The 272,765-nt window shown below is 37.2% G+C and overlaps 18 protein-coding genes and 1 long non-coding RNA gene across 45 annotated transcripts; 12 read left to right on the top strand and 7 right to left on the bottom strand.

Annotated features, from left to right (window-relative positions):
• Window positions 1-570: 570 nt before the first annotated feature.
• On the bottom strand, window positions 571-31,830 carry mast3a (microtubule associated serine/threonine kinase 3a). 3 transcript variants are annotated; one of them, XM_048163466.1, is made up of 27 exons: window positions 31,688-31,830; window positions 27,363-27,394; window positions 23,453-23,529; window positions 23,120-23,189; window positions 21,817-21,892; window positions 19,122-19,276; window positions 17,377-17,452; window positions 16,983-17,192; window positions 14,761-14,862; window positions 14,289-14,421; window positions 14,096-14,160; window positions 12,013-12,098; window positions 10,352-10,560; window positions 10,091-10,229; window positions 9,867-9,999; window positions 8,928-9,093; window positions 8,569-8,670; window positions 7,937-8,059; window positions 7,745-7,848; window positions 7,457-7,629; window positions 6,629-6,747; window positions 6,304-6,501; window positions 5,814-6,040; window positions 5,436-5,558; window positions 5,201-5,337; window positions 4,939-5,117; window positions 571-2,865 (listed from the first exon to the last, which is right to left on the bottom strand). In XM_048163466.1, the coding sequence occupies exons 1-27, from the start codon at window positions 31,724-31,726 to the stop codon at window positions 2,078-2,080; spliced, it is 4,041 nt and encodes a 1,346-aa protein (XP_048019423.1). In that variant the 5' UTR covers window positions 31,727-31,830; the 3' UTR covers window positions 571-2,077. The 3 variants fall into 3 exon arrangements, with proteins under 3 accessions (XP_048019423.1, XP_048019422.1, XP_048019421.1); XM_048163465.1 differs by lacking the exons at window positions 27,363-27,394; window positions 31,688-31,830 and adding an exon at window positions 26,104-26,646 and having other exon boundaries at window positions 6,304-6,498; XM_048163464.1 differs by lacking the exons at window positions 27,363-27,394; window positions 31,688-31,830 and adding an exon at window positions 26,104-26,644.
• Window positions 25,328-38,042, top strand: LOC125250736 (growth/differentiation factor 3). 2 transcript variants are annotated; one of them, XM_048163470.1, is made up of 3 exons: window positions 25,328-25,370; window positions 35,399-35,959; window positions 36,948-38,042. In XM_048163470.1, exons 2-3 carry the CDS (start codon window positions 35,641-35,643, stop codon window positions 37,691-37,693), a joined length of 1,065 nt encoding a protein of 354 aa, XP_048019427.1. In that variant the 5' UTR covers window positions 25,328-25,370; window positions 35,399-35,640; the 3' UTR covers window positions 37,694-38,042. The 2 variants fall into 2 exon arrangements, with proteins under 2 accessions (XP_048019427.1, XP_048019426.1); XM_048163469.1 differs by lacking the exon at window positions 25,328-25,370 and adding an exon at window positions 25,528-25,589.
• A 22,007-nt stretch (window positions 38,043-60,049) lies between these two features.
• Window positions 60,050-76,631, top strand: crtc1a (CREB regulated transcription coactivator 1a). 3 transcript variants are annotated; one of them, XM_048163459.1, is made up of 14 exons: window positions 60,050-60,313; window positions 61,783-61,899; window positions 64,636-64,773; window positions 64,910-64,971; window positions 65,952-66,046; window positions 66,218-66,282; window positions 66,362-66,405; window positions 66,631-66,842; window positions 67,508-67,644; window positions 67,764-67,934; window positions 69,263-69,367; window positions 70,577-70,663; window positions 71,501-71,681; window positions 75,540-76,631. In XM_048163459.1, exons 1-14 carry the CDS (start codon window positions 60,188-60,190, stop codon window positions 75,689-75,691), a joined length of 1,692 nt encoding a protein of 563 aa, XP_048019416.1. In that variant the 5' UTR covers window positions 60,050-60,187; the 3' UTR covers window positions 75,692-76,631. The 3 variants fall into 3 exon arrangements, with proteins under 3 accessions (XP_048019416.1, XP_048019415.1, XP_048019417.1); XM_048163458.1 differs by having other exon boundaries at window positions 66,197-66,282; XM_048163460.1 differs by lacking the exon at window positions 69,263-69,367 and having other exon boundaries at window positions 60,052-60,313; window positions 66,197-66,282.
• A 7,805-nt stretch (window positions 76,632-84,436) lies between these two features.
• On the top strand, window positions 84,437-91,172 carry crsp7 (cofactor required for Sp1 transcriptional activation, subunit 7). Its single transcript, XM_048164231.1, has 3 exons — window positions 84,437-84,804; window positions 88,195-88,269; window positions 88,835-91,172. The coding sequence occupies exons 1-3, from the start codon at window positions 84,733-84,735 to the stop codon at window positions 90,461-90,463; spliced, it is 1,776 nt and encodes a 591-aa protein (XP_048020188.1). The 5' UTR covers window positions 84,437-84,732; the 3' UTR covers window positions 90,464-91,172.
• Window positions 91,173-94,117: 2,945 nt separating this feature from the next.
• Window positions 94,118-98,961, top strand: cnn2 (calponin 2). The gene is made up of 7 exons (XM_048164234.1): window positions 94,118-94,301; window positions 95,001-95,122; window positions 95,229-95,295; window positions 95,523-95,660; window positions 95,746-95,862; window positions 96,017-96,163; window positions 97,431-98,961. The coding sequence occupies exons 1-7, from the start codon at window positions 94,242-94,244 to the stop codon at window positions 97,704-97,706; spliced, it is 927 nt and encodes a 308-aa protein (XP_048020191.1). The 5' UTR covers window positions 94,118-94,241; the 3' UTR covers window positions 97,707-98,961.
• A 2,238-nt stretch (window positions 98,962-101,199) lies between these two features.
• On the bottom strand, window positions 101,200-106,794 carry angptl4 (angiopoietin-like 4). The gene is made up of 7 exons (XM_048164233.1): window positions 106,208-106,794; window positions 105,469-105,579; window positions 105,276-105,366; window positions 103,293-103,406; window positions 103,044-103,139; window positions 102,469-102,747; window positions 101,200-102,376 (listed from the first exon to the last, which is right to left on the bottom strand). The coding sequence occupies exons 1-7, from the start codon at window positions 106,712-106,714 to the stop codon at window positions 102,192-102,194; spliced, it is 1,383 nt and encodes a 460-aa protein (XP_048020190.1). The 5' UTR covers window positions 106,715-106,794; the 3' UTR covers window positions 101,200-102,191.
• A 14,035-nt stretch (window positions 106,795-120,829) lies between these two features.
• On the bottom strand, window positions 120,830-122,310 carry rps28 (ribosomal protein S28). Of its 2 annotated transcripts, none has more exons than XM_048164612.1 (4): window positions 122,169-122,310; window positions 121,822-121,869; window positions 121,329-121,451; window positions 120,830-120,955 (listed from the first exon to the last, which is right to left on the bottom strand). In XM_048164612.1, exons 1-3 carry the CDS (start codon window positions 122,205-122,207, stop codon window positions 121,329-121,331), a joined length of 210 nt encoding a protein of 69 aa, XP_048020569.1. In that variant the 5' UTR covers window positions 122,208-122,310; the 3' UTR covers window positions 120,830-120,955. The 2 variants fall into 2 exon arrangements, with proteins under 2 accessions (XP_048020569.1, XP_048020568.1); XM_048164611.1 differs by having other exon boundaries at window positions 120,830-120,952; window positions 122,169-122,309.
• A 1,688-nt stretch (window positions 122,311-123,998) lies between these two features.
• On the top strand, window positions 123,999-128,199 carry si:rp71-39b20.4 (potassium voltage-gated channel subfamily V member 2). Its single transcript, XM_048165089.1, has 2 exons — window positions 123,999-125,946; window positions 126,970-128,199. The coding sequence occupies exons 1-2, from the start codon at window positions 124,627-124,629 to the stop codon at window positions 127,267-127,269; spliced, it is 1,620 nt and encodes a 539-aa protein (XP_048021046.1). The 5' UTR covers window positions 123,999-124,626; the 3' UTR covers window positions 127,270-128,199.
• Window positions 128,200-129,174: 975 nt separating this feature from the next.
• On the top strand, window positions 129,175-131,045 carry insl3 (insulin-like 3 (Leydig cell)). Its single transcript, XM_048163353.1, has 2 exons — window positions 129,175-129,948; window positions 130,076-131,045. The coding sequence occupies exons 1-2, from the start codon at window positions 129,762-129,764 to the stop codon at window positions 130,348-130,350; spliced, it is 462 nt and encodes a 153-aa protein (XP_048019310.1). The 5' UTR covers window positions 129,175-129,761; the 3' UTR covers window positions 130,351-131,045.
• On the bottom strand, window positions 130,239-132,223 carry LOC125250653. Its single transcript, XR_007180829.1, has 3 exons — window positions 132,087-132,223; window positions 131,471-131,649; window positions 130,239-130,368 (listed from the first exon to the last, which is right to left on the bottom strand). It is a non-coding gene; the product is annotated as an uncharacterized LOC125250653 (long non-coding RNA).
• On the top strand, window positions 131,589-174,854 carry kcnn1a (potassium intermediate/small conductance calcium-activated channel, subfamily N, member 1a). Of its 10 annotated transcripts, XM_048163350.1 has the most exons (11): window positions 139,020-139,744; window positions 139,961-140,022; window positions 151,929-152,378; window positions 156,622-156,717; window positions 159,261-159,679; window positions 167,658-167,799; window positions 167,922-168,032; window positions 168,218-168,345; window positions 168,925-168,933; window positions 170,155-170,224; window positions 171,790-174,854. In XM_048163350.1, the coding sequence occupies exons 3-11, from the start codon at window positions 152,013-152,015 to the stop codon at window positions 172,072-172,074; spliced, it is 1,626 nt and encodes a 541-aa protein (XP_048019307.1). In that variant the 5' UTR covers window positions 139,020-139,744; window positions 139,961-140,022; window positions 151,929-152,012; the 3' UTR covers window positions 172,075-174,854. The 10 variants fall into 10 exon arrangements, 8 of the variants coding, with proteins under 8 accessions (XP_048019309.1, XP_048019308.1, XP_048019307.1 ...); XM_048163352.1 differs by lacking the exons at window positions 139,020-139,744; window positions 139,961-140,022 and adding an exon at window positions 131,589-131,718; XM_048163351.1 differs by lacking the exons at window positions 139,020-139,744; window positions 139,961-140,022 and adding an exon at window positions 132,102-132,265.
• A 1,454-nt stretch (window positions 174,855-176,308) lies between these two features.
• Window positions 176,309-192,187, top strand: LOC125250194. The gene is made up of 14 exons (XM_048162657.1): window positions 176,309-176,660; window positions 177,634-178,717; window positions 180,357-180,568; window positions 181,006-181,177; window positions 181,267-181,317; window positions 181,410-181,521; window positions 184,097-184,116; window positions 185,461-186,186; window positions 186,609-186,773; window positions 188,460-188,593; window positions 188,691-188,897; window positions 189,017-189,188; window positions 191,408-191,449; window positions 191,778-192,187. Exons 2-14 carry the CDS (start codon window positions 177,644-177,646, stop codon window positions 191,922-191,924), a joined length of 3,234 nt encoding a protein of 1,077 aa, XP_048018614.1. The 5' UTR covers window positions 176,309-176,660; window positions 177,634-177,643; the 3' UTR covers window positions 191,925-192,187.
• On the bottom strand, window positions 192,112-202,034 carry nr2f6a (nuclear receptor subfamily 2, group F, member 6a). Of its 5 annotated transcripts, none has more exons than XM_048162652.1 (5): window positions 201,879-202,034; window positions 200,054-200,652; window positions 199,848-199,942; window positions 197,077-197,640; window positions 192,112-193,702 (listed from the first exon to the last, which is right to left on the bottom strand). In XM_048162652.1, exons 2-5 carry the CDS (start codon window positions 200,320-200,322, stop codon window positions 193,428-193,430), a joined length of 1,203 nt encoding a protein of 400 aa, XP_048018609.1. In that variant the 5' UTR covers window positions 200,323-200,652; window positions 201,879-202,034; the 3' UTR covers window positions 192,112-193,427. The 5 variants fall into 5 exon arrangements, with proteins under 5 accessions (XP_048018609.1, XP_048018613.1, XP_048018610.1 ...); XM_048162656.1 differs by having other exon boundaries at window positions 197,077-197,637; XM_048162653.1 differs by lacking the exon at window positions 201,879-202,034 and adding an exon at window positions 201,707-201,820.
• A 4,182-nt stretch (window positions 202,035-206,216) lies between these two features.
• On the top strand, window positions 206,217-210,042 carry plvapa (plasmalemma vesicle associated protein a). Its single transcript, XM_048164284.1, has 5 exons — window positions 206,217-207,152; window positions 207,498-207,564; window positions 207,743-208,455; window positions 208,619-209,174; window positions 209,267-210,042. The coding sequence occupies exons 1-5, from the start codon at window positions 206,766-206,768 to the stop codon at window positions 209,317-209,319; spliced, it is 1,776 nt and encodes a 591-aa protein (XP_048020241.1). The 5' UTR covers window positions 206,217-206,765; the 3' UTR covers window positions 209,320-210,042.
• Window positions 210,043-214,703: 4,661 nt separating this feature from the next.
• Window positions 214,704-231,253, top strand: ano8a (anoctamin 8a). 3 transcript variants are annotated; one of them, XM_048162210.1, is made up of 17 exons: window positions 214,704-215,126; window positions 217,017-217,127; window positions 217,369-217,501; window positions 217,658-217,796; window positions 218,117-218,213; window positions 218,310-218,426; window positions 218,989-219,116; window positions 219,219-219,395; window positions 220,135-220,287; window positions 220,420-220,546; window positions 220,755-220,810; window positions 220,943-221,017; window positions 221,115-221,756; window positions 221,906-222,097; window positions 222,271-222,342; window positions 229,563-229,673; window positions 229,865-231,253. In XM_048162210.1, exons 1-17 carry the CDS (start codon window positions 215,108-215,110, stop codon window positions 230,495-230,497), a joined length of 2,982 nt encoding a protein of 993 aa, XP_048018167.1. In that variant the 5' UTR covers window positions 214,704-215,107; the 3' UTR covers window positions 230,498-231,253. The 3 variants fall into 3 exon arrangements, with proteins under 3 accessions (XP_048018167.1, XP_048018166.1, XP_048018165.1); XM_048162209.1 differs by having other exon boundaries at window positions 214,705-215,126; window positions 219,234-219,395; window positions 222,211-222,342; XM_048162208.1 differs by having other exon boundaries at window positions 214,705-215,126; window positions 222,211-222,342.
• Window positions 231,254-231,443: 190 nt separating this feature from the next.
• On the bottom strand, window positions 231,444-232,488 carry mrpl34 (mitochondrial ribosomal protein L34). The gene is made up of 2 exons (XM_048162217.1): window positions 232,307-232,488; window positions 231,444-231,882 (listed from the first exon to the last, which is right to left on the bottom strand). The coding sequence occupies exons 1-2, from the start codon at window positions 232,360-232,362 to the stop codon at window positions 231,567-231,569; spliced, it is 372 nt and encodes a 123-aa protein (XP_048018174.1). The 5' UTR covers window positions 232,363-232,488; the 3' UTR covers window positions 231,444-231,566.
• Window positions 232,489-233,514: 1,026 nt separating this feature from the next.
• On the top strand, window positions 233,515-242,669 carry trnau1apb (tRNA selenocysteine 1 associated protein 1b). 6 transcript variants are annotated; one of them, XM_048162211.1, is made up of 10 exons: window positions 233,515-233,851; window positions 234,419-234,516; window positions 236,303-236,402; window positions 236,828-236,880; window positions 237,749-237,787; window positions 240,111-240,242; window positions 240,694-240,813; window positions 241,301-241,538; window positions 241,691-241,736; window positions 241,830-242,669. In XM_048162211.1, exons 1-10 carry the CDS (start codon window positions 233,816-233,818, stop codon window positions 241,970-241,972), a joined length of 1,005 nt encoding a protein of 334 aa, XP_048018168.1. In that variant the 5' UTR covers window positions 233,515-233,815; the 3' UTR covers window positions 241,973-242,669. The 6 variants fall into 6 exon arrangements, with proteins under 6 accessions (XP_048018168.1, XP_048018170.1, XP_048018169.1 ...); XM_048162212.1 differs by having other exon boundaries at window positions 233,555-233,851; window positions 241,694-241,736; XM_048162213.1 differs by lacking the exon at window positions 237,749-237,787 and having other exon boundaries at window positions 233,531-233,851.
• A 1,388-nt stretch (window positions 242,670-244,057) lies between these two features.
• Window positions 244,058-246,960, bottom strand: fitm1l (fat storage inducing transmembrane protein 1, like). The gene is made up of 2 exons (XM_048164808.1): window positions 246,147-246,960; window positions 244,058-244,793 (listed from the first exon to the last, which is right to left on the bottom strand). The coding sequence occupies exons 1-2, from the start codon at window positions 246,323-246,325 to the stop codon at window positions 244,094-244,096; spliced, it is 879 nt and encodes a 292-aa protein (XP_048020765.1). The 5' UTR covers window positions 246,326-246,960; the 3' UTR covers window positions 244,058-244,093.
• A 10,006-nt stretch (window positions 246,961-256,966) lies between these two features.
• Window positions 256,967-269,517, top strand: LOC125250268 (myosin-7-like). Its single transcript, XM_048162760.1, has 39 exons — window positions 256,967-257,282; window positions 257,372-257,431; window positions 257,516-257,723; window positions 258,160-258,303; window positions 258,391-258,547; window positions 258,666-258,693; window positions 259,066-259,171; window positions 259,279-259,371; window positions 259,458-259,521; window positions 260,067-260,165; window positions 260,271-260,374; window positions 260,470-260,608; window positions 260,717-260,835; window positions 260,915-261,064; window positions 261,179-261,349; window positions 261,446-261,755; window positions 261,894-261,967; window positions 262,046-262,251; window positions 263,299-263,422; window positions 263,511-263,647; window positions 263,772-264,027; window positions 264,118-264,360; window positions 264,446-264,622; window positions 264,730-264,875; window positions 264,963-265,053; window positions 265,143-265,532; window positions 265,677-265,803; window positions 265,893-266,011; window positions 266,114-266,310; window positions 266,526-266,709; window positions 267,080-267,245; window positions 267,346-267,470; window positions 267,548-267,856; window positions 267,936-268,139; window positions 268,225-268,521; window positions 268,617-268,721; window positions 268,817-268,912; window positions 269,012-269,146; window positions 269,393-269,517. Exons 3-39 carry the CDS (start codon window positions 257,523-257,525, stop codon window positions 269,411-269,413), a joined length of 5,814 nt encoding a protein of 1,937 aa, XP_048018717.1. The 5' UTR covers window positions 256,967-257,282; window positions 257,372-257,431; window positions 257,516-257,522; the 3' UTR covers window positions 269,414-269,517.
• The last annotated feature ends 3,248 nt before the right edge of the window (window positions 269,518-272,765 follow it).

Genomic DNA, 272,765 nt, shown 5'->3' with positions numbered 1-272,765 from the left:
CAATATATTTAATGTATTCAAATATTTAAAAGTTTGGGGTCAGTAACTTTGTTTTGAAAGAAATTATTTTATTTAGCAAGAATGCATTAAATTGACTAAAAGTGATAGTAGGCTTTTACATGGCTACAATTCAATTAATGAATTACAATAATCAATTTCAAATTAATTCTGTTCTTTAACTTTATATTCATCAAAGAATCATGAAAAAAAAAAATCAAGGTTATGGTTTGCTCAAAAATACAGCACAACTGTTTTAGCATTAGAATGATTTCTGAAGGATCATGTGAAGACTGGTGTAGTGGCTGTTCAGCTTTAAAAAACATATATGTAAAAAGTAACTTAAATTCTAATAATATTTCACACTATAACAGTTTTTGCTTTGTTTTTGATCAAGTGCAGCTTGGTGAGCATAAGGAACTTATTCAAAAAACATGGAAAAAAATCGTACAGACCCCAAACTTTTGAACGCTTGTGTATTTTGATCAGTCCTGGAGGCAGGCAATAGATATACCACAGAGGTTTAGTAGAAAACCCATTGACAGTCACAACAGGAAAGGCACTGAAATATGATTATCAGCAATTATGTACACATTTAATCACTGTTAAACCCAAACTTTACAAATACAGTTGAGGGTGAGTGGATTAGTTAGTCTAGGATCATTTTGAATCCCTTAAATCAGGTTGTGAAAATAACAAAATACACTACACAGAACTTCTACTTTATATATATATAAAAAGAACAGTACCATACAAAGAAAATGAAGGTAGCATGTCAACTTGAGGAAATAGTGCCACATTAATCTGATACAGAAGAAGAGAAAGACAGACAAGTCAGACTGGGAGTGCAAGTTATCATTCACAAATATCTGAACTTCATCTTCTGTCGCTTTAGTTCTGATTAATGAATCAGGAAGCAATCCAGTTTAAGCAAACTATTACATAGAAAGCTCATGTTACAATTAACTGAATGATTTCTGCCATTTCTTTCCAAACAAACAAGTAGATGACAACACTGCAGAAGGCAGATTAAAACTATGGCATTTATATAGCGTAGTCACAAAAACAAAGCCATATAGTCGTGGTGTGAATTCAAGAGAAAAGACATTTCCACAAGTCAGACTACAAAACACTGACAGAAAACCACCATTCGTTAAAGGTTACATAGGTCAAATGATTTCAGTTTTACAACACTGCTACACCATATACCAGATCCAAAATATTGTAAATAAAACGTTATCACCAAATTAGTTTACATAAGCCAATTTGTTCTTTCCAAATAATGAGAACAAGTACGATCAGGTAAACATGATGCACTACAATGCAAACATTGGCTGAATGGCTTCTTAAAATTCATTACTTAGGTGCTGAAATATTATTGGGTATGATCGACAGAACACAAGATTCATTTCTTGTACATCCAAGTTTGACAAAATGGCAGTCAACTAAATTTTGTTGACCAATTAGACATTATATGATACTGATATTTATGAGATATGAGAATGAAAAAAAAACAGCAGTAACTGAACCTCAGCAGGACCACATATGTGCAAATTCTCAGAAAGCGATCCTACTGTATGACCTTTCTATTCCCGTCTTGTATAAAAGAAAATGTAATAAATAAAGTCTTTCAAAATCTACAAAAGTTCGCTGTGCCACCTGGTCAAACAAATTTTAAGGGATGGTCCACTCATATATGAAAAATTCTGTCATCATTTACTCGCGTCATGGCATCCCAAACCTGTATGACTTTCTTCTGTGAAGCTTCAACAGTTTTTGGAAGTCAGAGAGGTCCAAAACAACACAGACAATTTTCCAAAGATCTTCTTTTATGTCCCAGAAAAGAAAGAAAATCATACAGGCTTGGAGCAACATGAGGTTGAGTAAACAATGACAGAATTTCCATTTTTGGATGACCTATCCCTTTAAAAGACAGTTTTGCAGGTGAATAACTTCTAACTTATGAATAAATGATACTAAACAAACACTTTGAACCCCTGTCTTTTCTCTGATTATGAATCAAATGATCATGGAAGCACCCGTACATCTGAGTCTCACAGTTTTCTGGAGATATCTAAGGCTAACACTCATCCTCCCGTTTCTTCTGTTCTTTTAGCTTGGATCCAAGCTCATCGGTCTTCCTCGCTGAAGTTTCTGAGCTTCCCTCAGTCTGCGCTGAGCTGATCCATGCCACTTTGAAACGTGGATGAGATGGCACTGGTGTAGATGTTGCAACCTTTTTGTCATCAGAGTCATCAAAGCTGACTTCTTGAACGGCTTCCTGCTTTTTAAACGAATCTCGTCTTTCAGACAAGTTTAGCTTCCTCATAACCACACCACCGGAGTCCCTCACTCGTTGACCAGCCAGGTACAACCCTTGTCTAGCATGGTCACCAACACACACAAAACCTGAGGCGATGTCACTAGTTTGTGACTCAAGCCCCTCAGCCTCACACTGAGAAACCTCCACAGTGTGTCTTCGAGTGGAGAAGGCCTTTTTGTCTCCGGAGAGCCTCTCAGACGACTGAACTCTGTTCAGCAGTGGCGAACGGGGCGATTCTGCACTGCGGGGACACACCGTCTGTCTCACGATGGTTGGTGGGGACATCATCTTATTATGAAACGAGTGGAGGCTTTTAGGAACTCCAGCGAGGGAAGATGGAGAACACTGTGGAGACAGAGGCTGCGAGGAGGGATTGCAGGCGAGGGGAGAGGGGGGAATACTGTTGCTGGACTTGCAGCGGCCCGATTTGCTATAGCGAAGGCCAATCTTAGATCCCAAAACGTGAAGAGAACTTGGTCGACTTTGAGGGATGGGTGAATTTGGAGAGCTTGAGCAGGGTGAGGAACTCTGTGGAGAGTTTGAATCTGTGGAGAAAGTACAAGCAATGCCAAATCAATCACATACAGTTTTTCTTTATTTTTATTTATCAGTAGATGAATGTAAAGGCAATTTACATTTTGGTGCTCTAATGCTCCACCAATAAACTTTCAAACAGTGGAAAAATCGTATAAAATTTTATATATAGCCTGCACTACCTTTCAAAAGTTTGGGGTCTTTAAAGGGTTAGTTCACCCAAAAATGAAAATTCTGTCTTTTTTTACTCACCCTCATGTCGTTCCACACCTGTAAGACCTTCGTTAATCTTTGGAACACAAATTAAGATATTTTTGTTGAAATCCGATGGCTCCGTGAGGCCTCCATAGGGAGCAATGACACTTCCTCTCTCAAGATCCATAAAGGTACTAAAAACATATTTAAATCGGTTCATGTGAGTACAGTGGTTCAATATTAATATTATAAAGCGACGAGAATATTTTTGGTGCGCCAAAAAAATAAAATAACGACTTATTTAGTGATGGCCGATTTCAAAACACTTTTTCGTGAAGCATCGGAGCACAAATGAATCAGTGTATCGAATCATGATTCGGATCGTGTGTCAAACTGCCAAACAGCTGAAATCACGTGACTTTGGCGCTCCGATCAGCTGATTCAACACACTGATTCATTTATGCTCCGAATCTTCCTGAAGCAACATTTTGAAATCGGCCATCACTAAATAAGTCGTTATTTTGTTTTTTTGGCGCACCAAAAATATTCTCATCGCTTTATAATATTAATATTGAACCACTGAACGAACATGAACTGATTTAGATGTGTTTTTAGTACCTTTATGGATCTTCCTTTATGGAAGTGTCATTGCTCCCTATGGAGGCCTCACGGAGCCATCGGATTTCAACTAAAATATCTTAATTTGTGTTCCAAAGATTAACGAAGGTCTTACGGGTGTGGAACGGCATGAGGGTGAGTAATAAATGACAGAAATTTCATTTTTGGGTGAACTAACCCTTTAACGATTTTTTAATGTTTTTGAATGAAGTCTCACCAAGGATTCATTTATATGATCAAAAAATTGTATGACTGTGAAACTGTTTTCTATTTGAATATATTTTAAAATGCAATTTATTTCAGTGATGGCAAAGCTGAACTTTTAGCAGCCATTTTGTTCAGCAGTCTTTAGTGTCACATGATCCTTCAGAAATCATTCTGCTGATTTGGTGCTCAAGAAACATTTTTATTATTATCATCATCATCATAAGAAAATTATAGATGTCTTTAGTCACTTTTGATCAATTAAATGTGTCCTTGATAAATAAAAGCATTCATTTATTAAAAAAAAAAAAACTGAAACCTTTTGAACTGTAGTATAGGTCAATGACACATACAAGTGTCCATGATTAGGAGGAAGTCTTAAAAATCTAGCTTAAAACATGTGCCAAGATCTTATAAATGTACTTTTTGTATTAATATTGGTTTCATTTGGATTTGAAAAACTGAAATGTGAAATGTAAAGTGGTGTAACCAAGTATAAAATAATTATGTTTTACCTTAAACCTTGAACAGTACAAAACGGTTTTGAAACAGATTTTTCAAGGTAAAAAGTATTTTTAAACAAATATCATGTATTTTTAATTCAAATGTGTCAAAGTTTTAGGGCAGTCACACCACATGACATTTTACAACCTGAATTAACCTTTTATTGTCATAATGAAGGTCAAATGATTTGATATTTAAGAGACTCATTGACTTTGACAGTCACTTTATTTCACTAAATATGTGACAGACACATATTTTCTTTATTGAAACCCATTTGGTGAAGTGTCCTCTTTATGTTGTGACTTTGAGCCCGGTCGTAACAAGGGTCTGCAGGGGTCTTCTCTATGATATCAGTGAGCAGACACGTTTTTCAAATATTAATTGGCAGTGAAGCAGTTTGTTTAATATTTTCTTAAGAAATAATAATAAAAAAGAATCATGCCAAACTAATTTTTTCAAGAATTTGATTCGTTGAATGAAGCGTTTTTCTTTGAGGCGTAACTAATTACAAGCCGTAGCATATAAAGGCTGTATTTGACAGTGAGAGACAGACTGAGTCATACCACATGACAGGTCCGGAGCTGGGCTTCTGCAAGGGGTGTTGGGCCCAGGAGACAGACTCGGAGTTGGAGAGTCAGACAGGCTGTCGTTAGGCGAGTGCTGAAAACCCGCTGAAAAACTGCGACTGTTCTGAATCCCTGGACTGTGTTTGGGCAGCTTCTTCAAAAGGCTACGCCGTTTGCTAGAAAAATTATGATATAAAGTTATAATATTTTAGGTCTCAATGGGTTATAACCAGAAGACACAACAAAACATCTTTCCAACCTGTCTTGACCCTCTTTCCGTTTGCTCTTTTTACTGCGTCGTGCCATCTTCCCCTTTGAGCTGGTCTTTCTCGCAGGTCCAGTTTTAATGGACGTATTCTCAAGAGGAGTCGTCTGCAGAGTCACTTTACTGCCACTCTTCAAGCAGAAAATTAAGAAATCAAGCATCTATTCCCATCCTTTTTTTCAAAAGCGTATGGGCCGCCTTCAATTCCAGATCTATTTGAGAATCTCACCTTGAGCAGAAGCTCCACCACATCCGTGTGCACCAGACCCTGGATACACTCTCCATTCACATGAGTGATGAGATCACCAGCCCTCAGCCCGGCCTCATGAGCAGGGCTGTAGTCTTCAACGCTCTAGATAAATGGTAACATAAAAGCACATTTAAATAGGTCAAACCAATAAAAACTATACACACAAAATGCACCATTGGAGAAGCACTAATTATATATCAAAAATGTTTTGGCCAATGATTTTAGCCCTCCCAAACCGTTTCGGCCGAAACTGAAAATTCATTTTCAGTTGAATATTTTCCATTGCCAAAATGTTGGTGCATTCCTAGTTGTTGATGGAATAAAATGGAATGATTCACGCTGCACTATAATACCCACCCAGACCATGTGGTGCACCGTGTAGACATCTGTGTTGCCCATGTAGACCCGAATGGCACGGAGTGCAAAGCCATACTTCCTCCCAGAGCTGTGGATGACCACAGGAGGACGAAGACTGCTTACGCTGAGAGAGAGGTCACGGTTGGGGGAAGAGTCCCGAGATGAAGGGTTGGATGAGAGGGAGTGTGAGGACATGGGGCTTGTCTGGAGCCCACCAGGGATGTCATCTATGGCGATAAAGGTTCAAATATAAAATAAACGCCTCATAATATCTGCAATATCCACATTAACTAACTAAATATCTATTTATGTCAAGTAATGTTTTGCTTTCATCTTCTTCAATAAGCTCTCTGTTCCTCTCAACTGTTCATTGTTCTCTTGAAATCACCTGCTTCACTTGTTTATTGTTTAAGTCACATGAATTTCAGTTGCCTACAATGTGATCGTATCACATGATGGTACATCATCTACACATCTGAGCTCCCTGTACCTGCTGTGACGATGAGGGAAAGGCCAGACACGGATGCAGACTTGGGGACTTTGCATGTGTAAGGAGATCGTGGCTTCTCAGGGGTCTCATGCTGGAGCCCGATGCGACGTGGACCCTTCTGGTCCCTGCGATTAGTAGGTCTTGTTCCAGTGGAATTGCTACGCAGACGAATTCGCTGGAGATTTGAGACAAGACCTTCTAGAAGGAAACAAATATATAAGAAAACTTGAAATTGAGATGGAAGCTTTTACAGACTGACAAATACACAAGCCGTTCATTAATTTCACCTAATGTTAGATTAAAATATGCATTAATAAATTGTTACCCTCATCCTCAGGAAAGGCAAAGTGGGGCATGGCCTCCAGGCTCTGAGTGCTGTTTAAAATTAGAGGACTACTGCCCCTCTCAGGCTGAGATGAACTGGATGATGCTCTCGGCCTCGGACTGAGTGAGAAGAGATATAGCAAACTTTGACTTTAAGCAAATAAACAGCATTTTTAACATGACAACATTTAAAAAATGACATGATTATACAATAAATACCTTTATTTTAATTATGTCAGCTTTATTTTAATCAACAAAAATGTTTTTAATTGTTGTGTGTGAAGTTGGGATGTCACTCAACAGATATGTCGGTGATTGGCTACAATGATCAATGCTTCAAAAACATGCCGTCTATCAGAAGATCCCACATGTATCCGCTGATAGACGCCTGCTTTCAAACGCTCCTGTCTGTGAAGAGCGTCAAAGATGTCTATTTACAACATGTTTTTGAAGCGTTGATCATTGTAGCCAGTCACAAACATATCTGTTGAGCCCGTGAACACAAGAATGCTACGGGGAAATGCTGGTATCGTCACATTTTTTAAATTTGGTACCGAAGTCATACTTTTGACAGCCCTAATATGAAGTTCAGTCTTCAATTTGAAGATTAAAACTTTTTCATCAAGAAAAACAGACTTCTATCTTCTAATTCCATTGTGATAAATAAACCTGAAGTAAAGCGCATTGCATTGTTAGTATTACACTATTCCTTGCAAGTTCATTCAGGTACTCTATACATACCCGATATTTCTGCAACATCCAAACAATATACTGCAGAAATAGTATGTCCTGTGTCAGTAACCCATTCCATACACAGCTGTGTGCTCACCTCCACCTGTGGGCATCCTTCCTGTCGCTACTCGCAAGCTGTCTGGGGGTTTCTATTGGAGAAAGCACTGAATGACCATCCCACCGGTCCTCCTTCTCCTCACTGCAGCTCCGCTCAGAGGAGGACAGGCTCAAGTTAGAGGGAGAAGCCAGCTGCTCGGAGCTACTGTACACCTGATTTACATGACAAAAACAAGTCATGATCTGTGTTAAATGTTCAGTCTGCCATGAGAACAAAATAAAACTGACTGACAGGCATCACTAAAAGATACTGCTGTGCACATTTCACCTTGCTGAAGCGATGCGAGCACGAAGAGAACTTAATCTCCTGATAAGATTCATCATCGTTTGTCTCATCATCCTCCTCAGAGTGGTGGTAGCGGTCAGAGCGTGCTGGACAGCAGATGAACAGAAGCTTCAGTTGCATCTTCATACATTTATGATTCAGTAGATGTCATAAAAGAGCAAGGGAGCCACCTACTGTCGAAGTAGCTTGTGTCGTCTTCAGTTTCAAGCTGTGGAATGAACTCTGCTTTTTGCCTTAGCAGTCCACTCCAGTCCAGACCATGGAAGAAGACGTGATGTTTGACCTCTGCTGCCCCTCCTGTAGGTCATACCACGCATGATTCAATGCAGCTTTTTAAGTTTATTAACAGCAGTGTTGTTATTGTTAACTAAAACTATTAAGAATTGTTGTACACTAAAATAAAATAAAATATAAATATCAGATGAAAAACTCAAACTTATTAACAACATTTCTAGTTTAAGTATAAGTTAAAGTAATAAAATTACTAAAACTAAAAAATATAAAGCTATATAGAAGTATTTTGTTTAAAAAAAAAATACAAAAGCACACAACAAAATTACTAAAATTACTAAACTTAAAAATTGAACTATAATTAAAACTAGATAAAAAAGTTTGTAGACAAACTTTAAGTTGGCTTGAAAAAGCCTAGCCAGAAAGTTTGAAGTAGTTTTAAAAGCTTGAAGCTAAAGTCATTTCAAATAAAAGAAAATGTAAAATAATAATAAATACTATAATACTATATAAATAATAATAAATTATCGCTGCTAAACAGGCATTTATTAGGGCTAAAATGGAAAAACACCAACCTGTTCCCAAACGCTCCAAGGGACTTTGTCTCAGCAGTTTTGTGATTAGGTCTTGAGACTCAGCAGGTAATGCATCATCACCCTCAGGCCACTCGATTTCATCTATGGAGTAACAAGGATACAAAGATATGGATAAAAGGATACAAGGATACGGACAAACACAAACAACATGAACTGGAGGATTGCAAGGAGGTTACGTTACGTACTGGCCCATGTCAAAAGTGCCCACCCCCAAGTGTCTATGATATTCTGATCCCTCTGCAATGTAGGAAAATGGGAGCTTTTCCCCACTTGTTTAATCATTCACCAGGCAGAAATTATATCAATCATAATTTAACAATTTAGGGATCAATCCTTACCACTGACCACCTGGCCAAAGAGCTCTTCTGGCGTGTCTCCAAAGAACGGCACACAGCCCACCAGGAATTCATACAGGATAATGCCCATGGCCCACCAATCCACAGGTTTCCCATAACCTTGCCTCAGAATCACCTCAGGTGCAATGTACTCTGGAGTGCCACAGACCTAGAAAACAACAGATGAAAATGTTGTCATCATTTCTTTCCTCCGTGAACCACAAAAGGAGACTGGAAAAAAAGAAAGTCTAAGCGACCCTTTATCATGAAACAAAAGAGAATGTTAACTTTCACTGGTACTGTAACAGTAAAAAATACCATAAAAATGGATAAAAACCATAAAAATAATGACACATGGGCTATGTTTCAGGTCTTCAGAAGCCATTGGATAGTTTGTGTGGAAAAACATCACTAATTTAAGTTTTTATTCACACAAAATTGTCTTCTTCATCGGCATAACTTATATTTAAACTTGGCATGTGAGAACATGTCGCACCATCTTGTGAGCGACCAGAACATTGCAAATTTGAATGTATTTGATCACAAATACAGCCATAGGAAATATTACAGAATTAGTAAATAATGACTTGCTCTCAAATCTCATTTTTTAATGCCGTTTTGTCCTTTCTGGAACTTGGCAGTAAAAAACTAAAATTAAATAAATAAAATTAAATATATTTTACAAATACAATGCCATTATTCCCCCTTTTTTTAAGTAATTTTCCTCCCTTTTTTCCAGCTGTTTTTCCCTTTATTGTCTTTGCAGTAAAATAATGCATGGATAGGTGCTGCTTGGACATTTTGTTGAAAAGAAAATTTATGGGAGAAAGAAAAAAATATGGGGTATAAATTACTCAAACAAACGAAGACAAAAATCTAGTCTTTTAATGTGAACATTTAAAACTCTTAACACTTAAAAACTGCATTTATAGGTAGACTGACCTGTTTATCAATGAACTCTCTTGTGTCTTTCTCCATGTGCTCCTCATACAGGTTTGTGGTCATGTTCATTAAACCGATTTTAGACAAACCAAAGTCAGTGAGTTTAATGTGCCCCATTGATGTAATGAGTAGGCTGAAGACAGGAAATAAACAGTGTGAATGCAATATTCGCAGGATGTGGAGTCACAAGTAACTGCAGTATTGCACCATCGAGCAGCTCTTACTTGTCAGGTTTGAGATCCCTGTGCACGATGCCATAATTATGAAGATATTCTAGTGCCAGAACTGTCTCTGCAAAGTACATTCTGGTCATATCAACTGGCAAGGGACCCATATTCTTCAGCAAATTTGCACAGTCTCCACCTGCAAAAATAATTTCATATTAAAACATTACAGCTGCAGACTCACGAGAAATGATGCATGTGTGTCTCATAAGATTAGACTAAGAAACACATTTGCAACAACGCATCACTCTTCTGACTCACCCTCCACATACTCCATGACCATGCACAAGTGCCGTCTTGTCTCAAAGGAGCAGAACATGCTGACCACAAAAGGATTCTCTGCAAACGTCAGGATGTCCCGTTCCACAAACACCTGCTGGATCTGGTTCCTCAGGATCAAGTTCTGCCGGTTGATCTTCTTCATGGCAAACCGCTGCCGTGTCCCACGGTGCCTCACCAGGTACACAGCCCTGCGAGTCAACACTCAAATCAGTATCAACGCTGACAGATATTCTTAAAGCTGGAACACTCTACACAACTTTTAAAATCTCAACACATTTAAAATCAGACACATGTTGACTTTGTAAATGGTTGAAGAGTAAAACTGGGCATCAATACAACAAACTGTTAATATTTGCTAGGAAAACATGACAAATTAAAACAATGTGATCTAAAATCAGCTCCAAAATATCTAACATGTCTTTTTTCCTCCAAGGGGATGGACTCAATCTGAATCTAAAAAAAATCTGTAATAGTCTGTGCCCTTCATACATTATACGAATTTCTGCAAAATCTGTCAACTCAACGGCCCAAAATCTGCAGACTTGCTCTGACTTTTGGCAACTAGTGTTGACTCATCCAGACTGCAAACTGAGACGAAGATTAGGGATGCGCCAGTATCGGCTCAGATACTGTCGTTTTTGCTGGATCAGGTATCGACAGTCAACACAGTCAAACTCTCTCCAAGATGATTCAATGTTCCTATTATTATACTTGATCTATAGATGAACATCTATGGATTTGCATAAAATGACTTTATCTTGCTGGAGTTTATTGCCGTTTCTAAATCATGCTACTTTCTCCCAGGTCTCTTTTAGATCATTCTGCACATGGGATGCGCATAAATGCTTTGCGCTGCTCTGTATTGGAACATTTCATATTATAATACTTTTGTGCAATGAAAGATTCTTAATAACCTTTCATGTTCTGTCCTATCTATCATATGTTTCTGCCTCATTAAAAAGCTGAGCTAAAAATTTAAAAGAAATGTCGGTAATACTTTACAATAAGGTTCATTTGTTAACATTAGTTTATGTATTAACATGAACTAACCATGAGCAATACTTTTGTTACTGTATTTGTTAGTTTTTGTTAACGTTAGTTAATAAAAATACAGCAGTTCATTATTTGTTTATGTTAGTTCACAGTGCATTAACTAATGTCTCATACATGACAAAGCCATGAGTCATGAGTCATGAATGAAAGAGTCAGCCTGACTCCTCCTGTTTATTTTGAATGTCTTCCAAGCTAGTGAAGATACTGGTTTATTTACAGTTGTTGCACTGGTGCACAATTATTTAATAAATAATTCACTACCATTGTGTCTGTTTGTTATTTTGTTTTACAAAGTTAGGAAAGTACTGTTTAAGTCAAGCCTGATGCCTTGCACAAAAGGATGATTCCAGTATCAGTATTCAGTGCTGTTTTTTTGTTTTGTTTAATTTTTTAATTTTAGTATCGGATCAGTAACTCTGTACCAGCCAATACTGAATCCCAGGTATCAGAGGCGAAATAGGCGGATCCGAAAATCCCTAGCGAAAATCTAGGCAAAAGTTGTGTAGTGTATTCCAGCCTGTAGTCAACTGTGACTACAAAACAGGCGATTTCTTCTCTGAAGATAACAGCAATAAGTGTGAGCTCACCCATAAGCCCCATTGCTGATGAGCTTTATGGTCTCAAAATCTCTTTCCAGAGGTTTTCTTCGAGGTGTCGTGGTTCCAGGACGATTCTGGGGCACAAAACACAAAAAAACCTCTCAAGAACAGAACAAGACAACATCTATTTGATTGTAAATCAAAAGTCACAAGTTATCAGGAAGTGGTCTAGATCCACTAATTATTTCTCAATAAATAAATAAGAATCTTAAACTGCTGGGGGTTTTCCTGCAAGTAACAGATAAGCTGTATTAACACTGAAATTTGAAGCAACATATATGTAGTGTACACTACAGTTCCAAAGTTTGGGGGTAGGGGCTTATGCATCACAGTTTCCACAAATATATTAAGCAGCACAACTGTTTTCAACATTGATAATTATAAGAAATGTTTCTTCAGCACCAAATCAGCATATTCTTTCTGAAGGATCATGTGACACTAAAGGCTAGAGTACTGATGCTGAAAATTCAGCTTTGCCATCATATGAATAAATTACATTTTAAAATAGAGCAACACAGTTATTTTAAAGGTGCCCTAGAATCAAAAATTGAATTTACCTTGGCATAGTTGAATAACAAGAGTTCAGTACATGGAAATGACATACAGTGAGTTTCAAACACTGTTGTTTCCTCCTTCTTGTGTAAATCTCATTTGTTTAAAAGACCGCCGAAAAACAGGCAAATCTCAACATAACACCGACTGTTACGTAACAGTCGGGATCATTGATATGTACGCCCCCAATATTTGCATATGCCAGCTCATGTTCAAGGCATTAGACAAGGGCAGCCAGTATTAACGTCTGGATCTGTGCACAGCTGAATCAACAGACTAGGTAAGCAAGCAAGAACAATAGCGAAAAATGGCAGATTGAGCTACAATAACTGACATGATCCATGATTACTTGATATTTTTAGTGATATTTGTAAATTGTCTTTCTAAATGTTTCGTTAGCATGTTGCTAATGTACTTTTAAATGTGGTTAAAGTTACCATCGTTTCTTACTGTATTCACGGAGCCAAGAGAGTCATCACTATTTTCATTTTTAAACACTTGCAGTCTGTATAATTCATAAACACAACTTCATTCTTTATAAATCTCTCAACAGTGTGTAATGTTAGCTTTAGCCACGGAGCACCATCAAACTCATTCAGAATCAAATGTAAACATCCAAATAAATACTCCAAAGCATGCATGCAGCATGCATGACGAACATCTTGTAAAGATCCATTTTGAGGGTTATATTAGCTGTGTGAACTTTGTAAATGCACTGTATTATAGTCGAGAGCTCGGGGGGGGCAGGGAGTGCGCGATTTAAAGGGGCCGCAGCCTGAATCGGTGCATAGTTAATGATGCCCTAAAATAGGCAGTTAAAAAAATTAATTAAAAAAAATCTATGGGGTATTTTGAGCTGAAACTTCACAGACACATTAAGGGGACACCTTAGACTTATATTACATCTTGTAAAAACTGGTTCTAGGGCACCTTTAAATAGTAATAATATTTCACAAGATTACTGTTCTGTTTCACAGTTTGTTTGTTTTTATCAAATAAATGCAGTCTTGGTGAGCATAAAATTAAAATAAATTTAATACAAAATTTTTTAAGTATAATTAAAATAACCCCTAACTTTTGAATGGTAGAATATATCAGATTTTACAGCTTTAAATTTGACTCATCCAATCTCAATTATAATGTATTACTGTTGCGAGACCTTTTTTTTTTTATCTCAAGTGTTGCACAATGTGAAGCTGTTTTGATGCCAGACTTATTCATTTGATACGACATGTTAGCAAGTAAATGCAAATGAGAGAAAATCAAATTGCCTGAAGTAATCAAAGGTTAATCCAAAAATAGTCATTACTACATGAATTTGCACCAACATTCCTGCAATATACATTGGTTATTTCATTTCACAACTATACATAATTCTGACTTAAAATTATGATTGCTTGGACTGTGGTTAGGAATTAAATTTAGAGACTGGACCTCATGGAAAGAAAAGTATGAGACCTCCAGCAGTGTAGAGAAACAGTGAGCCACTTTTATGTCAAGCCTTGGTTTATTTTCTTACCTCTGCAGTGTCGTCCAGTTCTCTGCTTGGGCTGCCTGAGTTATTGTGCTCAAGCTGCACCATTTCTGAACCCAAAGACAAGACAAAAATTGTCAATCACTTGTTTGCCTAAAGCTATTATTTAATTAACTTTTACAACATAGACAAAAACACATCATTTAAGGGTGGGGTGCTAGATAAATCATAAATATACCCTCCAGGGGGTCTCGAGTGAGACCCAGTTGGCTGATGATATATCGGGGGATATCAGTCTTGATCCCCTGGCCAACTTTTGCATGGCCTTCTGCAACTTCAAGACGTTGATAAAACTCCTCAGGATCAAACTCCTGTTGGTTAATAGAAAAATAGTATGTCAGCATTACATAAATGGCATTAGAATGAGTCCCAGTTTTCACACAATAATTAATTACAAATGTAGATTACTAGGGCACAGGCGGTTTTCAACATGATCTAGAACTCTGCTGGTCAAAAAAATCTATTTAAAACCTCATGATCTGCTGAGATTTTGTTCCTAGAGACCCCAATCTTATTATTAAAGAAAAAACAAAGACAAAATTACTACTTATTTAATAAAAATGTGATTTTTACAATTAAAATACTAAAAAAAAAAAAAAAACTATAAGACCCAAAACAGAAGAGAATCTCAGTGTTAATCATCATTTTACCAGACATTCCAGAAGTCTTGCTGGCCTGGAAATAATGATGAGAATCTTCTTCACGAGTTTGGCAATAACAGTCACTTCCTCACTCTCAGAGCGCTCATATGCCTATGGTTAAAAAAACACGCACAAGGCCAATATAAATAAAGCACAAAACAACCTACATTTTGCATGACATTTGGTAGATGTTAAAATGAGGCAAATTCAGTTCTCAAAATGGTAAAAGTTACAGAAATAAGCCTCTTGATTCACTGTGAGAGGACAGAGAGAAGTAATAATGGAACAAGACCATAAAAACCCCTTAAGCTCCAAATGACATTTAAGTCATTTAAAGGGATAGTTCACCCAAGAATTACAACCCCGTATGACAGCATTTTTTCTGTGCAACCCAAAATAAAAATATGAAGAATTTTCACGCAGCTCTTTTCCATAGAACAGTTTGTGACGACGTCATTTATTTAAAAGATATAAACACAAAAAACAACCATATGTGAGCAACTTGGAAATGTAAATCGAATTTGTTGCACCACGACCTGTTTCCCCTTGCTTAATTTGATCAGCCTCTTCCCTTCGTTTGCTATTCATGACTTTAGAAGCATGAAGCAAAAGCTCCTCGGGGAGACAAAACAGTCTCTCACTTGCCCTAATTAACCATCCTTCCCTCCACAGTGCCGACATAACTGCTTGGGCACATACACTATAGATGACTGGTGTGCAAACAGCCCTCTTAATGTCTTTCCAGAAAAAATGCACATGACAACAGCAGCTTGGTATGAGGAATGAAAGGTGCCAGTTTATTTTAAAACAAACACACACAAACATGATGTGCCTGTATAGATGCAACATAGGTTCGTCTCCACAAAGGAAAATACCACAGTGTTCCTGTACAGCAGTTCAATGAATGTCATTTTCAGAGGGAATATGACAGGAACAGTGCTTATTAAAAGAATAACTCAGGACTTCAGGGGTCTTATGTCTGGAGCCATGAGACTCTCAGTCAGTAATCATTTAGTAATAATACTGCTCTTATAAAGGAGACAGGCTGTGGCAGTATTACTGATTCAGCTGATGGTTGGAAAGAGAGAATTTAACCCCTCAGTATGAACTACAGCATGGTCATGTTAGTGCAAACTAAAGATGACAAATGTGGGTCGATACTGAAAAAACAGTAATATATAGAGTACAGAAAGAAGGCTGCTTTTGAACACATTCATGATATGGGCACATGCTCTATAAAGAGAGTATGTGAAGAGCACTTACATGGTCAAAAGGCCAGCCTTGGCAAGGCCTTAACATAAGTACAGTTTGGCCTAAGTGCAAGGTAAACGGGTAGTTCAAAAAAACAAACAAACAAAAAACCTTTGAAAAATGTCAAAATCTTTCTATTAGTTTAAAAAGGGTTAGTTCACCCAAAAATGAAAATTCTGTCATTAATTACTTACCCTCATGTCATTGCAAACCTGTTGTGTTCATCTTCAGAACACAAATTAAGATATTTTTGATGAAACGAAGATCTTACAAAGGGGTGAGTAATTAATGATAGCATTTTCATTTTTGGGTGAATTAACCCTTTCAAATACCATTCACAAGTTTGGGGTCAGTAAAATATTTTAATATTTAAAAAAAAAGTCTTGTAAAGGCTGCATTTAATTGATCCAAGATGCATTACAAACCAGTATTATATTAAAATATTATTACAGTTTAAAGTAACTGTTTTCTATTTTAATATATTTTGAAATGTAATTTATTCCTGTGATGGCAAAGCAGAATTTTCAGCAGCTGTTACTACAGTCTTCAGTGTCACATGGTGCTCAAGAAACAAGTCTTGTTATCAGTGTTGAAACAGCTGCTTAATATTTTTGTTCTGTGATTTATTTTTTTTTCAGGATTCTTTGATAAATAGAAAGTTCAAAAGATTATTTGAAATAGGTATCTTCTGTAATTATAAATGTCTTTGCTGTCAGTTTTGATCAATTTAATGCATCCTTGCTGAATCAAAATATTAATTTGCAAAGATATGAACGGTAGTGTACTGCATCGTTTTAATATAATTATTTACATTAATACTTAGCATAAAGTATTCAAGAATTGTGAAATTTTACTAGCATCGAAACTAAAATCGAGTACTGAAATTCTGGTCTTTTGTGACATTGCAAACTATGGATCTATACAAACTACTTTTTTTTCAGATGCAAATATCAACATAATGAATCTGGCATGTTTTATACCTCATGTAGAAAATTGTCTAATTTTTCCTGAAGCTCCACAAAGTAGCGGGATGCGATAAGCCCCTTTCTGGACTTCTCCAAACAGTCTCGGACAAGCTCGACCAGCTGGTGTTGAATGAAGCCCAGCACTCCATCAGCAAGGGGAGGAGCGCTGTCTGGGGAATAGTCTGCAATCACTGCCAGCAAACGCCCCTCCATCTGAGCCGTGGCCTGGAAGAGTGATAAAATGCTGTGAGACTGCGTAGGTGACAATTGTCATTTGTTTTGTTTAGACCAACCAGGCCCTCAATTTTCCCACAACCACAATTTAAACAAAGTAAACAACATGTGATGACATGACGTGGCATCCACGTCCATGATGAAAAACAAAATTTAAATGTCAGAGCTCAATTACCTTTGGAAACCGTTCTTTGTAGACGTGATTCATCATCACAATCTCGTTATCAAAGGAGCCACATGTCCGCCCAGGACTACAAAACAATTTTGTACAAACAAATAACATTAAAGCAATAGTTTACCTCACAATAAAAAATTCTGTCTTGATTTACTCATTTCATTTCAAACCCTGTATGACTTTCTTCAGTGGAACAAGCTTATTTTACACTGAAACATCATAAAAGAATCATAAAGGTTCTCTGTATGACTTGCACACTAATAATGTTATTGATAACTAAAACTATTAAAGGTGCTAAAGAGGATGTTTTGTTTTATACATTTTTGCAATATTACTTGAAACTGTCTTTACTAACTGATAAAAGACTATTTATTAGGTGCACTGAAAGGAATAAAATTAATATACATCATCTGTGCACAAGGTAGGGCCTTAAAAACATCAGCCAATCGTTTACGCGATCATCGCGTAAACGATTGGCTCTCTGGCTTGTCAATCACTGCCATGACGTTCCTTGTGAGAGACGTGCGCGGATTGGCTCTCTGGCTTGTCAATCACTGCCATGACGTTCCTTGTGAGAGACGAGCGCGGCTGCACGCTCCAGTAACTTTCCACACTCCACAGGCGCTGCATGCAATGTTTTTGTCAGGAGACAGGAATAACAACTGCAGATTATGAGTTACCTGCGGTGAGTCCAACATAATGAATCCACTAACACCATACAGCGAATGCCGGTGGTAAACACTCGTGTTTTCCAATACTCGTTCCCTCGAAAGGAGGGGGGGTTGTTCTTACGCATGCGCTCATTTCAAAAACTCAGTAACAGTCTTTGGTTTCTCAGTCGACGAAAAGATCCTCTTTATCACCTTTAAAAATAGTTTTCAGCAATTTAAATAAAACTGAAATAACAAATATTAGATGAAAGCATTAAGCTTAGAAAAACTTAAAATAATGAAAATAACTGACTAAAATATGTTTAAGCTGAAGTACTAAAAATGAAATAAAAAAAGCTAAATACAATGAAAAAAGCTAAAAATTGAAATGAAAACTGAAAATATAAAATTAAAGCTAATTCAAAATATTAATAAATACTATAATAGTATATAAACAATACTAAAATAAAGCTGCAGTGCAATATATTTGAGGTCTCCGGGGACCTTATGATAACTTTGTGTGAGAAAAAGATTTATAACACTTTTATGGTGATTTTGCCTCCTTTTTTAAAGCTTAAAAAAGCTTCAGTCCCCCTTCATTATAATTATTATTATTATATATTATTATTATTTCCCTTCAAATTGTGTTTCTCAAAAGAGAGTAAACAATTCAGGTCTGAAAGGACATGAAGGGGAGTAAATGAAATATTTACTAAAGTAAACTCACTAAAGTAGTGTAATTTTAGTTGGGTTATATTTTTTTAATTTCTTACAGGTTAGGACAATTTTGTCCAGGTTAGGACAATTGTATAAAACATCAAATCTGTACAGATTGTTATACTAATCAGATTGTTAAGCATTAGCTAATTAAAAAACAGTGTTTGAAAACTTTTTCCCTGCCCTGGCACATACAAGCCAAACTAATCCTTCATTCTATTTCATTTGGTATCAAAAGATTCAGAAGTTACAAATGGGATTTCACATTTACTATGCAAGCAAACATTTTTCACCAGCTTTCTCTCTATGAAAATGTTGCATTTCACATATTAGCTGAATTTCTCTCAATCCTGTTTTTTCTCTACAACAAGCAGAGACCTAAGACTCCGTGAGCGAGCACGGAAGGGAGAGGGCTGTCCATCCTCATCTGCCACACTCTCTGAACTCCTGAAATGTTTGAAGAGGCGATGGAGGTCATCTGGGGTGGGCTGGGAGGGCAGCTGGTGCAGGAGCTCCTGTGAGGAGGAGGAAGACTAGTGCAGAAGAAAAAGAGACAGAAACTCAGACAACAAATCACATTAACATGTGCCTGTTGTGTCACCCTAACATTATGGATGTGTAAAAATGTAACAACAGTTGTTGAGCAATGAATATACAACAGTCTGCATAGCAAGGTGGGGCACATATGCTCAGATTGCATGAAACACAAGTGGTGAGCATCTGACAATCTAAAGTTGCTTATTAGTCTGTGCAATTATGCAAGACAACTATAGGACGTGGCACTTTCCACTCTAGTTTGCAGATGGTACAGACGTTAATTCAAGACTAAGCGTAAACTGAAATCTTGGGAAAGGAGAATGATAGAGGAGCACATGACAGAACCAGTGCTCGAAGGAGGAAACCAGAGGAGCTTCACAGCTTCCCTCTGAATAAAGTCTTCACTGACACTGGCTCAATAGGACATTGTTTAAACACGACTGACCTCATCGCATGAGCCATGAATGGCCATATAAAAATTCAAAACAGAGAAAGGGGCTATTTTTCAAATGATTTCCTTGAAAATAAATCTACAAATTACAGTATGAATTACAGAGAATTACCAAAAATGACAAGCCTGTAGTTTAATAACTACAGGTCAAATAAAAAAATGACATGAATAATTCAATTTTCATGAATTCCAAAGGTGTTTTAATGGCAAGAACAGGGTAATCAGTTAAAATATGTAAATAAAATTACTAAACATATTTAAAAGGATATAAAGAATACCGATTACTACTATGATTTCAACAAATAAATGTATCTAAAGCCCAGGCGGTCTCAAAGTGTGGACCACAAACAACTTGTATAATGCATTAAATACAGGTTTTTAAAGACTTATTTCTCATGTCTGTGCTACAGGTGTTCGCTGTGTTTTGGTTCATTTTTGTGATGTGCTCCAGAAAGAAGTTCACAGAGGCCGAGACGAAAAAAAGCGCACCCTGTTTGTTTTCTTTACTTTACAAAAGGACCTTTTTTTGTTATTTTGAATGTACACAAAAATAGACCCTTTACAGTTTTGAATAATGTCTTAAGCCAAGGACACACTTAATGATTGTAAGGCCGATTATGAATGTAATTTGATACTTACGACTGATCATGCCCAAACGCACCAGATTCAGAGCAAGTTGCGTTCAGTCGGTGTTTAAATTCAGTGTCTAAGTATTTAAATCTGCTTCAGTCGAAGGAAACAGTCTTTGTGTGTTGAGCTCAGTCTTAGAGTGCTTTAGTTAGTCATTAAGTGTGTCCCCGGCTTTACTTTTTTCATCTGTACGACCATAGGTGATGTAGTATTTTAAGTTGTTTCCGCTGCTATAAAGGAAAAAAATCCAAGTGATCGCGCCAGCACCTTACGCACAAACAAACACACACAGTTCTAGCATTGCAAACACATTTTTTGCACAAGTGAAGGATGCTGTTTTACATAGATGGTGGGACACAAGAGAAGTACAAAGCCTTGAGCCTTGTTTACATAATAAATTATAGTTTAGTATCCAAATACATGCAAATATGGAAACATTTGGATTCATACCAAATTAGAGAGGAGCCCAATGCCGGTTTCAGTTTTGCTTTAAATATATTTATTTAGGCTTTAAAATAGGCTAAATATTCTTTGTAATGAATGCCACTATAATGTATGTTTATTTTATAGGCTACTTATATTTTTCATTCTAATTTTTTTACTGAATACCGTTAAATTTAAAGAATTTGTTGTAGAGTGAGGGGAACTAAAATACATGTTTATAGTGTTTGTAAACATTACATTTTATTTACTGGTACTTTACATTATTTTTTAATGTAGGCCTAATAATAAAATGTGACTGATACACCGATGTGATTTATCTTTGTTTTGTTTGCTTTTTCCTCAACAACTTTTGTTTGGTGTGACTTTTTTCCATAAAATAAGGTAGATTATAAAATTGTACTGTATTATTAAAAAGTGCATATTTACAGATGGGGACCATTTGTGCCAACAAAACAAGCATACTGTGTTCATTACTCCCACCCACATTATCTTTGGGTTTAATCACTGTTATAATTATAAGGGGGTCCTTGGAAAATGTTTTAGCCCATAAGAGGTCCCTGGCCCCAAAAAGTTAAAAAGTTTTAGAACCCCTGATCTAGCCAATTAAACATTTCAGAGCATGAGGAAAAATATATCCATTACTTTTTTTCAAGCTTGAAAATCACAATTTTTCAATTCCCTGCTATTTCAAGCTGACTCTGTACATGAATACTTTAACACTGTAAAGTTCATCAATATTAATGAGAAAATCTAGCATGCTGTGTACTTTCAGTCTCTTTTCCAACTGGCTGTACTAGTACTGCCATTAAATTGCACTCCAAAAGCAGAAGCAGCAGCAAAAAAAAAAAAAAAAGCATATAGATAACACATTGAATACATGATAGGTTAAAACACATTTGCTCTGTGTATAGTTTGATTATAGAAAAACACTGCAGATGAACTGGATTGATGGCTAAAGAAAAGAAAAACAAAGAGGGTTTTTTTCAGAATAATTGAGAGAGGCCCACTCACTGAAACAGCAGAACTGGGTGGATTGGTTCCATATCCAGACGAAACAGACGCCACGGACCACCTTCGTGTGTCCGGTCTAAAATTGGACGGAAGACACATTTATATTCAGGTAAGGAGTCTCCATTTATTCAGTATGGATCAAAATGCTGGTTATTTTAATGGCTACACAACAGAGTATATTCAACCAGCAACAAATGACAGTGTGGTCCTTTATATACATATACATTACCATTCAAATGTTTTGAGGTCGCAAGATTTTTTTTTATGTTTTTGAAAGAAGTCTCTAATGCTCACCAAGGCTGCATTTATTTGATCAAAAATATAGTAAAAACAGTAATATTGTGAAATAATACCATTATTTACAATTTAAAAGAACTGTTTTCTATTTGAATTTATCTTAAAATGTAATTTATTCCTCTGATGGCAAAGCTGAATTTTCAGCATCATAACTCTAGTCTTCAGTGTCACATGATCCTTCAGAAATCATTCTTATATGCTGATTTGGTATTCAAGAAACATTTAATTACTTAATATTTTTGTAGAAAACGTCATACATTTTTTCAGAATTCTTTCTTTGATTAACAGCAAGTTCAAAATGAAATAGAATTTATCAAATTAATGCATCTTTGCTGAATAAATGTATTGATTTCTTTCTTTAAAAAAAAAATCCTCCTGACCCCAAGTTTTTGAACAATAGTGTATATACCAGACAGATTTACATGTTTGTCTGAAACATTTAAAATGCTGTTATATGATAAAGCTCATGTCTTTGAAAGTAATACTATGACAATTCTAAATGACTAAAGAGAAAATAAAAAAAATACTAAAACTAGAGCACACTTCACTTCTTTTAAGATTTTAAACATCCTCTACCCAGTCATTTCATTTCTCTACAAATAGACGCATGCTTTTAGGCCACATTAAGGATGCAACCAAAAACAACTCATTCAATCTTCACTGAGCTGTACAAGGAGGCTGGTAGGGTCCCATCATTTCAAGTAAGCATTAATAAAAGTGGATGGAGCCTCTGTACATAATCATGGCAGCATAAAGTAATGAGGCTACATGCTGATTCACTATAATTGCTGTGACAAATGCCAAGCTTCCCATCCCCGATACAGCCTTAAGGGCAGCTGCAGTGAACGCTGAATCTAATTGGCCAGCTAGACACTTTTGCACACTTATTCCTTGCTTTTATATACTGCCATTATGAAAGGGCTGACAAGATATAACAAAAATGTGTATACTGTGTATAAATGTGGAAATGTTTGTAGTGCACAACCCCATTCTGCTCAGCTCTTACCTCCGGATGAAGGGGAAATTGACTGAAGGACTGTTGGAGACATTTCTGGGACTGTCCAGCGGACTGCTGCCTGTAGAAAACGCACCTTTCATGAGCAACATACACATTATGGTTGGTTTACACTGTCATTGAATGCCAAAGTGGTTGTGTATTGACTGGCGCTCCTCTGAGAGGCTTTGTTGACAGAGTGTTACTGGCATTCGCATATTCAAACAGTGGGCTAAATGTGCAAGCATGTTACACTACCCAGTGTTTATCATCAAGCCCAGTGTAAATCACACATCTATCATTATCGTAATTGAAAGAGGAGCAAAATGAAGTAATTATAGCTACCAGTTGGGAAAGGAAGGGGTGAGAGCGGTCTTGACAGAGTAGGTGAGGGAGCCAGACTCTTCCTCTTGTTCCGATTACTGTGGAAAGAAAACCCTTGATCTTGTTAAAAACAAAAATACTGTTTTCACAGGCCCCATAGAAACCATCCATAGGGATGCTCTGTTAATCTCCTTGGTACTGGAACACAACATTTTGAGTTTGCTAAAATGTTTCCTTAGAGCTGGTGTAACTCAATCAACATTGAGTGTTTTCGTTTTCTGTGAACAGGTCTGTGTAAATTAATTAGAACTGCAGATTGATTATATTACAATGACATAAATTGGCTTTGAATTTAAAGGTGAACTCAGTAAGTTTTTGTTTAGCTGCCTCTTATTCGTCCCAACAGTACAATAGTACCAGTGGTTTTGGGATTTACATTGACACCTATTGTCCTGGATGCATGAAGGTTTTATTTTGTTCTATTTTTTTCGATGGTTTTTGGAATGGAGGCATTCTGCGGCACAGCAGCTATTATAGGTAGTTACTAGGGATGCACAGATGCGATTTTTTTTGGTCGATACCGATTTTAACAAATAACTATTTGCCGATTCCAATACCGATATAACTTTATCTCAGTCGTTAAAATAGATATTTAAATTAGCAAAGTTCAAAAAGTGAATTAAAGTATACTAGCTAGTTTTTTTTGTTGCATCGTTAAATCATCTTCATTGAACATGGATTGGATCCATTTAAAATTCAACAGGCCAAAATAAATACATAATAAATACAACAGACAAAGATACTTATGAAATAAACAGTGCTTTGCTTTTCAAGTACGTCTAACAGTAGTTTTCAGGTACAGAAATTGAATGTAAGATTGCTGTATAAATTAAATATATATTCATCCTTATTAAAGTTACAAAAGTCATTTAATCTATTTTTTATCGTTAAACATTAAAATACAGACAGCAGCGCAGCAGGAATATTAGGCTGCTGTCACTTTAAGAGCTGCACGGATCCAATATACTGACACAAAAGTAGACTGATACACACGTACAAAACTTCTCACACACTGAGTACCAAATTAAGTTCTTTCGCATCTTCGTGCACTTGATTATTTAAATTGGCAAGGCTTAAAAACGCATGCAAAGGATAAACTTTTGTGAAGATGCAGCACTGGCCCGATCGGGATAGCGACAGTTCCGTCAATTGTCCCGAGCGTTGTTCACGCTGGCCCCGGGCAGTCCGTATTGTCGAGCCCTGCTATATTTTGTACAGGTTACATTGTGTTATGGCAAGTATTTAATTATATTACCCAGAGAAAAACGATGGATTACGCAACAGACAACTCAGTGCCTTCACGCAGTTTATTAATCAAAACCATCGGTATGTGGCTTTTTCTTGCTAAAGCTGATATGCCGATGGTTTTAAATTGATAAAAAAAAACAACAACCGATAATTATCGGAAGCCGATACATCAGTGCATCTCTAGTAGTCAACTGAATAACAAGGCTGGTCATGTGACATCAAAATGGCAGCACTCATGAGAGGGCGACCCTAAAACAACAACAACAACAACAACAACAAAAAAACGTATCTACAAGACTGAAAGGACAGTACTATTCATCTCATTTGTAAAACTTTTTAATAACTTTTTAAATTTAATAATTTTAACAATGTGCACCAGTTTAACAGATACACATTTTTAACATGCTTCTTTTTATTACACTTTTCCTCACAAACAGACTAATATAATGCTTAAAACTTATAACAAGAATTAAAAATGAACATTAAAGCGGAACTTGCGAAGCTCCCCCTACAGGTTCCTTCAGTGAATCACACTGTCGTAAATACTCCAAGCGCAGCTCTGGACAACAACGACTACAACGCTCACCAGCGCAGTAGTTTTACAAATACAGTACAAGAAATCTCGATGGAGGTGGGTAATTTTCGAAATTGTCTTATAAAGTCATAATATATACATTGTTTTTGAATTACCGTAAAGCATTTTGTCACTCTCGCGTGAACGTAAACATGAGGCGAGATTGTGTCGGGTCGGCGCAGCTCATCTTGCAAGTGCTGTTTTCTGGCGTAGACGTGCACGCCTCAAACACACCACAAGTCAATTAACCATCGACTTAGAAAACTATTTATGAAGGTAAAAAAAGTTACTTAGTTTTAAAAACCGCCTTGTTTGACCTCAGTGCTCTTTTAACTTTTGACTACAGATTAGCCTATTATTACGTAGACTATGTTGACAAAGGCTTCAAACCGACATAACAATGACACAGAACGCAACATACAGACGGGTAAACTGTATAAACATTTATTTGAAGACTAGAAAACACAATATGACCATCCACCGCCAACAGGACAATGAGTAGCAGACGCTCAGCCGAACATGGGCCACGTTTACTATCGGAAACAAAAACGGGCTGGGTGGAAAAGCGATGTGTATGCTGCCCACAAGGAGATAGAGAGTGTTAAACATATATTTTTAACATTAGAGTAGTTGTTTTTCATTTTAAAAGACTGGTCTACTTTATCAAGCACATTTCTCGCGGTTGTGCTTGTGGGATTGGGAAGTTGGACCAAGTTTGGCGGACCAACCTTGAAGATTAGTAAACAACCTCAATGGAAATATACAGTAATATGCTTAAACTCGTCGTTACCTTTTGGGTCGCTTGACTAAGCCTCCTGAAACGAACTGACTTTTATAACTCGGACACACCGTCCAGTAATTCCGATCAGACATGATGTCGGTGTATTCGTCTTCGTTATGCCCACAGTTATCAAATCCTCATCGATGATACACCGCAGCATTGCGACAAGTAAACGCAGTGAGGTCTAATGTAATTCCCAGACGAACTCCAAGTCGACACGGACTCCATTGCATGTAGTGCGGGGGAGTAGACAGAAAGCGCCTTGGGTACATCAGCGACGATGCCATCATCGCGTTATTTTCTCACAAGTGACACATTGCCCCATTCATTTGGAAAATGCCATCGTCTGGTTATACTCAAGCCCTGTCGCCGCGAAACTGATGCTGCTCGCAGGTTTAAAGGTATAGCAGCACAACTGTAACGATTGCAAGTTTGAAGAAACAATGAGAGAAATGCGGGTAAGCGGAGTGGAGGAAGTTGTCATAGAGTCTGACTGAAAGAAGGGGTCATGGTGGGGTTTGAACGTCACCGTGCCGGCCAACTGAACCCGCCTTCTTTCACTTTACATGCAAAGAGTGTCCCATACTGGTAAGCCTGTGTAATAGGCTAATAATGTTGAGGATATAGTAATGCCAAAAGTCCCAAACTTTCAGAAACTCTCTCTTCTGGCATGGCTTTAAGACTAATATTCATATGAGCGTCACGAGGTTGTAAAGTAATTAATGGAAGGATTAGATGTTATTTCTTATAACTCTGAATGTAAATATTAAAATTAAATACAATAAATAGCTATCCAATAAATACATAGGATATCAAATAAAACATTTTTATTAATTACAAAAAAATATTGAGTGCATCTTTAAGATGTTCCAGACAGATAAATAATTAACTAATTTCCTTTTGTTTCTGACAAACTTATAAAAACCACATCATTTGACCTCAGTGCCCTTATATATTTTACCTACATATTAATGTAATATTAATACAATATAGTTTTGATATAATTTACAATTGATATGTTTTTTTAAATTATGATATCATATATTAGTTACTCAAAAAATGTGTATTTCATTTGCTCTCCATGGGGCTGAACAAATATTTTATTTTAATTTTCAATGCAAACTTTTTGATTTTTTTTATATTAATGCAATATAAATATTAAAAAAAATGAAAGAATGAAAATAAATGAATAGCAAAAAACATAAGTGACAGGCAGCTAAAAAGGAAAGTGACTAAATATTATATTATAGTAAGAAGCCTGTACTCACATATTTCCTCTCCGTGGAAGGCTTAGTTCCTTCTGGAAAGTAATAAAGATTGAGTTATAGATCATGTGTAACTAACATAATACACTGGGATTTTTTTTTTTTTTTTTAGCAAAGCATCAACCAAATGTGTTTTAATGGAACCACCAATATGGTATTTTAATGAAAATACAAAGCATGAGTAAGAGGAGCCTTCAAAAGAATCAAAAAGAGTATGATCATACACAACAATATTCATATAATGAATTTTAAATACCACTGATCTTTTTTTTTTAATTCTTAGTGAAAGTTTTAAACCAGAAACAAATTCTCCAGTTCACTTAGAGCTCAGTACTGAGGGAGATTCAAGATTTGTCTTATTCAGAGAAAGCATTTACATTTACAGAGTTTAAAGGTGCCCTAGATTATGTTTTTAAAAGATGTAATATAAGTCTAAGGTGTCCCCTGAATGTGTCTGTGAAGTTTCAGCTCAAAATACCCCATAGATTTTTTTTTATTAATTTTTTTAACTGCCTATTTTGGGGCATCATTATAAACGCGCCAATTTATGCTGTGGCCCCTTTAAATCCCATGCTCTCCGCCCACAGAGCTCACGCTTGCCTTAAACAGTGCCTTAACGAAGTTTACACAGCTAATATAACCCTCAAAATGGATCTTTACAAAGTGTTCGTCATGCATGCGGCATGCATGCGTCGGATTATGTGAGTATTGTATACTGTTATATTGTTTACATTGATTCTGAATGAGTTTGAGGCTATGCTGCATGGCTAAAGCTAACATTACACACTGTTGGAGAGATTTATAAAGAATGAAGTTGTGTTTATGCATTATACAGACTGCAAGTGTTTAAAAATGAAAATAGCGACGGCTCTCTTGTCTCCGTGAATACAGTAAGAAACGATGGTAACTTTAACCACATTTAACAGTAGCAACATGCTAACGAAACATTTAGAAAGACAATTTACAAATATCACTAAAAATATCATGATATCATGGATCATGTCAGTTATTATTGCTCCATCTTCCATTTTTCACTGTTGTTCTTGCTTGCTTACCTAGTCTGTTGATTCAGCTGTGCACATCCAGACGTTTTGCCCTTGTCTAATGCCTTTCATAATGATAATGTTGGGAACGTGGGCTGGCATATGCAAATATTGGGGGCGTACACCCCGACTGTTACGTAACAGTCGGTGTTATGTTGAGATTCGCCTGTTCTTCGGAGGTCTTTTAAACAAATGAGATTTATATAAGAAGGAGGAAACAATTGAGTTTGAGACTCACTGTATGTCATTTCCATGTACTGAACTCTTGTTATTTAACTATGGCAAGATAAATTCAATTTTTCATTCGAGGGCACCTTTAACAGACTCAATCTAAACTGCAGCCCACATAAATGTTATACAGCTAATAAAAAAGGGACCAATTTTGTTTTTGCATTTCTGAATTTGTTTAAACCTGTCAGTTTTTTTATTACTGTCACTGACTCTTGATTTAATGCTTATAAAACTTTAAGGTCTTAAATCATAATTATCATAATAAAATTATGCTATGACCTCACAAAGGTAATAGCCAGTGTTGGGGAAAGTTACTTTTAAAAGTAACGCATTACAATATTGCGTTACAGCCTAAAAAAGTAACTAATTGCATTACTTTTTATGTAAAGTAATGGGTTCTATTACTTTTGCATTACTTTTACTCATCTGAGTTGGGCTTGCTTGTTTGTTTTTTAATAACAAAAAAAATATATTTTTGGCAATTGTAAAGGCCCTTTCACACCAAAAGTGAAATGAAGCCTCAGGCTGAATGAAATGCAAATTCACACCTGTACAGTAGAGGGTGCAGCTCAAACAAATCTTTCAGCTGTGCTGCCATTCTGGATTGCAGAAGAATAGGATGCAGGAGAAGAAAGTTCAACATTCTTACTTAAGTAATAAAAACAAAAAAATGAAACACAAATGTAATTTTTATCTAGAGTCATTTTTGCTTATTAGAATGGTTGAATTGGATCATAGAAGTTCAGCAGCAAAGACATTGGTAGTGAGATTAAATACATAAAGTATATTTGTGTTATTCAACATTTAATTATTGTGGGTTTGCATCATATTAGAGTTTGCATTTAACTGTTTTTATTGATTTTGAGGAATACTGAATCTGCTTTTGTGCAAGTGAGACGAGTAAATGACTGCTCACATTTAGTCGACTCTAGAACTATAACAACCATCATAATTACACAACGCCTCTAAATTTTATTCATAATTTCTCTCAACATGGGGAATGGAGAGCTGTCGGTCAATAAACGGGAAAACAAAGTAACTTACGTAACTTATTTGAAAAAAGTAACTCAGATATTTTCTTGTAAATTTAAAAGTAATCCATTACTTTACTAGTTACATGAAAAAAAGTAATCTGATTACATAATTCACGTTACTTGTAATGCGTTACCCCCAACACTGGCAATAGCCAAGTTCCAGGCAAATTCTGAAAAATGAAGCTTTTCAATGTCTCATTGTCCCTTTTTGGCAGGAGAATCACTGTCAGTGGGCTCAAAGCCACTAAATATTTGGATGGACATCTGAAGATAATCAGGATGCATGAGGCCAAATGAATACTTCATTTGCAAGGTTGCAGTGTATAATCTTAAAACTCATAAAAGGGTTTATGCAAGAAAAAAAGTTTCTCTTAAAAGTTAAAGTGCTTATGTGGAAACATACATATGTCATCCCTTGCTTTCTTCTTCAGCTCCATTACAAATAATGCTTAGGCCAAAAGCAAAACCGTTTCCATAAAACCACTTGTGATGATGGAATGACTGTTACATTAATAAATACATTATTGAGATGCAAAACTTAGCCTTACAGACACTATACCCTTCTGCTTTTGGATATAAATTTGTCAGCCCTCAGAAGTAAGAGATGTTTGTGTCAGCTCAGTTTTTTGTTTTACTGGGCTGTCGTGTTCCAAGGGGACTGTCAATGATGTCGCTTTGAATGAGTGTCTTGTAAATGACCAACTAACAAAGGTTGTCTTGTTTATTCTCCAATAGTTTTGTGCCTTCCCTCAAGGATGTATACGCTTTTTATGAACTAAGAAATAAGCTACTCTTTCTAAAACTCTTTCTGTTTTAAAAAAGAAAAAACTATATCTTTATATGTTTCACAGTACTCATAGTTGCTTTCAAAGTAAAGCTCAGAAGTGCACCGAATTCAAGTTGGGCGTTCTAATAAAAATTTATATTGTCCTACACTCAACAAATATGTACTGATATTACACGTTACGTGTCTTCTTTGAAAATACAACACTAAAACATAATTCCATTGCTGCGTCATCTGCCATAGGTCAAAACTTATAACCTTCCTTTGTGTCACTATGTTCTGTTTCGCACACCTAAGTGCATGCAGTTGTGGACGATGCAACAGCAAGAGACAGAAATTCAGGTTTACTTCTGAGTAACAGGTTAGACCTGACATGTGTAGACAGAATATCAGTCAGGCGTCAGGCCTTTATTTATAACTTACTGCAGGCGGTGTTGTAACTGGGGTGATTAACAATCACAATCATACAGTACATGACCAGTCTCCTGCTGATGTGAAGAAGTTATAATTCTGTATATATTGTTTAAATTAAATTGTCAATTGAAAATTTTAGCAGGCAAACATATGGGGACATTATATTAGAGTTTCATACGCATTAGTTATATAGCTTAAAAAACAGTGTTACAGACTTTGTTTTTGTTCACTCCCCAGTCTCCTACATTTTTACTGTTGATCAGGTTTTCAGGCAAATATAGCTTTGAAAATCAATTTAGACAGATTATAGGCTACACATTATTTCAATGGGAGGGTCGTGCAAAATGGAGCAAAGGCAGGTCTTTCTATCATAAACAGATCGAAGCATAACAAATGCAGTAATCACCATGGCAACTGCTGATGAAACGTGTCGACTTCACTGGTTTTGTTAAAACCAAAACGGAAACGTTCATAAAATTAACAGCTGTTTTTTTTTTTCAATGTCGGGAATTAAAAAAAAAAAGTAAGTTATATTGCATATTTAACAAGTATGTATACAAAAAACGTTTATTTCCAATACTTGCACGTCAGACCATTTCAAACACTATAAGAATCGCTTCAGTGTATACAAACAAACGGATGCGAAACGTGTGATATAAATAAGTTGTTGCAAGATGCACTGTACAAAAATATAATAGCCTTCATGTAGTAAAAACACGCTGATACTGATAAACCATTGGATTTAAATAGAGATATAGCCTATATCCTCATATATTCAAATAAAATCGCCTAATACTGTGTCTATCACTCATGCACTCTTACCTGGAGACCACGCCGCCTCAATATATTAGGCTCATCCATTATGAATATATTTTGTAGGTTTCCTATGGTTAATTTGACCCATCCCGTAGGAATAAATATCTTTCACTCATAGTCAGTCAATCCCTGAAACAGCGAGCGCACTGTCACCTGACTAGAGGATGAGAGTGTCTGCGAGGAACCAATCAAAACACGAATCTGTACAATTAAGGCGGTAGCGACATGAATCAGGTTGTTGTGCTTTTTGAAGTGCTGTCTGTCATATTAATTTAGGCAATGTAGACGGTGTAGTTCATTTAAAGAAAAATCTTAACCAAAATGTAGCTATATGAAGAGATTTGGCTGAGTATGTCAAATGAATCTGGATAATAATCATGGTTGTTTGGTTGATTTGTTAGGTCAGAAGTTCTGAAGATCCATAAAGGTCATTTACAGACATTTTTCTGTCTGGTAGCTATCCTTAAGGTTCACAGTTGATATATGCTAGAATTTATGTGATAAAACATTTATGCATGGTACAATTACATATCAATTTTGCAATGCAATTTTAAATGAAAGCTGGCAAAATAAATCATAGGCCTATTGCACCAAGGATGTAATTATATTCAGCATTGGTGGCACCCAAGATACTGATGCAAGAATCAAACCCACACTAGCATCACGTGTCCTCCTCCCCCACTCCCATTGTAAAGTATTTGTTTTATTTGATTCTTTGTCTTTCGATAAATGTAAAAGACCTTTGATTTATGAACAATTTAGATCTGTTTTGCTAATGAAACATTCCCATTTTCAGAAGCATACTGGAATAATTTGGTCAGTTAGCCTGGCACTGTCAGTCATGTGGGATATTGTCTCCTGATTGATTATTGTCTGTCTCCAAGTGGCACCATGATGCTTTGATGTAACAATGGAACATTGATTGAAAAACATCACAACACTGCATGAGTCACACTTTGTCCCTGCTCTCCTTTTATGCACAGCCTTTAAATGACCATTACAATGTGAATTCTTGGTTGTTTTAAATATATCCAAATGCTTGAGTGCACATTTTGTAAAGGTTTTTTTAATGAGCCATGATAGTTCCCTTTAGTCATTCTTTTATTTATTTTCTTTGCAGTTATTTGTTGTGGTAAATCAAGTGGAGTGTGGTCTTTACAGTTCACTGCTTTTTGTCCTTTCCTATTACTATGTGCGCCTGATGCACTGTTCCTGGAACAAAAGCAGGATCATTTGTGCTTGTTAGAGTTGTTTGAGCATGACAATGATTATATTTTCCAGCTTTTGAGGCTGAACTTTTCCCTGCTTCCTTCTCAATTCATGAAGTGGTTTATATAATTAAATTGTTTATGATAAATTTATGTCATTTTTATTTTTAGTAGATTCTGATTGATAATAGGTATTTGTATATATATATATATATATATATATATATATATATATATATATATATATATTTTTTTTTTTTTTTTTTTTTTTTTAAAGCAAGTCACCCCTTCCCTAAAAATATTTAACATTTTACTATTTTAACTTTATCAAAAAAATAATCAATGCCACTAGCTTATCCCCCACCCCCGTTCAGTTTTGATATTTTCCATAGTAACCACTAGAGGGAGTAATTTATCTATATTACAGTTTTTTACAGACGCTAGGACACATTTCTCAATACTTTATATTATTTATAATATTTCTCTATGTGGTCTAAACTGAGGATCAGTTATCATTGCTTTGGCACAAAATGCATTCAATGACTACATCTGTCAAATTTCATGAATTCTCTTTTCACTCAGACACAACAACTGCCAAAACTCTTTGTACGTACAGGCCAATTTGCATATGCTTACATACTGTTTTCAAAACTGTTAAACTTATGTTCAAAACAATAACATAATACAAAACTGAATAAGACAGCAATTTGCTACATTTCTACAGTAATATTGTAATAAAATATATGCTGAATCTAAAAAATAAAATACTATCAAAGCAATTAGATGAAACTGAAACTGAGGAAAACTTTGGAATAATTTTGTACTGTTATGTAAACAAGGTTCATGTAACAAACTGCAGTGAATAGACAGTGTTATTCTTGTTTTGTTAAAAAAAAATTACAAAAGAAAACATTATAATGATACCTGATGTTATTGTTTTTATGTCAGTATTTTATGACTGACAAAGTGTGTTTGCTGGGTGAAAACCTTTGCTAGTGTTCTGGAAGAAAGAGTTAATTTGAGACATGAATGAAGTGTTTTGGTAGATTTAGTGCCAAGATGAAAGTTGGTTAGGAGAACTGTGACGATTTTTGAATCTTCACAAGTATTGAGAAATGTGTCCTAACAATTGTAAAAAACTGTAATCTTCAGGAAGTCAATGTCTGACACCAAAAATTAGGTGCTGCTCTTTTTTTTTATCATCCTGGAGATGTGTGTCACACTTGCTTATACACTTTTATCTCCTCTCGTCGCATATAATGTATGAACCACAGGGGAACAGATGAACAAACATTTTTACTACCTTTTAAATAGTGCCATTGTTAGAATAAACTACTAACCCGTTGCTATTGTGAACACACAACTGACCTATATGTTGGGTGTCTTATGATGCAATTCTTCTGTAAGATATCATCACTGTAGCCTCACTGACTTGTGTTACCACAGATTACAGGAAAGCCTAGTCTGTGATCTAAATGTGGCTAGGCCTCTTATGTAGTTTACAGAATTAGGGAATTCATTGTAAGTCTGTATTTTTGTAATTTAGTTGTAAATTAACTTGACAACGGGGCACATTCTCAATACTCAAACGTGCCCTTTAACCTGTTGCAATGGCAACCAATGTAACACCAAAAGTGTTAGGTGTACTTTTAGGGGGGGTGGGTAAAAATATATATGTATGTATATATATATATATATATATATATATATATATATATATATATATATTTAGGTCAATAAATGTAGTTTTTCTGGTGTAACATATGGTGTGTTTTTAAAAAAAGTTCATTGTGGGTGTGTATTGAGTGCGTATGACAACCTTCCTTCGTGTTTCAAATATAGTAGTCATTTTGTTTGGCTCCAAATTCTCCATTACTCAGTGCGACACTCTTGGCATTCTGACAGCATGAACACCACAATGTTTGTTTGAAACATACCTAAAAACCTTTCACACACTTTTTACCTTAGGAGAGTCATCTGAGCATGTGACACTCAACACGTGACTAGTAAGCTTAGGCATTTATGCAAATTATTCAACCTTTTTTTCTTTGCTTGTTTAGTTGTTGTTGCTTGCTTGCTTTATTTTCCTACCATATGTGAGTTTTGTTCTATTGCTGTCTGTCGTTCAACATGTAAATAAATATGCATCCTACAAGAAAAAATGTAAAATGATCATATGAAAGTTGTTTATTTATAAAGACAAAAATGCAAGTTTAGGCGAGACCACACACCATGAGGTGGTCCCGTAATTACAGATGATCCTTTGTTATTATGAATTTGATGCAGACTGTGTGTGGTGTTAAGGTAGTTATGAATATACACATAATTGAGAGCTGTTCAAATGTAGAATTACATAATGTAGAAGCATAGTTCATTTAATTAAAAAAATACTCTCTTATCTCATTTTGCCTCATTGTTATGGATCATATTATTCAGTATTGTTTGAACATGTTAAATTAAATAATATTAACGTTGAACAAACGTTACAATGTATTGTGTGTGTGTGTAGGTGTGTGTTCAGCAAGTCCCAAGTCCAAGACGACCTTCAGTTTGGGGTGACAGTATAATCCTAAAGTCATATTGACATGATGTCATAGGGAATGGCTACTTTCCGTGTAGTTTCATAGTGGGTGTAGATGAGCAATCCTCTCCGGTGAGGCGTGGCCTGTACCTGTATAAATGAAAGCATGTCTGGAATTTCATTCATTGCACTGACCAACACAAAGACAGCACAAACAAAAAGAACTTGCCATGCAGAACTCAGTAGCACAGTGCTTTTTCCTTTCTGTTGGGGCTGTTATTTTTAGCTCTTGTCTGAGAGAGTCTACAGCTCAACTAGAGCATGAGGAAACGTACACGGGCCTGCAGCTTGAGGCTCTGAAGACCATTATTTTGGAGTACCTGGGGATGGACGCACCACCCAGGCCTGGAGGAAGAGCTTCTCACCAGGACTTGGTCAGGATGTACCGTCAGTATAGGAGAATTGGACAACTGCTTAAAGGGAATTCCAGTGAAGAACAAGAGCTTCAGCCTGCAAGAAGAGCCTCTACGGTGCTCTTTCCCACGACAGGTAAGCTTTTAGTTTAATTATTATTTTTATTATTATTATTATTTTTTAAATCCACTTTTGATTAATATATATCCATGTGTGTGTGTGTGTGTGTGTGTATATATATATATATATATATATATATATATATATATATATATATATATATATATATATATATATATATACACACACAAACATACATACATACAATTTACTATATATATTAGGGGTGTAACAATATATCATGTCACAATATATCGCAATACAAAAATGCAACATGTATCGTGGATAGTGACAATATGTATTGTGTATAGTTCACCCATAATGAAAATTACTGTGTGAGAAAAAAATTCAAGTTGACAGAGTTTTAGTGTCAATACTACATTAAACTATTATATATAATGTCAAATATAATTTATAATAATGCAATGGGGGAATATGTGCAAGCATATTCATATTTTTATTTTTCTGTATTTTCAGCTTCAGAATCATGAATATTTTTATTCTGGTGTCAAAATTGTCCTGTGCATTGGATTGCCAGCACCAAGTCCAAGCCATTTCCACCCCCAATGTAATACCAAATTTAGCATTTTAATCAACAGTTAATTTTTTGTTAACCTTTTAATAATATTGTATTGTGAGTTCAGGTATTGTATCATGATATGTATCGTGACATCCCTATTATATATATATGAAACTGAAAAAATATTGAACTCGCTTTTAATGTTTTGTTTTTTTCAGTTAACTGAATGTAGTAAAGTCAATATTTGTTATGTGTGTGTGTGTGTGTGTGTGTGTGTGTGTGTGTACGTGTGTCTATCAATATATACATACACAAAACAAATATGCACATATGTATATTTGTAATTAATTTAATTGTAATTCATATATTTACTGTACTCAAGAGGATTCAAAATAAAAATACATAATTTACTTATTAGGTATATATACTGTATTTGTTTTGCATTGTCTAATTTCAGTTTTTCTTTATTATTTTCTCTAACAGTACAGCCTCTGAATTCCAGCATGGATTCAAGGCAACAGTGTTTCAGAGCTGCTTTCCAGAAGAACGCACACATCAAAACTGGAGTCAACCTTAAACGTGCAAGACTACAAATCAAGAGACCACACATGGACAAAATTACACCCGGCCAGCCATGGCTATCAAAAGACATTGTGGTTAGAATACATAAAACTGGTTTCCATAAAGAGACTGTATTTCACACAAGGCACTTGAACTCTCGGGATGTCACATTGGATTTAACAGTTGCAGTTGAGAAGTGGCTTAAGGACACAAGTGCTGAGCTTTTAGTTGTTGAAATTTGCCTTCTCAAAAAACGAGAAGTGGGTACACAATCCACGCCATGGCTTGTTCTGCAACTTGACCAAGCAGTGAGGAGAAGCAGGAGAGCTCTCTCTACTAAGGAGGAAAGTGTTGAGGATGAAGGTCACTGCAGGCGAAAGTCATTAAATGTTTCCTTCAAAGAGATCGGCTGGTCAGACTGGGTTATCGCTCCTTCGGGCTATACTATGCACTACTGTGATGGTTCCTGTCCGCATAGTTATAAAGCTGCAAGTATGCATACTCTAGTTAAGTCTCGTCTGCATCTTATGTCCAAAGGAACAACACCCGGGCCTTGCTGTGTACCAGCAGCCTATGAGCCAATGGTTCTCATGCACTATGACAGTCGTGGAAAGCTGAAACTGACACCTTTCAACGATTTGATAGTTAGTAAATGCCACTGTGCATGAGCAACATGTTTTAAATGAGTGTGATTTTTAACTGAACAATAGAGAAGATGAAAAGGAGGCAAAATATCTAGTCGATGAAAAAAATGTTCTCACACACATTGGGTTTCATTCCACAGGTTTATGAAATAGTTTGGCTTCTTCTGAAACCAGATGCCTGCTTACCTGCATACACTGACATGATGAATGGGTACTGTATTTTCACATGATTGACATACTGGGATATCAAGTTATTTATTGTAATTTATTTAAAAGTTTTATATCGTTTTTATTGGTTTGTTGCTATGTTGTGAATGAATCAAGAAACCTTTTGTATTTTTGAAAGAATCTAAATAAAGTGTATATTATCATATATTTTCAGTTTGGTTGTTTAGCTTATAAATAATGGTTGAACATCTGTTCACATTTCAATAAAGATGATTCAACATCCTCTCTGGATATAAGATGAACATCCTCGCTTACAATATTTTTTTGTGAAACCAAGTCAAGTTTGAGCTCCTATAAAAACTCCGGATGTTGTTAAGCAGCTTTGAATCCACATTGAATCACCTCCTTGTACTATTAAATTGCAGCGAATAGACCATCAGATTGAATCATCTGTGTATGGCTCACTCAGATCATATAACAATGAACAATAAAATCAATTCATAATACGTTTTGTAAACTTTTAAATTACGGTCAACATTTTACAATGTCCGCTCAGTTAAAGATAATATTTCAAGGTGAGGTCATGCCATAAATATCTATAAAAGATATTTATCCATGTTATCCAATAATAAAGATAGCCCAGGTCTTACATCTGTAGCCTTGAAAGCACACATAAACGTCATTGGCCTTGACCGGAGAGTGAATGTACTCTGAAGCAAGCACAGTGGAGGCATGAGTTCATTCGTGACTTAGTATTTACATAATACTGTGTCACTGGTGTCACGGTATTTATGTGTCTATAAATATTTGTTGTCTTTTTGACTCTGCAGGATTTTGCTGACTGTAAATATTTTTGAGATACATTAACTAATGTATTGTTTTGACACAATGTAATCATTCCATTGATAATGATATATAATAATTGTAATCATCACACAATCAAGCATAAAGCAATAAACAAACTGACTTCCTTGTACTTCTTATTACTCTCACTTCATTTGCTTCAAAGAGAAGGAACCGGCTCATACATCAATAAAACTGTTTAAGTAGGTTTAAATGTTCTGACTGACGTATGATAAAACAATGTGGCAAAATAAACAAGCAGTTGTTCTCTACGTCTAAAGTATGTGGATACAGTAGCACTTTAGTAAGGAAATTCACCTCAGCATATCTGGCTGTGCCAATTACCTGGAAACAGTTTGGATGAAATGTGTGTCAGTAGTCTAGGACTACTGAAAGCCCAAAGAAAGTCACTAGACAAAGGTTTTGATGCCAGGATTGTAATATGGGCTTTATTGTGTATATTCAGGATTTTCTTTATTTGAAATTTTTCACATGCACTCAAAAAAACATTTAACCCCAAAAGTTAAAACTTATGTAATTCAATTAGATGTCAATTTTCCATCCAATTTAATCACATAAATCCAATGCAAAAGTTAACATTTGTTTAAGCAGTTAATGTGAATGAATTAAACACATTTTATGAAAACCGATGAACTGTGATTTAAGTTTGTATAATACATAAACTTTACTCATTTCCAATAACTTATTGTTACTTGCTTTATATAATCACCTTACATTTTCTTAATTCTATTAATTAAATGGACAAAACATGTTACATTTTCAAACATTTATTGTTGTAATTGGTCCATGAGTCGAAAGTAACATCCAATCTGACCAAAAAAAAAAAAAAAAAGCATGAAAGCAACACATACTGTAAAGCAGTACTTAACAAATAAAAGCAACTGTTTTCTGCAGTTTTCTAAACTAAATCTTCCAGTGGTTATGACTCTTGTTTGACTTTTTAGTTCTGTGTGCCCACAACTAACAGGGATCAACAAGAAACCATATTTTTAAAATCAAAGATTAATTTCACATTTTCAAGGTAACACTGTCATATTATTGCATAGTACAGTAAAAAATGTGCTTTCTCCTGATCTATAACACAAAACAGAAATGAGAATGGTCCCTTCTCTTCCTAAACATTTGTTAAAACAATTAAAGGATTAGTTCACTTTTAAATAAACTTTTCCTGATAATTTACTCACCCCCATGTCATCCAAGATGTCCATGTCTTTCTTTCTTCAGTCGAAAAGAAATTAAAGTTTTTGATGAAAACATTCCAGGATTATTCTCCTTATAGTAGGCTTCAATGGGCACCAAACAGTTGAAGGTCATAATTAGTTTCACTGCAGCTTCAAATTGTTCAACACGATCCCAGATGAGAAATAAGGGTCTTATCTAGTGAAACCATCGCTCATTTTCTGAAAAAAATGTAAAATTATATAAGTTTTAACCAGAAATGCTCATCTTGAACTAGCTCTCTTCTTCTTCACCTCTATTAGAAATCCAGCAGTGTAGACGCTGCTAAGTGTATTACTGCCCTCCACAGGCCAAAGTTTGAACTAATTTTTATATGCAATAGTATATAACAATTAGTTAAAATAATTAACAATAAATTACAATAAACAATAAATTAAAATAATTAAATTAAAAGGGAAAAAAGAAAAGCAAATACAAACCCGATTCCAAAAAAGTTGGGACACTGCACAAATTGTGAATAAAAAAGGAATGCAATAATTTACAAATCTCATAAACTTATATTTTACTCACAATAGAATATAGATAACATATCAAATGTTGAAAGTGAGAGATTTTGAAATGTCATGCCAAATATTGGCTCATTTTGGATATCATGAGAGCTACACATTCCAAAAAAGTTGGGACAGGTAGCAATAAGAGGCTGGAAAAGTTAAATGTACATACAAGGAACAGCTGGAGGACCAATTTGCAACTTATTAGGTCAATTGGCAACATGATTGGGTATAAAAAGAGCCTCTTAGAGTGGCAGTGTCTCTCAGAAGTCAGGATGGGCAGAGGATCACCAATTCCCCTAATGCTGGAGCGAAAAACAGTGGAGCAATATCATAAAGGATTTTCTCCGAGAAAAATTGCAAAGAGTTTGAAGTTATCATCATCTACAGTGCATAATATCATCCAAAGATTCAGAGAATCTGGAACATTGTCTGTGCATAAGGGTCAAGGCCGGAAAACCATACTGGATGCCCGTGATCTTCGGGCCCTTAGACGGCACTGCATCACATACAGGAATGCTACTGTAATGGAAATCACAACATGGGCTCAGGAATACTTCCAGAAAACATTATCGGTGAACACAATCCACCGTGCCATTCGCCGTTGCCAGCTAAAACTCTATAGGTCAAAAAAGAAGCCATATCTAAACATGATCCAGAAGCACAGGCATTTTCTCTGGGCCAAGGTTCATTTAAAATGGACTGTGGCAAAGTGGAAAACTGTTCTGTGGTCAGACGAATCAAAATTTGAAGTTCTTTTTGGAAAACTGGGACGCCATGTCATCCAGACTAAAAAGGACAAGGACCACCCAAGTTGTTATCAGCGCTCATTTCAGAAGCCTGCATCTCTGATGGAATGGGGTTGCATGAGTGCGTGTGGCATGGGCAGCTTACACATCTGGAAAGGCACCATCAATGCTGAAAGGTATATCCAAGTTCTAGAACAACATATGCTCCCATCCAGACGTCGTCTCTTTCAGGGAAGACCTTGCATTTTCCAACATGACAATGCTAGACCACATACTGCATCAATTACAACATCATGGCTGCGTAGAAGAAGGATCCGGGTACTGAAATGGCTAGCCTGCAGTCCAGATCTTTCACCCATAGAAAACATTTGGCGCATCATAAAGAGAAAGATGCAACAAAGAAGACCTAGGACAGTTGAGCAACTAGAAGCCTGTATTAGACAAGAATTTGACAACATTCCTATTCCTAAACTTGAACAACTTGTCTCTTCAGTCCCCAGATGTTTGCAGACTGTTATAAAAAGAAGAGGGGATGCCACACAGTGGTAAACATGACTTTGTCCCAACTTTTTTGAGATGTGTTGATGCCATGAAATTTAAAATCAACTTATTTTTCCCTTAAAATGATACATTTTCTCAGTTAAAACATTTGATATGTCATCTATGTTGTATTCTGAATAAAATATTGAAATTTGAAACTTCCACATCATTGCATTCTGTTTTTATTCACAATTTGTACAGTGTCCCAACTTTTTTGGAATCGGGTTTGTATTTTACTTCACATATATCAAGTTTTCAAAACTTTTTTAAATACATATAACAGGTTTTCACATTTCAGCATTTAGGCCATTAAAATGTGTCCTACTCACTGCAGAGGGGTATGCTGCATACCAAAAGATCTTCTCAGCCATGCCTTCAATAATGTCAGACCTTTGTTTGGTTGGTGGAATAAGTAGCATTCCACTTTAATTGAAGTCTGTTTTCGCTCTTTGAAGCTGAATTTAAGTACAATATGAAAAACAAGAAAGTACTACAATGAGGCTAAGAACTGGAACTGTAACCCGAGACAGCCTCAACGCTACTGGAAAACGAGTTATCTGAAAAGTTGACTTCCTGGAATCAATAGCAATATAAGTAACATCTCCTGTATCAAAAGTTTCAGAGCTACAGGAAGCAGGAAAGTGCAGTCTCTTGCATGCTGGAGTTAGTGTCATGCTTTGTAGAAATATTTCTTTTAGGGCATTCTTGTCTAAAAGTTTTCAATGTTCCTCCAGTTGTTGGAAATATGTAAGCAACCAGCGAATGTCCTATTCACTGAAACATTTTAATTTTAAGTGCTTGAACCTTTGGGCAAAGCTTACAGTCAGGGTTGCAGTCCTAAGGCCAAAATAAGTAAATAAATATTAAATAATTTAATAATAATAAATAAATAAAAAATGAACACATTTTCAGTTTCACTGAAATATTGGCAACATACAGGCTGGCAATGTATGTTAGATCTGTGGCAATCCAATGGTGGAGCCCAGGAACAAAGGAGTAGGTCCAAATTAGGAAAAGTCATCAACTGTGAGTACTTCCACCTGTTCACACTCCAAGCATGGAATCACTCACAGCTGTAGCCAATAATGGCCCAATGGAGGTCAGTATAAATCTGGGAACTTAAGGTGGAATGGTCCTGGGTGCAGACACCCCCAGGATGAGGCATGGAAACAAAGGGAGGTCTTGAGTGAGACAGACTGAAGAGAAAAAGGACACGGTTAAACGTATAACCTCTGCTTTATCAACGTTGCCTTCAATTTTGTTCTGTCTTCCCCCTTCAAGGTGGCCTAGTGTTCAAGCAGACGAGGAGAACACGGCTGTTACGGATACCCCAGACCGAGAAGAACCTAAGTTCCAGTTTTGATTCATTTTGGCCCTCCTCAGTTCTTGATTAAATAAAAGACAATTTATGTTAGCCCTGCTTCCGCTTCTCTTGTGGTTGTGTTTTGTAGCAGCTTAAACCTCTCCTTGAACTGGGGACATGTCACAGATGGTGGAGAAGCGGGCATAGCGGCCAGTGCTTGAGTTGCCACAAAACTAGACCCAGAGAAGGACAAAATGGAAGATGCAATTAAGGCCTTGTTGACCAGTCAGACCATTCAGAGGGAGGAGCTAAGTGCCCTTAGGGAGGCAGTTACAACCATGTGCCAAGTCATGTCCAAACCCAGAGCCACGCTAGACCCAGGGTGGGTCCTCACTAAGCAGACTCCAGAGGATGATGTGGAAGCCTACTTGGAGGTATTTGAAAGGACAGCAATCAGAGAGAAGTGGCCTGAAGAAGATTGGGGTACACTGTTGGCACCTTTCTTGACTGGGGAGGCCCAGAGGGCCTGTCAAGATCTGGCTGTTAGAGATGCAGCTGATTATGGGAAGTTAAAGAAGGCCATCTTGGCCCATTATGGGCATAGCCTCCCTGCTCGTGCCCAACGTTTTCATGCATGAACTTTTGATCCAACCCAGCCAGTGAGACTTCAGATAGCCACCTTGACCCGACTGACTAAGGCCTGGCTCAGTTCTGGGGATGGCCCCCCATTGATGGACAGAATAGTGTTAGACCATTGCATCCGTTCCCTGCTAGCTGAGGCCAAGCGCTATGCTGCGCAAACAAGCCCCACTGATGTTGAGACTCTGATATCGCTGTTGGAAAACCACCAAGTGACAATTGAGGTAATGAAAGTTAATCGTCAGGATCCGCCCAGAATGGGCCACCCCAGCACCAGAGGAGGGGGCCCACTGAAGAACCAGAATAATTTTCAGGTGGCAAGGTCAGTCACGCCAGCCCAGCGCCTGAACCCATCTCCCTGGCCACCCCTCAGGAACCAGAGCCCACAAAGGTGTTACTCATGTGGACAGGAAGGTCACCTCTCCTGGAGCTGCCTGGGAAAAGAAGAATCCATGCCCTCAGCAGACTCAGGTAGTAAGGCGTGCCACTATAGAACAACTTGTTGGACACGCCAGGGGTCAACAGCTCCCCGCATCCCTGTGAGACTGGTCAACCGAGACACAGAAGCCCTACTAGATTCAAGAAGTATGGTTACCTTAGTTCGGCCAGAATTTGCACTGGGCCAGAAAGGTCCCCCATTGTGGTGTCTTGCATTCATGGAGATCAGAAAAGCAACCCCACAGTGCAGGTAGAGATGGTCACTCCCAGAGGAGTATGCACTTTCAAAGATAGGGTGGTCGACAGCCTGCCAGTACCAGTCTTGGTAGGTAGGGACTGCCCATTGTATGAGCGGTACTGGCCCCTAGTCAACCGAAAAACCCTTGGAAGGCCTAAAAGTCAAGTAAAGCCAAGTTCTAAGAAACCCCAGCTCCTCTGGGCTTTTGCAGCACCCTCAGACCTGGAATCAGAGAGTGAATCATTAATCCCAGAAAAAGGAGAAGTAAATAGCCAATCAGAAAATGAAGCAGAGAATCCCACCACTAGTGAAATCTTTTCTGAGTTCCCCAAAGCAGAACTTATAGAAAGTGACCGGCCAGGGCAGTTTGGAACAGCTCAGCTACAAGACCCTAACCCCGAACAGGCTTGGAGAAGCATCAAGGTTGCTGATGACCAGTTACTAGAGGGGGTAAGTGAACTAACATATCCTCATTTTGCTGTTAAAAATACCTTACTGTACCGGGTCATTAAGATTGAAGATGAGGTTGTTGAACAGCTGTTGGTACCTAAACCCTATATCTCCAGAGTATTGTACTTGGCTCACTCCCACCTCCTGGGTTCCCACCTGGGTACAGAAAAGACATATGAACGAATGCTGAGGAGGTTTTACTGGCCAGGGGTGAAGCGAGCAGTTGAAGATTATTGCAGACAGTGTGCAACCTGCCAGAAGACCAGCCCCAAGGTAAACTATCGCAACCCGTTGATTCCTTTACCTATTATCGATTTCCCCTTTCACAGAATCGCCATGGACATCCTGGGGCCACTGCCCAAATCTAGCAAGGGCCATTGATACATTCTGGTAATCCTGGATTATGCCACCTGGTATCCAGAGGCCATACCCCTACGGACAGCAACTGCTAAAGCAGTGGCCAAAGAGACGTTCCAACTTTTTAGCCGAGTGGGCATTGTAGAGGAGGTTCTAACAGACAGGGTACCTGTTTCATGTCCAAAGTCCTGAAAGAGATGTGTAAACTGTTAAAGGTTGAGCCAGATTCGTACCTCTGTTTATCATCCTCAAATAGACGGGTTGGTTGAAAGGTTTAATCAGACCTTAAAGCAAATGTTGAGAAAACTGATTGAGGTGGATGGGAAAAACTGGGATCAGTGGCTGCCCTATGTTCTATTCTCCATTAGGGAAGTTCCACAGAGCTCCACAGGATTTTCACCATTTGAACTTCTCCAGACCTATCATGTGAATTTATTCAAGAAATGGTGTGTCCCAGAACGATGTCTACTCTCCACCATATCATCCAAAGTCTCCTCCCAGGTACCCATGGAAGTGGAAATGGGAGCCCAACTGACCCCAAACGAGAAACAAGACCTCCGGGAGTTGGTAAGCCAACATTCAGATGTATTCTCTCTACTTCCAGGTCGGACCACAATGGTGTACCATGACATAATCACAGAACTTGGGAAAAAAGTGAGACTAAAGCCCTATCGCATCCCAGAAGCATGAAGAGAAGTAATCCATGAGGAAGTTAGGAAGATGTTAGACTTGAACAACATTAAAGAGTCCAACAGTGCATGGTCAAGCCCAATTTTGTAATGATTTTAGAAAATGAAATGAAATCTCACGCTTTGATGCTTATCCTATGCCCAGATTTGATGAACTCATCGAGCGCCTGGGGCCAGCCTGTTTCATATCTACTCTGGACCTGACTAAGGGGTACTGGCAGGTCCCCTTAACAGACCAGGCTAAAGAAAAGACTGCATTCTCCACTCCTGAAGGGCTATTTCAGTACCGGGTTCTACCGTTTGGGGTCCATGGGGCACCCCCGACTTTCCAGAGAATGATGGACAAGATCCTTCGACCCCATCAGGAATATGCAGCGGCCTACCTTGATGACATCGTAGTTCACAGTGCTGACTGGTCTTCCCACCTGAAGAGACTGAATGCTGTTCTAAAGGCCCTCCGGGAGGCTGGGTTTACAGCCAACCCCACAAAATGTAAACTGGAATTAGAAGAAGCAGAATATCTTGGTTTCACCATAGGACGTGGTAATGTAAGGCCTCAGAAACGAAAGACAGATACAATTTCCCAGTGGTCGAAACCGGTAACCAAAAAAACAAGTAAAAACATTCCTGGCTCTGGTTGGATATTACCGGCAGTTTATCCCAAACTTTGCAACCCTTGCAGCCCCCCTGCATGACCTGACCAAAAACCACCTCCCTCACCATGTTGTCTGGTCCGCCGAAGCAGAAATGGCCTTTTCCTCTCTTAAGCTAGCCCTGGGTGGGAATCCATTGTTGGTAACCCTAGAATTCCAACAACCTTTCATTCTCCAAACTGATGCCTCCGAAACGGGCTTAGGAGCAGTCCTCTCACAGCTGAGAAATGGAGAAGAACATCCTATTACAAACCCGATTCCAAAAAAGTTGGGACACTGTACAAATTGTGAATAAAAAAGGAATGCAATAATTTACAAATCTCATAAACTTACATTTTATTCACAATAGATTATAGATAACATATCAAATGTTGAAAGTGAGACATTTTGAAATGTCATGCCAAATATTGGCTCATTTTGGATTTCATGCGAGCTACACATTCCAAAAAATTTGGGACAGGTAGCAATAAGAGGCCAGAAAAGTTAAATGTACATATAAGGAACAGCTGGAGGACCAATTTGCAACTTATTAGGTCAATTGGCAACATGATTGGGTATAAAAAGAGCCTCTCAGAGTGGCAGTGTCTCTCAGCAGTCAAGATGGGCAGAGGATCACCAATTCCCCCAATGCTGTGGCGAAAAATAATGGAGCAATATCAGAAGGGAGTTTCTCCGAGGAAAAATTGCAAAGAGTTTGAAGTTATCATCATCTACAGTGCATAATATCATCCAAATATTCAGAGAATCTGGAACAATCTCTGTGCATAAGGGTCAAAGCCGGAAAACCACACTGGATGCCTGTGATCTTCGGGCCCTTAGACGGCACTGCATCACATACAGGAATGCTACTGTAATGGAAATCACAACATGGGCTCAGGAATACTTCCAGAAAACATTGTCGGTGAACACAATCCACCATACCATTCGCCGTTGCCGGCTAAAACTCTATAGGTCAAAAAAGAAGCCATATCTAAACATGATCCAGAAGCACAGGCATTTTCTCTGGGCCAAGGCTCATTTAAAATGGACTGTGGCAAAGTGGAAAACTGTTCTGTGGTCAGACAAATCAAAATTTGAAGTTCTTTTTGGAAAACTGGGACACCATGTCATCCGGACTAAAGAGGACAAGGACAACCCAAGTTGTTATCAGCGCTCCGTTCAGAAGCCTGCATCTCTGATGGTATGGGGTTGCATGAGTGCGTGTGGCATGGGCAGCTTACACATCTAGAAAGGCACCATCAATGCTAAAAGGTATATCCAAGTTCTAGAACAACATATGCTCCCATCCAGACGTCATCTCTTTCAGGGAAGACCTTGCATTTTCCAATATGACAATGCTAGACCACATACTGCATCAATTACAACATCATGGCTGCGTAGAAGAACGATCCGGGTACTGAAATGGCCAGCCTGCAGTCCAGATCTTTCACCCATAGAAAACATTTGGCGCATCATAAAGAGGAAGATGCAACAAAGAAGACCTAGGACAGTTGAGCAACTAGAAGCCTGTATTAGACAAGAATGTGACAACATTCCTATTCCTAAACTTGAACAACTTGTCTCCTCAGTCCCCAGATGTTTGCAGACTGTTATAAAAAGAAGAGGGGATGCCACACAGCGGTAAACATGGCCTTGTCCCAACTTTTTTGAGATGTGTTGATGCCATGAAATTTAATATCAACTTATTTTTCCCTTAAAATGATACATTTTCTCAGTTTAAACATTTGATATGTCATCTATGTTTTATTCTGAATAAAATATGGAAATTTGAAACTTCCACATCATTGCATTCTGTTTTTATTCACAATTTGTACAGTATCTCAACTTTTTTGGAATCAGGTTTGTACTTTCATCAGTCGTAAGTTACTCTGGATCTACAGGACTTCTGCTTCAGAGTGGAGCATCGAGAAGGTAAACTCCAAGGTAATGTTGACGCTCTGTAGAGACCTTAATACAGAATCTCTCCAGATCCTTCAGATTCCCAGCTCCATGTTGGTGCTTCTTCTCTTCAGTTCACTCCACTCATTTTCTTTAGGGTTCAGGTCAGGCCACTGGGATGGTCATGGCAGGAGCTTGGTTTTGTGCTCAGAGACACATTTTTGTGTTGATTTTAATGTTTGTTTTGGATCATTGTCCTGATGGAAGATCCAACCACAGCCCATTATATGACTTCTAACAGGGACAGTCAGGTTTTTTTTATCTGTTGGTATTTGATAGAATCCATGATACCATGTATCTGAACAAGATGTCCTGGACCTCCAGCAGAAAAATAAGCCCACAACATTATAGATACAGCAGTATATTTCATTGTACACATGGGGTACATCGTCTGATGTCACAATGATGAGGTCTCTGAAATAGTAAAGATGACTGTGATGAGGTTCTTGTAAGGAAGGAAGAGGACGGGGTCGGGGTTTTTTTTTTTTTTTTTTCCTAATGCGCATGCGCAACATCTGCATTCACTCTTTACTGCAACGAATTAGGCATAAGGTGCGTCCCAATTCGCATACTTATGCACTATTCTATGACATTTTTAAGTACAAATAGTGCAAGTAGTGCGTTCACACAGAAAATTCCAAAAAGAAAAAGTGCACTTTAAATACCTGGATGATGCACTAAATTAACGGAAAAAACAAAGTGTGGAATGCTGGACACTTCATGCACTCAACTGTCACAGCTTTAATTACGTAGTGGAGGGGGAGGGGGTATTGGATTCCGTTGTTAAATGACAAAATAACCTTATAAAATTCACGCACTACATGGATGAGTACATAGTGCATAAGTACATAGTGTATAAGTGCATAGTCTATAGTGCGTCATTTGGGATGCAACTATAGTTTATGTAATTTGATCAGGTTGGTTTCGGATCCATTACGTTCATGTTGAGAAAGTGTAATTCGGAATAATAATTATTATTTTATACTTTTTTAAATATACTTTATTTAAATAGTTTGCTTCATTTCAATTACTGGCAAGAATCTTTTTTTTTTTTGAGTGTGTATTATTTAATTTTTTTTATTATTTTTTAAAATATTATTTATTATATTTTTAACATGTATACTTTATTAGATACACCTGTTCAAATGCTCGTTAACGCAAAAATCTAACCAGCCAATTACATTGCAGCAACTCAATGCATTTAGGCATGGAGGCATGGTCAAGCCAATCTGCTCAATCTGAAGTTCAAACTGAGCATCGGAATGGGGAAGAAAGGTGTTTTAAGCGACTTTGAATGTGGCATGGTTGTTGGTGCCAGATGCTTTGGTCTGAGTATTTCAGAAACTGCTGATCTACGGAACGCACACAACCATCTGGGTTTTCACAGTCAACCATCGGAATGGTCTGAAAAAGAGAAAATATCCAGTGAAAGGCAGTTCTGTGGGCAAAAATGCCTTGTTGATACCAAAGTGGATACCCTTTTGCCCTGTACAATATCCAGTACTGTACAAATGTCAAACAGATTTATCCCTTACACTAAATATAATAAAGTACCATCACTACCACAAGAATTATACTTGAAACCTGATGTCTGATGAGTCTCAGAGGAGAATAACGAGAATGTTCAAGGCAACAGTAACTCAAATAACCACTTTTTACAATCAAGGTATGCAGAAGAGCATCTCTAAACAAACAACACATGGAATCCTGAAGCAGATGGGCTACAGTAGGTACACTCTTAAAAATAAAGGCTCTTTATTGGCATCAATGGTTCCATGAAGAAACTTTAACATCCATGGAACCTTCCCATTACACAAAAGGTTTTTTGTGTAAAAAGGTTCTTTTAAGTGGTTTTAAAAATGTTTCCTTTAAGAACTATTCAGTAAAAGGTTCTTTAGGGAACCAAAAATGGTTCTTCTATGGCATCGCTGTGAAAAACCCCTTTTGGAACCATTGAGAGTGTAGGGGCAGAATTTGGTATGAACAACATGAGAGCATGGATCCATCCTGCCTTGTATCAATGGTTTAGGCTGTTGGTGGAATAATGGTATGGGGGATATTTTCTTGGCACACTTTGGGTCATTTGGTACAAACTAAGAATCATTTAAACGTCACAGCCTAAGTACTGCTGACCATCTCTTTATAATCACAGTGTACCCACCTTCAATGTGATTTTAGTTACTTTGATTTAGTTACACCATGTCAACTCAAATCATCTCAAACTGGTTTCTTGAACATGACAGTGAGATCACTATACTCAAATGGTCACCAGGGGCTTTCACAAAACATTTTATCTTACCACTAAGAGTTCTCCTAAATAGCAGTAAAAGTTCTTAGCTAAGAGTTTTCTCTTAAAACCTATTCACAAAGCTGCTGAGACAAACTTTTACTAAGGAATAGGCTGAAGTCTTAAGCTAAGAGTAAGGGCGTGGTTGACCTCGTTGCTATGGAGTAAACACACAGTGATTGGCTGATGGGCGAGGAGTCAGCGATTTAATCATAGAAATATTGTAGAATGAGGTGTCATGATTCCAAATTAAAATAAAGGTTTTAAAATACAAATGTTGCATTATTCAAATAAATATTTTTTAATAAAAATGTTGCCATAGTCAAAATAAAATGTTGCCATATTGTTGCCATAAAGGTTTTAAGATGTAGGCTAAGTGGACCTAACCTCTTGGATGTCTTCATCTCAAAGGAATGCAGAATTCAAGCGACAAATTATATTATATTATTATATATATATATATATATATATATATATATATATATATATATATATTTTTTTTTTTTTTTTTTTTTTTTTTTTTACTCTATTCAATGATTTGTAAGTGTGGACTCATGAAAACCACTGCCACAGATAAAGTTTTTATTTTTTTGGCGTCTCATCGTAGATTCAAATCTATAAATCAAAATGTATTGCATTTATGAAGAAAAGGTTCAGCACCCAAGGCTCTATTGCTATTGCCACAATGGTGTACAGTGTCTCTGGGTGGATTAGGATTGTTTGTGATTTGGTCTTAGTGACTTAGGAGTCCTCTTGACTACTCCTAACGTGTCACAGATTTAGGAGCTAGTTTTAGCGCTAAAATGCTTTGTGAAATACTCTTAGAGCAAAAATTTAGGACTTCTAAAATTAGGACTGACACGCCCATTATTTTTAAGAGTTTCTCCTAAATCGGCAAGTTAGGAGCTATTTTTAGCCTTAAGATGTTTTGTGAATACGGCCCCAGAACTTAATCCAATAGAGCACCTTTGGGATGTGGTGGAACAGGAGATTAGCATCATGTATGCGCAGCTGACAAATCTGCAGCAATCGCATGATGTTATCATGTCAATATGGACCAAAACCTCTGATAAATGTTTCCAGCACCTTGTTGAATCTGCCATGAAGAATTAAGGCAGTTCTGAAGGCAAAAAGGGTACTTTTTTCATTTTTTAAATAATTCTGAAGGCAAAAGTTTTCTTAGACATTTTTCAATTATAGCTGGAAATTACAGAAAACTCAGAGACAGTAATAAATTCTTAAACACTTTTATTGGAAAATTATGGCTTACTGTATATGACATTAATGATTAGATTTTACTTTCCAACCCATTCTTACTGAAGCTAGACCATCACAAGTCATTCTTGCAATTTCACCAAAACCTTGTCTATGTCAACAAGTTAGATTAACTTACCTCACTGACAAGTTTAAAAAGTTGACAAGTTGACACTTCACAAACCAAATATTTAGGTTTGCAAAGCGTAAAAATGCACGGTCATGATAAAAAAAAAAAAAAAAGACATAGTGCAAGTGAATCTCACACATATCTGGAGGTTAGTGGGACTGGGCCTATGTAATGTTTAAACTCTGATCAATGGCCATTAACCAACTGTAGGTTAATTAAAAGTCAACAACAATCTCATCTGAGATTGAGAATTATATCTGAAACTGTGACTTGCCAACAGGATATGCTGCACTTATTTTATACTTTTTCAGAGAGATGTGTATATAAACAACACCAAGACTATGGCAAGCAAAGACTGAATTGTACGTCTCTTATTGCGACATTCTGACGGCTTCTTAGTGCCATATAAAGCCGCCTACTTGTCTAATGTTCACCAGTTTCATTTAGTTGTGGAAGTGGAAAAGACACTCTCAGCTAATTTGTAGCTAATCACTGTGAGAAGATTCCAGTGAGTCACAATGACATAAAGATCATAAGGCACAGTCAAGATGGATAGTTATTACAGTCACCTAATAGATATAAAAGCTTAAAAAACAAGTTTTGTATTGATGTAAGCATAAATCTTATGAAACATGAGGCATGTGACATGCACTGAACATACACTACCATTCAAAAATGTTTTTTGAAACAAGTCTCTTTAAATATATTTTAAAATAAAATATATTCTAAAATATAATTTAGTAATGTGAAAAAATAACGTATTTATAATTTATTCACAAAACTTCATAATAATTCACAACATTTTCGGCAGTCATTACTCCAATCTTCAGTGTCACATGATCCTTCAGAAATCATTCTAATATGCTGCTTAAAATGTTTGTGGAAACCATGATACATTTGTATCAGGATTCTTTGATGAATAGAAAGTTCAAAAGAACAGCATTTATTTGAAATAGAAATATTTTGTGATATTATAAATGTATTTACTGTCACTTTCAACCAATTTAATGCATAAAAGTATTCTTTTTAAAAAAATCTTATTGACCCCAAACTTTTGAACAGTAGTACTCAAAAATTTGCGAAGCAAACATTTTTAGACATTAAAAACATGGTAGAGGCACATGTGAAAAGTCCAGCATATGGACCAGCATTTCAACTACAACAACTTGGCTATGTTGGTCCACCAAACCAGAATAAACCAGTCTGTACCAGCATGTAACATTCACTCTGGTCAAAGCTGGTCTTTTCAGCTGGGAATATTTGCAATCGGCAGAGACACCTGTTAAACTGTGATCAATGAGGTCATGATTATGCTTTGCTGTCTCACTGAGTTCAGTCAATAAACTAAGCTGGCTCATGTAATGTTTGTGAGTGCATTTGAATTGCTCAGGTTATGTCTATTTCTTGGGCAGAATGTTTTGCCCGTAATTTTCCCATCTGAAAATAAAGACTTGTTATTGTTTCACATCATGCCAGCACAAGTTATTCAACTGAACTAGAAGGATGAATACTCGACAGCAAAACATTTCAGACTTTCAAGCATCTGGCATGATGTAAATATCCTCAGAGATTTCTGCCTGATCTGGATGGAAGAGGGTAGGATCATTGCTGTAGATTGCATCACCATCACACTGCAGGTATGCTTGATGGTCTCTAAATGGGGGCAAAAGTGAAATTCAGTTCTTGAAAACTCCATTAAATCCTTATATAAAGCTTTAAAATACATTACAACAAAGCAAATTGCAAAATTTGCACCGGCATATAAATGTTGCGGCAAAATTAAAACTCCTTTAATGTAACTCTCGCTGACTGTTATACCACTATTGCCACACATTCATGATGTCACTGTGATCTTGCAAAACAGACAGCAAATAGAGCTTAGCAGGAAATTCCATGTCTACTTCAAAAACTGTCTTCTCATCACCCAATTTCTTATGATCTACATTACTGCAGTGGCTTACCTGTGTGTCTCTTCGCTTTCTACAGCACTCCTCTGAAATTCACGCAGATTGGACTGTCCACTCTGAAAGTTCTCATAGATTGGGCTCTGTGGTGCAGGTTGAAGTCCTCCGCCGTATCCACTGTATGGAGACTCCCTGGAATGACCATCGTGGCTCTTATCTTGGCTCTTAAGTTTATTAGATAACTCAATATTAACTGATTTTCTGTGTCGAAACCAGAGTAGCACTGCTATCCCTGCCAGAAGCAAAGCCACAAAGAATATAGGCAAACCAACAGAAAGTCCAATTTTCGAGCTGGTGCCAGGCTCGATGATATTTGTAGAAGTATTTCCTGGGACACTAGTGCTATTTATTGACATGGTCTAAAAAAGACAGAAAAAGATGTTATTATATCTAAAATGACAGCAAACACATAAAAATTTAAAGCACATCCACATTTCACAAGAAGAGAAAGTACTGTTAGTACTGTTATGTAAAATGAAATTAATCAAATTGACCTAGAAAAAAATTGTACCATTGAAACCCACATTTATTGTTCATAATATAACCAAACTTACCGTATTGTGTAGTGAACCTATATCACCTATGTCTGTATCACAGCAGCACGCAGAAATGGTCAAGCTGCCGTTTGGTGTTTCTTTTTGCAGAAAGACTTAAAGTTCCTCTTTCGTTGCAGTAGTCATGCAACCTGGAAATTCACACCCCCACACAATCATTCTTCCTGTTGTCTTCCTATAAACAGTTACTTGCTCTGAAAATGAGATTTTGTGGGTTCATGTTAATAGGAGCTATAAATGATATACAAATAATAATAATAGCTGAGTGAGCACGACCTCCTAAACGTTACCAGTGTCTAGATTGCTCATAAAGTACTCCATTTGTTCTGTAGCCGATGTCGATAACACAGCCTTCATAAATAATTGAGTTTAAATCATACTATAAAAGCTATTGGTAACAATATATGCTACACTGGCTCATAAATGTACCAGTACCAGAAAAATCACTGAATGTGACTAGTTTGAATATACAGAAATGAAAGCTGGTTAACCAGATCAAGACTTCAAACTGAAGCTCAGAATTAGAAAAAAAAATGAAAAATTTGAAAGTAGCTCAGATGTTGCGGGTAATGTTGATAGTGGTGATAGATATAGACATCCTCTAGAAAAGAAGGAACTCAGTAATGCTAACATTGCAAGACCAACTAGCACAATTTTGCTCACAGCTTTTTTTTTTACTAGGACTAACGTACTGACATGGTTTCAAAAAGATGGCAAAACAATGTCAGCTTAATGTAAAAAGAAACAATAAAGTTGTGGTCACTGTCCTGGTCACTTTTGTTCTTATATCACCCCCTGGTGTTAAAAATGATGCATTTGCCTTCAAACTGTTCATTTTTGTTAGTGGGAAAACTGTGAAGATGAAATAGTGTAATTATTATTATTATTATTGAAAGAACTACATCATTCTTGATAAACAAAAAGTCACTTAATGTGTCACTTTGAGGCCCATTCTCAGTAATGTTGACTAGCATCAAGCTGGAAAACCCCTAATTCAAATCCATAGAAATTATGGAAAATGATTCCGGTTTCAATGGAAATTGTTTTTTAAGTACAGTATGTTGTGTTAGTTTGTCAAACAGATAGCTCTGTTTAACTACTTAGCCCAAACTAGAAGACTAAACTAAATGAAACTTGATTTTCCAGTGTTAGGTTTGCTCTAGACAGATAAACAGGAGCTAAATGGGTTCTTCACTTAATAGTTAGCCTGTGAAAACAAAAGCTTCACCTTCAGGTTGCAAGAATTTGACTTCACTTCTATTTTTATTTTCAGGACTGTGATGCATATCACTTAAAAAAAACCATAAAAATAATATTTAATTAAGAATCATGAATGAGAGACTGTCTGATGTGAAACATATGGGAGTGAAATCGTTAATGGTTGGCTACTGCAAATAACCCTACATGTAACTGAACATATTATGCAACATTTGATTGTTATCTCAACTATACAGAACTTCTGTTTCTCTATTAAAAAAACCCCAGATGCTGTAAAACACTTCCTTCCACATGCTTGCATGGTTCTGTTTAATTTGTAGCCTACTTTACAAAATAAAATGAGTTTCATTTCATATTGCTCAAATCGACCGTGACGGCTGCAAGTAGCTACGTTTATTAAGAGCTATAACTAAACAATACTAGCATAGCATTAAATATTAAATATGATATGCATCATGACACATCTGGGTTGACCCGCCATCTAACTACACCTGGCAGGCAGAAAGTTTTTTCTTCATTAGAGTTGGGAACTGAGAATTGTTCTTAATCAGAAACATTAAAAATAAATATGGGAACCAAAGGATCTCATGACCTTTCATTATTAATACTGATTAATCTACAGTTTGAATTTAACACATGCCACCTCTTGATTGTCGAAACAAATGGCTCATATAGGGTTAGTTCATCCAAAATGAAAATAACCCCATGATTTACTCACTCCTCAAGCCATCCAGACAAATTCAATCGGAGTTGTACTAAATAATGCTTTATAATGGCAGTAAATAGGGGATGAGATTTTGAAGGCCAAAAAAGTGTAACCATCCATCATAAAAGATATCCACACGGCTCCTGGGGGTTAATAAAGGCCTTATGTGTTTGTGTAAGAAAAATATCCATATTTAAAACGTTAAAAACTAAAATAACCAGCTTAACGGACGAGTAAATCATGGGGTAATTTTTATTTTTGGGTGAACTATCCCTGAAAGAGGCGATTCTAAAGCTCAGAATGTCTTCCCAAACGAATGACTCCCATGAGCTGGTTAATCCGTCTATGAATAAAAAGTTGTGTTTTCATCATGTCCAACTTGACATAAATAAATAATTAATACAGGCCCAGCTCCAGCTTTGAACATATGGGCCAAGTGAAATTCCTGGTTGCCCCAGAGTTTTAACATTATTTAATTTTTTCCCCATAACAAAACTTTATTTTATAACAAAAGAGGCAGGTCTTTTTCACTGGCCCCACCGCAAAAAAATAAATAAAAATATATTAATAAATATAAAGACAAGTAAACAATCAATAATAACATAAGAACAAATGACAAGCAATAGCACAAATCAGCTAATACAATCAGCTACAGATGACTTCAACTAACATCATTATGGAGTAGCACAAAAAATATTCTTTGAGGTTCCTAGAACAATTAATATGCAACATGTCTAGCCTAATAGTCAAAGTTTAGAGGTAATATTAAATACTCATTCGATAAAATACAGGATGTGATCTATCAGTTGATCAGCTGAGAGATCAAAAGCATGAATGAATTATGCAAATTAATTGTCTTTTATTCTTACTATTTACTTTTATTGTAATGTTGTTGTTTTATTGTGACTTAGGTTGTTAGTTTTGTGATGTTCAGTGTTTTTCTTTTTATCTACATATTTTGAGTGTCACCTTTGTTGAGATTAATACGTTGATTCTTAATGTTTGTTTGTCTAAATTATACAATAGTTCAAAATTAACTGCACAATGCGTTTTGAAATCATCTCTGATTATCACAATACTACTAGATCTCAAGCTGTAGAATGTATTATGAACTATGCAAAATTAATATATTGGATGAGAGCAGTGAATCAGGCCGCTACCTGATAATTACCATCAACAGGTAGCCAAACATCACTAGAACATACTTCCTCTTGGTTTTGCTTGTCAAAACAAACGTGTTCTGCAAACACAAAGTTATGGCAGCCAGAGAAAAATTATAATGTTAAAAAGTCAAGGGTCAAGAGTCCAACTAAAGCAAACACTAATCTCCATAATGGTGACTTCGAACCAAACATTTTCAATAAAAGATCAACATCTAAGCAACTGGTAATTTTCAATAAGAACTTTTATAGATGCATGAAAGAAATAAAGTCAAACTGGTTAGTATTAAGTGATACTGGTAATGCAATTTTTTTAAATAATGGAGTTGTTTAATCATCCTCTGCTGAGATCTTGAGAGATTTAATGTCTTAAAGTCTAACAGCAGGTGTTTGTTACTAATACAATCATCACTCAATAAATGAATTATCTTATTAACTCCACTCTTGAATGGTCTTGGAGTTTCTGGTCTTGACCACACTTCTGGTCTTGGTCTTGGAGGACTGGTCTTCACTACATCTCTGAGATAAACACAAACACATTTATGGCCTGGTTTCACAGACAGGGCTTAGATTAAGCCAGATTTAGGCCTTAGTTTAATTAGGACATTTAAGTAGCTTTTATAAACGTGCCTTAGAAAAAAACATTACTGGTGAGCATTTAAAACAATGGCACTGACATATATGCCAGAGCAAGTTGCTTTCAGTTAAAAAAATTGCTTTTACAGTTGAAACCGGCCATAGGCTATATGTGTTGTTGGCTACACAGATTGTGTCGAATGCTATGAACAAATACACAGGTTGTAACTACACATAACTATGTTTAAAACACAGTTTTATTTAATATTGACACAAAATGTGTAAACTTTTCCCAACCCTGTTCCTGGAGGCACACTAACAATACATGTTTTGGATGTCTCCCTTATCTGATCCATATATTTCTAGTCTTGGAGTTTCTACACTCTAAAAAATGCTGGGTTAAAAACAACCCAAGTTGGGTTGAAAATGGACAAACCCAGCGATTGGGTTGTTTTAACCCAGCGGTAGGGTTAAATGTTTGCCCAACCTGCTGGGTAGTTTTATTTAACTCAACTATTGTTTAAATATTACTGTATTGCTTAATCAAAATTAACCCAAAGTATGTTGGAAATGAACATTTATTAATGTTCAATGAATAATTATTAAACAATAAACATTTATTAAATTGCTTATTAATACATGTATATTAATAAACTATTAAACTATTACATTTATATTAATAAAATATTAAAGCTTATTAATAAACATTCACCTTTTGTCTATTATTGTTGCCTCTAATTGCATCTGGTTTTTAATTTCCCAACTATTTTGGGTTCATTTTAAGCTAGCCATATAGCAATTTTTAAACAATAGTTGGTTTAAATAAAACTACCCAGCAGGTTGGGCAAACATTTAACCCAACCGCTGGGTTAAAACAACCCAATCGCTGGGTTTGTCCATTTTCAACCCAACTTGGGTCGTTTTTAACCCAGCATTTTTTAGAGTGTACTAACGAGCTGATGAGTTGAATCAGGTGTGTTTGATTAAGAAGAGTTGGAAAATGCGTAGTGTTGGTGTGCCTCCAGGAACAGGGTTGGGAAACACTGAACTAGAGTGCTACATAATATGGGTAATTTTTCTACACATTTCTTCTAAGAGTGTAATCTAATTACACTGTTATTACACTGTAATTAGTCATTAATTACTTTTTTTTTAGAGTATAACTTACCAAGACTGTGCATAAATTATGTTAGGAAATTATTTCAGATATTAGTTTTAATGTATTTGTAATATTTCATTTATTTTTAATTTAAATATGAAACCAAAACGGCCAGTAGGTGGCAGCAAGTCACAGTCTTAATGAATGAGTTGAATCTTTCAATCAACGATTGGATTGAAATGCTAATTTAGCAAAAGACTGTATTTATGAATGGTTGGCCTAATTTAATTATTTTCTCATCTGATTCGTTCAAATATGTTGATTCTTTGAGGAAGAAAACACTCCGTTGATCGGAGGCGCAGCAGTTCTGCTGTTTGTTCAATTTTCTTTGATGGGGCAAAAACAGCATTTTTTTTATGGCAATCGGCCGAAAAGCATGATCTCTCTCAAAATCTGGAGCTGAAATATTGAAATCAGTTATTTGGCGTGGGGCCAGGGTGGGCCATGCTATATCTGTTTAAATCTTAAATGATCTCATAATTTAACAACAGACTGCTGAGTGCAGTGACTTATTTTTTCTTAACATTTCTTCCCCTAATGTATTAATGAATCATTGATAGAACCGAAGGAATCAGCATCACCTTATTCCCATTTCTAATCTTCTTTCGTTCACACATGATCATCCTCGAATCTCTGTAGAACAGACGAGGACCCCGCGCGCTCCAGATGTGCGTGTTCACTATGCCCACGCGCACGGACGCGCGCACGCAGCAGCGTCTCATTGAACCAGAGCGGAGCTCAGGAGGAGAGAAACATGGCGACCTCAAATAATCCGCGAAAATTCAGCGAAAAGATCGCGTTACACAACCAGAAGCAAGCGGAAGAGACAGCTGCGTTCGAGGAGGTGATGAAAGACCTGAGTATTACTCGGGCGGCCCGTGTAAGTGTGTCTGTTTTCTTTCTTATGACAGCATTCATTAGCAGCCCGACGTGCGGGGCAGAATTTATGTTGATACGACACGCACGGAACCCGCCTGTCTGGACGTAAACAATAACAAACGCCCCTCTCTAGTGCGCGTTTATCTCTAGCGTTGATTAATGGATTGCCTTCCAATGGACGTTGTTGAGATATTTGATAATAACAGACGGTCACGACGAGGCCTTATAAAAGTTGCCATGCTCACATCTGCAGTGTATGAGTGTGAATGGATTGAGCATGTGTTTTTGACAGCCACAATACAGTCTCTCGCCGTTATAGCTGGACTGTAAATCAAGGCCATATCCAGTGCTGGACGCTTTTTAGCATCTAAATTTTAATCTCAGGTGTCATTCCTTACTAAAGGGATAAACGTCAATGTTTGTATTTATGTATACATGGTCTCAGTTAATAATTTAGCAATAAACAACAATGTATTTGCTCAGTTCAGCGTTATTGCCCAGTGCACTTATGCCAAAAATAAGGACTCCAGCAAACTGTGATGACAGGGTTGTGATCACACAGACATTGCTTGCACTGCTTTACTAACATCCCACCCCAGATTCAGACTAAATACTACTTATTTTAAAGTGATGCTTACATTTTTTTCTGTTTTGTTTTTGTTGTTTACTTGTTGCTGTTTAATTTTAGGTGCTTCCAACATTATATAAAATCTGCAGTATATACATGATAACATTTGCATGCCCAATGTGATGTATTTAAAGGGATAGTTTACTCAAAAATTAAAATTATCCCATGATTTACTCACCCTTAAGCCATCCTAGTTGGATATCTTCTTTCAGAATCGGAGTTATATTAAAAAATATCCTGGCGTTTCCAAGCTTTATAATGGTAGTGAAGGGGGCTCAAGATTTTGAAGTCCAGAAAAGTGCATCCATTCATAAACTTCAGAGGTTTAATAAAGGCCTTCTGAAGCCATAGTTTTTTGTTATACATTTATAAATATATATATATATATATATATATATATATATATATATATATATATATATATATATATATAAATATATTGTGTTCGTCACACCTAGGATTGCTTGAGGGTGAGTAAATCATGGGATAATTTTCATTTTTGGGTGAATTATACTTTTAATGCAGCTCTTTTTCCAGCTGATGAACAATAAAAACATTGACATCAAAATAAATTAAGTTTGAGCATTTAAAGTGGAAGGCGACATAACCGCAGAGAGATCGCTTATAATTGGAATGTAGATGTATGTTGGTATGGACGCTAATATGGTTATGGTTATTGTTACAAAGTTTCCTTCCTTTTGTCCTTATAATTGGAAGTAGCCTCTTTTTCAATTAAGAAATATCACTTCTGTAATCCTTGGATGTTGTTTACAGCAGGGCAGTTTTACTTTAATTTGTATCTCACAGTTTTATTGGTTGGTTGTTTGTTTTCTTTCTTGCAGTTACAGTTACAGAAGACTCAGTATTTACAGCTCGGTCAGAACCGAGGACAGTACTATGGCGGCTCTTTGCCAAATGTCAATCAGATTGGAAACACTACCATTGACCTTCCCTTTCAGGTAAGGAACAGGTGGTATCGAGTATGAATAGATATGTGTATTACAAGTTGTGTACTGAAATGTTATCTTCATGTTAGAGCTGGATGATTCTTGATGAATGAAGAATCACAATTTTTTTTTTGTTTAAAATAGAGATCACGATTCTCCCACGATTCTGAATAGAATAAACTAAACAAAATAACATGTAATTTACTAGAGGTTCTGACAAAATGTTAATTGCTGCAGTCTATTGAAAAAATATTTAATTAATTTGAACAAATTATTTAAAAAAAATTGTTTTGAATGAATTATTCAATGATTCACTCAGAAAGACTTCAGTTGCATCCCAATTCTCGTACTTTTGCTATTCTATGACGTTTTTAAGTACAAATAGTGCGAGTAGTGAGTTCACACAGAAAATTCCAAAAAGAAAAAGTACACTTTAAATACCCGGATGATGCACTTAATTAACAGAAAAAAACGAAGTGTGGAATGTTGGATACTTCATGCACTCAACTGTCGCAGCTTTAATTATGTAGCGGAGGGGAAGGGGCTGTCAGACTCTGATGTTAAATAACAAAATAACCTAATAAGATGAATCGCCTTCGATAATAAACGCGATATTGCGTAGCTTGTCAGTGATCTACAGCTCTGTCTATTAAATGCCGCTCCATTTGAAAGCAGGTGATGGCGATTTAGCGGTAATCAGGGAACCGGCTTTACTGATGAAATGCGCGTGACAATTGCATGCGATATATTGCCCAGCCCTAAACCTTATACAATTCACACACTACACGGATGAATACATAGTGCATAAGTACATAGTGCATAGTATAAGTGCATAGTGTATAGTGCGTCATATGGGACACAACTTTCACTTGTTTCATTACTGGATGAATCAGCGTTTTTGAACGAATCCCCTGAATGAATGATTCAGTGACAAACTATTTTTTTTAAGTCACTTGTGCTACCTACTGGTGTAACAAAGTAATTGATACAATCTTTATTTGAAGCATCAAGTTACTTTCAAAAGGTTTAGTCTATTTTGATTGCAACTGTGGACATCAGTGTTTATATCCAAACTATAAACTTTTATTCCAGTGCTTCTGTGATAATCTGAATATTTCTAACACAGAAATAACAATACTGTGTGGTTGAAAAGACTAAAAGGGTCTAAAATTAACACTCGCCAAGCACTAAATGCAAGTAAAAATCGGTGTTGGCGAGTATATGAAACGGTGTCAGTCGCCAGTTGGTCGGTAACATTTTTATGGATTTCATGAATTTTATGAACAATGCAAAATTGTAACAACATGAATATGAACAAATATGAACAAACATGAACAACGCTCGGGACAGTTGACAGGGCAGTGTTGCAACGTCACAAAAGTTTAAGCCTTGCCAATTAAAATATTTAAAGGTGCCATCGAATGTTTTTTTTTACAAGATGTAATATAAGTCTGAGGTGTCCCCTGAATGTGTCTGTGAAGTTGCAGCTCAAAATACCCCATAGATTTTTTTAAATAAATTTTTTTAACTGCCTATTTTGAGGCATAATTATAAATGCGCCGATTCAGGCTGCGGCCCCTTTAATTGCTTGTGCTCTCCGCCCCCTCCCGAGCTCTCAACTCTATCATTGCATAAACAAAGTTCACACAGCTAATATAACCCTCAAAATGGATCTTTACAAAGTGTTCGTCATGCAGCATGTCTAATCGCGTAAGTATAGTATTTATTTGGATGTTTACATTTGATTCTGATCCGTGGCTAACGGCTAATGCTACACTGTTGGAGAGATTTATAAAGAATGAACATGTGTTTATGCATTATACAGACTGCAAGTGTTTAATAATGAAAATAGCGACGGCTCTTGTCTCCGTAAATACAGTAAGAAACAATGGTAACTTTAACCACATTTAACAGTACATTAGCAACATGCTAACGAAACATTTAAGCTCAAGAAGACGTGAAAGGGAACTCAATTTGTTACTCGCACGCTGTGTGGGAAATTTTCTGTGCTCAAACATCCGAAGTGCGCGCCAAGAAATCTGCATCTCAAATAGTGCACCAATACTAAATTGAGCTCTCTTTTCATGTCTTCTTGTGCTTGAACAGACATATTCTAACAAAATTATGTCAAAATGCCTTGGCAAGGATCCTTAAGGTAGGAAGACACCAAGCCGACGCCGACGAACTAGTGGTGACGAAAGCAGACTGCGGGGTTGGCTCACGTCAGCAGCGTCTGTGTCCAAAATTGCCCTTAAACATAGTCAGTTATGTCTTAACTGAACATAAACGGTTAAGAAATAAAACGCATGTGTAACAGTATATTGGATCTGTGCGTTCGCTCTTAAAGTGACAGCAGCCTAATATTCCTGCTGCTGTTTGTGTATTCAATGCTAATCAAATAACAAAAAACAAAGAACAATCACTCATTGCTCTTGACTGAATATCGTTTGTAACTTTAATAAGGATTAATATATGTTTCATTGGCTGGTAAAAAATATTTATGGCAGGTACATTTTCTAAAAGTCACCGGCCATTGCCAGCTGTGGCAAAAAGTTAGTTTTAGGCTCTGCCTATACATGACAACTGCTTTCTCTGGCTCAGCGACAGCAAATGTTTGCTGTGAACTTATCAAAGGTTTAATAGACATAGCTGAATTGTTGTCATTTAGGAATGACAAGATTGAATCAAGATTGTGATCTTTTAATGATTAATAATGCAGCTCTGCTCATGTTTGTTGGTTTTTATCAGACTCCTTTTCAGAATTCAGTATTGGACACAAGTAGAACGACTCGTCACCATGGGTTGGTGGACAGGGTCTATCGGGACAGGAATCGCATCACGTCGCCACACCGCAGACCCCTTTCCGTGGACAAACATGGTCGTCAAATATCCTTGATGAGTCTAGTCATGAATGCAGATGGAATTATTGCACTTCTTTGCTCTGCTTGGCATATAAAACATATTTAAAATTTCTGTGATTTGCTTACACTGACATTATGAAGTCCTTAATGCTGAATCTCACATTGACAGCTGTCCATATGCCTCTGTGTATCTGTCACCCCCACCTGATACCAGCTGGAGGAGGTGAGAGTTTATACTCACACAGTCTGTTTGCATGTGCTAAAGATTGTACATACTGTATGTGCAGGACTAATAATTCAGATAGCTGTTAAAATTGCATGTAAACAATTCAGATTTTATATAGTAATATTGTAACTTTTAAGATGTTTAAAGGGGGTATATGTAGAATTCAGAAACCCTTGTTATTATCGACACCGGTGGCCTTTAAGTGAACTGCAGACAATAAATTATCGTTCATGCTCACACACGTAAAGTACAAGAGAATGAATGTGATTCAGAGCCCCGATATACTCACAGCGAAGATGTTTTTTGTTCTTCGCTTAAAAGAAAAAGGAATTTGGAAATACCTTTGCAGCAATATATTGTCTAGGCTGCTGAGAGCGACTTTTAGATGAATATGGAAATATGTGCTGTGCACTTTCCTCTCAATAACAAATTAAACACAAAAAAAAAATGACAGCGGTGAGAAAGCAGCTGTTAAGAAAGCATCTGATCATAGTGATGTGGATATGTTTGCACAAGCTACATGATTTACCGGCATCATGACGAAAGATAAGGTAATTAAAATAACACTGTTATGATAGTTTGAATATAAAGTATGTTGAGACTATATAGACTGTATAGATTTGTCTATGTGAGACTTTAGTTTCATGTGTCAGTCCTGCACATAAAAATCAGTTTACAGGCTTTTATAGACAACCTAGGAAGTCAGGGCAGGTCTCGTTTTTTAAATTTCATTACAAGCTGTTCACACATTGGCAATACTAAAAATTATTAATACATGAAAATTCTTACATATAGCCCCTTTACTTGTAAATTGTGTATTTTTTTTTATGATTTTATTTTTACCTTGCCTTTTATTATAATATTGCTTACTTAATGTCAGTAATTATCAGACCTTCTTACCACTCTATTGTATTTGAATCTTGTAATTTTACTTTTACGTCATGTGATTCTTGAATTTCTTTGTGCTTGTTCTGCAGAACCAACTCAGACTCTGCCCTGCACCAGAGCACTTTGAACCCAAACCAACAAGATGCATTTGCAGGAGGGTCTCAAGATTTGCAGCCAAAACAAGGTTTATTTTAATTTATTTTAATTTTATTTTATCTATTAAATGCTGTCATCAATGATCTAATGCCAGGTTAAAGGTTGCAGTGAACTATATCCTGTAGATTTTCCCCCACACATGTTTTAGTGTATGATTTCATCCCTCTCTATGTACTAGTTCTTCTTCTCACTATGCCAGGAACAGGGGAAACTGAAAGTGACATGGACAAAGAAATTCAAAAGCTGATATGGGATCACAAAAAGGTACATTTTAAAATAGATTTCTTTACTATGGTTTTCATATGATCTTTTATCAACATTATTTATCGTTTTTTTTTCATAGAATACTTCACCAAGGCACAAGTCAAACAAAATACCTGGAATCAAGTAAGTGCGGTTTCATTAGACTTTCTTTTTGGGGCTGATAGTGTAGGTCCATGTTCATTTGAGCAAACAATCATCCATTTATTATTATCCAACAGCCATCTAGACATACCTACTCCTTTTACAGCAGCCTTATTTTATCATATCATAATCAGTACAGTGGGCTTTTTCTGTTGACATATCTATTTATCCTGCTCCCATTTTACATCCCTCATGTCATTTCCCCAGCATATTTCCATCTCCAGATCAGGAAATGACTACATCTCTAATCCCAGCGGCACACAACACAGGCGGCTCTCTGCCAGATCTGACCAACATCCAGATTCCCCCTCCGCTCCCCACACCTCTGGACCCTGATGACTCCTCGTCCTCTCTCAGTGCCTCCAACAGCACTGGCAACCTGGCTAACACTCAAATGGGCCTCACATCTGCCAGCCAAGGTGATTCTGACCAGCATACATGTTAGGACAGTGTTTCTCAACCTTTTTGACTCCCAAATGACCAGTATTCGAAGGGTTAATGCTTAATTATGTCTTGTAATGCACCTTATTATGCATTGTATGCTCTCACAAACAATTGTAATCAAAGTTATAATACATTATAATACTTAACTATTCATTGAACACACCTTATGAAATTATAATGCATTAAAACACATAAAAAACAACCAACAATCAGAATCTGCAAATATTATAATGGATTTTAACTTTGGTTGCAATTATTTGTGAAAAGATTTAATGCATTATACCATACGTTGTGAATACCTTATACATAAAGGCTTTAAGTGTTACCAAATGTTTTTACTATCAATTTTTATTTGATAAAATAATTGGCATTAGCATATGCACTCTGTGTGTAAATATTACTAAGGATTAACCGTGAGACTTTTTGGACCTTTGTGGACAAGATAAGCCTATATATTGTATTAAATATGTATTAGACGCCACTTTTTCTCTGTAATCTAATAACACTGTCTGAAAATGTCTAATAATTCAAATTTAATGATATCATATCTAAATTGATTTACTCATTTGTATTAGAATTATTAGGATACTATTTATTCAGCATTTGATGTGTGACGTTTTCTTTTCACGTGTGACATCAGCCCAGTCCACGGCGACAGTGTGCTTTCAGCGCCGACATGAGAATGTAGTTCCGCTGATCCTTAACACAGACTCCCAGCAGCATCCGAGTCTTCAGCAGCTGTCGCCCACCCTCTCTCCTCCGCTCACACTAGCACAGGTAACACATCTCTCATACCTCCAACTGCTGATGAGGCCAGATTTCAGGTGGTGTTACAGAAGGAATATTGCTCACTCACATGCTAATAGAATATCTCAATCTGTACCTATGGTAAATAGGCAGTGGCGATAGATGCTATGACGCTGGAGCAGCAGTTGGCTCAGTATGCTTTCTTCAGTCAACCATCCACACAGACACAGGGTGGGCTTCCTCAGCTCCAGCAGAACACCCAGCTGCCACCTGTCTCAGGAAGCCAGACGCAAACCTCCGTTGGCATTGATATTAACACGGTAAGATCACATCTCAGCACTTAGCTCCATAGATCTCCAGTGGATTTCTAGATAATGGGTAGGTACGGTCTGTCAATCAGATCATACAGGGCACTAAGTGACATTCAAAATAATAATGAATACAGTACCAGTCAAATGTTTGGGCATAACTACTATTATACACAATTATAGAAAATAGTAATAATAAGGAATACATAGTCATAGTCTCACAATTCATATATTTTTTTTTTTTCTTTTAAATGTAGTCAAACTGTTTGATATAAAGTCACAATTACAGCATGACTTCCACACTTTCTGGTCCACATCCTCATCCATTTAAAAAAACATAAATAAAAAATAACATTAAAAAAAAGACAATTACCCTACCATTGAAGTTTTTTTTTTTTTTTTTTTTTTTTTTTTTTAAAGAAATTTATTCAGCAATGATGCATTAAATTGATTAAAAGTGACAGTAAAGACATTTTATAATGTTACAAAATGATTTATGTTTGAAATAAATTCTTTCATCAAATTATCCTGAAAAATATTAAGCAGCACAACTGTTTTCAACATTGATGATAATAAGAAATGTCTCTTAAGCAGAAAATCAGCACATTAGAATGATTTATGAAGGATCATGTGACACTGAAGACTGTAATAATGCTGAAAATTCAGCTTTGCCATCACAGGAATAAATTACATTTTAAAATATGATAAAACAGAAAACAGTTAATAATATTTCACAATATTACTGTTTTACCATTTTTTAAATAAATGCAGCCTTGTTGAGCTTAAGAGACTTAAAAAAAAAAACCTTAAATTTTCCTACCTCAAACTTTTGAACAGTAGTGTATGTAGAAAAACTTGTCTATTTATCTATAAAACAAATTTTAAGCATTTATGGATCCTATGATCTATGAAGCCTTAAGATCAAAAGAGTTTTAAAATAATGAAAAAGTGCAATTCAATCATACATGTCCAGACTTTTGACTGGTAGTGTAAATAATGAATTTCAACAAGCAGTGTTCTTTCTTTCTCATTTAAGTTCTCAGCTTATTCTGTTTTAAACACCTCCTCAGTCTTGATAGTACTGGATATAGGTACTATCAAGTAAAGACGAAAAAATATATATATATATCCATTTGTAAAGAATAAGCCCTCTTGTAATAACAAGGTCATTTAGCTGATGTCCTGAGAAAAACATTCTGGCTGAACAGTTTAAATGGCCAGATAATCAGAGACATTATAGTTCATTGTTTCTTGACTAAATTGGGAGCCACAGGCCTTACCCTGAGTCAGAGGTCCCCTACAGGGGCTCCGTTGGTCTAACTTGGTGTTGTCCCATATAGGCTGCTTCCCTCCAGCAGTACCGCTGTAGGGTGGGGTCTTCGGCCAATCAGTCTCCGACCTCTCCGGTCTCCAATCAAGGCTTCTCTCCGGGGGGCTCGCCTCAAGTAAGGGCGAACCCAGCAGCCGCTGCTTCCACCCTGTAGTTTGTTTTGTTTGGAGCAGATCTGGAGCCTGTCCCTTTAGCCGCTCTGTGTGTCCTAGTCCAGTCATGTCTCCCAGTCTCTCTGATCCTGGCTGCTTCGCTGTGTGTCTGAGCACCACTTAGTCATTCTGTGTATCATGCTGAGTAGCGATATAGGCCAGTTTTAATGTACGCTGTACTCATTGAAAGTGCCATTGCTGTTATACATCCTTTCACCGGATCATGTGGATGTTGTGCATTTTGAGCAAAATTGCTGGTTGTGTCAGTTTGACAAAAAATGATGGTCCTTTAAATTGTCTTTTTAAATGAAATGTTAATGCTTTGAACTATTAGTGACTTGCAGATTTGGGGACTAATAATTAGAAATTAGACTTTTGTTTAATTCTTTGTATCTTGCTTGGTAATTCAGGGTTCTATCTGGTACCACTACATATTGTTAGATTTTTTTTTTTTTTTTTTAATCTCTGCCAGCAATCAGCCAAAAATCTATCACAAAGATAAGAATAGGGCCTCACTCTGAAAAATGTCTCTGAAAAATCTTTTATTATTTTGGAGCAGGAGAATAATTGTAGCGATGGATCCCACAGTCTGTGTGTGGCATGTCTGTGTGATTCCCCCCCCCCCCCAAAAAAAGGGAAAAAAAAAAAAAAATCACAAATTTTAACTTTGTAAGTATTCAATTAGAATCCAGATGAAAAACACAAACTTTTAGAGTGGGAATAATGGTGTACAACTTCTTCCTTTTGGTCTCTAAAAGCCATTCCATAATGACTGGGCTAGAAAATATGACTAGTGATTTGCACTGTGTGATGTTTTTTCTTCTTCGTCTTTTTTTTTTTGTTTTGTTTTGTTTTGTTTGTAGATATTGGGTTAGGTTTAGCTCTTTGCTTATCTGTTGCTTTAACAAGGTGTTACATTTCCATACAGGTCACTTGCAACATGTTTTTGTGTTTGAAATTAGCCAAATTGTCTTCGTCAAACATGGTGATACAGAATTGATGTTGTCATTTTTCTTGCATCATGAATTGACGCAGAATGTAAATTTTTCATGGATTTAGATCCTTTCATAGGCTAAGTATATTATTTTAAGGCCTTTGTGATAGTCAGTGATCTGTAGTGATTATTTTTAGCCTTTTCATGGATGGTTATTTCTAATATGTTCTCATTTTAGCACTCGTCCATTCTCGGAAGTGTCTTTGGTGATGCCTTTTACGACCAGCAGCTGTCTCCCCGGCAGACCAGCGCTTTGTCTCAGCAGGTGAGGCAACTATACCAGTGTAAATAAGTTGAATTGGACTTTAGCTGCTGCAGCCCATCTGGGATTTTTTAAGCCACATACAATACATCTAAAGTTTTAATGCAGTTCTTTCTATTCATCTAAATATGTGAAGAATGACCCTGTCCAGAAACAATTATTTCCTTGCTCTTTACATGAACAAGCCACTAGAGGGCAGCTGAAATCTTTGAGATGACAAGTGTAGGGTTATCTGAGAGCTATTCTTCTGTAGTGGCACAGTGGGAAGTGGCATGCTTATGACACAAAAGAGACAACCTGCATCATGTTCTGTTCCCATGTCCTCACTTTACCCCCTTATGTTCCTGTCTATTCTGCATGTTTTACCTTCATTTTTAAAATGGCACAATTTTATTTAAATTTTATTTAAATTATCACTAACTCCCCCTAAAACCATCTTTCCTCAGACAGTAGCTCCTATCTATCTATCTATCTATCTATCTATCTATCTATCATATATATATATATATATATATATATATATATATATATATATATATATATATATGTATGTATGTATGTAAAGCTTTTCATATTTCAAACCCTGTTTTCAAAGTCAGTCTTGATCCCAAGGGGCTTCTTTCAATATTTTGCCTTCTATGAGGACAAATAGGCTCGGTTTATATATATATATATATATATATATATATATATATAATATATATAGTGTACTTTTGAACGGTAGTGTTTATATACACCTTCCATAACTCATGTAACTCATGAAATGTAAGAAGAAATGTAATTTTCTTTCCTTTGATTGACCTTCACTTTACAGTCATTTAATTAGTTTTAATTCCTTAGCTGGAGCAGTTCAACATGATTGAGAATTCCATCAGCTCAAACAGTCTGTACAGTGAGGGATCCACTCTAAACTACTCTCACGCTGCGATGCTCAACCTCACCGGGAGCCACGGCAACCTGCAGGACGCGCAGCAGCTAGGCTACAGCAGCCATGGGAACATCCCCAACATCATTCTCACAGGTATTGCACCTGCCCCGGTTAGATATTGCATAATATTGCATGAACCTTTGTTGTACATGTGCTGACAATGCTGCCATGAAGTCTAGCATCAAAGAGGTCCCTCTAAACTGGGGTCTCCAACCTTATTTCATTTGAGAGCTGCTTTTTAAAAATGAAAGTGGCTGATGGCTTCTGATGTTATACAATATTTAAAGAGACAGTTCACCCAGAAAATGAAAATTCTGTCGTTTTTTACTTACCCTCATGTCATTCTAAACCCGTAAGACTTGCGTTTATCTTCAGAACACAAATGAAGATCTTTTTGATGAAATCTGAGAGCTTTCTGTCCCTTCATAGACAGCTATGCAACTGACACTTTGATGCATAAAGAAACCATAAAACTAATCCATATGATGATAAAACTAATCCATAGGATGTAGAACGGATCCATATGAAAGCTCTCAGATTTCATCAAAAAGATGTGTTCTGAAGATGAACGAAAGTCTTATGGGTTTGGAACGACATGAGGGTGAGTAATTAATGATTCATTTCATTTTTGGGTGAACTAACCCTTTAAATCTCTTAAATAATGTGTTTAACTCTCAAATTAGCAACAATTCAAACAGATAATATACACCTGATAGTTTTTGTATACACATGTCACCCTTTATTGCATCATAACTAGAGATTAAACGGTATGAACATTTCATATCCCAACTGACCATATGCATGGTTACTTCCTGGTTGTCGTTAAGCCAGTTTGGGCATTTTCGGTGAACTGTTAGCTCATCTTTCTGTACTCGCTGTACATCGACACAAAACCATCAGTGGTTGACTATTTAATGTTGTATTCATATTTTAATACAGTAATCACATTTACCTAACTTGACAATAAACCAGTTTTATTGATTGCAATAAAGACGAAGCTATTGGAAACATTTAAGAAATGCTGTGTCTGTAAGTGGACACGCACACGCATTTTTTTTCCCAGCACTTCAAATGTTATTTTTAATGTGATGACCACAAACATTATTTGTTCATCCTTCTGAAATTGTCCCCATTTGTAAACCGAACATGTCAAAATGTAGGAAAACCAACATTTGATAGAAAACACTTTATTTTAAAAAAAATAATAATAATAATTACCACTATAACCAGCAGGTGGCGGCAGAGTAGCATTTATTTGCGCATATATTAGCCATTTCTTAGTTTTTCACTTAGTTTTGCTTTTAAATAAATATTAAACATTATAAAATAGCTAGGTTTAAAAATATATTTTGTCAATGTGAAGTATGAAGTAGGCTACTCACAGAATCTCATGAAAAACAATAACTTTTCTTGTGAATGAATTACACAGAAAGCAAGCACCATACTTTCCGTTTGTAAGAAGCTGTCAGTCAGTGCAGCACAAACTGGTACTTCTTTATTTATTTATTTATGCCGTCTTACGTTTGAATAACTAAATTAATTCTATGCCTCACTATTTATGTGACTATATTCTGATTATAAACTAAGTAGTACACTATTGATGCTCAACACACCAGCAACTGACATTTCACCGGAAGTTTTCCAGCTGGCTTTATATTATTGCGGAAGTTCTAAAGAACGCTCTGTGCATATAGTCAATCAATAGTAACCAAAATGATCAGTTATGGTAACCAAAATGGTTATCATGGTATTGTTAAAATGTGCTGGAAACGTTCAAAAAGTTTTATGTCTCAAACCAACAAACAAATAAAATTAGCTGCTCTATGCACTTTTTGGCTTCATGAACATTAAAGGGGGACTCAGTGATTTTTCAAATCCACTGTTTGGAAGTTAGTCGGGCCGAGTCCAACAACAAACCTCTAACCGATCAGCATCAGGGGCGTATGACGGTCGCAGAGAGAGAACAAGCAAGAGGGAGATTTGAAAATAAGAGAAAAAACAAACAAACTGTAGAACGAGAAATGGGACACAATACAAAACAGCTCAAAAGAATATCACTGGAATGAAGGTTTATGCCTGTGCAAGCGCTTTAGGACCCAGTTTATATTAGAAAAGCGTTCCAGCGCTGGAGAGAGCTAACAGGGAAGGCCTGAAAACTGCTTTGATCCTGCTTATCATGTGTGTACACTGGGTTTTGATTGTCTCGAGCTGCTGTGCTGTTTGCGACTAACAACAAACACTGTATTTACTCTTGTGTACTTTACGTTCATTTTTTGTGCATCCTTGTTGTTCATCAACTGCACTTTATTTTTCGTCAGCTGTGATAAACAGACATACACTCTCACATTGCGTGTGTAACAGCGGCCAGATAGTGAGAGTTTTGCAGTTAAACCACTGCGCACTGACGACCACTAGAGAAAGCGGTGCTTAGCGTCATTGGTAGAGCATTTGCCTCGCATGCCAGCAGCGATTGGGTAGCGGTTCAAGTCCGACACAGATCAGGGTGGTTAGGATTGGAGTGTGAGTTTTGTAGGCGGAGCAATGAAGAGAGGGGTGTGTTTGTTTGGGCTGATTTCAAATATCAACAATGTCCAACAGCGTAGTTCAAATACCACTTACTGCACCTTTAAAATGAAAGCGTATTACATATGGGTGCCTTACATAGCTTGTTATCTACTATCCTGTACATGTTCAAATAAAGTTTTGACAAAAAATGTTTTATAAAATGATAAACCTCAAAATTCAGCCTTTAAATCATCTTTATGAAAAGTCAAAATGATAAAGTGTAGGCATTTTATCTGCTCCAAAATTCGTAAATATAAACAGTTCTACATAGGCTACCTTATTATTTGAAGTGTTGAGATTTTTAGTATGCCCATTAGCTTATTTTTCATCCATTGGTTAAAATTAAAGGTGCTCTAAGTGATGTCACGCGTTTTTAGGCCAAAACATCTCCTCACTATCCGCTAGCTGCCTGTCCCCTGAACACACTGTAAAAAAACGCGGTCTCAGTAGTCGCCACAAGCTCCGAAAACGGCAATAAAAACAAACTGGTGCAGCCTGGACCACGAAACATAATAAACATGCTCCAGCCAATAACCGACAAGAATGATTTTAAATGCGCGTTCATGACTGTTTCAGGAAGCACGGAGGGGAGGGGGAGGGGGAGGAGGAGGGAGGGTGTAGCTAGCCTCTGTTTTGTTTGACAACACTTCGAACATCAACAGGAAGTTACTCCACCCAGGATCACATAGAGCACCTTTAAAAAAAAAATTGGTCTGATTTTTGCATTGGTCTGAACAAAAATGGCAGACAGGCTGAATGAAAATGTAAATCCACTCTCTGTCAGTAGGTGGCCAAGAGGCTCCAGTTAAAACAAGTCTTTACTGTTTCTTTTGCTGCAAATTAGGCACAAACATATTTCGCCTTCATTTAATAAAACAAACAAAATTAATTCATTTAACTAATTCATTCCTCATGAAAAGTGTTTTTTTTTTTTTTACTTTTCTTTGCTTGAACACTGTCTTTTACTCATCCGTATGCAAACAAAGTTTTCTAGCTAATATTACCTTGTAGTCATATAAGCGTGATGACATGCTTGATTGAAACATTGACGTCCCAGTTTTTTTTTCTATTGTTGGTTGTTATTCTGTTATATTGTAATTACATCTGCATGTTAAATAAATAAAAAACAACCTCACGGCCGATATGTCAAATAAATACTTGATTTGCATTGGAGGGGTGGGACACATGTCTATATTAGCTCACTCTGATTGGATGAAAAGGGCATCTTGGCGATCTGCCTCCAATCAGGCCACGAGCTACTGATTGGTTGTGAGTGACGTGTTGGAGACCCCTGCTCTAAAAGTTTACCGTATTATATTAAACATCTTTTAGTTACAGTCGTGTCTCCTACAAGCCTTTCCAAAGAGTTGTCCAACTTCCTAACAGGTGACGTGAGCTTTGACGCAGATTCCCAGTTCCCCCTGGATGAGCTGAAAATCGATCCGCTGACACTGGATGGCCTGCACATGCTCAACGATCCAGACATGGTTCTGACTGACCCTGCAACAGAAGACGCTTTCCGGATGGACAGGCTGTAATCTTTAAGTATACAATGTTCTTTGTCCTCCTTTGAGATCGGTGTGATTAAGTGGGAGAGAAGCAGCATATCTGGGGGACATTTGACCCTGTTTCTCAAAGTCCATCCTCTGGACAGAGATTGCTGAGAATGTTGCCACCGCATGCTAGGGAAAAATGGGAAAGCAGTGCTGCCTCATCTAATGAATCAACATTTTGAGCAAGCAGCCCATCATTTCTTAGGATAATAAACTCACACCTCAGCAATCGTGGTTCCTTTAGCTCTATATGAGAGAATGTGACACTACATACGATCCCTTGTGGTTCAATCATGTGTTCTTCCATTTCATATCCTGTCGAAGCCCCTCCTCCTCCTGATGCCCACTGTACATGCCTGTTACTTTCCTTTTTTTCTTTAACTACAAATATTTATTTATGCACTTTTATACATGCATATACCACCAAAAGCATTGTTTGTCATGTTCTGATTCATTTTCCTATACAAATGTTTCTTGCTTGTAAGAGCAGTAATGGTTAAAAAGGAGTGTTAATCCTCCCCATTTTAAGGGCAGTCCTCAACAAATTTTCATTTACACATGAACACTAATGTACTTCAGTGGAGTCTGAACATATGATTGTAATGTTTTATAGACGTCTAGTTTCGCCACACCATGCTCGGATAGCTGTATAGCTTAAATAATGCTAATGTGGCTCAAGATGATCAAATTCATCTGGTTGAAAAGTGTCTAACTGGAAATCTTAATATCAAAACAAAAAATTTTTACACTTTAAAAGGGATAGTTTACTTAAAAATTTAAATCATGCCATCACTGACTCAAGCCATCATTGTTCCAAACCTGTATGACTTTTTCTGTGGAAAGCAGAAGATATTTTGAAGAAATGTTTTTGTCTATGGCATGCAATTAAAGGATTAGTTCACTTAAGAATTAAAATTTCTTGATAATTTACTCACCCCCATGTCATTTGAGATTTTTATGTCTTTCTTTCTTCAGTCGAAAAGAAATTAAGGTTTTTGAGGAAAACATTCCAGGATTTTTCTCTATATAGTGGACTTCAACAGGGTTCAATGGCTTGAAAGTCCAAATTGCAGTTTCAATGCAGCTTCAAAGGCCTCTACACGATCCCGGCCGAAGAATAAGGGTCTTATCTAGCGAAACGATCAGTCATTTTCTAAAAAATTTACCTTTTAACCACAAATGCTCATCTTGCACTAGCTCTGCGATGCCCCACGCATTATGTAATCACATTGGAAAGGTCACGCGTGACGTAGGCGGAAGTACTGAGTATTTGTGGTTTTTTTTTTTTTTTTTAAGAAAATGACCAATCGTTTTGCTAGATAAGACCCTTACTCTTCATCTGGGATCGTTTAGGACCCTTTGAAGCTGCATTGAAACTGTAATTTGGACCTTCAACCCGTTGAAGTCCAATATATGGAAAAAAATCCTGGAATGTTTTCCTCAAAAACCTTTTCGACTGAAGAAAGAAAGATTGGATGACATGGGGGTGAGTAAATTATCAGGAAATTTTAATTCTGAAGTGAACTAATCCTTTAAAGTCAGAGGTCCAAAACGAAATAGGGCTGCACAACGATTAATCGAGATTAATCGTTTGCAAAATAAAAGTCTGTGTTTACGTAATAAATGTGTGTGTTCTGTGTATAATAATTATGTATATATAAATACACACACATACATATGTATATTTAAGAAAAATGTTATATTTATATATAAAATATTTATATTTATATATAATATAAAATCTATTTTAATATATATATATATATATATATATATATATATATATATATATATATATATATTTATTTATACATGCATATATTTCTTACATTTATACATGTATGTGTGTGTATTTATATATACATAATTATTATACACAGAACACACACATTTATTACGTAAACACAGACATTTATTTTGCAAACGATTTATCGCGATTAATCGTTGTGCAGCCCTAAAATGAAATACTTGGACCCCATTGACTTTAATTGTATGGAGAGAAAAAAAAAGGCCACACACTGAGACTTAAATATCTCAAAATATACTCAAAATATCTTCTATGTTCCACAAAAAAAGAAAGTCGTACAGGTTTTGAATGACATGAGAGTGAGTAAATGATGACAGAACTTTCATTTTTGGGTGAACTGTCCATTTAAAATGTGCAGCTTATGCACAGTTACTAACAATGTAAAAGGCAGTATCTAGTAAACAACTGCTTTGCATTAGAAACTTTTTTGTGCCAGTGAAACGGTGGTGTTTTAAATCAACAGACTTATAATATATTCAATGTACAGTATGTAATGTTACAATATAACCTATAAGCACAGCCATGGTAACTGGTATAGTCAAAATGATGCTGCAAACTTTAACATTACTTGTAAGTTCCTTCGGTTTACTCAAAAAAGAAGCATGAAGACAGTACATGATCATGATGATCATTTGCATATATGTATCAGAACTAGTCACTGTGATAACCAGATTCTGCCTTACACTGAAGATGCAGTTCTTGTCCGTAGTCCGTAGTTGTTCTCCGTAGCTGAAGGTGTTTTCTGGTACTGTAAAAGTTGCTGTAACTCTTGAGGTTGTCCTGGTGCACAGTTCTCATTCGTCTTCTGGTGGTCTCTTGATATCAAACGCCCAAAAGGGGAGGTTTACTACTCTTTTTAAATCCTGTCACATTCATCTTTTTCTCATTTTTCTCAGACTTTTATACTCTAACCACTTTTGTAAGTGTGAGAATTTTGTTTACAAAATTGAAAACATCTTAATGTTTAAATTATTGAAATGCTGAAAAAATATATATATATATATATACGTATATTATAAAAAAAATATTTTAAGAAATTTTGTTATCCGTGTAAAACTTCTCTACGTACAAGGGGATAATCGGATTTGGATTAATATCTATGCAAAGCATAATCAAACATAATAGATCACAAAAATTCTAAAGAAAAGGCTCAAACAGACGTACGGCTTTTACAGCATCTGTGGATTCTGAGTCCGTGCAGCTGAATTTTACTTGCTACATGGATTTTTTTTTTTGTCTGTTGTCAGCAAAAAGGGGGAAAAAAGAGAAACAGTTAATGGATGAAAAACGTTTGGATTCTCCGTAAGGGATTCTTTTTGTAAGGCTTCTGATTGCACCGTGTAAATTTCCTGTATAAAAAAAAAAAAGAAAAAAGCATGACCTACATGTGCTTTGTCTCGGACAATTGTTTTCATGAGGATCATGCTTCATGTGTTCAAAATGTAAAATAATTGACGGGAAGGATGTGTCGTCAGGTAATCAGTTACTGCTATATTCCGTTACTTGACTGCCTCATCAAAAAGAACAGCATTGCTGAAACCAGAATGTATTTTGACACCTTTTATGTAGGACCAAACATATTACTGAAACTAGCATTATTTTTGTTACTGTGATGTTTGTGTACCTTTCCTTGTGTTTAATAGTTGCCCTCTGCATTGTTGTGGCCCCTCCGTTTCATTTGCAAGAGGCTGCATTGTACAGAGGCTCAATGTTATTGAGCTTTGAGCGTTTTTAATTTTATTATTATTATTTTTTTTTTATTTTGCATGTCTGACCATCACAAGTATTGGTGATTGATAAGCTGTGCACTTTTATCTCTTTGATTATTTTATTTTACATCTCTATCTATGTGTTCTGCATTTGTGAACATACTACATGAGAACACTTCCTACATTTACTTGGCACTTTAATCGATACCCAATCCATTTTTCAAAATCCATTCTTTTCACTACACTCTGAGTGACTGTTAAGTGCACTGGGTCTATTTCCCCCCTCTGTTTGGCCGATTTTGCCTTCTACTCTAAGACAAGTATTTTTGAAAAGGATAAAAGTATCTGTTGTCTATTTATGATTTTATACTTGGTCAACGCAAAAAAAATAAATAACTTTTTTATGTAGTGTTAGGAAAGTATGAAAGTTCCCCGATATTTAGGAAATGAAGGCAGGTTACCTTTCTGTGTGTCAATTCACCGTAGACCAGTTTACCTTTTATAAAGCTTCATCTGTGGATCATAGTGTATCATTACCATGAATTGAACCAATCCAGAACATTTCTGGTCCAGATAAGAGAACATGCAGAAAAAAAAGGTTCTTCATCATTGTAACCCATAACTTATTCAGTATCTAATGTATGCACAGCCTTCATGTACATAAATGCTACACTTATACATTTCTATATTTTAAAATGTAAGAGTAGAGCGTAAAATATCAGGAGTATGTAAAAAAAAAAAAAATATATATATATATATATATATAAATAAAATGAACAATATGGAACTGTATGTTTTTACATTTTAAAATGCTTGAAGTGGACGCTATACTGTCCCTCCGTTCAGGGGTTTCACACTTTCCTCAAACTCATGTTTTAAATACACAGGTCTGTGTTCATTATCAAGTGTGCTCACACTTCTAGCCAAATCATAAAAGAATCCCTGCTGCAAATGTACATGCAGTTTTGCTTTTCAGCTTCTATACACTGAACCTTGTTGAAGCTTTGTGAAATAATATTCTCTTATGTCTTTGTTTTGTAGTATTTGCTGTAGAACTATTTGTTTCTGGTTGATATTCTTTTATTTTGTGTTTTATATGTGTGTGCATTTGGGAATTGATGTTTAAGTACTGTAAAAGTTGTCTTCACATGCTCAAGGTCTGTTTGCTGCAGTGTGTTGTAGATCTGTGATTTCTTTGCAGTGGTTGCTTTATCCACTCAGTTCCTAGATTTCCAAATATCTGATTTGTAGGCCAGTTTTCTTAGATTCAGAAATATTTTCACAAGTGTCCTCCTTATGCAGAAAAATAGGCAGGATACTATAGAGCACCGCACATGACATGCGAACAAAAATATATGCATTGTGGCCATAAATTAAGAATTTGCTCTCTCATTTTTCTAAATTGTGGCCATGATTTATTAATTCGGTCACTCGTTTTGAGTGATTTTGAACTAAAACAAGGGAATGAATTATTACAACATGGTTTAGTAAAACGAGGTAACTAATTATATCGTGTGCAGGCCTTAAAAGGTTAGTTCATCAAAAAATGAAATTTCTGTCATTAATTACTCACATGTTGTTCCAAACCCGTAAGACCTTCGTTCATCTTCGGAACACAAATCTAAGAGGTTTTTTCATCCTCAATAGAAAGCAATGAAATTGCCACATTCAAGGTCCAGAAAAGTAGTAAAAACATTGTTAAAGGTGCCCAAGAATGCTTTTTCACAAGATGTAATATAAGTCTAAGGTGTCCCCTGAATGTGTCTTTGAAGTTTCAGCTCAAAATACCCCATAGATTTTTTTTAAATAAATTTTTTTAACTGCCTATTTTGGGGCATCATTAACTATGCACTGATTTTTTTCAGCACGCTGCCCCTTTAATTCGCGTGCTCCCTGCCACACGAGCTCTCGATTATATTACAGCACATTTACAACGTTCACACAGCTAATATAACCCTCAAATGGATCTTTACAAGATGTTCGTCATTCATGCTGTATGCATGCTTCGAATTATGTCAGTAAAGTATTTATTTTGATGTTTATATTTGATTCTCTATGAGTTTGAGGCTGTGCTCCGTGGCTACCGGCTAATGCTACACTGTTGGAGAGATTTATAAAGAATGAAGTTGTGTTTATGAATTATACAGACTGCAAGTGTTTAAAAATGAAAATAGCGACGGCTCTTGTCTCCGTGAATTCAGTAAGAAACGATGGTAACTTTAACCTCATTTAACAGTACATTAGCAACATGCTAACGAAACACTTAGACAATTCACAAATATCACTAAAAATATCATGCTATCATGGATCATGTCAGTTATTATTGCTCCATCTGCCATTTTCGCTGTTGTTCTTGCTTGCCTAGTCTGTTGATTCACCTGTGCAGATCCAGACGTTACTGGCTGCCCTTGTCTAATGCCTTTCATAATGTTGGGAACATGGGCTGGCATATGCAAATATTGGGGCGTACACCCCGACTGTTACGTAACAGTCGGTGTTATGTTGAGATCCGTGTGTTTTCCGGAAGTCTTTTAAACAAATGAGATTTACGTAAGAAAGAGAAAGCAATGGAGTTTGAAACTCAATGTATGTCTTTTCCATGTACTGAACTCTTGTTATTCAACTATGCTGAGGTAAATGCAAATTTTGAATCTAGGGCACCTTTAAAGTGGTCAACGTGAGGTTCAAGAATATTTTTCGCGTGCAAAAACAAAACAAAAATTACTATGTTCAACAAATTTGTCTCTCCCCTGTCAGACACGTGCACAGTTGACGCAGTGAACGCACTTCTGTGTTTACGTCAGAAAGCCGGCTCATTATTGGCCGGCTCTGGCGTCAACATCACATGCATGCATTTGTGCTGCTCACGTGAACAGCGTCTGCCAATAATGAGCCGCCGTTCTGATGTAGAACCTGGAAGTGCTGCAATGAAAACAGCGTAGGAGAATGACAGGGGAGAGACAAATTTGTTAAAAAAAGTCATTATTTTTGTTTTAGTTTTGCGCTTGAACCACTGTAGTCACGTTGACTATTTTAACAATGTCTTTAATACTTTTCTGGACCTTGAATGTGGTAATTTCGCTGCTTTCAATTGAGGATTTAAATCCTCTTGTTTTTTTATCAAAAATATCTTAATTTGTGTTCCAAAGATGAACAAAGGTCTTACGGGTTTGGAATGACATGAGGGTGAGTAATAAATTACAGAAATTTCATTTTAGGGTGAACTAACCCTTTAAACAAAGGAACAAATCAGTAAAAAAATTAGTTAATTTATGTCCACAATATACATTTTTTTTACCCAGCTTATCATGTGTGGGGCTCTGTAGCACGCATTTTAAAACTGCAATTGCTTTTCTTTCTTTTTTTACCCAGCATTGACAGCATTTTGTTAACTTGTATATCTCAAGTAAGGAAAAAAAAGTAAACAAATTACGTTTTTACGAAGTAAACAAAATTTCTATCTGAAAATCTAAAGATACTCTGTTTTAACATAATATATTGAAATGAACAAGAAATCTAATGAGTAATGATTTGAGGAATGATTTCCCTATAATTTTCTCCAGTAAATACACTTTGAATATAAAATAGTTTCTTTTTGTCCCAAACAATTACAAGTCTGGTAAGGGTATTTTTAATTGTGTAGATGCTTTTTATGAGTGTGCCAATAGATTTTTAGCCATCTTTAATCTATGATAGGCCTAACGTTTTATTAATAATTCCAAGGAAATTTGTTTTCATATCAGTCATTTGCCAAACGCCCAGTTCATAGGGCCAAAAAAATAAATTGTGCAGAAAGTTTGCTTGTATATTTTACCTGCATTCTTTCTCTATAATTGACAAGCCATTGAAAAAAAAAAAAAGCCAAAGTTTGTTGTTTGTAACTTTTTAAATTGAAGTCATGCTTCAGCTATGGTCTGCTACTGTTAAGTCTTCAGTATGAAGATGTTCTTGAGTAACTGTCAGTTTGCCACACTGGCTAGGCTCTGTCTTTGTTGACTAATGGTAAAAAATTACATTGGTACTTTAGGACAGCTGTACTTTAAAAAATCAAGCAGATATGTACCTTGATGTATAATCTCTCCCAGGGCCAATCATTTACATGAGACTCTATGTCTTCAGCCTTTAACTCTGAAACCTGCTTTATATTGGGTGAACTTTTGCTGCATGGTACGGAGTATTAAAATACCCGAAAGTCTCGATGTGATGTCCTGCTTTTTTGCAGTTATCAAGCTCTAAGTATATCTGAACTCTTTGCTAGTGCTTTACTAAAACTTTTGCAACTGGAAAATATCATTTTCGACAAAGTGGTTTTGTATCTTTCTTTATGTACAAAAAAAAAACATTGTTAGAGTGTTAAAGAAACAACATGATAATGCAACCCAGTGGAACTAAAACGTATACACAACAAAACTTTAAAAATAGTATGTGCATTTAATGAATGTGAACTGTCTCGGTGGTTCATATCTATACAAAGGCAGCTAATTTCTATTTTTTCAATGTATGATCATTCAGATGTTGCACATACATTTGACTGCAAAGTTCAGACGTTAATCCAGTTTTTTTTTTTTTTTTTTTTTTTTTTTTTTTGCAACAAGACAAATATACTCACTAAATATGCAAAACAAGCTTTCAGGAACATAGCTTTGCAGCTCTGTGGTTTGGTTTACCTGACCCTTTAAAACAAAAGGAAAATATGTTCCTATTACTACATGTTTTCTATGAAATATAGAAGACAAAATAAAAATGAACATAAAACATTGTGGGCTTTGTAAGTGTGCTACTTATTTAAAACAAAATGTTATCAAGCTTAAATTCCATTGTCCTTACTGTATTTTTCTGTGTGGAAGCTTAAGTCTTTGTACCTTTGCATTAATATTTGTTTATTGAATTGAATAAAAATGTTTAAAAAAGCATATTTATTTGTATCTTTCTCTGTTTCTCACCTGGGACTATTTTAATATGCTTCATACATATTCAATTTGTACAACTGTGTGTAAGTCAAATGTATGTCAATAGCCATGGGATACAAAAAAAAAAAATATATATATATATATATATATATATATATATATATATATATACATATATACACATATTATAAATCCAGCCAGACAAAACAATGCACACACGCACACATACACATGTATATTGTAATAATAATAACCATTCTGCATCATTGTTTGTCTGGCTGAATTGATTTGAACTTGCGTGATGGCGTCACGCGGCGTCGCGCTCTCCCATAATGCAGCGGGCCTGAGGTTTTGATCCAGTGGAGTTCATGAGATCGGTGAGAGCGCTCGACGCAATGAGGCGGAGAGACACGACAGCCGTCGAACCTTCATCTCCCAACTGAACACAAACACACCATTTCTCAAGCCAACAATCACATCAGAAACATGTGGTTCCGCCACTTCTCAATCCTCCCGAGAGGTCTGTGAGTTCCTGCAATCCATTAAGCCCTTGAATCCGGAGGATTTTTCCCCCGTCGGCCGATTCGCACCGAGCAGGCAATGACAACGGCCTCCGCAACCCCGCAGCAGATGAGAGACCGGCTGCTGCAGGCCATCGATAGCCACAGCAATGTGAGTAACCCGCTCACTCTCCTGCCGACCAAAGCTCACTTTCCCCGACACGATACAGTTAGAGCCTTATCTGAACCCGCCAAACGCCGTACCGAGCGCCTGAATCTGTGGCAGAGCAGATGTGGAGCTCCCATTAGCAGTCCGCTAACTGACGGGAGGCACATTTACCCCGCGCTCTGCGCTAACAGAACAGCTGGACAGGCGCGAGATTGCCCTGATTTCAAACATAATCATGCAGTGAGAGATTTTTTTAAAAGCTGCCATCTCGATTTAAGGTGCATGATGCGATCAGTCACAGATGACATGTTGTGTGAAGCCTGTTATCCGTTAGCTGCTTCATGTCAAGCTATCTGCTATCGAGCTCCGGAGCAGATTTAAAGAATTCTCTTCTCGCTTTGCGTATCTCTAAACAGCATCTCTAATGACGCCAGTGTACATTGTATGTTGTTTCTTGCTTAGACATGGCACATCTTGGCTAATATGAGCTAGGTATACGTGGCTAGCTGACACAGTGGCATTAGCAAAGCGCTAGCAGGTGAATTCCTGCTGAGAGTAGTGAGTTAGCTTGATTGATTCTGTATCACCAGAAGAGATTAAAGCTGTTATGATGCCTTCAATCAGTTCTGGATGTTTCTGTATGTATGTATGTATGTGTGTGTGTGGACTAACCTGAGCACACAGCTGGTAGGTGTTCCGGCAACGTTGCTGTGCTAACTGGGCACTCAGACCTAACTAGAGCTAACCTGCTGGCTGACTGGAAAATGTGACAGCCACATTGAATGTTTCGCTAAGCTAACACCTCGCCATAAAATGTCTAATGAAGAGAAGTAGAGAAATAATCAGTGTAGAGGGTTGACGAAGTAAATAGTCCGTGTAATTGCCATTGTAAAAAATATTCCCAACTTTAAGGTTCCAGTGAGTCTGTCTTCACTGGAGCTTTTATGGTAAGTAAACACTGTTCAGGTTTTATTAACGCTTAAAATCTGAGTGCATTTCATACACACACTGACTATTTATGTACCCCGTTGGGTTTTGTTTGGCTATACATGTCTATACATCGTTTATTGCATTGTTATTGGTCTCTTGGGGTTAAATTGGTAGGTTAAGGTCAGGAGGGTCAGAATGCTGCCCTGGAGTAAATAAAGGTTAAACCTGTTGTCTATTGATTGAAGCACTCATGAACAGGCAAAGCTTCTACTACTACAGATTAAAAGTTGACTTTTCACACTCACTTTGAATGAGAGGTGAGAAGTCTCGGACATCGTATTGCTACTAACTACAATGTATCCTTTTTGTTATAATATTCTATGTGTGAAAGGTACAAGAGGGTGTAGAAATGCTGTAATAATTTTAGTTTTTGTGTGCCAAGTTATGTAAATATGTTTTAAAAATTGATTTCTTTATATTACACTTTGAGCAACTCCATGCATTATTTTTTTTATAGTTAAAGGCTGGGATACGCTACATCACTTGCAGACTTTGTAAATAGTTACAGAAGAAAACTGCATCATAAACTAAATGACTGGGGATCTCACACTATGAGATTTATAAGTCATTCCAAACTAACAAACTCATGCAGAAACACGCCTCACTTCTAGGAGACGCATGATGGATGAAAACAAGTATTCTATAATCGGCTCAAAATATCAAACATGTTTGATATCTCCCGACTGGACGGATTCATAGTCTGAAGTTAAAAATCAGAGTCTGTGCCCATCATGCACTATGCGATTTTCTGTGAAATTTGTCATCTCCAGCTTGCCAAAACCTGGAGACTGACTCCTCTAGACCTCAAATCAGGGCAAAAAAATTGGCAAAAGTTGTGCAGTGTATTCCTGCATTAAGTTTGAACACTACCTAGCTTTAGAAATAAGGATGCACCGATATGAAAATTTTGGCCGATAACCGATAATTCTTTATATTTAAAAGCCGATAGCTGATATACTGGCCGATATATTGGCCGAAATATCTACATCTAAATTTTTATTTAACTTTCGAGAGCTTGATTACAGAAACAAAAAGTCTCACCATTAAAAGCCATATCCCAGGCACTTCAACATAAATAAAACAAATACAGTACAATATCCTAGTTTGAACCAGTGTATGTTTTTAAAAATGAATTTTACACTCCTATGGCCAACTGTCTTTATCACAAAAAAATTAATAAAATAATGGCTTAATAATGCAAACAAGTCATTGGACAACATTTAACATTTATTATGCGTATAAATAATCATGAATAAATATAATAGAATAGCCTCCACAGACAATAAAATGATTTTACTTCAACCATATTGTTGATGACGATGATACGAGAAATAAAAGTGCTTGTTATTAATGATGCACCAACAGTTTTGAAGAAGTATTAAAATTAATAGTAGGCTACTGTTTTAAATGACAGCATCACTGTTTAAACTCCCTGCACTAAAGCTGAAGAGTTAATGAACACCGGGAAACTGAAGAGCTTTGTTAGCGGGTTTATTTTTTTAACTGAAAAAAACACATCCCATATGAGTTTAATAATATATTTATACAACATAAACATAAATATTACAGCACAAAATGATGCAAATGAACAAGTGAACTTGAACCAAGATGCGTCGTCAGAATGTTTCAGGAGTCAGAACTCCTGTTGTGGAATACGCTCTTCCCTAATACACGCTGAAAGATGGCAACTAAACCCAAAGAATTCACAATATTTTATAATAAGTGTTTTCCTCATAATGTTATGTATATGACAGTCCCAGTCAATGTCGTGCATTGCTGTTTGAGCTGCATACTCTGAAGCTAAAGATGATCACCTTTACTACCGCGTTAATTCTTAACCAAACGTGTCCTATATGAGACGTACACAAAGTAAACATAATATTAAAACTTATAAATTCACAAAACAAAAGGATGCAAGTGCACAAGCAAATTTAGTCATGAAGGTTTATGGATGCTCTCTTCCCAGTGCTAAAACACAGGCAAACAAAGAATTCACATTCTTTTACAGTATTGTTTTCGTTATAATTTTATGTAGCTTATAAGACACACTTGCACTGCACATGTTGCAATTAACTGTATTTTCCTCTTCGAAGTGATTCCAATCATATTTCAAGTAATTCAAAACCATCATGGCGAACGGTGTGCAACTGAAGGGTCTCAGCTGAAGGAAATAATCAATTATTTATCGTTTTAATATATTGGCCACATTTTCTTATCGGGTTGATAACAATACATTAAAAATGATCATATATCGGCCGATATCGATATGGTGGCCTATATATCGTGCATCCCTATTTAGAACATGATTCCAAAATTCCTCTTAAATGTACACATTATTTTAGATAATATTTCATACCGTGTGTCATTGAGCTTTCATGTTAAATTGTCCCTCTTCCTGGACAGATCTGTAACATGGTTGCAGTTCTTGATGTTATCACCAATTTGGAGAAATACCCGATCACCAAAGAAGCACTTGAGGTTGGTATTTACTTATTCTAATCAACAATATAATTTTGTTATAAATCTGCTTAAGACAAGTCATGGCATATCGAATTCTGTTTCTGGGTCCAAGTCTCTACAATGTTTACAATGTGCGAATACTATCTGAAAAACCATGTATGAGCACTCTGCATTTATATAGCACGCCTTTTAAACTAAGTTTTAAAAAACTACTTTAGGCTCACCGTGTCCCAGGCATCAATATTTTAATGATTAAGAAAAGATAAATTACTGTCTGGAGATTTTGGTATGAAGATGAAAGGTGAGGGTTGTGATTTTATTTTGTTAGTAATACAGCACACCGTGAGTGTATATTAGCAACTTTTTTTTGTTTGCTGTTGATCTAATAGAGCATTTGTACCCGGAAACAGTGACGCGTGACGTCAGACTTAACAACCGACTTATCTTATTTTTTTCCCCTCCTGCAGTTTGAAATAGGCTTTGTTAATTTTATGTTCAACAGAAAAATGCATTGGTGAAAGCTGTGTGATGTGACTTGTAATATGCAATTTTGAGATTTTTCTCGGTTTCATTTTCAATGCAGGAAACCCGCTTGGGAAAGCTGATTAATGATGTGAGAAAGAAAACAAAAGATGAGGACCTTGCCAAACGTGCCAAGAAACTCCTGCGGAACTGGCAGAAGCTGATCGAGCCCGGCCAAAGTGACACTCCGGCGAGAGGAGTGCCAAACGTCCCGGGCTCTGCCAATGGAGGTGCTCACCCCTGCCGGACAGACACACCTCCAGTGGTCCCCCCTCCGAGCAAGGTTGCTCCTGAGCTCAAAACCAGGAATGACATCCATAATACGTACTCCCCAAAGGCGGAGAAATCCAGCAGCCGAAAGCGGCGAGGGGAGCAAAGAGATAGTCCGCATCTGCCGGCCAAAATGACAAAAACGTCCCTTTACGAGCCAATGTTTTCCTCTTCCCCACCATCAAATGGAATTAGGGGGAGTCCCGAGCCGCTCCCGGAGAAAGATGATGATGCGGCGACTGACCGGATCCGCCCGGAGCACCTAGAGAATGACCGGCACAACAAAATCCCTGTCAATGCTGTGAAGCCTCATCCAAGCTCTCCGGGGCTTACCAAACTACCTAGCACTTCCTCCTTACTCAAAACATCAGTGTTACAGCAGCATGCGAGAATGGACGGAGGCGGGCAGAATCAACCCAAAAGCCCTCGGTACTCCTCGAGCCCGCGCACCGTAACACACGAGACGATGGCCAAGAGGTCTTCAACATATGCACCAAAAGGGACTCTTTCGAGCCCGTCTCAGAATTCTGCCCAAGTGCCCTCTCCTTTGCCCACACTGCAGCCTTTAACGTCACCGGCCCAGGTGTGCATTGGCGAAGGTCCGTCATCTGTGGGGCTGGAAGGCTCGATGCACTTGCACAGATCATCAGACAGAGTCTCCCAGCCCCTGCACAGCACTGCAACACTGGAGCCGCTCTCTGGCTCCCCGCTCACCGCACAAAGCTTAGAGGGCGCTGAGACCAAGGGTGAGCGGGAGGGAGCGACCTCCAACTTGGAGGGCAAAAAGAGGAAGAAATACAGACCCAGAGACTACACGGTAAATCTTCAGGGGCAGTCCTCGGAGGACAGGACCAAACCCGTGCGGTTAAAAGAACGTAGGTTAACGTTCGACCCGGTGACCGGACAGATTAAGCCCCTCACTCCGAAGGAATCCCACCACGAGGAAGAGTGCCAAGGACCGCCGATCGCGACGCCCTCGGCGAGGACTGAGGTGCCGCAGCAAAAGACGCCAACGTCGGTTCCCAACCCCTTTCAGCAGACGAACTGGAAAGAGCTGTCCAGAAATGAAATCATTCAATCGTACCTTAACCTTCAGAGCAATGTTCTCACATCCTCTGGAGCACAGACCCACGGGGCGCACTTTTTCATGACTGAATATTTAAAACGAGAGGAACACGATGTCAAAGAGCCCCGAAAAATGCACGTTTTAGTACAGAGCAGCTCCCCAAAAGAACTACCCGGGGTGTCTCGGGACGTAACAAACGAGGACCTTCTCAGAATACACAACGAACACTGGCCAGGGGTGAACGGTTGCTATGACACCAAGGGAGCCTGGTTTGATTGGACAGAGTGCATATCGTTGGATCCTCATGGCGATGAGAGCAAATTGAACATCTTGCCATATGTTTGCCTAGACTGAGAGAACAGAGCTTGGAAAAGTTTTCAATGTTCCCACTGTGAGTCAAAGAGGATCGAACCGACTCTCCTTGTCGCTCTGTACCTAGGTTCATCTTACAGGTGTAGCGAACGAACCAACAGCGGTTGTTCCGAGTTCGGTTTTCCATAAGAAGGAGCTGAAAAGAGGTCCTGTTTGTAATGTGCTGCTACCAACAAGAATTTGCAAACAAGGGTTGTATATAATGGCTCGCAGGGATTTAACAGGGCCAGTTCTTGCACAATGTGTGAATAGGAGGGTCCGAGCAAGCATTGAGCAGTACAGATATGTTTGAAAGCAAGTCGAGAACATTTTTTTGGCAGTTACAAAAAGCTTTATGTGACAAAGAATAAATTATAAAAGTTTCTTATGTATGCATCTATTTATTTGACCTTTTTTTTTTTTTCTAGCAGAAGGTTATCCACTAAGATGTGCAGATATGTTTGAGGCTTTTCTGTTCGCATCACACATTTGTCCCCTTATTTGTGATGTACACAAGGCATATATAAATACATTTTTCCCACAGCGGCTCTCACGTACATGTGCTGATTGCAGTAGATACCGACATTCCATTCTGAACTGAACATTTCTCGCTTAACATTTCTTTCTCGATTTATCTAATATACGTGATTTTCATATGAGAGAAAAGCAATCTATTTTTAGATGTGTTAAATAAAACAATATTTTAAACAAATCTGTTTGCCTAGATAATTGTAAAAAGAAAAAATATGGATAAATATGTCGAAAAAGAGAGAAGTATTCATGTGCTAGAAGAAAACGCAGTGAATGGCCACAGAGGGTGCTACTTTTCATCTTCATACTGTGAGGACAGGAAAGCAGGAAAATGTTAATATGCTGGAAATATACTTGTTACCATTCCTTTAGATATTGTTTGCCTTACTGAAACCATTCAACGATGACTTTATTTAAAGAGCCTTAGTGAATGTATGGCATTTAGACTTTCGTTTAGGTGGTACAGAAGGAAACACCTCTAGGCATCTGCCATATGGTCTTTTTTTTTTTCTTCAAAATGGACGCATTGTGCTATAAATGTGTCAATAAATATGCGCGTTATCCTGCTTGTCTGTACATAGTTCTTGCAATCAATGTAAAACCTTTCAAAGTCTTCATTTTCTTTTTTTAGTGTGAATGTAATTAATTTGGGAGGAAACGAAGCATTTTGAATGAAAGATCCAATCGTTTGTGTTGCTGTTCGCAGGAATCTATAGACCTAGATTAATAGGTTGTGGTCCTATTATTCATTCAGTGTTTTCAGTTTGACATATTATTGATCGTGTTTTCTTTTCTTCTTTCATAATTTTTTTTTTTAAATGCCTTGCCATTGTTTTGAAGACAAACGTCTTGTGAAGGGGGTTAAACCAATTTGCTGCCGACTTGCAAACACTGTGTGCTCTGCTACCTTCGTCCTACCAATGTGCCTTTGATGTAAAAAGTTTGGAAAGGCTTCCGCTAGCTTCACTTGGTTTCAAAAAGTACAGCCTATGTTTTCTTCAAACCATGTCAGATATTCCAGGGATATTCATTGTTTCTGAAGCAAAGGCCATCTAAGAGCTCAATACTTGGTTAGGGTATTGCAAATATAATTTGCAATTTAAAACTAGAGAGACTTCTTTGATCATTTTTGATCAGTATATTTGTTCAGTGTTTAACATCACTCGTTTGTTCGAAAAAATAAAATAATCAAAACCCTTTGCATCATGGTACCCTTTCTTCCATTAAGGTTATCTGTCCCAGACCTACATGATTGACATGTTCATAAGAGTTAATCTGTCATTTCATGTTTTTTATACCTTTTCAGGAAACTATTTGTAGCTCTTAATGAACCACAAAGAGTATATAACAAAATCTGTTGGGTTACATACGCTATGAGCTTTTCAAGTGCACTTGCTGTATTCTATTTGCTTGCTTGGTGTGTCACGGAAACCCCCTTTAACTGAAGTTGTCAAGGCTAACCAAAAGTGGTTGCGGTGTATATATACACGTAATCAACTTAGTCTTAAAGGGATTTACCAAAAAATTTAAATTCTTTCATTAACTCAACCTCATGCTGTTTTAAACCTGTATGATTTACTTTCTTCTGTTGGACCCAACAGAAGATGTTGAGTGTTTCAGCTTATTTTTGGAAATCTAATGAAAGTCAATGTGGTTCAAAGCAACACTGGATCCCATTTAGCTTTTGTTGAATGGACAAATATATATGGAATAGAGGAGGCAGTGGAATAGAGTGATAAAGCAAGATCTTAAAACTTGTTTTTAAAGTTGATCTTTTTTTGCTGCATTTTTAGAATGCCATGTTCTGAACACATTTTAGAACCCACTCCGCTGCTTTTCCATTGTTTTTCTATGTAAACGTGCACTAAAGTAGTTTGGCATCTTTTGCAGTGTCTCGTGGAAACTTTGTAAAAATGCAACACTCAAGTTAAAAGTTGTTTAACTTTCTCTAGACCTTGCCTTTTTTTCATTTCTTTCCATTACCCTGTGCTTTGCATTTTTAAATTCAAAAATGCATTCTGTGTGAATGGTCCCTTACACGCTGAAGTTCACACCACAGACATAACTGTAAAAAACAATCTAATTCTTTGAGAATATGGAATTGCACACCACAGCTATAACAATAATGACTTAGAAGAACGATAACATTGAAACCCCCTTTTTTCCCCCATCCAATGAACAGTAAAAACATTGAGAGCAAAACGGAATCCACCCAACTTTTAAAGAGCTTGAGCATTTTACAGCAACATACATTAACGGCCTTTGGTGTGGTCACAAATATAATTATCAGTATAGTTACCATTATAGTTATAATTCTTAGTCACCATTTAAGACTGACAACAGGAGCAACATTAAGTAAATGATGGAATTTTCATTTTTGGATGAGCTGCCTTTTTAATAAGCTGTCTTTCACAGTCTAAAGTCACATTTATCATGATCACTATTAATATCTTTTTATAGTCTCAGAAAATTGTGCCTCACTATTTCATTATTTTTACCTAGCGGAAATGATTACACTTCTGCCCTGTTTCACAGATCAGGCTTAAGCCTAGTCCCAGACTAAAATGCTTGTTTGACCTCTCTTAACTGAATTAAACTTGTACTGACAACTTAAAATGTCAGGGCCATTGTTTTTTCCTCAAGATGCACAACAGTAATGTTTTTTTCTAAGGGGTGTTTATAAAAGTGACTTGAATGGCCTAATTTAAGGCCTAAGGCCTAGTCCTGATTTAATCTAAGACCTGTCTGTGAAACCAGTGGCCTTAATGTTTGCCACTGGATTGCTTTAAAATGTGCGTCTGTACCTGTTCAAAATCATGTTCTTGATTACATGTATGACTTAATAGCATGATATCATATCTTGCCTTGCTTCCTCAGCATTACAGATAAATATTTCATGAATGTTAGTGACATCATTCAGTAGCCTGCCGTATTCCCAGAGGTGACTCATTCCTCAGCTACCGCGAGTCTGGAATACCAGGATGGACACAGGGATACTCCCATTATAAAGGAATTTGTTACTTTAGTGCCATATATGGAGTTTTTGATATCAATCACGGCCAAGAAGGAGAAAAGGGGGCGGAGCCTGTAATGAGCGCGTGCTCTCATTGGTGGCGCGGTAACTGAGGGGAAGTTCTAGATATACATACGCTAAAATAGTAAAGGAGACAAAACTATCAAACTTTCCTGAAGTTTTTCTTTCAGTTCCCGACTATCTGTTTTGAAACGACGACTTCTGTTGTTGCTGACAATGTCTTCGCAGTTTAACAGAGGCCCAGCATACGGGTTTTCAGCGGAAGTGAAGAGCAAGGTACGTGGAGTAATTTAGAAACTATTTCAAAACCGTCGTTAAAACATAGACATATTTTGTTTGGCATATTGTATCTCATATGTAACGGAAATCTCTCCGTGTCATTCTGATGTATCCAAAGTTTGTTAATGTTTCCCAAACTTCCTGATATGTTAACATGTAACACGCGTGTTATGCTGCAAGGTTAAATATCAATTGTGCTTCATGTAATGCATATTGAATTATGTTATTAACTGGCAACTAACGTTAGCTGTAAAGTGAAAGTAAGTAAAACGCAAAAGAAGTCACGGAAACGGTAAAGAAAGTTCTCCAGAAGCTCTCGGGGCGTTGCCTCCAGTGCTCAAGTATGTCATTGTAATCTGGCCTGAATAAATACACAGCTTGTGCTCGCAATAAAACTGCCGCTGGTTCACATTCTTTCTCCTCATAGGTGTTGATGTGTTTGTAGCACATTTAGTTTCGATTAGGCAGTTCTGATTTTAACCTGACAGCCAGATTGATGATGGTGATGATGATAGAAAGGTCTTTCATATCCTATATTTCGATATATGATTATGTTTAAAGACATAAATTCAACTGACTCACCTACATATTGTTTCTTTATATAATGTAGGGTATTTGGGGAAATGATCATATTGCTGAATTATAGCCTGGTTTTGGTATGATTATTAACCAATGTCACATCAAACTTTCCACTAGATTGCACAGAAGTATGACCCCCAGAGAGAAGAAGAATTACGAGTTTGGATTGAGGGCATCACTGGGCGGACAATTGGAGATGACTTTCAGAAAGGGTTAAAAAATGGTGTAATACTCTGCGAGTAAGTTTGCGTTCATGTACATTTGTGTATCTCCCATTATGTCTTTTCAAAGGCTGTTTCACAATATACCTTTGCATAACCGTGCGGTCTTGGTCTTTCCTTAAAGGCTCATAAACAAACTTCAGCCAGGGTCTGTGAAGAAGATCAACCAATCATCCCAAAACTGGCATCAGGTGAGCTGACGTTTTTTGCTCCTCTTTAATGTTTATTCCCAAGTGTTTTAGTAAAGCTGGAGATAAAATGTTCTGACATTGACCTGTTTTTTTGTTTGTTTTAGAACATAGTTAGCTATTGTGTTCACTTAAAATCTGGATAAGATTATCTCTTGTAGTAGAAATGAATGTCCAAAATGAAGGTTATGTTTCGTCTGTTCACATTCAGCTATTTTGTTGTGTTGCAGCTGGAGAACCTGACCAACTTCATTAAAGCGATCACCACCTATGGACTCAAACCTCACGATATTTTTGAGGCCAATGATCTTTTTGAGAGTGGAAATATGACACAGGTTCAGACCACACTTCTGGCTCTTGCTGGCATGGTAGGCCCCGTTGAATGATTTAATTTCAAAGGACAGCCTAATTGTGACATTTCCGTCTGTAATTATAGGCTTTCACTGTTTACAGGCTAAAACCAAGGGCATCCACTCAAATGTAGACATTGGAGTCAAGTATGCAGAGAGACAGGAGAGGGCGTTCGATGAAGAGAAAATGAAAGCCGGGCAATGTGTCATTGGACTACAGGTATGAATGAAATTTGTATAAATTTCTGTCATTAACTTAAACTATCTGAATATGTTTTTTTTCACCATCTGTAATACAAAACTAATTTGACTTGATCTGGAAAGTACCATGAAAATTGCTCATATATGTAGCTCACTTGCGTGTCTCTTCATAGATGGGAACAAATAAATGTGCAAGTCAAGCTGGAATGAATGCCTACGGTACCAGAAGACACCTGTATGATCCCAAGGCACACATCCTACCACCAATGGACCATTCAACCATCAGTCTTCAGATGGGCACTAACAAGGGTGCTAGCCAAGTGAGTACCACCTCCCATGATATTGCTCATTTTCTGCCTTATCTCATTCTGATCAGTGTTATTGTTATTATCTAAATCTAAAACTATTAAAAGTTTTTCGATAATTGATAAAAAGCTTAAATAAAATGTAAAAACTATATAAATATTAGATGAAAAACTAAAACTTAAAAATTAAAAATGTTTTGACAAATAACTGAAAGAACATAAATTTAGTTTGAAGGATTAAAATTACTTAAACTGAAACTGAAAACAAAGCTAAATAGAAATTAAAAAACAAAAATAATTAAAAAATGGCAAAAACATAAAATTACTAATATTTAAAGAGCCCCTATTATGCTTTTTTGAATGTTACCTTTCATGCAGTGTGTAATTTAGCTGTTTTTGCATGTAAAAGTGCACAACAAATAAAGTTATTGTCTCCTAAAAGTCGGAATTAATTCTGCTGAAATGAGTCATCAGCAATTCCAGTCTCACTTCCTGTTACACACAGTGTGTAATATAGCTGTTTGTGAATGTAAAAGTACACAACAAATAAAGTTAGTGTCTCCTAAAAGTCGGAATTGATTCTGAACAGCTGAAATGAGTTGTCAAAAATTCCAGTCTCACTTCCTGTTACATGCCTACGTAACAATGTGACAAATTTGCATAATGCCAGCCTATGGTCTTCATTAGCTGCCTGTGAACAACATCTACTTTGACCCGCCCTCAAACACTGTAGTTGCAGCTGAGGCCTGGAAGAGTTTGTCGACATGAAGAGAAGACGCTGTTTTCAGTGTTGCAAATTCACTTTGCATACACTTTAAAAATATGAGGACTCTCATATCGCTGGAATCGATATGGAAAAACCAACGGCATCGTTCCTTTTCATAACGTATCACTGTTTTTCAAACTCTGAGGAAGATCCAGAGCTGAAATTCAGATATGGTAATAGGCGTTTCATTTCCGGCACGAAATCACAACAGACTGGTCTTGCCAATCAGAGCAGAGTATGCTCGCAGAAAGGAGGGGTTTAGAAAGACTGGATCTTTGAACTAACCTTTTCTGTTTCTTTGAGAAATTATGTGATGTGCAATGTATATTATGAGAAAAAGGTTTTGTTTTGTTTTTCACCGTTGATGCACCTATTGTAGAAGACCTCCAAAAAAAAATTAGGAACCTTAAAAATAGCATAATTGGGGCACTTAAAATGAAAATGGAAATATAAAAATGAAAGCTAATTCAAAATAATAATAATAATAAATAAACGGCTCTGATCTGTTCCTTCTAGGCTGGTATGACCGCTCCAGGAACCCGCCGTGCCATCTACGACCAGAAAATTGGCACAGACAAGTGTGACAACTCCACAATGTCTCTACAAATGGGCTACACTCAAGGCGCCAACCAGAGTGGGCAAAATTTCGGGCTTGGCCGTCAGATCTACGATGCCAAATACTGCCCCAAAAGTGCACCCAATGCAAGTGGAGAAGGAGCTGATGCTGTTGGCTACGTAGATTACCAAGACGAGGGCTACCAGGGTTATCAGGATGACGGTCAAGATTACTGAATTGACCAATTGCAGGCTATGAGTCTGAATAAGAAGCTAAAGGGAAGTTGATACTTCCTTGCGAACAAAAGACCCAAAACATGCCATTACACCACAGTGAGTGTGCCAACTGTCGCAAAGTGATGAAAGTGACCAATATGAAACATATCACTTATTTTTTAACTATATCAATGTTCTTTTTATAAATAGTATGTTTTGTTCATTACAAAACATATCAGTTAAGTGTTAAGTGTATTGATACTACTTGTATTTTATATGGTTCATTTGAAAGTCATTTAATTGCACAATTACTATAATAATATTTAGTATTTGCTTAATTGTTAGTTTAGTTTAATGTACGTTTTATTTTTTATTTGTTCAAAATGCTGATCTTAAACGCAAGTGTGACGGGGGTTATTGTAAAGTTACATTCACATAATCCCAAATAATGAATTGTATTTTTTTTTTTTTTCTGTTCTAATCAAGCTTTTGTGAAGATATTTGATATTAAGTATGGACGAGAAAGAGCGTTACGTGAGCCTGATTCATTTGAGTATAGAACATGCTCAGGGGTTTAAAATCACTCTGCAAAATGTTTTTTTTTTTCTTGTCAGTTGAGCATGTGAAGGTAATTTTTTTGCTGTTACAGTTAATAGAGCGAAAGTTTGGTGAGGGTTTAGAAATGGGAACCTTTACTGGAGTTATGTGGTCCATTGTGTTAATTTAAGAGCTTATTTTCCCAGTAATATTTTATTGTGTATTTAGGCTGGAAATTGAGAGCACATGCCTGATGTGCACAAAAAGGAAGGGGTAATCTATCATTTCAGCAGCATTTGAGTCATTTCTGCTTTTGACATTCTAAATATTATACTTCCTCAGTTGATGTGAGGAGATGAATGTGGTTTTTATAATACACTTTACTGTCCGACATACAATCTCTAATGTTTTAAAGAGTTCATCTTTGTATTAATGCTTTTTCTCATCAAATATTTTACTGTTTGCAGAGCCAGAACAACTGGAGCATGTCTTGTTTTCTTTGGATTATAGTGTTGTTAAAGGAAATTGAAGTATAACATTGTGAGCCTTGAACATTCCAAATTAGGAACTGGATTCACTGCTTTTATTTCACAGTATTTGTTCTCATTCCAAAAAACATTTTGTACTAGACATTGGAACATTTAGATCTGCTTAGATCTTCTTTTTTTAACCTTTCTCATGGAATAAGATGGTTGGAAATAGTAAATACTGGGTTTTTAATAAAAGATGATGAACAAGAGGTACTGTTGTCAGGATTCACTTAATTTGATACAGCCTTTTGCTTTCTGAAACAATCCGTATATAACAAAGCTAGTATTCAGTCTTATACAATAGGAAGATAACATGTGAAATCTTTGAAATCACTTGCTTCCCAATGGAAATCCTGGATCCATTAATCAATGAACCAATTATTCAAATGAGTAAGCAGGCAGTGTTGAGTCATATAATGAAGCTGATGTAGTAAATCCTCAGACACTGGAGCAGGGCCCACTAATATCCTTAATGGTACAGAATCATTTTTGGGCTTGAGGAAGAGGAGTCTCACTTAGAAAAACAGTCCAAAGCTGTTGAAAAATGACCTAATACTGCCATCATATGGCACAGTGTGGGAATGACAGCATATGATTATTAGCTACACACAAACTATATCAATATTATAGAGCTCCAAACGACAATAAATGTTATTTTATCTTTTACAAAGGGTAAGTGATAGATGTGCTTAACCCTGTCCCTGGGAAAATGCTGAGTGCCAAACTGTAGGTCAAAATATTTTATTATTTAGTTTATATTTTCAACCCTTATAACACATGTTATAAGTGTTAACTAATGGAACCTTATTGTATGGTGTTACCAATACATTCAATGCATTTTTACTGCGGTTATCCCCGTCTCAATAAAAAAAAAAAGATGACGTTTTTGTCGCTTGCACTAGGTGGCGCTGCCTAACAAGGTCTCAACAGTTTCTCCTGTTCTGTCCAGTTTTTGCTGCCTGAGGTTGGAATTTTTTACAACCTCATTTTGTCGGCACATGTGCAGATTTATGCTTTTACGGCCTTATTTGTGCCTCTTCTCAAACAGGCCTGCCGTGAGCTTGTCAAAATGACTCTCTTCTGGTTAATGAAATGCTGCATTCCATGTTGACACGCCGCTCACCTCCCTCGCGCTTCGGACTGATTTACCTTCATGACTCCTGTTGAAGCAGGTAGACTGCAGCTCAACCTGTCATACAGACAACGTTGTGCAAACATTACATTACACATGTAATCTGTGCATTTTTCTCCTTACAGTGGGAGTTCACCCGAAAATGGAAATTTTGTCATCAATAACTCTCCCTCATGTCGTTTCATTTCTTATTAGGTCAAAATAAATGTATTAGTTTTTGCCTTCAGGTTGGTAGCAAATTGATGTCTGAAGTCTTTTAGTGAAATGCTAAACAGAGGGGATATGAGGTGTCATCATGATTAATAACAATCAAAGATGTTATATAACGGATAATATTTGTCAGTTCTGTTGGTACTGTTCTGCTTCAGTGGCTCTTAACAGAGTAACAATACATTAATGGTAATAGGCAGCCGGGATGACTGTTGAATTAAGCTTTAAGATTCACAATGGCTAAACATAAAGGCTGTTGCATAATGACGAAACATCTTTATGTTTGTGCATTGGCCTGATTTTCTGATGGTTCTGTAATGCTCTGAATAACTCCATGTATACTGTACATATAGGAACTAAGTGCAGTGTCCTTTTCTTAAAATATCAGTTTCACTTGACCGTGGTTATACATATGCTTTTGTCAATATGAAGTGCATAATCTTGTTGAAGGCCAAAAACATCTTATTTATTGTTAAGCAGGATTTCACATGTGTTCAGTGTTTCTATTCATCTACACAGCTAAAAAGATAACTTTACTTCAAAGGTGATATAAGACAGTGGTTCTTCTCTTAAACCGTAAAGCATTTGACTGTTAAATACACTAAACTCATCTGGAAGTAAGTAACTGAAAGCACATTAGTGACGATTTGGCACATTAAGAATTCCTTTTAGGTGTGAAACATTAAGTGTGACACTCTGAAGCCAACGCAACTTAGTTACTTATAGTCAAGTCAAAAGAATAAGCTGATTTACGCTAAGTAAGGTTCACGTGTCTTTAAGACCATATGGCATCACTCCTGTGGGAACATTCAAGGACAGTATTTTTTACTTCGTTTTTTTTTATATGACTATTTTTTGACTGTTAACAGCAGTTCATCTGTGTGGATGACTTATTTGCAGCCATCTGTTCAGTTATATTTGTTGCCATGTTTCTTGTCTCTGGGGCACCGTGCAAGCTCGAGCACCATCAGGACATTCCAGCATCACCTGCCGTGTAGATAAACGTAACCCTCAGGTCTGATAAGAGCTGCGTACATCTGCTTAGCACTTCATACCGAACTGATCCAAACCAATTCACTTTATGAACTTCAGTGACACTGACAGCTTTTTTAAATAAAAATCATTTTTTATTGGTCTCTTCAAGACCAAACTTTTTTCATAAAAACAATAACAAAAGGTTTTACTTCTTGGAAAACATAAATTATAAGCAAAAAGATAAAGAAATACATAATGATTTTTGTACAACACTTAAATAATATGGAAATCAGAGCATGACCGTTTGAAGTTGGCAAGAATACAGCTGTAACGCTACAAAGAAAACAAATATTTCTGTTATTTACAGAGAAGTGACAGCTATAGACATTTAAAGGCAGTCAATGTGACTGAGAAAATAAATCTCCACAGGAACTCCTCATTTGATTTCAAAACAGGAAATACACAAGTAGTCTCAGATCATTTAAGCTTTTGAAAAACAGAGTGTGTACCAGAAAATAACTTCCAACTGAGATTGGATACTTGAAATGACTCGACAGGCAACAAATCTTTCAATGTTCTGCAGATCTACTAATGCATGTCTTTGTCTGTGGATAATGCCTTAAGATAAACAGTGCCTTTACAATAAGCATTCTCAAAAGTACTGGCTCAAGCTTATGTAGCTTATTTGGTCCGTATTTTAGTGGTAAGGTTCTTTAATATCTTCCCCAAGCCTTTTAGTTAAGGGAAGTACTCGCGATGGTGCTTAAGCATCAGGTCTTTTGACGTCACCCTGCCAGATTTGTCTAAACATGTGGCAGATCCTTACAGTGGCCTGCACCATTTAATACATGCTGCTGCTTGCAGAGCTCCAGGCACATTTAGTTCTTTCCAGTCTGATTAAATAAAAGAGCCTATTTTTGCACAGACTGGGATTTGAGTGTCCACCACATTCATGATTCAGACGTTGTCTGTTCTAACAAACAATTGGAAGACACTCCTATAAAGAGCTTTAGACCTTTTCAGCACCAGTTTTGTTATTTTGGCAGGTTACGAATTGCGGTTTCTCCTCCCACATTATTGGATAAGGTCTCATGCACGATTGATTCAGACATCGGACACCCTCTATGACTTGTTTTCGATCTCGGCAGGTGCAATCATCATGGTGGTGGTTTTCAGCGGGTAGTAGCGGCCACGCCAGGTTTTCCAGAACACTCCTTGTTTTCTCTGGTGTCTTTGCTTTGGCGCAGGAGTAACAAAATACCTGCCGTTTAGGTTCGAGCGACCGCAGTTGCTAAACCACCAACCACCTGGAAAGCCAAAAAGGAAACCTATTAAAATGACAACATCACCCGCATAGAAAAATGTAATTTATTTATGGCCAATGGCATCATAATGTTACCTGATAGCTGTTTGGCACAGTTGAGGTCGTTCTTCTGGTCGTTGTCTTTGTCGCGGGTGGAGAAGGGCACTCCGGATGTTTCAGTGGACAGAGAGCTCTCCGGGTTCCCAGCAGGCCTCTCCAGAATGCGCAGGGAATAGTTGCTTTCCTCACCGTTCAGATGGAAAGGGTAGTTGATGCTCTGAACCTCATCCCGCCAATCAGAGAACTGCACCTTGAGGATGTAGTTGCCGCCTTTGGACACAGAATGGATCTTCTCCAGGCCGAGCCAGAACTCACCTGAAAGTGACATTTAAGAGGGATATTTAAGAGACGTGTGTTCTGGTCTAGGAATAGGCCAGGAGATTTAGACACTCTGTAGTTAACTCATTTAAAGGCATTAGGGATACAGGATTTGACAATGTTTCCTCTCCAGACAGGATTGATCTGATCCTCCATCCTTAATCTGCCACTCTACATCCCTTATTAGTTGGTAAATCACTTTGCCTTAATCAAAGTCTACTGAAAGAAGTGGCTGTTTGCTCAGAGCCTGTTGCTCATATGGAAAACGGAGTCAGTTCACATTGGATTCTTACCATCCAGGCTCCCAAAGCCAGTTTGATATGCCTGCCATAGCTGATCAAAGTCTACAGATCCATCCTGGCGTCTCTGAATGACTGTCCATCCTCCTTCTGTGGATACAAGCACAAAACAAAAGGATTAAAAGATGTTCTGAGTGATATATATATTTTTTGGAGGGGGGGTGGGGGGCTAAATGCAATGTGCTTTACCAACAAAGGAGCCTTAGATGCTCTTTTAAGAGGACAAATAAAAGTACCACCTACCAGGTGTCATTTCACAGAAGACCTCAAAAGGCTGGGAGTCAATTGGTTGGATTGTGTACAACCCGCTTGAGGTCTCACCCCTCAGGAACAGCTCATGACAGTCAGAAGCCATAGCTGAAAGAGACAAAAACACCACAGATATGTTTACAAGTCTACAAATGACCTTTACCCACACCTGTATCCAAACGGGTTTTAAAGTTGGCACACAATGGATATTGCTCACACGTCTAGGTAAGTGTTTATCTCATTGTTTAATGGTGAACTAAACCCTTATCTCAAACACAGAACCTTGAACGTGTCACCCAAACACAAAAAAAGCCAACATGGAGTTTTGAACTCCAGGGCAATAGTCCAAATTGACGTGTTGTTATTAAACAAATTGCCGTATTGGTCCAAAAAGCGTTCAATGCTATACGCATTGGCATATATTTCTCAGACAATGACGCTTACAAGGTGCGCTATGTGGCTTACTTTACAAACATCTGCCAAACAAAGGCAGTTTCACATGAGAATTCTGACCTGGCTGGAACAATTGAGGGTGTAAACATGACCTTTCCCCCAGTTCCCAAGCAGACATCCCTCAGTTGCCTCAGACCTCTATAAGCATTCCTTATTCCCTGCCCCCCTTAAGTCCAGCCCTTCACGCCTGCTTCACGTGCACAGCACCCCTCTGCTGACATCACAATGCATGGACAGCGAGTGATCCGGGAATGCCGAGGCTGCTGCTGCTGCTGCTATTTGAGGAGCAACTGCACAGGCCCTCAAGGCGCTATGTGTAAGATGGGAGTCAGATGCCAAAAAAAAAGAAGTTTGGTATCTATCAACTGACAATATATAAAAAAAATATATATATATATATATATATATATATATATATATATATGTGTGTATGTGTGTTAAAAAACTACACAAATAATGGAGCAAATTTAAAAAACAAAGGCTCAAAGCATATGGCATTAAGTGAAGTGGTCTTCTGGCACACTTCTCATTCACTTCAATAAAGGGGTAGTCTGTGTGGATGAGTAGAGGCAGGGGGGTCTGAGGGGGATATAGTCTGGCTCTGACAGATCTAGGGTAAAGGTTACATGTTTTCTGAGAGAAATGACGTGTTTTTTGGAGTGATCTCTCCTCGAGAGGGAAAGTCTGTACAAAGTTCACGGTCCAAAAATATGCACTCTGTACTTTATGGTTTTCACTGGATTAAAGCCAGGAAATGTAATCTAAGGTACATCCTATACTATTTCTGAAAAAAATAAGCCCTCCCTTTGCTCTTGGCCAGATTTGTAACAAATCTCTGCATGCTTGTGACCCTGAGCTAACACGGTCCGAGACTGATGAACTTGCACACAATTGGAAGGTGTCCAGGGAAACGGTTTCTTTTAAAGCATTCTTTGAATCCCACTGATGTCAGAACTCGCCATTAAAGGCTTTATTGTGTTGGTTTGGATGACTGTTCTGGCCAATGTGTTTCTGCTAGGTTCACCTTTCACCTACTTAGAGGCAGCCATTGCTCTGAAATGGAGTTTCTTATAAATAAACCATTTCCTACCCTCACACATCTACAGAAAAAAAAAAAATTAAAAATTAAAAAAAATTAAGGTTTAATGTTTGAGATGGTGCCTTATTTCCATGAAGCATTTTCCAAATGTTTTCAAGATCTTTCCCCTAACTATACATGTTCTATCAACATTATGCAGTTATCATCATAAAACAAGTCCCAGCATGCCCTTTGTCAAGGGCAAAACCTCCTTTTGTATGTTTTATTTTTAGTATAGATGCAATTATAATATATTGTGTTAGAGGCTGTTTAAGGCAGAGATGGTCCACTTTTACAAATGTGAATCAGAGGATTTGTAACGACTTCTTTTAGTGAGCATATACATTTTATTAACTTACTAACTTATAATGTATTTTTTGTGTTTACTGAAACACAGTTTTTTTAAACATATAATTATATGTAAATTATATAATAAATAAACTTACCAACAGGTGAATCTCGCTGTTCAGAGCTCGCGTTCAGATGAACTTCATCCTCCTTCCGTTTGAGAGAAGATAGTTCTTTTTTCATTTGAATCTAGTGCACATAACATGAATATTTTGAATAAGTTTACAGTCTTAGATTTAATATTAATACCACACTATTTTGTAGTTATATTGTGTATTATAGTATTTTTACCTGGTTTTGGAGGGTTCGAATTCGAACATTTTGTTTATCCAGTTTTTCTTGCTGTTGCTTGATGCGCTCGACCAGGTCATCGATGCGTTTATTTTGCGCCTCCAGCATCCACTGAAATCAGAAATGGTTTGCCATTAGTCTTTATTCAAACTCAAAACAGGGCCTTTTCCAGCAGACCGAAAACGATAGCTGTTGTGTGGACAATTAAAGTCGTGTATTTTCCAGTATAACCGGTCCTGTATAATCTTTTCAATCGACACATCTATTCTTCTGTACATTGTTATGTAACTCGAAGATCTAAAAACGGCTGCACGCGTATGAAACACTTCAGGTACTGTTAGGCTTGTTTCTTTAAGAAAGGACGAAGGCAAACGGACTTCAAACTTTCCAGGAGGTCAGTAGGCCTCTGTCATTTTTCTTTGTCTGTACATAACTACAACCTTGCACGTACAACACGGCTTTGAGTCCATGCCATGAAGAGTTCACGCCCACAAACGTGCCTGTTATGCGCTTGTGTGCGGTTCAATGGTCTGTTGGAAATGCAGGCTTTTAAAATATCTTAAACTAATCAAATTCATTCTTGTTTAGTCAATTTAAGTTAACAAATATGTGCAAAAACACAAACATTACTGTCATACTGCCATAGACTTACTACATCTACCATGTCAGGTAGATGATATGTAGTAAGTCTATGGCTAAAACACTTTCTTTTAGCCCTGAAATAAGGTTTTGCATTCACCTGAATGATCCGGGCATCACTGTAGTTGCCATTGGCAGCTTCCAAACCCTCTCCTTGCATCAAGCCATCTACTTTTTCTTCCAGCTTATTCATTCTCTCATGATCCTTCTGTCTGTCTTTGAGAAGCTCCTTAGTCTTCTCCCTCAGATCCGTGGACACGTTTAGGATCAGCCTCTCGCTTTCTTCCAAACTCTGGGCTTTTGCTTTCAGCGCCACACTGTCTTCTTGAAGCATTTGAGTCAGCTTGCCAAGCTCGGATACGGTGACGTTGAACACCTTCATCTTAATGGTGATGTCTCTCACCTGGCCTTTGGTCTTGTCCACATGCTCTTTCAGACCCTGTCCTAGCTGCAGCAGCCCATGTGCAAGCACATTGACATCATCCCATGCCGCATACTGAACTCTCTTCTCTTTTCCAGCAGCAGCTCCTCTCCTCTCCAGCGGGAAGCTCGTCCCGGAGCTTGCCAAGACTGTGATGCATAGCAGATTTGCCAGTGGTACCTTCATCTTGCTTGTTTTGTGTCTTTGGTTGTCTGGTTATTCTAGAGATCGCAGTATTCTCAAGAGCACAGGCTCATGCTGTTGAAGGGCTAACTTGTTTTTATACCCGTTCTGAGCTGTCTAGTGTGATCTGATTGGCTGGCCATCTGGAGGGAGTGTGTGAGTCTGCTCAGGTTTCAGCCTCCTCCCCCTTAACCATATTTGCTTCTAATGTGGACCATGATGTAAGAATGGACTTGGTTGCAACCTGAAAACCTGTTGATTTCTCATCATTTTTAAGATTTTGAAAATTGAGTGTAGGCTTACAACAATTATGAGCAATTTAGTTGATTCATAGGTTTGTATGTGTACCTAATAAGTTTGACTTTTGGTCAGCAGCTGGTTTCATTGATTATATTCTGTTTTTTTTTTTTGCACATTATTTCACACAAACAATCCTACTGAGACAATTGAGGTGTGAAGTAAATACTGAATCATACCAACCAGTAACAACATCAGTTTGGTACATCCTACAGTACCCACTATTAATTTTCAAGTAGTGGACATTCATAAACATTATTTAGTAAAACTACATAGTTTAGAGAGGAATTATTTAGTTTCTTGGTCTGAATGGACGTCACAGCTTTCCCAGTGTGAAGTCATTATTGCGGAAGAGGCTTTGAGTGAAGCGACGAGGTGAACGTGCTGCAGCTGAGTACTGTGGTCTGAGGTGGTCTGTTCCACTGCCAGCACAGAGCAGTGTGAGAATTAGGGGAAAGTTCATGCTCACTGAAAGACAGCATTCACTGGAGCCTTCTGAAGACTACACTTGGTTACCACTTCAGGTGATGCCTGAGAGTTTGCCCTCAGAACTTGCCCATAGAAAAGCAATACTCTTGTGTTTTGTTGTTATTCTATCTTGTGATACAGAGGATTAGGTGTTTATTCCAGTTGGGTGATTATCAAAGTGAAAGTATTAGAGTTTACCCTTCAGCAGTCAAAAGCTTTTCAGGGTTTTTTCAGAGAGAGAGATTTGCTTGTTTTTATAGTGTACGGTGTGCAGACATGGTCAAAACAGGATTTAACGTTAGTAAGTGGAGCAGAAGCCAGGACTTGATTGTTGGTGAAAATGATGTCAGTCACAACTGGAATTATGTCTCTAATATATTGATATGTGTTATGAATGACTATGTACACTATTGCTCAAAAGTTTAGTTTTTTTTTAAATAAATCAATACTTTTATTGAGCAAGGATGCACTAAATTGATCAAAAGTGACAGTAAATAATTTTAAATTGTCAAAAAAAAAAAAAAAAAATCAAATAAATGCTGTTGTTTCGAACTTTATAACATCAAAGAATCCTGAAAAAAAATAATCACAGAAATATTTAGCAGCACCACTGATAATAAAATGTTTCTTGAGCAGCAAATCAGCATATTAGAATGATTTCTGAATGATCATGTGACACTGAAGACTGGAGGAATGATGCTGAAAATTCAGCTTTCCCATCATAAATTATATATTAAAATATATTGCAATATTAAAAAAATATTGACTGCTGAAATAATATATTATTTCAGAATATTATCATTTTTTTATCAAATAAATGCAGCCATGATTAGTACAGGATACTTCTTTCAAAAACATTTAAAGGCAATGTATGACTTACAGGCTTTACTCAAAGCTATGCAGAAAACGTCATCCAAATGAAATGCCTGTGTAATTTAATGTGATGCATGTAAACACTTCAATTTTAAGAAAATTTCAAGCCTGAAGGGTGTTTCATGATTAATGCTGGATTGACGAAGCATTTTCTACCATTTCCAGTCTTAGTAAACCAACTTTCAGGGTGTGTTTGCTTCTCAATTCCAATGACGTGAGGCAAACAATAAAACAAACACTTATTCAGTTGTTTCAGCTGGTCATATAATACCATGCACGCCTTTTGGTGGATCACTCTAATTGAATCACATGTCGTTGTTTTAACACTCTTTAACACTGTTTTGCTTAGTACTCTCATAGCTGTTAGACAGCGGGTGATATCTTAAACCTGACCACTCTTCATAATGACAGGTCAGAACATTTGGCATGGGATTTTAATGTACGCATCATCTGTGAAGCACAGTGCATATGCATCTCTCCTAGTCTTTTCAGATGCTGAGTAGCCCTGAAGAGAATCATTAGCATATGAATGACGGGGATATTCAGTATCTGCCTTGTCTACGAGTTTCCCAGAAACACTGATGACAGCAGTTAGTCATCCGCCTGAATCACGATGCCGGAACCAAAGGAACAGCTGCATTTTTTGACTCTAATATGCTCCCGGCGGGACAACCTTTTACCCACATTCTAAATGCACAACATCTGCATCACAGAAGAGCATTAAGATTTATGCGAAAGAGGCGCTATAGGTGCATAAGCTATGGACGTCTAAGGAAATGTTTACAGAATCATAGTTAAGTTCCTCTTCTTGAAGAAGTATTGTTAATACAATTTTGTTTTACTAACCAGTGGCTAACAAAAGCATCACTGGGTCCTTGGTTCAATAGATAACACATAAAGCCTTGATAGCTGTCACATGATGAACATATGACTCTATTGCATTAATTCTCTTTTTTTTGGATATCTCCTGTTAAAAAGTTACTTGCCTTAATTTCCATTTAACCATAAGTCAGAAACATTTTGATTTGTCATAGATGATGCTGAACTATATAAACAGTACAGTATTTTTACAATAAGAAATCTAAATACTGTCTGTTCTGACTTGTTCAAGCTTCAACAAGAAGATATCGCTGTATTTTGGGTGATTGCATCATAAAAGTTGCCACCCATCCATATACTGTATGTATGACTCAGTTTTAACACTACCTGGTTTTTTTTTTTAAATTTTATTATTAAGAGCATTGTAAAACAAGAAATTCCTCTGTATATCGTTCAAGTCATATCCAGAGTGAGATGAACACTGGCATATGAGCACGTCTATATGCTCACCAAGGCTGTGTTTATTTGAACAAACAAACCGACTAACCAACAAAAAAATCCCAGTAAGATCACTAATATTGTGAAATATTTTTAGCAGTCATTTCTTTAGACCTCAGTGTCACATGATGTCCTTCAGAAATCATTCTAATATGCTGATATGCTGCTCAAGAAAAAAAAATCTTATTATTATCAGTTTAAAAGAGATTTATATTTTTTGTAGAAACCATGATATATATTTTTTCAGGATTTTCATAAATAGAACGTTCAAAGAACTGTGGTGTATGCTGTGGTATGGTTATATGTGACATGAGCATGACTTCAGTCATAAGATTTGTACTGTCATAGAGTGGTTATCCTCTTCTGCATGTTTGTAGTATTTCTGTGAACGTGATGTTGAGGACTGTGTAAATCCATGTCCGACTTGTAACTACACCTGTTAATGTGGAAGGCAATCCTTTAAGACATTTTTGAGACTTTTCCAGAACAAGGCCCAATTTGTTGTGAGCTATATACCACACATAGATAACTACATGTTGCATGCTTGATAAGAATGAAATGAAAGTTAAAGAAACAATGAAAACATATAAACTGAGACATAATTGTTACTGAAACCTCTTTACTCAGAGCAGAACTCAACTATTCCAGAACAGTTTGTTCTAAATGTATACTAAACCACATCTGGGCATGTGTTCAACCGCGTACGTGCTTGAAAGGAGAGCATTTTGGGACCGTCCAGACTCCAGAGAATGTTCTTCTGCCTCCTTGTGGTAGAGGTTATATTCCCTCAGCCCAAATCCCACAGTGCAGTGCATAGCCGTCATCATCACCTCAAGGTCTGTTAATCAGACACTCCTAAAGCACTGGAAATAACACATTTCCTCTCTAGTTAGAACACATATAAGGTGAAAATGGCCTGCTGTGAATCTCTGATGTGCTTTCTGTACATGGACAAAAATTATTATTTTTTGAACCTATTGTAATTTATTGCTCAAGATTCCATATGCATATAATTTTTAAAAAATCTTAATAAATGTGGATTTGCATACCCATTTTGTAGAGGATCATCATGATAATCTGGATATTTCAGATGATTTGTTTTGTGGAATTTATCAAATAGCTTCATCAGGGCAGCACTAAATAAAATAAAGCTGTGTCTCAATCAACTGCTAAAGTTTGATTAATCAGCAGAGGACAGCAGCTTGGCACCATCAGGTTCATTTAATATGACACACTGATATGACAAAATGCAGCAGCTGTTGTTTATATACTTGCAGGCATCTGATATTCTATGTGCCCTTTCGGTTTTTAGTGGTGCATGCCATGGTACTATTTTGGTTGAGCATTCATTCAGATCCTGCAAAGATGAGAGACAAACTGACTTAAAATGCAGTCTTGTATGCGCATTCAGACTGAAATATGCACGGTGCATAGTTGAATCTGTTAGTGTGGAACTCTTGAGACTGGGAGAGGACAGGATGTACATACTTTGCAGATGCATAAATGTCTTAACATTTTTCTGCTACAGCTGTGTGCAGTCATACTGAAGATTCATACAACTTTACACACAGGACTCCTAAAAGCGTGGCAGTATGATATTGTAGACTTTAAACAATACAAAAATTCTTTTTTTTTTTTTTTGGCACTGTTGGCACTTTTGGGAAAAAAATGATCATATAGTGTTTGTCAAAACTGAAACTGTATAGCATAATTTTACATTCAATGCATTTAGCTCTCATTGTTTATTTTCTTATTATTTTCTTATCTCAAAATGTTCTCATTCTGATGCTGGTGGCACAGTTGGGTTTTATTGTTATTGATGTGCATTCACTCGCCCGAGACATACAAATGCAAGATGCTTTTTATACACGGTAATTTCATAATAAACCATATTCCTGTGGGACAAAAGATTACTTTTAAGGAGTTTAGTGCTCAAAGAACCAGTTTCACGTGTCATTTCTAGAGAAATGATTAGTGCAATACTTCTGAGTAAACGGAAACATATATTGTGTTAACCATCACATAAATCATTTGCTTTTTAGTCAGTAATGATCAAAAGGTTAATAGTTCCATTTATTTAGCCATATTAATGAATATATGCATTGTGTATCTGTAAACAATATTATTTTTCTTGCATTTTCACCTCTAGATGCCCTGTCAGTTCTAGAATCAGGTTGCAGCCTGTCATGTAACATTTCTGTCAGTTAAGTTTTATTGGATTCCATGTTATGAAACACTTTTCTAGTTGGGACCTATTTAACTTTCAGAACATCTGCTATAGGCAACCCCCTGTGACTTTAAAAATAAACAACATTAGGGAATTGTTAACTTTTCATTCCCTAAGGAGTCCTAGACAAGAGGCAAAACAAACGGAGAACTGGGAGCGTGCAGGCAGTGCATTTTTCCATGATCTGCAAAGATAATATGCCACATGTCTATACATATTCCAGAAGTGGAAAGATGTTTAACTCTGTGGGAACTGTTTCTAAGAGAATAATGACATGGGATATACAGAAAATGTATATTATATTGTCACACATTGCCACTTTTTCAGATGAAGATTTAGCCCAGCATGACATCTTATGAATCACTGTCTACTTGTTTGAATAATTTTATGTTCACTACATTTAGATACTATATATCTATATTTTCTTTATAGTGTGTGTACTTCATCAGATTTTACTCCGCCAACCAAAATTGTTCCAAACAAATCAAAATCAGAATCACTGCTGCATAAAACGTAATAAATATGGTCATGTATATGTACATTCCAGCAACTATTTCATACCAGAAGCATTAACATTTGATGCCACTTCCTAGAAACTCCACAATGAAAAAATTCAAGAGCGACAATTGATTCATGCATGAGTTCATGCTGTCTGGTTTGTCTAACATGACAGCAAGTAATTGAAATACTGTGTTTTTTGTTTCCAGTCATATGCTCCTTTTGTGCCTAGTACCTGTACTTGAAATGAAAACAATGTATGACATCCTATTATGCATGTGCAGACACTGTTAAATATCTGACAACACTTAATTACAGCAACACTTAATTAATATTGCATTATCATTCATTCATTTATAACACACAAGGCAGAGTTGTACCTAAAGTTATAAACTTTCAGTGATCTAAAGCAATAACAGTAAAGTCTAGATAACAGACTTGTTTTCCACAGATAAAACATGCATTGTCGATTATACTTTTTCTTTTTTGCAAGGCCATGTATTGTCTAATCAGGTTTGTTTGAGTTTCGTACTTTTCAACCTTACTATGCTCACCAAAACATCAAAATCGCCCTTGAACCTTGTCTTGTTTCATTTCTATTGGCTTAGCTTGGTGAAAAACATATTGTTGTCATCTTAAGACAGAAAAAAAAAAAATTGAAAAGCAGTGATTTCTCATCAGTGAAAACAATATTATACTAAGATTACAGATTTGCATATATTTGGTGAAGTAACATGTTAATGTACACTACCACTCAAAAGTTTGGGGTTGGTAAGATTTTTAATGTTTTTGAAATAATTCTCTTATGCTTACCAAGGCTCCATTTTAAACAGTAATGTTGTAAAATAGTATTACGATTTAAAATAACTTTTTTCTATTTTAACATATTTTAAAATGTAATTTAATTATTTTAAAATGCCTATTCCTGTGATGGTAAAGCTGAATTTCCAGCATCCATTACTCCAGTCTTCAGTGTCACATGATCCTTCAGAAATCACTTTAATATGCTGATTTGCTGCTTAAGAAACATTTCTTATTATTATCAATTTTTAAAAAAAAAGTTGTGCTGCTTAATATTTTTGGAAACCATGATACAATTTTTCAGTATTCTTTGATGAATAGAAAGTTCAAAAGAACAGCATTTCTTTGAAATAGAAATCTTTTGTAACAGTGAAAAGTCTTCTGTTGTCAGGGGGTGGATGTAGTTTAAATCCTAAGGATGAGGCGTGATGCAGAATGAACAATGCTAATAGACTTTAACTAAAGAGCAATAACACAAGAACCATAAACGTTAACAAATTAACACTTAACCCCCGGAAAGCGTGTCCTCATGCTGTACACAAGTTCAAACTGAAGAGGGAGGGAAGGGGCTCTGGAGGAGAACAAAAAACAGACAGAAAGAGACATTAAGAAGAAGATGACCAGAGGAACCAGGGAGGAGATGAAGGTGGGAGGAGCCAGGACGGGGATGGGAGGAACCAGAGGATGACCCAGAGCCATGACAGGGTAAAGGCCCATGGTGGAGCCTTGGTGGAGAGGCTGGGTGGAACCAGGGAGATGATACACTGAGGAGGAACCTGTGGAGGTGGAGACCTAGGCGGAGCCGAAGAGGTCAAAACCCAGGGTAATACTGAAGGCCTGGAGGGCCATGGTGGAGCTGAAGGTGGGCATGACTGAGGTAGAGGCATTGGCTTGTCAGACCGGGGCGGAGACGGTGGAAGTGAGGACAGTGATTGACCAGAAGGAAGGAGGAGCCTGGCAGAGCCAGAGGGGTGGAGGGTCAAGGTGCAGCTGCTGACTCGGAAGTCTGAGACGACGCCAGAGTGACAATGGACCAAGGTGGAGCCAGAGGGACGATGGACAAAAGTGGAGCCAGAGGGACGAGGGAGCTGGCGGAGCCTGAGGGATGGCAGTCCGAGGTGGAGCTGATGGGTCGAAGGGCTGAGGTGGAGTCCTGGGCTTGGAGGCTTGAGGAAGAGCTAAAGGATCCACAGGCCAAGGTGGAGCTGATGACTAGGAAGCCCCAGGTGGATCCGTGCAGCAGAGTGGAACTACAGGAGGAGCCAAGGGGCTGAAGGGAGACAACAGAGGTGAGGCATAGGAACTGGATGGCTTTGGTACCGCAGGTGGGAGAGGGAGGTTGGGCAGGACCATCCGCAACAAAGGAGACTTGGTGATAGACGACGAAACCTTGGTGCTAGGCTAAACCATGGGAGACAAAGACAACTTGGAACTGGGCATTCCCAGCAATGACTGAGATGACTTGGAACTGGGCTGGCAATGTCCTTATCAGCAAGGCAGATGGTAAAAGGTGAGTCATTTTGTACAAGCAACCACTCCACATATTCAGCGAAGCTCCCTCGTGGACCATCCATGGGCAGGTGTACATTTCACCACTCGTTAAGCCCGGTGTGATAGAACGCATATAGCGAGTGGTCAGGATAGTGGGTTAGGCACACCAGGTCGAGAAAATCCATTGTGTGATCCTTGAGGGAGCAATCCTCCTGATCCAGCAGGAGGAAGCTAACTGCAGCATATCCATATCCAATATCCATAGTAAAAATCGTCGTATTAATCGTCTTTTGGGTTCTGCGTTCTGTCAAGTGGTACATGTATTTAAATCCCAAGGACAATGCTTGACGCTGAATGAACAATGATAATAGACACTAATTTACACAAAGAGAAAAAAATACAACACAAGAACCATAAACATTAATGCAAAACACTGAACATAAAAACAAGGGGCTTAAATACACTGGGATAGATGATTAACGGAACAGGGAACAGTTGTGAACTAATCAGAAACCATGTCAACTAATGATTAACTCAAACACAGGGAAAACAGAGACAAAGAAAACAATGACTAGTCAAGTCAAGACACCTTTATTTATATAGCGCTTTTTACAATAGAGATTGTTTCAAAGCAGCTTTACAGTGATAACAGGAAGATTATGTAATAAAGTTTGTTTTGGCTGTACAGCAGCTCTAGAAGAAAATAGTGTCATTGTCCAGCTTAAGTAAGTTCAGTGTTGAGTCATTTCCATTTAAAAAAAGTTATTAACTTAGTTCATTTATCTATACAGCAGCTCTGGAGAAAACAGTGATGTCATCGTCTAGCTTATTTCAGTTCTCATACAAAGGTGTCAGTGCAGGCAGATCAGTAATATTGTTGAATATTAAGTGTCCCCAACTAAGCAAGCCAGAGGCAACAGTAGCAAGGAACCCAAACTCCATCAGGTGACAGAAAGCAGAACAAAACCTTGGGAAAAACCAGGCTCAGTCAGGGAGCCAGTTCTCCTCTACCCAACAAACGAAAAGTACATGATTATGATTCAGGCAGCATTACAGGTCAGAAGTCAGACTGGATCGAAACATTCAGTTCCATCTATTTGAAGATCGGATTCATCAAGCCGGTACGGAGACGGGTTTGTTGAGGATCTGTGCCACTGGCTGTCGTGTCAATGAGGCCTTCACAGGGGATAGTCTAGTTGACACAATCTCTGCTGACACTTCAGGGATGTGTTGTGCTCATATTTAGGCACAGGTCCTTCGTCTGATCTGGATACGGCCCGGATCCGGCTGACTACGGTAAACCTCGGGATAAACAGAGACTAATATTAGCGTAGATGCCATTCTTCTTATGATATAACAAGTTCATTGGGTGTTATAGGAAGTGTTCCTGGTTCTGGCTAACCTCATTTATGCAGTCTAACAATCATTTAACTGATTTGAAAATAGAAATTGATAACTTGCTATATGTATGCCGGGTTAAAGAGATGTGTTTTTAGTCTAGATTTAAACTGACAGAGTGTGTCTGCTTCCCAAACAATGCTAAGAAGACTGTTCCAAAGTTTAGGTGCTAAATAGGAAAAGGATCTACCGCCAGCGGCTGATTTTAATATTCTAGGTATTATCAACTGCCCAGAATTTTGAGATCGCAATACACTTGAAAGACTATAATGTGTTGAAAGCCCGCTCAAGTTCTGGGGAGCAAAACTAGAAACTAAACAAGACAACACAATGAAAGTAAACATGACATGACTGTGACAGCTGTCACTTTTTCATCAATTTAATGGGTCCATGCCTAATAAAAGTATTAATTTCTTTCCAAATTTTTTTACTTTTGAACGAGTGTACTTGGAAGAGCCTTCAAAGATCAGGGCCCAATACAAATATTATATTATATTATATCATTTTAAAGTGGAGGGATTGCTCAATTTTTTCTTTAAAGGTTTTTTGTACACTAATTTTTGTGCACTTTTTCTGAGGTCAAAAGTTGCTCTGCATGTCCTACAGTAATCTCTGTGCTCTGTGAAAATGATTAAAACTGTCCTTGGGGCCTTCACTACTCAAAATGAACATCATAAACAAGGGTTGGTCACAGAACCAGCAGCAGTAAATCAGGGTCAAACCTCTTTGCTCACTGACCCAAGTGAAACTCAATGCTCCAGTGGCACAGTGTTGCTTTTTAATGGATGTGGAGGCACAGCTGCTCTGCTTACATTGAACAAAGGTTATGCGTCTGTCAGGGTCGATTCTCAAATAACAATGTAAGTTCATTTAAAAGAAAAGAGTAATACAAAAAAGAAATTAAAACTTCACATTTACTACAATAATTGGAAAAAAAATATTACATGAGCCTATTTAAAAATCAGAAATGACAGTGCAAAAGATTTTAATCTGTAAAATATAATAGAAGCACTGAATAATTCAACATCAATTGTTTCATTTAATAATTGTACATTATGAGGGTGTTTACTGCAAATGACAAACACTGCTGAGTTTGTCCGATAGTTACCCCTGTTTTTTTTTCCTCTGAAAGAAAGATGAGACCTCAGGGACATCAAGACAGGGGGGACTTGTATCCGGGCAAACATGTATGCTATGCCATGCACATATCTGCTGTGAAGACATCTTCATGTCAGATCACAATGTATATGGAGAGTTACAAGAAATAATTTCTCCTATTTTTACCAGACATGTTCCTCTTTTCAGATGTTGGAGGAAGTTCAGCGCAAACTTTGATGTCTCTTGTTCGTATGACTTTCCTCCTTTAGGGCAACAGTCATTAGGCAACGAACTAGTTTAGCTGAGTAAGGGTGATTTGAGATTGTTTTATTAAGACTACAGTTCATGTTTTAAAAAAAACAGAAACAGAATCTTTTAATTGAACATGAAGGGCTTTGTGGTTATTTCAAAAGTTTCTAATAAGCTTCACAAGCTCAATTTGTTTTAGATGATGGGATGAATGTTATTCTTTGAATATATTATGCTTTATATTAAATACATTATTCTATTTTACTACATACAGTTGAACAGGCCCTATCCTTATACAGTATGTGAAATATAAAATGTGTATTTTAGCAAACACTGCTGTGCTAAAAGCATCCAATGGTATCTTCTAAATTTCCAAATTAGGTTGAAATGGCCTAGTACTTTGGTCTAGTTAAACTGCTATTGCCTTTGTGTAAATATTAGCAAAGGCTCGTATTTGATTCACCCTTAGTTTGTACATGTCATGAATGAACCCAATATTTGCAATTCAAAGAAAGAAAAATGCTATTGATGAGTAAATAACACAGCCCATGATCCATTTAATTAATTTTACTTTTAACAAAGATTTTTTCAAAGACGTTTTCAATTGATTTGGCAGTAAACTAACTTATTGCATCAGACTTTTGGGGTCTACATTAAAGTCGACATGAAACAGAAGTTGTGATAGGCTTTTTTTGCGATAATCCAAGTCAAACACAGCAGGAGTTGGCGATACCCTTACAAAAAATAAGTATGTTTCAAATTCATTTTATTAAGGCCCGGTTTTGCAGACTGGGCATAGATTGAGCCAGAATTAGGCCTTAGTTCAATTAAGACATTTAAGTAGCTTTTATAAACATGCATTGGAAAAAACATTACTGGTGTGCATCTTGAGACAAAAACAATGGCACTGACATATTTTAAGATATGCTAATGCTAGTGCAAGTTGCTTTCAGTTAAAACAGCTCAAACATGCATTTTAGTCTGGGACTATCTGTGAAACCTGGGGAATGTAAGAATTTCTTTTCCTTAATATCCTTATTATCATTTATGTTCATCATATATAGTACTCGATGTTACATACATGCTTCTTTGGAAGGGATGGGAACAGGGCTTGACATTAACTTTTTTGCTCACCAGCCAATGTGGCTAGTGGTTTTCCAAAGTTACTAGCCACTCATTATTTTCACTGGCCACAATTTTGCTGTTGGGAAATTACATTTTATATGATTAAAGTTGACTCTGGCATGCTTAAATGACTTGATTTTGAGTCACTTTACTAACTTTCAAATGCAGATTGACCACCCAAATCAAGACTACATTGTATATATCAGGTATGTACAGTTATTTTTGTTAGGCTATATAAAAAGAACAAAGAAGCAAATTACAAATAGTAATTTAAAAATATATATATATTTTTCAGATACATATGTTTATTTAGCATACATGTAGGCCTATACATGTATTTAACATTTTTTGATGTTTGATTAACATTAATGACAGAGGGTTATTTATTTGGGGGCTGCTGAATGCATGGACGTCATATACCCACCTGTTTTTACCCACCTGTTTACGTCCACTTAGCCGTAAGCCATAGCCGACTGTATTCACGCGAGATACTCCACACTATGCATTTTGACATCTGTGTGTGCGTGTATTCAGGCGCAAGGAGAACTGAATCGCGCGCGCGACAGAGAGAGCGCGCACGCAAGCAAGCGCTTCTGTTGTGTCATTTAGCGCGATTCCGCCTATCCCACCTTCACTAACCGCAAGTTAATCGATAAAGAATTGTGACTGAATTGTAATTTTGTGGTACGACGAGCTTGGCTACTTTTCATTTGGCTGTAGTCTGAAATTATATTCAACCCGCCAAAGTGGCTAGTGGGAGTGGCTGTCTTACCCGCCACAGCTGAAATCTACCCGCATTTGGCGGGTTGGCGGGTGTTAATGTCAAGCCCTGGATGGGAAGTTATTTTGGTTATATTTTGGAATATATTTTGATAAGATATTTTGGAAGTTATTTACATTGAGGACATATGAATTGTATAAAATGATGTGCATGGATAAATCATTTATAATACTGAAATATTCCATAAAAAAATAAATGTTAATTTCACTTTATAATATGTTGCAGCATTCAAGGTAAAAGGTAAAAACAGCGAGTGCAGATGCTCCTCTTTTGCAAGAACATCAAGGGGTGGCCAAAAATGTAATGAAAATAAACCATGAGCCTCTGACCTAAACATCTGCAAATGTGTTCAGTGCTTATAGCAGGATCACAGTTCAACAGCTGGTTTTTACTCACCAACAGTTTAAGATTATACCGGCAAATCTCTGGGATAGGGCATATTTAGGACTGATAGTGCCCTCTAATGGACATCCAATGAACAGTGACACAAAAGACAAAATGATATTTTAACAGGGACACCAGTAAAATAAGGGAGTTAGTTTAAATTCTTCACTCACCGCTCATATTACTTTGGAAAGCAAGCATCATGTCCATGCTTAAATTTTAAGTGTTACTTAAAAGTGTTAGTTTACCCCAAAATAAAATTGTTATTAATTACTCACCCTCATGTCATTCCAAACCCGTAAAACCTTTGTTCATCTTCAAAACACAAATAAAGATATATTTGATGTGTCTACTTCAACGTAAACTGCGTAGGAGAAAGACAGGGTAGAGAAGAAATTTAATTTTGGGGTGAATTAACCCCTTTAAGTTAAAATGTTAAGATACACCTATTCGCACAACTGCATATCACTTTGCATTAAAATATGTAATCAGCATTTGTAAACAGTCACATTGTGACTACTTAAAACCAAGAAACACATTCCCTTTACTATACAAGATTTCCCAGAAATCCCACAGAATTTTTAGATCGTCATCACTGTATCGAGTCATGTTGATTTTAAGCTTAATACGTTTGAAAAAATATAGGCCTACATAATGTGTTCAGATACATTATGCTTGGATGTGACAGGCAAGATGTTTTTTAATGACAATCTAAATATCATACACAAATCAATTGTTTTGACGGAACTTGTATCTGACCGAATCACACATTAAACTGGGAAAACGTGCCATTAGTACTCTATCCCCCGGTTTCACAGACAAGGCTTAAGCTAGTTCTAGACTAAAATACACGCTTGAGCCATTTTAACTGAAAGCAACTTGTACTGACTTATCTTAAAATATGTCAGTGCCATTGTTTTGTCTCAAGATGCATAGCAATAATGTTTTTTTTTTTCTAGGGTACGTTTATAAAAGCTACTTGTATGTCCTAACTAAGGCCTAATCCTGGTCAAGCCTAAACCCTGTCTGTGAAACCAGGCCTATTAATAATTGTAAAACTCAAAGCAATAAATTAAACATTCATCAGTATCAAATGAAGGAGGAGATCATCTTATTCACAAAGACACTTTTTATTTCCAACTCTGCACAAATTATATTGTACTGCCGACTGTAGAGATGGTGGTGATGTGCTCCACAAGTCCTGATTTGGCCATGGCAGGTCTTCACACATGAACTGCTGGGGAAAAACAGACAAAAGGTTAGAACTTACATCAAGCAGTAAATACTGACTGGAAAACTGACAAGTCATCAAATCTGCTGCATTTTAATATTGCCTTAATTTACATATGATGTGAGGAATAGGAGTCATCTAGCAAACAACAGTCAAGAAAACACTGGGGGGGGAAAATGGGATTGATGCATTTAAATATTCAGACTTATCAGTCAGATATGCTAAATATTAAAACTTGACTGTCTTCCCACACAAAACATATTCATAGACTTTTTTTTAATGTTTACTTTTTTTTCTGAAAGTGTTTTTCTTTCCTTCTAAAATATACATCTCTCTGGTGTTTTTTACGCATTTATATTAGTGAATGTTGTTTACTAACCTAGCGAAGCCTCCTGGCCTCTCTTTCAGACTCCAGAAGTGTCAGAACATCTCCTTCTCTTACTGGGCCCTTCACGTTTCTGATGATGGATCGGTTGCTGTCATCCATGAACTCAACGCGCACCTATGGAAGCACAATATTTTATATATACATGACCATGGATCAAAATTTGTACTCTAAAAATAATACATTTTGACATGCAAAAATCTTTTTTTTTTGCTATTCAAAGACATTATGCATAACCTAGGTCTTATAAGAAATGACCATCAATGATACAATACGATTTTTTCTATGGAAAAGCTTCATTTTCGCATGTGTCTTACTGATTACAACAGTTTCAATATTTATTGCTAAATTAGTCTCCAGCAAAATTCACTTTAGAATACAAGACAACGTAACTCAATTCCTGCACATCACAAAAGTTGTTTTTCTAATGAAATCGCTAATCAAGTGCCACATGTAAAGGAGCATGAGGAGATCAGTCTGAACTCACCTGTGTACACTGTCCCTGGGAGCCGGTTCTTCCCAGTACTTTTGTGACCTGTAATAAAGATAAACAATTAAAGGTAAATATAACTGACATTATTAAACGTTATATGTGGTGGAAACTACATTATACGCAGCTATTCGACATCCAAATTGTTGGATAGTAGCATGCTAATGCTAACTAAAGGCCTAACGAAAAACACCGCTATCTTTTAGAGAGCGTTGTGAGAGAATTATAAGATTATTAAAGGCTACCATCTCCCGAATAAGACTTGAAATTATATACTTTTCATCTTACCAGTATTAAATTGCCCAACTCAAACGGAAATATTCAATAAATTATTATTTTCTTACTCTGGCGAGCTTGATGGGCTGCACGCGGCTGGCATCCATGATTTCAGCTTCGTTCGGAAAGGAAGTCACGTGGTCTCGACGGATTTTATATACCCACAATAAAATGCATATTTTCAATGTATCAGGTTTTATTGTAGGTTATATTTTGATATTATTTTAAAAAATGCAAACAGACAAAAAATAATAATTTATATTAATAAAAGATGGTTTTACAGTTACAACAAGCCAGTTTCCGCTTCCGGGATCATAAGGGGAAACTTTTAAGCCGCAGATCCTGGATTAGCTGTATGTACAATTGTAAAAATCACTTATATAAAGACTTGGGGATACTGTGGTCTTTGATTATGTCAGTAAAATTATTTAAAATGTTTCTTCGACCATACAATAGCAAAAAAAAAAAAAAAAAAAAAAAAAAAAAAAATTATAGGGTATAAAGATATTATAGGGTATAATAATGCAGGTCTATGAGATTCTATGAAGGAAGGGGCTAGCTATGTAAAATCTGTTTTATAAACTGATGGTGAGATTAACTAAAGGTTTGTGTAGCAGTGTCATGCAAAAAAGTGAATAAGTTAAATATTATGTGAAAGGGTTTTTATTTTTATCATTCAAATGTTTAAATTAAAAAAAAAGTAGTAGGCTAAATAAAGTCAAAATATCTTAGTGATGGATCCGAAATGGTCAATATTCATGCACTTTTATTAATATTTATGTTAATCGTTTATGGCTTATGATTTATCAGTTTCACTTTTGATTTCCTATATTTATGTACTCATACTTTATAGATTAATTCACATTATATTTTCAAGTATTTACTTGTTATTGTACCCTCATGGTTATTTTTATTTTATATTTACGAGTATGCTTGCTATGTTCAATTGTTCTTCAAGTGTTCCAGTGTGACAGCCAGGTCATGCTGACACGTTTGTGGTTAGACATTGGACGGCTGCCAATTACTGTATAAGTGGTGTTTTTTCAGAATTAACCATTTGAATTTGAATCTGATCAAAATATGTCTGTTATTTTTCCTGATGACATTTAAAAGGGTAAGATTTGCAAAATTCCCAAAGGGGGTCAAAACAACTCTATAACTATTTTTGACACTGGACCAGTGGACGACGTAATGGGTGAAATTAACCTTTTTCATTTTAACAAAAACATCAGTTTGTGTGGGTTGGGAATTTCCCTGTATGCTTATGGTATAATATGGACTGAGTTGTTGATAATTCAGCTTTTTCTCTCCTTTGCTCTCCTTGGCTTCTACTTCTTCCTCTTATCTGCAAATGTCTTAATTATTTGTCTTTTCGATCTTCATCTATTAGATACAATACTCTAAATTTTATTATTAACTATTGACTGCTTCTTTATGGTTGTTATTTAACCTTTTGGTTTTATTAAGTATTTTCATTATCGATTAAAGTTTGCGTGTGAGGCTAAATTTAATTGTAATGAATAAATAATTTTTCATCAACTTTATCTGCCTGGATCTCATTTTCACAAGTTTTTGCATCACTTAGCATAGTTTGAAATGTCAAGAATTCAACGCACACCCTAAAACCATGATCCTGTCAAGCACCTTTTACATTTATACTACATTAACTTTAGTTGCAAAAAATTCGTTTTTTTCAGAACATATCGAAATTCATATATTTTCCATTAGTTTAAGTCAGAAGTCAGAAAGAAATGCAACCATTCTTAATGTACAAAAAGTTTCCTTTCCTGAAAGTTATTGGCATGCCTAATATGACTATAGATAGCTTTTGTTTATGTTATATTTTTATTTTTATTTTTGTCTGATCATATTGCTGGTAAAATGTTCATGAGAGCACATGTGGAGAGGATATGAAAGATACAGAACAAGATAAGGAAATTATGGGATTAAAGGATTTTCATATTGGATTTGCACAGAATTGTTTAAATATCATACTGAGCGCAATATTGAACTGATACATTTAAAAGCAACATAAACTGAACTTTGCTGTGAGCATTTAATAACCTTAGTATCCTTGCTACTGCTATTTATCCTTTGCCATTCCTCCTCCGAGGGCTCAATCCTTAAATCACAACACTAATCCTCATGACTGTATTTTTAACTCTGTTGAGGACAGAAAGAACAGCAATGGGATTATGGCATCAGTGAGGTGGGGCAAATCCCAACTCTTGATCTTCAGTTGAGCCGAAACAAATACAGTTGCTTTTTCTTTCTGTCTTTTTAGCTATATTGCAAACTCTAAAAAGCTTGAAGCGGTGGAATATGTTTTGTCTATCTGTCTGAAAATTTATTTGAAGCCTCAAACCAATACGCATTTTTAAAGGAAAGTGGGATGTGTACTCTTGGAATGTAGAATCTGCTTTTTTCTGTTTTAATTTCTAACAAGAAAATAGTTTATTTTTTTCTCTACAATTTTCAGTTCTTTACTCTTTTTGCACATTCTTCATTATTTAAGTAAGTGTCATAATGGATCAACCAAGAAGACATCTTAAAAAGCTGAAAAAGAGACGTTCAAGTCTATTTGCAAGTGTCAAACTTAATGCCAGCTTTTCACAGAGTATAGAGGAAGAAGAGTGTGCCTTTCCTTTTTCACAAGACAGCTCTGTGAAACCTTGGACGTCGATGGACAACCTTGATACTCCATCACCTCAGGCAAGTGACAAAAGAGATCAAGAAAAGAGGAAAGCCAGTGATGCTGAAGCAGCAAAGATGCCACACCGCCATTCAACTGTGATGAATGTTAATGTAGGTGGGAAAGTCTTTACCATTCCCAAGCACCTGGCTATCAGATACCCTAAAACCAGAATAGGCAGCTTAGCCCTGTGTAAGGATCCCGTCAAGCAGCTAACGCTCTGCGATGACTATTGTGTGATCACTAATGAGTTTTTCTTTGACCGAGATCCTACTTTCTTCCACTACATCTTCCACTTTTATTGTAGCAATGTGTTATGGGTAATGGAGAGTCTTTGCCCTGTTAATTTTGAGGAGGAAATGCAGTTTTGGGGCCTGCATTTGAGGGACACTCCCCGCTGTTGCCGCATTCTCTATGAGGAGAAAATAGATGAGATAAGAGACCAGCTGAAAGTGAACAGAGAGCTAATGGCGGAAATTGAGCCTCAGCACGATGAGGCGGGTTTCCAGAAAATGTTTTTGGGTGGTGTTCGTAAGGTGCTATGGGACCTGATGGAGAACCCATACTCCTCGATGACTGCTAAGGCTTTTGCTGTGTTCTCCAGCCTGTTTGTGCTCATCTCCATAGTAGCGATGACTCTAAATACTGTAAGCGAACTGAAACATTATAAAATCTTTGGAAGAACCTATATGGAGTGTGTGGAGATCACCTCAATTCTCTTCTTCACTTTCGAGTACTTCCTTCGCTTGCTGACAACTTGTGACGTCAAGCATTTTTTGAAGAGTGCGCTTAATTTTGTAGACTTAGTGGCTGTCATGCCTTACTTTATCCAGCTGATATTTGAGGCTTTTGCTAACCAGGAAGATCTCAGCGTCCAAGATGACTTGAAAACCATGGCAAGGGTTAGCAAAGTTAGCAAAGTGCTTAAAGTTGTCAAACTCATGCGAATCTTTCGCATTCTGAAACTGGCGAGGCACTCGACGGGGATGCGGGCGTTCGGCTTCACTCTTCGCCAATGTTTTGAACAGGTCTGCTGTCTGTTTCTGTTCATTATCATGGGGATCTTCACCTTCTCCGCCCTAATGCACTCAGTGGAGCAGGATGTCGTAGGAACACCTTTTAGCAGTATACCCGATGCTTGGTGGTGGGCAGCGGTGAGTATGTCTCAAAACATTCACCACAATAAGCAGAACTGCAGTATAATTCATATAAATGGCCAAAAGTCTTCAAATAAAGTCTTAAATCCATGGCTATTATTAGGATGTTGCTGCTATTTTAGCTTCCTCTGTTCTGGGAAGGCTTTCAAGTCAATGTTAGAACACGGATGTGGGGATTTACTCTCATCCAGAGACAAGAGCATCAGTGAGGTCAGACACTGATGTGGGACGTTGGAGTGGGTTCACAGGGGACCAATGGTGATTAGGTTTGGACTTTGTATAGGTCAGTCTTCCACACCAAATCAGAGTTGTTAAAGTTATCTAAAACTACAACTATACAACAATAGTTTTCGGTAATTGAAATGAAGTAAAAATACAATACCAATGTTAGATGAAAAACGAAAATGAGAAATGTTGCCTTAACCACAAACTGAAATAAGTCGAGACTGGTTTCTGAAGTTCTTTATTATGCCCGATTTTACTTAAAAAATAAAAAAATCACTAAGGAGACTGTATGGTTGTATTCTTGATTAACTGAAAATAGCCAAACCTAACCCTTTGTATGCGATGTCCACATACGTTTAGATGTACAAAGTTCAAATATTAAACTGGGTATCATTTTGTGTGTTTTTATCACTTGCATGTGAGTGTTTTTTCATTATTGTTATCATTATCATCATTTGCTGTGGCTGCCTGTTGTATCCTTCTATCCTCTTTAAATTGTTAGTCCTTATCCTCTGGCAGCTGTGTTTAATCTTATATAATACCTTGTAATGCCGCTCAATTGGAGGCATCCATGCTGATTGGAAAAGTTAGATTAGTTTGGAACTTCCTGGAGGCTTACTAAGTTGACTTGCATGCAAAAATTTGACTTAATAAACTGACATTGAAACATAACTCTTTTTTGCTTCTTTACATTTCATATAGAAAAAGCTGGTCTTTGTTGTGCATTTTGCAGTGTTTTGGTCCTCATTTGCAATATATAAACAGACATGCTGTTTGTTTTTTATGCTGTTACAGGTGAGCATCTCTACGGTGGGCTATGGAGATGTGGTGCCCATATCGTATTCTGGTCGAGTGGTGGCCTTCGGGTGCATATCTTTCGGCATTATTTTAAATGGAATGCCAATCTCCATTCTATTTAACAAATTTTCTGACTATTATGCCAAGCTGAAGGCCCAGGAGTGCACTAACACAAAAGTCCAGCATGGATTGAACCTCAAGAAAAGATTGCGAAGGAAATTCGAGAACTGCTTTGAGCCTCTAGCTGAGGAGTCTGATGAGGACAATAGACATCACACCGGCCAGTGTCATCACTGAATGTCCTTGTCATCCACCCTGCCTTCACTGCCCTTGAACAGACAGTTCAGGTTCCCTGCCTGCTTGAATTAAATAGGGATTTAAAAGATGGGTGAACGCCAGGTTAAAGAAAATTAAGCCATTAGCTTTAAGATGGCTTACTAATGGCATGTCGCTGAGGATCTTTGGTGAAATACTTTATGTTGGTTTTCTGGCAGTATCTATTCAGTTGTCAAATAATTTCAGGCATTCAAATAAAAAGTTATTACGAACTGCCAACTATTATTTGCAGCATCAACACAATCTGTGTTAACATGATTTTTGAATTGCGTCCCCTGAGGAGGTCGAAGTGCACTGTACAGATAAATACAGACAAGAATCCTGAGAATCCACCGATTTTTCTTCCTCAGTTAAAACATAAAGGATTTCAGAGGATCAAGTGAGACTTACGTGGCCTTCAGACTCCTTTTTGGTATATGTGAAGTGTTGCTTTCACATGTTTCTGTTCTAGGTGAAGAGCATTTGGACCATGACATTCAAAGACTGATAAAATCATTGAGAAATTCATTTCTCAACAAAATTAATTTGAACATTATATTTGTATATTCTCCAGTAAGCACTTTATCACCCTTTCAGATTAGCCCAACTGACATTTTAACTGTTTTTGGAAGGTCTGAAGAGTGATTTCTTCTATTGTTTCATTATTTGTAATGATTGTTGTTTATAAGACTGTATCTGCAGTAAGACAGAGCCATACAATTACAAGAACCTGTTAATTTCTGTTCCCCTTTATAATCCTATATCCTTCCTATAATACTTCAAATTATCATCATATCATCATCATGTCAAACTTCTATTCTGTGAAACTTTTACATAATATATGGATCACCTTTGCTGTGTTACATAACATACTCCTGCAACTTGCATATATTAAAAAACTAATAAAAGATACATGCGTATGAAAATGGTTTCTTTAAGAAAGAACTAGTTCATTGTATGTATGTCACTACATAAATAATTCAATCTAATCATTATTAAAAAACCCTAGGCTTCATGACACTACATGCAAAACAAAAGAAACCAGTAACATCTGTATTTAGCCCATGCACAATGCGAATCTCAGAGGAGTTGCTTTCCTTTGGCTTAGTATAAAAGGCTTTGTTTGTATTGTTTTCAGAGTTTTCCCATGAACATCTTCATTTTTTGTCTTCTCTGGAAACAATCTAAGCGCTAAGCGAGCACGTAAGCTACCGTCAGAGAGAAGTCAAGCATTCTGACTTCATGTCTAATAGGATTTAAGGATCAAGAGGACTCATGATGCCAATGTTTTGAGTGAAATGTTCAACTTCAATTAAGGGAATGTAAAGACAAGAGCCCTTGACAGCTACATGTTTGTGGCTCAGCCTTTGCCACTGACAGCAGGGAATTACTGCATAACGGTCAATTATGGGATCATCTAGTGAATTCAGACTGGAATAACTAATGTATCTATTTGTTTGTTATTTATTATGTGTAACCCACTGAGCTTATCCCATCCCCAACATTTAAAACAAATAAATTATCAGTGGCTAAAACCATATTGTTCTGCAAAATCTTTATTTTTTTAAAGTTGTTGATGCGCATTGCGTAACAGTGGGAAGATGCCCACAGTGGGAATTTCCTGTTGTATTGAAACATATATAGAGATAGGCTAACTTTACAGGTAACGTACAGGACGATGATGCATATATTATTAAAAGAAATTATAAATGATTCCACTCAACTGGCCTAGTTTATGGCCTTTTTTGTGTTTCTAATTCACTAAAGTATTAAAAAAAAACTACATTAAGTATAATAATTATTGAAATAAATGAACCTGCAACAACTTTCCACTAGGGGGCTCCTGTCCCATTCACTTTTCACGTCAAAATAAAAACAATATACTTTTTTACCCTAGCAATCTAAACGAATAAATGTGTCCACAAATCCTCCATTAACAAATAGCCATTACAACATTTAATATCCAGCATATATTACATTAATCAATCATCCAAAAACAGAAAATTAGATTAGAACTGTTCAGATGGAATAAATCTCACAAATGTTCAGCACAAAAGCACAACCATTAAATAAATGTGTTTAGATGACATTTAGTGATATTCTTGTTATTATGGAGGCATCTTACCCATCCTCCCCTAATATGAAATAGTGCATGTTCATTGACGCATTTCTGTAAACTCATAAAAGAGATATTATAAGAAAATATGACCAGCTATCACAATTTTCCTTGACCCAAGGCAATACCATATATCACAGCTGACATGTTTTATCTGAAATACGTTCCAGCTTTGAAGGCCTCAAAGATCAGAACATGATTTTCTTCATTCAAGGCCAGTTAGATTCTTGTAGAACCATGCATGCCAAACGTCTGATGGGGGGTATAAAAACCCCCGAATTGGTTTCGGTAGGTAGCCTGAAGTACCTGAACACACTTGAATATTGTGTATACTAATCTGATCACCCCGAGAAACACCATGAACATTAAGTGGTTTGCTTCTTTAGCTATTTTAATTCTCCTCGAGACTTCCAAGACTGAGAGTCAAGATGTACGAGTGAAGCTCTGTGGTCGTGAGTTCATTCGGATGGTGGTCACATCATGTGGGAGCTCTCGACTCAAACGGAATGTGCTTGATTCAGACTTTCACTTTGCAAACCCCCATAGTAGGTTTGCCTTCTTCAGACATTCATGTTATCCATTCATTTACCTTTTATTTACTTTATATGTTTTCACCTTATTCTGTATATTAATACATCTTCTCATTTTCATATGCCATCTGCACTTTTTCAGGGATCCTACAAAACTGGCTGGACAGAGATCTCTTTGCACAGCAGAAATGGACCCCGACTGCTGAGGACAAGCAGTGGCGGGAGCACAACGCCCCTGAGAGCGTGACAGAGCATCCAGCCCCCTACCAGCGCAAGAGCCCACCAGCAGAGCTTCTGGAACACCCCACCACTGTGCAGGATCTCAGCATGTCCTCCAGGACCCGTCGTGATGTCGGGCCAGCGGGCATCTGCTGTACTTCTGGATGTACCATGAGTGAACTGATTCAGTACTGCTAAGCTCAAACCAGATCTCAGCTATAGATAGATATATATAGAGAGATACACATATATATTAACACTTTACATCAAGGTTTCATTTGTTAGCATTAGTTATTTAGCATAAACTAACAGTAAAATATATTCTAAAGCATTTATTAACCTTAGTTAATGTTAATTTCAGCATTGCTAATATTACAATCAAAAGTTGTATCTGTTAATGTTATTTAATAGAACTGGACTAACATGAATTAAACAATGATTATTTGTATTTTTATTAACTAACATTAACAAAGATTAATAAATATTGTCATTGTTGGTTCATGTAAGTAACCTAATGCTAACCATTGGGAACTTATTGTAAAGTATTACCTTCATTATGAATGTTGGTGCAGGATGTATGTATGAAATTGAATGAAAAGAGTGTTGTTTTATATTTTATAGTATAAGCTTTTGATTATAGTTGATCAGTTGTGATATGTTTAGATAAATATTTTATAAGGTTCATATGGCCTACAGAAATTGACTGGTTATTTGATTGGTCAGTGATTTCAGTATGACAGATGACACTGACAGGGAACTTTATGCAATTAATCCAAATAATCAAAGATAATATCTGGTATAATAAATGTACTTTTTGAGATAACTGAACTTGCAGGCTGTATATTTGATCAGTGACACTAAATATATTCTCAGAATAAAGACGTAGTAAATGTATCACTATATTTTTAACACAGTAACATTTTATGATTTGATTATTGTGAATTGCAGATTTTTTTTCTCGAGTGGTGCAACATATTACAAATGTACCGCTAGAGGGGGTACACTAGCCTACTAGTAGTAAAAGCTATATGTTATTTCTACATCAAAAATCACTTTCTACATCAAACCTTATAAAATACGTCAACATAACGTTTTATTGTTTACAGTGATCTAAATCAGTTCACTTCATACCTTTAGAATGCTTTAGATCATAGAGATTTGCTTGAAATTGCTCCGGAAACGTCATATCAGTACAACAAAAATACATTGATGGTGTTTGAAAAGGGCACAATGACTCAAGTATCCTACTGTTTCAAAAATAATCAATGCTAACACGTATGCACACACACAAACAGGGACCTTCTAATGGTAGGCCTACCTTAGATGAGTAGATGTGTATTCAGGCCACATAGACACTGTCAGACCAGCTGCTGTGCCACAGCTGCTCTTGATAGCACGTCTTCATATTCCTCCTCTGGGCCTCTGTCTATTACTGTCACTTATTCAACAGCCCAGGACAAATGAAGATAAGGGACTTATGGTGTACAACAGAGGGATCTGTACAAATGAAGAGACTGAATGCACGAATATCTGATGCTGAGAATGACTGTTTTCTAACATCATCAGGTAAATTTTACTCTGATTAGTGTATATCAAAGCATTCTATAATCTCCAGTGTCTTGTTCCAGGTATTTTGTTCAAAGTAACAAAATGACTGAAACCGAGAGACTTTTTAAATACACATAAAAACAGCACAAAAAGATCCTTAAGCAATTTTTTATGAAATCTTGCCAGGAAGATATCACTGTACGTAGACATCACACAAGTTCCCATCAATCTCTGTGACAGCTATTTGTTTAGCCAATCAGAAGAGTTTTGAGGCGTTTTCTTTCTTGTCACGGCGCACGGTCCATATATGGGAAACTTATAACCGGAAACTTAGAGCCCGAAATTTGAACGTGAATCGTGAGGGTGCGAAATGTCAGATTTCTTACCTGCCAGCCAGGCTCTGCTGTCAACAATGGTTTACAAAGCCAAACGTCCTTAAAGGAATATGAATACAGAGGATTGTAAAGAGACAAAAAAGCGACTGGACCAAAAATGAAGAAAAACGATAAGCTTTTCGTCGCTGGGGAGTAATGAGAGTCAAAAAGTGCAAAACAGATGTTGACAGGTAAAACTACCATGGTTACGCCACAGCGGCGGACTTTAGAGTAGGCTGTGATTGCGTGGCTCAATCTGGCGAAAATTTAAAGCTGCAGTCCGCAACTTTTTTTGGTTAAAAATGATCCAAAATCAATTTTTGAGCAAGTACATAACCAGCCAGTGTTCAAAACTATCTCATTATCTTGTCTCGATTCACAACAGTAAGCTTGTAATAATGTTTTATAATAAGAGCGATATGGCGGATTTCCGCGGGAAATTCGAGCTTGCAGCAGTTCCTCTGTGCGTCATTACATCACGTCCGTAAACAGAAAGGAAGGAGTCCCGTCAAGAGGCTAGTCAGTTATATCATGTGAGGATGCTGCCGGTAGCGGCACATTCTGATGGCGGACTGTAATCCAGAAAGATCCAAATGACAATCATCAGTGACAAATTGGAAATTAACCCGTAGCCAAAAAGCAAAAGACTTTGGACTGTGGAGTGACTACAGAAATTGAAATCTCTACGTAACTCTAATGCACACTAAATACACAGTCACACAATGCTGATGTTGTTAACAATAACAATTTGAGAACAATATAACAGTAATAATAATTTTCACGGTTTGGCATGATCCGAGCTAAGCGATCGTTAGATTTAATCACTATTGGCAGCGTGATTTATTGTAGGCCTAATGCTTTTTTCCTCAGTTGGTCAGAACAAAAGTGGCAGAAATGTTACTTACTTGTTCAGATGATATTTTCCAGTGAAAATTCTTATATTGGTCATACTTTCAAGACGTAGAATCTGTGATTCTGAAATACAGTATCTACACCGGTGTAGTGACTGACAGCAAGCATTAGATTCATCCACGCTGACGAGCTGTGCCGAGGCACAACGCACGTACAGATAACTGTTCCACATATGACTGCAATCGCATGTTTCAAACAGAGATGGAGACAAAGAGGAAAAATCGCGGACTGCAGCTTTAATATTTTACTTTTTTTTTTTTTAATGCTAAACCCAGCGCCCATTAACTTAGGCCCTTTATGAACACCAAATATGAAATTAGTTCATTTGAACTTGTAGCTGTTATACATAAATTGTCTCTTTGAGTTTCATTTCTTAATAAGGAACTAAATGTAGGTCTATTGACAAAACATATAAAAATGAATTGTGTTATTTAGTTAATTTACTTGTAATTAGTCATTTTAATCAAATTTGATCATCTTAATTTATCAAAGGGTTAGTTCATCCAAAAATGAAAATTCTGTCATTTATTACTCACCCTTGTGTCGTTCTACACCCGTAAGACCTTCGTTCATCTTCAGAACACAAATTAAGATATTTTTGCTCAAATCCGATGGTTCAGTGAGGCCTGCATTGACAGCAAGTTAATTTACACTTTCAAATGCCCAGAAAGCTACCAAAGACATATTTAAAACAGTTCATGTGACTACAGTGGTTCAACCTTAATGTTATGAAGTGACGAGAATACTTTTTTGTGTGCCAAAATAAGTTTATTCAACAATATCTAGTGAAGGGAGATTTCAAAACACTGCTTCATGAAGCTTCGAAGCTTTACGAATCTTTTGTTTTGAATCAGTGGTTCGGAGCATGTATCAAACGATCTCAAACTGCCAAAGTCACGTGATTTCAGTAAACGAGGCTTCGTTATGTCATACGTGTTTCGAAATTTAAATGGTTCACGTGACTTTGGTGCTCCGAACCACTGATTCAAAACAAAAGATTTGTAAAGCTTTGAAGCTTCATAAAGCATTGTTTTGTAATCTCCCTTCACTAGATATTTTCGTTATTTTATTTTGTTGGCGCACAAAAACTATTCTCGTCGCTTCATAATATTAAGGTTGAACCACTGTAGTCACATGAACTGTTTTAAATATGTCTTTAGTAGCTTTCTGGGTGTTTGAAAGTCTAACTTAACTTGCTGTCAATGCAGGCCTCACTGAGCCATTGGATTTTATCAAAAATATCTTAATTTGTGTTCCAAAGATGAACAAAGGTCTTGGAACGACTGGAATGACATGAGGGTGAGTAATTAATGACAGAATTTTCATTTTTGGGTGAACTAACCCTTTAAAGAAAGAGGACATATTGTGAAAACTTGATTTCAGTTTATCAGCCTATTTGGTCTCTGTTTTTCCAAATCCTACATCCCATCAGCAGCACAAACAGACTTCACCCACTCCCACTCTACACTCCTCTTATCTGCTTTCCTGCCCCTGCACTTCCCTTGTGAGTGAGTGGGTGTTCTCACTACAGCTGCCATGCATAATTAAGGATGCAGTGGAGGTGTACTGCAGTGGTGCTGAGCTGCAACACCATTACAGGCCGCTGCAACGTTTGTGCATCAGAAGCGACTGTGTTAAACACCAGAGCACCAGAGATCCCTGTTTCACGCATGTATTCCCTCAGTAGCTACTCAGAGAACAAGCAGAATGCTTAACTGTGCTGAGCCCCGTTTAAATTGCTGCTATTTAATGCAGAAAATGCAGCTCATTGAATTCAACAAAGATTTTTTGATTGTATACACAAACTGGCTCACTGCCTGACACCCTGACAAGCACTACTTGCAATTATATAGTGCACACACTGTGAGGAATGTCCTCGCAGGAGATCTCTTAATAGGCTCTGCTTCACCACTGAGACTTGATCACAACGTGTGGTCCCTCTCAGCAATCAAGAGAACACAAACCATTAATATTAATTGGATGCTGTCTTGCATGCATATGTTATAGATTAGTGCAGTAAGCTACTGCGGTACAGTGCTGAATTTTATTTCATCAGCTAAAACCTGATGATTCTTCCGACTGCTGCCAGGGGTAAATATTTTTTCTGTAATATAAAAAAAAGAAGCTGCAAGCAGCTATGACCATGAACCAAAACAGCCACATCCGTGAGATCAGTTAAATTTAGATGAATTTCATGTCATGACCCTGGTCCACAAAACCAGTTATAAAGGTAAATTTTTTTGAAATTGAGATTTATACATCACCTGAAAGTTGAATAAATAAGCTTTCAATTGATGTGAATTGAAATTCAATGGTTTGATAGAATAGGACAATATTTGGCCGAGATACAACTCTGCAAACAAATCTAAATATTGAGAAAATTGCCTTTAAAGTTGTCCAAATGAAGTCCTTAGCAATGCATATCCACTCACAAAAATAAATTGATATATTTATGGTAGGAAATTTACAAAATATCTTCATGGAACATGATCTTTACTTAATATCCTAATTTGATTATGATTTATGATTTTTGGCATAAAAGAAAAATTGATAATTTTGACCCATACAATTGATATTGTTGGCTATTGCTACAAATATACCCAAGCAACTTATGACTGGTTTTGTGATCCAGGGTCACAAATGATTGTGAAGTTATCAATTGCAGCTCAAAATTTTGTAAGTCCATAAGTATTTATCTTAAGGTTTATACCTTATTATTAACCTTATTATTAAACTAATTATATAAAACTATGTTGTCAGTGCACTACAAATAAGATGGTTCTATGCCTTTATTTTGTTATTGAAACTGGAAAAAAAAGAGATGGCTTAAGGGATTTCTTATCCATTAATGCAGGCAAAAGCATATAGCAATGAATGGGTTAAACTCTAAACCATCAAAATCTTACTTATTTAAACAAATTATGGTGGGTTAAAAGTTCATTCTAATAGTTTTATTGTATTGTTTTTGTAATTTTGTATATTTTGTTTATTTGTTTTTTTTTTTTAACTTTATGTATAGCCCTTTGGTCAACCTATGGTTGTTTTTAAATGTGCTTTAAATGAAATTACACATAATGTATTAATTCTAAAAAAAATGTTTACGTTTATTTGTATTATTTTATATAGAAATAAATGGTGTGTAATTTTTTATTTAGAAGATATGAGACTCTTCAGTTTCCCCTTTTGTCATTAGATTTAGTTCCTCGCCATGGCAAGACTGTTCAAGATATCCAATACCCATTCACAATGTAGCATCTTCAGTATATTGGCATCATGTTGAGAAAGTTTGGTGTTAATCGAATTAAGCCCTTTGTATGCAGCAGTAGTGAAAAACTCAGAGCTTGATTCAAAAAATCCACATTCAAACAAAAATAGCTTACTTCCTGTTGGTCGGAGCTAGTGACTGTAAATTAGAAAGTTGACCGGCTCGATGAGAACAATATACATTATGTACTGAGTTTGGTGGCTGTAGGTAAAACTAACCCCCCATTTTAGTCAAAAGGTGGCGCTACTGAGCCTCTTCTACATGCTCATTATTAAAGTTTTAATGATGTGTGTTGAGTTTCATGGAATTTGAAGCATCTTAAGAGCCTCAAAAAAATATAAAAGTTAAAAGAATATTAAAGTTTGATGTGTTGCCATGACAACAGTATTCAGGATATCAAGAATACTTTCACAGGTGTACATCTGCAGTGCCTTGACATTATTGGGTAATAATAAGAGGGCTATTTCAAAGCATTTTGAAATTGACACACTTCCTGCTTCCAGTTTGTGTCGCTATGGCTTTGAATCACATCCATGTGATTGGCCTGCTACAATGAACACACAGCTGATCTTTCATCAAAATCAGTCAATGTGTGCAGAAGCTGTAACATACTTAATGTTTACCTTTTTTCACCATAAATTCATTGCTTTGGCATGGAAAAACTGTTTGAGATGTCAAAAATCGCTGGAGTTTGGTGGCGATCGGTTCCCCTAGGGGTATATCAAATTCCAGAACATGCGTTCTTCAAACAACCCATAATAGCTGACTTCCTGTTGGGCTGGCGTATGATATGAGTGCAAAAGCTGTTTGGCCCAATGAGATCTATAAATGTATGAAGCTTAGTTACTGTAGGTGAAAAGGGGTGCGCTGTAGAGCCCTTCAAATCTAACTTTATAAAAGGGTGTGCCACAGAGTGTATGACGGGCCGTCACACAGGGCTTCAGCGTCAACGCTTGACAAAGGGCGTGTCTGAAGCTTGTGTTGACGCGACCGTTATAGTGATAACAGCCAGTCACATTACTTTCCAGTGTTGCATGAACGCAATTTGCTAGCGACTGCTCTGGGGTATTTGCATAGGGCGATCTGATTGGATGACGCTTGCGTTGGCACTTGAAAAGTTGAGAAATCTTCAACTTCTGCTGCTTGCAGTGCGAGTGAAGCAATGCGATGGATCCCACAATTCTGATCAGCAACGCATGATGTCACCCATTCAAAGTAAATGAGAAGCGTTAACACCAGTGCCCTGTGTGAATGCAGCGTATGAAAGATGGCTTCAAGTGTCCTACAACAAATACATTTTTAATACAGAGATAGTATGTTAAAAGCACACATTAGTTTCATATTCATGGTGTTTCAAAATAGCACAGTTGAGTACGCTTAGATGTTCGTAAGATTATCTTAAGAAGTCCAAAAGAAGAATTCTTTGTACAAAATTAGTGCGCAAAAATAGAGCACTTTAAGTACATTATGGAAGTGTACTTTTTTCACCTGTGAGAGACCCCTGATATGATTGTAATAATGGTACATAATAAGGCGCTATATGCTTCATTTGTTCATTCATTCATTCATTCATGAAGGTGAGTAAATGAAAATTTCATTTTTTTGGGGTGTATTTTTAAATTGTTACTGCATGGAAGGTCTACAATAGTAAAACAGGATGTCTGTCCATAGATAATGAAAAGACATTGATGACATCAGATGACATCTTGAAAGCCTTCCACTCCAGTGAGGTGAATTTTAAGACTCTAATTCTCCTTCAGGTGAGCTGTGAAAGTCATGAACAGGGCTTATAGAACATCATAAATTCATGCAGAGTACATTCACTTAATCTTGTGTGAAAGCAGATTTCACTCCAAAAATGAGAGTACATTATTGATGACGAGGATTTATGTGAAGGTGAATGAGGGTAAATTCCACACAAGAAAAGAACACCAACCATGACACTAAAAAAAGTACCTGCCCACTTCAGTTTTATTCCCAGCCTCATTAGACAGTGGCACCCTGCTGATTCCCCTTATATTTGCACCCTCTTTGGTAAAAAAGTCACTTTGAAGCTGATTAACACAAACAAAGGAAGGCTTCTCATGTCAAATATTGGCCCCTATAGGCAAACATGGTGCACAAACGTTCCTAATGCTCTTAAAGATAATTTTAAAAAAAGTGTTGTGCTTTATTCTTGACACTGATGCACCTTGCACCATATAGTCTACAATTGTGATGTGTAATATTGGTCTGAAATGCATTCCTCTTCTTCTTCCTTTTTTTTTTTTTGCATGACTAAACCTACAAATTCATTAAGAGTGACAATCAAGAGATAATTGAAATAAGCAGAAATTATTGACAGCATTACTCTACAGATGTCCCATGCTGCCTCCAGATTAAAAAGTAGCTTAATTCTCTGTCAAGCTGCAAACAAATGCAAGATGTCCGTCCTTCTGAGATGTAGAGCTTGTTTCCAAACACACATGCACACTCCTGCACTGCCCATATTCGGCTCAGCAGTATATGCACAATACAGAGTCCGACAGCAGCAGTGTGTATAAAGCTTTAAGGTTGTATCAGCACAGATTCATATTATAATGACTCCTAATGATACTCAAAAAATGGGATAAATTCAATAAAATTAACATATCCCAGGTCTAAATTCTAATATCTTTGATAAAATATATTTGCTTTCATTAAACATGCTACTATAGCTGAAACATGTTAAAATGCATTTGTTATTTATTTAGCACCATTCATTTATATGTGAAAGCAACAATAGACCATATAAGAGAACGGCAAAATGGTGTCTCCAGTGATGCTATGTAAGAATCCCTTTATTTCGAATGCTGCAGGAACATTATTTTAAGATCAATTTTGCTGCGGTTTGTGCGTGCATGGGAACCCCCGAGCCCCCACCCTATTCATCCACCCCCGCTAGTCTCTCAACAACCAAGCTCTAAAAATAGAACAGGGATCCCCCCATCAATTTACAACACGTCACAAGGTCATATAACCCTCCTTTCACGATCCTCGATCAATACTACGGCGTGACGGTCCCAGTCTAGGTCTTGGAACCAATTTTCTGTGCTGCACGTGAAACACACGTTCGCGTGGATTTTTTTGCTTTCCCCCCTCAATTAGTCACGACGTGTATAGCCTAACTAACTGCGGTGGAAGTGTTCTTTATTATATTCCGTTTTGAGATGCTTTTCAAGATGTAAACGTTCAACATCTGAAGATGAAAGTGAAGGGGAAACACGGAGAGTGCTCGCGCCATCGGTCGCATGCATATTCACGCGCTGGAGGGCATGCCCGTCACTAGACCGAGGACAACGTTCACAACGAGGAATTGTGTCGGTGTGGACTTCCTTTTTTATTCGGGGAAACTACGTGTGTTTCTTATTTTGAACCTGATTATATATATGTTTTTATATTATTTTATTTATTGGGCTGATGTCATAGTCAGGAGCGTTCAAATGGATCCGTATGAAGATGTGTAAAGTGGAAGGTAAGAAAGTGGAGATTCAGTAACTTACTGGACATTTAAGTTTTAATGCCACAGCTTACTGCCTCACATTTGGTATTTCATGTGGTTCCCTCTGTTAGTGTTAGCCTTAAAATGGCAGACCAGAGGTGATGAAAGAAGGTTTCTCAAGGCCTTTGAAGCATATCTTTGTGATGATTTATTCTGACCTATCTTCATGTTGCCCTTTCATTTATACAGACAACCTTTGTCAGAGAAGATGAAAAAAAAATGTGACACCCTCCACCCCTCCATAAACCCAGGTGCCTTTGCATGTTTGCTTATTTGGCAAGGTTTTTTTTTTCTTATAATGCTGTTTTATTTTTCTGTTGGTATTGTTTGTGTTTTTTCTCTCTTTCCAAGTCAGGTCTTATTTTGTTTTTGTTTTTTTGACTAGTGCCATTAATAACTAAATCTATTTTACGTAGAGTAGCAAGCTGATCTTTATGAAAATATTCTCTCCTCATTGTTCGTGACAACTGCAACATTAATAAATAAGCAAAAAGAGAAAAAAATAGTAAATGAATAATAATAATAAACATTTCATAACCAGTGTGAGTGATAGATCTAGGCTGAAAGGGTCCTAAATGATTCAAGCTATGCAAATACTATATCAAGGCCATCTATTTTTAACAAACAAATCTTTCAACTCATTAGATTTCTTTCTTTTATTAAAAAAATTGGCATAAAATGTACCATTTGAATATGTGCTTGAGCAAATTCAGTGTAATTTCTGTTTTAAAAAGCAAGCATGTCTGGTGCATCAAGTCTGGTACTCGTCCTCTCCCACTAGGCATTTATTATAATCTTTGTGGATCACGACTCTTGTCAGCTCAGTTCTGGTCCTTCATTTCCCCTCAAAATAACCTTGCATGTGAAAGAGCTGATTTGTTGGATCATTGTCATAACATTCCATAGAATGTATTGCAATGTGATGCGTGTTTCAGAGATAATGTCTCTGTCAATCAGACGTGAGGGACTGTATGCTGCTTTCGAATTGTGCGTATACCGTCCATTGCAAACTCTTTTTTCTTTTTCAAATTAAAGGCATTTGAATCATTACGTGTGTGTGTGAGATTCAGGTTACTTTTTCATGCAAGCAGGCTATCGTACTTCATTTTAAGATGCACTATAGTAAATTGACCCTCACTGATAAATTCTTCTCTATTGATATTTTACTAAAATACTATACAAAACTATACACAGCTGTATTTTACTGACATGTTTGATAGCATTGTGTGTAACACTGTACGTTTACTCTTAATACAATAATGGTGCATGAGAATATTATGCAAAAATGATGGATATGATTTGCAAAATGCCTTGACATTTACCAGGCATATCTTTTGCCATCTGCCAACATGACTAAAAGGCTGTAAATAATGGGATTTGGAAAGTTTTGTTTTTACTCAGAAGATTCAAAGATTAAAAACATGATGATGTTTCAAGATCAATTTCTCATTTTATAGTTTGATGAGTTTCTGAAAATGCTCTGTCATTATTCATTCAGTCATCAATTTATTAATTCACATAGTAATTTAGCCTGATTTCTCAGGGTTTCTTTGGTAAAGGCAGATGCCTGTCTGCTATATCAGCCATGTTAAAGCACTTTATTGGGCTTTCCATTACATCTGATTTCTTTTGAATCTGTTCCACAAACTTAAACCTCAAACAGATCTTTTCATATTTATAGATCTTAATATGTATAAAGCTATTTAATATATATCGTTGTATTTAAGCTGTTTTCCATGGGATGACAGTTTTCCTGTGATTGTAGGTGATTTCAGGTTTCTTTGTTGAGACGTTTGGTCCTCACAATGTAAGTAAAACCTGATCCGCAGCTCTCATGGTTGTGATCTATTCCTGGACCAAAGAGAGCATCTTTATGCTCATTCTTTCCAACACTCATCTCCATTCTCATTATCATCCAGCATAATGGGTGTCCTCAGTAAACTATCATTGATATTAATGAGGAAAGTTATTTATACCTAGGCATTCACAAATGCTTGAAGTCTTTTATCTCTAACATACAAAATGTAGATGTCTATTACACAGAAATTGGATGAAGTGGAATTCAGTGATTGAGGATTGAAAATTAATCTGAGACCTCCTATTGCACAAGCTAGGGTGTGTAGGTGGAGAATTTATTCAAAGATACAAAATTACAATATTTTTTTCTCTTTGACAACTGTTTGTCTGCAGTTATTGAAATGTTTAACAACACGTATGTAAAAAAAAATGTTGCTGTGGGATATGATGACAAGAGTGAATCTGACAAAAACCTCTTCGTAATTTCTCCAGTGTCCATTTTTTTTGATATGCCTTAATGTATTTTGGTATTGGAATACACATCATCTTATGCTATACTGAAAAACTATCAGCTTGACAACAATATATTATTTATATATTTTTCCAGAATAAACCACTGTTTCTGATAAGTGTGGGTCAGTCAAGGAGCATAAATATCGGAGCAAACGGAAGACCCATTCTTTATTAGTCGTCCTTGTGTTTTTCAAGTATTATTTATTCCACATTATACAATAGTCAGTGTGGTCCCAAATTTGGTTGATTTGGAATAACAGCACTGGGTAGTTTCACTGATTTAATCTGCTTTTGTGTGTTTATGGCATTCTAGACGACCTAGACTAGACTATTTGTGAGTAGGCTAGTGTAGAGTAGTGAACAGAGATTGGAGAGAAGGAAGTCAAAGCACAAGTGTTGTCTTTTATGGTAGAATTTATTCTTCTAGTGTACTATTTTTGTCTAAAACATAGGTTACTCTTTGTTTATAGAACGTATACTGTTATATAACAGAGCTGACAGTCATGGAAAACCTGGAAATATCAGGGAATTTGGGGATAGTGAATGAATACAGTCTTAAATAATGAATAATTAATTGACATTTCTATAGTTAATATACTAATTTTTATATTTTTTAGCTATACTTTTCAAGGAATATTTTTGTAGGCGAATACTCTTTCTGATCTGTGAGCAAATTGTCCTTTTGGGTTTGTTCTCTAAACTGACTTGCAGATTATGTCTCACGATTCATATTTATCTATTTATAAATCGTTATCTATTAAAACGTCATGATAATTCGAACCCTTATGAAAGCCATATCAGACTCGACTCATCGTCCTGACTAAATATGCTCGTCAGATTTTGCTTAACTATTGTCTTACACTCAACACTCGGTTATCATTTTATATGTACGCGCAGGTTTGGACATAGGCTTTACGCCATAACATTAACCAATTTTATAACAGCGGTGCACCTGTCACGTGAAGTGATGTTCTTTTTCATTTTTAATACTATCATGCAGTGGCAAATCCCGCCGAGACATTCGGCTTTCGCCGCGTGCATGACCTTGCTAATACCTAATTCACATCTCAGGTTTAATCTTATCAACTGTAAACATAAAGCGGTTTTCACACGAGGGCGGTGTTCATCCCAGCGATGACATCACGAGGCAGGTCTTGCTCAAGCCCACCAATGAGACAAGGCAGATCGGTTCTTTTGGGGCACATCGCAATGAATGGGTGTCGGTGCTTTACAAGGCAAAGGAGCAACCACAACAAGACGCGGATATTGAGGGGATGCGGCATCGGCACGCGGGAGCTGTCCACCAGCAGCAAACCAACGACGCGGACGCTCGTGACAGTGAGAAGGAAGGATCTCGTCCAGTCGCCCCGCTCTTTAGTCTGCCGCCCCCACCGCCATCGATAAAGGAGCGATCCACCTCCTCACATCACAGCCGACATGTACAGTCTTGTCCGGACCGCGGCACCAGGAACGGCGAGTGCCTGCCTTTGACCGGCCGCTGCAGCCTCGCACCGGGAGCGCACAGTGACCGTCAGTCTTACGACAACCAGCCGCATCCGTTTCCAGGGGCCTCATCTGGCTATCAGTGTCATTCTGAGGGGCTCTCGCAGAGCAGCCATTCTCCTCAGCACACATCTTCCGTTTCCCCGCAGCCCTCCCCATCTGATCTGCTGCCGCCGCCTCTGCCTTCGCACATTTCTTATACGCGGGATACGCGCCAAAAGAGTGCTAATTACAAACAAGAAATTGTACAGCGTGGCGTCGGGGAGGGGGGGCGTCGAGACCAAAACCAGTTGCTGCAGCAACCTTGTTATAATCAACAAAGGGACCCCTCCTTTGAGCTACTCTTGCCAAACTCTGGCCAAGGACAGATAAATGCACGCGAGGAAGCCGAGAAGGAGAAGCAATTAATTGAGCCTCAGGCTCAGTTACTGTTGGGCAGCAGCTTACCCATCAACTACTGCATCAGCAGATCGGGGCAAGTGTGCAGAGACCAGCAGGCGCTGCTGTTGCAGCATCAGCATCAGCAGGCTCGCGCGCAGGAACACAGCCTCCAGCGGCAGCAGAGTGACCAAGACGGCAGGTACCAGGAGGGGGAAATCGCACTCTGTCAGCCGTATCCATGCGAGCGCGCGCTAGAGAGAAACTCGTCGGTGTCTAGTAGTGAAAACAGCAGCCCCCCGTACGGCTCCAGCAGTCAACTGTGGCCAGAGCCCCACGACAAGGAGGAAAGGAAAAATCGAGCAGGCAAATACAAGGTAGGTTGTTTATGTATGGGCACCAGCACAGCTTTCAATATGCAACTCATATAGAATACGCTGCGTTATAACGCGACCACGCCTGTTGTATGTATGTATGTATGTATGTATGTATGTTGTTGTTGTTGTTCTTTTGCTGCTCTTAAACGAATAATCGTGAGGTTAAGCTTTTGAGTCGGCTAATTTGATTTGCTAAAACATGTATTCGTAAGCAGCATATCAACATGATGACATCAAGCACACTGCATCTCATGCATACACTCACGAGGACATAAAAACCCTGTGCCTTTCAAATCTCTCTCTCTTTCTCTCTCTCACACACACACGCACACAGACGTTTGTTAAATTTGACAGCATAGTGCATATAAAAACTTGAAATTTCTCTTCTTGTGAAGGGTCTTCATGCAGTGTAAATTTGTAAATGTAGTTAAATATGGTAATTCAAATGGAAAAAAAATTAACTATGCAAAGGTTGGACAATCATATTGGCATTTAAAATGCAACAAATGAATTGAAGTCTTTAAACTCTTAAAATATATTTTCAGTTAATCCTTACAGCCATACAAAGGCACAACAACGCAGTAAGTAATCCAGCACTGTAGAAAAAAAGGTTTTGTGGTTGAATTTTGATGGAATTGATATCAATTTTCACTCTTTGTTTTTCCTCTGAGTTTGAGCACCCATCTGCCACAGGACAGAACGTAGTCTAAAATGAAATCCAGTTTCACTCATAACTCAATTATGATTTACTCAGTTACTTAATTTTTGCTTTTGAATCTTAAATCTTTCTTTGCATGTGCAGAATTAAAATGGATCCAATTTCACTCATAACTCAATTATGTTTTACCCATTTTGTTTTTGCTTTTGAATCTTGAATCTTTCTTAAAATGTTCTGAATTTAAACAAATTTAGACTACTGCAGATATCTGTGTTATATGAATCTGTGCCACTTTTACAGCGTGCCCAAATGATGCCCTCATTATTTGCCGTGCCAGTGCCTTCATCTGCAGATCATTCAAAAGACTCGAACAGCTCCCAGGGCTCCATTTATTTTTCTGACCCTGTTATCTGATGCCACTCACCGAGGCTCCATTCATGTCTCCATTCTGCTTCATGCTCTCTCTCAGGTCCTGAAATACCTTTTATTAGGTCGATCACAGTGGCTTATCTTCTTGGCTGGTAGTAGCCAAGACTATATACCAGAATATATGGACAAATAATGTGGTGATTAAAAACGTGAATTAGATCAAAATCAGCACGAATCCCTTTACTGCAGTAGTACTTGGCTTTATCATTGTTCTTCATCGAAAAGCATAGATGTCCATTCATTAAAACACACCATATCACAGGTATCTCTAATGCAAATGATCACCTTTTGTACACAGGAAAACATTTGTTTAGATTCTCTTCTTTATACGTTGTGGTTAATAATTCACTTAAAAAACTGTAATTTCTGCACCACTCACCAGATGGATTTGTAAGAATATAAAATTTAATATAGAAAACTAAATCACTTTTTTTCACATGGGTTTTCTGAACAAGTTACACAGCAGGATCTTTAGCTAAAATGTTGGACAATGGTTCGCCAACCATCCCAAATACAGACTTTTTTTGAGCTGTTTCCAGAGTTTCAAGGCTGGACTAAACGCACTTGTACGACAGGAAGAAAGCTAACAAAGGAAGAAAAATAAACTGACCTTTTCAAAGAAAAAAAGCTCTTGATATCTGATGCTAGATAGTTGAAAGGAAAGATACTAATGAGAGTATACAGTCAAAGGAAATTCATTTAGGCAGAGAGTCTTATCAGTTGAGCTAGAATATAGCGGGCAGGGTGGAGTCAGAGACCTTTAGTACTTCAGAATACTGTGCTCTATTGTGTACAGGCTTTGTTAATGGGATACATGTTACTCTGGTAACGCAAACAAAAGGACTTTTGGAATACATAAACTATCCATTACTTTTCATCTAAAGGACTGCAACAAATTACCTTTAATATCTGTCCCACACATCCGTTTATTTATGCTCTGTTTCATTTAATTGTATCATTAAATGAAGCTTTGATCTTTGAGTGATTCACTCAAGACGTGTCCAGCTGTACTCTGCAGGCACACTGGCAGTTTTCCCAATAGACAAATGAGGGAAGATATCATGTATAGTTCTTAAAAAAAAAAAAAAAATCTGATAACTAAACTGAATTCGATAATGCTTTTTGTGTGCTTATTAAGTTTTTCTCATAAATAACTTTGAATCAACATTCATAACATTTTGCTGGTGTGCTTTATTAAAAAATAACTGTTTACTTGTGTAGGCTGATATACTTGCCCATGCATTTGTAACATTTTGTTCAACCACACTGTTCTGGCTAATAGCTCAAAAACTATTTTGGCTAAGATCAAGTATATACAGTTACAATATCCTGTGACACAAACTGAAACCTAATAGTAGTTTGCTATTGGGGTTTTGTGTGATCCACAGTTCCACAAGCACAGACATTGTGCTCTGAAAGGCTTAATATATATTCAACTGTGGTTTACTTGTAAATACTTTTTCATTCCTCCTTCTTGTCAGTGTGTAGAGTTTCCTTTTGACTGGTCTCACTTTGCTTGCTCAGTGATCCTTGCTCTGGTGTTGGAGTAATGTCATGTGAAACGTCTGATAAACCTCTCTAATATAATTAATTGATAGATTATATGATGAAAAATTAAAGACTTCATGAAAGAAAACAATCAACAATTTAGAGTCATATCAGTCCTATCTCCACATTAACACAATGTTACTGTTATCAAACTGTCTGGCAGTTGATATGATTATGCACCAATACTGGCATGGCTTCTCTTTATCTACACTGTAAAAAACTTTTTTCATGATTTGTAAACACAACATTTTTTCTTTTGTCAAATCAACCTCAATAATTAATGTGGTTCAGAGAACATAATATTTTGAGTTTCTGTTGATTAAATCAATCGCCTTCATTGTATTAACTCAAATTTGTAATTTCAATGAACTCAAAATTTTAAGGCAACCTGGATACTTACTTTTTTAAGTTAAACCAACAATTCTTTTTTACAGTGTATAATGAAACAGGCCTGGTGTTAATTCTCTGCATTATTTGTGACATCTTTAACCTATTTAAAAAGAGAGAGATATCAGAATAATGAATAATGAATAAACTCATTCCAGCAGCGTGTCATAGAGGTTCTCCTGTTTATTAAGGGTTTTACCACCTCCGAGCTTAATGCTGTCGTTCCAAAAAGCCATGTAAGTCTGAATGACATTTGTAAGAAAGAGGGCAAGGAAAGGGCTATCTTTAACCATTTAAAGTCTTTCTTTCTTCCTTTATCTTCCTAGCCACCTCATTTCCTCTGTGACTAAAAGGTCAATTTAAATGGGATCACTTTACTCTAAAGGTTTTACGGACATTCAATCACAACAGCCCTTCGTACAGAAAAGAATCACAGAGGCGTTCAGCGTCTTTGGGTGGTAGGCACATTCTTTGTGTTTTGTTTGTTTTTTGAGCGATATAATAATGTCTAGCATCAAGTCAGGAAATGCGTAGTTTAATCTCAATTGACCCCTAAAGGCTTTTCCAAAAAAAACACGAGTCTGGTGAAAATGGAAATATTACTTTTCATTCACTAGTGATACCTAATGGTCAGATTGCCAGTGTGATAACAGGAAATGTGTTAGACAGGGTGTTGCTTAAAGTGAAAATATGAGAAAACATTTCACCTCAGCTGGCGTCAGAAAGTTGTTTTTTAGATTTAAATATGCAAATATTCTTGGTAAGAACATATAGATACAGAAATGATTAAGCCTGAAATCGTTAAAGTGAAGAAATGATTTTAGTTTCTAAACTTCTAGGTGGATTATTAGCATTTTGTGTTCCACACTAGTTTGTACTAGTTTTTTATTGTTTTGTTTATAATGAATTCTTTTTGAATGTGACCTTGTCAGGTCAGTCCCACTTGCGTTAGAAGGAAACACTGAAAGATTGCATAATGCATGTAAGCACAGAGAACGGTGTGAATTTGTATAATGCACTGCAAGTACCCTCTCTTGGTCCTCCAGTACAAAATGTGTCCTTTTTGAAAACATGCCTACTAGTGATGAGTTTTTGCATTATAGCTTTCATACAAAGGTAGATGATTCTGTTGGCATATTCTCCTGTCACTAATGCTGCACCGGTTGCAGTGATTTTAATACCATCAATTTCAAAGTGGCCTCTTCTGTGTTCAGAGCCTCCTATTAATAGTACTGACATTAAAAATTTGACACACTCAAACTTGCATTAGCTGATGGGGTGTTTGGAAAATGGTGTTGTATTAAGTTCAGAATAGCCAGGAAAGAAGTGAATGATATGGCAGTTGTATATAAAGCCAAGTTGTTATACATATATATATATACATAGATGCCTCATTATCATCTGCTTCTATGGGCCGCTATACGTGACGTCCGTCATATTAGAATGGTCAAAACGGTCCAAACACTTGAGAGCAAGTTGACTGTCTGCAACTGTAGTTATATGCATGTATGAATATCTACATCTGCAATAGACTTAAGCAGATGATTTAGGATTTAATACAACAAGACGAAGGCATTACCTAACACAACATTAAAAAGTTGGTTTAAAAATCTGTAATATTGAGTTAATACATACAAACACAAACCAACACATTCTCACCTGTGAAAGGTAATCCCATTTCTTTGGGAATTTAAATCTCATCAGTTTTTACAACAAGAGGCTGCACAATGTTGCGGCATCTTGGAAAACTCATCTTTGAACGTGTTGACCGTTCAAAGATGGCGGACGCATCAACGTGTCTGGAGTGGTCGAATGTGGCATCTACGTATACATATCTATGGTGTTTATGATGTCTAGATTTTTACATTCCTCAAAAGTCTAATTGTTTTTAATCAGAGTATGTGGAAGGGACACACTTATCTATTCCATATTCATTTGATCATAATTACATAAACATTGTTTTCAGTGTGGATTGAGTTTTGAATTTATAGTGTTTCTACAAAAGCCATTTAAACTGATAGAAAATGAGAGCTAATGAATAGGTTCTGTGGAAATAGACTGGATTGTGATTACCCAATGCAAATATGAGATGACAGCTAACACACATTTGTTGTCAACATCAGTAATTTGTGGTGAAACCAAATTTGTCCATTTTTTTTCTCTTTTGTTCATGAATGTAGAGAGCATCCAAAACAATGCAACAGAAAAGACCAGAATATTTTGTTCTGTTGTAATCTCTGTGATAATTACTTGTGGCACTGATGTTCAGTACATGAGCAAGTATATTTTTAAAATGATTATTATTATTATTTATCAGGATCGACCAATACTGGATATTTAGTTGTTCATGATCATTTCCTCTATTTTTACATTTAAATTTGCCATCATCCAACACACACTTAAAGTTTATCTTTAAAAACGCTAATAATTTAATAATACGGTTAAGTGTAATCTTTAGCAAATCTCAACACGAATATCTATTTTCTAGCTGTAAATTATGATGTATATAATGGCTAAAATCCTTTTTTTATTATCTGTCATAATTTTAAAATAATAAGCATATCGACCAGAATTTTAATATCAGCGCAGCCCTAATTGCTTTTATAAGAAGTATACAGTATATAAGTTATTTAATCCAATCACAATTATATAAGATGGTTGGATAACCATGATAATTTTACAGTTTAAATTTCAGTCACATTTTGTCATTGAAATAAGGGAAATTTAAGCACGTAAAGAAATGCCATCATTTGTGTAAAGTTGGTCCATACAGTTTCACACACAAATATGTTTGCTGGGCTCCAGTGTTAAAGGTGCCCTAGAATTGAAAATTGAATTTATCTTGGCATAGTTGAATAACAAGAGTTCAGTACATGGAAATGACATACAGTGAGTCTCAAACACCATTGTTTCCTCCTTCTTATATAAATCTCATTTGTTCAAAAGACCTCCGAGGAACAGGCGAATCTCAACGTAACACTGAATGTTACGTAACAGTCGGGATCATTAATATGTACGCTCCCAATATTTGCATATGCCAGCTCATGTTCAAGGCATTAGACAAGGGCAGCCAGTATTAACGTCTGGATCTGTGCACAGCTGAATCATCAGACTAGGTAAGCAAGCAAGAACAATAGCGAAAAATGGCAGATGGAGCAATAATAACTGACATGATCCATGATAACATGATATTTTTAGTGATATTTGTAAATTGTTTCGTTAGCATGTTGCTAATGTACTGTTAAATGTGGTTAAATTTACCATCGTTTATTACTGTATTCATGGAGACAAGAGATTATTTTCATTTTTAAACACTTGCAGTCGGTATAATTCATAAACACTTCATTCTTTATAAATCTCTCCAACAGTGTGTAATGTTAGCTTTAGCCCGTTAGCCATGGAGCACTATCAAACTCATTCAGAATCAAATGTAAACATCCAAATAAATACTATACTCACATAATTCGATGTATGCATGCAGCATGCATGACAAACTTCTTGTAAAGATCCATTTTGAGGGTTATATTAGCTGTGTGAACTTTGTTTATGCTGTTTAAGGCAAGCGCGAGCTCCAGGGGTGGGGAGCGTGAGGAATTAAAGGGGCCGCAGCCTGAATCGGCACATTTCTAATGATGCCCCAAAATAGGCAGTTAAAAAAAATTATTTAAAAAAATCTATGGGGTATTTTGAGTTGAAACTTCACAGACACATTCAGGGGACACCTTGGACTTATATTACATCTTGTAAAAAACGTTCGATGGCACCTTTAATATAAAGAGGACCAAGAAGATTACAATTAAACAAAAAGGGAAATATTTTAACTTAAAAAAAAACATGTAATTATATGATTCCAAATAGCCTAAAATATACAAATATAATGTATTAGGCTTACATGAACAAAACAGTTAAATTGTTAATCCCAACTATTTGTATTACAATTAATCGTCAGCACAAAATGCATGATCTTAACATGCCTAATTGCGTATATTCCACTTTTAGCTCCACTTTATTTTCCACCGCTTGCTCACCTGTGAGAGACACATGAATCCAGGAGTGTGAGAAAACACCAGTATCACAGCTTTCACAAAGCCCACTCCTCACTCCAGGCAAACAGTGAAACATCCAAACGTCATTATACCTCTCCATATTGGGATATTTAGCCGCAAACCATCACGATTGCTGCACATCTGTTCTGTGTGGGTAATTTCTGCCATTGTATTCCTGAACTAAAACTGGCTGAACTAAAAGAAATACTGTCTTTTTTTAATTTGTTTTATCCATATTGTCAGAGTAGTAGACCGTTTAGCGTACCTCACATTTTTCTCATTACAAAATTAGGTAATTTATGTTAAAGTATATCAATTTATACTTTATGGATCGTTTACTGTACAATTAACATTTAGTCACTGTGATGCACTGAAGTGTGAAGATGCTACAGTAGGTCTTCTGATGAAATGTGTCTCGGGACACTCTGGTCATGGAGTAGGGCCAACAGAGTAGATTAATGCTGGGTTTCAGTGTATATGCTGCTGACACCTGTTTGTCTGTATTTGATTTTTGCTGACAGGCACATGCTGAGCGAACAAAGCTGAGCCATGCTGGATCCAAGCCCTCCCTCTCCGAGAGCAGTCACTCACTCCCTCAGATAGCCATGAACAGCTGCAAGTACAATGGAGGAGTGGTAAGACCACTGGGCAGCCTGGCGGCGTCACGACGCAACCTAGCAGAGCATGACTCTGAGACCCAGCCTCTCCAGACTCTTCACAGCTCCGGCCTGGAAGTGGTCGTCTCCAAGGGAGGTGGCGAGGACCCCAGCAAGGCGTCCAATGAGAGCCTGGTCCGAGAGAGTGGCAACGCACCACAGAAAAAAAATAAAGATATTGGCTACAAGTTGGGCCACAGGAGGGCACTTTTTGAGAAGCGCAAGCGGCTTAGTGACTATGCCCTGATATTCGGTATGTTTGGGATCGTTGTCATGGTAACAGAGACTGAACTGTCCTGGGGGGTTTACACTAAGGTAGGTGCTTCCTTTTTTCAAGTTTTTTTCAAATAAATATGCACATGATAATGAGCAGTGGGATCCAATTGTTAAGTGAAAATAGTGATATATTCTATTTACACTAAGTGAAAATAGCATATTTTCTTAGCAATAGATGGTATTTACATTAAGTGAAAATAGCAATATATTCTATTTACACCAACACTATGTTTACACCCGACGAGACCGTTGTCGCCCGCGTCGCAACAGCTAAAAGCTGTCTACACTGAATGTGATAAAGCGCCCGTTGCAAAGCATTTGTCCTTCCTGTCAGTACGTCATAAATAGAATGAGGCATCAGTTTACTTTTGGAGATTTGTCGCTCGCGTCATGCCGCATCCAGTGTAGACAACATCACAGGATTATTATAATGGGTTCTATTGTCTTCTGTCGCGTTGCATCACGCCGCTCACATCCGGTGTAGACACGGTGTAAGTGAAAATAGCATATTTTCTTAGTAATAGATGCTATTTACACTAAGTGAAAATAGTGATATATTCAATTTACAGTAAGTGAAATTAGCATACTGTCTTAGCAACAGATGGTATTTACACTTAGTGAAAATAGTGATATATTCTATTTACAGTAAGTGAAATTAGCAGCATATTGTCTTAGCAATAGATGGTATTTACACTTAGTGAAAATAGTGATATATTCAATTTACAGTAAGTGAAATTAGCAGCATACTGTCTTAGCAATAGATGGTATTTACACTTAGTGAAAATAGTGATATATTCTATTTACAGTAAGTGAAATTAGCAGCATACTGTCTTAGCAATAGATGGTATTTACACTTAGTGAAAATAGTGATATATTCTATTTACAGTAAGTGAAATTAGCAGCATATTGTCTTAGCAATAGATGGTATTTACACTTAGTGAAAATAGTGATATATTCTATTTACAGTAAGTGAAATTAGCAGCATATTGTCTTAGCAATAGATGGTATTTACACTTAGTGAAAATAGTGATATATTCAATTTACAGTAAGTGAAATTAGCATACTGTCTTAGCAACAGATGGTATTTACACCTAGTGAAAATAGTGATATATTCAATTTACAGTAAGTGAAATTAGCATACTGTCTTAGCAATAGATGGTATTTACACTTAGTGAAAATAGCGATATATTCTATTTACAGTAAGTGAAATTAGCAGCATATTGTCTTAGCAATAGATGGTATTTACACTTAGTGAAAATAGTGATATATTCAATTTACAGTAAGTGAAATTAGCATACTGTCTTAGCAACAGATGGTATTTACACTTAGTGAAAATAGTGATATATTCAATTTACAGTAAGTGAAATTAGCATACTGTCTTAGCAACAGATGGTATTTACACTTAGTGAAAATAGTGATATATTCAATTTACAGTAAGTGAAATTAGCATACTGTCTTAGCAACAGATGGTATTTACACTTAGTGAAAATAGTGATATATTCTATTTACAGTAAGTGAAATTAGCAGCATACTGTCTTAGCAATAGATGGTATTTACACTTAGTGAAAATAGTGATATATTCTATTTACAGTAAGTGAAATTAGCAGCATACTGTCTTAGCAATAGATGGTATTTACACTTAGTGAAAATAGTGATATATTCTATTTACAGTAAGTGAAATTAGCAGCATATTGTCTTAGCAATAGATGGTATTTACACTTAGTGAAAATAGCTATATATTCTATTTACAGTAAGTGAAATTAGCAGCATATTGTCTTAGCAACAGATGGTATTTACACTTAGCGAAAATAGTGATGTATTCTATTTACACTATATGACAGTAGCAGTTTTTTTGCAATAAGTGCAAATAGTTGTTAGATGCTATAGTGGCAGATACTATTTGCACCTCAGTGTTGTTGTACATTAACAGGATGCAGTAATAACATAGAATGTAAAAGACTACATAAATTATTAAATGGTTGCTGCTTTAATGGGACAATAAAGCCCTCCCCACCTACCCCTACCCAATAAATTCTTTATTATTAAACTTTTGTTGGAACACTTTATTTCCACTTTTCAAATATTTTCTTCATTCTTAAAGAAAATAAATGATCTGATATGTGATGGGAAAAGGGAGAAGAGCAAGTTCGACAAAATGTGGATTCAAACTCGGCAAAAGCTACTTCTACGCACCATACTTCCTACACCACTGCAGACGTTGAGTGGCTTGTGTCTTTTTTAATTTTGTGTGGTCCAACCAGACCAGGCCTTTGCCAACAAGACAGGCTATTTACACTTAGTGCAAACAGACACTCTGTTGTTGGAAACCACAGTAAAATTCTGGGACTAAAAATCTAATTTAAACCTAAAAATAAATAGAAATTTTATGATCTAGACCCGGGGTGGCTATTGTCAGTCCTGGAGAGCCACAGTCCTGCAGAGTTCAGCTCCAACTCTAATCAAACACACCTAAACACGCTAATCATGGTCTGAAGGGTTGCTAGAAAGCTACAGGCAGGTGAGTTTTTATCAGGATTGGAGCTAAACTCTGCAGGACTGAAGCTTTCCAGGACCAACGTTCGCCAGCCCTGATCTAGACAAATCTAAAATAAACAAATTATATAATATAAAATAAGTAATTTCCTGCACTATTTATTCATATGTTCATATATGTTCAAATATATATTCATATATTTGTGAAATTGATTAACTTGAGTGCTGCTGTCTGAAAAAGCAAAAAGGAAAAACAAAAAGACATTGATCATTTTTCAATTTAAATTTTCATGCAAATTATTATGCTGACAATATAATTTTTAATAAAGAAATCTTAATATTAAAATGTAAAATAGTAAAATTTTCACTAGTGGTCTTAGTCTTTTGGAGCCCACTATTCCTCATGTCATCCACATAACCTTTGGCATATATAGCGACCATAGAACACACAGACATCACATTAATATTTGTCCCCTAAACCGCATTGATCTACTCTGGGATGTAGCTCTTCTCACCTCCTTACTGTTTTGTAGTCTTTTTCACAAGCAGTACGGAGGGCTATGCAGAGCTGAAATGCTTTAAACTTTGAGGTAGGCCTGTGTTACAGACAACTCCCAAAGCAATTCTTAATGCAGGGTCCACAAAATGAGGTGTTTGGTACTGTGACCACTCAGTTCCCTTGAGATGTGGATTTTGTAATGGTTGTGCTATTTCTAGCCCTGTGGGAGAGAACTGCTACACCGCTACTGTCACATTCAGCTGAATTAACCGTATTATCACATGTCTTGATCTTGCATGAAAAATAGAAAAAAAGAAAAGTGAGGAACAATGGCATGTGAATGTCAGCAGGAAAACAAGGCACTCTAGATGTGTTTGTTAGGAATCTGACCTTTGAAAAAAACCTTCCGGTGACCAACAGGTGCAATAATTAGTTTACTATGTAATTTGTCACACGGGAAATTTATAACAATTTCAGACCTAATTTTTTCATAGATGGACCACTGGGACCTGGGGTTAAATTAGAAGGGGTAAGGGAGAAGGGAGTCTAATTTCACTGTTAAAATTGAATCTTTTAATTGCTTTTCTGTGGTTATATAAATTATGCACACTTTCCTCATTTTCTCATACTGGCAGAACATAAAATTTTGATTTGTGAATCTTTGCATACAGCTGGTTTCTTTCAAAAAAATCAAATCACTTTTGTTTGTGACAGAGGAATAGTTTTACACCTACCATAACAAAAAAAAGTAAGCTAATTTATGGACTGAACTTCATTACCTTACCATTTATTATCAGTCTCTATGATCTGTAATCCTCATTCTGTTGTACAACACTAGCATTTCAACTAACAAGTCCCTCACTCCCACCAACACATTTGAGCTGAGATGACAGGACAGTGCCGAAAAACATGTTCAAGTATTCACATGATCATCAAATACACCCACGTGCATAGCGTGATTGTGCATGTACTGTATGTCATAGGGAGTTTATGCAGAGAGTAAACCTACTATCAAACTTAATCAGATGTTTTGGTACTCAAATGCATGAGGTTCATTTGTTGCCATGGGGAATATTATGGAATATGATTCTTTTTTTCTTGACACAGTGGGGATTAACTCCTCCAGGGTGAAGCAATGCAGTGTATTGTGACGCAGATGGTTTAGACAGCGTCTATTAATCCATAAATGTTTCATTTAGTAAGCATGATTTTATAACTTTAGCATAAGCTGCAAGACTGTGTGGTTATGTATGTTCATACTAATGGTGTGTTTTGTTTCTCTTGCTGCAGGAATCTTCATATTCATTTGCACTGAAATGCCTTATCAGCCTTTCCACTGTTATTTTGCTTGGTCTTATAATAATGTACCACGCTCGGGAAATACAGGTTAGTTTTTGAGTATCAAGAATAAAAAGCTGATTGTCTTGTATTTGAATGATCTGTTAATTATAATTTTAAGGGAAAATGTGTCATTTTTGCGCAGAATTCAAACACATTTTCAAGCAGGTTTCTCCCCCCATCTGCCATTGGCTGGCCATATAGATAGTCCCGCCCCCAATTCATGATATTGGTTGAGCCAGTTGTGCTGGGTATTTCAGCATGGCTACATTTTGTTATTACTGTTATGGGATTATTTCTTTGCTAATTTTTGTTAATTTTTAATAGTTTTTTTTTTATTTTTTTATATATGTCTATATATATTTTTATTCATTTTTATTTCAGTTTTACTTTTAGTTATTTTAGTACATCAAGTTTAGTACAAACTAAATGAAAATGAGAAATTTTGGCAACTAGCTGAAATAAAACAAGTTTAATGTTTTATATTATTTTATTTCAGTTAAAGGGATAGTTCACCCCAAAATAAAAATTATTCCAAGATTTACTCACCCTCAAACCATCCTAGGTGTTTATGACTTTCTTCTTTCAGACGAACACAATCGGAGTTACATTAAAAAAATATTCTGGCTCTTCCAAGGTTTATAATGGGAGTGAATAGTAACCGATATTTTGAAGCCCAAAAAAGCACATCCATCCATCATAAAAGTAATCCTTCTAATTCAATCTTCTAAAGAAATCCTTCTAATTAGAAGGATTACTTTTATGATGGATGGATGTGCTTTTTTGGGCTTCAAAATATCAGTTACTATTCACTCCCATTATAAAGCTTGGAAGAGCCAGAATATTTTTTAAAGGTGCCATCGAACGTTTTTTTACAAGATGTAATATAAGTCTAAGGTGTCCCCTGAATGTGTCTGTGAAGTTGCAGCTCAAAATACCCCATAGATTTTTTTAAATTAATTTTTTTAACTACCTATTTTGAGGCATAATTATAAATGCGCCGATTCAGGCTGCGGCCCCTTTAATTGCTCGCGCTCTCCGCCCCTTCCCGAGCTCTCGACTATATCATTGCATAAACAAAGTTCACACAGCTAATATAACCCTCAAAATGGATCTTTACAAAGTGTTCGTCATGCAGCATGTGTAATCACGTAAGTATGGTATTTATTTTGATGTTTACATTTGATTCTGAATGAGTTTGATGGTGCTCCGTGGCTAACGGCTAATGCTACACTGTTGGAGAGATTTATAAAGAATGAAGTTGTGTTTATGCATTATACAGACTGCAAGTGTTTAATAATGAAAATAGCGACGGCTCTTGTCTCCGTGAATACAGTAACTTTAACCACATTTAACAGTACATTAGCAACATGCTAACGAAACATTTAGAAAGACAATTTACAAATATCACTAAAAATATCATGTTATCATGGATCATGTCAGTTATTATTGCTCCATCTGCCATTTTTCGCTGTTGTCCTTGCTTGCTTACCTAGTCTGATGATTCAGCTGTGCACAGATCCAGACGTTAATACTGGCTGCCCTTGTGCAATGCCTCAATCATGGGCTGGCATATGCAAATATTGGGGGCGTACATATTAATGAGCCCGACTGTTACATAACAATCTGTGTTATGTTGAGATTCGCCTGTTCTTCTGAGGTCTTTTAAACGAGTGAGATTTATATAAGGAGGAGGAAACAATGGAGTTTGAAACTCAATGTATGTCATTTCCATGTACTGAACTCTTGTTATTCAACTATGCCGAGATAAATTCAATTTTCAATTCGATGGCACCTTTAATATAACTCCGATTGTGTTTGACTGAAAGAAGAAAGTCATATACACCTAGGATGGCTTGAGGGTGAGTAAATTATTGGATAATTTTCACTTTTGGGAGAACTACCCCTTTTGGCCCGGTTTCACAGACAGGGCTTAAGCTAAGCCAGGATTAGGCCTTAGTTCAATTAGGGCATTTAAGTAATTTTATAAATGTGTCTTAGAAAAAAATATTACTGATGTGCATCTTGAGACAAAACAGTTGCACTGACATATTTTGAGATATCTCAGAGCAAGTTTCTTTCAGTTGAAACAGTTCAAACATGCATTTTAGTCTAGGACTAGCTTAAGCCTTGTCTGTGAAACTGGGGGTTAATGTATATTTTATCTGAAGTAACAGATTTTATATGGTTTTAGTGTTAGTTAACAGTAATAATAACCCTGGCCTTGTCAAGAGTTTATGGGCTGAACAAGGTTTTGCATTTAGTAAGCAATGCAAATTAAAATTGGCAAAATGAAATAGTCTGACACAACTCAAAAGTCTTAATCCATCATGTTGCCTGTATTTTTTTACAATTTCTTATTACACTTCTTGTTCTTATTAACACTTCTTGAATCAATCAACCTGCAATTTATAGTTGTCTCTGCATACTAAGTTCGAAAACAAGAAGTGTTATACCGTTGAAAAAATGACACACTTCATCTTTAAGTCATCGCCTGACATTGCATCCACTTATATGTGTTTTTCAGAGGAACTCTGAGTTCCTCTTAACTTCTCTGCTAATACACCCTGTTCTTCACCTACTCTCTGCAGCTGTTCATGGTGGACAATGGGGCGGATGACTGGAGGATAGCCATGACATATGAGCGCATCTTCTTTATTGTCCTGGAGCTGCTGGTGTGTGCCATTCACCCGATACCAGGCCAGTATGTGTTCACGTGGACGGCCCGGCTGGCTTTCACCTACGTGCCCTCTGTGGCCGACGCTGACGTAGACATCATTCTTTCGATCCCCATGTTCCTCCGCCTCTACCTGATTGGCCGGGTCATGCTCCTTCATAGCAAGCTCTTCACCGACGCATCCTCACGCAGTATAGGCGCCCTCAACAAGATCAACTTCAACACACGCTTCGTCATGAAGACCCTCATGACCATCTGCCCGGGCACCGTGCTGCTGGTCTTCAGCATCTCCTCCTGGATCATCGCGGCCTGGACCGTTCGGGTCTGTGAGAGGTATGGCACCACAGCGACTGTGATCCCGAGCTACACAGCTATACCCCTCCCCTCCACTCGTTCTCGCTCTCTTTTTCTGTCTCTCGCTCTTGTTCTCTCTGCATCTCCCACTCACTCATTCCCTCCAGGAGCATCTCCAACAGCCTCACGCTGCCTGTATGAAGAGCTTTTCTCCCATCAGCTCTGCGATTGCACCACAAATCCCAGTCCATGTTTTGTAAGCTGTTTTAGCAATTGTTAAATAATTCATGACTGCCTAATTGTTTGTTTGCGGAATGATTTGTTTTGGTAATTTTGAGGAGCCCCGAGGATACCCACTTCAAAAACTGCATCATCATGATCTCATCCCATGAGGAAGTGTAGATTTCGACATATTAAGGCACATTAGGAAACGGACATACAGTCTTGTTGGGCTAAAGCAGCACTTTGATGAATGGGTTAGATTCAAAAGACAATGATCATTAACTGTTTTATCTGTACTGTGTCTTTGCCATTCCTGCCTGCGTTACCTGCTTCTCCTCAGCTTTACCTCTCCAACACATGCCTTATACCAGAATTAATTTAACCACAATTAACATATCTGCATAAGTAGGGCTGTGCAGAAACTTCTTTAAGCCCCATTCACACTGCCAGCAACTCGCAACGACAAACCAACCGTAAGTTATTCGTTTTCAGTTAGAGCTGCTTTTTCAGTTCGAGTTGCTAATCTCCAGCGATAAGTTGAGAAATGTTCATTCTATGCAAATGAGATGAGGTGATGCAATGTGGTGACAACCAATAGGAGTACAGCGGAAATGCACTTGATTCATCTCCTGTGAGATACCGTAGTCGAGTATAGGGAAGATGTTTATGTTCCTGTGAGTGATTTCACTGATCTATATGATCTGTATCTGCCCACGTGCAGCAATACAAAAACTGAGCCAGAACTTGATGTCATTTTAAGTGAGTTTGATTCGTAGATTCAAAGATAATAGTTCGTCTTGTTCATTGTATGACGCATTTATGCACTGCTGCAAATAATATACAAACGTTTCCCCTTGAAGCAAGAAAACTGACATTTTTAAAGGATATACATTTAATTTGTGATCAGATGTTCAAAAGTTATAACCAGTTACACAGCCCACAGATTATGTGATGGTGAATATTTGCGGCAAACTGCTGTCAGTGTGAACGAGGCACTAGAAATTAAGTATGCTTATATAATAGGGCTGGGTAAAAAGTATTTATTTTCAGATTAATTGTGATCTTCATTTGAACAATCATGATATTGGTTTTAAAAGGGTTAGTTTACCCAAAAAATGAAAGTTCTGTCATGTATTACTCACCCTCATGTCGTTTCGTTTCACACCCGTAAGACTTTCGTTCATCTTCGGAGCACAAATTAAGATATTTTTGATGAAATCTGAGAGGCATATGACTCGTCCATAGACAGCAATTTATCCACCACTTTCTAGGTCCAGAAAGGTACTAAAGACATCGTTAAAAAAGTCAACGTGACTGCAGTGGTTCAACCTTAATGTTATGAAGCGACGAGAATACTATAAAAATAACAACTTTATTAACAATATCTTCTCTTCTGTGTCATTTTCATACACAGTTTACATTCTACGTCAGAACGGCGGCTCAGTATTGGCAGAGGCTGTTCACGTGAGCAGTACGACGCATGCATGAGATGCTGACGCAGGAGCCGGCCAATACTGAGCCGGCGTTCTGACAAAGAACCTGGAAGCGCTGAATATAAACAGTTCGAGAATGACACAGAAGAGAAGATATTGTTGAATAAATTCATTATTTTTGTTTTGTTTTTGCACACAAAAAGTATTCTCGTCACTTCATAATATTAAGTTTGAACCACTGCAGTCACGTCGACTTTTTGATTTCATCAAAAATATCTTCATTTGTGTCCCAAAGATGAACAAATGACTATGGGCATAGAACAGCATGAAGGTGAGTAATAAATGACAGAATTTTCATTTTTGGGTGAACTAACCCTTTAAAACCCCTTGATAGGTCTTTTACTCTAAGCCCCAACAAAGGAAGTAATATTTTACCAGTAAGTAGTAAAAATAATATGTTAAAAAGGTGGTGTGCCGCTAGTTGGACTAGTTGGTGTAGTTCAATTCACACACAAATGACTCTTTTAAATCAATTATTTTGAGTGAATCAAAAACATACAGTGAATTTCCTTCATATATTAGCGAAACAGAAATTATAATTGACGTATCCCCAAATGAATCACGACTGAATGAAAAAGAATCAAAACTGTAATCCCAACTAAATTACTTGTCAATCAAAATTGATCTGAATTGAGAAATATGTATTGACACCCAGCCCTAATAGCCCTGATAAAAACAGCTGTTCCATCTAAGGCAAAGAAATGCTTTGCAAAATAAAAGAGATGACAAGAAGAGGTGTCAGTAACTCTCATCTCTGTGGCAGAAAGATGGTTCACTCCGAAAGGTGGTTCACGAAAGGATCAGTCTCTGGTTATGTTTCACTTTGTGGCTTTATAAGAGACTGAACAGGCAATAATGAAGAGTTTGGAGTGGTAAACGAGGTGAAGGTTTTGATGTTACACCTTACCACTACCCAGCACTCTGCACCCCAGTCTCATCGGCTGCAATGCACGACACGATGCTGCCCACACTCTGGTTTTTACTTGCGTGAGTAATTTGCGTTGCGTGTGCGTGTCTGTATGAACGTATGGGAGGTTTCGAGTGCGTGTGTGTGACTATAATTCACTGTTGTACTTTCTATTTCCCCTCTATGCTGCTCCATAGGGATGCCATGTGAGTCCTCGTTCTCTAGCCGTGGAAAACCTATCATTGTTCATTGAGCTGGTGCCACTGCTGCTCTAAGAGGGGGGAGGGGGTGGGATTCAGCAGCTCTGACCGAAAAATAAAAACTCCAATAGATTAACATATTGATTAAAAACAAAGGACAAAAAACATGTGTGAATGTGGCACCATCCGCAAAAGAGGAGTTTGTTGATAGCAAATGCACTAATGGTTTCGAAAGCTATGATTTGCGCAGCACTGTGAATCAAGCGTCTCTTTCTAAAGTGCTCAGGAGTAGGAGGGAGGGAGGAGGAGGGAGTTTGTGTTAAAATGGAGCAGCTCCTTCAAATCACCTTTACAAACAGGCCTGAGGGCAACTCTTTTTTTCTAGATTATTCCTTCAGCAGCTGTTATTGAACTGTAATACGCCTCAACACAAAAGAGAGCTTCAGCAATACCTGTGAAACAAACCTTTGAATTTTACCTGATACATGTGCTTTTCTTTGCATCTTTGTAGTGTCCAAATGTAGCTTGCTATAACGGTCAGATCAAATGTTTGATCAAATCTCACATTTTGTTAGCTTAAACTTAAACCATTACCAAGCAGTTGAACAACACTGGGCTGCTTATCGATGACGAATTGAGCACAAAAAAGGTGAGATGTTGCTGTCCATTCTAGCACAGTCTCCTCAGAGACAAGCGAAAGCAAGATTTTAGACTGCTAGACTACTGGGTTCCCACTTCTGGTAAACTATGAAACAGCATGGTAGTCTTCATGTTTACTGCTCTGTCGTCATTCAAAAGAGGCGCTCGTTTCTCCCAAGTGCTGCTAAATTGGGCCTTTTACTGCACTTTTTTCTTTTCTCTAAGCACACTGGCCAGCCCAAAGGGCAGAACGGTGTGAGACTGGACGAGCACGGAGTCCGTCTGGAATGGGAGGGATGGGAAAATGAAGGAAGGGCTGGGACATTGGAGGAACATTGCTGCTATTTGCAACGTTGGCTTATCATTCACACTTGAATTCATGCACCTCCTGTTCATCGCTTCACATCTCTTGGTCCTGTTTCCGCCCCCTTCCTGCCCACTTTTCCCTGAATATTTTGCATGACTCAGGCAGTTTCCTACTCTTAGGCCCTTTCCCCAAATGTATGTACAATTCCATGCATCATTCCATCTTTATCTCCTTCCCAAACAATAATGTTTTCATGTAGCCTAAAGTACAATAGCAGAAAAGCATGATATGCTTAGATAGGAATAGAGCATTTGAGAAAGTGCATTATAGTACATTACCTTCCATTTTGTCAAGATGCTCCACAATATCTCCATGTATGCTGTCTTTAGTGCACACAGTTACTGGAGTGTTGGTTTAAGGATGGAAATCAGAAGATGAATAAACACCAGCTCACTGACAGCATATGTTTAGTTAACGCTAGAAGGACTGTTTCTACAAAACGTGTCCTGATGACTGTTTTACTTGTGCCTAAAGCATCTTCTATCTTCCTGTCTGAACCTTGTCTGGCTTTATTGTCACACTGAGACCTGTAACTTGCAGTGTGAGCGGACAATGAAGTGAACTATGTAGGGGGATTGGGGGTTAAAATATGGGATTATATATGGTGGGCATTGCCACTGTGTGACACTTAATTAACATTAGGGATGCACAGTCGATACCATATCGGTTATCAACCGATGTTAGTGCTTTTTTAAATTTATTTGTATCTGTCTATATTGAATATTTATTCATGCATACTCATTTAAAGCTGCAGTCCGTAACTTTTATTGGTTAAAAATGATCCAAAATCAGTTTTTGAGCAAGTACATAACCAGCCAGTGTTCAAAGCTATCTCCTTACCTTAGCCCGATTTACAATGGTAAGCTTGTAATAATGTTTTATAATTTGGGTGGTTCTGGTGGGTTTTCGCGGGAAATTCAAGCTTGTTTCCATTCGTCTTTGCGTCATTGCGTCACGTCTATTTACATAAAGAAGGAGTCATTTATAGCCTTTTCTCACAGCAGCTGCAATAATTAAACTTATCATTTTGATGGCGGATTGTATGGTATGACAAATTAACGTTAGAGATTAGACTTTACAGAAATTGAAATCTACAGTTTGCTAATACATACTAAATACACAGTCATGCAAAGCTGATGTTGTTAATATTAACAATTTGAGAACAAAGTATAACAATAATAATAATTTGCATGGTTTGACATGATCCAAGCACGATTTATTGGTCAGAACAAAAGTTACTTACTTCAGATGACATTTTCCGGTGAAAATTCCTACTTTGGTCATACTTCAAGACTACAATCTGTGATTCTGAAGTACAGTCTCCATGACCGGCGCGACGACCAACAGCAAACATTAGATTCATCCGCACTGAGGAGCCATGCCAAGGCACAACCCACGTAAAAATGATAATTCCGCAAAAAACTGCAATTGCAGGTTCCAAACAGAGACGGCGACAAAGAGGCAAAACTTACGGACTGCAGCTTTAACCTATTTTTACTTTTTAGATTTTACACAATATATCAGTGCCATATTGGTTATCAACTGATGTTGGTACTTTTTATTTTTTAATATATTTGTATAAGGTTATATTGAATATTTAATTGTGCATACTCATTTCCCCTACTTTTATTTATATAGATTTTGCACAATATATTGTTATCATATCGGTTGTCACCCGATGTTAGTGTTTTTTTGTTTGTGTGTGTTTTTTTTTATTTTATTTGATTTGGGCTATATTGAATATTACATTACTCATTTCCCCTCTTTTTATTACTAGATTTCCATCATTTAATGCTTACTTAAAGTTTCTTTAAAATCAATAATTATTAACAATTTAATTACACTGTTAAATATAATGTTTAGCACATTTTAAATTGAATATCCATTTTTCATGCTGTGCATTTTAATGGTGTGATGCCAAAATTAACCTGTAGCATTTAAAACAACTTACAGAATTTTATTTTTGTCCATTTATTAATTGTCCATAACACGAAAAGAATTATTGGCTTATCAGTATTGGTGCATCCCTAGTTAAGATAGGTGAATACGTTTAAATGGCTTTATATTTGCTCCATCATTGCATCCTTTACCATGCTATCAGGGTATGAGTCATTGAAGGTATGGGATTGCTGGGTTCTGTGAATTTTGCTACTGTATGGGTTTTTATGTGAAATTGGGATATGATGAGGGTATTTGGGGAAACACTTCTTTTCAGATAGACTTCTTGATCTAAGTTGAAGGTGGTGCCAGCTCTTCTCCATTTTATGCCAGTATTGCATACAGTATATTGAGAGCTTTAGAAGGCCAGTATGTAGTTTTTTGCTTTTGATTACCAGCATTGAGGGAAATGTTAATGCACTTCTTCACTTTTAAAACAAAGGCAAGCTAATGATGAAGACAGTGTGCATAGTCATGATCAGACCTGCACTGCATATTCATGTTCATGTGTGCAAACACACAGACCTCACAGAATACGACCTGTTCCCAAAATTGTGCCATGTGAAATATTAGCATCTAATGGGCTTCTAAGAGCAAATATATAGTTGAGATAATTGTAGAATGCAAGTCTGATGTAAAAGAGGGTCTTTACCAGAGCTCTTTGAGAGTAAAATCTGGTATGCTGTGGACTTCTTCTACCTCTGAGATCTGACACCAGCTTCAAAAAAGATCATTGAAAATGACTAAACCTATATGAGAATGGTTTGTGCCACCACTGTGCGTTGTTTTACAATAGTTACGTAGCACATGGGCAAATATACTAATTTCTGTGAATAATCCCTCACTAGAACAAATTTTTAATAACTTGCATATACTGTGATCAACTTGCATATACTGTGTTTGATTATAGGGTTTGTATCTTTGCTCTCAATATACTGGCTTATTCAGCATGCAGGATGTGGATTTCTTCTTTAAAATGCCTGCATGGTAACTATGCTTTTCGCATGTAATAATGGGGCTCTACATTGAACAATAAAAAAACAATTACAAAGCTCCTGCTCTTAGAGCATGACCACAGAGTTGAATTGTGCTATAGACAGGCGCAACTGATGGCGGCATGACCTTTCTTGTGTTTTGAGTATGCGGTCTTAGAGGGGATGTTGAGGAACATTTTTTTAATGTAATAAATGTGTTTCATTAGATACTGAATTAACATTGTGGGTCATTTGCGTTCTGTCCGGCTACTCAATATGACTGTTGAAGAGCCTGGGCCTTGTTCTGTTATTCCTCATCAAAAGTGTTCCCATTGTATTAAATGCAGATAAATGTCTTCTGACCTGTGCTTAGCTCCTCCTTGACAGGCTGCTGAAAAGGTCAACCTCCTGCAGAAATGTGGATGAGCTGCTAGCAATAGTCTAGTCTGGGGACAATAAGTTAGGTCATGTGAATTTGAGGATTCTCTGAGGATTTTTAAAGGTTTCTTTAGCTGATCTGCATCTTCCTTCCACGGACTTGTAGTCGAGCATTGCTGATATGCAAAGTGATAAGTGACATAGGATTTATTTGACCACTTGTGCTGGTTGTTTAATTTCCTATTGAAAATAATAATTTGTGTTTTAAAGGAATTTCGGTAGCACTTTATTTTACAGTCATATTCAAGGTACTTATTATAGTTATTACAATAACAACTAGGTCACCCTGAAACTACCCCTAAACCTTAACCCATGTAGTTACCTTATATTAACCAGTACTTTCTTAGGTAAGTACATGTAAGTGCATATACTGTAAAATAAAGTGCAACGGGAATTTTTAAACTTCCTACAAGTTTAATCACTTTTGAATTTTATTATTATTATTTATTCATTCATTTATTATTGTTTTCACTTTATAGATAATGCAGCAGCACATTGAGCATTTTGTTTTGAGTCTGGGAAGGTATAGAATGTTGTATGGTCAAAAACATTACCATTTAAATATTTCAAATAATATGTAGATGTTGTCCGGTATTTATTGCTTTTGATACTTTTCCTATCAGTTTGTTATCAGTTTTTTTTTGTTTGTTTATTGGGAGAAAAAAAAAAATCATCAAAGACCTAAAATTAACCAAATTCTACATATATCTTACATATATTCCACCAGAAATGTTTGAAATCATTTTGTCAGTTGGGCAAAATGTTCATAATCAAACTTAAAGCCTTGTTTTCCACAGCCTGATCAAGGTTCTTTGCCTATTCTGTTCTTACTATTCTAGGTATCATGACAAACAGGAAGTCACTAGTAACTTTCTTGGAGCTATGTGGCTAATTTCCATAACTTTCCTATCAATTGGCTATGGAGATATGGTCCCTCATACATACTGTGGAAAAGGGGTCTGTCTTCTCACAGGAATCATGGTATGTCTTTAAAAACGGAATTCAATTTAAGTTTGCATTTGTGAAATTAACTTTTTTTTGTCTTATTTTGAGTGTTAATATTCATGTTGAAAACAGATACTATTCACTATCTCTTCCTGTAGGGAGCTGGTTGCACTGCACTTGTAGTTGCGGTGGTAGCCAGAAAGTTAGAACTGACAAAAGCTGAGAAACACGTCCACAATTTCATGATGGACACCCAACTTTGTAAACGAGTAAGTGATTAGAGTATTATAAGAAAGTATCTTATATGAAAGTAATATGTGTTTGTAATTTTAACCAATCCTGATGTTATTTTAAACTTTCCCTCAGTGCGAACAATTTAGTTTCTCTGGAAAATGCATAATAGTTTATTTTCATGTATTGTAATTCTGTGTTAATTTTCATGCTTTTCTCCCAGGTAAAGAATACAGCTGCCAATGTACTCAGGGAAACATGGCTCATCTACAAACACACAAAATTAGTGAAGAAGATAGATCATGCCAAAGTGCGCAAACATCAGCGCAAGTTCTTGCAGGCCATTCACCAGTAAGCAAAATGTTTCTACACTTCAGATTTTTTGCAGGCTATTTATTGATAATAATAATTAATTGTCCCTTGAACAATCAGTAACGTTTCTTATCAAATCATAAGAGTTTGATTAAAAGATAAAATGTGGCAATTTTGTGGATATTACATTTATAATGGATATTTAAAAACATATGTATGTATTGTTTGTTTTCCCTAATTCGAGAAACTACTGTTTCATGTTTTGAACGTTTTGGTTTTGTGTCTTTTTTTTTTGTGTGTATATTTTCTAAAGTCACGTTGAATTAGAAGTGGCAGGTATTTGATAATCCAGTTCCCAAAATCACTGATGCTCATATTACATCATAAGTTATTGTCAATTAAGTGTCAAAGACATTAGGATTGATTTCTGAACCTTCTCAGGAGAATAAGTCAGCATGTTATTCTTTGTAATGTGATGACTGTCCTTCTCCCCTCTCCTTCCCCAAACCCTTACCTTGTGGTTATGGTTAGTGCAGTGTAATGGCTCACATGTTGTGTATATGTTGTGGTTTCTAAACTTGAACTGTGTTTTGTCTTCGTTCTGCTCTATCACTGCAGAGCTCAGAAGTAAGTTTTGTCCTCTGTGTTTTTCTCCCCACATCCTCCCTGTCTCTGTTTCATATGCATGGAGTCGGAAGCTGAATGCTGATTTTGGTTACCTATATTGCTTCTCTCCATTCTAAGTCTAGAATGAAAAAGATGCAACATTACTTAATGCTGTATGGTTTTATGTAACCTTCTGAAGGAGAAGCATCTTTGGAACTGTTGATTTGTTCATTTGCACCGAATCCATTATTCAAAAGCGTAAATCTCTGTATTAACTTGCATTGATAGCCCCACCTCGTGTGTCCAGAGGAAAACTAAGCTCAGTATGTGGGACAGGATGTTCAGGACATTCATAAACAGCACCTTTAAATTTAATTGACTTTCATTAAATAGTCTTGCAATTAACCTCTATAGACTGTGTCTATAGATAAAGCATGGTTTCGGTTGATGCCGTGTTCCCTTCCACCACAGGCACTAACTTAAGCTAAAGACATTTAGGGTCATCCAGGGCTTTGATGCAAGATGATATGGAGTTTTTGCATTAGAAAGAATGCTGACCATGTCCTGCATCTCCAGATTTTTATTTTTGGATACTCCAAAATAAATCCATTAAGCTTGAAAAAAAAAAAAAAAAAAAGCTAACATTTTTCAAAGCTTGGCATTTAGCTAACGAATGACAAATCGGAGCGGAAGACTCGCATTCTTATAATTACGACACTTAACAGGCAGGATATTAAGGCAGCCTTTCTTACAATGTCTCCTCATGGTCAGAGTCATCCCTGTACTCTTTCATAGTTGCTATGGCACAAATAAAAAAAAATTCATTAACACATTCTTTTAAAATTTTGTTCAGAACCAAGCCCACAGCAAGCAATGCCATTCTCACAAGCATTTTCAGCGGTGTCACATATACCTCTACCTCAGCTGTTTGCCACTTCCTTTGACCTCATCCACAAACGAGGCTCTCGGATGGCTTTTTTTGTGAATGGTTGACGCGTGCCTGCAGGGGCAAAAGGAGATGTGTCATGTTTGAACGTTAAGTTAAGAGTTTTCTCTTCTTTACATTTCATAGATTGGGTTTGCATGACTGGTATGGCAAACAGGACTGTGAATGCTTGCATGCAGGCCACTCTCTCTCTATCCCTCATCCTTATCAAGTCTTCCTGACAGGAATCTGTTACTCTTCCCTAACGTCCCCCTCCTCCCAACCCCCCATCCCTCCATAACCCTGCCTCCTCCCAGGCTCCGCAGTGTGAAAATGGAGCAGAGGAAACTCAATGACCAGGCCAACACTCTGGTGGACTTGGCGAAGGTACGTTAAAGGCTTCATACTGTGCATGTAACAAAATCAAATTAAAGGCACAGTATGTAATATTTCACCGCGAGAGGTCTCCTATTCAAAACAAAGGTGTAGCTTGATAACGCTGAGATTAAATGCGGAATCTTCACCTTGCAGTCGTTAGAAAATAATCCAACGGGGCTCGGACAGAAATTATGTTCATGGATGAGATTATTAACGTCACTGAAGTATGAAGCAAAGCAGGGCCGAGTGTTGTGCGAGCTGGAGCGATTGCTAATGAGAGACCAGCGTGACAGAGCTGCGGAACTATTATTATGCCTCTTTTTCTGGTCAAGCGTATGTTGGGTAACACAGCACTCTTTATCATATTACATACATTTGAGTATGTTGATGTTATAACGTTACTCTGTGCGTTTGCTCGACGGCTGCTATGAGACACTTGTTGTGCGCTGCAGTAAGCTAGATCGATATTAGATTATCATATTAATAAATGCGGACTGGCTTGTGTTGCTAAATGGCATGCAATTAATTTTAAAACATATTACATGATGGAGAAAATGCTGTATTACTGTTAGCAACTTGACAAAATAGTGTTTTTCACTGAGGCATGAAAAATCTCACGGAAAATCAAGAATTCAAAACAAGACTAACAGTGTTGAGCTTTATATAACAATGATTAGTTTTCTGTATATAAATGTATCCAAAGAGTTCTTCCCTTGTCCAATAAAACTTATATTAAATTGTCTTTGGTGTTTCTATGGTTTCTACAAAATAAAACCAAAAATCAAGGGTAACGCAGCTATGCATTGATAGGCGACACACAAACACGGTGTTTTAGTTTAATAGTATATTTCATTTTTTATTTTTGTTTCAGTATTTTAAAGCTACCAACATGTTTTATAATATGTTTTTAAAAATGAAACTAAAGGTAATGAAATTTTATTTAGTTAGATTTGGAGTCAGTTTATCCCATTTATATTAATGTAAATGGTTATGCTAGTCAATCAGCTAGTGCAGCATCAAACCAGCATACACCAGCCTTGAAAATAACTTTTTTATAATAGCTGAATTATAAAAAATACCCCCCTCAAAGTTTACATATACTTGATTCTTAATACCGTGTCATTACCTGGATGAATCACCATCCAGGATTTTTTTTTTCTTTTTCATAGTTGTTCGTGAGTGCCGTGTTTGTCCTGCTCACTGAAATCCTCCAGCTCCTGCACATGCTTTGCTTTTCCAGTGTCTTATGCATATTTGAACCCTTTCCAACAGTGGTTGTATGAATTTTTAGATCAATCTTTTTACACCGAGGACAGTTGAGAGACTCAAACTCAACTATTGCAAAAGATGCAAACACTCACTGATGCTCAAGGAGGCAGCAAGATTCATTAAGGTCTGGGGGGGTGAAAACTTTTTGAACACGCTGATCTGGGTAAATAGTACCTGTTTTTGGTATCTGGGAAAGTTTCTTCTAAAGGATTGTACTAAAGTAAAAAAAAATATATGTATGATGTATAAATGGATGGATTGATTGATTCCATTCGATCTCACTCTTTCTCTGTACTCCCTTCTAGACACAGAATGTGATGTACGACCTGGTGTCAGAGCTGCAGGAACGCAGCGAGGAGCTGGACAAGCGTATTGGCACGCTGGAGGACAAACTGGACGCAGTCACCGGCAGCCTGCAGGCTCTGCCCTGTCTGATCTCCCAAGCCATAACTCAGCAGCAGCAGGACCTCCTGGATGGCTTCGTGCACCGCTTCCGCCCCGCTTCGCTGGGCTCAGAACGCTCCTGGACCCCCTCCAGACGGCGGCGCTCCCCTTCCACTGCCCCGCACACTTCCTCCGACAGCGGCTAACGCCGACCTGGACCTCCTCGCCGCTTCCAAAGGTCTCAGACTTAATCACGTAAGATGATCAAGCCGAGATTGAGGACTCGTATTAATAAGTAGAGAAGAATTATCAACAATAGTAGATATATGGTTTATGTTTAGCCATTGTATGGCTGTTCAAGTTAGCTTTTTTGTAAAGCCCTCATATATTTACAAGACTGAGTTCAGGAAGCTGGAGTGAGTCCAGGAAACTGGTCCTTCAAACTGCGACATCATGGGGTCCACAGGAAGGTGATCCAGCGTAGACCACAAAGGAGCGCCGCACCCACGTAGAAGAGATTCACTGGTCCTATAAGACATCTGTGCCAGGATGAGCACCGAGAGCGCTTCTGGGTGCTTTGCGATCACTTCAGCGTTCAGCTGGAGACGGAGGAGCACATGACCTTACTACTGAGTAGAATAATGCAGGAATGCCAACCTTAAGGATTCAGTTCCCTTGCTCCTTTAAGGGAAATTGGGTGCAACTAACCTTTTTTAGTTACATATTGGCATGTTATTTTTTTCAGTGCCTGAATGTATAGATTGTGGAGGGTTGTCCATTTACAAATTTTGGAGCGAGTTTTTGTACAATGTTAACACAAGCATTGCATTCCTTTTTCAGATACATTCCTCTTGAAGACATTTTACTCGTCTGTCTTAACAAATACCATTAACTCTGTCGCAGTCTTCTCTTATTTTCCAAAGCCTTTCAATACTTCCATCAATTAGGAAAGGAAGGAAAGACAGAAAGGAAGGGAGGAGGAAAAGAGAAATTGAAGGAAGGAAGGATAAAAGGGAAAGAATTAAAGGAAGGAATCAAAGGAGTTGTTTCTACTCAAGCTGGTAACACTTTCATTTTAACGAAATCTGAGCTTCCAGAAGTCTTCACATTACCGAGAGGCTGCGTTTTTGAATTTGAAATGACAGCACTGAGTGCTAAATGCTGTGGTAGGCACAAATGTATGACAGGACTGAGATTTAAACCTTGCATGTTTCAGTGCAAATGTGACGAATGGATTATGGATGGTTTTTCAAGTGTGTGTGCGTGTGTGTGTGTGTGTGTGTTCTTTTTTTGTTTTATTTCATTTATTTTTTACACAGAGATTCCTTTTTAAAACGTTGGATAGTATTTTTAGAGTTGCAAATATAGCGGTGCAGTAATGTGGTAATGTTTGTTTAATGCATTCCTTGTTCTACCTAAATGAATTTCTCGACCAAGCGATTGATGAATGAGTAAAAAATAGGATTACCACTAAACGAATCTTTCTATAATTATGAAGAGATCTTCTCTGAGAGAATACATCTGATGAAGCAAAAAGAGATGCTTATGGAAGACATTATTGTGGCTCACATTTGCACTTTTCAAAATATACCGTTAAGGCAGCTTAGATTAAAAATCTGTCTCTCCTGTTCACAAGTATTTTACTGACATCTATGGTTTTAAATAATCACATAACCTTAAAGCAAATGACAATGTTATGTGTTTGATGATGTAATTGCCACAGATTAGAACCAATGGTAAATGACTGCAAAGCATTTCATTGCAACTTGCTTTAGAAAAGATTTATTTTTTAGGTAGTTTAACTTAGTTTTTCAACATCAGAGACATTATTTTAGCTATTTAATTCTGAGAATGTTTTTTGGAGAAACCTAGATAAGATCAGGCAAAAACGGGGAATTAATTATTTGTGCTTGATTTAATATCTATAAATTATTCGATTTTTGTTATTCTGCAAGACATTAGATTCTTAACCAAAGTCTATACCCTTTTATACAGCCTATGATCACATGGAAATTAATTTACATGCTCACTCAAAGACACATTTCATGTGAGATTGAAGCCAAATTCCCACCAAAATACTTTTAATAATGCATGTTTGCTTTTTCTGATTTGCTTGTAAAACATTTGTTTATTAAATGAGAAAAAGATTTACATGATTTACCATTCGGAGATTTCATCACAGTTCCTATCCAGCTTGTTTCAGTCTTGTCAATACTGTGTTTAGGTCTTATGTATTTCCAGCCCTCTGTTCTTCTGTACAAACGATGCCTAAAATTAGCAACTTTGCCAAACAATAATGACTACATTTAAACTGAAAACTTGGATGAAGGGAAAAATGGATGGAGAATTCTCACAGCTTTTATTGTTGATATATACTTGACACTTCTAGCACATTTTGATAAAACAAAGATAAAAGATAAGCTGAGAAAGCTAAGTAACATTGATGTAGACAAAAATAGAGGAACAGACTGCTTTACTGTTTAAGCCGCTGTTGATGACCAAAATCAAGTGCAATTTAGATCCTGATTAAAATCAAAAATAATTTGATGATTGCATGGTTTTTAACAACATGACCATGACCCTTGTTCATGCCTTTCTCTCTCTTTCACTGTCAACACAGTCTAAATGTTGTAATGTGCCAATTATGAAGTAAGACTCAGATGCCTTCTGATGTCAAACTCCATACACGAGTAGATGGGACACCAAATCATTAGAACGTATTTTATTGGACTACATGATTTTATTTTCTTTCTTTTTTTTTTCTTCCTAATTGCCTTTCTTTGTGAAATACCTGTGAATGATTAAATACAGAAAGAAGACTTGCATTTTGTATCCTCCCAGGTTGACTGTACATAAAGGCATGGGTTATCATGGTCTCGTATGTTGAGATCCTCTTATTTTGTTTACATAGAGATAGCCCAAGAAGCTACATTGTGGACAAAATCTGCCCATGTTTCAGATAATAAACATCAAAATCTTGAGAATACATTGTGGCACTGTGATATTGGATGAGCATGTTCGAAAACATGAAAGAGCCTACCAGAGCCGCCTTCTGTGGATAATAAGTGATATTAAAGTACTTCCAGTACAATTATTTTTAAGTAACGTGTGAACGTCTTGTCTTAGCAATTAAGTCAATATGCAATGCATCGTCCCTCATAAAAATAAATATATATTCTTGATGTGTTTGATGTGCTGTTGAAGGAGGCAGACCTAGATCCTGAAGTGTGAGAATGGTGCAGAGGGACATCTTTGAGGCAATCCCAGAAGAGAGAAGAAAATGGGCCACATCAAGTTGGTAATGACAGCATGTGAGAGTAAGACATATGCCCATTAACAGTGGAGCGGACCTCATAAACATTTAATTGAAGAGGAATGAAGATAAACCACAGGCAGCTATCTTGGGACAAAAAAACGTCCCTTAGGCCATTTTCCAAGGTGAATTCGGACACATATCGTAGATTGACAACCGTTGCAATTCATCACAGATTTATGTAATTATAGCTGAATACCATTTTTAAAGTGGTCTGGTCATTTGTGTTTCCTCAGATCACCACACTTGCAGAACCCTCTGGAGAACCTCTAGGCCCTCTTTCAAAAAGGGCAGGTGTCCATTAGTTCCAACAAGAAGTTGAAAGACTCCTCCAGTAACCCAATTAAAAGCTTTGAGACACTTGTAATATGTACTGCTCATTAAGCACATATGACATTTAAGTGACCTTAAGGTTGTATAGGTTCTCCACGGGATTTCACCAGTGTGGCAATCTGAGGAACCCAAATGGAGTATTTTAATTTTTCAATGAATTTTTTAATTAACATTTGAACTAGGCTACTTAAAATTTCAATGACATTTTACCATATTAATTTGGAATATTCATTTCAAACATAAAAAAAAACGTCATAATGTTTGAATATTAATCTAATGAGTATTTATCTTCTATTGGGTCTTCATCTAAATTGTTTGAGGTTAAAATTACCAGAGAAAGAAACATCTGAAAGTATTGAATTAGCCTATGTGTCAGTCCTCTTTTTATTTATCTTACTGTTCACAGGCCTCATGATCTCTTCTGCTAAAAGACAAATTAGCTGCTGATGAAGCACTCTACTTTGACAATTGAGTGATTGTACAACCCTTAACATGTATTTACATTCAGTTACTTTGTAGTAACCAAATGCAAAACAACATCCACAAAAAAAAAAAATGAACTGGCTGCTTCTAAGTTTACATGGAAAATCTGTATAACGGTGCAACATATTTCCTACTTTTCATTCTGACAACCATAGAGACTGTGACAGCTTATGAATTTCTCCATATGAGAGAAGTGAAATTATTTTACAGACAACACATGTAACAAAACATATCCATTAAAATAAGTAGCTTGATGCATGAAGAGCTATGCTAGTCAATACTCCTCTACTGCCCTCTAGTGATTAGGTGCCGAATAACAGAGTAAGATTCGATGGCTCCACGTCAAGGAAAAAAGACTTTTAGTTAATGAAATTTGAAGTAGTTACATGATTCCAGTGAAATAAAAATCAGTAGTTTGGGACAATTTCCTCTGAGGGTTATCAAGTCCAGATTCTGTGGGGAAGCATTCATTGGCAGCAGCAGGTAGGCCTAGTTGAATGCCAGCCTGTGTCTGTCACCAGACTTGGCCTTTGCAGCAGGTTTAATGTTTAATCTCTTATCCGGCTTCCTGCCACAGTGCCTTTTACTCACGTTTTAGTTTCTGAAGCCATTTTAGCACAGCCATTCTCACTTTACAGCAAACCAGTCTGTTCTGACAACAAGGTGAGCATTTTTTGTTGTTTGTCTGATGTTTCTGTTATGTTTTACAGAACAAATGCTTAAGAGAGCAAAGTTCAGCTTCCGTACAGTTGATAATAAGAAACTGCTGCGTATATATGATATGAGTTTATGACTGTACTAGATACACTTTGAAAACAAATACAACTATTAACCATACCTGCTGAAAAGACCATCAGCAAAGTCTAGTGGGTGAATCTGTTGATTACTAAAATGCTTAGCTTCTAAAACACAACATAGGCTTAAAGGTGCTAAAGAGGATGTTTTGTTTTGTACATTTTTGCAATATTACCTGAAACTGTCTTTACTAACTGATAAAAGGCTATTTATTAGGTGCACTGAAAGGAATAATATTAATATACATCATCTGTGCACGAGGTAGGGCCTTAAAAACATCAGCCAATCGTTTACGCGATCATCGTGTAAACGATTGGCCCTCTGGCTTGTCAATCACTGCCATGACGTTCCTTGTGAGAGACGAGCGCGGCTGCGCGCTCCAGTAACTTTCCACACTCTACAGGCGCTGCATGCAATGTTTTTGTCAGGAGACAGGAGTAACAACTGCAGATTATGAGTTACCTGCGGTGAGTCCGACATAATGAATCCACTAACACGACACAGCGAATGCCGGTGGTAAACACTCGTGTTCCGTTACTCGTGCACGCGTTTTGGGAGGCGTTCCCTCGAAAGGAGGGGGGGTTGTTCTTACGCATGCGCTCATTTCAAAAACTCAGTAACAGTCTTTGGTTTCTCAGTCGACGAAAAGATCCTCTTTATCACCTTTAAGTTATATGTTTTTTATTATTATTCATATTTCATACAATTTTGAAATTGTTTGAGAATGATAACTTAACGTGTGAAGTGAGATTAAAATGAAAAGGTCTTATATTTGTTCTTAGTTTGATAGAGTTCTCTAAGATGACTGTGTACAGCTGCTTTATCATAATTTGTTCACCAGCTACAACAAAATGACGGACCTCGGCAGATTATATTCAGATGACGTCTCATCCTCTCAAAGTGAAGATGTCAACAGAGCACATGTGGAGGAGGATCCCACAAAAATTCACAATGATAACAATGAGGACTCAAGCTTCTCCTCTGATCAGGGCAATTCAGCCAAGCAGAGGGACAACACGGAAGCTGAGAAGACTAAAACAAGTGTCTTTCTGAAACCATGGACTGGTGTGTTTAAGAAACGGAAGAAGACTGATTCTGAATCGCTTTCAACAGCTTCAGGTGGAATTAAAATGCTACCCAATGGGACAAGATGTAGTCCGCCTGTTTCTCCATTGCTGGACAGAAAACATTGGGATGCTCAGGATGCACAAGTTTCTGGTGACCTCAAGCCAAACTTCCCCCCAGGTTCAGGGGGATACACATATGACACCCTTGAATCCGAACTAACCAGTATCCATCCAGCAGAGTACTACGCTGAGAAGTTAGAAGTATACAAGTTAAAATACTCCTACCTGAAGTCTTGGCCTGGCCTCTTAAGGCTGCTCGCTGGCCTTCAACTTGTATTCGGAGCGCTGGTTTTTGCCTGTGTATGTGCGTATATTCAGAGAGACAGTGAGTGGTCCAACTATTACAGGCCAAATTATGGATTCACTGATATGAAAGGATACCGTTACACTGGACCCATGACAACCTTTGTGTTGGTCATTGTTGGACTCTCATGGCTGCTGACCGTTATCCTGATGGTTTTGGGATTAACAATGTATTACCGAACGATCCTGCTGGATTCCAAATGGTGGCCTCTCACCGAGGCTGTGATGAATCTAGTTCTTTCGTTGTTGTACATGGCAGTGGGTATAGTCTACGTGAATGATTTGAATCGTGGTGGGCTTTGCTTCATGACGGTCGGTGTCAACCCGGTCCTGTCTAATCTGTGTCGTGTCGAGGGTGGTCAGATGGCTGGTACTGCATTTATGTTCATTAACATGCTCATGTACTTGATAAGCTTCTTGGTGTGCCTTAAAATGTGGAAGCATGAAGCTGCCCGCCGTCAGAGGGAGGCCTTGACCAGCCAGATGAGCAGCCAGGTAAATGCATATTTTACTGATCAGCATACTTTTATTCAGCAAGAAGTAATTTGATCAAAATATATATAAAGTTATAAAAGCTTTCTTTTGAACTTTATATTGATCAAAGAATCCCTAAATCCTTCATCTTCGGAACACAAATTAAGATATTTTTGATGAAATTCAAGAGGTATATGACTCATCCATAGACAGCAATATAATCAACACTTTCAAGGCCCAGAAAGGTACTAAAGACATCGTTAAAGGGTTAGTTCACCCAAAAATGAAAATTCTGTCATTTATTACTTAGCCTCATGTCGTTCCACACCGGTAAGAGCTTCGTAAATCTTCAGAACACAAATTAAGATCTTTTAGTTGAAATCCGATAGCTCCGTGAGGCCTCCTTAGGGAGCAATGGACACTTCCTCTCTCAAGATCCATAAAGGTACTAAAAACATATTTAAATCGATTCATGTGAGTACAGTGGTTCAATATTAATATTATAAAGCGACGAGAATACTTTTGGAGCGCCAAAAAAACAAAATAACGACTTATTTAGTGATGGCCGATTTCAAAACACTGCTTCATGAAGCATCGGAGCACAAATGAATCAGTGTATCGAATCATGATTCAGATCGCGTGTCAAACGGCTGAAATCACACGACTTTGGCGCTCCGAACAGCAGATTCGACACACTGATTCATCTGTGCTCCGATGCTTACTGAAGCATTATTTTGAAATCGTTCATCACTAAATAAGTCGTTATTTAGGGTTTTTTTTGGCGCTCCAAGAATATTCTCGTCGCTTTATAATATTAATATTGAACCACTGTACTCACATGAACCGATTTAAATATGCTTTTAGTACCTTTATGGATCTTGAGAGAGGAAGTGTCCATTGCTCCCTATGGAGGCCTCACGGAGCCATCGGATTTCAACTAAAATATCTTAATTTGTGTTCTGAAGATTAACGAAGGTCTTACGGGTGAGGAACGGTATGAGGGTGAGTAATAAATTACAGAATTTTCATTTTTGGGTGAACTAACCCTTTAAAACCGTCGACGTGACTGCAGTGGTTCAACCTTAATTTTAGGAAGCGACGAGAATACTTTTTGTGGGCCAAAACAAAACAAAAAAAAAAGTATTCTCGTCGCTTCATAAAATTAAGGTTGAACCACTGCAGTCACGTCGACGGTTTTAACGATGTCTTTAGTACCTTTCTGGGCCTTGGAAGTGTTGATTATATTGCTGTCTATGGACGAGTCATACACCTCTTGGATTTCATCAAAAATATCTCAATTTGTGTTTCGAAGATGAACGAAGGTCTTTTACGGGTGTGGGACGACATGAGGGTGAGTAATTAATGACAGAATTTTCATTTTTTGGGTGAACTAACCCTTATTACTGTTTTTACTATTTTTTTTTTTTTTTTTTTTAATAAATGCAGTCCAGGAGAGCATAAGAAATGTTTAAATGGTTGTGTATATATATTTAATTAATTGGAATATGAATGTCTTTTGTTCTTAACCTCATAAAAATGCTATAACAGTGATCACAGGGTTTTTGCTTCACTTTTAACTAGAAACGGCACTAATGAAATTCCACAAAATTCTCACTATTCTTATCAAGTTGTACTAATTGCAATGGCTGTTATCTTTCAGTTACAGCAGCAGACTCTGGAATCCACATCCAATATGGGCAGCTCCTCGACTAGATCCAAGAAAATTTCATTCAAAGATGAAATGGATCAAAGCTCTGTGAATAAGAGCAGACGGGTTTATGTCTCAGAGAGAGCCGAGGAGCGAAAGATTTTAACTGGAGCTATTCCAGTTGGACACATTCCTAAACCCAGAGTCGTCGCTGATTATATTATGTTAGTATTTTTCAAGGTGTATTTCTAGTCTAACAAAAATAAATGATATATTTCGGACAAACAAACAGGTGTTGGTTATATTCAGTTGGTTTTATCCCATTTAAGCCTCTCGAAGGATCTATAAAGGCTCTTTTTCCATCTAGGTGTTATAGATGTAGACAACCTAGGAAGGGCTTTTGAAAACTTAATGGATAATGTGTCATGTTTGATTCATGCTGCTATTTCTGTGTATTTACTTTAAAATGCACCTGATGGGTAGGTAAAACCCCTTATCTCAATCCTTGCATTGGATTCTATGAGATTTTCATTATAATGATGTGTAGCTCAAGAAAATGTGCAATATGTAAAACATTTACATGCAAAATACACATAAAAATTCTAAATAACTATTGTAAGAAATATTTGTAAGAAATGTTTTTTTTTTTTTTTAAAAACAGAAAATATCCTGAAATTCATTCAATAGAAGACAGGGAGCAATACAAAGCAGTCTTTAATGACCAATACCAGGAGTACAAGGAACTACACAAGGAGATCACAGCTACTTTAATGAAGTTTCAGGAATTAGACACCATGATGAGCCGACTCATCATTAACAGGAGAAACCCTGAGGTGAGGCGAAATATTAGCTTGTCTCTGTATTACCTTTTATTAGACTATTCAAGCAAGTTGTTTCAATTGTTTGTGGATGTTTTATTTAGGAGAGTAAGAGAATCAATGGCTTACTGAAAACATATGAGCAAAAAAAGAACGTAAGTCTTGACTTTAACCTGCTTCAAAAAATAAGTGAGAAACGAGATGAAATTATGTAATGTTGTTTTAACTTCTCATGTGCTTCCTCAAGGATCCCTACTTTCTGGAGAAGAAGGAACGGTGTGAATATCTAAAAGCAAAACTAAGCCACATCAAGATGAGGATTCGTGATTTTGATCAAAATTTCACTGCAAAGGACAGCAATTACTAAAAAATATATATTATTTATTTGTATTGTTTACAAATTACTCACTGTAAAAAGAAAAATGAGGCCATTTGGCTTAAACTAATCTATAAACTTTACTTTCACAGACCATATTTTTTATTTGCAGTATTACTGCAACTGTTTTTATGGCTCTTAAAATTATCATTACAATTTGTAAATAAATCCTATTTTACAGAAACCAAAATGGCCCTACTTTGACAGAAACAAAACAAGTAAAATCAGACTTAGACCGTTGCTTTAAAGCACTTTATAACATTACCAATCATTAACTCAGCTTCTCATTCACCTTAACTTTTGACCCACTAAGGAGCCAATAAGACTGATTCAGTGTCAGTAGCAACGGGTTTAGAGTTTCAGGCCCAGATCTTCCACACAAGTCACCATGAGCAGCAGCTGTCACAAGTATTCACATCAAACGGATAAACTCAAACGCTAAACAATACTTGACAAAAAACTGCCAAGCTTAGAAAAGCTGGACTAAGGAAAAGACCAGTGGCTGTTGTGTTACGGTAAGTTACGTAATGTTGTATGCAACATTTATTTACTACAAAATGATAGACCTTTTTAGAATGGATTGTAGTTGATGTAAAAACACTGACATCTCCTAGTACTTTGTGAGTCTTCTGATGTCAAATCAATTACTTGTTTTATGATTCATGTGATTGTAGCTGTCAGAAACCAGATGAGATTTGACAGCTATGGGATCAGAACAATCTAAAATAATAGCTGTTTATTTTCAGGAGGAAAGTTGTACTATTATATTCTATGTTGAAAAAAAAAAAAAAAGTACAAAAAATAGCTGTCCATTCAACATGCACCTGTGAGGCTGTATGAAGCTTGCTAGGTTGATTTTCAGCTCTTGAATTATTTATTCACTCTTTTCAAGTTACCACAGGTGTGCAGCTCACCCTCTCTCCAAAGCATAATTAACTAAAAGGGTACAGTATTAGAAATATTCCTGTTAGTGGTTTATCTCCTCAACTCTTTTATTCATATATAATGGCTGTATAGTGCACTTGGGGGATGCAACAGAAAAGTGAGAAAGAAAACTTACAACATGAAAAGCCCCAATGACTGCATCTGCTCATGTTTCTCTGAATAATTCAGAGCATCTTGTCTGAATTGCAGTAGACTGATGAAGGGAATGATGTTTAAAGCTGGACTCAACAAGAGCGAGAATGTTGTTTGTGGTATAAAGAGGTGTGTTCCATCTAAAATGTTAATGTAACTCTACGAGTAAAGCTGTACTCTAACAATACATTTGTAATCACAGGGAACAAAAGTAGTGATAAAATGTATACACTTTAAAAAATGCTGGGTTGAAAATGGACAAACCCAGCAATTGGGTTGTTTTAACCCAGCGGTAGGGTTAAATGTTTGCCCAACCTGCTGGGTAGTTTTATTTAAATCAACTATTGTTTAAAAATTACTGTATTGCTTAATTAAAATTAACCCAAAATATGTTGGAAATGAACATTTATTAATGTTCAATGAATAATTATTAAACAATAAACATTTATTAAATTGCTTATTCATAAATTTATATTAATAAACTATTAAACTATTAAATTTATATTAATAAAATATTAAAGCTTATTAATAAACATTCACCTTTTGTCTATTATTGTTGCCTCTAATTGCATCTGGTTTTTAATTTCCCAACTATTTTTGGTTCATTTTAAGCTAGCCATACAGCAATTTTTAAACAATAGTTGGTTTAAATAAAACTAACCAGCAGGTTGGGCAAACATTTAACCCAACCGCTGGGTTTGTCCATTTTCAACCCAACTTGGGTTGTTTTTAACCCAGCATTTTTTTAGAGTGTACTTTTAAGTGTTTGTATCACTCCGATTGTGTTTGTTTGTTTGAGATTTTTCACTGACTCTTTCTGCAGGCTACATTGGTAATTGAACAAGTGACTGTCTCCATGAGTGAGTCATTGAATCATTAATTCAAATGATTCCTTCAAACACACTGATTCATTCAGAAACAATAAAGTGAATGTTTTTATGAGTGAGTCACTGAATCACTCACTAAACCAATTTGTTAAAAAACACTTACTGATTCAAGAAGGCTGTGAATTTCTCTGGAGACAGACGGGTTAGTGCTTTGCTTTTTATTCACTTAGCGCAAAATAGACAAAGTAACTTGCAATATTGTGTCTATAATGTATGTTGATAAATATCAACTTATTGAACTGTTAGATAAAAGCAATATCACATTCGCAAGATTTAATTGGAGCGGTGTTTTGACCAGAAGTGATGACTGGACACAAGAATACTTTAGAAATTGTGTTTCAGTTATCAGATGTATAATTGAGAATATGTGGGTGCTAATATGTGGGCGTTAACTGAGGGCAGTGGATGAGTGTCGAGTGGCAATGTGGTCTCTGTGTTATTTGACTATATAGTATATTTGACTATATATACTTCTACTAGAGCATTTGTCTAATTTGCATGAAATTTGGTATGTAGCATCTACTCACATTCCAGGCAAAAAGTTATGGCGAGTGCGCAAAAATGGATTTGTTGCTGCATCTTTGCAATGATTTGCTGTATTGACAGCAAACTTGGTATATGTCATTAAAGGCATGACTTGAGAGTACATGCACAGCATCGTCACAGTGCCACCTACTGGTGCAGGGATAGAAAAATGGCTATTTTTGCTTATAACTTTTGAATGCCTAAAATCAAAAGGATGGATCCTTAGATTTCTTGAGGCATGCTGAGTTGAATGATATCCAATTTTCTTTGGTTGAATTTTGACATAAAATGCTGTGTTTTACGAACAGATGAACGTATCGTTACGAAACTCAGTATGATTGATCAAGGACATGTTCTGATAAGACCTGTAAAGTTTTAGGTCAGCGCACTTTAGTGATCAAGAGATATAATGAAATTCATGAAAATGCTTATAACTTATACATTTAACATGTTGTCATTTAACTTACATTAGATTTGTTGGCTTATGCCAAGTCCTACGATACCAAATTTGCCATACCATACTTACTGTCCACCATATTGAATTTAATTAGAAACCTACTTTTTCAAACTCCTGCTACAAAAATTGAACGATTTGTATGAAATTTGGTATGTAACATCTACAGACACTCATGACAAAAAATTATTAAAAGATTTTTGATAGATCCAACCATTGTTTTATACTGCGTCAACAAATTTGACTGCGAGGACGCCAAAATGGATATGCGGCTGTAGCTTTGCAAAAGTTTTGTGTATATACATGAAACTTGGTACATGTCATCACAAGCATAACTTGAGGGTGCATGCAGTTTTGTCATAGCGCCACCTACTGCTCAGAAGTTATAAACCATGCTATTATAAATGCTTTAACTTATGTAATTTAAACAGCTTAATCCTAACCTCATGATCACAGATGTCCACAATTCCACATATTTCATTTTCTTCCCTTATTCAGCCTGACCCCGTAATTGTTGCTTGCAGCTATATTTTAATAATTATGTTTAATAATTATTATGTCTATATTAGCTTTTTTTATATTTTCAGTTTGCATTTTAATTTTTGTCGTGTGCTTAAATAATTTTAGTTTAGTTTGTTATTTTAATTCTTCAACTTAAATTTATTTATTTCAGGCAACATTTCTAATTTTAAGTTTAAATTTTTCATATATATATATATATATATATATACAATTCAGTTATGATTTTAGTTAATAATAACAATAAATGCTCTTCTTACCATAATAAGAGTGCTACTTGTCCATATTGTTTTAAGAGATTAAAATGTAAAATAAATGAAAACAGCTTTTTGTCTGAAAAAAAAGAATAGTTTTGGTTTCAGAAAGCAGAAAGCTGTTGTTCCCAGATGATCTTATGATCTTAATTTGATCTCATTTCTCTTTTCAGATTCTCTCATAAATCATGTATGAAACACAGCAGTATGACAGCCCACCTCAGTACAGTCCACACTACATTGCCCCATCAAATATGTACACATCCAGAAGTTTCTACTCTCAACGGAGCGAGTATGGCTTATACTCTTCAGTGCCTGATGCTCCTCAAATGGAGGGAAACCCTCAGCACTTCTACAGATGGTTCTCACCACCTGGCATCGTGAAAACTATGGAGGGACTGACGGCTCTGCTCTGTTTTGTTATTTTCGCCTGTGTTGCTTCCACTCTAGTTTGGGATATGCATGGTTACGAGGGCAGCATCGGGGCCTATGTTGCTGGATCTGGGGGCTATGGCATGGGGTCTGGGTACTATGGAGGAACTTATGGCTATCAAAGCTCTTACATGACACCCTACTCAGCAAAATCAGCCATGATCTCAATGGCAGCCCTTAATTTTGTAGCATCTTTGGCCATCCTAGTGACTAGTTTCTCAAAGGTATGGTGTGTGCAAGGAAAAACGTTTTACCTGACCATTTTTGTGGTGGACGTGGTTCTGGCAGTTCTTCAGTGTATTATAGACATCATATTCGTCATTGGGGTGAATCCCATGGCCCAGAGTTCACAAAGCATCTTGTACAACCCCATCCTGATGATGTGTCAGACCTCATTAGGGAATCCCAGCATCAGCGCTGGAGCCGGCACAGGCTTCCCTGGTGCATATCCGTCCTTTAATCGATATCTCTATCACTACTGCTTCATGGATCCTGAGGAGGTCAGTATGACAAGACATAATTCTCACTGTAAAATGCAAAAAAAAAAAAAAAAAAAGATTTTCTAAAGTATTTTTGTCTTGTTTTTCAGTAAAATATCTTAACTCAATATACATTTACATGAAAAGTCTTGTTTTCTGAAGGAGAATAAAAAGGTCAAAATTACGTGATTTTGTGCTTAATATCTACCATGGGGTAAGAAAAAAATCAAATTTTCCTTTCGTTTTTCTTACCTCATTGGCAGATATTCTTTCTTGTTTTAATTTTGATTGATCAGAACTCAGGGTTGAATATACTTGTCAAATAAATATATCTTGATTTAAGAATGTTTAGATATTTTTACTGTGAAACAGGTCAAAAATACCGAGTAAGAAGAAGTGTTTTTTGCAGTGTAGCATAAACAAGTGTTTCTGCTTAATTTTAGGCTGTGGCTCTGGTTTGTGGCCTGTTTGTCATGATTGCTCTGGCTGTTGCAGCCTATTTTGCCTATAAGACTCGAAGCAAAATATGGCGTCATGGCAAACCTAATATCTACTGGGAAGAACCACCTATCCTCCGTACAGACAGGAGCCAGAATACACAAGATTGGGTGAGTTCATATTGGATGGCAGTTCAAATTTATTTAGGTCTTGGTTATTCACATTAAGTTTTTCTGGTATGTTTATTTTTCAAGTATTTAAAGCTTACAATATGTATGAAATATCTTGAATTCCTTTATTGGGATTCTTAAGATTAGAGAAACAAGATTTGGGTCAAGTCTGGTCCAGAGGATATGGGTCCTGTTTTAGCATTATAGATTATATTATGTCTTGTTTTATACATGATAGCAAACCGCGACCCGAGACAACCAATCCTTAAAGCAAACATGCATTCAGAGGATAATGTTAAACCTGTTTTGTTGCAAAAATGTGAACATAAATATGGTTATTATTAAATTGTTTTATGCCTTATAAGAAATTACCACAGGACACACACACACATGCATATACTACTGTTAAAAACAATGTTTTTGAAAGGCCTCCCCAAGGCTGCGTTTATTTGATAAAAAATACAGTAAATCAGTAATATTATGAAATATTATAACAATATAAAATTACTGTATTTTTATTGTAATATATTTTAAATGTAATGTGACTTGATATGGCAAAGCTGAATTTTCAGTGTCATTCTAATATTCTGATTTACTGCTCATGAAACATTTCTCATTATTAGCACTGTAGCACAGTTAAAAACAGTTGTGCGGCTTAATATTTTTTTTAATGGAAAACATGTATTTCTCAAAATTCTTTGATGAATAGAAAGTTTAAATTTTAAAAATGTTGTTATTTTTAATTTAATTTAATTTATTAATTTATAAATGTATTAATTTATTTATTTTGACTGTGGTAATATGCTTTGAGAAGGTTTAGCGAACTGAATTTGTGGACCACATTATTTAAAAATAATGTACCCTAAACCTGTGACACCAGTCTTCACCAGTTCTGTACAATGAAATCAATCATATGATCTGCATTGTTTTTGTGTTAATCATTGACTGATTTACAATGATTCTGGCCATGACTTTTTTCATAATGAACACTGAATAAAGGTCAGTAAACAAATTGTGACCTCTCGACAGTCACCGATAACTTGTTTTATCAGTTACTATATGGTTGATATGAGTTAGATGGAGATTTTATTGATACAGCTTGACCAGTAAGTGATATTTTCATCTAAATGTAGGCCTAAATTTGCCATCTGGTGTAATTATCAGAAATAAATACATGGTTACAGTAGACATAACACTTTTTTCATTAAAAGACACAGAGTTTATTTTAGTTGGTTCACTGTGAGGTGACTCCAAACTGAGTCATTCTTGGAATATGCACTGACTTTTTGACCTCAGATGTTGTTTGTCAACCACATGTTGTTAAGACAATACGCAAGTATTTTTGAACAGGCAGTGCCATGTGCAGTGCTCATCAAGTGTGTTTCCTGAAAGCTATAATAATTACGCTTCATTAGAGGAAGTCATGCATGTGCATGAGGGTGGGATAATTGTGTTGTGATAGATTTACAGTGTCTTGGTGTATTGTGTGATGTACAACTTCTCAAGTGGTCTCTTAAGATACAGTATTGTTCAGGGACATGTACGATGGTATCTCTGATCGTCCTCCGGTCTGTTCTAGTTTCCCATCAGTAAGCTCCTGTTGCTTGGGTCATTCTCAAATTGATTTAATTCATGTTGTTCTGTGGTTCTCTGGCCCCATTAACACTCATACATGGTATGTTCCAGCGAAGCACTCAATACACCCCCACTGTGGTTTTATCAGAGAAGGCTTCCCCTCATCTGAAAGCAGAGAACAGCTTCACCTCCTACACTGAGGGAACAGTGAGCGTCTACAGCGAGGCTGCATACAAAAGCAACGTGTGAGTCCGGCCTCCTTTCTGACCATGTCCGGGACTAAAAGTTATTACAAAGTACAAATGCACACTAGTTTTATTTTCATTGCATTTTGTTTTAAAGGTATTCTGAGAACGTGAACAGTTGCTCCCCAGAACCGTTATACCAGAATCGGTGGATGAGCTCCAGCCCTGTGGAGGAGGTTGAAGTGCAGAGCAGCTCAGTTCAAGAGAAACCTGAAACGTACGAGGTTGAGGATGTTCTTTGTGAGACAGGCTACACCACTGGTGGAGATTCAGCCACTGAATTAGACACATATGAGTTTGAGGAGTGAGTTTTCCTCAGCTGAAAAGAGCTGAAAGTCTATTTTTCTGTTTGTTTACTGTTCTAAGAACAGACTGCTTTGCAAAATAGCTAGTTACTTGTTGATTTTTTTTCTTCTACTACAGCTCTTATTCAGAAATTACAACAGATGAACAGCGCAGACAGTTCAAGAAACAGTTTGATGTCACCCTTTCTGTTTACAAGAACCTTTGTGCAGAAATGGATGATATCAGTGATCAAATGAATGAACTGAGCCGAGAGCTGGACACCCTCCATGAGGAGTCCACCAAGTTCCAGGTAAGCAACAAAAAAACATTAATAAAGTAAAATAAATGCAAAAAAGATTAAGGCCCAGTTTCACAGACAGGGCTTAGATTAAGCCAGGATTAGGCCTTAGTTCAATTAGGACATTACTGGTGTGAATCTTGAGACAAAACAATGGCACTGACATATTTTAAAGGTGCTGTAGAACGTCTTTTTAAAAGATGTAATATAAGTCTAAGGTGTCCCCTGAATGTGTCTGTGAAGTTTCAGCTCAAAATACCCCATAGATTTTTTTTTTTTTATTCATTTTTTTAACTGCCTATTTTGGGCCATCATTAAATATGAGCCGATTCAGGCTGCGGCCCCTTTAAATTCTCGTGCTCCCGCCCCCCGGAGCTCGCGCTTGCCTTAAACAGCATAAACAAAGTTCACACAGCTAATATAGCCCTCAAAATGGATCTTTACAAAGTGTTCGTCATGCAGCATATCTAATCGCGCAAGTATGGTATTTATTTGGATGTTTACATTGATTCTGAATGAGTTTGAGGCTATGCTCCGTGGCTAAAGCTAACATTACACACTGTTGAAGAGATTTATAAAGAATGAAGTTGTATTTATTAATTATACAGACTGCAAGTGATTAAAAATTAAAATAACGACATTCTTGTCTCTGTGAATATAGTAATAAACGATGGTAACTTTAACCACATTTAACAGTACATTAGCAACATGCTAACGAAACATTTAGAAAGACAATTTACAAATATCACTAAAAATATCATGATATCATGGATCATGTCAGTTATTATCGCTCCATCTGCCATTTTTCGCTATTGTTCTTGCTTGCTTACCTAGTCTGATGATTCAGCTGTGCACATCCAGACGTCCTGTCCTTGTCTAATGCCTTGAACATGAGCTAGCATATGCAAATATTGGGGGCGTACATATTAATGATCCTGTTACGTAACAGTCGGTGTTATGTTGAGATTCGCCTGTTCTTCGAAGGTCTTTTAAACAAATTAGATTTATATAAGGAGGAGGAAACAATGGAGTTTGAGACTCACTGTATGTCTTTTTCATGTACTGAACTCTTGTTATTTAACTATGCCAAGATAAATTCAATTTTTAATTCTAGGGCACCTTTAAGATATGTCAGTGAAAGTTGCTTTCGGTTAAAACAGCTCAAACATATATTTTAGTCTGGGACTAGGCTTAAAGGGTTAGTTCACCCAAAAATAAAATTTCTGTCACTAAGTACTCACCCTCATGTCGTTCCAAACCCATAAGACCTTTGTTCATCTTCGGAACACAAATTAAGATATTTTTGATGAAATCCAAGAGGTTTTTTTATCCTCAGTAGAAAGCAACGAAATGACCAAATTCAAGGTCCAGAAAAGTAGTAAAAACATTGTTAAAATAGTCAACGTGACTACAGTGGTTCAAGCTTAATTCTATGAAGCGACGAGAATACTGTCTGTGCGCAAAAAAAACAAAACAAAAATAATGACTTTATTCAACAAATTCATCTCTCCCTTGTCATTCTCATACGCTATTTTCGTTGCAGCGCTTCTGTTTACGTCAGAATGCTGGCTCTGTATTGGCCGGCTCCTGCGTCAGCATCACACACATGCGTCATGCTGCTCATGTGAACAGGCGTCGGCCAATAATGAGCCGGCATTCGGATGTAGAACCTGGAAGTGCTGCAACAATACTTTTTCCGGACAAAAGGAATTCTTGTCGCTTCACAACATTAAGGTTGAACCACTGTAGTCATGTTGACTATTTTAACTACTGTATGTTTTTACTACTATTCTGGGCCTTGAATGTGGTAATTTCATTGCTTTCTATTGAGGATAAAAAAAAAAAAACTATTTTTTTCATCAAAAATATCTTAATTTGTGTTCCGAAGATGAACGATGGTCTTACTTTTAATGACAGAAATTTCATTTTTTGGGTGAAGTAACCCTTTAGGCCTTGTCTGTGAAACCGGCCATGTATACATTTATTAAAATTATGTAAAATTGTTATTAAAAGTTAACATAAATTTAGTAAATTAATTCACTCATGAAATCTTTACATTCCACAAAAGGTTCTTTTGATTTTTCAAAGAAAAATGTTTCTTTTAAAAACTTTATACTGAAAGGTTCTTTGTTGAACCAAGAATGGTTCTTCTATGGCATTGCCGTGTAAACTCCTTTTTGGTGTATGATATAAGCTCAATACAACCCATATATTTTGTCTTTGTATCACAGGCTGTAGCTGATGAATATAATCGACTCAAGGATCTGAAGCGGGTAAAGAAAAATATTTCTCAATACAGACTGATTTTTATACATCAGTATTAGGAGATTGATTAGCCCTAATGATTCAAAGGCTCATTCACACCAAGAATGATAACTATAAAGACAATTATATTAGCATCCACAGTAGTGGATGACATTTTGCTGTTTATTCTAAGCGCACTCTGCAGTTGTTGTCTGTGTTGTTGACCCTGCTATTCCTTTGTTTAGAACTATCTTTATCGTTAAAGTTACCGTGCTTGGTGTGAACGGGCCTTTAGCCAATGTGTTTTTGTCATTTTATTTGTCTGTAGATCCCTAATGGCCATATCCTTTCTCACAGTCTCCAGAATACCAGGCCAAGAAGCTCCGGTGTAAGAAACTGAGGCAGGAACTGTGTCATATCAAGAAACTAGTGAAAAATTATGACAGAGGATTTACAAGGAGAGAGAAGACTAATGTTTCTGATCCTCAGGATTTCTTTGTCTGAAACTGTACACATGTATGCATACACTGTGTACATCACCGTTGGTATAGACTTTTATAAGCTGTGTTGTGGTTGTAAAGTTGCAAGAGGTATTGTAAATATTTTCAATTTTCCTGTAAAATTCATATTTTATTAACAACTTTAATAATTTGATAAGTAACAGGCAAAAAAGTCTAAGTACACAACTCAATGTATGATACTTTTGTTTAATCAAGCTGTCATACACAAGTATTTAAAAAGACAAAGATATTAAAATGAAAACTGTACATGTTGCCGTTTTGATGCGTTTATGTATATTAGACCGCCTGATATGTTTCAAGGCCTAAATATGAGGTAATATTAGTCATTCAGATGTATTTATAAGGCTAGAAAACTTACATCTCACAACTAGAGCCAATACAACATGCTGTCACCGGTGAAACGCCACACCAGAGCACGAACGACAAAACAGGAAGTGCCAGTTTCTTGCCAAAAACAGCCTTCGTAACACAAACATAACAGATAGATCCAATCATTCCTCTTTAGTGTAAAGTGAGCAGCTCAAGTGTGTAGATAAATTTTAAAACTGACACAGCCATGAATGACAGAGTCCGTCTGAGTCTCAACAGACTGTAGAGGTATTTCTTTTGGTCGACACACATAATGTGACTGAAAAACAAAAGCAAAACAGATAACATGTATAAGTTTTATGCATATAGATGAACACCACTTCCATGAAGAATGTTCACTGATTTTTATCTTGGGGGGGGGGTGATTTTTATCTTGGGGGGGTTTCTTTGACGCACATTATCTCAAATGTGCGTCAAAGAAATATGAATCATTCTTAAAGAGATAAGTCTGTATCTTTACAGTCCGCAAATATTCTGTCAAATGGAAATTTCACAAAACATAATCCAATCTTTGCAAATTTCAATGTTTCCTCAAAGAAATGCATGGGCATTGATAGGGCAAAAGAGCTAAAAATACAAACCAAGTAGTTTTCACTTGCAAAACAAATGCCTAAGTCCCAATTCTGACCGTTTCAGTTTGGTTTGTTTGGGTTTTTGGATGTCATCATGTCTACTTCCTCCTCCTTCAGGCTTTGTGGTACACAAGGACAGGGCAGAACAGAGTATGAGTGGGACTTGATTTCCTGGTGCCTCCAGGGACAGTCCAAAGTGACTTATGTTCATACCCAACTGACAGACCTTGTTGTTTTGGGTTTTAACCAGTTTCCACATAATAACTGTAATAACTGGTGCTTAAACTGTACCTAACATCTTACCTTTGGCTGGCACATAACCAGTATTTCTCAAGTAATTTGAAAGAAATTAAAGATGCTTCTGGGCATCATAAAACAGTTCACAGAACATAAATCAAGCCATCTGCAATGTACTACTGAATTCACCATTCCCATAGTATGACCCTGTTGCATTTGGTAATACAGTTAATATCAGATGTGAATGTGTGGTTTAAAAAACAAAACAGAGACATCCAGCCTGGTTCTGTGGTCACATCTGATAATGATTATTGTCCTGGAGCATACGGCCAACTGATGGAGCTGCCAGACAGCTGCATGTCACGGATGAGCGTCTCAATGGGCGTTTTCCCCACAAGGCGCATGAAGAAGAGCTGAGAGATGAGGTTGGCGGGCACCGCCCTCAGAGCTGGCAGTCGCAGCAGGAGCCGTCCAAAGCGCTGGGGCTGTCCAGGGTACTGCATGCGCTCGTACTCCGTCAGGGCCACCTGAGCTTTTTCCTGCAGGCTCTCCACATGAGCTGGGTCTGTCAGCCCACACGCATCTAAAGATAAACATGAACAACAGCAGATATTAGGATTCAAATGAGATTTTGTGTAACTCAACTAGTAAAGCATTGAGGTACAGGATTAGTATAGGTGTATGTGGAATTTTTGAACTTGATTTTTTTTTTTGTATCTAGACTATATGTGATTTAATTTAAATTTAAATTAAGTGTGAGATGAGAATAACCAATATTTTTGCACTAAAACGTTAATCTTGAAATACTATATCTGTAAAATGGATGGTTATGAATAATTAAGTCTGTAATTGCTACATAATTATTTATATTGATTATTTCTAGAGCAGGGGTTTTCAAAGTGTGGGGAGAGCATATTAGGGGAGGCGTGGAGTAGGGCTAGGCGATATGATGATGCCAATAGATAGAAATTTTTCTATATAGTTTATCTGTATGTAAATATATCTGTGCAGTGCAGAAAAGCTTAAACAATAGAGCAGCAAAGAAACATGGATGAATGAGAAGAAAAAGCGGGATGTGCTTGATGATGAGTTATTAATGGCACAATAAACCACGACAGAGAACTGAATTCAGTACTGACAGATGCACAGGTGCTGAATTCAGTTCACTTTTGCATCTTATTGCGCTTGAACAGACAAACACATACATGTATGTGTCAAAATGCCCATGGTGAGTATTCACATTACCACAGTTAGTTATGTCTAAAGTGAAAGTAAACATTTGGGTGAAATTATCATTATACTCAGGACCGGATTTACTTCATACTGTACATAGGCAAAAGTAATTTTTGGGCACCCCGGCCCACTGTTGGTCAGAAACCTTGTACAAAAACTGCTACTTTTCAGGATATTAAAACAAACAAACACACTATTTTTTACATAATCAAATACTGCGTTTTTAAAGTTGATATTGTGGCTCTATATGTGATCATATACTTGCATGTGGCATTATATTATTAGCTCAAACAACCAGTGAATGTCATGTTTTCCGTCATTAGAATGGTTGCATCTGAGGCAGTAAGCGCATCATGTTACAATTTCATACAGATTATCAAGTTTATTGTTTGTAGCTATGTGGGGTGCTCAGTTTTTCTGTATTTTGGCCAAAATTTCATGTTATAAAAAGATGAAGTGCTTCACACATGATTAAGACTGGCTTTGACTCAACGACAAATACTAGACTAAGACACTCTTCTCTGCTCCTCAAAGGTTTAGTCACAAGGTCTTTTAAAACTTTTCATTTGTTAAATATTTGCAAAACCCACAGACAGATGTAAAGGGTGACCAACAGTAATGATTTATGGAAAAAGACGTAATATATGAGGTTTCTGATAGCGACATTTTAAAACAGATGTATTAATTTATAAAGTATTAAAGTACTGAATCCATGCATAATGTTTTAAAGTGACAACAGCCTCATCTATCTGTCGTTAAAGGGATAGTTCACCAAAAATGAAAATTTGATGTTTATCCGCTTACCCCCAGGGCATCCAAGATGTAGGTGACTTTGTTTCTTCAGTAGAACACAAATGATGATTTTTAACTCCAACCGCTGCCGTCTGTCAGTCGTATAATGCGAGTCAATGGTAACACAATTTATAAGAGTCAATAAACATGCACAGACAAATCCAAATTAAACCCTATGGCTCGAAACGATCGGTTTGTGCGAGAAACCGAACAGTATTTATATCATTTTTTACCTCTAATACACCATGTCCAACTGTGTTCAGCACTCGCTTAGTGAGGTCTGATCGTGCTCTGACAACGGCAGTGATGTCTCGCGCTTATACTTCAATGTGTGCTAGACATCACTGCCGTTGTCAGAGCGCGATCAGACCTCACTAAACGAGTGCTGAACGCAGTTGGACATGGTGTATTAGAGGTAAAAAATGATATAAATACTGTTCGGTTTCTCGCACAAACCGATCGTTTAGTGTCTTAGGACATCAATGTTTCGTAACGAGCCGCAGTGTTTAATTTGGATTTGTCTGTGCATGTTTATTGACTCTTATAAATTGTGTTACCATTGACTCGCATTATACGACTGACAGACAGCAACGGAGTCAAAAATCATCATTTGTGTTCTACTGAAGAAACAAAGTCACGTACATCTTGGATGCCCTGGGGGTAAGCAGATACACATCAAATTTTCATTTTGGGGTGAACTATCCCTTTAATGTTAATCAAACAACAAAAGAAAAAGACAATCATTCACTGCTCTTGACTGAATATCTTTCATAGCGTCATTGTGTATTAGAAGAGAGGCCTACTGTCTTTGCTTTTGAAAACCACTAGAGAATAGGGGGTGAATAAGAGAAGGGTAACAGCTGTTTCATGACTAATTTTCAGAGATAGTGAAAGACGACTTTAGACTTTAGCATGTGAGAGTTTGTAGCCAGGTGATGATCAGTTGGGCCAGTGCTGCACTGTCACTATATCTTACATTATTATGCATTGGTAACAAACATTTGGTTGCACAGTCTGCTAATTTAAACTTAAGGGGACACCAAAGGAAAATTATCTAGCTGGCTAGCAAGTTTTGTAGAAATTGCAAGAATGCTTACAAATAAATAAATTAAACACACACACACACACACACACACACACACACACACACACACACACACACACACACACACAAAAACAATCAGTAATGCTTTGCATGCCATAATTTTACAGCAGAAGTGTTTATGAATTTACAGCTGTCTTGGAGTTATCACTACTGTATAATTTCCAGAAATTACTTTGCATCCAACTAATTTTCTTTGTAAAATAAACTTTGATTGATGTGAGGAAAAAACATTTTAAATTTATATGTGTATGTATTTAAACGTATAATTTTCCACACATATAAAAAAACATCACATATTTGATTATCATTACTATATATATATATATATATATATATATATATATATATATATATATATATATATATATATATATATATATATATATATATATATATATATATAAAATGATGGTGGGGCTGGTGTAATCATAAGAAGAAAAAATGATTTAAAATACCTATTGTTGAGCCCTGCATAGGTTCATGTTCCAAGGGCACATACTCAAAATGTTTGAAGCGTATAAATTTTAACTCAAACTAAAAACATGACACTGCAGGACAGAGAATACAAGAAGGTCTAAATAATACATTTATTTGCTCTATAAAATTGCCTTATTCCTAACAAAATGTTAGGTATTAAGGTACTTCATAAGAAACATGATTTTGTCTTATTTAGTAGAAGGTGCCAGTATAATGCTGGAAGTTTGACTGCCAGCACAATACTCATTATTATTCTCTAACATTTTGAATGTAACAGATGTATTACATCTTCTTTAATTCGACTGTGTTCAGTTAAATGCAGTTTAATCAGGGTAATGTGTCTGGCGCACCTGGTGAGAAGAGCGCTATGGCCTTCAGACAGCTGTATTCTGCTGAATCCACTTGCAGGCGTGTCAGCTTCTCCACTTGATCCTGGAAGACGCGCACCTGGTCCATAAAGGACACCACCCTCTCGGCAGACATGGGAGAGGAGTGAAAGCCTGCAGCAGCGAGCAGCGGGGCCATGTGCAGGGGCAGGGCAGATTGGGCTGCGTTAAGGATAAACAGTTCGCTCCAGCTGAGCCGCAGCAAGGCCACCTGCTCAGATACAGGCAGCTCGGGGAAATAAGGAATGTTTCGGGCCCATTCGATGGTGCTAAACAGGAGTCTCGCGGCTAGCTCGCAGATGCTGTCAATGCCCATGGCGGATCCTCCGCCCCCCTGCATCTGCTGGCCGTACTGATGGCTGTAGCGGCTGTTGGGGTAGGGCTCTGCCCGCAAGAGCTGTGAGATGAGCTCGGACACCGGCTGCCCATTGTAGAACTCGCTCACGCCGCTCCCGGCATTACCGCCCACTGGAGTCGTGGATGGACTGAGGCTCGAATGCGAAGGTGGGATGCGTCCACGCTGAACTGCTAAAGGGGGAGATGGAAAAGAAGACGGGGAGAGTTGTGAAGGAGTTGAAGCGCTTGATAGACGACTTTACAATCTTCCAACAGCCCTTTTTTTTGCTATCACGCAACATCTGGCAGATAGTCAAAGGACTGAAGGGATTAGAAACATCTAATTCCTGATTACACAAGCACTCGAGAAAAAAAAAAGAAAAGGAAACTGGAAACACTTTTAAAGTCAAACCTCCAGAGACTTTAAAAATGAGCAATGAAAATGTTCAACATAGCTAAACATTGCAATGATCACTTCATTTTAAAAGCAAAACTGTTGAAGACCTAAAATATATAGGTCATCAGGCCCTAATGTAAGTTTCATCATGTGCACTGGCAATTGTGGTAAACAAACACCATCTGGGTTGGCTTAAAATAAAATACAGCTCTCACTTCCCTCTAACTATCAAATATAAAACAGTGTTTCCTATAGCATTCTGCTTTATCAACCCATTACTACTGTTAGACTAATTCAAACCAGTAACTTGTGAGACTAATTAAAATAACCTGTTCCATGTTTGTAAACTAGACTACACTGTACTGTATGCTTGCTTTTGCATATAGTCAGTGAAAACAATGCAGTAAAAAGACTAATTATTGTCTTTGCATAAATTTGTGGTACACAGTCACATTCAGTTCAGACTGCAAACTCACAGTTTGTATATATAATTTATTTGGCATGACGCTAGACTCAGTAGTGTTAAAGCACCTGTGCTGTAGGAAATACTGCTTCAAAAATACCAGGGCTTGACATTAGCTTTTTTGCTCACCAGCCACTGTGGCTAGTGGTTTTCCAACATTACTAGCCACTCAGCATTTTCACTGCCCACAATTTTGACATTGATACCATGGGGAAAAACTGCCACATAGATATTTTTAATATTATCTCATAATTTGGCAGCAGGTATATTAGGCTGCTGTCACTTTAAGACCTGACACATGGATCCATTAAACTGTTACACATGAGTTTTCTTTCTCAAATGTTTATGTTCACTTACAACATCTGACTGATTGCGTGAATACTCGCCAAGATGGGCATTTTGACATTTTAATTTTTTGTGTGTATTTGACTGTTTAAGAGCAATAAGCAGCAAAAAAAGAACGCAATTTAGTACTGAGAGGCAGTGCGCTCTTTGGGTGTGAGCACAAAATCTGCGGGAATGAGTAAAATGATGCGCAATGAGTGCAATCCCATGCTGAAATATACCAACAATATTCATCCAGAGCAAATGAAACTAGTAAGTGAGGAGAGGCGGGTTTGTGTATCAACTTGTTGTCGGAGAGAAGAGAGAGTGAGAAAGCGCAGCTGGTATAGTGTATCTATTCTGCGGATGGATGCATTTCAGATATTTCAGTATCGATATATATCAATATTTTTGACAACACTACATTGTACTTAGTTTATTATTTCAGATGCCTTTTTAAAAGACTTCATTGAAAAATGTATATATTATATATACACATTTTAACCTGACAAAGCATCTGGTAGGAGGGACTGCGTTACACGCCACTGCTGAAATCCACCTGTATTTGGCGGGTGTTAATGTCAAGCCCTGAAAAGTACTGTTCAAAAGTTTGGGGTCAGTAAGATTGTTAAAAAAAAAAAAAAAAATTTTATTCATTAAGGATGCATAAAATTTTATCAAAATGACAGTAAAGGCATTTATAATGATACAAATGATTGTACAAACAAATGCATTGCGTTTCCAAAAAAATATTAAGAAACACAACTGTTTTTAACAGATAATAGTAATTACTTTAGCAGCAAATCAGCATATTAGAATGATTTCTGAAGGATCATGCAATACTCAATACTGGAGTAATGATGCTGAAAATTCAGCTTTACCATCACAGGAATAAATTACATTTGAAAATATATTACAGTAAAAAAGAGTTTTTAATGTTGTAATAACATTCACAATATTACTATTTTTACTGTATTTTTGGTCAATTAAATACAGCAGTGAGCATAAGAGACTTCTTTCAAAAACCAGACTTTTACATTTTTTGGTAGTGTAAACTGTCTAAATCTGTGTACATAAGAGATACAGCCCCTTTGTTTACTATACATTTTATAATATGTTGACAAATCAGTGGATCAGTTGACTGAGTCTGTGTGCGTTAAACAATGACGGAGAGCCATTCTGACTGGTTTAATGATGAGCGGGATAGACAGTTACCTTCTTTGCGCATTCCCACGCGGAAACACTTTTTTAAACGGCAGTATTGACACTGGTTGCGGTGATGTTGGTCAATCTGGCAGTCTCGGTTTGATCTGAAAGCACCAAAAAAGCTTAATGTTGAGACTGAAATTAACATACTGAAAACATCAACTAACACGTACAGCTAGCACATACATAAACAGCGCTGAAGTTCCCTCCATTACCTGCAGGTATAGTTGAGGTTTCGCCGGACGCTTCGTTTGAAGAAGCTCTTGCAGCCCTCGCAGGTAAACACACCGTAGTGTTTCCCACTGGACTTGTCACCGCAGACCACACAGTCCACCACACAACCTTTATCATCATCCCCGGCCTCCATGTCACTGCCGCCTCCTTGTGGTGACCCGTCGTCCTCATCTCCCCTCAGGTAACCCTTGTCACCAAGTCCATTAGTCTCCCCATTGGGATCTCCCCACCCCCCTCTCACCATGGCCATCGCTTAGTTCTCAGCACAACCGAGGAGGAAAAATACTCCCAAACGTGCTGTTGGCACAGACAGTTTCAGTTGACCCCTTTTTTTGACAGCTGCGTGTTCTAAAATGAGAAGCTATGAAGGCCTCTAGATCTGGTAATTGTCCGCAGCTTCGTATGACACATTTAGGCTCAGACAGATTAGTCTGAGTCAGTCAACTTTGGTCTTCATGTAGTGGGCTGTGCATGATGTTTTGCCTCGATGACTAACCATATTCACTTTTTGCTCTCACTTCTTTAGTCACACCTCAGATAACGTGTTATCTGGAAGCTAGTTTCCAATTCAATCAAAGACCTGTGAGGAAAAAAAAAAGATGTGTTACACTTTATTTAAGGCATCAGTATCAATTATACACTTAAGTGGTGAGTAATAATACTTAACTACATGTACTTACTATAGAGTTAGTATTTGGTTTAGGGCTAATTGAATGTAATTATGAATAATTTACAGCTATTACTACAGTAACTTCATGTAACGTGTAACAATGACACTAAAATAAAGTGTTAGCAAAAGAAGTTACTTAAAACCATGGAATTGCTCTTTACTTGTTATTTTCAAGCAGTTCACAATTCCCATGCTTTCAGACCACTCTCTTTATATTGTTATTACTGAATTTCAATAAGTAATTAATAGCCTAGCAAACACTTAATAAGTAAGGGCAAATAACTAACACCTACAGATATTTCCATTACTTTTTTGGCCTGGATATTTCCCAGTTTTCCAGGATAACAGGAACACTGACAGTTTAACTAGTTTTGCTCTATATTCTGTGGCCTTTACAACATGTAGAGATACTATATAAATGATCTCTCTCTCTCATATATATATATATATATATATATATATATATATATATATATATATATATATATATATATATACACACAGTATATAATTATAACATTATATATAATATATAACATTATTTTTGATAATTTCACTAGACGTAGATGATCAATAAATTTTACTAAAACGTCTAACCTTTCAAAATTCCTTGCCAGACCAAGTAATGACAAGCAAAATAAACACACAACTTATATTACAATAGTTAAACGTCTTAAAAGTATACAAAAAAAAATACTAATAAAAACATCTCGGTATATAGAGAGCAGCGTCTTCGTTCACGATACTGATTGTTCAAGGAAGTGCTCTCTGCGCTTGTTTGTTGTGAAATGAGGACAGACTTTTGGAGTCCCTCTAACAGTTACCGTGGCGCTGAACGAGTAAATCAAAAACGGAACGGGTCAGAGCCTAACGTAAGCTCGTGTTAATGGTTTCGCCGTGATCCGGAGCTAAATGCCCTTTTTCTTGTTTTTTATGAGAGCTAGTAATAGACATGCGGCCTAACCTCCAGCGATCATCAAGCAGGGGGAGGGGTGGAGCCATAGCTTTAGCGACATACCTCACTCCTGACTTCGGCGAACACTGTATTTATTTCCGCTCACCTTTGACGCCTCGAATGTTAAGCTAGCGTGTCGTTAACGGCGGCGAAACCCCCGGGAATTTTTCAATATTCCTACCTGCTTTTGGAAGTGCAAAAGTCGCGCGGGCTTGAGAAGGACAAGAGAGGAGGAGAGAGCGCCAGCCAGTGTCCAGTAGAGTGCGCGCGCCGCGTGCCTGTGAGGGAGTGTGTGTATGTGTGTGCGTGCATGTGAGGGGTGGGGGGGGGGGGGGGTTTGGAGGGATTTGACACAGCTATTCAAGCCCGCGGTTGCCATGGTATCTCCTGCCTTATATGGGCAAAGAAGTCAAAGAGCAGCTCTGCTGGGCACACAAAAAAAGAATGTGGTGTTTTGCTCCTGAGAGATCAGTGACCTCAGGCGTGCTTCAAAAGACTGCAAATATGCCTACAGGACGCCAAACCAGTAAATACCATGAGAGAACATGTAATCGGTAGCCATGCACAGGCTAGATAAACTGCTCTTTAAAGGGTTAGTTCACCCCAAAAATGAAATTTCTGTCATTACTCACCCTCATGCTGTTCCACACCCGTAAGACCTTCGTTAATCTTTGGAACACAAATTAAGATATTTTAGTAGAAATCTGATGGCTCAGTGAGGCCTCCATAGGGAGCAATGACGTTTCCTCTCTCAAGATCCATAAAGGTACTAAATCATATTTAAATCGGTTCATGTGAGTACAGTGGTTCAATATTAATATTATAAAGCGACGAGAATGTTTTTGGTGTGCCAAAAAAAAGTGAAAATAAAGTGATGGCCGATTTCAAAACACTGCTTCAGGAAGCATCGGAGCGTTATGAATCAGTGTGATGCAAGGATAGACATTAAACTGCTCTTTTAATTCTTTCAAATAAATAATATTTTTGAACTGACCAAAGTATTTAAAGGGAGAAGGCTACATTAAAAACATACATTTTAACATTAGACATTAAATTTTGATGTTAAATCCAGTATTGTTCTATAGTCTCAGTATTTATTGCAGTTATATCAGAAGTAACTGTAATTACAGAAAAAGTCAAAGTAATCCCCTACTTTAATTTTTTCAAGGGAAAAGTAATTAAATTGCAGTAATTAATAACTTAGCAATGCATTACACCCAACACTGACAGTTACAATCACTTTTTGGTTACTTTATACTTAAATTAAAAATGTACTAGTAAGGTTAGAAATGTTACAACTGGAATACAACTACACTGGGAGAAAATGGTAACATCTAAGTTAATTGGTTTTATTCAAGCCAAACATATTATTTAATATTGCTGATTCAACCTAAGTACATTCATTTATATTAGTAAAACTAAATATTATGGGTTCAATCAGATAGAAATAGCTCTTTAATGTAACAATTGACAATCACCACTTTTTACAGTGTAATGTCTAATGATAGGAACTAACATGTTGTAAATATGTTAAGCAGGATTAGAAATTAGTAGTAACTAATGAATATAGATGGTAGTAAAACTAGAAATTGACAGCAACAATTGGAATAATGGTAAAACTAAAAAATGATAAACATGCAAGTTGAAAGTGAAGGAACCACAGATCCCAAATGGAATTCAAAATATGTGTTACTAGTTAGTTGTCACTGAGTACTAGTGTGTCCTGAAGTGCTAGTGAAATTGACAAAAGATAATAGTCACAACTGGATTACTTGGTAGTAATTAAAAATAAAAACTTAATGTAATAGACACTAGTTTTATGGAATAAATGTTAAAACGCCTTGAGATTCTTTACACTTGATTTAAAAAGTACAAATATGTTAATAGCAGTTACCAGGTAACCCGAGAGCCTATCTACAGGTTAAGTAAGGCTTGAATTCAATCCTGATTTATGTAGCAAGAGGTCAGAGTGTAGGAAAGACATAATTTTGTATAATAATAATAATTTTGTGCAGTTATCGAACAATGCAGGAGAGCATGAGCACAGCACTGTTTCCTGCATAAAAAGGAATGTACAATTTCTTTACTTTACATATTTTATTACTTTCAAACAATGAGAAAGCCATCCAGGCTGTACATCTTGTTGTTGATTCAGGAGACAGCTGTCTCTTGTTTGGAGATTTAGATCTTGGCCACCAGTTCGTATAATTATTCAGGGGTCACACTCAAGAGAAAAACACTTCATTTGCTGCCCTCGCTCACCCTCGGCTTCCTTCTTAACTCTTTCTGTGAAATCATATTCTTAGCTAACAGAAACAAAAACAAACCTTGATTGCAACTTGCTCAGAGAAATCAGCAGCAAGCTAATTTGGCATCATCGATTTATATAACTCTTTTTTTTTTAGGATTTGTTCGTTGTGACTTTCTTGGTGGAATGTAAAATGTGTTTCCCCCACAAATATTGTTTTTATGTGAGCATGTGTGTGAGAAAGAGTGCACAAAAAGAAAAGAATAGTACAGGTCTGCTTGTGTTATATGCATTGCACAAACTGGGAGTTTATTTGGCCTTTGACCTCAGGGTTCAGGAATGTGATTGATCTCTATTAGGATGTTGGGTAGTGTTGCAGCTGTTACTTGCAAACTGACTTTTCTGAGCCCCGAAAGCCTGTTGGAACAAACATGGGCTTCAAAAAAAGTTTCATAAAAAGTTTATTTTATTTTGCAATAAAATAATATATTTGTATTTTATATTTTTGTATTTTTTATTTTAGTATTTTATTTTATTTTGCAATGAAATATGTATTATTTTATTTATTTATATTTATTAAGTGTTGTTCAGTGTTATTTGGAAATATCCCCATCTAGTGGTAAGATTTAGAAGCTACGTTCACAGGTCTTAAAGGTGATGCAAATCTATTGTATGTTAAAAATTAGTGCTGTGACACTGTCAATTGATTAAAAACATAACTAATTAATCACACATTTTTCTGTAGCCTAATTAATCGCTATTAAAATCATTGGAGTTTTTAATATTTTTATGTTGGAATAATTTCACAATTACTCTCCAAATTAATGTAGAAACAACTTAAAGACAGTAAGTGAACAGTGACAGTTGACAGTAAGTGACAGTTTAAGTGAACTTAAAACAATCTTCACATAAATCCATCGTAATAAATGTCATATTTACCTGTGACCTTCCTACCTGTCTAACTGGTAGGAAATATACAGAATTTATATAGTTATCAAAAAAGTTATCAAACAGTATTCACTGCACAGATTATGAATTAAATATAGATTAATTCTTGATTTAAGCTACGATTTTTTTCTGTTACTTTTGTTCTTTTATTAACATTAATAACAGACATCACATGGACTGGTTTATTAGGCTGCTGTGACTTTAAGACCTGCCGCTGCCAGACATGACGCGGATCTGAGGCGCATCTCTTTAAGTTCAATTAAGATGTTATTTAAATAATTTAAAACTTCTCTTATTAGGATACTCTACAAAAAAGGCATTTTAGCATTATTCTGTGTGTAATTGTTTGTTCAAGAGCGAAAGAGAACTCGATACTGGCGCGTGTCTTATGTGCACACGAGTCGACATTAACAGACAGCGCGTTCTCGTTTGTCTTGTGGCGCTTGAATGGTTTAAAAGCATTTGCGTGAATGTAACGCTAGCCAAATTATTACTGGATTAAAAAATAAATAAACATTAATGCGTTAATTTTGACCAGTTTAGTAGCAGAGACTGGGTCATTCTTTTATTTATCTGAAAAATGTAGGCCTAAATGCTGACTCGGGGGCTAAAAACATTGCTCTGTTTTTTGATCATCTACGGAGAACTATTGGCAGTCAGTTGCAGTTTAGTTTTGGTAGCTAACCATCAAACCATGAACTCAGTACATTCCAAGTCACATGCTTCATTGCTTTTAAAATCTGTTTAATTAATTTCTTTTTCTTTTTTGTTGTTATGTGAAGTCCTGTCAGTGCTTTACATAATACAAGCACAAATGTTTTAACGTTAATGAGGTAATGTGTGCTTTGGCAAGCTTACAGGATTTGGAAAGATTTGAAACAACAGTGTGTGAGTGAACCTTGTTAGATGATGATAATTTTAACGTCAAGTGTATTTTAGAAACAGATAAACAGGACGATTAACTCTTGATAATGTCAGCAGATGTGTATGCATCTGTGTTTATTGCTGATTTCCTTCATTTGTTCAGTAGTTTACCTAAGAAGTGTCCAGACAGTGCCTTCTGCGTTTGTCACTCTGAGACACAGCTATGAATTACTGCTTCCTCTTGGAATCGGGTTGGCATATCAACAATTCCTGGCAGGAAAGCCACATGCTTTCATAATATTCTTATTCTCTGGCTCTTTAGATATAAGATATCAGGGAAGAAAAAAAACAAAAAATTTAGAAACATATGGCTCGACAATAACTACAGAATAATATATAGAAGCACAAAGTTATGGTGAGTATTTTAATTACATTATGTTTAAACTAAGACTATTGACTGAAATGCTTTGGTCAAAGGTAATGTTTTAGCAAGGCACAATATACAAACCACATCCTCATACGTCAAGAAGAATTTTAGACAGCATGTAGGAATGTGGTGAATAATTCTTGAGGTAATCAGAAGTACTCTATTTCTCAAATTTCTCAAAGTAAAAAAATGGCATAATGTCGTAATCATTAATCTAGACCTAAAATCATCTCTGAATGTCTCTTCAAAACAGCACGTAGTCAAACCGTCAACCATGTGCTTTCTCAAGTGCCAGCAAGCTGTCAAACAAAAGGATCTGTTTTGGCAGGACATGCATATTAGAACAATGTACAGTTTAGGTTCGGGCCAGCCCTTCAGCAGTGCGTGATGTTGTTCTAACCTCCGGAATCATGACCATAGGGTGGACCAGGGATGCGTCATGAATTGGGAGGTGCAGGAAAACAATATAAGCTGGCAGCGTTAATGTTTCACTTCTTATTTTGCCTTTGATGTTTTAGGAGAACTCTTTTGCATAGTGATTGAACCTGGGGCTTCATTGATTAGGCCACATTTGAGCAGTGATGTACAACAGTGGTTATTCTCAGGCCAACTTAGGCTTGGCTGCCAAGAAGATGCACAAGTCGAAAGGCAAGAGCTGTGGTTACTACATGAAGATTGTCTTCTTTTTCTCCTCACTCATCCAGTCTTTGATCATCGCGAGTCTGGTGCTCTTTCTGGTGTATGGACAACCTGAGCATACAGTGGAGGAGAAAAGACTGCAAGAGTTGGACCAAAGTGTCAGCAAACTCACAATGGAAAATCACATTCTCCGTGGGAAGGAAAAGAACCTCACCAAAGTTCTGAACGTCACTCTCACTGCGAAGCTGAGCAATGACAAAGTTCTGTCTGAATTGCGCAAACTGGCAAACACCTCATCTGCGACAATAAAGAACTTGCAAACAGCAGTGGTGAGATTTGGGGCAAAGTTAAAATGTATTCAACAAATTTACTGGTTGCAGATATGTTTCATACAAAAGAGAATGCTCTAGTGAGAAGGTAGATGCTGAAAAAAATAATTGCATGATGTGTGGTTTTATAAGAATGTAGGCTAGAATTTCTGAAAGTTCTGTCAACGTTTTCAAAATTTGTAATGTTTAATGCTTTAAGAATGTTTTTCCTTGGTTATATGAACATTCTGAAAAATATTAGCAGAATGTTAATGGTAAACGTTTATACTTCCATGAATTTTAGAGCATTAAAATGCATAACTTCAGCCTCATTAAACAGTTTTTCTTATTGCTTTGTTTTTACAGTCTCGATGTGAGATGGAAAAAAGAATGCCCCGCGCATGCCCTCCTGCGTTCTGTCCAGATCCAAGTGGTGAGATGATTTTTACATTGAATATTTACTTTACTTTTATAAGGTAGATCTGTACAAAAAAATCTGGATTTTTGTTCATTTAACACACTGCAACTGCATAAAGCAAAACATGAATTCATGAATTTTCGGTCAGAAAAAAAAATCTTAGAAATCCTGTTTCAACAATTTGCTTTTCCAGACACCAACAGACGTTTGCAAAGTATGCTCCAACAGTCAGAGGAAATGCTAAAGCTGGTCAAAGCAAACTTTACTCAGACGGTGGCCATTACGAGAACTGAGTTAGACAATTCCAACAAAGACAAGGATGGGTTTCACTTAGAGGCAATTAGACTAAGGCGAGACAAGGCATTCCTTGAGGAAGAACTCAACTTGTATCAAAAGAAGTGCAAAGAGGATTTTGTCGATTCTTTACGAGGAATCCCCAACGTCACCAAAGAATTCCTCAAAAGGATCGATGACCTCTTCTCAAAACACATTTCTTTCCAGCTAACGTGCGATAAACAAAAAAATCAACTTGAAGACATTAGGGAAAACTGCAGCAGTCTTTCAAGAGAAGTTGAGAACAAGCTCCAGTCGTATCTGAACATAGTGGGGAACCAGTTCACAAAAATTAATGGAGAAAATGCCAAATATGTGATAGAGAACGTACGCCTGAAAGAGGACGCTGATTGGTGCAATCAGAACCGCAGTTCCATGATTCGCGAGAATCGCAAGAATCTCGAGCAACTGCAGCGCAAGTGTGACGAAGACAGTGAAAAACTTCTGCTGGAGAATAGAAAACTAAAAGGAGATAACAACCTGAACGAAAACCTTCTTTCTGTGAAGGAAAAAGAAATTAAAATGCTCAAAAGCACCATTGAGACTCTCAATACCTCACTTGCCAGCTGTAAGGTGAGGTTGGTCTTTCAACTTATATATAAACCAAGTTTTACTATCTCGTTCTAAATAATTGTTTGTATTTTATTGTATTATCACAAATTCTAAAATATATGTGTATATTTATAATTGACTTTAATTGTATAATTTTAAAAACTTTAAATTCTCTACATTTCAGCCACCAATGCAAACTGGCCGATACAATCCCTTTGGTTTTCCAAACATGCCAAACACTGGTGTGAGTTCAACAGGACTAAGCAAACCAATCATACCATGGCCAGGCTCCATTGGGTCAGCATATCCCAACCCTAATGGTGTAGGATCAAGCACAAGATGGGGCAGCACAGGGTTAGGTGCGACAGGATCATTAAGTACAGCTCCAGGGGGGACAGGGACCCTTTCAAGTGGACTAGGTAGCACAGGATTAAGTGGGCCAGGATCAAGTAGACCAGGTCTCACCCAGACAGGTACAAGTAGTTTGGGTGGAGTAGGACCAGGGATGACAGGATTTGGCAGTGCTGGATCAAGTCCTATTCCCACTGGAAATATTGGACAAAGTGGAACAGGATCAACAGCATTCAGTAGTGCAGGATCAAGTGGAGTAGGGATGGGAAAACCAGGGATAGGAGGTGCAGGTTTTGGCTCAGTTGGGTCTAATGTACCTGGATTTGGAGCGACCGTTGGAGGAGTAAGAACAACAGCGGGTGGAAGTGACGGTCAAACATTAAACCAAGGTAAACCAAGTCAAAGTGGTGTGAGTCTGCACTTTTTTACCTAATAGATTCTCATTTTATTTACTCGTATACCTTTTGTGTTTGATTTACAGCCCAAATAAATCACCATCTGAAGGAGCTGCATCGTTATTCACTCCCAAATTGAGGGAGTGAACAAAGTGCTGGCAAAATCAGGCTTAGCCAGGAGTGTCTATATATAGACTGTCTGATTTATTAACTGTTTGAAAATAGAAAACCTAAATGTACTGACCCTGCAAGTCTGTAATGTGAATACTAATTAACATGAATAATAATTATTTTTGTGGGGTGAAGTTGATAATGTCTTTTGCGCATTTATGCTTGTATATACCTTATATATATATATATATATATATATATATATATATATATATATATATATTTCACAAGTTCGTTTCCTCATAAAATCTTTAAGCTAATAAGGTTAAGCGTATTTGGCTTGCTGTCCGCTGTGGAGGGGCTCGAGGAAGCAGCTTCAACTCGAGCTTGGATAGTGCCTGGAAGTGGAGTACGATGGATGAGATGCCTAAATTATGTGGTGGAGTTGGGGAGCTGGAGGAATATCGAAACAACTGATGCCAGAGCAGAGTGAGTAGCTGCTTATATGCTCTGGTCGTAATTGAAAGATTAGGGTTCCCTCCTCTTGAAATTAAGTTTGAATTTCACTAACTGAAAGATTAGATGGGTTCACTCCTCCCGAAATTACGTTGTGAAATTCACATATATATATCTTGTGTATATAAAATGAGTCTATCGCTGTAATTGTCTTTCATATAGTAACCTTTTTTTTTTTTTTTTTTAAATGTCTTCTTGCTATGTGGAATAAAAAGTTAATGATCAAAAATGTCAACATGTTTTATTCATGTTTTTCTTTTTCAGTCCGTTAAATAATTGCACAAATAATTCATACAGAATGCGAGTCACACTGGTAAAGAGTTATAAGTATATAAAAAGGGGTAATATTGGATGTAATACTAATATATTGTCGCAGTTAACCATATTAAATTCTAATATACTATAAGTGTATATGCCTTCCTTAAAATTACAGAACCTGATACAAGTACAATGGCCTGAAATGTTTTTGCATTCTTTCAGCCACCAAAAAAAGCTGGAAACAAACTGAACAAATTTGTTTTCAGAAAAACACAGTGACTCCAGGACACAGGTGTATGACTCCAATGCAGTAAAATGAACATGCGTACAAGAAGAACTGTCAATGAAGTTTTCAATAGGTCCACTTCACATACGCCTAAAATAGCTCTGGCTAACCATCAGGCTATTGTCATTGTTTTGCGTCAATGGGAAGCACTATTTAAAACAGAGCTGCTCTCCAACCAAAGCAAATTCATTTAAGTGTCATACCGAGTCATCACTCAACCAACGTGCAGGAAAGTTAAACTTAGTAAAGTGATCGCATTAATGTATTCTGACGACAAATATGTTGTGAAATAATTAACCTTAAATATGATCAACATTAAATATGCAGCCAGTGAGTATTGTGAATGATGAAAGAAATGGATCTGAAATGCAGAGTAAGGTACTGGCAACCTTCACCATATGAACATAATGTAAAACAATTAAAATAATTTCCCATGTCAACAAGCATCCTGTCACCAAGTTACAGGATGCTTGTTGAAATGCCACAAAGGTGGATCAGACAAAAGCAAAGAAACAGGGCGCCAATTAATATATAGAGGCGTCACAGAAGCAGCCTGCTATCCAGCTTAAAGGATATCCTTTGTTTGACATTAGTGATTTTCCACTTAAGACAGTAAGATCTCCTGTTCTCAAAGAGTGTAGACAGGTTTTTGGTGACTCTGACGTCTTGGACCTTGACAGCAACTACTTTGAAAAGTCTTTGTAAAGACACAGAGACATCTACAGAAGACAATGCAGTTATTGTTTGTGGATGTGGAATTTTAAGTGCCATTGTCTCTGAATTTTATCTGATGTTACTTACTAGGTTACTTGTGATGATAATTATGAAAAAGGCCAGATTAAATGGTTCACCTGGGCCTTTTTATTTTCAGCATGTCCCATTGTAACAACACCAAGACTTTTTTTCTTTGGGGTCCTTTGAAAATAATCATGGTGTTCTGCATTTCGAGGTAAATATCCCTTCTCCACCCTCCATCAGGAAATGCATAGGTGCTTATTATTATTACCTCCTTCCTACCTAGGTCACAGAACTCATCACCTTTTGTCTCTAGATGCTCACATTCTTTGTTCCCCCAAAGCACTAATTGCATTTCCTATTTGCTTGGCCCTTCTGTGCCCACCATTCTGGTAAAGTCATTAAAGGCCAAAACATTTCTCTTGTTGACCTCTACACATGGTCTCTTGAGGTTCTGGATTATGCAATTTTTCAAAATGATGAAAACAGCAAGTGCTGTTTAAAATTAGTTACATGGAACTTTTCACTGAAAATAGTACTGCCAATGTCAGGTGAAATGCAATGGTTTATGAAATGTATATTCTTACAGCAGTGAGAAAATAAATGTGAGTATTTTTACAAAGCCTTTCATTCAACTGACAGTTTTATGTGGATCTACAGAACTCATATGGATCTGCAGAACTCAAAAAGTAAAAATTAATATTTGTGTGTACATTTTTGAGGTTTGTCTAAGATATCAGCACAGCCTTAAATTTTGTAATTGTCACCGTGACAGACTGGTCTTAAAGGGTTAGTTCACCCAAAAATCAAAATAATGTAATTAATTACTCACCCTCATGTCATTCCACACCCGTAAGACTTTCGTTCATCTTCGGAACACAAATTAAGATATTGTTGATGAAATCCGATGGCTCAGTGAGGCCTCTATAGACAGCAATGCCATTGAAAATCTCAAGATCCATAAAGGTACTAAAACATATTTAAAACAGTTCATGTGAGTTCAGTGGTTCTACCTTAATATTATAAAGTGACTTGATATTATAAAGAGGCCCCACTGAGCCATCGGATTTCATCAACAATATCTTAATTTGTGTTCTGAAGATGAACGAAGGTCTTACGGGTGTAGAACGACATGAGGGTGAGTAATAAATGACATTATTTTCATTTTTGGGTGAAATAACCCTTTAAATGTTGGAGCCCTGTAGGCCTATATATACAGTATAGGGAACTGTAAAAGGTGGCTGTTGTTTATGACACTTGGTGACTGTCTGTCTCCGCATAGCCTTCTGGAACATGCTGATGACGTGTGATGTCTGAGCAAGGTATATGGAAATTCAGTTTGACGGGCAGGTAGGACACCCTATCATTGCATTTTGTCCTGCACATCCACAAAAGATATATATCATATATATAATATTTAGATTTCTATTGATTGCTATCAGTATTTGAAGAGAGTTTCAACCAGCATAACAAAAAATGTTTATGAAAAACATTGCCTACACACACATTAGGCATCATTGTCAGATATTAATTCATCAGTAAAAGGTCCAGTACCGCCGCACATATATATATATATATATATATATATATATATATATATATATATATATATATATATATATATATATATGCAAAGTATGCAGTTTGTGTAGGGCACCAACTTAAGGGGTCTCTTTTTTCAAAAAGGAAAAAAATGCCCAAGATGAATTCTGTGCATCACTTTTAGGTATGTTCACAAACTTTATTTTTTTGACCATTGAAGTTAATGGGTGAGATTAATAAAATGTGTTTAATGCCATTGATAATTTGACAGCCACCAACATACCTGATTTGATAATGTATATCCATTATGTTATTTTAATGTGCTCTGCATTGCGTTTTGAACCATGGTAAACATATTTGTGGTGTGATTTTTGTTTTCATCTATGGTGCGTTAATAGGGCCTATGCCTACAGTGTTTTCTTCTTTGTAAATCATTCTTTGAATGAACAGAAATTGCTTAATCTTCTTTTGTGTGATTTCTGAATGCTCGAGAGTGTTTATTAAACTTATTTTAAGGTAGGCCTACACTATGTAACGTTTTTGTTCAAAATGTACAATTTTATAATGAGCGAGTACATCATGAATTCATCAGTGTACCTTTAAAGTTCAATCCTGACCTCTAATGAAGTTTTTTTCTTTTAAACTTCCATAACATTTGGAGGGGAATTCTGATTATTTATCCATCCATTTGACCAGCAGTGGCCCTGAAAAGGTCCTTTAGTTATACAGTCGAACCAAAATTTATTCAGAGACCTTGAACATTTTATTCATTAATACAGTTCATTATAGTTTAAAAAAAAAATGGTAATAAAATATGACAAGATCTCAGAGTTAAACTGTGTCAGAAAAAAATAATCTTAATTATGTCAGATAACACTTAAGCAAAACATGGTCAGGTCAAAGTGTCTGAATAATTTTTGGTTCCCTTTTTTTTTTTTTTATCAATTTCACTGGTAGTCCACTTTATGAAGAATTTTTGGGTATAATATGTCACAGTTTATTTTGTTATCCTCACTTACATAAATTAACTATAGTGTTTCACTGTAAGTTTAACATTCAGTAATAAAGTCTAATAAAAAGGAATATGCTTGTCATCAACCAATTATATGTAGCCTTTAGAGTATAACTGACAGTGAGTTTGAAAGTCATTCCATGAATTGTGTGCCCACTCTAAATTTCTTTAAGATTTTAAACATTTTATCATAAGTGTTAATACATTTAAAAATGTTAACAGGCAAATGTTTTTATAAGCTGTGGCTTTACAAATGTAGCAGGGTGACAGTTTTATTAATTATAGTTATTACTGGCCTTGTGCTCATGTCATGACACTACAAGTTACTAAAGAGATATTTTAATGCTGGTATTTCTACAAATATCACCATTTTAATAATCAGTTTAATGACCAAAATCATGGTAACAGGGTTGACGATTTAAGATCGCCCCCTACTGACAAAAGTAGCAAAATATGAGATAGAATTACATTTGTCCTTGTTGTTTTAGGTTTCTGTTTTCTTCTTCTTATTATTTATGCAATACACTTTAATAAAGGGGAGTTATGATGGTAACCATGATGGTAACACAACGTAAATATTATATCCACTAAAATCTAATAAGGTATGTAGAGAATAAAAATAAAAAAAATACATTTTTTCATTAAAACGTGGAGGGGAATTCGGTAACCCATGGGGTAAAAAGGCATCTTAATGAAGAACAAAAATAAAAATAAATAAATATAAAATAGCCTACGTTATTGGATTTACTAGATTTGTTATTGAAGTGTTGATAAGAAATTCCTATAATAACATGTAAAAATGTCAACTTTTTATTGTTAATCATTAAAAGTTCATATGGGACATACAACATTCCATTTAATGGAAAGAGCCTTAAAGAAGTGATCAACATTGTCTGAAATCTAGCTCAAATCACAAAACAACCTCAGTAAGACTATATGTTAAGTGTTTCTATGTTCAGATCGATATGAATTCCAGTCTTTTGTCATACCTGTACTGAATTTCCACCTCTTTGTGCGCGAACGCTTTGCGCAGTCACTCTGATTGGTTCGTTTCAGTATGAATTATGCATATCTCGTTGCGTAATTTTCCAGTCAATATGAGACAGATGGCGCATACAGCAACTTACTGACAACAAGTTACTGGGAAACAAAACAGAGAATTACAGAGAAATAACAGAGATACGCGGCTAGATAGGGTATGAATAAATGGTAGCTGAAACAGCTCTTCTCAAATGATGAGGAAATCCGCCGAGTGTTGATAGCGCCATGGATGACCAGTGTCAGAATGTGATTGACGATTTATTCAGCGGTCAATGGACTTTCTGCACCTGTTTGCATCAGGAAAAAGGTTCTCGCCGCTGGGGAAGCCTCGCTGGGTCCGGCCGAGCAGTTTCAGCACCAGCGCCGACGACGGCATCAGCCCAGCTGACGTATTCATAAAGCAGAGCAAAGCGAAGATTTCACACGATGTCCTCGGCGGTATTAGGTGAGTGAGTGACACTCAGAGAGGCTACCTCTCATGCATGTTGTTATCCAGCTGTCGTAGGTGAGTTCAAACCAAAAATGTCGCTGTGTTTTCTTTCTAGCGTATGACAAGATTGATAGCTATTGGGGCAGGATACAAAACTAAAGGTTCATATCTGAAGGTCTGATATTTGTCCAGTAAACATAATTTGCCTGTTCCTTATCGGCTGTTGACACTGTCTAAGTGTTAAATGGTATAGGCGTTTCACCTGTGCGTTTGGCACATAAGCACCTAATAGCCTACACATAAATATTTCCTACATATTGATGAAATTATTTGCAGTTCTGCTTATTCAAATTGTTACCATTATGTCATCAAAACATTTGTACTGTAATGACCCCTTATATTTCAGGCAAAATCATTCCCCATCATATGTGCATTGATCCTGCATGTTATGCTTAAAACTGCTCAACAAAATCATTCCTTCACGTTCATTATGTTTGAATGCAGTCACTTGAATCTATAATGGTGCTTTGAAAGCTACTAGAGCTATAGCAAGTGAAATGCATATTCATAATGTAACACTGTTTAATGAAATTCTACGATATTTACCATTTATAAATGGCATACTGAACACTTCACTTGGACTGAACTACCTTTGTTTGTCTAGTTCTTTCTGTCCTTGTCTGTTTTTAGCGGTGAAAGCTTTTGGTAATATCACAGAATAGCACCATAGTATGTTTTTCTTTTATTCTTCAACAAACTCAGGCATGAAATTTAATTTTATATAGGCTGCCAAAGTGAATAATGCTAAAACTTTCATTTTCTTCACACCTCGAGTAACTGTCACTAAAAAAGAGCAGAGTTTGTGACATAGTGGTCACAAAATTGATGACATCTGTCACACAAGGACTTGGACTTCCTCCAAAGAACTGCTTAAACTTAAAATGAGTGCTTACACACAAGGAAAGCTGCATTTAACGTATTGGCTATGGTAAATAAGAACCTCCCATTTAACCGGATTTCTGGGCATAATGCTGAGCTTTAAGGATTTGTGTAAGTGTAAAGTGAGGCTTGGTTTCTGTGAATGTGACTCTGTACAAACGTCAGTTTGGTTTGACCTCAATAGGTTGATAACTCAAATGTAAAGCTGAAGTGGTTTGTGATCGTGTGTGCAGAGTGCAGGCATTTCAGTGGTCATATTTTTTTGGTCTATTTTTCACTATAGTTAAATGGTAATGGTAATAATCTATGACAAGATCTCAGAGTTAAACTGTGTCAGAAAAAAATTATCTTAATTATGTCAGATAACATGGTCAGGTCAAAGTGTCTGAATAATTTTTGGTCCCAAATTTTTTATCAGTTTTACTGGTAGTCCACTGTATGAAGAATTTTTGGGTATAAAATGTCACAGTTTACTTTATTTTGCTATCCTCGCTTACATAAATGAACTATAGTGTCCTGCACCCACTAGTAAAAATATATAAAAAATTATAACTAGTGTCTGAATAATTTTTATTCAGACACATTGAACATTTCATTCATTATTACAGTTTATTCACTATAGTTTAAAAAATTGTAATAAAATATGACAAGATCTCAAGAGTTAAACTGTGTCAGAAAAAAATTATCTAAGAATTTTTGGGTATAAAATGTCACAGTTTACTTTATTTTCCTATCCTCACTTACATAAATGAACTATAGTGTCCTGCACCCACTAGTAAAAATATATCACAAATATAAAAAATGTCTCAATAATTTTTGGTTTGACTGTATGGGTCAAAACACAAAAACTGGTCTCGGCTTGTTGGTAAAATGCACTAACAAGCCAAGTTGTATATAGAATATATTATATTCTTGTAGTATTATTGTATATATATACAATAATAACTTTTTTCCTCTTGCAAACAGAGAAATTGCTCAGAGGTCGTCTCTTTCATGCCAGGCAGTACCTCATGGGGCATAAATCTACCATCACAATGGCACCCGCTGAAAACTGTGATATTCTTATGACATTCCCAGGTGCTGTGGTTATATCTTTCAGTTTTGCGATAATGCAGATTTAGAGTAATTTCAGCTTTACATCATAAATAGTATGTAATATTTGCTACCTTTTATAATATGAATGTAAATGTGCATTTTGCATAACATCTATTTTACATTGAATTAAAATATGAAGAGTGATAATAAAATGTGAATTTAACAGCATTTTTATTAGATCTACTGATAAACATATTTCAGCATGTTATCATCTTCTCCACAGACACCACAGATGACCATACGCTGTTATGGTTACTGAACCAAATCCGATTGGGAATTCCACAAATCAGGATCCAGATCCGACAGCATAAATACACTCACACCTATGCATTCTTCATTGCCTCAACCTTTGAGAAGTAAGAGACTGTAGACAACCTACTTGACTCTAGAAGTACCTCGCCACAGTTATTGTATTGTGTTTTTTCCATATTAAATCTTTGAAACGTTTGACAGATGGTCAACCGGTCCTAAATAAATACAGCAGCAGAATCATTGTTGTTTTTTGTCTGAAGCTTGTTGCGTGGAGCTGAACAGATGGGGATGCAAAAGGCAGTCAAGCCACGCTATGGAGGCGGCACTCGCAGGTTTTCATGTGAGGAGGATGACATCTATGAAAACATTGAGAGTGAGCTGTGTTTCTTCACATCACAGGTCTGCCTTTAATCTCCCATTTCCTGTCTTACACAATTTTCTCATGTGAAATCATTAAATGTCTGATGTTGTAAAGGTTCTCCCAACACACTCTCATATTGGCAACTCATAACTGTTTTACATTTTGGCAAATTGGTGGCTTATTCGTATGAATTTACACAGTCTCATTTGTATGTTTTTGGGTGGACCTTCAAGCTTACTTTTTATCTAAAAATCATACATTTCCGCAAACATCACATTGTACAAATTCAAACGGATTCGCCATCTAGTAAAATAGTTACGTTTTCTTATGAGATCATTTTTCTCTGTTATTTCTTTAGGAGCGTCAGAGTATTATCAAATACTGGTTGGATAATCTGCGGGCCAAACAGGGCGATGCCCTTCATAATATTCACTTCCTGGAGGGTCAACCAATCAGTAGATATTTTAGCATTTCTTTACTTTTAAAATGTTTTGGTTAAAAAATTCATGTTTTTTCACAAATATGATCAAAATGTTGTGTGTCCTTGGCAGTACCAGAGCTTATAGCCAGAGGAGTGATTCTTCAAATGTTTCCCCTTCATGAGCAGAGAATCCTGAACCAGTTGATGACTTCCTGGGTTCAGGCAGTCTGTGAGAGGCAACCTCTAGGTGAGAACTCCTTTTTTTTCACCAACATGCACAAAAGGCGACTAAATTTTAGTTGTTCTGAGATGGCTAATGCTTTTCAGTGTTTGTGTAAAGAGATTCCTCCAGGCCAAGGCTCTTCCTTTGGCAAACAAACTCATATGTACCTGCCTACTTTCTTCAGTGCTGACTGATTTGCTCTAAGCAAATATGAAGGGCTACAGTATGAATTCTGAATAAAAACTACCAGTCACTACATGTCTTGTTATGTGTAATTAAATCGCTAAGAATGAGCCCACGTGTGATTCATTGTGAATACATGATGTTAGTTTTGGCATATTTCACTGTATTGCAGTTCAGGCATTTTGTATTTTTACCCTAGTGATAATCTAACAATGTCACAGTCGGGCTTTACCATGTTTTGGGGAAAAATAAAATCAACAGGGCCTTTTATCCTGGGGGTAACAAAATAGGTAGACCTATTTTATTCTAATAATAGGCAAATGTGACAGACTTTCATTCTTATTGTATATTGTAAAAATGGCTTATTCAAATGCTGATCGTTTGGTTGTCCTGTTCCTGACAGATGATGTGTGTGATTATTTTGGCGTGAAGATTGCCATGTACTTTGCATGGTTGGGCTTTTACACCAACTCTATGCTGTATCCAGCAGTGATTGGCTTTCTGCTCTGGATCTTTGCTGAGTCTGATCAGGCAGGTTATTTTCCTTAATATCAGAGTCCTACACTTTTATAATGGAAGTATAAAAATGATCATTTTCATTTGATAATGGTGCATGGTTTTTATAACCAACAGTTTTTTGATATGCAGACAAGTCAGGATATCTGCTGTGTGGTATTTGCCATTTTCAATGTGGTGTGGGCAACACTGTTCCTGGAGAGATGGAAGCGGCGGGAAGCAGAATTGGCATACAAGTGGGGAACGCTGGACACCCCTACAGAGTCACTAGAGGAACCCCGTCCGCAGTTTCGAGTATTCTGACATAATTTTTACATGACCTTATATTATTAGATACAAAATGTATGATAACAGGAGGTGAAAGTCATTGGCTGTTTACACCTGGTATTAAGATGCGTTTTGGTCGATCGGATCACAAATGGACAATGCTAAACACGGGTGTAAACGGGGTCTAAAACATTTTGAGCTTGTCTACTTTCAACCTCTTCCAGTGGTAGTCGAATGCATTCGACCGGATTGCTTTCATCAAAAGACCGTCTACTCTCCGCTTACTGACTAAATTATTAGGGAAGAGCACTAGCCAGACAGATTTTATACTTTGTCAGCTGAATACCCAAGTTTGGTTTTAAGACGAAAAATTTACCAAGCACAATGTTCTCTCACCATTCCTGATTTCTAACACATACTCACCGCAATCGGCGTGGTCTTGCAGCTGTCAGAGCAGAAAAGAAGGCTGCTGCTCTCCGTATGTTTTTCCGTAATCTCCAGGCACGTTCATATGTAAATCGCTTGAGCTTATTTCAACCATTAGATCGAAAGATCTAAAAAGGCCCATACATTTACCCGCCCATAGACTTTACTCTCAAAGAAATCAGGACAGATGTGGTTGAAAGTGGACAAATTAGACGGATTAGAATGTTTTTTCAGGATTGTAGTTGAGAATTTGACCATTATATGTTGGTTTCCCACCAGTGTTTAAATCAATCCCTGAATTGAACTGTAATTTTTGACTCTTTTGCAACATGTATATCAGGGAATTAAGCGTCGCAGTCCAGTGACAGGCTGTGAGGAGTTTTTCTACCCACCCTGGAAGAGGAGAATGTTCCGCTGGTTGGTCAGCTTTCCCATCTGCATCCTCTGTCTCTGCTTCGTCTGCTTGGCCATGTTTATCTGCCTGGAACTTCAAGTAAGGACTCTCAAATTTGTTACAAAACTTACAACAACAGGTTATTTCAAACTTCTGCATCTAAGTTTCAAATATATTAGTTATGCAATTGTCCCTAGATATTTAGGATTCATGATTTCATGTCTTTTACAGGAATTTGTCATGGAAACAAAAGAGTTGCCAAGCATATGTAGATTTATTCCCAAAATTCTTTTGGCTATAACTGTTACTGTCTGTGATGAAGTGTACAAGAAAATAGCTCTCTGGCTCAATGATATGGGTAAGACTTAAATAAACTCACAACATATATGCATATACAAAATTGATTGCACATTTGGATATATGTGCAACTGAATTTAGCCCGAAACATAAATTGGGCTATTAAATTAGCAGCAAACTTGCATTCTTGGTTATTTCACTGCTTGTTTGTGCATTATTGTTTTGTTGTTTTTAGTAACGCCTGTTTATTCATTTTTCTATTTTAACAGAAAATTACAGACTTCAAAGCACTTATGACAATAATCTCATACTCAAGACTGTTTTTGTAAGTTTAACTCTTTATTTCATATATTTATCCATTTATTATTGTACCAGACTATTGTAAAAACTGTGTGATAAATTTATGAAGTGTTGTATGTGTCTGTAATGGTTAAATATAATGTTCTGCATTTTAAAGTTTCAGTTCATAAATTCTTACCTCAGCCTTTTCTACATTGGATTTTATCTCAAAGACATGGAGCGGTTAAAAGAGGTAACACATAGACGACAGAATAATATTTAAGCATCAAAGTGCCATGAATAATTGATTCTGCACCATATACAAAAAAAAAATGACTTTTAATTTACAGATGCTGGCTACATTATTGATCTTCCGCCAGTTTCTACAAAATATCAAAGAAGTGCTACAGCCATATCTCTATGAGCACCATAAATTAGGTGCTTTGAGGACATTATGGGACTTAATTCAAACCATGCTCCTGAACTATAGTCATTTGATAGTGCAAAGGATACGACTGACTTGCCAAGCCAGTTTGGACATGAATAAAACTGGCACGTCTCCAGAGCAATCAGAGAAGAGAGAGAGGAGGAGTTTAATTGCCAGCTACAGAGTTCCCAAAACCGAGGAAGGGGATGATGATGCTGGTCTGAAGCAAAGGAAGGTCAGCTTCACCGAGAAGGTGGAATACAAAGACAAGGTTGTGGAAGCACCAACACAGGCCAGCTTACAGGACGATGGCAGTCCTACCCTTGTGGAGGAAGGAATGGATCCATCCTTAATATTTGATATACGTGATGATGACGATGATGATGATGACAGAGAAATGGATGATTCTGTGAGTAAACCACTAGGACCCCAGAGAAGAAAGACGAAATCTGCTCGGGACAACAGCAGTCCGGAAAAGAAAATGTCCTGGATGGACCCTCCAGAGGAGACTGAATCTACTGTTTTGACCCAACCGGAAGTTGAAAGTTGCATGCTAGTTTATGAGGTCTGTGCCTGTCCACCTTGATCATCAGTCAGCTGATGCTATTGTTAATAATACAAGTTTACAAATACTATTTTTGCTACTTTCTGAACCCAATCATGATATTTTTACAAATTATATAAAAAACAAGACAATTTTATTTTGACTTGCAGGATACGCTCCAAGATTACCAGGAGATGTTCATACAGTTTGGCTACGTCGTGCTCTTCTCTTCTGCATTTCCTCTTGCAGCCATGTGTGCCCTCATAAACAACATTGTAGAGATCCGAAGTGATGCCTTAAAACTTTGCACAGGCCTCCAGAGACCCTTTGGGCAAAGGGTTGAAAACATTGGACAATGGCAGGTGAGGATATCTATTCAGAATAATTGCTTAATAAATAATTCATAGCAGATCGTATTTCTTGATTTAACATCTTTGTGTTCTTTCAATTTTGTTTGTTATTAAAATTTGAACAGACCGCAATGGAGGCAATGGGTTTGATTGCAATAATTGTGAACTGTTACCTTATTGGTCAGTGTGGACAGCTGCAACGACTCTTCCCCTGGATGAGCCCTGAGGCAGCCATCATCTCTGTTGTAGTATTAGAGGTAAGGCAAAAGTAATATCTTTAAAGCTGCTGTCCGTAACTTTTTTTTGGTTAAAAATTATTGCAAAATCAATTTTTGAGCAAGTATATAAATAGCCAGTGTTCAAAACTGTCTCCTTACCTTAGCACGATTTATAATGGTATGCTTGTAATAATGTTTTATAATTTGGGTGGTACTAGTGGGTTTTCGCGGGAAATTCGAGCATGTCACCGTCTGTCTTTGCGTCATTGCGTCACATCTATTTACATAAAGAAGGAGTCCCAGCTAGTAGGCTATATCGAATGTGAGGTGGATCATTTATAGCCTTTTCTCACAGCAGCTGCAATAATTAAACTTATCATTTTGATGGCGGATTGTATGGTATGACAAATTAACGTTAGAGATTAGACTGTGCAGAAATTGAAATATACAGGTCAAGCTAATCCATACTAAATACACATAGTCACTCAAAGCTGATGTTGTTAATATTAAAGGTGCCATCAAACGTTTTTTTTACAAGATGTAATATAAGTCTAAGGCAGGGGCGGAGCCAGACATTGTAAACATTCAGGGCTTAGCCCAAATCTATATTTGTCCAAAGACATTTTAATTTTCTATTAACAGCTTTACTGACATGAAAGGAGCTTTTGTTGTCGTATTCTTGTTCAGAAAATGTACCTTATTTGACACTGTAATTTGTAAAACTTTGTTGGATGTACCAGCTCTAGGGGGGTCCGGGAGCATGCCCCCCCGGAAGAAAATTTTGTACATTTTAAGGTTAAATGCATCAATCTGGTGCACTCTGGAAACTCAAAATTAAGAGCTTCAACCCATGTACAGTGTGCAAATTGAACAAAGAAACAGCATTGACTTGTACCTGGACATTAAAAAGGGTTCAAACATATTTTTTTTTTACAATACTTTTGTACTCATTTCTTTTTAAAAGATAAATCCTTGAGCTTTTATCTTGATCACCAGATCACCAGCTGATCGCGTGCGCAAATGTGCGAGAGAGAGAAAGCGCCGCCGGTGGATGGTCGGATACTGTAGAAAAGCGGTATTGAACTGCTAACGTATTTTAATGGAGAGATATGTTTAGAAAAAATATATTTTGAGAGCTCTGTTAAGAAACCTCAAACCTGAAATTCCTGCTCGCTGACTGTCTCGCACTCTTGCGGTTGACTGTGCTAGCTACCTGCTGCATATTCAACAGAGAGGAAGAAACGGAGTAGCCCATAGGCTACCGACAGCAAAGAAATGTATTCAATAGGCTAGATTATTTTTAAGGTCTATTTTTACAGGCTGTATGCAGTATATGCAAAGCCAAAGTGCAATGAAATAAAGCAACTTATGATTTTGGGGGTTTACATAGGCTATTGTCCAGTTTCATATTTGCTCAGTGACAGTCATTACATTCGGGGCTTGACTCAAAACATTCGGGGCTGAAGCCCCGGCAAAATCTGCTGGCGCTACCCCTGGTCTAAGGTATCCCCCTGAATGTGTCTGTGAAGTTCCAGCTCAAAATACCCCATAGATTTTTTTTAATTCATTTTGTTAACTGCCTATTTTTGGGCATAATTAGAAATGCGCCGATTCAGGCTGCTTCCCCTTTAAATCACGTGCTCTCCGCCCCCTCCCGAGCTCTAGACTCTATCATTGCATAAACAAAGTTCACACAGCTAATATAACCCTCAAAATGGATCTTTACAAAGTGTTCGTCATGCATGCTGCATGCATACATCGGGTTATGTGAGTATAGTATTTATTTGGATGTTTACATTTGATTCTGAATGAGTTTGAGGCTGTGCTCCGTGGCTAACGGCTAATGCTACACTGTTGGAAAGATTTATAAAGAATGAAGTTGTGTTTATGAATTATACAGACTGCAAGTGTTTAATAATGAAAATAACGACGGCTCTTGTCTCTGTGAATACAGTAAGAAACAATGGTAACTTTAACCACATTTAACAGTACATTAGCAACATGCTAATGAAACATTTATAAAGACAATTTACAAATATCATGACATCATGGATTATGTCAGTTATTATTGCTCCATCTGCCATTTTTCGCTATTGTTCTTGCTTTGTTACCTAGTCTGATGATTCAGCTGTGCACAGATCCAGACGTTAATACTGGCTGCCCTTGTGTAATGTCTTGAACATGGGCTGGCATATGCAAATACATATTAATAATCCCGACTGTTACGTAACAGTCGGTGTTATGTTGAGATTTGCCTGTTCTTCGGAGGTCTTTTAAACAAATGAGATTTATATAAGAAGGAGGAAACAATGGTGTTTGAGACTCACTGTATGTCATTTCCATGTACTGAACTCTTGTTATTTAACTATTCCAAGATAAATTCAATTTTTAATTCTAGGGCACCTTTAACAATTTGAGAACAAAGTATAACAATAATAATAATTTGCACGGTTTGACATGATCCAAGCTAGTTAGATTTAATCACCATTTATTGTAATGCTTTTTTTCCTCAGTTGGTCAGAACAAAAGTGGCAGACGTTACTTATTAGTTCAGATGACGTTTTCTGGTGAAAATTCTTATTTTAGTCATACTTCAAGACTACAATCTGTGATTCCGAAGTATAGTATCCACACCGGTGCGATGACTGACAGCAAACATTAGATTCATCCACGCTGAGGCACAACCCACTTAAAGATGATAATTCCGCAAGCAATTGCAGGTTTCAAACAGAGATGGCGTCAAAGAGGCAATACTGATGGACTGCCGCTTTAAATAGCAAAACAAATTTTTACAAAAATTGAGAAAAGTATTTTGAAAGAATTTTAAAAATACGAATCAAAGCAGCATTTATTTGATAAAAATACATTTAAAAAAAAACAGTAATAATGTGAAATACTATTACTGTCACGATCACCTGTGAGAGTGCCTTCAGCCTCTAGAGGGCACTCCTTCCCGGACTCATTGTTTCACTCATTTCATGAACTACATTTCCCATATACACTCCCTGGACTAATTACCATTCATCATTGCACCCAGCTGTTTTGTGTTTGTTAATTAGTGTTTGTCTATTTAATCTCAGTTGTGTCTGTCCCTGGTTGTGGTTCGTTGTATTTGTTACGTGCACTGTTTATATCTCTGGCTTGTTGTTTTGTGGACTGATTACCTGGATTTTGACCTCTTGCCTGCCTTGGATTACGTTTCTGGACTCCCCAATAAATACTTATGCTGCACTTGGATCTGTTACATCTTGTTCTTGTGCACCCGTGACAGAACGAACCACCACTATGCAAGGATCCAGCAGCAGGAGACTCCGGTCATCAGTGGGGGCTGAGGAGGCTCAGGCCCTTTTGGCGACTCTCCGCCAGAGGAGAATGGGAGTGCGGGCATTCGTCCAGAAGTTCTGGTCACGGGCGGAGGGGTATGGTCTCTCTGATACGGTCCTCAAAGACACTATTAATAACTGTCTGGATAGACCTCTGCCGCAGTGGGAGATGGAGCTGGTAAGGGGGTTAAACTTTTGGAATTTCTCCAATTACCTGCATCTGCGTGGGAATGGGCCGCTTCGACTACCTCCAGCACCCGCTCCAGCCCGTGTGCCCGCTCCAGCCCGTGTGTCCTTTCCAAGGCCTGCTCCAGTCCATGAGTGCGTCCCAGCCCGTGAATCCGCTTCAGAGGCCTCAGAGGAGGTTGGCACTGAGTCTCCGCTTCCACAGTCCACTCCAGAGCCCGTTCCAGCCAGTGAGTCCACTCCAGAGCCCGCTCCAGCCAGTGAGTCCACTCCAGAGCCCGCTCCAGCCAGTGAGTCCACTCCAGAGCCCGCTCCAGCCAGTGAGTCCACTCCAGAGCCCGCTCCAGCCAGTGAGTCCACTCCAGAGCCCGCTCCAGCCAGTGAGTCCACTCCAGAGCCCGCTCCAGCCAGTGAGTCCACTCCAGAGCCCGCTCCAGCCAGTGAGTCCACTCCAGAGCCCGCTCCAGCCAGTGAGTCCACTCCAGAGCCCGCTCCAGCCAGTGAGTCCACTCCAGAGCCCGCTCCAGCCAGTGAGTCCACTCCAGAGCCCGCTCCAGCCAGTGAGTCCACTCCAGAGCCCGCTCCAGCCAGTGAGTCCACTCCAGAGCCCGCTCCAGCCAGTGAGTCCACTCCAGAGCCCGCTCCAGCCAGTGAGTCCACTCCAGAGCCCGCTCCAGCCAGTGAGTCCACTCCAGAGCCCGCTCCAGCCAGTGAGTCCACTCCAGAGCCCGCTCCAGCCAGTGAGTCCACTCCAGGGCTGTCTTCACTTTTTATATTTTGGCTGTCTTGCCCTGGAGGATGCTCAGAACAGCCCGAGCCCGCCAGCCAGTGAGTCCACTCCAGCCAGTGAGTCCACTCCAGCCAGTGAGTCCACTCCAGCCAGTGAGTCCACTCCAGCCAGTGAGTCCACTCCAGCCAGTGAGTCCACTCCAGCCAGTGAGTCCACTCCAGCCAGTGAGTCCACTCCAGCCAGTGAGTCCACTCCAGCCAGTGAGTCCACTCCAGCCAGTGAGTCCACTCCAGCCAGTGAGTCCACTCCAGCCAGTGAGTCCACTCCAGCCAGTGAGTCCACTCCAGCCAGTGAGTCCACTCCAGCCAGTGAGTCCACTCCAGTCTCGCATGCTCTCCCTGTCAGTCCCGTGATGGCCAGGAGGGCTGTCTTCTTTTTATATTTTGGCTGTCTTGCGTGCCTGGAGGATGCACTCAGAACAGCCCGAGCCCGCTTCAGCCAGTGAGTCCACTCCAGCCAGTGAGTCCACTCCAGCCAGTGAGTCCACTCCAGCCAGTGAGTCCACTCCAGCCAGTGAGTCCACTCCAGCCAGTGAGTCCACTCCAGCCAGTGAGTCCACTCCAGCCAGTGAGTCCACTCCAGCCAGTGAGTCCACCCAGCCAGTGAGTCCACTCCAGCCAGTGAGTCCACTCCAGCCAGTGAGTCCACTCCAGCCAGTGAGTCCACTCCAGCCAGTGAGTCCACTCCAGCCAGTGAGTCCACTCCAGCCAGTGAGTCCACTCCAGCCAGTGAGTCCACTCCAGCCAGTGAGTCCACTCCAGAGCCCGCTTCAGTCAGTGAGTCCACTCCAGAGCCCGCTTCAGTCAGTGAGTCCATTGAGCCCGCTTCAGTCAGTGAGTCCGCTCCAGCCAGTGAGTCCACTCCAGAGCCCGCTCCAGCCAGTGAGTCCGCTCCAGCCAGTGAGTCCACTCCAGAGCCCGCTTCAGTCAGTGAGTCCATTCCAGAGCCCGCTTCAGTCAGTGAGTCCGCTCCAGCCAGTGAGTCCACTCCAGAGCCCGCTCCAGCCAGTGAGCCCGCTCCAGTCAGTGAGTCCACTCCAGAGCCCGCTCCAGTCAGTGAGTCCACTCCAGAGCCCGCTCCAGTCAGTGAGTCCACTCCAGAGCCCGCTCCAGCCAGTGAGTCCGCTCCAGCCAGTGAGTCCGCTCCAGCAGTGAGTCCGCTCCAGCCAGTGAGTCCGCTCCAGCCAGTGGCTCTACTACTGAGCCCGCTCCAGCCAGTGGCTCTACTACTGAGCCCGCTCCAGCTAGTGGCTCTACTACTGAGCCCGCTCCAGCCAGTGAGTCCACTACAGAGCCCGCTCCAGCCAGTGAGTCCACTCCAGAGCCCGCTCCAGCCAGTGAGTCTACTACAGAGCCCGCTCCAGCCAGTGAGTCTACTACAGAGCCCGCTCCAGCCAGTGAGTCTACTACAGAGCCCGCTCCAGCCAGTGAGTCTACTACAGAGACGCTGCCGTCCCAGAGCAGCCCCAGCTGAGCACGCTGCCTCCCAGAGCAGCCCCAGCCTGAGCACGCTGCCGTCCCAGAGCAGCCCCAGCCTGGGCACGCTGCCGTCCCAGAGCAGCCCCAGTCTGAGCCCGCTGCCGTCCCTGAGTCCTTCGCTCTCCCTGATACGGCCACGGAGACCGTTACCGAGCTGTCCGCTCCCCTTGATACGGCCACGGAGGCCGTCACCGAGCTGTCCGCTCTCTCTGATACGGCCACGGAGGCCGTCACCGAGCTGTCCGCTCTCTCTGATATGGCCATGAAGCACCCTTGGCCTACTGCCCTGCCGCCGTCCAAGCCTTCTGCTCTGCCGCCACCGCCCAGATCTTCTGTCCTGCCGCCGTCAACCAAGCCGTCTGTCCTGCCACCGTCGTCCAGGCTTCCTGCCCTGCTGCCACTGCCCCGGCCGTTGGAACCGTTGGAACCCGCCTGGTCAGTTCCGCCAGCACCGCCCTGGCACTCAGCCAGGATTCCAGAGGCGCTGGCACCAGCCTGGTCAGTTCCTCCAGCACCACCCTGGCACCCAGCCAGGACTCTAGAACCGCTGGAACCAGCCTGGTCAGTTCCTCCAGCACCACCCTGGCTATCAGTTGGGGACCCTGGATCTGGCCCACCATCCCTCCCCCTGATCCTCCTCCTGTCCACCTCCCTCCTGAGTTTTTTTTTTTTTTTTTTGTGTTTTTGTTTTTTGTCTGGTGGAGCGTCTGGTAGCCGCTCCTTTGAGGGGGGGTAATGTCACGATCACCTGTGAGAGTGCCTTCAGCCTCTAGAGGGCACTCCTTCCCGGACTCATTGTTTCACTCATTTCATGAACTACATTTCCCATATACACTCCCTGGACTAATTACCATTCATCATTGCACCCAGCTGTTTTGTGTTTGTTAATTAGTGTTTGTCTATTTAATCTCAGTTGTGTCTGTCCCTGGTTGTGGTTCGTTGTATTTGTTACGTGCACTGTTTATATCTCTGGCTTGTTGTTTTGTGGACTGATTACCTGGATTTTGACCTCTTGCCTGCCTTGGATTACGTTTCTGGACTCCCCAATAAATACTTATGCTGCACTTGGATCTGTTACATCTTGTTCTTGTGCACCCGTGACAATTACAATTAAATATAACTGACTTCTAATTTAATATATTTTGAAATGTAATTTATTGCTGTTAGAGCAAAGCTGAATTTTCAGCATCATTACTCCAGTCTTCAGTGTCACATGATCTTTCAGAAATCATTTTAATACACTGATTTGCTGCTTAAGAAACATTTCTTATTATTATCGATTAAAAACAGTTGAGCTGCTTAATATTAGTCTAAAAACTGAGATTTTTTTTTCATGGAAAGTTCAAAAGAACAGCATTTATTTGAAATAGAAATCTTTGCTAGCATTGTAAATGTCTTTACTGCCAGTTCTGATAAATGTAATAATAATAAGAGTATTAAGTGTAGTAAATTGAATGTAACTCTTTCTTATATGGTTTTCAGCACTTTGCCATTCTGCTCAAATATGTAATTCATGTTGCAATTCCTGATATTCCAAACTGGGTGGCAGATGAGATGGCCAAACTTGAATACCAGCGGAGAGAAGCTCTCAAGGTAGCACAGCACATTATGAGCATAAACTAACAATAACAAAGTTTTTTAATGTACAGATATAAAATTTGTTTAGCTGATACTGATAAGTCATTAATTATTATCATGTTATGACTAATACAAGTCATTTCTCGATTTGGTGAGTTAAATGAACTTTGTGATTGTCTTTTGAAAATGTGTTGTTTGTGTGTCAGAAACATGAACGCCTCGCACAGCAGCACCAACAGCAGCAGCGGAGGAAGTCTGAAGAAGAAGAGGAACATCACAAAATGGCAGAGGAATTGGCACGACAAGACAGTGAGCAAGACAAGTCTGATCTCAGTGGGGGTGAGGACCATCACCATGAAAAAACCCCAGGGGCCAAGTTCAGCTCCGGAGGAGATAAACTCAAGAGGCCCAGCTCCCTTTTAGGCAACAATAACGTAATGAAACTCAAACAGATAATCCCACTTCAGAGTAAATTCACCTCTACCACTTCTCCCACAAGTGGTGAGGCCAAACTTCCAGGTTTTCTGAAGTTCCTCAAGTCCCAAGAGTTAAAAAAGGAAGCCGCCGCAGCAGTTGCGCCTGCAGGTACACATGGGAGCCATGAGAAATCACAGTCTCCCAGCAAGTCCTTCAACCCAGGAAAACGCTTCAACTTTGGAAAAGAAACTGCATGTACTGGTGCTGGTTCTGAACAGCAAGCGAAACCAGAAGACGTCTCAAGGGCCACTAATGCGCAAAACACAAATAATGACCAAAGTTCCTCATCAGAAGAGCTTCCATCTGAGGTTGAAAAGAGTGAGAGCTCAGACTTTGGAAATAATCTTTCAAAAAAACAGTGAATTAAATAGTTAAACAACTTAATATATAGCACTGATTGTAATGCTTAACATTTGCTTAAATGTCATAAAGCAACCATGTAGTGAGTGGAACTGCATGTCAAAGATCATTTGGTAACACTTTATTTTACAGTGTCATTGTTACATATGTTACATGTAGTAACTATATTAATAACTATAAATTGTGGATAATTACATGCAACTAACCCTAAACCTAACTCTATAGTAAATACATGTAGTACTCAGTACTTAAATGTACAGTATAATTACAGTGTAACACAGACACCTTAAAATAAAGTATAACCAATCATTTTAATACAATATATTAATCTGAGATCTCCACAGTTTACAAACTGAAGGCGGCATGATAAATCATCTGCATGATAAAATCTGTTTAGGCATGGGCAAGCAAGAAACGACGCACTGTCTGTAATCAAAAAAATGTATAGATTTTATATTTTTCTACGCATTATTATTTTTCTTATATGAAACAGTAAATATGACAATCTAAAAATATTGTATTGTCCTTGATGATTTTGATCTTATGAGTGTGAACCCATAATGCAATAAAATGGAATTACTGTGAAAATAAATTTTAAAAACAGTATATCAGACACATTATACACCAAGTAACTTCAGAGCCCTGTTTTTTGTTTTTTTTTTACTTTTGTACTATTATCACAATACCAAGTAAATGCACCTCAAATGGCTTTTAAAAATTAACTATAACACTTAAATAAAATATGATACCATACATCATGACAAATGTGTTTTTTATTTATTATTATTATTTTGATTTTAGACTTGTCACCTATACTCCCTGTCCCAACTGATCTGACTGTAACACTGCATACAGCAGACCCTTTGACAAGAAAATACTCAACTGGAAGTTCAAAGAAGGATTAGATCCACTAAATTAAAAGAAAAAAAAAAAAACCAGTGATGCAACTGTGCATTAACTTCTTTAATTTGACAATTATTTTAAATAGAACCCCAAAAGCTCTACTGCACAACTGACATTTAACTGAGATTCACTTCAAAGGTATATCAAAGCAACTGTCCGATCAGAGTCTCAATGAGTGAGGGATTTCCGTCCTTTGAGCATTCGGCGCAGGATTACTTCGATTCCACCTGGAGCGCTAATTCTTTTGATCCAGCCATGGGTCCTCTTTCGTTTGATGTTCTTTGGTTGATATTCTGTCCCACGCTTGACTGTGCGGACCTGTTGATGGTGCCAGAGTGGTTGCTGGAAAACACAGGCTCCCTCTGTTTTGGTGTTCAAGTTCCCTTGCAGGAAAGTTTGCTCGCCCCCTGTTCTTGAAAGAACCAAGGAACTGATAGAGCGTAGTTGACTGCAGCTGAATATGGTAGGGTGACTGCCATTACTCCTGAAAGATAATTAGAACAAAACATTTACGCATGCGCTGTAAATAAGCCCTGAAGACTGCAACCCAGTGTCCACATTGGTCTGACTTGCATGACTAATGGAAAATGACAGGTAATATGAATAAAAACATGTTGTCGTTCTTAAAAGGAAAGAGATCAGCATTTATTGCACAGCATTTCATACTGCACGGTAAAAATCTTTTAATGTTTTTTACTATGTTTTTGTGCAGTCTATACTTAATTTAGCTGGGGTTTTGCAATATAACGTTAGTCTAATTACATTAATACCATTGAGCTTTCATTGCTTTTATGACGCATAACGTTACGTGTGAGGTTATCATTAACGCTGATGGTTAAATGCACAGTCAACGAAATTTTCAGCAAACGAACTCGTTTTTTTTAAATAAATGGGTTGTTGCCACATACCAACACGAACTCTGTGCCCACGAAAAGCGCAAAAATGCTGTTCGTAACGTGCTCATTTCGGCTACAGCTTCCTTCCATCAATATCGTCCCAAAGTCATCACGTGTCTTGCGTCTCTTCCTCTGCTGGAGGACTGGCAGGAGTTTTCAAAACTCACTACTGCCCCTTGAAGCAAAGAATATACACTAACAAGAAGCGGCACTCAATAGAAAGTTCCATTGAAACACCGGCGCCCAGCAGCAGCCCTGCGTTTCCGCCATTTTGGGGTGAAAGCCAGTCGCATTCCACTAGTTTCTATGGCAATATCAGCAGCTTTGTTAAAAAAAAAAAAAAAAAAACGTACATTAAAGCTGAAATCCAACCTGAATGATGACAACACAGAATAAAATACTATAACTGGTGATCATCAAATCCTTTTTATAGTTTATTTTACACACTTTGTGTTTAAGTCTTCTTTTTTTCACAAAAACTTTGCTCTCTAGAAACCCAGTCATTTTGGGTTAAATTTCTTTAAAAGGCTCATAAACACTGAATTTATACCAACATGTGAAAATAAAAAAAGGACATGCATCAGAAAAATTGGGAATGTTGGACAATAAATATATGAATATAACAGCTTGATTTTGCAGTGTTGTCTAATGTCCGATAAAGCAAAAGTGTCTAAAAGTGTGAATTTTGCGATAACGGACACAGCAATGCATAAGATCATTAAAACGTACAATATATTTCAATTCAGACCTAGATATTATTACTATTACTCCACTAGGTCTGAAATATATTGTTTGCTGCAAACATGATGATCTTAAATGTATTATTAATTTACTATTAATAAATGTGTAAAGTTGCATAAAATGGAAATAGGCTACTCAATAAAGTAGGCTAATGTTACTTCAGATGGTTGAATGGTTGGATTCCACAGCTGGTAAAATAAAACATATATAAGACAATACAACATTTACTGTAGGAGCCATACAATTCTGGTGACTTAATTTGAAAACTGGTCTATTGCGCTTCTGATTTGGCGGTGAAAATCGCCGATTTTGGGTGCGTAAGATGTGAAGGATTCTATGGGCCAGTTAGTATTTTCAGCCCATAATGGCGGCCGCGCTACAGGAGCGCCATCTAGTGGCTGTTACCCAAAACATCAAAGTGTCGCCTCTTGGGTTCTAAGCTCTTTGCTTGAAGTCAAACTCGGAATAACATGTGCGCAGCACACTGCTGTATTTACTTAATTTTACTATAAAAACAAAAGCTGTTGGAAGTGAAACTATGCATGAATTATTTCCAGATATATTATAGATCGGTGTGATGAGCCCTAAGTGAACCAAATAGACAGACCGCCAAGGAAGGAGTGAACTCTCTGGATCTGAGAGAGCTGCGCGGCCGGAAGCGGAAGTGTATCTTCAGTAAACGTTCTGCTAGCGTAGCTTCACGAACCACCACGCAAATTCTGCAGCCAACTGTCGTTTAACTTCACAAACATCTGAAGTACAACAATTTTAACCGCCAAGATGTTTAACAGAATGACAAGCTTATGGATGGGTGATGTAAGTATTGTGTTTTTGCTTACTTTTCTTCGATAATTCAGCGAGTACGAAGGTTAGAAACCAGCATCATGTGGTTTTAGCTCGATGTTACGCAAGTACGACTAACAGGCCAGAACAAGTAAACACTAAACAGGACAGCTCGCTACAGAAATAAACACCGAATGTACACAGAATTTAAATAATATTCTATTGTATTTTGTAAACATAGTGCTAATTAATCCGTAGTTTGTGTTTCCTCATGTTTATTCTCGACAAGACACTCATATTTGCATAAGTGCTTTTGTGCCGTTGTGTAAATAATGAGACAAATTGCATGTCCTGTTTATGATTTCGCGTTAACTCACCAACTAAACAGGGTGTAGTGCACTAAACCGTAGTTTAAGTCAACTTGATTGTTAAAGTTTATGTCGCCGTTGCTTGCGCTGTAAACTGACACGTGACGCAGAATTTTCTGCTTTCTTCTGTAAATCATTAACACTTTTTTTTACATAGTTAAAATGTGCTGACATGGATTTATTGAAAATATAATTTAGGCCATGATCATTAATCTCATTATTTGTTTTTCAGTTAGACCCATACATGGATGAAAACTTCATTAAGCAAGCTTTCAGCACTATGGGAGAGACTGCCTACGGTGTCAAAATTATTACACATCGTGTTACTGGGTAAGATTACATCTCTTCTCTAAATAGTGCAACAGTCTGTTCCAGATGTAAAAAAAAAGCCCATTAATTTTCTCCAAAGGGATTTTTTTAAACACTAACTGACAGGGGTTGGACAATGAAACTAAAAAGCATGGTTTTAGACGACAATCATTTATTAGTATGGTGTTGGGCCTCGTTTTGAAGCCATGGTTCGATGACGTGCCCATCAAGCACAGTAGGGAATACCATGATATTTCAGCTTCATCCCCCGTGGTTCACTCTGGGCAGCAACAGTCTGGGTGTTAAGTCTCTTTTGGGGCTTCTCCACACCATAACTACCACACATGTGGGAAAGACCATGAAGGTGGACTCACCAGAGAACAATACATGCTTCACATCATCCACAGCCCAAGATTTGCACTGTTGGCACCAATGAAACAGACATTTGGCATTGACCCAAGGTTTGGCTATGGCAGCCTGGCCATGAACATTGACTCTGTAGATCTCCCGACTAACAGTTTCGGTGGAAACAGGAGAGCTGAGTTGCGCGTTTAATTTTAATTTTTTTTATTTTTTTGTATACAATCCAGGCTAGTACCTGGACATCCCTTTTAGACAGCTTCCTCTCGCGTCGACAGTTACTCCCGTTGGATGTGGTTTGACCTATGTGGTGGTATGCTGACATTACCCTGGATACCATAGTTTTTCGATACAACACAAAGACTTGCTGTCCTGGTCACAGATGAGCCAGCAAGACAGGCACCAACAATTTGTCTTCTGTTTAACTCTGATATGTTTCCCATTAGGACTGGGATGATACACCTATCTCTCGATTTGATACTATCACGATACTTGGGTGCCAATAAGATTTGTATTGTGATTTTTAAGAATTGTGATTCGTTATTGCTATGTATTGCGATTTTTATTAAAAAAAAAAAAAAAAAAAAAAAAAATTGTTTGCTTTTTAAACTATAAGACCATGGGGAAAAGTTGAATGAAACACTTATACATGATGGTGCAAGTCGTATATATCCGTAGATGTCTCTCCGACCGCCATTTTGCACTTTCTCATGTCCACTAGTAAAAGATGTGACATCATGTAATACTCACAGATACAGCTCATATTGCCCTCTTAGGGCTCACCACCAAAGATTTTTTTCTACAGTTTTCCTACATTTTTAAAATAAATATGCATATTTTGCAAAAAAAAGAGGAAAATATATTGTTCGTCTATAAATAATCATCATCTATAAATCAATATTTTTATATTTCTTCAATATTATGTCTTTTGCCATGCTTCTTAGGATTGTAGTTGGTTCCCTCCTTCAAGGCAATAAGTACACAGTCTTATACCTTTGTCTTTTTGTTTGATTTTCAATAAACTTTTTGCTTCAAATCAAAGTTTATCATGTTGTGATTTACCTCATAGCTGTCTGGTTTGGTTCATAGCACATAACTTCCAAACAAAAAGCTTTTTCAAATCTCTTTGGGAAAAATTAATGGGGGAAAATACTTCTGGAACCAAGGCTGCTAAAAAAGACCGCTCTAGACATGTTGTCAATAGTATCTTGGCAGCTGCACATTTAGGTCTACAACTTGTTTGTTTTCTTTGTGTCATTAATATCCAAACTCACTGGACATATGTAGCCTTATAAATCATAGGCAACATTAACAATAAACAAAATTTATTTTTGTGTATTATTATTATTATTGCAAAGCTTATTTGCATTTACAAAGAGCCAGGTTTCACCTTTTGTTTGTCTTTGTTGTCAGAGATCATTGAATATTCTGTTCTGTGTTTCCTCAGAGGCTCTGCTGGATACTGTTTTGTGGAGATGGCAGATGAGGCCAGCGTTGATCGTTGTGTGCAGAGGCTTAATGGGAAGCTGGTTCCAGGATCTAATCCGGTGAGTTGCCAAACTTGCACCCATTAAATTGTGTAGTTCAACTATACAATTTAATCTATATTTGATTTCAATACATTCATATATATAGATTATTGTAGGAAGGCATATCCAGCATGGCCCCCACCTCATGAGACATTTCAGTTATTACTCTATATATTACTAGTGATGGGCAAGTTACAAAGCTCAATTTCTTCCCTAAGGAAGGTGGTTGAGGCTGTTTATAAAATGACTTTGTTTGAAGCTGGTGAATAAACTCTGTTAGGAACTAGCTGACGAATGGGATAAAGCCAGTACTGATTGGTGGAGGTATGTGGAAATAATAGCTTCCTTACTCAAATATTAAGACACTTTGTTAGCGAATTATGTCCATACTACAGGCAAAGTGTCATCTCATTTTCTCATGGTTGTATTTCTTTTCTTTTCAGCCCAGGAAGTTCAAGCTAAACTATGCAACATATGGGAAAAGGCCAGAGCCTGGGTAAGCACACCATGTCCAGAGTAACATTTTGGTTTCTGATCTCTTTTTGAAGGAAACAAACAGAAGGCAGCTGGGTCATTCTGTGACAACTCAACCAGAGTTGCCCGGCTCAAAGACTAACAAAAATAGGGATGAAAGCCAAAATATGAAATGCCATGGAAAACTATTTACTAATCCACTATTTTTAGAGAGGGCTCAAAATGATGAATTTCACAGAGGGATGGGGGGGGAGGCTTTAGAAAGATGGCAGCATCATTATTAGGGATGTACGATATTGGATTTTTGCCTACATCTGATATGCCGATATTTTTCAACTCATTTTGGCCGAAGCAGATGGTACTCAAACAGGTATGTTCTATGCTATTGGTTTTCAACCTGTGGGCTGTGACGATATTGCATGGGGGCCACCATTTAGCAGTAGCTCTTCACTGCGGAACACGAGATCCAGGATCCAGATCCAGGGGGTGGACCAGGTAGGGTTAGGGATATGTAAAGTGGGAAAAGTTGGATCTAGATCCAGGGGGTGGAGATGGGTAGGATTAGGGATCAGGGGATGGAGTCAGGTAGGTTTAGGGATATGTAAAGTTGGAGGAGTTGGTTCTGGATCCAACCTCACCACCTAGATCTTGTGTTTTGCAGTGAGGACCATCTCCTCACTGCAAACTTTATGTATGTAAAAATGTCTAATTAAATATAATAATTCAGTATATAATGAAATAACAAAAAATAAACTGTTACTTTGCATTCACTATTTAAGCTTACTGTTTGGTGGTGTTGATAATAAACCACCAATTTGTCTACCATACTTTTGCTGCATAGTTACTGTAGGCTACAACAGATTTAAACATGGATAAATGGTTATCAACAGGGACGCTGAAAAGGACAAAGGCAGATGCATCAGCAACAAGTAAGGATAAATCTTAAGCAATGCCTGACATAAAAAAGACTAAAAATAAAGCTAAAGGAAGAAAATAAAGTGTGACTACCTAGCGCTAGTCTTCACATGTGTAGGAGCGAAGAACAAGCAGATGTGTTGCTGAAATAAAGCTTTACATTATTACTTTTTACGTTACTTTACCGGAATGAGCTTTGCGTCAAGCCTGATCTCCGTTTGCAACTTTCTTGTCTTAAGTCCGACATTCAGTGCTTAGTAAATGCTAAAAAAAACACCAACCTTTGCATTAAGTGAGTCACAAATATTTTAGTTTATAAGGTCTAATTGTTATGTGCCAGAGTCTCTTGAGGCTTGGTCAGGCCTGGTTCCATGGGGGTGCAGAGAGAGCATCCTCAAATGAAAGCTGTAATGGGATATTGGTGAAGCAGATTTGGCAAACTCTCCAGTGCATATGTCTTTGCTCTCTGGAGAAAGCAGAATGTTTCTATTTACAACATGCTTTTGCAGTGTTGAGCAGTGTAGCCAATCACAGATACATCTGTTGATTTCTTGAACACAGTGGCCAATCAGAGGTGTTTAAGTTATTCAGAATCCACTCAGCGCTCAAAATGTTGGAGATTGTGTACAGTGCAGAGTTATGCAAGCTTTCGAATCCTCTCATTTTAACAAAATGTAGACACAATGTAAATAGAATCAATGAAGCGGTCTATACTGCACAATAAATAACAACCACTTACATGTTGCAAATGCACAATTAACTCTTAAAATTGCAGTGATTGACCTATTGGCCATAGCAATGCACGGGACAAAAGTCTGAGATATGTGCATTAAGGCTAGAGCACCCAATTTTATTCTGGAACCGGTTGGGCTCGGTAACCCATTATCTGCATTTTCTGTTCATTGCCAGTTTATGCAATAAAGACCACGTTAGCAATCTCTGTCTGTAAGTCCTCATTAACCAGCGCAACAAAGATAGTCGGATCTGTTAAAAATCCTTCAGTGGGCCACGGAAACTTGCGTGTTTGGTTGTGTTCTATGCAATTGTTTTGATAGAAGGAAACGAGATTCATTTCTAGTTTCAACATAATTTGTTCCTCAGACATTCTTCTTTAAAAGAAAAAAGTATCAATTGTATACAAGTTGTATACAAGTCACGATACTATACCCGCGATACAATATTATTGCAATATTTTAAGCCAAAATAAGGAAAGTTATTTTACTTTTATTATCAGCCATTTAAAGCTGCTGTCTGTAACTTTTTTTGTGTTCAAAATTTACAAAAATTATATAATGAAAATGTACAACTTGAATCCATTTTCCAAACCGTGTTTTTGTCTTACCCTGAATCTTTATGATACACTTATAATAAGTGTTTATATTCGGACTATTTCAGACCGGGCTGGTAGGACCTGCCGCAGAGTATTACAGTAACTGCATGACTCGCCATAGACATACACAGAGAAAAGTAGCTCCGGCTACAATGTTCTTCCGCAAGATGCGTGCAGTTCTGTTTATTAACCACTAGAGGGCCAAAAATCACGGACTGCAGCTTTAAGTTTGGATAGTGCATTTTCACATCTATGCTCAAAAAGGGGGGAAACAGTTAAGGGGTTAAAATGAAGATGCCAAAAGGAAGGTTTAAGAACCAAAATCTAAAAAGATATTAAGATATCTTTCTTCTTGAGTTACAGGCAGGCAAACTTTGGAGGAAGAAAACACAAAGTGCTTTTGCCTGTTTTTGAACTGTCACCATTGGCATATAATATAATAAAGATTGCTAATGACAACAGAATTTGCTAATAAACTTACCAATCTCTTTGTAAAAATAAAAGAATGACGCTGCAGTCATTTTCATTTTTGCTCCAAATCTGAAAATTTTCAAAATATACATCCATGGCATTTTAATATTTTGGTCGTTCAAGAGTTCAGTGTAAAAAAAAATAAAAAAAAATAATAATATAATATATTTTTGTTTGTTTGTTTTTTGTTTTGTTTTTGGATGTTTGTACACTTTGGGGACTGTTTGGACTGAAAATAAAAATCCTTGCACTGAAGTGCTATTGTGGCTGAGCCATCATTCTTGTGCCAAGAGCTTTTACGAACACGCCTCTTCACAGACTTCATCACTATTAATTGTTTGTCTTTCTTCAGGAAAAATATAAACCGAATCAAAAATTTTAGCTGGGGAAGTTTCCAAATTTTGGTTGATTTGACACTGAATGGCCCAGCTGCTTTTTTTTTTTTTTTTGGTAGTTAAACAAGACATTGTTACAGTGTCACCTAAAAATTGTGTAGGTTTTTTTTTTCACTTTATGTAGTTTATTTTCTTCCTCAGCCCAGAATTCTCTGTCTTTGTTGGAGATCTCACATCAGAAGTGGATGACTACCAGCTTCATCAGTTCTTTCTGAAAAAATTCCCTTCATGCAAAGGAGCCAAAGTTGTTACTGATCCCTATGGGAATTCCAGGTATGAAATGTTTTAGCCATCACATCTGTACTGCATAACCTTACTTGGATTTCTCTGACAGTTTGACCTACTGATCTTCACCACAGATGAGGTAGTTGAACAAGATGAGGTCTCCTTTACATTTTGTTTTACATTTCTTTTTTAAAAAGCTTATTTTTTCGATACTCTTTACCCTTCCTCTCCTAAAAAAGGGCCAGACAATACATGGATGTGATTTGCCGTTGTTAACAAATCTGCTAAAACTATTGTTTTCCCCATATAGGGTAAGCAAGAGCAACTCACAATTGAAGTGATGCTACTTCATGTTAAAAGTAAAAGAGAAGTTTCAGTTCTACCATCAAATAAATTTCTTACTTTCTGAATACATATTGAAATATGCGTATACTGCATGATGAGGCGCATGAAGAGTGAGAAAATGGGTGCTGATGTTCTAGTTCTTTCAAATGCACAGGGGTTATGGCTTTGTGAAGTTTAGCGATGAGAACGAGCAGAAGAAAGCCCTTGAGGAGTTTCAGAACGCATCAGGCCTGGGAGGAAAATCCATCAGGATAAGCATCGCCGTCAACAAAGGGTACATTTCATATGATTTGTATTTAATGTTTAACTTGCAGTATTAAGAAATAAATTTAAATATTAATTTAATATTTAAAATAATAATTTTTACATATATGTAATTGTCATTTTCTTTTTGTTTTAATGTATATTCATTGTCATTGTTATTTAAAGGGATAGTTCACCCAAAAATGAAAATTGTCATAATTTACTCACCCTCAAGTTGTACCAAACCCATATGAATTGCTTTCTTTTGCTGAACACAAAAGATGATATTTTGAAGAATGTGGGTAACCAAACAGTTAATAGACCCCGTTGACTTCCATAGTATTTGATTTATACAGGTTTAGAGCAACTTGAGGGTGAGTAAATGATAACAGAATTCATTTTTGTGTGAAATAACCCTTTAAGTTTTGTGGGGTCAGTGAGACTTTGTCCTGATATTTAAACTTTTCGCATTACAAATCCATATAAAATCTTATAATATTTTCTCTTTTACATTTTAGCAACAAATCAAGCAGTTACCACAACCAGAATAACAGCTACAACAGCAACTATCAACAGCAGTACTATCAACAGCCCTACAACAGTTACTATCCAGGGTGGGGCTATGATCAGTACAGCAGTTACAACTACGGATATAACCCTTATGCTACCCCCCCGCCAGTTCCACATGGGATGATGGGAGTGCCCCCACCCATGGGGGTGCCCCCCATCACCTCTGATATGCAGGGATCCACAGAGGTATCTTTGCAGCTTTATCAAAACAGCAGTGTGTGTATATATATATATATATATATATATATATATATATATATATATATATATATATATATATATATATATATATATATAATATTTCTGTTCTGGAATTAACCATTTTTATTTTGCTTTTGCAGTCCCAAGATGGCACTGAGGATGTTGAGGAGGACCCTGCAGAAGGTAATATTTAGGTCCACTGATTAATTGATCAAATTGTTGATTATAGAAAGAACACGCATTAGTGTATTATTTACCATCTTTCTTCTTCCTCAGACCCTAACCTACAGGTGGATGTGGATGCACTAAATAAGCAATACATGGAACGCAGCGAGGAGCTTTATGATTCACTCATGGATTGCCACTTGCTGCCATTGGACAGTGTCACATCTGAAATTCCTATGATGAATGGTTCCTGACTGTCTGTACCAACCACAACCCAGGATTATTATACTTTGTGAAGGAACATGCCTTTTTTATAATGCTCTGAGGAAGTTTTCAGAGAATGTTTTTTCTCCTTTTCAGCCTTTTATTTGAAGCTTCATCCCAGCAGGCAAGATGTTTTTCTTGTGCATGTCCATCACCTTTTTTCTTCTTTTCAAAGTTAGGTAGTGCAGGTTTTGTTGAACAGAGGTTTTTTTTTTTTTTTTTTTTTTAAGATGGATGGAAAGAATCTACTTCATTACCATTGACATTTTTAACCGGGAGCTGTTCCTACTCTTGCCTTATTAAACTTTTCCATTAGAAATTTGAAGCATGCTTTGTTGGTACTATAACTACACTTGTGTGGTCCAAATGAGCATTTATATCTCTTTAAATATACCCCATTTTGTCTGTCATGAGACCACTGATGGTTTTTGTAAGCTTTGTTCAAGAGATGGGTCATTTTTAGCAATGTTTGCAAAGCGAGACTGCGAAAAAATGAATACAACAATGACCCGGAATTAATCTCTGTCTGTCCTTAAATGACATATGCGTTTGAGCATAATTGAATCACAAGTTTTTTTATTTAAAGCTGAGATTTTCTGAAATTCTTTGAGTATTTTTGTAATAAAAAACAAATGGAGATTGTCAAGGATGAACCTAATAAATTACCGTGTCTCATTTGTCTCTTCATTTGTTTGGAATAATTTTATCTGTGAAATCAGTATTGTGTTAGGATCAAAACTACTGGTGAAAAAAAAAAAAAAAAAAAAAAAATCAATAAAGGGATAGTTCACCTGTTCCAAATGTGTTTGACTTTTTTCCCCCTTGGGTGCAAATGATATAAGCTACTGAGGCTCAAAGAGCATTGGAAATCACCAAAAAAACCGTGGATGAGTAAATGACTAATTTTTATTTTGGACTGAACTATCCCTGCACCTTCTCAACCCCCATCTATCATGTTATAAGCTGTTATTAATAGAGTGAGAATTTAGTAAACATATGTATGAATGAAATGCATGAATACCAGCAATTTTAAAATATATTATTTAAAGGTGCCCAAGAATGCTTTTTCACAAGATGTAATATAAGTCTAAGGTGTCTCCTGAATGTGTCTGTGAAGTTTAAGCTCAAAATACCCCATAGATTTTTTTAAATTAATTTTTTTAACTGCCTATTTTGGGGCATCATTAACTATACACTGATTTTTTCAGTCGCCGCCCCTTTAAATCTCGTGCCCCCTGCCTCACGAGCTCTCGACTATATTACAGCGCATTTACAAAGTTCACACAGCTAATATAACCCTCAAATGGATCTTTACAAGATGTTCGTCATGCATGCTGTGTGCATACATCGAATTATGTGAGTAAAGTATTTATTTTGATGTTCACATTTGATTCTCTATGAGTTTGAGGCTATGCTCTGTGGCTAAAGCTAACATTACACACTGTTGGAGAGATTTATAAAGAATGAAGTTGTGTTTATGAATTATACAGACTGCAAGTGTTAAAAATGAAAATAGTGACGCTCTCATTGTCTCCGTGAATACAGTAATAAATGATGGTAACTTTAACCACATTTAACAGTACATTAGCAACATGCTAACGAAACATTTAGAAAGACAGTTTGCAAATATCACTAAAAATATCATGTTATCATGGATCATGTCAGTTATTATTGCTCCATCTGCCATTTTTCGCTGTTCTTGCTGGCTTACCTTGTCTGTGCACAGATCCAGACGTTAATACTGCCTTTCCTTGTCTAATGCTTGAACATGGGCTGGCATATATGCAAATATTGGGGGCGTACACCCCGACTGTTACGTAACAGTCGGTGTTATGTTGAGATCCGCGTTTTCCGGAAGTCTTTTAAACAAATGAGATTTACATAAGAAAGAGGAAGCAATGGGGTTTGAAACTCAATGTATGTCTTTTCCATGTACTGAACTCTTGTTATTCAACTATGCCAAGATAAATTCAATTTTTCATTCGAGGGCACCTTTAACAAATATACATTAATTTTGTATTGACGAGATTTGGCTGTATATCCTGTAGGTTTCACTGGAATAATACAGAACTACATATAATTCAGCCAAGCTTTAATTCTTCAAGCCTTTTCTAGTTGATCTCTTTAGCATTATTTTCACACAGTGGCTCAGATGTCTCATCCTGTTTGCTCTGTGTAGACAAAAGTCCCACCCCTGGCCTCCCAGGGCAGTACCAACTAGGTCCAAGTCGGTACCAGCCCTGATATAATGCTCTCCAGCTCAAACAACCCAGAGCGCCTCCCAGAAGCTGAGTAGGAAATTGTGGGAAGTAAGCCAGCAGACAGAGCAGCAGGAACACCCAGAGACTCAACAGCAGGACACAGAACAGGAAGAGGATGCGCAGCGGGGCTTCAGAGGGTCCACCCAGGTTAAGGTAGGGCCCAAATACTGCAGTCTCTTCAGCTAGAAGCAGGCAGCACAAACACAGTAGGAGGGCATCTTCAGATACTTCATAGCCACGCCACAACATGCCAGAGCGGACGCAGGCCTCCTTTGTTTCACCTTCCCGTAAAAGCAGTAAAGGTTGGCCATCTCCATTGGTCCCTGAAGCCAGTTCAAGAGTGGAGCTGAGGGGCTCGTAACAGCTCCCGGTGGCATTCTCCAACAGACAAAGCAGTTTGCGAAAGCCCAGCCACAATCCACCTGCCACAGCTAGCCGAGAAAGGTGTCGCAGAGAAAGTGTGAGTGAGCGACGAACTGAGAAAGAGAGGACGAAGACAAAAGAGCCAACAAAGATGCAGGTCCAGCCCCAGCCTGAGCGCAGGAAAACCCTAAAAATGAATGGTGAATGACCATTAATATTGAGCACAGTGTCTTGTTTCCTACATTCTGTTTTCACTCATTAGCAAGTGCAATTGCTAGTGTTGAAGCAGTTCTTTATTGCATATGCAGCTTGTGAACAACTCTGTACTTAAGGTAAAGACAATTTATATCTATATATCCATAACAGTATCAAAAAGAGCATCAAATTATAAGTACACTTTTTTGATGGGTGGCCTGTGCCTGTAGTTAGAAATTCATATTATATAAAACACACCTTTTAAAAGTTGCAAAGTAACTAAAATAAGTGTCATTCCACAAAGCCAGTATGATTCAAATCTTCTCCTTTAATAAAAGTTTAAAAAAACATGACATACATTTGATCTTTATATTAGAAATGATCTTGTTTGTTCAGTTGACACCAGCTATTTTGTCATGTCCCTCATGGCCTTCAATGAAAGTGTACTTGGGATATGAATAATAAAATTAGAACAAAGTCTATGCATTTTACCATTCCCATTATCTATCTGTGTTTTTTTTTTTTTTTTTTTTTTTTAAGTAATTTCATGATTATTCATTAAAATCACATTATTATAGTTCCGTACCTCAACAACCCCTCAACCCTGTTACACAAATCATTCTCCCCCCATAAAAATAATGAGCTGATACTTATGTGACATCAATAACAGGAAATGACATCATAGATGTCTTCTTAACAACAATGTGTAACAACAACAGGTAAGTTACCACCTTCTTTTATAACTATAACTTATTTATATTGTGGTTGTCAAGCTCAACGACTCAACCCTGTTACATCAAATAAAGATAGAAAACTATTACTTGTGAAAATGATCTTTGTTATTTCAACAATATACATGATTTCTTAATATCATGCATGCCTGTGCTCTTATTCACTACATGCAGAGCAGTGGCCATTTTGAGCAAAAAAATCACAACCCCATCACACTCAACCCTGTTACTTCTTTGATCATAAAGGGGTTGTGAGATTGTGATGGGGTTGTGTTTTTAACAGTTTGGTTCTGAAGATATCCAGAAATTTAAATGAATTATTATATTTGATCAAGAGTCTTATACCTATTCATAGTATAGGTGCAGCTGTCTTTATGAGTGAGTCATTGAATCATTTACTCAACACTAATTCATTCAGAAACACTATTAGGCTACTGCGCGTTGCACTGACTTATTTATTGAACTGTTGTGTAAAACAATGCCACAATCATGCTGTTGTGATTGGCACAAGGCCGCAGGACACCCAGCGTGCTTGCTAGTGTCATATTGTGCTTAACTGAATTATTGAATTTTAATGTCATTCATTTGCACATATTTGCATTTGTACAGCTTACCTGTAGAGAAAGTGAGTCCTCTTTGCAAACACACTATAATGGGAAACCCATAGATTCAGGAGGGGACCAAACAAAAGTAATGCTGACAGCAACAAATGAAAATGACGTCGAAATGATGAGTTGCCAAGAAGTCCAGCTGCCAGGTCAGTAATGACCACAAGGATAGAGTTTAGAAACATTTGTATTTTCCTTAACCACACCAGCAAATAACAGTTAATATGGATTGGTTGTTGTTGTTAGAGTTTCTCTCAGAAATCCTACAAAAACTTCCTCAGTGACAGAGGCAATGTGTCAGAGTTGCACAAATTCTATTATTGTAACGTAAAAAAATACAGAGTTATTAAACAGTAAGCATGTCCAATGATAAATTCAAATGTCTTTTCCAATTGACAGTTTCCAATAGGATGTTCTCATTCACTGGAATCACTTTTCTAGCAACGCATGTATTAGATATGCTTCTGTAGTTAGTCACATATATTGATGCTGCATTTAATCGAGGTATAAAATGGCATGTGCTACTTTAGTGGTTTCCTCTTCTTACAATCGGTGTCCTCTAACCTTCAGGAGATTTTCACGGCCTATCTCTCCTCTGATCTGTATCTTTCCGGAAATCTGTGAGCACTCCCCCTTTATGTGCTTGCAGCCAACAACTTCCGTTTACTCCTTGCGTCCAAGAGAAAGAAAATCCTGTTCATTCCTGATTTCCATGTTCTTTGAATCCGTCAATTCTCTAGCAGCACAACTGCTCGAACAGAGGGTCTCTTGCACCTTTCACATGGCCCACTCGCTCCCCACCCCCTCAGAACAGAAAAAGAAATGTTGTCGCCTTCTGTACATTCGTGTTGGCGGGTGTCATGTTGCAATTTCACAGTTCTGTGTGAAAATGCTCTGTAACTGTACTATCGTTAGTTAGTAAAGGATTGGTGCTCAAAAACAAAATGACAAATGTGAATTGACAATGAAAAATGACAAATGTTAATGTTCACAACAGATAATGTGAATGTGATTAACCATTGAACATCTCGGTGAACATTTTAGTGCTCTTTTTCAAAGGATGAGTGTAAAGTAATGGTCTTAAAATGTCAGTGGTTCACTGCTGTATAAATGTCAGTAAATTCTATTACAGTGGGGTGCTTTTCAATTCATCTATATTTAGCTCTAACCTTTGTACTGTATTTTTATCCCACTCTGCTGCTTTCTCCATTCTTAGATTCAGCAGTTGGTGCTGCCTGTCTCTGTCAATCACTGAGTCCCTTTATGGGCTCCACTGTCTGCACCAACTGCATTATCTTCTCTGGCTCTTCCAAACACCAGTCTGCTCTCTCTCTCCCAGGCTTTCTTTAATTAGCTCCATATTAAGATAAATGTAGTGTCTTTGGTATGTGTTTTAAGAGCATGCAGTGTATACACACTGGTGAAGCGTTCCTGTAAATAAAAGTATTCCTCTCCTACTGTTTTTCATATAAAATTCAAGACGCATCCATATTTCCACAATATAAAGGGTTTTATATGATTAGATAGTAGGTTTTTAGTTCATGTTTAGATGAAGATTGTAAATGGAACAATTAAAGCAAAGCAAGCTATAGACCTTGTGGGTAGACCCCATATTGAATTTTTACACAAATGGAAACAAGGCTGCGAGGGATAGGTACTACATGTCCTTTTAAAAAAATCACAACTTTCAAAACTGTTTAATGGAGTTTCTGTCAAATTAAAGTCTTTTCTAAAGATGTTTCATCAAAAATTAAGATTGTGCTACCCTGACTAAAGTCCATATTCAAGCCAAGAATCAATAACCTATGTAATGTAATGTTAAGTTGATCATCAGGTTGAAGATTTCAAATCACACACACACACACACACACACACACACACACACACACACACACACACACACACACACACACACACACACACACACACACACACACACACTTCTCCATAGATGTAATGGTTTTTATACTCTACAAACTGTATATTCTATCCCCTTACACTACCTCTACTCCTAAACCTACCCATCACAGAAAACGGTCTGCATTTATTTTATTTTAATTAAAAAACATTTTGGTTTACTGGTTGTCCTCATAAACCATGTTTATGTTGTAATACCCATGTCATTATATACATTTGTATCCTCATAAACCATGTATACAAGAACACAGAGAGAGAGAGAGAGAGAGAGAGAGACAGAAGGGGTTTCCATGTATTATGGGGACTTTACATAGACATAATGATTTTTATACTGTACATGTGATCAAACTATATTAATATCCCCTACTCCTAAAAACAACCCTCATAGAAAACTGTATAATTTTAAATACATGTGTATGTTTTTGTACAACAGATTTAGTGAAAAGAACATGTGCTTAATTACCCTGTTTTCAGCTTGTGCTCAGTGAATTCAACTGTTTACCAGAAGGAGGCGCTTTAAAGGAATTAAAAAAAAAAAAAAAAAAAACCTCTTCAATCCTAGAACTACTTGATCATGGTATCTTAGGCAATGACGCCCCCTGGTTCTTGAATTGAGGTTTCACAAGATTCAAGTAAAATTTAAAGTTGGGCTGTATGAAGTCAGAATATCTTTCAAAATAAGATTTATTACACATTTCTCAATACTTACGTCACCTTTTTAAAAACTCTTCACACAGTTCTCTTAACCAGCTTTCATCTTGGCACAGCAGTTAACTTCACATTCAAAATGCACTAAAACTACCAAAACACTTTATTCATGTCTCAAATCAACTCATTCTTCCAGAACATTAGCAAAGGTTTTCAATCAACAAACGCACTTTGTCACTTATAAAACATCAACCTAAAAACATTAACATCAGGTAGCATACCACGTTTTCTTTTGTAATTTTTCTTTACAAAACAAGAACGACACTCTCTACTGCTTATAATTCAATGCAATGCATGTTACATGGCCCATGTTTATATTACAGAACAAAATTATTCCTAAATTTCCTCATTTGAATGGATGATAATGAAATCTAAAGACTAAAGACTAGAAATTTTACGTTCCCAGAACATTCTCAGAATGTCCCCACTGGTGTTAAGGATGTTTCCTAGTAATGTTTCCAGTACGTTCAGAGACGGTCACGATGTGGAGTTCTTTTAAGATTTGTGGGACATTATTTGGCTGACCTTGACAGAACATTCAGGATGTTCTCTCTTTTATTTGGAAATGTTCTCAGAACATCCCTGCTGCCCTTGTCAAAATATTTAATTGAACATTTGAGCTAAATTGACTAACACAAGTGGCTGTTCAAAAAAACAAATTTTCCTAAAATGTCTTACAAAAAAAAAAAAACTCTTTCCTGGATTATTATTATGAAATGTTTTCTGTGAAATGCAAAAATCTTGTAGTAAGTCATTAGCTGACATGTATGTGCTAATGTAGCTACTGTATCACTGCATCAGCAACTACAAAGTTACTGTCTTTAAATAAAGCAACATGCAGCAGAACATCAATGTTTCTGGATCATCACTGACCGAAGCACAGGCGCTACTCTCCAGCACAATGGTAACCTCACAAAACTCAGATAACAGAAACAGAACATTAAACACTATCTCTCTGGATCTCAGCATCTTCACTTATCACAAACCACTCTGACTTTATTACTTTCATACAAAACTTCTAAATGAGGTGTTGATGTTTTATTAAAATTTATAAATTAGGTAGGCGCTTGCTTTAGCTGGGCTCCTGACCCTTGACATTTTAACATTAAATTTTCTTCAGTTGTTGTAACTGTGTTTCTAAAGCACAACTGTTACAAAAACTCATCAAATGGATTTGGTTGCTCATTGTTGATGATTCATCATACAGTGGTCTGAAATGCAAAAACTAACAGTTAACACACTCTCTGTAGAGGATCAGTGAATCAGGATACTCTATGATGATTGAATCACCATCACTAAATAATCAAATTAAAAGTGCCATAGAATTAAAAATTGAATTTACCTTGGCATAGTTGAATAACAAGAATTCAGTACATGGAAATGACATACAGTGAGCCTCAAACACTATGTGTTTCCTCCTTCTTATGTAAATCTCATTTGTTTAAAAGACCTCCGAAGAACCGGCGAATCTCAACATAACACCGACTGTTATGTAACAGTCGGGATCATTAATATGTACGCCCCCAATATTTGCATATGCCAGCCCATGTTCAAGGCATTAGACAAGGGCAGCCAGTATTAACGTTTGGAGTTGTCATCAGACTTTATGCAGGTAAGCAAACAAGGACAACAGTGAAAAATGGCAGATAGAGCAATAATAACTGACATGATCCATGATATCATGATATTTTTTGTTATATTTGTAAATTTTCTTTCTAAATGTTTCGTTAGCATGTTGCTAATGTACTGTTAAATGTGCTTAAAGTTACCATCATTTCTTACTGTATTCACGGTGACAAGAGTCGTTGTTATTTTCATTATTAAACACTTGCAGTCTGTATAATTCATAAACACAACTTTATGTTAACTGTTTATGCAATGCATTATAGAGTCGAGAGTTCGGGGGCGGGGAGCGCAAGCATTTAAAGGGGAAGGAGGGCGCATATTTAATGATGTCCCAAAATAGGCAGTTAAATGTAACGAAAATGTAACGTTAAAATGTCAAGAATCAAGAGCCCAACTAAAGCAAACGCTCACCAAACGTGATTATTTTCTATAAAACACCCACGCAGAAGGCGATGTTCTCGTGACCTTGCGCAATGTTCCCTAAAAGTTCTCTAAAGGTGACGAAAATTCTGAACCTTTACAGAACATTCCTAAAATGTTCTCTTTTGGTAATGAAAGTGCTGCAGTTCAAGGTTCCTTATATGATTTTAGGCGGACATTCCAATTTCGCTAATTTTATGGTCACATAAGAATGTTACAAAGAGGATATTTGGGATATTAGCTGAACGTTCCCACACGGTCCTCTGTCGGTCATTTAATAACGTTCCCGATATGAGTTTAGGGGGACGTTCTATTTTGGTTATTTTATGGTCGTGCAAGAACGTTACAAAGAGGACATTTGAGAAGTTAACAGAACGTCCTATAGTCCCCTAAACATTCTCAGAACGTCCTGAATGTTCCCTGAAGGTCCACCAAAAAACGTCCCCCAAACCTTAAAAGAACTCCACATCGTGACCGTCTCGAGACGGTCTGAGAACGTACTGAGAACGTTACTAGACAACGTCCTTAACACCAGTGGATGTTCTGAGAATGTTCTGGGAATGTAAAATTTCTAGCGGGGATAACCTGACACCTAGTAATGCTCCCTTTTTTCATACGATGAATATGGAAGGCGGTCTGACGGAAGCTGGATATTTTACTTCATAACTCTTTAAATATGGATATGTTTTACACAAATGCATCGTTTCGCTTCAGAAGGCCTTTATTAACCCCCTGGAGCCGTGTGGAGTATACCTTTATGATGGATGGGTGTAGATGGAAGCACTTTCTTCAACTCATAGAGACTCCCATTCACTGCCATTATAAAGCTTGGATGCGTCAAGACATTTATTAATATTTCTCTGATTGTGTTCATCAGAAAGAAGAAAGTCATATACATCTAGGATGGCTTGAGGGTGAGTAAAGCTTGGGCTAATTTTCATTTGAAAGTGAACTAATCCTTTAATAATAATCATCATTTCATTAGGTAAACTGAAAATTCAGATCAGGAATTGCTGAAAAAAAAAAAAAAAAATACAATTATACACAAATACTAATTACTGACACCCCAGACATTCACTGACTCTTAAAATATGACACATTTAAAATGGGCCCTTGAGAATGGCTGGAGTCACTGTGTCATTCTTATAGAATGAACAGCATGTCTGCAGTTTATCAGCTGCCCTTGTGCTTTAAATAGCCACACAATAGTACCTTTAAACCATCCTGTAGTATGAAACAACCCACCACACATTCTAATGCTCATAGAATACCAATTAGAGATACATTAAAAATGAATTTCACCTTTATTTTTGTTTCATACTCTTGGCCTGTAAACTTTTTGTTTTACACTGTAAAAAATGACCGTGATTTTAACAGTAAAAGACTGTAAAAATGCTGCGGTGAAAAACTGTCAATTGGTTTACAGAAAGTTTCCATACTATATACGGTGAATAACTGTAATAGATCTAACGGTACATTTAATGTAATTTTACGGTAAAATACCATTAAATTCACAGTTTTTGGAAGTGAAAAATAACAATTCATTGTAAAATCTACAGTGAAAAACCGTAAATTGACATTCCCACAATTCTCTGCGTGACACTTCACATTTGATATATTTTTGTTGAAATAACTCTTCTTAGTTTCTTCATAGTTTTTCCTCATTTTTTTTCTAATCAGTTATGTACATTAGGGTTTTATGTTACATCTAATGTTGTTAAATTAATGTTTATTGCATTTTTAAAAATTTCATGCATGTTACCATGATGGTGTTTAGCGTGTGTGTGAATGACACTGTGTGCACCTTCTATATGTTAGTGTTGTCCTTCTCAGCTTGTGGAAAAGCTGCTTGTGATGAACTTTGATTCATCATGTGACTCTTATCACCACTGTGTTTGGTGACTGTCAAGTGTATTATAAAGGTACAAAACAGATATTAGTACTTCATTAGCTTGGTAAATTAACATTATATCAGTCAATGAAATATGTTATTTTACCGTAAATTTAACAGATTGTTTTTACATTGCTACTGTATTTTTTACGGTAAAGTTCTGGCAACCACAGCTGCTGGTTTTTTACCGTAAATTTTACTGGGATTTTTTTTACACATGCAAATTTGCACCAGTACTGTAATAAATCCACTATAACTGGCCTGTTTTCATAGAATTCTCCAGTTGATCACTTTGTATGTTGCAAAGCTCAAGGCTTATATTATTAACAAGATGATTGGAGACCATTTTGCTTCATAACTACATTTAACCTTTTAATAGGTTCTTATAATACCCAGATAAAATATGTTGTCTGTTCTCTTGACTGAAGATCACAGTCATCCCTGGCTCTTACCATTAATCCTCTGCTAAAGCTTTGATTGACATCCAGGGCAGCTGCATGGCTGGGTGTGCTTCGTCCCGCCGCTGGGCTGGAATAACTGCTAAATCCATTCAGTCGGTGATGATACAGATGCACTGACAAGCGTCATGCCCAATCGGTCACGAGGCACTTAAAGCATTGTCTCAAATTCAAGATGAGAGTATCCAATTAAAGAGGAATATTTTCATTCAGTTTATTAAAAATAGTATTGACAATCCTGAATCAAAGTATAAATGTGGGGTTGTGCTAAGGTCACTTCTATTAGTATATCTGTCTATATACTGTTTATTAGTATTTATCTAATGTTGCAAATATAGTGTATACATGCCAGAGGCTCGTGACCTCAGATGCCACTTTTTATTAAAGAACTTGATGTAGATCTTTATTAAGAGTTCAACAGACAAAGTGATAATAAAGGACATTCACACTATTCAAGCACTGCTCTATGTGCTCTCAGACATCCTGTTTATTAAATAAGGGGTCAGCATTGTTATGACAACCTGCTATCCTGTTACTTTTTGTTTGGAACATTAGGACTGTTTAACGGCCATGTATAAGTAGTCTGTTGTGACTGTGTGCTTGTTTGGGGAATGGTGTGACTGTGAGACCTCTCAGGAATGAGGAAAGCAGAATATTCATATGGTTAATTGCCACCAAATGTATGTTACATCTAGCACCTTGTTATCCTTTCTTAATGCTGTCAGAAACCTTTCAGTAACTACTTTAATCTCAGCTGTCTCATTGAAGCTGGACTGATGAGGGTGCTTACATGTTGTTACTTTTAAAAAAACATAGGTAGGCCTAATAAAATCTTGGTTAAGTAAAACTTTTTAGTAAGGTTGTATAGACTAACATGAAGTAATAATAAACATTACTTTTAAAGCATTTATAATTTTTATAGTTATTATCTTATTAAATATAACACATAATTATAATAATTATCTTGTTTAATGTTAATGTCTACATATAGGCCTACTTGTAAATGTATAACATTTAAAGTTCTATATATTGTATGTTTAATGACTAACTATAAATGACCGTATTATAAATTATATACAATTACTTAAATTTATTACATTTAATAATTTATAAGTAAAGTACATTCATGATTCATGATTAAATAAACTAAGAGTCATAAATGCTAAAATAAAATAATCTTTGTTAGTTCTTCATACCTAATGCCTTAACCTTATTGAAAAGTGTAAGCCTTTTTTCAATTATTTAAAGATATTAAAATATTAAAACAGTACCTGTTTAAGAGTCAGTTCAGATGGATGTCCAGTATTGGTACAATAACTGTGTGCAAAATAAATCCCACAGGCAACAGATCCAACCCATATGAGTTTAGCCATAATAAATGTCATGACCACTGTTCTGCAGTGACAGGAACATGACAAGGTGTTGAAAGATCTCTATGGTGAACACTCCGAGTTGGCTGGGAATCTGCTGCATTAGTGACGTCCCCTGATAATCTGCCCTAACAAGAACCATCAGCACCCCTGTCTGCAACCATATCACTGGACACCATATACTATTGCCTCTTAAGAAGCTCTTCTATGTTTAAATACACATCTTTGTCAGTATCAAGACAAAACAATGAAAATACAACATTTAAGATACCGGATTTTGTAATGTCGAAACAGAATCTTAGTCGTTTGCATGCTTTCTTAAATAAACTCTTTCAAAGTTTGGGGTAAACATTTTGGTAACACTTTACAACAAGATTCATTTGTTAACATTAGTTAAAGGGATAGTTCACCCAGAAATGAAAATTCTGTCATCATTTACTCACCCTCAAGTAGTTTCAAACCTGTATGAATTTCTTTGTTCTGCTGAACATAAAGGAAGATATTTGGAAGAATGTCAGTAACCAAACGGATCTCGTCCCCCATTGACTACCATAGTATTTATTTTTCTGGCGAGATGTTTGGTAACTGACATTCTTCTGAATATCTTCAAAAAGAATTTTTATTTTTGGGTGAACTATCCCTTTAATGTATTAACTAACATGAACTAGCCATGAGCAATACATTTGTTCTTGTATTTGTTAATCTTTGTTAATGTTAGTTAATAGAAAATACAGTTGTCATGTTAGTTCACAGTGCATTAACTAATGCTAACAAATACAACTCTTGATTTTAATAATGTATTAGTAAATATTGAAATTAACATTAACAAAGATTAATAAATGCTGTAGAAGTGCAGTTCATTATTAGTTCGTTAACTAATGTAGTTAACTTATGAACCTTATTGTAAATTGTTACCAACGTTTTTTTTTTTTTTTTATGTTTTAAAGTCCCCAGTGCTGCATTTATTTGATAAAAAATACAGTAAACATTAATATTGTGAAATATTATTACAATAAAAATGTTTACTATTTTAATATATTAAAATATCTAATTTATTCCTGTGATGGCAAAGCGTAATTTTCAGCATCATTACTCCAGTCTTTAGTGTCACATGATCCTTCAGAAATCATTCTAATGTGCTGATCTGCTGCTCAAGTACGGAAGAGGATTAGGGCCAAGCAATAATAAAAAAATAAAACCATCTCGAGAATAAACTCGTTAAATTACGAGAAAAAACTTGTTAAATTGAGAAAAAAGTTGAGATAAAATTTATTAAATTAAGAGAAAAAAGTCGTTAAATTACGAGAAAAAGACGTTTAATTATGAGAACAAATTCGTAATTTAACGAATTTGTTCTCATAATTTAACAATTTTTTTTCTTGTAATTTAACGAGTTTATTCTCAACATTTTATCTCGACTTTTTTCTCGAAATTTAACGACATTTTTCTCATAATTTAACGAATTTGTTCTCGTAATTTAACGATTTTTTTTCTCGTAATTTAACGAGTTTATTCTCAACATTTTATCTCGACTTTTTTCTCAAAATTTAATGAGTTTTTTCTCGTAATTTAACGAGTTTATTCTCAACATTTTATCTCGACTTTTTTCTCAAAATTTAACGAGTTTTTTCTCGTAATTTAACGAGTTTATTCTCAACATTTTATCTCGACTTTTTTCTCGAAATTTAACGAGTTTTTTAACGAAATTAAACCAAGCCTTGTTGTTAGCTGAACCCTCTGGGTGCTCATGTTTTAATTTTATGTTTTAATCTTAAACATTTGTGTTTTAAAAATGATATATTTCTTCAATTTATTTTGGCATTGATATTTCCAGCAGAATCTGACTGTCCTCCTGCAGTTCTCTTGGGGTTTTCGTGTTTTTAGTTTTACATGTTGAATTATTTTTATTTTTTTGGTGGACTATTCCTTTAACTTCAGAATGGAAAAACACAATGTACTGTATTACCTGTGTTGAATTTCTTTCAATTCTATGAATTTAGTAAGTTCCTGTCATTCTAATTTAACTTCCTGTGTGTGACCAAATGTAAAATAAAAGGGAGCAAGTTCTTAGATTCTGAATTTTGCCCAACCCTGCAGTGTAGTAACATAAAAAGAGAAGTAATTTGGCATATTATGGCTTTAGCTACAGTAAACTATATAGAGAGCAGTAAATGTCATCTTGTATAGCTTGGCGTGTGCTGGGAGCATTCCATATGACCTTGTGTTCTCTAGAGTACAGCAGTTTAAAGCCGATGTTGGGCCTGTTCAGCTGACAGGGTGGGGCACAAGAGGGGAGGGATGGAAACTAAAAGACTAAAGCACTTGGCTTGATATAACCACAGTATCAGCATAGTGGACGCTGCCCTAAGGAAAGGCCAGACCCCCCCACACCTTTAAAACACAGTGTCCTGGACCGTAACAAAACTACAGATAGGAGAGGGGCCTAGATAAATTAATGTGTGAGTGATAGGTGAAGGGCCAAAGAATCAGAGATGGAGAATATGTATTCCTGTGACTCACACAAAAGATATTCAGCATTCCTGGCCATCAGCCTGAACTCTTACAATGGTGCACCTCTGAGTGCCAGGGCACCGAAAGATTGGCTTGTTTAGCGTGTTTGATGTGGAGGGGGCTCACAGGTCAGATGTCCTTGGCCTTATAGGGTTAGGGCAATCGAGGTTATAAATCCCATCTCTGCTATTGTGCTGAATCTCGGCATACTGTCCATCGGTCCCTGTGTGGTTTTTCGTGTGTACGTTCTTTCCTAGGACTATGTGTATTGTGCTAATGCTGTACTGTTTTTGTGTTATACTTTATGAGTACATTTTCTCTGTATTTTAGGAGGAATCGCAAACACCTGGAGCCTCCATCTGCATCTGCTGTCTGTCATTAACCTAACAGGTAAATTTATGTTACTGACGCAAGAACTGATCCATTCTGGTTCTTCTTTCTAGTTTACAAGTCCTTCTTTTTATATAATTTAAGGTTAACAATGGGTGATGCTGAAATGGCAGTTTTTGGGGCCGCAGCTCCTTACCTGCGGAAGTCCGACAGGGAGCGTCTAGAGGCGCAAACGAAAATATTCGACTTAAAGAAGGAATGCTTTGTGCCAGATACAGTGGAGGAGTTTGTTAAAGCCAGCATCATAAGTCGAGAGGGTGACAAAGTCACTGTGGAGACACAGGGAGGGAAGGTCAGTGCAAAAAGAACATGATTTTGTGAGTGTGTGAAAAAAACCTCCAAGGCATATTTTATCAGCCACTATGTAATTTAGATATTTTAGTATGATTCAAAATCATTACTGGTTTGAACTCATTTTTTCACACATATATTTACAAAACATTTAACATATGATTGCATTTTTTTAAGGTGGCTTCATTTCTCAAAGTCTCAAAATAGGCTACACAATGAACAATGCATTGAACAGATAAACAATACTCAAATAATTAATTAATTAATTTTATTATTATTTTTTTTAACAAGCCTTGAGGGTTCATGTTTTAATTTTATACATTTGTGTTTTAAAAATGTTAAATTTTTATTCAATTTAATTTGGCATTGATATTTCTTGGAGCTTTTGTTTGGAAAAACCCACTCTAAACTTTATCCTTTATCCCTTATTTGCATAGACTGTCACTGTCAAAGAGAGTGATATTATGCAACAGAATCCCCCCAAATTTGATAAAATTGAAGACATGGCGATGTTGACCTTTCTCCATGAGCCTGCTGTGCTGTATAACCTCAAAGAGCGCTATGCAGCATGGATGATCTATGTGAGTATACAGGAATCTCAGCTGCTTCTCTGAAACCAAACTTTTATACTTTTATTTAAAAACTCTACCAACATTTCTGTTCCACAGACGTACTCAGGGCTGTTCTGTGTCACCGTCAACCCTTACAAGTGGCTGCCAGTGTACAATCAGGAGGTTGTTACAGCCTATAGAGGGAAGAAGAGGAGTGAAGCTCCTCCTCACATCTATTCCATCTCTGATAACGCCTACCAGTACATGCTGGCAGGTAATATGCAAAAAATAACCAACAAAACAAAAATGATCAAATTTGCAGTTAATGATATCAGCACTTATAAGTAAAACAAAACAAAAATGGATATTTGTGTTATTCTGTCCTTGAACAGACCGAGAAAACCAGTCTATTCTTATCACGTAAGTTACAAAGCACACCACATGTAAAGTCACTATATTGCCACTTTAATTTTTTAAGTCTTCTGAATTTATGTATATATGAGTAACTTAGCACAGCTACAGTAATCCACTGACATTGCATTAAATGGATAGTTCACGTTTACTCATTTAACATGTCGTTGAATGTCAAATGACTTTGCTTCTTCCACAAAGATATCTTATAGAATGTCCAGGCTGCTCTTGTCCATACAATTCAAGTGGACTCTAAAACTATTATATAATAATTTTAATGTCACTGATGAATTTTACTTTTTGAGTTGAAGAACGCTCGGTTTGGACACTGTGGGCATATCATCAATTTCTCATGATAATAGTGTATATTTATGACCCTAGTGGAGAGTCTGGTGCTGGGAAAACTGTGAATACTAAAAGAGTCATTCAGTACTTTGCCAGCATTGCAGCAAGTGGAGTGAAGAAGGACTTGGCTGCTCAGAACAAGGTGCTACTTTAAGAAAGGGACAAATATAGATGTGCTGACAAAGATTTTGATGCCTTATGTTTTAAATATGTTTTTACCTTCTTCTGGGATTTGATCTCCTTATCTAGGGAACCCTGGAGGATCAAATTATCCAGGCTAACCCTGCATTGGAGGCCTTTGGTAATGCTAAGACCATCAGAAATGACAACTCCTCAAGATTTGTAAGTGAACGTGTACTAAATCAAAATTGCAGAGTCAGTTTTATGCAACATTGTGTAAGGAGGCTGTTCTATCTATTTTTCTTTAGGGAAAATTTATTCGAATTCACTTCGATACAAGGGGGAAACTGGCATCTGCTGACATTGAAACATGTATGTCATGGCTCTCTTTTTGCAAACATTTCATCATTTCAAAATCATTTCACTCTAGTGTACATTTACACGACAATGGTGTGCTAAAAATGGAAAAGTTTTTCCATCGTTTTTTTATGTACAGACAACAACATTGTCAAATTTCAAAACTTTGTACGCACGAATAGACTGAACACGTAGCATGTCCTGATTTTGCTGAGTTAGATGCGTTCCTGGGTCATTCCTGTCCAAAAATGTAATCTTAACCATATCCCTACCCCTAAACCATATTCAAAAGTTATCCCTAAAATCAAAGGGAAATGATAGGTGAATAACACTGATGTAGAAGTATCTAACCCTGGTTGTAAGCCTAGACTTGACATAAACTGTAAACTTGTCCCTCAAATTTGACTGGTTCGACTGATCCAGGAACATGTTGCACTTGGTGAAATCAGGTTCTGCCAACAGGCAATAAGCATGCACATGACATCACCGTGTTCACAAATTCATATTTTTGTAGTTTTCAAAAACTCGCACTTTGAAAACTGTTCTTTCTATTTGTCTAGATCTCCTGGAGAAGTCTCGTGTGACCTTTCAATTAAAGGCTGAGAGAGACTATCACATCTTCTATCAAATCTTGTCCAACAAAAAACCTGAGATCCTTGGTGAGCAAATGAAGTAACTTCAGATACTCAATAAATAATACAAAACCTATATAGAGTTGAATGTAATCTTGTACTCTCTCTCTTCTATTGAAACTGTTTAAACAGAGATGCTACTAGTGACAGCAAACCCCTATGACTACGCATTCATCTCTCAGGGAGAGACCACAGTTCCTTCCATTGATGATGCTGAGGAGTTAATTGCCACCGATGTAATTTTCTTGTCATTAAACCTGGATAAAACCATAATGATCTTTGGCAACATAACACTCATGTCTTAAGGCATTAAAGCTTTCTACTTTCACAGAGTGCCTTTGATGTATTGGGCTTCACACAAGAAGAAAAGAACTCTGTGTACAAACTGACTGGAGCCATTATGCACTACGGCAACATGAAGTTCAAGCAAAAGCAGCGTGAGGAACAAGCAGAATCTGATGGAACTGAAGGTAAGGAATGAAAGCTTCTATCAAAATGCAGTAAATTCAAATCACTTCTGTGAATTTCTCAATTTCAGTCATGATAGTCATTTCAGTCATTTCAATCTTGATTTCCAGATGCTGACAAAGCAGCATATCTAATGGGTCTAAATTCTGCTGACCTCATTAAGGGGCTTTGCCATCCAAGGGTCAAAGTTGGAAATGAGTGGGTCACCAAAGGACAAAATGTCCAGCAAGTAAGTAGTCTTAATCCAAGCTGACAACAACGAGAGAACAAAAAAGCAAAACAAAACTTTTATGCGCTGGTTATTTCAGGTGAACTATTCTATCGGAGCCTTATCAAAATCAGTGTATGAGAAAATGTTTCTCTGGATGGTAGTGAGAATCAACCAGTCTCTGGAGACAAGGCAGCCTCGCCAGTACTTCATTGGAGTGTTGGATATTGCTGGCTTTGAGATCTTTGATGTGAGTACTGAATGCTTAGCTTAACACACAAATTATACCTCAGAATTTCAAATTTCTATATTTTTCATACATAAAACTGTTACTATAATTACGCTATTACAAATTCATTTATAGTTCAACACCTTTGAGCAACTCTGCATTAACTTTACCAATGAGAAACTGCAACAGTTTTTCAACCACCACATGTTTGTGCTGGAACAAGAGGAGTACAAGAAAGAAGGGATAGAATGGGAGTTTATTGACTTTGGCATGGACTTACAGGCCTGCATCGATCTCATTGAGAAAGTGAGTCACCAATAATTTCTACAAGAAGTTTTAATTACCACAAGTATATGCGTTTCTTTGACATCACCATTTTTTCCATATTCCTGATTCTTTCAGCCTATGGGCATCATGTCGATCCTTGAAGAGGAATGCATGTTCCCCAAAGCCAGTGATACAACCTTTAAAGCAAAGCTTTATGACAACCACCTTGGGAAATCAAACAACTTCCAGAAACCCAGGCTTGTGAAGGGCAAACCAGAGTCTCACTTTGCCCTGGTTCACTATGCTGGTATAGTGGATTACAACATCAACAACTGGCTGGTAAAGAATAAGGACCCCCTCAATGAAACTGTGGTTGGACTGTACCAGAAATCTTCACTGAAATTGTTGGCTTTATTGTTTGCCAACTATGCAAGTGCAGATGCAGGTGAGTTTGTAAAGTCTTTTCAAAAATAAAGTACCATCTAATTTAAGTAATGTGAGGTTATACAACGTGAAAATCAAGCTATAAATCCATAGTGTCCAGTGTCCACACTGAATCAAACTTCTGAATTTTTTTTTCCAGCTGACAGTGCAAGTGGAAAAAAAGAAAAGAAGAAGAAAGGGTCATCTTTCCAGACAGTGTCTGCACTTCACAGGGTATGTCAATGCCTGTTAATACCTAAAAACTATTTGTTCTATCCTAGTAAAAATTTGCTAACAAGTGATTCTTTACAGGAGAATCTTAACAAGCTAATGACAAACCTGAGATCAACCCACCCTCATTTTGTACGGTGCATCATCCCCAATGAAACAAAGACTCCTGGTGCAATGGAGAACCCTTTGGTCATGCACCAACTGCGCTGTAACGGTGTACTAGAAGGCATTAGGATCTGCAGGAAGGGCTTCCCCAACAGAATCCTCTATGGGGACTTTAAACAGAGGTACCATGAGTTAAAGGTGCCATCGAACGTTTTTTTTTTACAAGATGTAATATAAGTCTAAGGTGTCCCTTGAATGTGTCTGTGAAGTTGCAGCTCAAAATACCCCATAGATTTTTTTTAATTAATTTTTTTAACTGCCTATTTTGAGGCATAATTAGAAATGCGCCGATTCAGGCTGCGGCCCCTTTAATTGCTCACGCTCTCCGCCCCCTCCCGAGCTCTTGACTCTATCACTGCATAAACAAAGTTCACACAGCTAATATAACCCTCAAAATGGATCTTTACAAAGTGTTCGTCATGCAGCATGTCTAATTGCGTAAGTATGGTATTTATTTGGATGTTTACATTTGATTCTGAATGAATTTGAGGCTGTGATCCGTGGCTAACGGCTAATGCTACACTGTTGGAGAGATAAGGAATGAAGTTGTATTTATGAATTATACAGACTGCAAGTGTTTAAAAATGAAAATAGAGACGGCTCTTGTCTCCGTGAATACAGTAATAACCGATGGTAACTTTAACCACATTTAACAGTACAATAGCAACATGCTAACGAAACATTTAGAAAGACAGTTTACAAATATCACTAAAAATATCATGTTATCATGGATCATGTCAGTTATTATCGCTCCATCTGCCATTTTTCGCTGTTGTCCCTGCTTGCTTACCTAGTCTGATGATTCAGCTGTGCACAGATCCAGACGTTAATACTGGCTGCCCTTGTGTAATGCCTTGATCATGGGCTGGCATATGCAAATATTGGGGGCGTACACCCCGACTGTTACGTAACAGTCGGTGTTATGTTGAGATTCGCCTGTTCTTCAGAGGTCTTTTAAACAAATGAGATTTATCTAAGAAGGAGGAAACAATGAAGTTTGAGACTCACTGTATGTCATTTCCATGTACTGAACTCTTGTTATTCAACTATGCCGAGGTAAATTCAATTTTCAATTCGATGGCACCTTTAAGGGAAGGAAAAATATTACCAAAATTCACTGCAACACCTGCTTGTTTAATTTTTAAATACCTCCTTCTGTGATCCTGCAGATATCGCATCTTAAACCCTACAGCTATCCCTGAGGGACAGTTCATAGACAGCAAGAAAGGAGCAGAGAAACTGCTGGGTTCTCTGGAGATCGACCACCAGCAGTACAGGTTTGGGCACACTAAGGTAAGTAATGTACGACCACCTACTAGGAATACGTGAAATGCTGTAAAAGGAAAAGTTTGTGATAACTTAATGTCCACTATTACATCAGGTATTTTTTAAGGCTGGTCTTCTTGGCCAACTGGAGGAGATGAGAGATGAGCGTCTATCAAAAATAATCACTTCAATTCAAGCAAGGTCTCGTGGACTTCTCTCAAGGGCTGAGTACCAAAAGATGGTAGAACGCAGGTAATGCTTATCCCATACATTATTTAATACTTCAACTAGCGATGTGTGTTTATATATGCTGTTGAATTTCAAATGGTGTTTGATTTTTATATATATATTTTTGTATTCTCTTCTAAACAAAAAGGGATGCCTTGCTTGTGATTCAGTGGAATGTACGTGCATTCATGAGTGTCAAGAATTGGCCCTGGATGAAACTCTTCTTTAAAATTAAACCATTACTGAGATCTGCCGAAGCAGAGAAGGAAATGGCCAATATGAAAGAGGAGTTCTTGAAGCTCAAGGAAGCTTATGCAAAGTCTGAAGCTCGTAGAAAAGAACTTGAGGAAAAAATGGTGACTCTTCTTCAAGAAAAGAATGACCTTCAACTTCAAGTGCAGGCGGTAAGGTTGTAAAATGTAATAAATAAAAGATTGGAATAAATAGCATGTAATTTTATGCATGAATCTTTTTAATCTTTTCAATGCAAATAGGAACAAGACAATCTCTGTGATGCTGAAGAGCGGTGTGAAGGTCTGATCAAAAATAAGATTCAGATGGAGGCTAAAACCAAAGAGCTCACAGAGCGGCTTGAGGACGAGGAGGAGATGAACGCAGAGCTGACAGCTAAGAAGAGAAAGCTGGAGGATGAGTGCTCTGAGCTGAAGAAAGATATTGATGATCTGGAGCTGACTTTGGCTAAAGTGGAGAAAGAGAAGCATGCTACTGAGAACAAGGTTTCATACAAACTGTAATTATCTGTGAAAAGGAAATGTCCACCTCTCATAAAGTGTTTACTTAATATTAGCTTTATACACACAGGTTAAGAACCTGACAGAAGAAATGGCAGCTTTAGATGATATCATTGCCAAGCTGACAAAAGAGAAAAAGGCCTTGCAGGAAGCTCATCAGCAGACACTGGATGACCTGCAAAGTGAGGAGGACAAAGTCAACACCCTCACCAAGGCAAAAGTAAAGCTAGAGCAGCAGGTGGATGATGTAAGTATAAGATAAGCTCCTTTTATGTGATAGATTATTCTTTTTTGTTGAAGAAACAAGCATGTTTGTTGCAACACATTAAGAATTTATTTTGTTAAATCTTTTAGCTTGAAGGATCTCTAGAGCAAGAAAAGAAAATCCGAATGGATCTAGAAAGAGCTAAGAGGAAACTTGAAGGAGATTTGAAGTTAACCCAGGAGAGCATAATGGACCTGGAGAATGACAAGCAGCAACTGGAAGAACGACTGAAGAAGTACGACAAACAACTTTATTAGTTTATTATTGTTGTTTTGAATGTTTGAACATCATAATGAAATAAAGTCCATAATTTCATTTTTAGAAAGGACTTTGAAACCAGTCAGCTCAACAGCAGAATTGATGATAACCAAAACATAATTATCCAACTACAAAAGAAAATCAAGGAGCTGCAGGTACTTTATAATACCATACTTAATGATCTGTTCTGTTGATCACTGTAATGTATATTTTGAAGGGAAAACTCAACTTCTCTCTATGCTAGGCTCGAGTTGAGGAGTTGGAGGAAGAGCTTGAGGCAGAAAGAGCTGCCAGAGCCAAGGTGGAGAAACAGAGAGCAGAATTAGCCAGAGAGCTGGAAGAGATCAGTGAGAGACTGGAGGAGGCTGGAGGATCTACAGCTGCTCAGATTGAGATGAATAAGAAACGAGAGGCAGAGTTTCTGAAACTTCGCAGAGACCTTGAAGAGGCCACTCTGCAGCACGAGGCCACTGCCGCCACACTGAGAAAGAAACAAGCTGACAGTGTGGCAGAACTTGGAGAGCAGATAGACAATTTGCAGAGAGTCAAGCAAAAATTGGAAAAGGAGAAAAGTGAACTCAAGCTGGAGCTGGATGATGTGGTCTCCAGCATGGAGCATATCGTCAAGTCCAAGGTGAATTGGCTGACTTAAATATTGGCTGACATAAAATTTGGTGTTAGAATAAAGATATTTAATAATTTGTTTATTTTTTTGTTAGTTTATTTTTGTTTTTACTTCTGGAGAATGTCTATACTAATGCAATATTTACTCAAATAGACTAATATGGAGAAAATGAACAGAACCCTGGAAGATCAAATGAATGAATTCCGTAACAAGTGTGAAGAAACTCAAAGGACCCTGAATGACTTTACAACCCAGAAGGCAAAGCTTCAGGCAGAAAATGGTAAATCAACAATCTTGTCTTAACTATAAAATGGTGACAATTTTATAAAACAACAATGGTTTACTTGCCTGTTTCTTTAAAAATATTAGATGAATTTGCAAGACAGTTAGAAGAAAAGGAATCATTAATCTCTCAGCTGACAAGGGGTAAGAACTCCTTTAGTCAACAACTGGAGGACCTGAAAAGGCAGTTAGATGAAGAAATTAAGGTAACATACATTTGTCCACTTCTCCTATATTTCTACTACAGTTTGTACTTCAAGTAATTTATAATCTTCTATAACAAAGTGTTCAATCAAATCTTTTTCTAGGCGAAGAATGCTCTTGCCCATGCACTGCAGTCAGCCCGTCATGATACAGATCTGCTCAGAGAGCAGTATGAGGAGGAGCAGGAGGCCAAAGCAGAGCTACAGAGAAGCATGTCTAAAGCTAATTCTGAGGTGGCTCAGTGGAGATCCAAGTATGAAACTGATGCCATACAGAAGACTGAGGAGCTGGAGGAAGCCAAGTAAGACACGAAACCTTTATAAATCTAAGGATATGAATGTACAGGATGTTGGAACCATTCAAAAAGGACCCAGCAATGACTAGCCCATCCTACTTGTGTTTTTTGTATTGATCTCTAAAAACAAGTTAAGGTTAAGCACATTTCAGTTCAGGTTTTTGTGAACTTTTTGGAGTTCCATTTCTCAATAGACTGTTCTTTTAATTACTTCAACGCAGGAAGAAACTAGCACAACGTTTGCAGGAGGCTGAGGAGGCCGTGGAGGCAGTAAATGCTAAATGCTCTTCCCTTGAAAAGACTAAACACAGACTCCAGAATGAAATCGAAGATTTGATGGTGGATGTGGAGAGATCCAACACTGCTGCTGCAGCTTTAGACAAGAAACAAAGAAACTTTGATAAGGTAGTATTTAAACAAGAGACTAAAACATTTAGACATAATTGTATGAATTCACCTTTATATATAGAGAGAGAACCTTTTACCAGTCAAAAGTTTAGACAGACCTACTCATTCTTTATTTTTACTATTTTATACTCTTTTTAGATTAATATTAAAATCATCAGAGTTATGAAATAATAAAAGCAATGGGACGTGAATGACCCCAAAAAAAAAATGTTAAAAAAATAAAACATTTTATATTGCAAGATTTATTTTATAAATCCACCCTTTGCCAGCCACCCTTTCCATTCCAGCTCATCTATTTAAAAAATGTATTCAATTAATTTTTATTAAATTATGATTAAATAATACAATATCAAATTTTTCCTTTCAGGTCTTATCTGAATGGAAACAGAAGTATGAGGAGTCTCAGTGTGAATTGGAGAGCTCTCAGAAGGAGGCAAGATCTTTGAGCACAGAACTGTTCAAGCTGAAGAACTCCTATGAGGAATCGTTGGATCACCTGGAGACCATGAAGAGAGAGAACAAGATTCTGCAAGGTTCTTGCTTTACAAAATTCTGCTATTTTGTACATGTTTGCACAAAATTACAAGTATGTATCTATGGGTTATCCAAATGGTAATGTAATTTTTCCTTTAGAGGAGATCTCTGATCTCACCGAACAGCTTGGCGAGAATGGGAAGACAATCCATGAGTTGGAGAAGGTCCGTAAGCAGCTGGAACAAGAAAAAGCAGAGATACAAGCTGCTCTAGAAGAGGCTGAGGTAGGAGGGTGGCCACAAAAAACTAAATGAAAAGAAGCGCAATGACCACACGAGTAAGCTTATTCTGTTTTTTACAGGGTTCTCTGGAGCACGAGGAGGGTAAAATCCTGAGGGCCCAGCTAGAATTCAACCAAATAAAAGCTGACATTGAGCGCAAGCTGACTGAGAAAGATGAGGAATGGGAGCAGTCAAAGAGAAACCAACAGAGGACCATAGACACCTTGCAAAGTGCTTTGGAGTCTGAAACTCGTAGCAGGAATGAGGCTCTCAGGATAAAGAAGAAGATGGAAGGAGATCTAAATGAAATGGAGATCCAGCTGAGCCAGGCTAACAGACAGTCAGCTGAGGCTCAAAAACAACTCAAGTCTGTCCAGGCCCATCTGAAGGTAAAAAGTGTTACCGTTTTATAACACTTTCTGTTTCTACAAAAGTAACCTTGGCTTTCCTTAATGAACATTTTTGTAGGACTCCCAGCTTCAGCTTGATGACTCTCTTCGAGCCAATGATGATCTGAAGGAGAACATTGCAATTGTAGAAAGACGCAATACCTTGCTTCAGGCCGAACTGGAGGAGCTTAGGGCTGTTCTGGAACAAACAGAGCGGGGACGCAAACTTTCTGAGCAAGAGCTGCTTGATGTCACTGAGAGAGTACAGCTTCTGCATTCTCAGGTATACCATGAAGAGTCTTTTTGGATTTTTGTTGAAAGGTTTCATTTCAAATGATCACTATAACAGAAACTTTTTCCTCATACAGAACACCAGTCTCATAAACCAGAAGAAGAAGCTGGAGGCTGATGCATCTCAGCTTCAGAGTGAGGTGGAAGAGGCAGTGCAAGAATGCAGGAATGCTGAAGAAAAAGCCAAGAAGGCCATCACTGATGCTGCCATGATGGCTGAGGAACTGAAGAAGGAACAGGATACAAGTTCTCACCTGGAGCGTATGAAGAAGAACATGGAGCAGACCATTAAAGATCTGCAGCACCGTCTGGATGAAGCAGAACAAATTGCTATGAAGGGAGGAAAGAAACAAGTTCAGAAACTGGAGGCTAGGGTGAGTAATTACAGTCCTATTCTTGGGGCTCTTGATCATTTAAGAAGACATGAATAAAGTAATGGCTAATGTACTTCTACTGCATCACTCCTTAGGTAAGAGAGCTGGAAGGTGAAGTTGAGGCTGAACAGAAGAGAAGCAGTGAGTCTGTGAAGGGAATCCGTAAATATGAACGCCGCATCAAGGAGCTTACATATCAGGTGGGATTAAAAAATTTAGATTATATGGGGAAGTGAACAAGTTTAATAATGATTCGAATAATACACAGAATTAATCTTTGTTTGTATGAATCTAGACCGAAGAGGACCATAAAAACATAGCCCGTCTTCAGGATTTGGTCGACAAGCTGCAACTAAAAGTCAAAGCTTACAAAAGAGCCACAGAGGAAGCTGTAAGTGGTCTTGAAATTCAGAGACAGTTCTAGTCACTGTGGATGGTGTCTTCTAAAGTATACTGATGTCTTATGTGTCATGTTTGCCTCCTGTAATAGGAAGAACAGGCAAACAATCACCTCGGCAAATTCCGTAAGCTGCAGCATGAACTAGATGAGGCAGAGGAAAGGGCTGATATTGCTGAATCTCAAGTGAACAAACTACGTGCCAAAAGTCGTGATGTGGGGCCAAAGGTACAGTGGACACAATTAAATAATCATTAATTAAAATGTTAAAGAGCTTATGAAATCGTGTGACTGCAGTTTGGATGGAACAAATCCCACTCTTTTAATAGCCAATATGTCAGTCAGGCACCATGATTTGCTACTTGCTAGCCACTCAGTCATCAAGTCATCATTATTTTTGCCTGTTAACATTTAACAACATCTTTCTAACTAATGAAGTCTGCCTTTTCCCTCGTCAACATTATTCTCTCACAGAAAGGATTTGATGAAGAGTGAAGTCCTGGAAATCTTCTGAAATCACCTTTATTTGTTTGCCTTTCTCTCTGAGTGTACACTATTGTGTTTCCTCACTTACATGAAATAAAGTCATTCTGCATCTAGTCTGTTGTCTTGTATGTTTATGGAGACTACTACTGTGCTGTTTTTATTTGGTCCAAGTTATATTACATCATATAATGAATCTAAAATTAAATTCTCAGAAGAGCATTTAGTGTAATTTCATATAATTTAATTAACATCTACATCTATTTATCATATTATTAATTTGGTCAAGCATTTTACAAAAAAACGACTAAGCATTAGTATCCCCAGAGATTGTTTATCGAAAGATACAGTAATCCCTCAGTGTATTTAACAGCTTCTCAGGCTCTTTTGTAGTTTTTAGCTATGCTTTAAACATACAGAACTCCGTGCTCTAATGCTGAACATGTCCTGTGGCAAGTGGAAACTAACTTGGGAATGTAAATAATAAATCGCAACAGGTTTAATGTGTTTTTCAAACTGCCTGAAGGAGAGCTAAACAATTATTTTAAATGAATTCAAGTCCCCCTGTAGTCATCATTTTATCCCTTAAAACTGATCTTTGATCACCAAAATGACATATTTAAAAGGTTTTTTTCCTGTGAAAAAAAAATCTTCATGCTTTAAAATAGCTTTAATGTAACTCTACACCTTTCATTTAGTATACGTGGATCTATGAATATGATAATTAGCCCAGCCTCGACTTACTTGCATGAGCTCAGAGATCCACTCTGTCAACTTATTGAAGTAAATGCTGCACAATGGTATCGTTTTTTTTTGTTTTTTTCAACGTTGGACACTTAACGGTAATTAACAATTAGCCTTTTGCTTGACTACGTTATCAAACAGCTAATAATGTGTTGCTAATGTTAAACAAACCATGTTCCTGTTCGCGAGTCAGACAGCTGTCTTCTAAAAATCAGTATCCTTAAAAACGCTTTGAACAACTCAGAATGTCAGCAGGGAAAGGCATATAATTCATCATAACATCGTAATATACATCATACACCACCTATATTGCTAAATCTACCTTCTCTTGAGACTCCTCTGCTTCATATTGGTCATACTTAATGGCATGCTAAAGTCCGCCGGCACGTTGCCACAATTGGTTACAAGGTAGTTTGTGATACCTACACCAGTGATTCCAAACCACGTTTTTGAAACTGTCTTTAGATCACTGCAGTTTTAAAGAGAAAATATTCAGTAATGGTTTTGACTTAAGAATTTGCACATGGTTTGTCTTAAAGCATATTAAAAACACCACATAGACATATAAACAACATTAAAAACTTGATTTTCACCACAGGGGACTTTAAGGCAACCATTGCGCATCATCGACTGAGCAGAACTTCATTGCACATGCTAAATTACAGAGAAAGAGGAATCAGGTTTTAAGAGTCAGAAAGAGAAGAGCTGATGTCTAAAATTGAAAAGGATATAACAAAGCCCTTGGTTCTTGAAATAGATTGGATAAAAAGGATAAAGGCTCATGCTCAATGAGCTACTCTGAAGCACTTAACATGTCCATAACCTCAGACAGCTGCACTGATACTTAAATGTGCCAGACCATCTTTATACTTAGATGTGTTTCATGTAAAGATATTACAAAAATGTACACAGACAAATCCCGTAGGAACTTCAAAGGGAGATTCTGCTGTTGAACAGCAACACAATATCTAGAATGCTACAAATATATTAAGAAAAATTATACTTCTTTACACTTTCAACTTCTATTAGTCGCAGTTCATTAACAAATCCACAGTCGAGTTTAAATAATTAGTCGTTTATTCTGTGTCAATAACAGACCAGTGGGTCTTACCTTTAAATGCTGTCCAGCAGTAACTCACCTCAAAGCAGGTTTCTCACAGGCCTCAGTGAGTAAGTGAGACACACACCACAGAGAGATGTGAGAGAGCAAGAAAACAAATGAACTTTGTTGTATTAGTCACACTTGCACTCATAAACCTTTAGGATGGAATGTAAAATGTGCAACATTTTAAATACACAAATTGCATATGTATTTATAAATCTTGATAACATGGTCAATGATGCAACATTAAACTATACAATTGGCACCAGTACAGTTTAGGGATATGGGTGAAATCCCACAAGTGTAATTAAGCAGCCAGCTGTGATAGTTACATATTCATTGATAGGAGTGCTCTAATTTTATGACCAGTGAGAACAAAATGCATGTTAAAGCACATACCTGTGTGTCAGAGTGACGTTCTTAATATTAAGTGCCGCCCTGACTAAAAGGTCATTGTTATCTTTACTGGGTCTTTAGCTATGGCTTGGCATTTCTCACTTCCTTTTGCACTTTGACGCCAGTCATCGTTTAAAAGATGTGGCTGAGTGTCAGAATAGAACAGTCTTATCACTTGTCATAGGCACTTAACTCCTTGTTTATCTGTTGACCCTTCCTGTGTGGTAATTGTCAAGACGCTCACCTTTCAGTTATGTCTACCAATTGTATATATCGAATCCTATCAAATCTTATTCAGATATTGTAAAAATGGACAAATATCTGTAGGAAACATAACCAGGGATTATTTTCCAAAATTGTGAGTTTGTCAACTTTAAGAGATAAAACATTATTATAATTGTTTTTTTTTTTTGTACTTACCTTTAATGTTTCTGTCCGAATATATTTGTACTATATGAAAAGAATGTCTACCCATGAGGCCAATGGATTAGTGTCCCTTTTATCACTCACAGTTGCAACAAATTCCAAGAACACTGACATGGAAACACCAACATGTGAATCCTAAAACAAAGAATTAATATGAGTACAGGACTCTATACCATTACAAGAATTTCAGTATACCATAAAATATTCATGGGTCTCTGTGTATACCTGTCACTTGGTTTTATTTACGAGGAAAAACACCTATAATGGCCAGGTGATGGACTATAGTTGATCCCAGGCAGAGACAAAACGTAAGATCCAGAGGCTCATAGTATGATGTGGTTTCACTCCTCAATCAGTTAGATCCACACTGCAGGAATTTCACAGGGTTATCTTTGTCCTCAAAGAAACAATGGGTTGTCAACAACATGGGTTGTGGAGGGAGACACTTGCTGGTAGATGATAATGAAGGATGGCATGGCGATAACCAACATTGTTCCCCACCCAGGGGACAACTCAAGTTCTCTCTTCTTTACTTTTTTATTGTATTATCATTATCTTCTTTTACTGAATATGAGGTATGACACCTGTGACAGACACTGTGTGCGTTGTTCGACACTTGCCGCCTGGTAAATCCCGCAGACTAAGATGCTTAATATAGATGCAGACTCAGAGGGCATCTGATATTGTTGTTTGCGT

Source organism: Megalobrama amblycephala, linkage group LG17 (assembly GCF_018812025.1).
Source record: "Megalobrama amblycephala isolate DHTTF-2021 linkage group LG17, ASM1881202v1, whole genome shotgun sequence".
NCBI classification, from domain to species: Eukaryota; Metazoa; Chordata; class Actinopteri; order Cypriniformes; family Xenocyprididae; genus Megalobrama; species Megalobrama amblycephala.
Note: the sequence above shows the minus strand (reverse complement) of the source record. Positions and strands in the feature narration are given on the sequence as shown.

Bases quoted from the DNA above. Each gene is read 5' to 3' on its own strand.
- crsp7 (XM_048164231.1), top strand. From the start codon at position 84,733: ATGACAACGGCCTCCGCAACCCCGCAGCAGATGAGAGACCGGCTGCTG. The intron at 84,805-88,194 runs GTGAGTAACCCG...CTTCCTGGACAG, and splicing joins CCATCGATAGCCACAGCAAT to ATCTGTAACATGGTTGCAGT. The intron at 88,270-88,834 runs GTTGGTATTTAC...TTTTCAATGCAG, and splicing joins TCACCAAAGAAGCACTTGAG to GAAACCCGCTTGGGAAAGCT.
- kcnn1a (XM_048163345.1), top strand. From the start codon at position 143,356: ATGCGGCATCGGCACGCGGGAGCTGTCCACCAGCAGCAAACCAACGAC. The intron at 156,718-159,260 runs GTTAGTTTTTGA...TACTCTCTGCAG, and splicing joins ACCACGCTCGGGAAATACAG to CTGTTCATGGTGGACAATGG. The intron at 168,033-168,217 runs GTAAGTGATTAG...CTTTTCTCCCAG, and splicing joins ACACCCAACTTTGTAAACGA to GTAAAGAATACAGCTGCCAA.
- trnau1apb (XM_048162211.1), top strand. From the start codon at position 233,816: ATGTTTAACAGAATGACAAGCTTATGGATGGGTGAT. The intron at 240,243-240,693 runs GTATGAAATGTT...TCAAATGCACAG, and splicing joins GATCCCTATGGGAATTCCAG to GGGTTATGGCTTTGTGAAGT. The intron at 240,814-241,300 runs GTACATTTCATA...TTTACATTTTAG, and splicing joins AGCATCGCCGTCAACAAAGG to CAACAAATCAAGCAGTTACC.
- LOC125250736 (XM_048163470.1), top strand. From the start codon at position 35,641: ATGCAGAACTCAGTAGCACAGTGCTTTTTCCTTTCTGTTGGGGCTGTT. The intron at 35,960-36,947 runs GTAAGCTTTTAG...TTTCTCTAACAG, and splicing joins GGTGCTCTTTCCCACGACAG to TACAGCCTCTGAATTCCAGC.
- fitm1l (XM_048164808.1), bottom strand. From the start codon at position 246,325: ATGTTTCTAAACTCTATCCTTGTGGTCATTACTGACCTGGCAGCTGGA. The intron at 244,794-246,146 runs GTAAGCTGTACA...ATTCATTTTTAG, and splicing joins AGGACTCACTTTCTCTACAG to GGTTTTCCTGCGCTCAGGCT.
- mrpl34 (XM_048162217.1), bottom strand. From the start codon at position 232,362: ATGAGCACGTTACGAACAGCATTTTTGCGCTTTTCGTGGGCACAGAGT. The intron at 231,883-232,306 runs GTATGTGGCAAC...ATTATCTTTCAG, and splicing joins TGGGCACAGAGTTCGTGTTG to GAGTAATGGCAGTCACCCTA.
- nr2f6a (XM_048162652.1), bottom strand. From the start codon at position 200,322: ATGGCCATGGTGAGAGGGGGGTGGGGAGATCCCAATGGGGAGACTAAT. The intron at 199,943-200,053 runs GTAATGGAGGGA...TGGTGCTTTCAG, and splicing joins AACCTCAACTATACCTGCAG to ATCAAACCGAGACTGCCAGA. The intron at 197,641-199,847 runs GTAACTGTCTAT...CTCCCCCTTTAG, and splicing joins CGTGGGAATGCGCAAAGAAG to CAGTTCAGCGTGGACGCATC.
- cnn2 (XM_048164234.1), top strand. From the start codon at position 94,242: ATGTCTTCGCAGTTTAACAGAGGCCCAGCATACGGGTTTTCAGCGGAA. The intron at 94,302-95,000 runs GTACGTGGAGTA...ACTTTCCACTAG, and splicing joins CAGCGGAAGTGAAGAGCAAG to ATTGCACAGAAGTATGACCC. The intron at 96,164-97,430 runs GTGAGTACCACC...TGTTCCTTCTAG, and splicing joins CTAACAAGGGTGCTAGCCAA to GCTGGTATGACCGCTCCAGG.
- LOC125250194 (XM_048162657.1), top strand. From the start codon at position 177,644: ATGACGGACCTCGGCAGATTATATTCAGATGACGTCTCATCCTCTCAA. The intron at 186,187-186,608 runs GTCAGTATGACA...GCTTAATTTTAG, and splicing joins GCTTCATGGATCCTGAGGAG to GCTGTGGCTCTGGTTTGTGG. The intron at 186,774-188,459 runs GTGAGTTCATAT...GGTATGTTCCAG, and splicing joins GCCAGAATACACAAGATTGG to CGAAGCACTCAATACACCCC.
- si:rp71-39b20.4 (XM_048165089.1), top strand. From the start codon at position 124,627: ATGGATCAACCAAGAAGACATCTTAAAAAGCTGAAAAAGAGACGTTCA. The intron at 125,947-126,969 runs GTGAGTATGTCT...ATGCTGTTACAG, and splicing joins ATGCTTGGTGGTGGGCAGCG to GTGAGCATCTCTACGGTGGG.
- rps28 (XM_048164612.1), bottom strand. From the start codon at position 122,207: ATGGATGCCAGCCGCGTGCAGCCCATCAAGCTCGCCAGA. The intron at 121,870-122,168 runs GTAAGAAAATAA...TCTTTATTACAG, and splicing joins AGCCCATCAAGCTCGCCAGA to GTCACAAAAGTACTGGGAAG. The intron at 121,452-121,821 runs GTGAGTTCAGAC...GTGCTTCCATAG, and splicing joins CCCAGGGACAGTGTACACAG to GTGCGCGTTGAGTTCATGGA.
- insl3 (XM_048163353.1), top strand. From the start codon at position 129,762: ATGAACATTAAGTGGTTTGCTTCTTTAGCTATTTTAATTCTCCTCGAG. The intron at 129,949-130,075 runs GTAGGTTTGCCT...GCACTTTTTCAG, and splicing joins TCACTTTGCAAACCCCCATA to GGATCCTACAAAACTGGCTG.
- ano8a (XM_048162208.1), top strand. The intron at 219,117-219,218 runs GCAGGTTATTTT...TATAACCAACAG, and splicing joins TCTTTGCTGAGTCTGATCAG to TTTTTTGATATGCAGACAAG. The intron at 220,288-220,419 runs GTAAGGACTCTC...TGTCTTTTACAG, and splicing joins TTATCTGCCTGGAACTTCAA to GAATTTGTCATGGAAACAAA.
- mast3a (XM_048163464.1), bottom strand. From the start codon at position 26,186: ATGTCTGATCGGAATTACTGGACGGTGTGTCCGAGTTATAAAAGTCAG. The intron at 21,893-23,119 runs GTAAGAGCTGAG...GTCCAATTTTAG, and splicing joins AATTTCCCCTTCATCCGGAG to ACCGGACACACGAAGGTGGT. The intron at 17,453-19,121 runs GTCTCTGCTTGT...ATTGTTTTGTAG, and splicing joins GCTCGCTCACGGAGTCTTAG to TCCTGGGCGGACATGTGGCT.
- LOC125250268 (XM_048162760.1), top strand. From the start codon at position 257,523: ATGGGTGATGCTGAAATGGCAGTTTTTGGGGCCGCAGCTCCTTACCTG. The intron at 264,876-264,962 runs GTACGACAAACA...TTTCATTTTTAG, and splicing joins CTGGAAGAACGACTGAAGAA to AAAGGACTTTGAAACCAGTC. The intron at 267,857-267,935 runs GTAAAAAGTGTT...ACATTTTTGTAG, and splicing joins CTGTCCAGGCCCATCTGAAG to GACTCCCAGCTTCAGCTTGA.
- crtc1a (XM_048163458.1), top strand. From the start codon at position 60,188: ATGGCGACCTCAAATAATCCGCGAAAATTCAGCGAAAAGATCGCGTTA. The intron at 67,645-67,763 runs GTAACACATCTC...TATGGTAAATAG, and splicing joins CTCCGCTCACACTAGCACAG to GCAGTGGCGATAGATGCTAT. The intron at 69,368-70,576 runs GTAAGGGCGAAC...TTCTCATTTTAG, and splicing joins CTCCGGGGGGCTCGCCTCAA to CACTCGTCCATTCTCGGAAG.
- angptl4 (XM_048164233.1), bottom strand. From the start codon at position 106,714: ATGAAGGTACCACTGGCAAATCTGCTATGCATCACAGTCTTGGCAAGC. The intron at 105,580-106,207 runs GTGAATGCAAAA...TTCTGATTTCAG, and splicing joins GTGATGCCCGGATCATTCAG to TGGATGCTGGAGGCGCAAAA. The intron at 105,367-105,468 runs GTAAAAATACTA...TATGTGCACTAG, and splicing joins TTCGAACCCTCCAAAACCAG to ATTCAAATGAAAAAAGAACT.
- plvapa (XM_048164284.1), top strand. From the start codon at position 206,766: ATGTACAACAGTGGTTATTCTCAGGCCAACTTAGGCTTGGCTGCCAAG. The intron at 207,153-207,497 runs GTGAGATTTGGG...TTGTTTTTACAG, and splicing joins AGAACTTGCAAACAGCAGTG to TCTCGATGTGAGATGGAAAA. The intron at 208,456-208,618 runs GTGAGGTTGGTC...TCTACATTTCAG, and splicing joins CCTCACTTGCCAGCTGTAAG to CCACCAATGCAAACTGGCCG.